General features: G+C 44.8%; 1 protein-coding gene across 1 annotated transcript; it reads right to left on the bottom strand.

The window, feature by feature from the left end:
* Positions 1-18556: 18556 nt before the first annotated feature.
* LOC147734755 (aldo-keto reductase family 1 member C1-like) lies at positions 18557-228611 on the bottom strand. The gene is made up of 10 exons (XM_086953034.1): positions 228578-228611; positions 142350-142455; positions 118353-118520; positions 118094-118210; positions 94548-94625; positions 86918-87040; positions 59067-59176; positions 44560-44725; positions 26509-26591; positions 18557-19788 (listed from the first exon to the last, which is right to left on the bottom strand). The coding sequence occupies exons 1-10, from the start codon at positions 228604-228606 to the stop codon at positions 19746-19748; spliced, it is 1023 nt and encodes a 340-aa protein (XP_086809160.1). The 5' UTR covers positions 228607-228611; the 3' UTR covers positions 18557-19745.
* Between the last annotated feature and the right edge of the window lie 11770 nt (positions 228612-240381).

The raw sequence follows: 240381 nt of genomic DNA, 5'->3' as shown, positions 1-240381 counted from the left end.
AGCTCTGGAACACAAAGACTACTCAAGTGCTCCCAACTGTTTAAATGCAACAACCCCTTAAAATCAGTTACTTTACTGCCCTTCATCCAACCTTCCAGTGCACGTGAGTACTGATTCACACATTCCATCCAAGTCTCAGACTCTCTCTTCTTGGAGTTTCTAAACTGCAGTCTATACTGCTCTGGAGTAAGGCCATACCTGAGACATAAGGCCTCCTTCATATTGGGGTAGGTCATGGCACCTGCCATTTCTAAGGGCTCTAGAGCACTCCTCCCAGAAGCCTCAAAATGTTTCCACAGGCCCGCCCCCCAATACTGATCAGGCACACCATTCATCTTCAATGCAATTTCATACGAAGTGAACCAGGCATAAATATCCTCACTCCTATGGTAATTCTGTACCAGGTCTTTGGGAATATAGACTTTACCCCATGCACTGGCTGCGCTCACACCATTTGAACTGGCATCCACCTCCTTGGCTTTAAGATCCAGTTCTCTCAGGCTCAACTCATGAGCCAAAAGCAATTTCTTTTCCTCTAGGGCAAGGGCCTCTTTCTTGTCTTCCGCTGCCCTTTCTTTCTCCAACTCCAATTGCCTAATTTTCATTTTAATGACTTCCAGGTCATATTCTCTCACTCTCTGATTCTCTTGTAACTCTTCTGGGGTGAGGCTCCTACTGGAGTGGTTGCTACCAGCTCCTGAGCCTACTCTGCCCACTAGCAGATCTGTGACTTGAAAACCATTCTCTCCATTCACATCATAATTTCCCTCTTGTGCCTCCCAATGGGCCTTCAAGATTCTCTGCAGCTCCTCCTTTCTGTAGGCGCTCTTTATGGGGCACTCAAACTCAAGGCAGAATTTCCTAAGTTGCTCAACTTTGTATGAATACAAATCTCCAATGGCAAACTCCAATTCTACTTCTGCCCCCTCACTGAGTGCCTTTCCTTTCGCAGACAAGATGCTTTGAAGAGTTACTCAAAAATAGAATACAAAATCAAAAACCAGTAGTATGTTGTGGCGAAGTGGTCTGCACTCACTAGTGATATACACCAATCACTGTGGGTCTAGTACAAATACAAGTTCAAATCCACACCGCTGACCAACATTGTTAGAACTGGGGGTCTTTAGTTGGCAGAGGTAGGTACCACTATCCAAATAGGGACCCTTGATTCTAGTCAGGGTAAGGAGGAAACCCTCTGAGATAACCCCTGCTCACCCTCTAGGTAGCTTGGCACGAGCAGTCAAGGCTAATCAGAAGGCAATGTGTAAAGTATTTGTACCAACACTCACAGTAACGCAGTGAAAACACCACAAACTGACTCCGCAACAGTTTAGAAAAATAAAGGTATTTAATCTAAACTACACAAGACCAAAACGACAAAAAATCCAACATACACAGTTCAAGAATATGGTTTCAAAAGAGTTCTTAAGGTTGTAATGTAAGTTCTTTAGGTTGCGATGAAATAATCCACAGATGCATGAAAAGTTCACAGTTGCGTCACGTTTACTCACAGTACCTTTTGGTTCGACAAAGTTCCAAAAGCAGAGGCTGGTGCGGTGGAAAACAAGTGATGTGTTGCTCCTGAGACCCTGGGGAGGCTATGCGACAGCCCCGCTGCAGCAGCGGGCGTGTTGCGATGAATCCAGTCTGTATGGGGAGGAAGGCCACTTGTATGGATTCCGGTGCGTAGGTTCCGTAGGAAGTTTGTTCTCGCAAAGGCACGATGCGACGATCTTTGGAGTTGCGACGATCCCAGGGGCGCGGACCAGCGGTGATCTTCTCTCTCGCAGCTCCTCGACGCGATGGTTTCTGCGACGACACTCGCAGCGACGTGATGCGATCCGCAAGCAAGCAGTGCGGCGATCTCACCCAGCGACGACGGGCTCTGCGACGACAGTCGCAGCGATGTTGGGCTTCCCGCACCGATCGGGTGCGTCCCGTAAACGAAGGATGCAACGTCTCTAACAGCGGCAACAGGCGCTGCGACGATCTCGACCTTCATAGCGGCGGGAAACTTCTCGCACTGTCGGGGATCCGCTCCGCAGCGACCGATGCAATACTTTTCAATTGCAAAAGTCTCTCAAGCTTGGTTTCAAGCTTCCCAGCACATGTACAACTTCCAGAGGTCCCACAACTGGATCAAGCACTCTAGGAAGGACAGAACTCTCTCAGCAGAGTTCAGGGAAGTTGGGGGTGAAGTCCTTTTGTTCCTGGGACTTCAGAACAGGGAGCCAGCTCTTCTCAGGCCCTTGGAGATTCCTTCAAGACAGCACAACAGCAAAGTCCTTCCCCTCTCCTTGGCAGCAAAGCAACAGGTCAGTCCAGCAGAGCAACAGCAGGACAGTCTTCCTTCTTCAGATTCAGCTTTCTCCTTGGCAGAGGTTCCTTCTTGATTCCAGGATGATCTAATTTTCTGTTGTCAGGGGTCCTGTACTTATACCCCTAAAAGTATTTGTTCTCTTTGTGCAAGTGGGCCCTGAGCCCGGTCTGAACCAGTTCTGGGTGTTGCTTGAGCACTTTGTTTGCCTGGCTTCGCCTTTCCTTCCAGAGTGAGGGGCAGGATCGCCAGCCGCCCAGCAGGAGGTGGAGCAAGCATTGTGGCAGGCAAGCACAGCCCTATTCAGGCCCAGGTGCTAACTCCTCCCACCTCTCAGGTTGCAAATGCAGTCATTCAGCCTAGGGCTGACTCAGCCAGCCTCCTTGGGAATCCCCAGCCCCTGTCACTCTCAAACCAGACAGTCAATACACAAACAGGCCAAGGCACACAGAAGGGTCAGACAAGAGAACAGCAACTTTCTAAAAGTGCTGTTCTCAAACACAGGATGTAAAAACAACCTTTCCTAAAAGATGTGTTATTAAATTCTGAGTTCAGGGATACTAGATACTTATGTCCTATCTTGTCCCTATGGGAAGAAATGCTGGAAGCCACTGTAGCCAGCATCCCCCATGTTAATCTATGGAGCAAGATAGCCTTACAATAGTGAAAAACGAAAATGGCTACCTTTCACTACCAGAGCATGTCACCTGCACCAGTACATGCTCTACCTTGCATATACACTGCACCCTGCCCAGGGGGGTACCTTGGGCCTTCCATAGGGGTGACTAATGTGCACAAAAAGGGAAGGGTTAGGCCTGGTCAGTGGGGACACTGACCAGGAGGACACAGCAGTTCCTAGACTGCACACAGGCACTGCAGTGGCAGGCCCGAGACACCATTTTAGGGCTACTCATGTGGGTGGCACAATCAGTGCTGCAGGCCCACTAGTAGCATTTGTTATCACCAGCCCTGGCACACCCAGTGCACTTTACTAGGGACTTTGTGGCGATACAAATATGCCAATCATGTACATCCAATCATGATAACAATTTACATAGGGAGCACTTACACTCTGGCACTGATCAGCAGTGGCAGAGTGTCCAAAGCATCTAAACCAGCAAAAACGAAATCCAGCACAGCATCAAAAATACAGGAGGCAGAGGCAAAAAGATAGGGGAAAACCACGCCAAAGATGCCAGGTCTAACAGCCATTGTCTGTTTTTAGTGTTTCTGGTGAGCCCCAGGCTGCAAATATTGCATCCAGTATCGGCAGTGTCGCTGTGGCTGATGTTGATGGGACGTGTCCTACTATTGGGAACCTTGAGTATTCGTCATTAACAACCAGCAGGTAGTTACCTGTCTCCAAAGGCCCAAAGAAGTCCGCTGCTAGCGTCGTCCAGACCGCTCGTGGAAGTTCGGACATTTGTAGAGGTTCATTCTTTGCCGTTGCTCCTGTTGCTTGACAAGGGTGGCAGGTCGTTATGGTGTCTTCTACCATGCAATCTAGTCCAGGGAACCACACCTTCTCCCTTATCAGTTTCTTCGTTTCTACTATGCCTCTGTGGGACTCATGAGCCAGGTTTACCAATTGCCTCCTCAGTGAACTCGGTATCACTATTCTTGTCCCTCTCATCATGATCCCGGTGTCTGTTTCTGACAGTTCCTCATGTATCTTCTTTAGAGCTAGCACTTCTTCCTTGCATACTCCCGTTCCCCAGGTGCAATTATTGTTGACATGTCTCCACCTCTGCCTTCTCGTTATCTCCATGGCCGTTTGCATCGTGGAGTCCTTCTTGGTCTCTCTCGCTAGCTCCGCCACTGTTATGTGCGCTGGGGTGTTCTGTTTCAGGACGAAGTTTAGGTATTCTTCTGCCATCGATGTCGTCTCTTGTGTCAGCAGCAGGGGGTGTCTCGACATGTAGTCTGCCAGGTTGTGTTCCTTCCCCGGCTTGTGTACGATCGTGAAGTCATAATCCATCAGCCTTATGCCCCAGCGTTCAATCCTGGGTGGAATTTTGGCTGACGGGCTGCCATAGATTGTCACTAGCACCTGGTGGTCAGTTATGATTGTGAATGACTTTCCGTAGACAAACATGTGGTAGTGTTCACATGCCCATACCACCGCTAGACTGTTTTTTTCTGGTTGCGAGTATGCTCTTTCAACGTCTGTTAAACTTTTACTCCCATATGCAACAATCTTTCTTTGTAAGTCTCTTCCTGGCAGGTGCTGCGCTAGTATGGCTCTGAGCCCTTCCGGACTAGCGTTACCCGCTAGTTCAGTGCATAGTAGGGGGTCGAAATAGGCCATATGCTCCACAGTCACCATTGCTCGTCTTATTTCTTTGAATACCTTGTTGCATTCCAGGGACCAGATAAATTGCTGTCCTTGCTTTGCTAGTTCTCTTAGTGGGGTGCTCACTGTGGCGAAATCCTGTATGTAGCGCGCACAATAGCTTGCAAGCCCTAGAAACAATCGTACTTCTGCAACGTCTGTTGGCGCTTTTGCATTCTTCAATGTTTCAACTTTGCTGGGATCTGGCCTCATCCCTTGCTTGGAAAAGATGTGACGGAAGAATACTAGTTCTCCTCTTCCCAGCTCACATTTCCCTTCATTTAGCGTCATGCCTGCTCGCTCTAGTAGTGTGTACACTTGACGTAGAGCTGCATCATGTTCTTTGTCTGTTTTTCCAAATACCAGAATGTCATCACTGTAATTCAGGCTGTTCCGTACCGGTCTTATCACCTGTCTTATGGTCTCCTGGAATATCTCCGCTGCCTATGGTACTCCAAAACTTAACCGCTTGTATCGGAATAGACCTAGGTGTATGGAGAATGTTGTGATGTATCTGGACTGGTGGTCTAGTTCTAATTGATGGTACCCTTTGCATAGGTCCAACTTCGAAAATCGACAAGCCCCAGTGAGACAGCTGATCATGTCATTGAGGTGTGGCCCCGGGTGACGTTCCCTTGCTATTGCAGTGTTTGGGATCCTCATATCCACACAGATGCGGATCTTTGATGTGTTCTTCTTCGGCACTGCCATGATCGGGGACACCCAAGGAGTTGGCCCTTCAGCAGGTTCAATGATGTCTTGTGCCAGTAAGCTTGTTATCTCTTCTTCCACCTGTGGTTGTAGGTTGATTGGTACTCTTCTGTGATGCTGGACCACCGGCTTGACCGCTTCATTGATGTGCAGAGTAATCTGCTTTCCTTTCAGCTTCCCAAGACCTTTTAATATTGCTGGGTACTCTCGTAGGATGCTTCCACTTTCTGACATGTGATATGTCATGGCCAGTAGTCCCATCATCTGAGTTGTCACGTTGCTGAGCAGGCATGGTGCTGGAATGTCACCTTTGAGTACAAGTATTTCTTCTTGGCATGCTTTGCCTTTGTACGTTAGGGTTTCTTTGAACTTTTTCATGTTTTCTACCGGCCGTCGGGAGCCCCACGTGAACACATCTACTGTTGATGGTGACAGCTGTGGTTTCACTTTCATCCTTTGGTATTCTGATACGCACATGATGTTGCAAGTTGCTCCACTGTCAAGCACGAACTGTGCTTGGTGGCTTCCTACGCCAATGTCTACAGTGGCTGTTTTCTTTATTTGCTTCTTCTCCACGAGGTGAACGTGCTCCGAGTCATGGTTCTCTCTTGGTGCGTCCGACATGAGATATAGCCTCCCCCCCGTCACAGGTGCTCTTCTGACTCATCTGAGGAGCTGCGATTGGCAGTTTCCATGTGCCGTGCATATCTGTTACTTGTCATCCGCGGTATCATCGTTCTGCCTCTTTCATGCCTGAATCTTCTGGTCATGCACATGCTCGAGAAATGATTGTCTCTGTTACACTTCCAGCACTTTTGACCCATTGCAGGGCAGGCACCGATGTGCGGGAATTTGAGGCCACATCGATAGCATGTTTGTTCGCCTTTCTTTTGCAGGACCGGACCCTGGTACTCTTTCTTTTTGAAGTTCCCAGTGACGCGATGTGCTACTACCACCCTCTTCTCTTTTCCCATCTCCATCTGCTTTGCGTGTTCTGTGGTCCATGATTAATTTCACGGGCCATCATCAATATTGTCTCAAGCGTCGTTGGTTCCTTCAGAACACACGCTCGGAACTCCACGGATTTGCAACCTTCAATGATGCGCAGTCTTATCGCTTGCTCATTGTCGAATTTGTTGAACTCGCAGTACGTTACCAGCTTCCTTAGTCTTGTTGCAAAATCATCCAGGCTCTCTTCTCCCTGCTGGCATGCCGTGTTGAAGGTGTATCTTTCTAAATCAACATTGCGTTGCGGGGCAAACTTTCGTGTGAGACACTGCATCACTCCTTTGTAGTCCACGGTCTGGTCAGCGGGGAATGTTAATAATAGATCTTCTATTTTGTCCCCTGAGAGATTCATTAGTAGGAGTAGTTACTTGTTGTCCGGGACGTCTGTGGCGATCATGTAGCGTTCAAACTTCCTGACCCATCTTTCCCACCTGATGCCTGCTTGCGGCTCTGATAGGCTGAACAGTAACGGCCTGCGGAAAATCGCTTTTGTGCGCATTTTCTCATCATTGTCACTCATTTTCTTCTTTAGCACTCATATTTCTTTTTTTTCTCCTTTTATTTCCTTTATTTCTTTTATTTATTGCTTTATTTTCCTTTCTTGTCCTTTTTTACACTTCTGTCTTTTTTGGCCTTTGTCCGCACTCTTTCAGTGTTTCCTGTTGTTTCTTATGGCCACCTGACTTCAAGATGGTCGCCACTCTTTCCTGGCTTCCTATTGGCCCAGTCCGCCTGACTTTAAAATGGCTGCTGTGTTCTCACGAGATTTCCTATGTTTTCTTATGGCCGCCTGAATTCCAGATGGCCACCGCAATCTTGCGATAGTTCCTTTGAACTAACGCGTGCTTCTCCTTCTAGTGCTTTAACTTGCTGAGCGCTCCTTTGCAATGCTGCTCGCTGGTGGATGCCTTTTCTTGCTCCTTTTGTTTCTGTTTCCTTCCTTTTCCTTTCCTTAGCCTCCCCAGCCACAGTGCTGCTCTTACCGCTGTCGTCGACGATTGGGGTGGGCTCCCGCGTCGTGTTTCTTTTCTTCGGTGCTCGGACCAGGGTGGGCTCCTGGCTCCGATTTGCTTCTGTCTTCACGCCGCTTTCCCAGGCCTTTTCTTCAGAGTTGGCCAGTGGACCAGGGTGGGCTCCTGGCTCCGCCGTGCATCTTTCTAGAAAAACGGGCGATCCACTCCACTTCTGCTCCTGTGATCCCACCTTCGTTCGCCAGTTGTCGTGTTGTCGCCGCAAAGAAACTCAGGAGACAGGTAATGGTTGTTACGTATTTATTAATATAGCTTGGCCCCCGTGTGCCCACGCACATCTGTATCCCCTGATGTCCGACCTTGAATGCCCCTTCCCCACACCCCTGACCGGATGTGGTGTTGGGTTTCTTCAATGTCCCCCTCGTGACCTGCAGGGTCCTAGTGCCCTGTTGGCAAGTCACTACATCTACAAGACCTCACTTTTGAGCGGGAGACTTACCACCAGGGCATAAGTCGGGGGTACAGCAGGTAGACAGCGTCCACCCACTTTTTTCACAGGGTAGACACTGTCTCCCCTGCCAGAAAGGTGGGCCCCACACAAATATGCGGAACTTGTCCCTGTATAATTTTTAGACACCTCAGCAGCGCTTGCACATTGTCTGCTTTCCATTCCCAGCAGCAATGGGCAGGCAGGGAGGGGACTTTTTTTATTTTCACCTCCAGCTGCGGTAAAGATAAAGTCAGAATTTAGGCCTCCTTTTGTTCAAATAAGTTCCTGGCTGGGCGCAGTCTGGAGCCTCAGACCTACATTCAGATGCAACAGAGAGGAAACAAAATCACCCAGCTTGTTATTACATAACAAGTACTTGAGAGGCATGCTTTTGTTCAGCCCTGAATATAAAATATGAATGCACAGTAAGAATGTCAGATGTGTTGGTCTGTCCCAGAATTTACACAAATAATAATTTAAATACCGCTATTTTATTTCTTTTATGGCACTACTCCTCCCAATGCTGGGTGTTTGAAAGCTTTACGTAACATACACATTGACAATAAAGTGCAGATTGAGTGAGGGTTACAAGATGTAGGAATCACAAAGGGAAATTCCATATTGTTTGGGGTCAAGGACAACACATTGTCATATGTATTTTGTCCTCGGGACAAATAGGCCCAACCCCCTATAGCTCAAACCCTTTGGCTGCCAGTTTACAGTACCACTAATGGATGAGAAAGGCATTATCTGCAGTTAAGGTAATATTTGTGTTCATGTGCTAATGCTGTTCAAACTTGTATTTATGGTTCATTAGTGTAAAATCTTTATTATTAGTGTGAGCGTTCTATGTAAATATTGTAAGCTCCAACTGCACCACTAGTGGTTCCAGTATAAAAATGTGTACACACGTTTTCAATGTTTAGCAAAATGAGGCTATGTATAATGCTCCCAGAATGCTCTCTGATTAAATGTGAATATTTGCAGAAGCTTGAAAGCAAGATTGGTGATTCTTTGCTTTCAAAACAAAATGTTCACACAAAAATTGGAAAAATATTTTGCTAAAGAACTGTAAAAGTTTAGGTACCATTTCTTTGCAGCATCATTTAGTAGCATGTGTTGATTTAGGTGAGTATTTCCCAAAAATATTCATAATGGAAAATCGGTGTAACTACTTTTAATAAGATTATGGGAAACAACAATTAACAAGCATTGGTAAAGCCAGTAGGTCTGGAATTGTTGGTCAGCCTTTTGGTTTTGTCAATGCATGACTTGTTTTGGCATAGTTTGTGTAGAACCTTATTAGTGTGGGAGCTGCCAGGCCCTCACCATTATAACAAACATTGGTAAAAGCAAAAATAGTTTTTTGTCTCAAAAAGCACCTATTGCCACAGTAGTTCCTGGCACTGAACAAAACGACTGTGTCGATATGCTCCTTGTGAAAAAACAGAATGCTGTCACTCAGAGTGAAGCTAGCCGATAGATAGAGAGAGAAAGAAAGAATGTTCTTAAACACAGAAGGTCATGGTTAACACCAGACCTAATTAGGGCCAAATTATTAAATAAAGTCTCAAAAGTGCACCCATGTCCTTGCATTAAGTGCAGATATACGGATTTCGTAAATTCACAAGACTTTACAGAAGTAGGCCAAGAAATAGTATTCCTAGAAAATATTTATGAACTTGTTTTTAGCATGAGTAAATTGGCAGGTGTAGATTTGCCATACGAAAATCTGAGTGTTTGCAAGTTCACTTTCCCTCCAACCACTTTTTTCCCAACCCTGGAAGAAGTTTGATGTCGGCCATTGTCAGGAGTACATTTCGAACCTTTCTCAATATGGAAAAAGATTAGAGAAGAGTTGGTGAAAACCCTTAAAACTTGCACATTAGTAGGTTTGCACAGACTCATAAGGGCAGTCTAACCCTGAAACTGTTTATCACTAATACCTTCAGCCCCAGTATGCAGATCTGCGGAAATGTGGCAACATAATGGATTTGCTTGTATTCAAACCCTACTATGGAAGGAGCCCTGGCAAAATCAGAGAGGATATTTCAGAGCTCTTATATAATGAGATTGGTGCCATAATTTGTGTTTACATTACATGGTGCAAAAGGGATAAGTGGATTTAGTTACAGGACAATTACATTTATGAAGCAACCTGCCCCATGGCAAGTAGATATTTTATTCAATTCCACGCCCCTGGTCACATGTTCTTCATAGCTCACTGAGCTATATTAGAAGGATAATGATTACAACTTGTGAGATGCACGTAACAAAAGGATGTCTGTGTTAAAAGTCAAAACCCACTTAGCTATCTACATAAAATAAAAATGAATCATCTGCATGTTACACGATGTGCTCTGTTGGACACCCTTTAGTCTTCTATACTATTTTGACTCAAAGCTGGGACTAGACAAAACATATATATTTCCAGCAAAAGCGTTAAACTCCTGAGTTATCTTACCATTATTATTATTCCATGAGATTTACTGGGCACCCAAAGATCTCTGCAGCAGGGGCCGTAACTCCATAAAATATTGAAAATGTAGACATTAGCAACAAGGAGAAACATGCAGTGGTTCTGTTCTGCTTCATTTGTTGCAATTACTCTGTGGCAGAGTTTAAAAAGTATAAATGCATTAGTTGAGGCCTTGATTTTGCGCTGTGGATGTGCGACTTTTTTGGTACAAGCCAGACGCAAAATCTCATCTTTTAAATCTTATATTGAGCCTAAATGTTCATGATGGACCTGCTAAACATATGTGTGATGTCTTAACTCCTTCGCTGCAGCGGCTATTCCGCCGCAGCGCTAACGGTCGTGGGCGGGCGCGCGGCTCACCTGCGCTGGTGACAGAACCGTTCCCTCACGGCTTGCGGGTGAGCTGTGCTTGTGACGGAACAGTTCCGTCACGGCCCGCCCGCTTAATGAAACCCGCCGCGCAGGTGCAAAATCTGCGCCGTGCAGGCGCGATGGCCGGGCCGTGACGTAACCGTTCCGTCATGAGCACAGCCCACTCGAGGGGCGTGACGGAACGGTTCCGTCAGGAGCGTCGAAGTAGTTAATATTTGATGTCACTTCTTGTGATGTCACTTCATGTGAGGGTATCAAGAAACAAGGGAACCCGTACTAGTGGCCAAGGACCACGGGTAGTACTACTTATTTTTATTTAACAAAGGTCCTAGGCTTTAGTAATACTCGAAGGAATTTTCACAGGCTTGGAATAAGGACTGTGTGTTTTTTCTTCTTCAGTGTCCAGCCGGACATAGAAGTGTTTATTTTGAACATAAATTAACGTTATATACAGAATAAGGTGAGACAAGTCACACATTAATAACTGGGCACAAGCCTGTACCAAGTCAAGGAAGGACAATACATGGGGGAAAAGTTAGAAAGGAAAGAAATAACAGGCAAACGTGGAGAACAGGGTGGCTTATTGTACAATAGAAAATTTAAATAAGCTCAAACCCACAGTAACTGCCATAGAAAATACAAATCATAGAAAGAGCAGTACTGCACAAACAGTCGTCGAACGTTTCGATCCCTATCTCCAAAAATATAGTGGGATCATCTTCAGGACTATAATGAAGAGCTTTGCCTGATTGGTCAAGTGAGCTGTGACGCAAAAAATCGCGTTCCGGTTTCAACGGAAGGTACACCGTAGGCAAGACGTGGCTGTCACGCATCAATGGCGTTCAAGTTCCAATTAGTTCATGCGGATTGTATCCGTGTTAGCCTAACAAAATTGCGTAGGCATCCGGGACGATTAATAGCAAAACCAATTTGGTCGGTCCAATTTGTACTCGGCCATTGCGCCTCCAGACGGGAACCCAATTTCGGCCCCTCTACGAGCACCTTGCGGCTCGCACGGAAAAGGTCCACGCTATTTAAGTATTATCTTACGGCTCACCCTTATTGAGGATCAACTATAGTTCCCTGCCAGTACGCACCGATCAAGCCTACTCTATAAACGCTAGGCTCCAATGGTCAAATTGGACCGACCAAATTGGTTTTGCTATTAATCGTCCCGGATGCCTACGCAATTTTGTTAGGCTAACACGGATACAATCTGCATCAACTAATTGGAACTTGAACGCCATTGATGCGTGACAGCCACGTCTTGCCTACGGTGTACCTTCCGTTGAAACCTGAACGCGATTTTTTGCGTCACGGCTCACTTGACCAATCAGGCAAAGCTCTTCATTATAGTCCTGAAGATGATCCCACTACATTTTTGGAGATAGGGATCGAAACGTTCGTCGACTGTTTGTGCAGTACTGCTCTTTCTATGATTTGTATTTTCTATGGCAGTTATTGTGAGTTTGAGCTTATTTAAATTTTCTATTGTACAATAAGCCACCCTGTTCTCCACGTTTGCCTGTTATTTCTTTCCTTACTAACTTTTCCCCATGTATTGTCCTTCCTTGACTTGGTACAGGCTTGTGCCCAGTTATTAATGTGTGACTTGTCTCACCTTATTCTGTATATAACGTTAATTTATGTTCAAAATAAACACTTCTATGTCCGGCAGGACACTGACGAAGAAAAAACACACAGTCCTTATTCCAAGCCTTTGAAAATTCCTTTGAGTGTCACTTCATGTGAGGTCACTCTCTGTAATGCCATGTGCAATGTCATTCGATGTGACGTCATGCGCTGTGATGTCATGCACCTTGATGACACTTGCATACTGCCTAACTTAGTTAGTTCCCCCACTTTTGTTTTTAAGGACTTGTTATCTCCAGCATCCTTATTTGTAACAGCAAGTTTGTCAGGGATTTGGCCTCCATTTCCCACAATGCACTGGGAATGCTCTGACAAAATTGTGGAACCATCTTTTGGCAAAGAACTCTGACTTCAATCAATCAATCAATAAAAACTTTATTCGGATAAAAAAAGTATGTCCATAAAAGTACAGAGATAGCAAATAAATTGTACATTATAAAACCATTTAAAATATTGCACCTACAAGTACATGATATGCTATACAGCGGGACCAGTTTTATACGTTTAAAATAGGTATCTTAGAAGACTGGTGGTAGACGTCACATAAAAGATGGTAACATATTTTTAAGAAAGTGCAAAAGATTTTTAACAAATATCTGCAGATGCAAATATAATACGGTAAAGTGCTTTTTACTGGGAACATAGTGTACAAATACTAGTACTAGGAAGCTACGCTCACTAGAGTCTTTGATTAGGATAGGTGGCAGTACAACAGTTCCTCTTTTTAGAGTTAATCATAGTCTCTGCGATATTTAGTGCAAGTTTTTAAAAAACAGGCTATGGGTTTAACACTGAATTCTGTGTATAGGCATTGTAAAGCTAAGCGCGCCGGACGACAGCGGCGCAATCCCATGTGTTTTATTAGAGGAGTAACCCACTGTCTCCGTGAATGTTCATAAAGGCTACAGAAAAAGACTATATGCAGGAGTGATTGCTCTGACTGCTCATCGCAGGGGCAGGGAGAAAGGTTGGCAGACCAGTCGTTTTTCTTCAGGAATGTTAACAATCGATGGAAAATGCTAAAACAAAACCGTGTCAGTAAGTATTTCTCATAATCTGTGATAGTAAGTAATAAATAAGGCTGAATCCCATATGAGGTCTGAACTGCTAAGAGATGAACATTTGAGGGCTTGGAGCTCTCCTTAATCAATCAAAGCTCACGTAAATGTGAAAAGCATAACATTTTCAAATTTGGTCGTGATATTTCTACAATAGTTTCTGGATGTAAAATGTAGGATTCTAAGTTTATATCTATCAAAAAATTACGGACATAGGCCAACCATGCAATATTTTTCCAATTTTCTAAGGCTAGGCAGTCTGTAATCAGAGAGCGGGTCAATTTACATTCCTTTGTGTGCCATATACGGTGCCATAAAAGTATTGGTTGGATAGCAATGATGTCAGATAAGTAATCCAAGCCTAATTCCAGGTGGCAATCGTATATCGGCGATCTTTTGCGGACAGCCAGGAGGTATCTTATGTAACAATTTTCTACCTTTTGGATGGCGTCGGTGGCAACAAAACCCCACACCCCTGCTCCATATACTGCCACTGAACAGCATTTTGCTTGATAGATCTGGAGCATCTCCCTAGAAGGGCGCTGCCCCAGATTCTGTGCAAATGTTACCAAAGCTGTAGTGGTTCTGAGGAATGACAGTTTTCTTGCTTGGATAGCTGGACACCAATTTGAATTATTGTCAATCAAAATTCCCAGGTAGGGGTAGGAGTTTGTGGATTCTAACTTGGTGTTATTAAAATAAATACCTTTTGATTGCCTTGTACTTTTTCCTACGTGCATAACATAGGTTTTCTTTATATTAACCTTAAGATCTAAGCTCGTCATAAAGTGGCAGTATCTATTAAGGAGGGATTGCAACTGACAGGGAGTCCGCGCCATGATGACCGCGTCATCTACGTAAAGCAACACAGGAATTGGATGACAGTCAATCATGGGGAGGTCCTGGCTCCCTTCTAACATTGACGCCTCCAGACCATTTGTGTAGGGATTGAAAAGGAAGGGAGCCAGTACACAACCCTGTCTGACTCCCTTCACCACAGCAAATGGCGTGGTAAGCTCCCCACCTGAACAGTATTTTACTTTGGCTGATGCCTCTAAGTATAGGTCTTGCATGAAGTGAACTAATGGGGGATCTACACCTATATTAAGTAGAATTTTCCACAGCTTGCCGTGAGAGACACATTCGAACGCTGCCGACAGGTCGACATAGGCCAGATGCAGCTTTCCCTTCTTTGCCCCCACATATTTACCCATTATTAGGGAAAGGTTTAACGCTTGTTCCACAGTCCCCAGGCCCTCGCGAAATCCCTACTGTAAATCTGATATTATTTGATTATTGGCTGCCCAGTTTTGAAGTCTTTGAAGGACTAGGCGCCAGCTAACTTTCCGGTTGCGTCCAGTAAGGAGATGGGTCTGTAGCAGGCAGGATTATTACGAACCCCTTTTTTAAATATGGGGAGCAAAATTGAGGTTTTCCATGATTTAATTGGGCCTATTCTGGTTACTGCTTCAAAGACCCTGGTAAGGGTTGGGGACCATAGGTCTAAGTTGTATTTAAAAATGTCCACAGGGACCCCATCGGGGCCTGGGGCTTTCCCGCATTTAGATGCCATCAGGGCGGTAACTACTTCCTCATGGTCAAAGCTGAGGTATGGTGTAGGGTTTAAGCGGTTGTGTAAGTTGCTCCTCCCTGGTGAGTCAGTAGACTCCAGTATGGGACCCTCTGTAAGCCCAAAGATCTTAGAAAAGTGGCTGACCCAAGCAGTTTCATCCACTGCCACTTCAATTCGAGGGATTGAATTTGGATCCGTTAAAAAAGGGGTTTTGACAGTTTGCCGGAATGTAGTAGAATCCTTCAAGGCACAGCTCTGATACAATTTATCCCATAGTCCTTTATTAATGTCTAATTTACACTTTTTTAATGCCTGGTTATAGTCCCTTCTTAGTCTTATAATTTCTTCTTTATCTCTGACAGCCCTACGCAGTGCTTTCTTCAGGAGAGAATAGGCTCTCCTGGTTTCGCGGGATTAAACCAGCCCTTTTTAGGTTTCTTATTACCCTTGATTTTGCATAGGAGTTCATCTTTAATTGTGTTGGCAATAACAAGAAAACTAGCCAAAATTTGCTCGGGTGCATAATCAGGGTTAAGGTATACTTCCACTTGTGAGAGTGTACGTCTAAGCACTTTAGCTGTGGTTTCAGCGGGATCGTTTTTTTCCCATTTTATTGTATAACCGTTCATTTTGTCCACCCTCAGTGCCTCTTGAGTTAATAGGGTGGATAGATTACACTGTTTGCATGAATCAGGTACTGTGATGATCATAGTGTTAGGAAAATTATCACTACTGGGATTGTTTCCAGTACTAAAACTAGACATTTGTTCTTCCGTATTTTGTGAAACTAGAATGAAATTGATTAGGCTAGACAGACCTCTGCCATTAAATGTTGGAGAAAAAGCTACTGGTGGGGCTACAAGCTCATTTGCAAATCCAAGGTCCAAGTTAAAGAGGATCTCCGTTAAACGATTCCCTGTGCTGGTGTTTGGAAAATGGGTTAAGTTAAACCCAGCCTCATCCGCAATTCCGCATTTTTTGGTACCACTTTCCTTACATAGGCTTATGTTGAAGTCCCCTCCCCAGATCACATTAAAAGATGTGCTCGTCTGGACTCGGACCTATTGCCCACGTCGGTGTCTAAAACTTCATTTGTCACAGAGCTACTTTTAGTTAAGCCTTCCATACTTGAGTCTGCCCCCGCCAGGGCGATGGCCCCCTCAGCTGTAGATACAATGTCCTTGCCCAACTTTGTCCCCGAAGCTGCTACTTTCTCTGAAGATAATGCAACCTTGTCCCCCTTCCCATGAGAAGCAAGAGATTTTTTTGCAGCGGGGATGTTATGACATTTTTGCCAGAGGGGTTGGAGATTGCTTTACTTCTTAGCACCTGTGCTTTGAACATTGCGGGCACCAATTGCTTACCCCGCGTGATAGCTAAGCTCTTCTGGGTTTTTTGCTGCTCGCCAGCATTGCGTTCTTCCCCTCCATGCTGACGGTTTGATGCTGCTTCCATGGAGCTGACAGGAGCACTATTCACTATGTCCGCAGCATTTTCGGAGCTGTTATGTCCACCGCGCCCTAGGATTCCCTTACTACCAGTCTTCGGCGGCATCTCTTCGGAAACATCAAAGGAGCACAGCGACTGAAGCGCCACAAAGAGAGAGTGCCATCGGGACGCCAATTGGAAGCGGAACTCCCCAGAACCACTGCCACGACCTCCAAAGCATTCAGCTAGTTCACCAACAATGAAGTGAGTATCCACTTGTTTCTGTCCCACTCAATACTTCTTAATTTAGTAGAAAATAAATTTTCTGTAGCTTGTCATACATCTTATTACAGCGGTCAGGCCGGGAGGAGTAGATGAGGCGCTCACTCGACCGGGAAGCTGGCCGCCATCTTGCCTACATAGGGACACCCAATACCGCTTGTGCATGGATAATGCCTAAATAAGGGTAGGATTTCTATGCCTAAATATGGGCAATGCAAATTGTGCCTATATAAGGTCATACATCAGGAAACCTATATACAGTATCTAAATGAACACACAACAAATGGTTTTTGCCATTTTACAGCTCAGCAAGGACAGCACTGTGCTAGTCCTATGCTTAAAGACTTTGCTGTAGAAATGGCAAAAGACTTTGTCCCTTTCTCTCTCGGCATGGATAGCACTGTGCTAATCTTATGTTTAAAAACTTTGATAGAAAAGCAGACATTTGAGGTGAGAAGATCTAGAGTGTCACTGGTGTTGAGAGTGCTCTATACAGGAGCTGTTTTCCACCTAAACTTGAGAACTTCCCAGAGTTCACTGCTTCTTCTTTTTTGTGTGTATATATATATATATATATATATATATACATATCCCCATATATATATCCACAGTTCTCCTCACCAAGAAAGAGCAGAAGTACCATAGGGAACATCGGAAACTTCCTTTATTTCAGCTGTTTGGCAAATGCATTTCGGCCTCCTTCGGCCTTCGTCAGTGCCAGGGTCTTTTCAGAAGGCTTTGCAAAGTGCGGTTTAAATGCCATCAAGCCCCACTGCAATTGGTGAATGTCCGCTCCACCCCATTTGGGATGTCATGTGCACTTTTGCAGTCCACACAGTCCCGGTGGACCACAACTCCCAGGATGCCACTTGAACCCTCCAGGTAAGTGGTGCACGGAGTATGCTGCCCGATGTCAGCGATGTTGAGCGGGAGGCAGGATTACTCGCATAGCGTGGAAAGCAATGTCCCCTGCAACTTGAAACTCCGGTTGCTTCCTGGGGTCCCCACTGAAGTGACTCAACCCGCACGCTCGATCTTCAATTAGGCGGGGGCAGGAAGACAATGCCTACCGCCCTACCGAGGCTGATAGCCTCAATGTACCGCCAATTAGAGTCCCGAAAGTGCAGGCGAGATTGTGACCTTCAATTTACATTGACCAAAGTTTTGCCGAAGAGGATGCCAGGTTGGTCCAAGCCTGCTTGTGAGTCAGGGGCTTCTGTAACGCGTCTCTGGCCGACGCGTATGTAAATCCACAGTTATCCTCACCAAGAAAGAGCAGAAGCACCATGGGGAACATCGGAAACTTCCTATATTTCAGCTGTTTGGCAAATGCATTTCGGCCTCCTTTGGCCTTCCTCAGTTCCAGGGTCTTTTCAGAAGGCTTTGCAAAGTGCGGTTTAAATGCCATCAAGCCCCACTGCAATTGGTTAATGTCCGCTCCACCTCATTTGGGATGTCATGTGCACCTTTGCAGTCCACTCAGTCCCGGTGGACCACAACTCCTAGGATGCCTCTTGAGCCCTCCAGGTAAGTGGTGCACAGAGTGTGCTGCCCGATGTCAGCGATGTTGAGCGGGAGGCAGGATGACTCGCATAGAGTGGAAAGCAATATCCCCTGCAACTTGAAACTCCGGTTGCTTCCTGGGGTCCCCACTGAACTGACTCAACCCGCACGCTCGATCTTCAATTAGGTGGGGGCAGGAAGACAATGCCTCCCGCCCTACCAAGGCTGATAGCCTCAATGTACCGCCAATTAGAGTCCCGAAAGTGCAGGCGAGCTTGTGACCTTCAATTTACATATATATATATCCATAACGAAATCCCAAATTGCGACCATCCAAACAAACGGCGCAACACCAGGATACAGACTACGTGGGCAATGATGAAGATAAGTGTTGTTTATTCACACATCATAGGTCCAAATGATAGGTTTCAGCCACCAGACATGCAGCCTTGTTCACATAGCGCTGATAAGTGCATTATATACATGTGACAGTGGTAGTGTTTGTTCTTTGTTGTTTCAAGTGACTAGGCATTTTACTACATGTGGTAACTTTTACTATAGCACTGCTTTACTGCTGACAGGCATATATACTGAATTGACAAAGTGAATTACATCCCTCTTGTGCAGCACACTTCTAGGTCACTAGTAGAGTCTCTTAGAGATGTAAAACAACGCTTCCATTGGATCTTGCACACAATGTTAGTACACATCCTGGTAGATAGTTATGTATTCTTGTGGTGTTCTGTTGTGCAGAAAAGTTATCCATATGTAATGGTATATGTTCTTAGAGGGGATCTGATATAATGTTTTCTTGTGTGGAATTTGGCAGTTTATGATGATGCTGTGATGGATGATAAGATATCATGTCTGATCTTAGGGGTGCCCTATCATGATGTGGTATGTTAGGTAAGTTATGGGGAAATGTGGTATAGAAAATACTTTCTCTGTGGAGAAAACCTTCCCTCTACACCCTCACACATTTAGGGATCTTAACTCAATTTTCCCACACAGGCTGCAAGTTTACACTCTTGCTTAGGGGCATGAACAAATCTCACTACATTGAGGTAAAGGTTTGAGAATATCCATAAACTAGGTTTGAGAATCTCCATAAACTAGCAGACATTCATCAGCTTTCCAAGGTATCCCAGTCCAGTAAACATATTTGCTTGTACATAATCTTAGACTGCAGCATTGCTTGATTGCTAAAAAACAGTTGCAGTGGCACAAATTAACCACTGCACCTTAGTGATGTACTATTACAAGGGACTATGAGTCACTGCAGTGTCAATCCACCTTTTGTGTATATAGATTGTGAATTAAGAATTTTCATGCAAGGCTTTTCTACACCCAAGTCCAACTGCAGTGTGCAAATGACTATGTGAATTGAGCCTCTGTGGGTTCTGGTTCAAAGACATCTTATATCCTGCAAGTCACTGGTCTGATTCCTGGCAGCCTTGATTCAGTTGCTCCTCCTTCCGTGTTCAAAAGAGATCAATCAATTGAGATTTATGAAGCTAAAAGGAAATCCTTAATTGCCAAAAAGTTCTTCACATCACTATGTAGACTTGCTAGTATTCATCGTGGAACGGATATTCGGGATGATCAATGCACCTAGAAAACACAAAACAATGATTTACTTCCAGTAGTTATTCTCTGCAAAATGAAGTATTAACTGGATATAATTAACAAACTTAGATTGGATGAGAAATAGTCGGTCCACTTTCTACATGGATTTGGCTGCAAGTGAAGAATTGCATTGCAGACAAGTTATGAAGCTACGCCACCCATCAGCAGATGTAAGACCTCAGGTTTGGGATCCACATTAGCATGTACAATCAGAATATGTTAGAGAAATTACCCTACTTCTGACTAATTGTGTTACTAAACCACCAATCTTCACAAACGTTGAAGTACGTGTCTGACTTACCCAGAAGTCCATTTTCAGATGTAAGTAGTAATGGCAGCCATCTTGCAAATCAAAGAAGGAGGTCCTCATGCCAGCTCTTCCTGCAACAGTTCTCCTGTCCAGCTTGCTCACAGTATGCTACGCTCTGCGGCCTGTCTACCAGCTTCCCTCTGTTTGTGCCTCCTTTGCCCGGTTCTTGCTCTGTTTGTCAGTTTCTGTTAATTTTTCTGCCCTCTGTTATGCCTTTTTCTGCTTTGTTTTTCTGCCCTGAGGTTTTCCTTTTCTGCTCGTTTTGATAGTGTCTCACTCTACAAATGCTGATTGATTGAAAGCAACACCAAGTCATCGCCTACTACTTTAAAACACTACTGACTGGTGTGATGGACGTCCCCCTGAAGGAAGTTACCCTTTTACGGTTACCCGGTTCACTAATTACCACCTCTCAGCCTTCCATATCAAATGAAGAGTCGGTCAGAAAGTAGAGAATACAAACCAATATATGTTTATTCAGGTACACTCAGAGTGGAGCCCAGTCTGCCCAGTCGCTCGGAGTGCTGCAGTGGTACTGACATCAGCAAGCATAAAGAAACATTATGTACATTTCAGAATCACTGAAGGCACACCCACATTGGAATTTTCCAAGCAGCTGCAGCTAAACAATAAAGTACAGAGGATAAATTTCGATTCTGAGGCCGGGCACACACTATCTACTACTCAAGGTCACTCTGCCCGTGCCCGCCACTAGACAAGTGGGAGAAGGCCTCTACCTAAAGGGAAAGGTATGGCATACGCGCGGTCCCCGCCATATATGGCGAAGTGGGAGGGAGGAGCAGCTGGGAGGCGGGAGCGGGCAGCGAATGGGGAGCGGGAATGGGATAAGAGGAAAAGGGGGCAGGGCTGCAGGGGAGCAGCGGAGGGTGGCGGGGGGAGACAAGAGCGGTAACCAGACACAGGGGTAGCGGCGAGGGGGGCGGGTAAAAATGCAAATACAGAACACGCAATATGAAATACAAGGCTCGATACTAGGCACAGGCTAGAAGGGCAGACACTTCAGATCGTGAAAAACAATATCTTGAGGTACATTTTATCAGTACCTCGTCATTTGTTTGTCACGCTGAACTGGGTTTATCACACTGGTCAGATCTGATAAAACTTGAGCCGGGTCTTTTATGGCATCGGGTATGGACCAAGGAGGAGACTAAATTAAATAGAGATATTTTAACTGATATTTTGAAGATGGAAAAGGTTTGAACAATTCCTTGGGTTAGATACGTCCGTGATTTTATGCAGAACTTAGGCCACCCAAAAGATACGTAGAAAAAATCTGAAAAAGGAAGGCTTGATGATGTTGGACATGTCACGATTGACCACAGAGATTCTGAAACCCACCGTACTAGATAATCAAATTCTTTTAAGTGTTTTTAGCATTCAGCCATATTTAGCAATTGTTCCTGGAGGCTATGACAGATTTTTAATAACAAGATTCAGGTTGGGAATATTGCATAGAATTGTAAGCTTTCCCACTATGAATGATTGGTCACGAACAATGATTCTGTGTCCTTGTGACAATTTTTCCAAACAATCTACCATTCATGTTGTTCTTTTTTGTAGATTTTATTGTCACATGAGGAAAGTGTGGATTCTCCCTATTTTGAAGTCTATGGAGATTAGACAGTGCCGTCCTGCATTCATTGCTTTACAAACTTTGGATAGCGATCATGTAATGTGGAGAGTAGCAATGTTTTTTAAAAAAGTGGTTAGTCTCAGAAAATTGTCACTTAACTGATTCACGCAGCGCTTTTTTTGGCATGTTTTCAACGCACCCGATGTGCTATGATTTAATTCAGGATCAACCGTGGACCATTTCAACTTGTAACCATTGTGTTTGTGAAGAGCAATTGAGTCTAAGATCAGGTCACATTTATTACTGTTATTTGGGTTATTCAACCCAAAGTGACTGCCAGACATAGTGGAAAATGATCGCTCAGGGAGATATCATCGATGAGAAAAGAACGGATTATCGAAGCATAATTGTTTGACATAAGTATAAAATGTATAGTAGAACACAGGCCCCTACCATTAAAGTATGACCCAACGCAAGAGGATTTGGGCACATGTCATTTACAAACCCTAGATCTAGAAGACACATCTCGTTAAATATCTCCCCCTGACTAGAATGTTATAAATGTTCATCAATATCAAATGGTGCTTTCTGTCTAGTTGAATCCTAATTAACTAATAATAGATGTCCTCTATATAAAGATCAGCCTGAACATTTAAACTATTGGATATGTAGGTACAGGGCCCACCTTTGGGTCTTCCTCTGTGTCCACCAATTGCCCTAGTATGTAAAGTTTTAAACCCATTGATGTGAATCGCATCTCTAGCCCATGTCTCTTGGAGACAAAGGAGATCATGATTTAGTAGAAACTCACACCAAATGGGCTCGCTCAGCTTTGAGCGCAAGCCAACAACATTCCAAGACACCAGATTACAAAAAGCTTTCTTGTTAGTAATGGTTGAACAATTGCACAATGTGGGTGTGGTTTCCGGGATATCAATGGTATCCGATACTTTCATAGATGCTGCCTGAGTATAAGGCCAGAGTATTTAATTGGCTTATCTGTATGTCCATTGTGTTGGCTTGGCTTGTATCCACCGACACCTATAGAATACCTTGGGCTGTGGTCCAGGCCGACTCCTGTTTGGCCTTGCTTTCCTCATTTGAGGTGAATGGGGGTCTTGTGTTGTGAGAGGCTTCTTTTCCATATGAAGAGAGCATGATTTCCCATTCCTTGAATCGAAGGTAGGTTAGGTCCTTTGTGAGTTGATAAGAGTCTTCCTAGTAGGGGGACAGTGTGAGGTTGCCCATTTTCCTGTGGTGTTGTAATATCTGGTTTTATCGGGGCGTAGGTGATTGTTGCTCTGTTTGTTCTACTGGTTGCTCAATTTTATGCACAAGGCTTTCCTTCTCGCCCTGGGTCACCCGCTTCCTGTCTTCTTCCTTTCTATCCTGGAAATTAGGTGGGATAATTCTATGTCCAGTGGAGAGTTGGATAGAGGCTGCTCAGGGTCTCCTTCTGGCAAAGTTTTGGGGGTAGTATTGCTGACCGATGTGTAGGTGTGTTCATTTTCTACTTGTGCTGCTCCTGCTTTATACGAAGGTGCGGGGCAAAAGACACAAGAAACTAAAAGATTACACAATTTGGGGCAAATGTGTTAAATGCAATCTAAGCAGGATAGGCATAAGTGAAGAGCTCTGAGGAACTTCCCGTTTAAGCTGAAAAGGTGTGGATTTGTACAGGTATAATGTGATTCATTGAGATTGATCTAAGAGAAAAGAGTGTATCCACTTCAGCAGCTGCTTCAGGAGTGTAGAGTATAGCATGGTGTTAAATGCCTTTGAAAGGTCTAATAGCACAAAAGCAGCATGATGACTAGAAGATAAATATTTGCACTGCATTGTTGCCCGATGCCTGACTGTGAGCGATCCAGTGGAGAGAGTGCTTCCAGAAAGCTGACAGCTGCTTATTTGCTGAATTTTACAAGATTTTAGTTGGCACGTGCAATAAAGTAATACGGCTAAATTTGCCAAAATGGCAGGCTCTACAGTCAACTTTTACAGCAGAGGCATCCCTGTGGCAGGTTGTCAGGAGCAGGGGATTATCCCAGTTTCTAGGAAAACATTGAGAAAGCCAAGAAACCTACAGAGTAGGAGCAAATAATCTCACATGATAAATAAAAAGAAAATTGGGAGCAGAGATCAAGTGGAGAACCCGATGAACAACCTGCCAAAGCGTTCTTGATATCCACATCGGTGCCCATTTTGTCCACTACCAAAGTGGACAAAATGGGCATGTCATCAATATTGTTAGAATCTTTAACTAAGTCAGAGTTACAGTAATCTGGTTGAGCCTTAATGCAAGAGAATATATTTTTTTGTTTTTTCATCATCAGTTGTGGTATTCAAAACATTTTGGCTCCTTTTAATTCCTAGATGTTACAGCTTATATACCACATACCTTGAGCTTAACCTGCTACCTCAAAGTGAGCAGATTGATGAAACAGCTTAGTCCTACGTGTATGTGATTCACTCACACCTGATTTTTGCCTGGGGTCTTGTTGGATGTACCAAACGCCCTACAGCTATGCACACACTTCACTTAAAGAGTGCACTACTTTCTTCATCTCCTGTTTTAAAAATGCTGCAGTCTCACACTTCATCTCCACTAGAATTGTTTTCCAAACCGTACCAGCTAGACAAGGTGGTCATACTTCTGGTGAAAAGTGATGAAATATCATCAATCAATGTTTCTAGAGCACTACAAGGGGCACTTTCAGAGAAATTCTTGCAGCCTAGAAGAGCAAATGTTGTTGTCCCGGAGAACTGAGAGTATGTAGTAGAGTAACAAACGCATTCATTATTTCTTGTGGTCCTTTTTAAATGATAATCCCATTTCTGTGGTGAAACGCTCACTGTGACAATTCTGTAATATGGGCCAGTTGTCCTTCACCTCTGTTCTCCACATACTTACGCAGGTCACAACAGTGGTTGAAGAGGATCTTTGGTGCTTAGCAATGTTTCTGAGGTGGAGGTCTGCTTTTGGTCATACCTTTACATCCAAAGAACTCAACTCTGTGAATTTCCTCTTACCAGCAGTTCCATTGGCTTTGGTTTTGGGTGTTGTTTCTATGTCCTCGTGATGCAGCCATTTGTTACTAGACGGTTCTTTGGTGGGTAATAATTGTTTACAATTGGTGCCCACTGTATTGTGCTATTTTTTCACAGTTCAATGGATGTCATATATTCCTGTTGATTCTACAAATGCCAGTGTGGCTGAATCACTAAAGAGGTTATGTAGAGAGTAATAAAGGTGTGCAATTTAGACACAATAAGGCAGTGAGAAAATTCAAGAAATGTTGCTGTCCTATCAATTATATCTTGAGACGACTGCAGATTGCTAATTTCAACCTCAAACCGAAGAAAGGAAAATTCACACAAAATTCAGAAGGTCTTAGCAACCGAGATAGATCTGAAATGCTATGTTTTGCTTATGTTGTTAAAGTTTCAAGTCAAACATTTTTATTGATTGAGACCTCAGCAGGGATCAACAATATAAAATAGAGATTACCACAATCATGTTATGAATCAAATGTGCACATATATCAAATATTTAAAACAATTTCAAAAGGATAAAAAGCAATGTAAATACATTATAGCACACACATTCATTTGGTGGAAACCTTATAAATTGTAATAATTTATCTGTGTTTGGTATGCTAAATTTAAAATATAACAGGCTACTAAATTGCCGACGCGCTACTGAGACTGCAGGGCAAATGTCGAGTGTCGAGTGTCAAGGGATTCAAGAACTACGTTTTTGAATCCCTTCTTGAAATAGATTGCACAGTTCTGTGGAGTTATGCTAATGGGTCCTACAGTCAATTTAGTAGTAAATGTAAATGTGGCGTATTTGTATAGCGCGAACAGTGACCCGGAGGCATCCCGGCGCTTGTACTCCTACCACAAGGGAACCCCTCCTGGCTTTTCCTTGTGGGGTGTCCACTCCTGGGCATCCCATGGTGAAACCAGGCATCCCTTGTGCATCGGGGGCCTTTGTGGAGACTAAGCAAGCTATTGCCCAGAGTTGCAGCGTGGGACCCATGCTTAGAATCGGCACTGAGGCGAGAATATCCAGTCAGAGGAATTTAAGCCCGAACCCACGAGGCGGGAATCGAACCCTGGTCCCTGGCCAGCGTTCTGCATCAAGGTCTGCCGCTCTAAGCATTGAGCCACACTCCTCCACTAATCTAAGTAACCATATAAACCACCTAATGCCATGATCTAGGTTGAAAGATAGATACTTTTGTAAATATGTACCATTTCTACCATAGATTTATATAGACAAAATCCTAACTTAAGTCTGTCTTAAGACAAACTTAAGACAACATCCTAACTTCTGTGAATTCCAAAAGTAGTAAGTTTAGGATTTTGTCTTAAGTTAGTTCTGTGAATCGGCCCCACAGTTTCTCACCACTGGACCTGCTGCAGAGCACAAAAGGATCAGGTACTCCGGATGGAGCCCTCTTCTCGGGTACTCAATGGCTATTCCTTCTGCTGGACCATAGGTGCACTTACCATCTTCTTTGTTTTTAACTGGAAGAATTAATTTGCAGCATACTTTTTCACTGTGCCTTCATCTTTGTTGTTGTATACTTCAAGAGAAAATGGTGGAGTACCAGGCTGATGGAACATGATCAATGATCAAAGGTATTTCCTGAGACAAATGTCAGATTTTTGGAAGGCTATCCACTGACATTGTAACATTAGTCTTTTCTAATTCGTTAAGTACAGTCCACACTTCTTAAACGGCTTATCATTACAGGTCCATTTATTACTTATTCCTCCCCAAAAAATGACTTACTCTTCCAAATAATCATAGTGCATATTTCTGTTGAGGCCATCAATGATTTTCATATCTTCAGGTTCCAAATGGAAGTCAAACACCTGTTGGTAAAAAACAAAAACGTGTTCTCAGTGACATGATGTAGAAGCATACTACTGTACTGCACAACACACGGAGAAGATTATTTCTATGGTCAACGAGCATAAAGTTTTGATGAAAACATCCCATGCCGGAGGAGCAAATACTTCATGAAATAAGGGCTGTCTGATTGATAATCCTTCATTTCATCAAATTCAAAACATTGGTTAGTAAAAACTAAAACTTAAGAAGCCATTCCTTCCATCGCTCTAAGACTGGAGGCAGGAAATTAGTTGAAAGACACAGAGGGTTCTATGGGAGTGAAATCTGGGTAATACTTTAAGAATTAGTGCTTTTTATAAATCCACAGATCTGATTCAGGCAACTAATGTTGTAGCTATAGGAGTCTTACACAGTACACCAAGGGGATTGTGTCTAAGGCTTCTGAGACAGAGAGAGAGACAGAAAGAAATAGGGATAAAATTAGGTATCACTTTTAAATATCAGTAATTAATGTTACTGTGTCCAACACAAGGCCCCAAAAGCTATTTTCACAGTGGCAGGCGCTAGCTGCACTACTTGGAAAACTTGAGTACACATTTAAATATTAATACCGCTAACTCAGGTTCGGTATCAGCTAGGAAAATATTGTAACTACTGTTTCACATAGTTATTAAAAGTCCTACTCAATAATGAGGTTGGATTTTTAATAAATATTATGTAAAAGTAATTTTGAGAACGTTACTCTTTACCTTCTAGAGTCTTTGAGAGTCTAATTAGCATTAGTCACTGACAGCTGGTCACCTTGTACTAAGCCAACATTGAGCTGTGAAAATCCTTCCGGAAACAGGCAATAGGTCACTTTGATTGACAGATCTACCTGACTGAGCACAGATGGCCTATCTGAGCTCTGCAGAATATTGAGGCTATGAACTGCTGCCATCCTTTTGGAATAACAGTATGAAGGCCTGATTGATAGGTCTGTCTGAGGCACAAGTAAAACCTTTGCACTCTTGAAAGGGATTAGACAGCAACATATAACAATGATTGTGTGTCTCCTGTCTGGTCAATGATGGACCTTGCTTTGTTTTATACAATTCTGACTTATTTTTTGTTGTTGTGGGTATTGGGCCTGGTTCAAACTGCATTTTAGTGTTAGATATGGGAGGAAACTGGGTATTTCTTTATACAGAGATTGAAGTTTAGTCCTAGTCTACCGCAGCCATTTACTTACATTAGACACTGTATTGTTCTTGGTACGTTTTACTCCACATCTCTGGTTTCCATTATTGAATTTCTATTGTTTTGTTCTTAATTAACTCAAACTGGTTTGACAAGTAAAAATTGGTTGTGAAATTTTAAAGTTTTTTGTGTGACTTTTTATACAGTTTATACAATGCTTACAAAGTTTATGCATTGACTTTGATACAACCTGGCTGCTTTATGTCACATTACCAAGAATTGACCATGGGTTTAGTATATGTTGAATAATATCCAGCAGGTGGTAGGCTTATTCTTTGAGGTGAGCCCTTGTCCTGTCCTAATAATATTCATCTTTCCAAATAATTAATTACTGGAGGATGTGATTAATGCTCAAAATAGGATGTGACATGTTTGGATTAGTTTCTGTAATGAGCTATGTGAAGGACAAAAAGGGTACAAGAGAAAGGATCTCCCATCTGGTCAGGAAAAAAACTACACAAGTAACTAACTCAGACTGCTGTGCCTACAGTAAAAAAATAAACAAAATGTCACACATATAAAAAATATACAATCGATTGCTCTCAATGAAGACATATGCCAATAATTATAATCAAAACACCTTACAACTTGTAGGTTTTTTGACACCATTTCAATTCTCATTGTTAAACGACTGAATAGGACAACATTTCTTATTCCAAACACATAATGTGATATTTTCTGAGAGAGGATTATTAAATCCTAGTTTGCATCGACGGACCTAATTGGGGTTGGGTGGGAGTGTCATAGACGGAAAGCTTTCTAATGTGGCCTAATGGAGTGGGCTGTTGGAGGTAGGGGATTACACCACCCACCCTATTGGATGGCCAGAGTAATGTCCTTTTTTAGGTTTCAGCCTGGCGAGGGGCACGAAAGTGCCCCTCCCAGTTTGAAAACTTTTGTTTTCAGTAGGGATCTTCAGACCGCCTCTGTTTCCAATTGGCTAGCTCCATAAATGGAGGCTAGCCATTGGGAGACAGAGGCTGTCAATCGCGCTTTCTCTTGAAAACGCGATTCGGGGGCGTTTCTGGTGCTTTTTTTAAGCCCCGCCCCTTTGTCCCGGGCCGCGCTGCGATTGGCTGCCGGCCCGGGACACCCCCGTGACGTCATTTCCCGGGCCGCGCTGTGATTGGCTGCCGGCCCGGGACACCCCCGTGACGTCAGCCAATCACAGCGCGGCCCGGGACCTCTTCGCTTCTCCCGCCTCTCTGGCTTCCCTGTCCCTCTCTCTCATGTCCTACCTTGCCTGCCCCGTCTCGTGCCCTCGCTCCCATCCTTCCCCACCCACTTAAGAAGGCGTGGTGAGGTCAGAGAGAAAAGTGCTGCTTTTAGAAGCTGTCTGCACAGCACGTCTCCGGTGTGGCTTTCACATAAAGCGAACAAGCAGGGCCGTGATTGTGGGGTCGGCATGATTCCTGAGCCCCTCCCACTATGCCGGATTAGCCAAGAGGGAAAGTACCTATACCCCCAAGGGACACGGACCAATAGAGGGGGGTTCTGCAGCGGGCGGGCCGTGGGTGGAACTACAAGTCCCAGCAGGCTGTGCGCCCGGGGCCGCTGCCAGGGCCGCCCGGGCCGTGAGTCACCGGCCCCCGGTGTCTGCTTACAGCGGGAGGGCAGGCGCTGCCACGGACTACAGCTCCCAGGGTGCCCCGCGGGAGGAGGGGCTCCGGCCCCGCCCGCGCCAGGTGCAGACGGCGCCGACCCAGAAAGTTGAAGCTTTTGTCCTGCTCCGCGCGCTCCCAGGTGAGGGCTCCGTCTGTGCTGCGGGGGGGGGGGGGGGGGGGGGTGTGTCACCGGGCCGTCCGCAGCTCTTGCTCCCTCCCCCCCCGTGAGTGGCGGCTGGCGGCGTTGATCACGGGGCACTTGGGGTGGGATCAGGGGAGGGGGAGAGGATCCGTCGGGGGCCTCGTGTGCCCCCAACCCTCTCCCTCCCTTTGAGCTGCAGAGCGCCCTGCGGGGGCGGCGTGGGTGGGTGGGGAGTAAATGCATCACGGAAAATATAATACTTTCCAGCCCCTTTAAGAAACTACAGCGCCGTGTGTAGAACTGCCTAAAACTTCAGCGCCGTGAAAAAAACTAATATGTCAGAACCGTGCAAAAAAAGCTAAAACTACAGCACCGTGCACAAAACTTAAACTACAACAGCGTGCACATACCCTAAAACCACAGCACCGTGCAGAAAATACCGAAATCTACAGCGCCGTGCAAAACACGAAAGCACCGTTTAGAAAATGCCTAAAGCTACGCATCGTGCGTCGTTCACACGCTTGAAACAGATCTAGGAGACCACATCATTCAACCCCATCCGGTGGCGGGAAACACACTGCGCTCGACGAAAAAGGTGGTTCTTGGCTCCCGGGGTGGGTGGTTATTCGGACTGGTGCTGCTGGGGGGCCTCGGCTTTCACCCATGATGGGGGGGGGATGGGGGCTTTTACTGGACTCTTGCCCTTCTCTGGCTGTCAGAGTGGAGGGCACCGGGCTCCAGCCTCGTCACTCCGTGATCGCTCGGAGCTTGTAGGCCCCGCTGTGTGTTTTCTGTTTGACACTTTGTCACAGGTGGGTGTTGACTGGCACAGCGCTTCGGAGAGCTGTTGGTAACGGTTTGCAGAGGTGTCTGTCTGTGTATTTTGTGTTCAGTGTGGTTTCATTTAGCTCCAGTCTCTTGTAGAGTTTCTCCTTGAGTTTGCGGTGGTCGTCCCACCCCTCAGCGCCTGGATCTCTGGAGGTCTGCTGTTCTTGTGAAGCCAGGAGCACCTGCTGCCAGCCCCTCCGAGGGCCCCCTGCTGCCAGCCCGAGGGCCTTGTGTTTTAGTTTTTGCATTGATTTCCGTAGATTCCCCTGGCCTCATCCGCTCCAGACCAGAGCAGCCCGCGTCATTCTGGGTCGAATGATTGCGCCCTTTCCTCCAGGGCAGTGATTTCCTCCTCAGAAGTTGGTGCAAAGCAGCCCGTTTGGTTGATGCCTTCTGCTGAGTTTTCTCAATGTGAGTTTGGGGTAGTGTCACCCCCTAGGCAGGAGTTGCTGTTTTCCCACTTGTCTCCACTCCATCAAGGCAGCCCGGTGGATCCGCTGTGATCCTCGTCTGGTGAATCATGCTGCTGTGCTCTTGACCCCTTGCCAGTCGCTGTGCCATCCAGAGCGTCTGCTGAGGGATATTTCTAGGCGCTATGCTATCTATTTTCTTTGAAGGACTGAGGGTGACATCAGCATAAAGCTCAAGGTCTGTCTTCCTTAAGTCCATAGGGAAATCTTTGGTAACTAGATTGAAGAGAAATGCTCCAAGAATTGTTCCCTGAGGCCTCCAGAAGCCGAGGGCGTGCCGTTGAGCACTCCTCTCGGACTGCTGGACGGAAGATGCAAATTAGCAGGTGGCGAGCAGGCAGGTTCATCAGGTGGCGAGCCGGCAGGTTCATCAGGTAGCTTTGAAATTTGAGCTTGTAGACCAGTCCGGTGGGCCGCGCTCCGCCACATGCTCTGGCTAAATCCAGAAGGTCGACTCCGGTTCATTTGTTGATGTTAAATCCACATCTTTTTATGTCCACTTCTCTGAGAATTTGATGATTAGTTGAATGTTCTTTCCAGAACCCAAAGTGTTCTTTAAAGAGAGTTTTTGCTCGACTCAAACTCGCTGACTCTGGCAAGAATTACTTTTTAGGTTTCGACCTGGCGAGGGGCACGAAGTGCCCCTCCCAGTTTGAAAACTTTTGTTTTCAGTAGGGATCTTCAGACCGCCTCTGTTTCCAATTGGCTAGCTCCATAAATGGAGGCTAGCCATTGGGAGACAGAGGCTGTCAATCGCGCTTTCTCTTGAAAACGCGAATCGGGGGCGTTTCTGGTGCTTTTTTTAAGCCCCGCCCCTTTGTCCCGGGCCGCGCTGCGATTGGCTGCCGGCCCGGGACACCCCCGTGACGTCATTCCCGGGCCGCGCTGTGATTGGCTGCCGGCCCGGGACACCCCCGTGACGTCAGCCAATCACAGCGCGGCCCGGGACCTCTTCGCTTCTCCCGCCTCTCTGGCTTCCCTGTCCCTCTCTCTCATCTCTCCTGTCCTACCTTGCCTGCCCCGTCTCGTGCTCTCGCTCCCATCCTTCCCCACCCGGCTGTCCTCCGCAGGGTATGAGTAAGAAGTGGGATGTTTCTTCGGATAAAAATGTACATTAATTTAACACGAACAGTGTCTGGTCACATCATTTAAAAAAATAGAATATCCTATTTTTCTATCCGTAGTTAAGTTTCCAAAGCACAGCATTTGCCTCGGGGTGCATTTTCCAGTCTCTGAGCCCTTGGGTAACGTGCTTATTTTGTGTCCTACTTCTATGTCTCTCATCACAATGTTACTCCCTGCTCTCCATCAGTTTTTGTCGGGTCACGTGACAAGAGATTGGCAGCTCCAGTGGCTTTGTTCTGTTCACCGAAAGGGAGGTAGTGGGAGGGCCGGGAAGATGGCGGCGCGCAGGAGCGTAAGTGTCAGGTGCGGAGCTCAGTGAGTGGCCAGGAGATTGTGCGCACGGGTGACATGGAGAGCGAAGAAGAGCAGCATACCACGACCCTGCTGTGCATGGGATTCGCTGACCCTGGTGCCATCCGGAAAGCATTGCGTTTGGCAAAAAATGACATCAATGAAGCGGTGGCGCTGCTCACAAACGAGCGGCCGGGCTTGGACTACGGCGGGTATGAGCCCATGGATAGCGGCGGCCCTCGTGGGGACAGTGGCGAGGGCAGTCGCAGCGGGCGCGGAGGCTTCGACCCTCCACCGGCCTATCATGAAGTAGTGGACAGTGAGGTAAGGAGAGTAAGGAAACTTCATATTTTGCAATGAAACCAGGAGGGGAAGCAGCTGACAGCAGGTTTAGAGAGACCACACCCGACATGGGCAGGGTACCCCATCTGAGCATCATGGTGTGTGTGTCCTACGCATGGTGTCCCCCCATCTCAGGAAAAAATAGTACAACAGGAACCTCCAGCCTATATGCCTCGAGCAATCAATGTTTTGTAGCATATAGGATGCTCCTTGTGAATATCGTGGGAGATTGAGTGTAGTGAGCGAGAGGTTGGTCTGCTCGCTCTACAGTTCCCATCCATATGGAGGGCAATCAATGAGCGTGAACAGTAAGGGACTCTATTAGTAACTATCTACATTTGCACGTAATTAGAGACGGGCAACTTGATCAAGAGTATCCTATGATGCACTAAACGGGAGCTACCCAGGTGACATGATACACCCAAAGGTTGGTGCACTCGGCAAGCAGTAGCTTACTTCCTACTGCCAAGTATACGCTTGGTAACAAATACAGCACCAACACCCTGAGATTCCCACTATGGGGAGAAGGCTGTAAACACGCATTCATTGGCATCAATTGCACCACTATGAATGCATCCAATGAGAACTACAGTAGTAGCTCTTAATCAGTTGAGGGGATTAATCTAGATATTCTACCTTTAGCCCACTAACAGAGAAAATGTTTGGGGTGTCTCATATAATACTTATCAGGCAAGGCGAAAATATAAGAATTCTGGGCGTGGGGATCAGTGTAAGGTATATCATTGTTAAGTATTTGTATGGGACACGTGCTGTAAAAACCGCTTACTATTGTGAAAAAGGATGAACAAATAGGAGGCATTGTGGAAGGTACAAAAACTAAACGCGTGAATCAAAACGTGAGTTTGGCACGCACTCGCTTATGCTGAATCCCTCTTAACTTGAATGAAAGTAATTAAATACATTTTGCGTGCTACAGAGTATGAATTGCTGCTTACCTACGTGCCCTTCAGTAACTCAGTAAACCTCATTATGAAAAGCACTCCTCATTACTTACATGAGGAAACATGGTTTAATGATCGTTGTATTAGAGTACAGTGTGTTTTAAAGCCAGGTGATTTTTATTTATAAGCAGTAAAAAAGTGATGTTAATTGTTCGTACCTTATTCTACCTTTTTAACTCTGGCTGTGGCAGCAGCACTGGTTATGCGTTGATCATCATGCTTTCTGTTTCATCCTGCTTGAAAGTGTAATCTTGCTCCTTATCTGCGTTTCTGAGTAGGCAGAGGGTTCATGCCCTCTCCCAGTATTCCAGTAGGGATCTCCGGCCAGCTGTTGCACAAATACTTGATCTCAAAATTGTGCAGCCCAGGATCTCTTTTGAAACCTACTAGTGACTAGTGTGCTTGCTTCCCTGCCCCCTGGCTGTGCTTGCTTCCCTGCCCGTGCTTGCTTCCCCGCCCCCTGGCTGTGCTTGCTTCCCCGCCCCCTGGTTCCCGTGCCCCTGGCTGTGCTTGCTCCCCTGCAACCTGCCTGTGCTTGCTTCCCTGCCCCCTGGCTGTGCTGCTCCCCCGCCCCCTGGTTCCCCTGCCCCTGGCTGTGCTTGCTCCCCTGCAACCTGCCTGTGCTTGCTTCCCTGCCCCCTGGTTTGCTTCCCTGCCCCCTGGTTTGCTTCCCTGCCCCCTGGTTTGCTTCCCTGCCCCCTGGTTTGCTTCCCTGCCCCCATGCTGTGCTTGCTTCCCTGCCCCCTCGCTGTGCTTGCTTCCCTGCCCCCTCGCTGTGCTTGCTCTCCTGGGTGGGTGTGTGTGGCTCTGGGTGGGTGTGTGTGGCTCTGGGTGGGTGTGTGTGGCTCTGGGTGGGTGTGAGTGTGTGGCTCTGGGTGTGTGAGTGTGTGTGGCTCTGGGTGTGTGAGTGTGTGTGGCTCTGTGTGTGTGAGTGTGTGTGGCTCTGGGTGTGTGTGGCTCTGTGGCTCTGGGTGTGTGTGGCTCTGGGTGTGTGTGTGTGTGTGTGTGTGGCTCTGTGTGTGTGTGTGTGGCTCTGGGTGTGTGTGTGTGGCTCTGGATGTGTGTGTGTGTGTGTGGCTTTGGGTGTGTGTGTGTGGCTTTGGGTGTGTGTGTGTGTGTGTGTGGCTTTGGGTGTGTGTGTGTGTGTGTGGCTTTGGGTGTGTGTGTGTGTGTTTGGCTCTGGGTGTGTGTGGCTGGCTGTGTGTGTGTGGCTCTGGGTGTCTGTGGCTGGCTGTGTGTGTGTGGCTCTGGGTGTCTGTGGCTCTGGGTGTGTGTGTGTGGTAGTAATTGCTGTCTGCTGAGCTCGTCCAGTAGGGTACAATAGGTCTCACATTTGCGAGAGATTAAGCTATTGGCAATGTAAATGACAATGTCATTTATTTATCTGTTTTCAAAACCAACACATAAATAAAAATGTTGTCATTTACAATGCCAATAGCTCTAACTTTTGCCAAGGCGAAACCGTTGCATTGTAAATGCTTGTTTCTGTCTGTCACAGACAAAAACAAATAATGACCCCCCACATCCTGAAAGAAAACAGTCAGTGTTGAGGTCAATAGTTTTTTGTTTTTAAAAAACCAATTGCAGCCACTCACCAAACTTTTTGTACCATAAAAGGAACCACCATGATGCTCCATCGGCTAAGGATTCTCCTGGTTGGTGTCTTCCACCTTCCTGGGGTCTGAGCCTGGGGAGCTAAGGAGGGTTAAGCTCCCAGCCAACACCCCTCTTCGCTTGGGAATGCTTGGCAAGCCATTTTTCCTCAACTATTAAGCCCCAATAAAGTGGTTGCTTACAGAACTCAGGGAAAGACACATTTCAGTGTCAGCCAGCCACAGACAAGCAATGTGGTTGGCCAGCCAGCGGGCGATCATCTGGTCAACCAGCCAGGCAGCAGAGGGCTTGGGCTGACCTGGTGACCAGAGTGCCCAGGCGGCAGCCGACTATAAGTCCAGGGCTCAGGAGGCTCCTTTCTTGAGCTTCCTGCCTTGTGGCAACTCAGCTGGAGCCCGCTGTGGCCATCTGATCAACCTGTGAGGGTTCCTACACCCATCCATGCACCCAGCAGCACATGTTGGGAAGGTGAGGCCCCTGTGCGGTTCTGTTGTGGTGACCCTATCCATTAGGGTAAGGCCACTTCACAAGCTGCCAGGCTGGTTGACCTTCGCTCTGCTGAGCAGCCCCCACAAAAGGCGGACAATCGAGTCCCACAGTCCAGACGAGATGGAAGCTCTATGCAAGAAACTATATCAGTGGAGAAGTGTGGCTCACTGGTTACAGGAGGCAGACCTGGAAGCAGAGGTCAGCCCGGGACCAGGGTTCAATTCCCGGCTCGGCGGGGTCTTGAGTCCTAAAATGTCCATGGACTCGACAAATCCCGCTCCGGTGCCTACTTGATTCATGGGTCCACACTCTGCGACTCTGGGCAATAGCTTGCTTAATCTCCACAACGGCCCCTCGCGGTGGGAGGCCTGGCTTTCACCTTGTGGATACCCTGCCGGAGTTATCTCACAGGGGAATACCAGGACGGGTTCCCTAAGCAAGCTCTTAGATACCGGGTCGGTGATTTGGGCTATATAAATACATGTACATTTACATTTGTACATTTACATATCAGAGGCTCGCCAAGCAGTCCATCCCTAAATGGACCAAGTGGGCCCACTCAGAGAACAGGGCTGCCTAACCCAGGCCTGACCAGATCGTCCAGCATGGGGATGTTAGCTTTGCATCCCTACCTTCTCTCCAGGAAGCAATGCTCGGAAGAAAAGAGGGCAGGGATGGAAAGAAGGCACAGACTCAGGCCCTAGGAACCCCGAGACAGGCTGGCCCAGGCACTTTCGGCTCCTAGGGAGAAATACCGGAGGAGGAGGGGATCGTCAAGCTTTGTGCTTAATATTCCAGAGGTAGGCTAGCTGCATCTCTTGTAATCCATGTACACTGAGTGAAAGGGGACATTTTGAGTTCACACATCCAAACTCCGGGAGCCCTGCATGGCTCTGGAGAGTCAAATAAAACGTCTTTAAGATTTCCAGGTGAGCCGCCCAACGACATCATATTACAGTGCTGACTAGACCACCCCTGAGAAGGCTACCCTTAATGGGGATGTCACCTTTACACACCTGCCTGCTCTCTTAGAAGCAAGACTTAGAGGAAGCGTCCATTAGACAGGGTTGGATGGCAGCTGCAGACCCGGACAGCCCCATGGTGAGAACGCGGACGATAAGGTGGTCCTTGCTAGTCAGGAGCAAGTCTATCCTACTTTGCTGTAATCCATACACACTGAGTTATACTAGTGCCACAGCTGCTAAGAGTGTATGAGACAGCAGTCGAACACTGTACACTTACTAGCACGCAAAGCGAAGTGCTGTTGATCTCTCTCCTCAAGCCTGGCAGGAACCCTGAGTCCCTAGGCTCCTATCGTCCGCTAGCCCTCCTGAACATCGACTACAAGATCTTTGTGTCGATTCTTGCTAAGTGCTTGTCGCCATCAGTAAAGGCACTGTTGCACCCGGGCCAGAATGGTTTCATCCCCGCCAGAAGCACCTCACTTAATATACTTAGGTTCTTCCGGGTGCAGAAATATGCACTACACAGACTGCCTAGTACTAGACTTAGAGAAGGCCTTTGACTCCCTGGAGTGGCCCTATCTGTTTGAGGTATTATACAAGAATGAGTTAGTGGACCATTACATGAGCATGATCCAATTGCTTTACCACCGACCCATTGTCTGGGTCAGAACAGGTCAACTCATTTTGGACCCCATCCGAGTGAGACGAGGGATGCGCCAGGGTTGCCCCCTGTCCCTGTTACTCTTCTCCCTCGCTATGGAACCGCTGGCGATGTTACTCCATGGAGATGGGGAAGAGTGGGGCATCCAGTTGGGAGATGGAATGCTTGGCATTTCTTTATACGCTGATGATCTGATACTCTACGTGTGCGATATACATGAGATTTCCACATTCATAGCGGACACGCTGCGGACCTTTGTCAGGTCTTCGGGTGAACTGGGCCAAGTCAGGAATTTATTCCGTTAGCGAGAACAAGGTAGAAACAGTAGTGCTCCTCAATGGCTCCACTCTCTCGTGTTACCCCGCTACGTTCCACTATCTTGGTGTCTTCCTATACCGATCGCCTGCTGATATTCTTGAGGGCAACCTAACCAGAGCTATTTCGGCTGTTAGGGCCCAGGTGCAATTTTGGTAGTCACTCCCGCTGAAAGTTATGACCTGCATTACTTTGATAAAGATGGTTATAGTCCTAAGTTACTATACTATTTTTCGAATCTCCCGACATATGTCCCAACCAGGGGCTTCGGAGAGCTGGAGTGTATGTTCCGTGACTTAATCTGGAACAAAGGAAGGCCCCGGGTTGCATTGTGGAAGCTACATGCCCCTACCAGCCAGGGAGGGCTGGCGATCCCTTATATGGAGTTATACTACTTAGAGGCCTAGTTACAGTGGGTGACGAAGTGGTTAAGCGGCAGGAGTCTGGAGGGCACGGCCACCCAGCAACAGCCCTGGACCCAATCCAAGATCTACCATTTGTTCCACTCCATTGCCAAGCCTCCACGTCCATCCCAAATGCACCTGGAACTGGCGCATAAATGCTACAAAAGGAGCCTGCACCTCACCCGAGAAGTAACCCCGTACGCCTCGATACTGCCACTCGCGGGGATGACTAGAAGCAGAGTAGGCACCTCCGAGGGGGTCCTCACACACTGGCATACAGCCGGCATAGATACACAGGGCAATTTATTTGAGACGTTGGCAGAAGACTATGGCTTGCCGGCAGGACAGTTTCTTTTGCACACTTCTCTCACAAGGGCCCTTTCGACCGCCTGGGGGAACATGACGGCCGGACCAATGACACACCTGCTGTTGCAGTACTTCCTTGTAATAGGTGAGGTGTCACACACAGTGCTCTGGCTGGTGTCAGCTCTAATTACACATACACTGAAACACATGCTGAGTCTTCGCACACTTTGGGAAACGGATAGAGGGTAGCCGTGGATGGAGAAGGAATGGAGTGCTATCCTAGAAGCTCCTCCTCAATACCAAGAAGTTCCAAATGTAAGCTTATACAAACCTATATTATACAGAGAGCATACCTCTCACCTGATAACATAAACAGATATTTCAACATTGCCACTTTTGTGTGTCCCCACTGTCAACAGCTCAATGCGAATCTGTAACACATGCTCAGGTCCTGCACATCCCTGCAACTCTACTTGCACGCAGTAACCACAGCTCTTGATACTTGCACTGATATACCCCTGCCACATTTGTGGGAAGTTTGCATACTGGGGCTATACGCCAGGTCCAAGAAGAACAGGGTCACATCCCGATTCCGAGATTTGGGTCTGATAGTGGCAAAGTGATTGACCACGAAGAGGTGGAAACAGAATCCCCCCCGCCCCCTCAAATAGTCAGTTGGGAAATATCACTCATGATTTGGGCACAGGCAGAAAGCACAACACTGCACAGGGAGGACACAGCTGGGCTTCCCTTGGCCTGCAGGTTCCTGTCCTGGGCACTTTCTGACATGGTGCACGGAAACCAGGTCCCAGAGTCTTCACCCTGGGCACGACAGAGCACTTCCTATTCTTGTAATCCATGCACACAGAGAGACAGATGGGGTCATTGAATGACTGAAGCTGGTCTCCTGGAGCACTGGCTGGGCTTCAAACCTCAAATGAGCCCTCACTGGGACTTAAAAGGCAGTTTGGAATTCTGAACACTGAGTCACCTGAAGGAAATTATGTTAATTTATTTTAAGTAAAAAACATCAGCATGGTACATTTTGCACCACCAATGTAGGTATGGTAAAGGACACCTAATTTGAATTAATTCCCAGCCTAGTAGATAGTCATTAGATAGGATTATTTTATTTATTTATTGTGAACGACAATTGGATCTAACAATTTTTGTATAAACTGTGCTCTAAGGCCAGTAGTGAAAAAGTAGTTTTTATAACTAAAGCTGGTATCTTGTTTGGTTTATAGATATGACTGCACCATATTGTACTGTGTCGAAACAGCAAAAATATTTAATTCTGCCCTTGGGACCCAATTCTTTCATCCCCATTCCTTCTAGAGTATCCAAGGGAATTGGGTTCTAATTCAACCACAAGTATTAAGCTTCGTTTCTACGGCCGCCATTTTAAGTGAGGGTAGGTTTTAGGCACTGGGGTGCACGCTCTAGCGTTCCTGGCTAGCGACCTCCTCTTAAGGGAGGTAATCAGGGGGCCCTGTCTTGCCATCTATTGTCCTGCAGAACTAGCGGACACCAGACCTCGCTGGGCGCCTCATTCCTTAGCGCTCAGCTGTGGCGTTTGGTTTGTGAATTCTAGCGCTGTTTTTAAAACTTCCTCATTTTCTATTTAATTTAAATTTATTTTCTTTTCCCTGTTTTTAATCGGCTCTCTCCACCTACCTGCACTATAATTGTTGCTGCACCGCACTTGGCGGGTCCCGGCTCCTGTGGGTGGGTGTTACCGGCAGCTTCTTTTCTGCGGCCGCCATTTTGGGTGAGGGTAGGTTTTAGGCACTGGGGTGCATGCTCTAGCGTTCCTGGCTAGCGACCTCCTCTTAAAGGGAGTCATGCCTACGCGCAGCGGTAACGCGCAGCAGGAACGCCGGATCACTGCCGGAGTCACGCCAGAGTCCAGCCCGTCTGCGCCCGTCAGCGTCCCGGAGGCGGCGGTGCGGCGGGAGGGCCTGGCTTTACAAGGCTCCCTTTCCGCAGGGAGGATGATCTGCTATTCATCGAGGGCCCTCCGGGCCATGCAAAAATCTTCTTGCGCGTGTCGATCCATCTTCCCGGGTCGTTTTAGGGGTAAACGGCTCTGTCCTGGGTGTGGTTGGTCGCCTGTTTATGCCCCCGCCGCCTCACTGCGGTTAGGTGAGGACCGTGTGAAACATCTATGCTTTTTGCTCAACACGAGATCAGTAGGTAGGCATGCCCTGGACATCTTCGATCTTCTTGTTAGGGAAAAACCATTATGTCTCCTGCTGACTGAAACCTGGCTGGGGGAGATGTTCAATCCGGACATCTTGGCGGCTATTCCATCGGATTACAATATCTTCCGTCAAGATAGAGCCAAGGGAAGGGGAGGTGGGGTGGTGGTGGTAGTGAAGAAGACAGCTTCATGCTCCATTCTTCCCTTGGACACTATCGCAGGTTCCGAGTCCCTGGCCATCACCATCAGGCTGACCCCGCATCAAGCCTTGAAAGGGCTGCTGGTATATAGATCTCCAGGACCAGTGGGTTCTTTCTTTGAGGACCTCCAGACTGCCATCTCCGGACTGGCTTTGTGTGCGCAGCATTGTTTGCTGGCGGGAGACTTTAACTTTCATTTGGATGTGGTTGAGGATTCGGACTCAAACAAATTGTTGGATATTACTGCCCCTCTTGGCCTTGTTCCTTTCCTGGTGGGCCCCACACATGACAAGGGACATACCCTGGATCAGGTTTTTTCGTCGGTCCCTTTAGTGGATATAGAGCTTCTACCGGTGCTTTGGTCCGACCATAGGTTGGTCAGGTTCTCCATATTGGGGAGTGAGCAACTACCCAGTAGAGCCCCTACACAGTATGGATCTGCCTCGAGGGCACTGCACAGAGTGACTCCTGAGCTGTTAGCTCAGGCGTTTGTGGACCATCCGTGCCCCCTCTCTGGTGACTTGGAGTTGGACGTAGAGGCCATGCAGGTGTGGCTGTCGGAGAGGCTGAATGCTTTAGCCCCCGTAATGGCCCCTCGGCCCACGGCCAAGCGGGTTTCTGCGCCGTGGTTCACTGAGGCACTGCGTATCACTCGAAGCCAGTGTAAGGTGGCTGAGAGGGCGTGGCGCTTTCAGTATGACGGGGAGGCCAGACTTGCCTACAGGATAGCGGTCAAATCCTATCATCGCGACATTCTCCGCGCGAAAAAGGAATATCTTGCCAGAAGGATAGAGGCGGCCTCCAACTCATGTAAGGAGATCTTTACTGTGGTGAGGGAGTTCACGGCCCCTAGATCCAACTTGCCTCAAAGAGTGTCATCTGAGTCGTGGGTCTGTGATCTTGCCAAGTTTTTTACGGACAAGATTAAATCGATCCTGGACTCCTTTACAGAGAGGTCTGTTGAAGGGTCTCCTAGCATTGGGGCTGGACTAGTTCCACCGTCTACGCGGGATGCTGTTTTGGCGGAGTTCCCCTTTGTTTCCACCGATGTTTCCCTTGCACTTCTGGCCAATCTTAAATCGGGCTCGCCGTTAGACCCCTGTCCGGTCAAATTTTTGGCCAGGATGGCGCCTGTGGGTAACCCATTGGTCAACCCTCTCTTGAACATGTCTTTGAGGGAGGGGAGGGTCCTGCGGTCCTGGAAAAGGGCTATGGTGATTCCCCTTCTCAAGAAGCCTGGATTAGACGCTGAGGTTCTGGCCAACTACAGGCCGATCCCCCTCCTCCCGGCGCTGGCTAAGATCACGGAGGAGCATGTGCATGGCGTTCTTTCTAGTTTTCTAGAATCGAATGAACTATTGCACCCCTCGCAATCCGGATTCCGTCCTAATTTAAGTACGGAGACGGCACTCCTGGAGGTGTCAGAGGTTATTAGGGAGACACTGGACTCAGGAGGCAAGGCCATGCTGGTCATGCTTGATCTGTCGGCGGCCTTTGACACCGTTCACCATGAGGCGCTTCTCGCCAGACTCTACGACATCGGTCTGAGGGGGACGGTGTTCAAATGGTTTACATCTTTCCTTGAGGCTCGCCGACAAATGGTCCGGGCCTCCCCGAGCTCCGCTGAGATGCCGCCTTTGGGAGTCGGAGTTCCGCAGGGTTCTGTGTTGAGCCCGACTCTTTTTAACATCTTTATGACCCCTCTGGCGGCACTGGTGGAGTCCTTTGGGGCCCAGATCGTGTCCTACGCGGATGACACTCAATTGCTCTTCATGTGTAGGAAAGATCAGGCTTTTGATGGAGAGAGCATTCGGGGGTGCCTAGGGATGGTCTTTAACTGGTTTCAGCGGAACAGCCTCAAAGCTAATTCCAACAAATCGGAGGTACTGTTCTTTGGCTGTGCCTTGGACCCTGAATGGCGGGCGTGGTGGCCTACGGATATGTGTCCCCCTGCTCAGTCATCTCAGGTGGCAAAAAATCTGGGAGTTAAGTTTGACAATAACCTTACGCTGAGATCACATATTGGTTTGACGGGCACTTGCTTTGGTATTCTGAAGATGCTCCGGAAGTTCTTACCTCTGCTTACAGAAGAGCATAGAAAGATCACTGTGCAAGCCTTAATAGGCTCCAGACTGGACTATGCCAACGTCCTATATTTAGGGCTTCCGGACTATCTTGTTCAGTGGCTGCAGGTTGTGCAGAACTCTGCGGCTCGCGCCATCTTCGGCTTCCATAGGCGAGCTAGAGCATCCGGGTTGGTGCAGTCGCTTCACTGGCTGCCCATCCGGAAGTGGATTATGTTTAAAGCTTTGACTCTGGCTCACAAAGTACTTTCTGGCTCGGGAGCCAGGTACTTACAGCGAAGGCTCGTTTTTTATCGCCCGGCTCGATCTCTTCTGTCGGAATCTCTGTTCTTGGCCGTGGTCCCTCGAGTGAGGAAGGCCCGCACCGGGGGTCGCTCCTTTGGTCTTAGGGCCCCTCAGTTGTGGAACACCTTACCTCTGGCCTTGCGGCGTACTCCGAATCTGCTCCTGTTCAGGAAGAGCCTTAAGACCTGGCTTTTTAACCTTTAGGACGTCTTTCTTTCCCTTATCTGTCTCTGTTTTATGGTGTTATGTTTTTTCACACTGAGCTGCCAATATAAAGCGCCGGGACACTCTCACTGAGTAGCTGTGCGCTATAGAAATAAAAGTATAACATAACATAACATAACATAACACAGATTAGGATTCCTTCGACATTAATGTAACATTAATTTCCCCATAATTAATGGGTTCTTAAAAGAGCATTCCCCATCTACGTCTGATAAAAGGGGCTCCCATGGTTCTCAATCACTCTCCGAAAACTGTCCTAATCCTTGCTGTGATATTACGCTGGGATTATTGCAACCATATACAAAAAGGCCTCTTGGATATATCTCTCTCAGAACTCTAGACAAGTTTGAAACTATGCAACTTGCATGTTGTGCAGTCTGAAAAAATATGACAGTATCACACTGGCCCTGAAAACCCTACATTTGATCCCAGTAGAAGAGTAACCTTTAAATACTTTGGAAAGTACAAAAATCACCCTTTACTCATTCATCCGGCTATCCTACAAAACTGTTTGTCCCTCAGTAACCGACCAGAAACCTCAGTTCAGCTCATTACTGCTGACATCAATTGTTTAGCTACAGGACATATGAAAGTCAATATATTCCGCTCTAAGGCGACTGAACGTAAAAATCCCAATCTTGAAAATTATGACTGCAAATTCATAAGATTCATTTAAAAGACACACCCCTTCATCTTGCTGTTTGATTAATCACCCCTTCATCTGGATAGCCCCACTCAGATGGATCTGCCCAGTCAGACGACTAATACAGGCTTTACATTCCTTACCCATACTATGTGGACTGTTCCTCTTCTTCAAGGCTTTATGATCATGCTGGATCCATACAAGGGCTAGAATCCCTGAGCACTTTTTATCCCTGCTGGATGATCAACCAGTAGGATACCACTGGACCCTTGCGAATGTTGTATGTTCCTCCTCCTTTTACTCTCTTATACGCGCTATCCCAAAGTGCTCTGCAGCTACTGCAGGGTATTTAGAAGTGCTTTAGACCCCATCAAATAAAATAAATGTGAATTGTTGAAATATTTTTAATGAAATACTGTAAATGGTTTTAATTATTTGTTACAGCACAGATTATTATTACATTTTTAAAAATTGCCAGTCATACACAATGGTTATTCTCTGTGACTACCAGGTAGCTGCTTACTAGTCTACCAATCTTCCAGAATCACACACTATGGTAGACATTTCCCGAGCCCACGCTTTGTTTCTCACCTGGAGGTTTTGCCTAATGCGCTCAGCAGTGAAGCTCTTAGCCAGGGCCACAACACCCCTCTGGAGCTGGTTGCGCAAGACGATCTGGGCTGGTGACTTATTGTACTTTTGCCCAATCCGCACAAGTACAGGGTCTTTCAGGAGCACTGGAGAATTTTGATCAATGCTGCAAAAGAAAACAAAATAATCTGTGCCTACATACTGCATCAGACAGCTACACACATGCTTTTAAAAAACTTCAATACAACATATGACTGGAGTGTCAATTATAGCGTAGAATCTCTCATTGCAGAACAATGTCTGAGAAATGAAGATTGATTTTAGTCCAGGAGGGGTTCAAGAACAAAGCTCTACTAGACTGCCCCATAGAGAGTCACCAGCAGTTGATGCTTCATTGCCCCTACAGCAGCAAATGCTGAACCCGCGTTGGTGAGATCACTGCATGAGCTAGATCCTAAAAGATCCATTCATAGACCCTACTGTAGCACACCAAGCTTTTCAGTAGGACAATGAAATAAGCTACAACCAAGTGAAAGTGATTTAGCTGCATGTGCCTAACAACCATATGTGCATCGTAGGATGCCTTCATGATGTAGCAGTCTTTCAGAAGTACAGTATCTGCTGAGGCAAGATTTGTTTTCATGGGGTATACCTCTATTCTAGACCTCTCAAGAAAACCCCTCTCGCCAACAAAGAATGCAGCCTTAACTTATACCAGGTACACAATGAACTTGGGATGCTGCCACTGTTATTCTGAAACACACAGAAAACCAAAGGTTTTCTTGTGCTATCCGTGTTGTAGAATCTCCTATTCATCGGAACACAGCTGCGTGACGCACCTTCAATGCAGGACCTCGCATCACAGCCCCACAGCTCCTTGGAACTGCCACTGTGCGAAACATCTTTAACGGAAGACTTTGCAACATAGGGCCTCATTTATGAGAAGTGACGCATCGCTGCGTGAAAGCAGTGATGCGTCACTTCTCAGTGCGCCCTCCTTGCAACATGATTGATGCGTCATATTTGTAATATGACGCATCATGTCGCAAGGAGTTACAGATACATCAGTATTTCTGACGTATCTGTATAGCGCAAAAGTGATGCATTGCTGGAGTGTGTCACAAAAGTGACGCAACTCCAGCAATGTGGCCTTTCACATGGGGCAAGCCCCATGTGAAAGGGCCTGCGTCAGTCTTCAGCCTGCTGTGGGGCAGTCGTAAGACATTGACGCATTTGCGTCCTAGAAGTGACGCAGTGAAATCTCATAGATTTCACTGCGCCACTTCTACAACCCTTTCTTGCGTCAGTACGCCCCCTTGCATACATTATACCTGGCACAGGTATAATGTGGCGCAAGGGTTTACAAAGTGACGCATCTACCTAGATGCGTCACTATGTAAATATGGCGCAATAAGGCGCATTTTTTACGCCACTGGTGCGTCACAAAAAGTGATGCACCGGCGGCGTAAAAGTGACGCACAGCCTCATAAATGAGGCCCATAGCCCGCAGCTCCTCGGAGCCTTGACGCAGGAATCTGCATCACACCCCTGCAGCTCCTTATAACTGCAGCTGCTCGTCTCATGCTTGATGTGGGATCTTGCAATGCTCCGCAAGCAGGATTTACGGTACCTTGCTCAGTGGGCTTAACTTGGTCCCATGCTCCTTCGCGGTCGGGCTGAACTTGTGACTTTGTGCTAGTCTGACAAGCCCAGATAACTTCAGGTGGTGCTTTGTGCATATAAACGCTATTTTTGTTTAAACTTTTAACATTGTATATCCCTGGTTCTACTAATTAGATTTTTCTCCTTTTGGTCTAATATGATTTATAAATAATTTATTAAATCTTACTTTGTTTTTCCAAATTTGTCGGTGATATTTGTATTATGTTTTCACTTCATTACTTTTTGAAGCTTTGCTATATACTGTCTATAATTTATGTCCGACTGCTTTGTGACAACCACCAGAGGGTTAAGCACAGGTTTTTCGGTGTTGCTTGTGACTTCACCCTGACAGAGAATTGTGGTTGTTGCTTGAGTAGGGTTTCAACCCATTTAAACATTAACTCAATTTCCTAAAGACATATTTGGGAATATGGAATGAATAACGTTCTTTCAGAGCAACATCCTGATTTTGAGGAGTCCTCAAAAATACATAATTTCAGTTAGGCCAGTCTTATGGAAACTTTCTGAGAAAGATATGCCTATGAAGCTAAGGAAATGAAAAACATCTTAACTTTTCTTGGTATACTACAGTTTCACACAAAGTACATTCCCAAAATACCCTCTAATGTGGTCGATATGAGAGCACTACTCAACAAATGAAGGGAATATATTCAGTCAGATGAGTGTGAGAGAGAAAGAAATAAAAAACAATCTTTTTTTTGTTCAATATCTTTATTATTTTAAAAAGTAAAAGTTCATACAATTATAATAACATGCAATACATCAGGGTAAAGTAAGCAATAAGTAATGACAACATTTAGAATAATATAAACACTTATATTGAATCCATGTTAGAAAAATAACAAAATCACAAATAGTACTAAATCAAAGTATACAATTAAAAAAATTATACATAATAAAATGATAACAAAAAATTAGCTGTATTGCATATTATCCAAAAAAAAATATAAGAAGGAGGTGAAAAAAAAGAGAGAAAGCTAGGATAGAAAGAAGGATGAACTGGGAAAGCAGGAGGAAAGAGGATGAAAGAGTGAGGGGATAAAATAAACGATATTTTGAAAGCAGCTGATCTTGATCAAGAATATGTGATAGCAACAGATGTTTGGGCAAGAAGGAAGTTTGGGAATTGGGAGGGAGGGAATATTCGATTTGTAAAAATTGTTAACCTTTGATATATAGGGAAAGAACTGGTTGGATTGTATTCATGTGCATCAGCAGATGAATAGTAGGTTTGCAGGATTTTAATTACAGTGTTCATTATATTCCTGGTCTGTGAAACACTATACCAGATTTTCTGTTGAGATTAAGTTCTGACTTTGAGGGTGAAGAACAGGTGGAGGCATGCTGTTACTGAAGGAGCTATGAGGCGAAAAATGGGTGTAAACACTCAAAGGTGATGTAGTATTTCAAATGTATGTGGGCATACATAAGAGATGGACACGTAAGAAGAGATCACAGGAGTTGGAAGCCTATTAGAGGGTACAGGGTTCCTCCGCTAAGGCGGAGGAGCATCGCCCCACTGCTTTAAGGCAGTGCAGAAGAAAAACAAAATGATAACTAATTGTTATAATTTTCTTTTCCCGTTCCTAGGGGAGGGGCGGGGCTAGCATGAGCCAGGGAAGGAGTGGTTTGCACACTTAAAGTGCGCATGACTGTTTGCCCTTCTGTCCCCATCTGAGCGCCAAACCACAGCACTCAGACCAATCACAATGCTGCAAAGCTGCATTGTGATTGGCTAGGGGGAACTTAGGGGAAGCAATCACAACACTGCATTGCAGCGTTGTTATTGGCTTAGGGAGTCTGGGAGCCTGGGTGTTTTTACAGCGACAAGGAGAGGTGGCAGAGATGCAACGGCAGGCAGCGCGACCAGCAGGTACGTTTTTCACATTTTTTGTGTATTGTTTTATTTTCTACCAGCCGCCCCCTCACCCGTCACTGTTCCCTACCAGCCGCCATTGAGAGGGTAGGAGATGAGCTGTCACTAGATGGGAGTGTCGTATTGAGAGGTACGAGGGTAGTTTTTCCAGCCTCACTAAGAGATAGAATTATGACATTGGTTTATGAGGGTCATCAAAGACTGAGTAAAACTAAATACCCTTAAGCCTGTATTGCAGGTGTCAGGCTATACACCATATAACCTTGAATCATAACTTCAAACATCAATCCAAAGGTGCAGAGGGGATTCAGATACATTAGCACCCATTGAATTGAAATTGGGCCTAGTCAAAGGAAAGGTTTTCTGTCATTACAAAAGTGAGACTGCTTTAGAGTAGAACCATGAAACATTCCATTAATCCACAGCAGCTTCTGAAATGTTGTGCAACATAGCTGTTCAGAAGTTTCTGCTAGACATTGAAGATTCCTATGACGATGAGGTGATTCTTCTTCCCAACAAGATGCTGCAAGGGATTCTAAAGCATAACATCTCACACAAAATGATTTATTAAGTGAGTTTCATGTGAGGGGGCCTTAAAAATAGCCATTGACAATGACTTTGCTTGGAACTAACAATTCACTTTTTTATTTTCAGGTGGCAGAAGAGTGGCAAAGAAAAAGAACATGGACCGATCAGTCTAATATGACTGTTTTTCAGACATGAAAAAATGTCAATATAATTGTGAAATAAAAATCACTTTTACTGGTTAAACCCAGTAGCTTCCCATCTCCTTCAGCCTCTGGCACTGTTGGCCTCTCACTATCAATATGTCCTCGACTTCCTTGTGCTTCTCCACTCCTTCTCCTAAAGGGAGTAGCAGCTTCACCTTTAGCCACACAAGAACTCTTGATGCTAGGGTCAAGACACACTGGATAAGGAGACTATTTACTATTTCACTGAAAATGAGGGGACGGCTGGAGAGGGGATGATATAGTGGGGCGCTTTCAAGGCGGTGATGTGAGGGATCCACATAAAGACCATTCATAGAGCTAGAATAGGGCAAGCTTAATAAAAATATATGACCACAGAAGGGGCTACACAAAATGAGGAACTCAGACTCATTTATGGACTTGCAGACACCCATGGTCTTACAGAACTCAGGAGGAAACATATGGACCTGGCTGATAGACTGGGTAGAGTGGACTACAAAAAGTAAGTGGCACACCAGCATGCAGAGGTGGATAGGCCCAGACAGCTGCTGGCATGATTAATAAACGTGGAGTGAATCGGAAACGAATTGGAGTTATCAGATGCTCCAGTGATATATGGTTAACTTCAAAGCCAAAACAAACTTGGGGCCATGTTTATCATTATTATACGCAAAGCTGCAGACACTTTGCTGAACTGTGTGAAAAGGAGAGAGCAGGAATGTGCCATATCTATCCTAGCACCAATGCAGGTACCCATGCACCATGTTGCAAGGGTGCCTGTGGATCAGGCAAGGTTGTTTCTGTGCAGGAAGGGACACCTTCTGCATAAAACCTACCCTTAGAAGCTTATTCCTCTTTCTACGTGAGCTGCAGCTTAAGTAGAACGAAGAAAAAACAAGGAGAAATAAAGATATTTATCCTAGATACGCCTCACCTGGGAAGGTGTAGCATTTTGACGCATTCCCAGGTTGACCACTCTTGGTAAATCTGGGAAATGCGTCAAAATCCATGGGTGGGTGCGTGGGAACACCCAAGCTCCACCCAAGCTCCAACCACAGAACACCTCCCTGGGGCAGAGTATTGCAATGCAGTTACTTGCGGTGCCTTTCATTACCCCAGATTTACAAAGTCATGCAGAGCCGTGCACGGTGATCTTGCCTGGCTAGGTGAATCTTATCAAAGATTTATCATCGCCCTCCGTCCCCTAGGGTGGTGCAAGGGTGACACAAAACCTTTGATAGATCTGGCCCTCTGTATTTTCAGGAAACTGTCAAACATTGTAAGAGATACCCCAAAATCTTGACAGATTGCAAATCTACCTGACACGTATAGATAGACTGCATCGTGACCCACTGCTGTGTCAGTCGTTAGAGGAACCTTTGCCTTGCAGTAGACAAAGCAATGGAGTCGATATAACAGATAGCAAGGAACACAACTATCGGATAGATAGCCTCCCGGACAAATTTTATCTAACATACAAAACTACACTTGCCCTATAACTCTTAAAATGTATGAAAAACCTAGTCAATTGGGCCACCTACTGGGTGCTTTATGTGAGGCAATCATAGTAGTCCTTCCTAAAGAAGGCAGGGCCCCCCAGGGCGTAGGGTCATCTTGCCCCCTAGTCATGTTAAATTTGGATTTTAAAGTACTGGGGAGACTAATCAAAAACAGACTCCAGACTATGGGTCCTGTATAGTACATCCAGACCAGAATGGTTTTGTGCAGTTTCTAAATAGTAGAGGCACCAGGCAGGGTTGCCCTTTGTAGCCCTTTATCTTCACCATCATCCCGAGCTGCTGGCAAGCCTCCTGCGCAGCAGAGAGGCAGACTACGGTATATGCTTGGGCAACCAATGGCAGGTTGACTTGCTGTTTGCAGATGATACCCTTGTATATGTTAGGGAAAGTCTTGAGGCCCTTCTGGAGGTGATGGACATCTTAAATGAGTTTTGGAGCAACTTCTGGATATCATTAAGTGCAGCAAATCTTGCCTGTTACAGTTCGAACCACTTTTGGAGGTGGAGTGAACAGTGATTGCTCCAGAGGGATAGAGCTGAGGCTTGACTGCTTCAAATGTCTAGGAGTGAATGTCTCCCACACAGATGAGGATCTAATAGAGCCAAAACTAGGCAGAACAATTATGTAGCCCTGACAATCTGTGAAATTCTGGGTGTCCTTGCCGCTTTCATCTATGGGCAGGATAGCGATCCCCAAAATGCCGGTTCTTCTTACACTACTCTATTTCTTTTCTGAAATGCTGGGCAGAGCACCTAAAAGGTTTTATACTGAACTGGACAAGATACTCCCCGATCTTGTTTGGGGACTTGAGTGAAGAGTGGAGCTGTGCAAACTGCAGAGCCGTAGCCACCAACTATGAACAGCACTATGCGGCAGTCCAGTTGCAATGAGTGATGAGGTAACTACTTAGTGGTCCTGATCCAGACAGTGATAAAGTAGTCTGGAACGTGCAGGGGCCTCTGATTCTCCACCTCAGCCAAAGTGGCATCAACCGCCAGGCAAAAAGTGTGGGGGAGGGGGCTCTGCAACAAACACCCAGTTTCTCACAAAAAGTCTAACTTAGACCAAAAGTCTAACATTTCTAGTAGTAAAGTTAGACTTTTGGTCTACCTTTACATGTAGTAAAGTTAGACTTTTGGTCTAAGTTTGAACTAATTTTACTACTAGTAAAGTAAGACTGTAGGTATAAACTTAGACTTCAGTTCTAAACTTAGACTACTGGTCTAAGTTTACCTTTGTGACCCGGGTCCTGAGTATAGACCTAAAGTCTGAACTTAGACTTAAAGTTTAAATTTAAACTTTAGGTCTGAAGTTAACCTTTAAGACTAACGTTAGACTTCAGGTCTAAAGTTAGATTTTCTGTCAAAACTCAGGGTCCGATTCACAAAAGTAAACTTAGACAAAAAGTTCTACGTTTACGACTTTGGATATCCACAAAGGTAAGTTACGAGTAGTATCTTTACGTCCACACTCAGGGCAGAGTTTCCACACTCGGTGGAATCTCCGCACTCGAGGTGGAATCTCAGCCCGAGTGCAGAGATTCCACACCTGGAGTGGAATCTCAGCACCTGGAGAGGAATCTCTGCATTCTGGTGCATCTCTGCCCGATAGCGGAGATTCTGCCCGAGTGCAGACGTAAAGATACTATTTGTAACTTACCTTGTAAAGTTGTAAAGTTAAACCGTTTGTCTAAACTGGGACCAAAAGTCTAACTTTGTGAATTAGACCCTTAGACTTCAGGTCTAAGTTTGCCTTTGTGATAGCCCACATGTACTAGGGAGAAGATTCCAGATACTCCTGATGAAAATATTCTAACACATATTTCCATCGTATGGTGTGGCAGCGTCTTGTAATATCACAGTTTTGGACAGAGACACTTGAAGTGTTTGCAGAGCTGACAAAGAACACTATAGTCCAGGATCCTTCAAGGTGCTTCCTAGGAATGATGTCCAGAACAGAGAAAATGAAGTATGTTAGATTCTTAAAGCCAGCATATGGCTCAAGTCAAACGTCACATCGAGATGGCACAGAAGTCCCACAGGGCTACAGAAATGGGCATTCCCTTCTGCCTTGCAGTGGAGAACAGCAGGAGCTCAACTGGCCATGATATGGGATACATTTATTCTAGCACTTAAGGCCAAATCAAAAGCGTGACCCCTCTCCACTTTAACACCATCGGTGCGGCGCATTTTCCTGCTGTGCGCTGAAGTTTCGAAAATCCCGCGGTTCATGATAAGCTCAGCTCGTCATGAGCGTACAAGAGGTGTACTTCATGACAAGCTGAGCACGTCATCAGCGTCGAAGGGGTTAAAAAACTTGAGTACACTCCAGAAATCGTGAGAAGCATAAGGCGGCCTGCGAAGCTGGAAACCCTCGCATCTCCCAGTAACCCAAATCGCTGTTTATTTCCTTAAATTCAATTTGTGGTTTGGGCTATAAAGTGAGTCCCTATTGGACCAAGGGTGCAGCTGGCAGATGGGGGTTATAAAACTTTGCAACAATTTTTAGAAACAGGTCACACAGCTGAACACAGCTTAATCAGGTGTTTTAAGTGCTCCTGAGTTTAATTTCTCATGTTGAAACAATTGTGCGAGTACAAATCACGCTTGGCTTGCAGCATGTACTAATTAAATGTTTGGCGTGGATAATGATGTTATCTCATGTTATGTTAAAATGAATTTGTAAAGCACACGTACACCGGGGTGGTTTCATGGCGCTACTTTGATTGATACCAAAGTCCTGGAAAATTATTCAAAAGCCTGTCAGAATAGCCAAGTTTTGAGGAGGCTTCTAAAACAAGGAAATTGGTGCAGAAGCAAATTTCAGAGGGGTGGGAGTTTTTTAAAATGTGGGGGCCAAAATAGCGAACCTGGCACCATCAGTGCCCTTCAATTTAAAAGGTGGGATGGACAGAAGTTGCTTATGGGCTGAGCGGAGATTGCGTGTGGGGGCGTGCTTGTTGATCAAGTTGTTCACAAATTTAGGGCTTCTACCATTGAGTGATTTAAAGATGAGACACCCAACCTTGAAGGCACAAACGGGCAGCCAATGTAGCTTCCTTAGAAGAGGAGTGACATGGTAGTGCCTAGGTTGATGAAGAATCAGACGTGCAGCCTGGTTTTGTAGCATCTGCAGATATATGGATAGGTAAAGGGGGATGCCAAAATATAGCAAATTGGCATAGTTGGCATGGGACATAACCATGGTGATGAATCCGAGCTTCATGGGTAAGGAATCTGCAGATATTTTTTATTTTCCTGAGTTGAAAAAAACAGGTGGAGATCACAGACCCAATCTGAGACTTCATGGTGAGGTCCTGACTGATTATTACCCCAAGGCTCTTGGCCGAGCTGGATGGAAAGGGGGACTGACCTAGCTCCCTGGGCCAGAAGTGAGGACCCCAGGGATTTTTAGAGATACCACCTGTTAAAACCAACTCCGTCTTATCCAGGTTAAGTTTGAAATGGCTGCTGTTCATCTATGGAATAGCATGGGCAGCATGGTAGACTGAAAGGCATGGACCGATTCCGGGGAATTGCTGATGGAAAAAATAAGTTGAAAATCATCATCGAAATTAAATGTACAGACTTGACGCTCTTTCGGGGCTCTGACTACAGGGAGGAGGTAAAGATTGAACAACAGGGGGAAAAGTGAGGAGCTCTGTGGGACTCCGCATGAAATTCTGATTCTGGGGGCAGTAAACTGGGCAGTGGAGACTGCCTGGGATCGATTTTCCAAAAAGGAGCTGATTCAGCCCAGAGCGGGTCCCGAAATTCCTGTGTCCCTTACACGGTCGACCGCCTCAGTGGAATAGGCTGGGCAGAAACCCGCTTGGTGTTGATCAAGGAATTCAGATTCCTCCAGGAAATCAGTTAGGCTGGAATACTGGACTTTATTTGTTTGTAGCTCGGAAAGTTCTGCCGATTGGGGACCGCCAGATGTTTCATTGGTCCTGTAGTTAAAATCACCAATCAGCAGAATTTTCCCATAGCAAGTAGCTAAGTGCGCTACCTGTTCACCCAAAGAGCGAGGGAAGTGGGGCATCCTCTGAGGGGGCCTATAGAGCAAGATGCATACTAAAGGGGCAGCATCAGATTTTAATTCTAATTTTACCACCTGATTATCAACTAGAGGTAGATCTAGCGGGGTTAAGACAGTAAATTTCCAGCCATGGTGTATAATGGCAGCTACACCTCCACTAACTTTCCCCTGGGGAAGGTTGGCTTGGAGGATGTAGTAATCTGGTGGTAGTGCAGCAAGGATGTCTGGTGATGACTCCTGGGATAACCAGGTTTCATTAAGCAGGAGGAGATCTGGCTGCTCCAGCTTGAGCAGAAGAAAAATGTCAATCTGGCGCTTAACCATAGAGTGGGTGTTCAAATATATAACAGAAAACTTCCGAGCACCGTTACCATCTTGAGGATGGAAGAGACCCCAGGCCGCTGTAATGTGCAGACAAGCACAGACGGACTTGTCCTTTGGCCGGCACCCCACTTCTCGATGATAGGCTCCAGAGTGGGCGTGACAGCCAGCATCAGCTGGTCCGGAGTTAAAAGTGCGAATACGCAGTAGCGATTTTAAAAAACAAGTCAAATTCAGTGCAATAGCCAAGTAACAATTTCAAAAGGAAGGCAGGTTTTAAAATCAGTGCCTAGAACAATGGTGTTGGGTCAAAAAGGATGTGCCAATGACAAGGCAAAGTCCAGGTGGATAATTGTATTCTGGGTTTATCATACTTCTAAGAATTTGTAATCTTTTAGACTATAAAAGTTCTCTGTTGGGGCAGTAAGTGCTAATGGCGTAGGAGATGAACTCGGGGGTAGTTCCCGCCAAGGCCTGAAATGTGGTACAGCCCAATTTAAAGAGAGCCCGTTCCTTGATGGGCAGCCAATTTAGGGATTGGAGAAGGGGTGGTGTGATGGAATCTGGGCAGGCCATAAATCAGGCGGGCGGCCTGATTTTGTACTAGCTGAAGGCAACGAAAGTCATGATGCCTGCTTGGATGATGGCTTTCTGCTAGAAACAGAGAAGTGGCAGCTGGGTATTACTACATGTCTAACAGTGCTTTGTGTCTGCGAGTTATGACTCCAAGGTTTAGGTTTAGGTTTAGGATTTGCACTAGTCCTTCACTCTCTAGGGACTTCTTGGAGTTAAAACACGAGGCTGCCTACGAGGATTACTGGGATTTTATTACGGCTCCCGGGGACAGGAAACGGTACCACCAATTTAGGGTGGGAACGCTTCCTGTAAATTCCTTTACAGCCAAATGGCTGCCAATATTAACCCAAGCTGTCCATTCTGTCCCTCTCAGTCGGAAAGCATAGCTCGTTTGCCCAGAGTATAAGCACCCTAGGCATACGTGGTTGAAGCCTATGTTTCAGCAGTTGGGCATCACCACAGCCTCTGAGGCACTAAGGATTTTGAAAACTAACTGCTCAGAACATGTAGCTATTGCTGTCGCCCAATTTTTACATTGAATATGGGTAATTTGTGCGCGCAAATTAGGCCTAAATTAAGAATCTGTTTTTTTAACAAATATTTCTATATATTTATTATAGCTATTAATTTATTCTGTGATGCTAATGTATTTTTGCCCTGGATTTCCTGTTTTATGCCTTTTATAGCTATGCTTTTAATTTAATTGTAAATTATTCTGTAATGGATGGACTGGCTTATCGACCAAATCTCCTCCTGAGCTATATTGTCATTGATATGAAATCGCGAATATTCATGTTTCCTTTCTTTTTTAATATGTTTGTCTTTTATGATATGCAAATTGAAATAAAGATTTTATGATGATGATGACTCCAAGGAATGGATAACATGTTGCATGCGCATTCTTTGTAAGATAATGGAGACTCTACATGTCATTGTGAATGTGTTTTCCCTAACTTCCAACATTTGCTCCAATGCCATATTGCAGTCAGAATAAGCTGGTGGGCTGGGTACCATGGGATGATTTCTCATTGGAGTTGACACCAGACCCTCCAGCTGGCTTCCATGTTCTTTCAATCAGTTCCTCTATGGGTGTTGCAGGTGGGTCTGTGCTGGGTCTGCCTCCAGTAGAAGCATCATCCTACCTCCTGGTGGCAAGTCTCTACTTAGTACAGTCCTGACTCTTTCCTTCTCATCTTTATACGACCAAGAACAGTGCTTTCGAAGTGACAGTCACTCTCATGTGCAAAGCATAGCAAGCTTTGCGCTACAAAAAAAGGTGCACGCCTTGGTTATTCCAGAAGGCTATGCAGATGTCATCCAGAGACATCTGTATGTCATCATATGCTAATTAGTCTTGTGGCCAGAAGCAAAGAGCAGTCTCAGCATATGTGAACGTGGTTGTGTGTGTGCTTAAGCTACCAGCGGGGTATCTTCATTCTAAAACTACTGTCAAGGGCTGGGCTTATAGTTGCAGGTCCTGAGGCAAAAATAGGGTCTGCAATTTCCCACAGCCACTCATAAGAGAACGCAGAAAGATTGTGATTTTGAGGTGAAACAAGGACCGCCTGCCAAATCCAGAAAAAAACCTCTGCACAGGTGATAAAGGCTTTGCAGGTACGTGTTGGCAAGTTGAAGCAAAGCAGGTAGACTGGACTGCTTCCGCTTGCTTGATTCTTTCTAGTCTGTACGGAGATGATGTAAGCATCCAATCGAAGCAGTAGCATGGATGGGTGTGCAGGGTTCCACCTATGTCACAGGGGGCACACCCTTTCCAATCGAGTAGATGCTGAATAGTTCTATATCTGCCAATTCTGCATAGGTCTTGGACTTCGTATTCAGTTAAGTGATAAACAGGAACTGATTTTCTTCCAGGAAAGGTAGTAGGTAGAAGAGCAATATGGAATACCATGGCCCACATTACTAAAAGGGCGCACTATCCCATTTCGCACCACAGCACACCTATCAACATTTGCTCCAGGTGCAAATAGGGAAAGTGCACCCTATTATGAAGAATGCACTGCCCTCAGGGCAGCTGCAAACTCGTGTTGTCCTGTAGGCAGGCCATTCAAGTGAAATAAGGAGCAGCAGTTTAAAAGCTGTTCCGTTTATCAGTACAAGTGGCTCTCTGCCTGCACCTTTAAGAGGGGTCATAGGTCCCCCTGCAGGGGGGTGCAGTGAGTGACAGCACCCGCCTTCATGGGGTGTCTGGAGGGGTACATTGGACACCGTTTCACCTCTCAAGAGAGCTTCCCTCAGGAGGTGCACTCACTCAGCACCACTTTTTGTGGTGCAATGTCAATGCACCTCCTGAGGACACTTTTGCCTCTGTGCCTAAGTCTTTAACATGGCGCAGGCACAGATTTAAAGTGATTCCATCATTTGCATGGGGCCACACCCCCATGCAAATGAGGGAACGCCCTCACATGACTGCTCTAGCTCTACATGTTAGCCACGACTATCAGTAATACAGAAGAGGCCACACAAGCATCTGCGACCCCTTCTGTAATACTAAAGTGCCCTGGGGCACACAAAGGGGGCGCACAGGTCTGTTGCGTACCACAGGATGCTTTCTGCAATATGCCAGGTGGAAGATAAAGATTTGACCACAACAGAGTTGATTCTTGTAACAATCTAAAATGGATGATTATACTTGGGGACAAACTTTTCATGGAAGTGGCAAGATTGGTATGTATTACCTACCTTTATATTCAAATTGATAAGAAAGAAGGATAATGTTACTTACCCAGTAAGCATCTGTTCTTGGCATGTAGAGCTGTAAATTCACATGCTTTGAATACTCCTGCCATCTAATGTTGCGTCCAGATGTTTGCAAGTTGTTTTTTTTCGAAGAAGTCTTTCTAGTCCCAAGGTAGGTGACTCCTCCTTTCGGTGATAGTGCGCATGGGCATCAACTTCATTGTTAGATTGTTTTCCCGCAGAGGCTGAGAATGGGGTTAGTAGGTGTAGAATAGAGATGTCCTTGCGTATAAATGTGAATTAAGAACTACAACAACTACAGGAGACCAGGGAGGTGGGTGGACACGTGAATCTACAGGTCTACAGGTTAAAAAGTTGCTCCTAATACCAATCGAGGAAGATGGTAGGAGAGTATTTGTTTCTTGCCTTCTGTCTTGGAAAACGAGTAGTCATTGCAACTGGTCAAGGGTGTGTTTTAGTGTTGATGCTCTTGTCTTCTTGAGCTGAAGATAGGGTCTGTCATTTCCTTTGATCACCTTGAGAGACCTTGAATGAACTCAAAAAAGATTCTGGGCATTCCAGGGAAAAAACCTGAAAGACAAAAGTCTGCTTTAAAGAACCATGCACATTTAGGGTTGATTGGGTTGAATAAATACTAACATCAGCTTCCAAATTTACAAAGAACAAGGTGTTAACTGCCACTGCTAAGAAAGCCAATACTCAAACTTTTTAGTATGGAGCTGGCAATAAAATCTTCAAAAAGATTACAAAAATCGTTAATGGTCAATGTGTATAGAAATACATATGACCACCCAGAATTGTAGTCAGAAATGTTAAGGTTAAATTAATAATTTTAGGCATAGACTTTCTTCTCATCTTGACCCAAAATTGGACTGCCAATCCACAAATAAATACAGAACTCCAAAGCCACAAAAATCTCTTTGCAGACACTGGTGGATTGCGAAGTGGCATAGCCTCACAGCACACTATATTAAATATTTTTTTAGTTATAGAACGTGTCAAGCAAGCCCAATGGATCTGCCCTCCAATACATTCAGCCATCACAAGTGTATTTTTACCTACCATGCCTTATCTCTACTTGATCCAAGAACTCTGTACGCCACCAACACAATATTCTTAGACTTGCAGAATTCCAATAATTTGCTCTGGTTCAAATATATGTGGCATTCCACCTGCAGAACATAGCACATTGTCAACTGTAAACGAACTGTTAACACAAAAATAAAAATTCTAATTCTGAAAAGGAAAGGGGACTGACCTAAATAAATTCACAGTTGATGGCATAGGAGAGCTTTACATAAACATCTTGCTGCTATACTGTAACACTTCATTTAAACAGAATATAAATAACAGTTTTATTCACAGTACCCCTGCCAACATGTGCGACAGATGTTGTCCTCGCTATAATTATGAAGACGACCCAGGTCAGGACAGGTTAAGTATGTGAAGCCGCCCATCAGTATATACTACAACGTTTCAGCTCATTATATGGATTGCGTACATTAATGATTGCAACCTCTAGCTCATAGGCAAGTGAAGAAGTAATCAAATGTTTTCCATACTCCTGCCAATAGGGATAAATATAGCACATCTTGAGAAACACTAGTACAAATAATGACATATGATAGAGGGTGGATGCTGCCCACAGAAACAGGAACAGCCCATCAACGACTTCTTAACTAGGGACTATGATGAAGGAACACACATGTTATGCCAAAGCAGTCCTCCTGAAGCAAGACCTTTGTGTAAATTGCCATCAGAGCTGCAGATCATGATTTGGAGTAATACAATCCTGTTTCAGATTAGAAGGAGAATCCTTGCTAACCCTATGCTTAAAAACATTGTTATATGCTTAAAAGTATTGACGGTGTAGCACATGCTCCAGGAGAATCCTTGCTAGCCCTATGCTTAAAACATTGTTATATGCTTAAAAGTATTGACGGTGTAGCACATGCTCCATATAAAAGAGCTCGTTGCCACCTAAACTTTGGGAACTATCCAGGGTTCCCTACTCAATCAATCAAACATTCTTTATTTTGCTTACAAAAACCATAAGAGAAGCAACCATACAAATCAGGATTAGATCACACTAAGCTAAAAGGAGCGTTCAGGAGACAAATGTGCAAGTAAGACATAAAAGGGCTCAGGTTGACATAATAAAACAGCATGGACATGGCATGGGTGTTGCAGTTCCCAATAATTCATGGTTGGGATCTCTCTGGCAAGAATAAAAGGCTAAAGTGCTAGTGCATTAACAAAACTTGTACAAATCACTTTCCAGATTTATAACCCACGCATAAAACAATAAATAATAATTGCCCTCATCCGAAAATAGTGCCCTTGCACTAGGTCAACAATAGACAAAATTAAAATACATAAGATATTAGCATTAACACAGTTGTTTACAATTAGGGCTCCCGGTTTGATGGTATTTATTTTTTTGCCATTTCCGTCTGTATTTATGTGTATTTATTTTTGGGGCATTTTTTCTGTATTAATCCACATTTATTTTTGGCACACGCAAAAGACGATGCTACAGCTAGTATTTTTCCACATTTATTTAAATTGAAAACACAGCGAAAATAAAATGCCTTTCTACACTTGAAGTTCAAGGCATTGAGTAAACTTAGTGCTGCACAGCTTCTATAATATACAAGAAATGCATTGCATTTGTTAGTATCACAGTATTAATTGATCTAACTTTCGAGTGCGATGCTACATACATTAGCTGCAATTCCCACAGTAAAAACGTCTGCATTTTTCATAGTAATTTTTTTTTATGTTTCCTAAGTAAAGTGTCTTGATTTGTTTTGATCCTATTAAAATCTTTGTATCCATCAGTTCCAAAAATGGAGCTTCCTTTGTGCTTTCCTAACTGTGGATATATTTGGAGATATTTGTGCGGTTCATTCACATTCATTGAAATCTTATCTGTTACCAAAAACTGAAATCCTCCTGCATATCCTTTCACTCTCCATGTGCTCCAGCAATATATTCACATATTTCTTATTACAAAATCCTCTCCCCTTATAGTCAGAGAAAGTAAACACATTTTTCCATGTTAAAAGAATAATCAGAAATGTGTGGGAAGACTTGCCCTCTGTGTTTGAATGAGCAGCAATTGTGACTAGTTAAAAAAGCAAAGGCGCCTTTGTTGCTCCTTCACCTTCTGAACTCCAGCAAGGCAATTTTGGGGGTGCTGCAACGCCTACCACCCCCCTACTTCCAAGCTCTCAATTTCCATTGAACTACAAATGTAGTGCAACATTCTGGGGACTGTCCTCTGCAAGATGGGTGTGCACATTAGCCGTATAAACTCATGATTACAAGTACCAGGATGCAACAGTGTAGCTAGGATGTGATGCACTGTTCAAATATGACATGAGCGCCTTATGATCTTTGCCTCTAGTGAGAAGTCTGTGTGTCACATGTAGCCTGGCAGTGTGTCTATGCAGAAAACAGGCTGACGGTATGCCGTAGTATGTTATCAGCAGGCTGGCAGTGTGCCTAGACACCAGATGCAGCCTTTACAACAAGGACTTCAAGTACCAGAATGCTCTAGTACAACGAGAACACCCGCATGGACAATTTGTCTTCTTGCCTTCGGTCAGCAGGAGGAGTAATGAAAGGACCAGATGTGCTGTACAAGTCTGACAGGGGAATGTGCGATGCAAACAATTTATAAAATGATGCCTCAGCCGGTCCTGAAAGCTGTGATGGATGGAGTGGATGCTGCTGCCTGAGCCTCCCTGCAGCCAGCTCGCACAGATGGTCCTTAAGCACATCGAGTTCAGAAAGGAATGCCCATCCCTGGCAGTCCATTGTTGGAGGGAGAGGTGTGAACCCGCAGCTCCTGTATGAACAGCTCCTGGCACCCCCGCACCAAGGCCTGGTGGCAGCAGGCACAATGGGCCGGTGTCAGCTTTCTCAAGGCCTGTGCTTTGTTTAGTGTTTATCAGAGCACCTGGGGAGCTTACCTGCGATAAGCCCCTGGAGTTAAAAAGTTCTTGGGGCCACCTCACACTTTTCTTCGGAACTTCACAGGATGCAACAGCCGATCCCCGACCTATCACAGGCTGTGGACAGCCCATTGTCATTCTGACTGCAGATGATTATCACATTTAGAATGGCAATGGGCTGTTGCAGAGGAGCTTAACGTGCGCCTGAGGTGTGCTTCCTCACTGCTGATTAGCACATGCCTGAAGGTGACCTAATCCATGCACAGTTTTAATAGCATTTTTCTGTTTCTAAATATAAATACAGACAATGGAAAAATAGTTTTCCGTCTGTATTTATGTGTATAAATCCGTAAAAACGGAAAACCGGGAGCCCTATTTACAATGTAAAATAACAGCATTGGTGTTTAAACCACTCTTGTCTGGTCAATACAGTCTCGATTATGTCGATCAGGACCAGACAACGGTGTTAGCTGCGCCCTCCTTCTAATTGCCCAGAAGTGGCCTAGGAATTTCGCAGTGGTACCGGCGAAAATGAATGATTGAATGAACAAAGTTTTATAAAGCGCAACTTAGCCCAAGGGTATCAAGACGCTAACGCGAGTAATCCAACACACAGTCAGAAGGGTCAGCTTTACAAGTACGCCTCAGAGAAAAGCCAGGGTTTTAAGGCCTTACGGAACAGAGAGAGAGAGGGTTGCCCTATAAGCTCAGGGGGGAGAGAGTTCCACAATCTGGGCACCACAATGGAGAACGCTCTTCCACCCCATTTTGCCCTTGCAAACCTGGGGACCACAAGAAAGTTTTTGTTAGAGGAACGAAGAGATCTCCTGGGGGTATAGAGATGATTACAAGTGACTTGATACCCTCCGGACCAGTGCCATAAAAGGCTCCATGAGACAGACATAGACTTTTAAAGGTGATCCTACAATGTATCCGAAGCCAGTGTAAATTCTCCCGAGCTGCCGAGGCTGAGGCAAATCTAGGGAGGTTCAAAACCATCTTCGCCGCAGCATTCTGGACCATTTGAAGATGATGAATAAGACTCTTGTTAATGCCCAAATAAAGGGCATTACAATAGTCCAGTCTGGAGGAGACTAATGCTATGGTAGCCTGTTTCTGAGCATCTGGGGAAAGATAATGGGAGATCTTTCTAAGGATTCTAATAATGCCACAGCAGGTGGAAACAGTCCTATTAACCTGACGTTCAAAGGAAAGGGCAGTGTCCATTAGCACCACACTAGTTCTTGCCATACTGGCGTGGGTGGGAACATTCCCCAAGTGAGGGCAGCCACCAGTCCCTTGACCAGATTTCCTGATTGCCCTCAAAGATTAATACCTCTGTTTTCTCCCCGTTCAATTTCAGGAAGTTCTGAACCATCCACTGAGAGACAGCCTCCATGCAGCTCCTGAAATTCTGAGCAGAATCCTTCATTGAGTGAGTGAGAGACATCATTATTTGGGTGTCGTCTGCATAAGACAGCATCTCCAACCCAAATGATCTAACCACCCTGGCAAGGGGGGCCACGTAGATGTTAAAAAGTGTAGGGCTCAATGAAGAGCCCTGAGGGACCCCACAGTGCACAGGTTTAGGAGCAGAAAGAAACTGACCCAGTTTCACTCTCTGTTCCCTTTGGTACACAGACAAAATATCGATTTTTTAATATCGATAAGCAAAAATATCGAAGTTTAAATATCGATATACAAAAATATCGAAGGTAAGTAATATCGACAGTCTAAATATCGATATTGGTATGATATCAGTAATATCGAAGTTGTAAATATCGATGTTAATAATATCGAAATTAATAACTTTGATGTTACTAATATCTATTTTTAAATAAATTTAGTGTATATTATATTGTATTAATTATGTTTTATAATTTTTTTTAATGTTATTTTATTAAATATTGTGTTTTACTACTGTAGCGGGTTGTGGGTTTATAGGGGAATAGGGTGGGAAGTAATTTAATTATGTTAAATTAATTATTAATTATTAGGAATTATTAATTAATTAATTGAGAATTAATTTTAAATTATTTTAATTAATTCATTAATTGATAAATATGTTCTGTAGCGGGTTATGGGTTTATAGGGGAATAGGGTGGGAAGTAATTTAATAATAATTAATTAATTGATATATGTTTGTACATATTTTAAATAATTAATTGGTAATTAATTTCTAATAATTAGTTAATTAATTATTATAATTTTTTATCATATTTATAATTATTAATTAGTTGGTAATTAATTATTATTAATTATTTTAGTAAATTAATTAAAGTAATTTTTATATATATTATTTATTGTTATTAATTAATTAATTGTGCAAAATAATATTAATTATTAAATTAAATTAATTACAGCAAATGTGCTAATATATTTATTTTATTGTTATTGTTAATTAATAATTAATTGGTAATTAAATAATATTAATTAATTGTGGGTACAGGGGTATTTTTAGGGTTCAGGGTCAGTTTTCAGTTCATGGGTACAGGGGTATTTTTAGGGTTAAGGGTCAGTTTTCAGTTCATGGGTAAAGGGGTATTTTTAGGGTTCAGGGTCAGTTTTCAGTTCATGGGTAAAGGGGTATTTTTAGGGTTCAGGGTCAGTTTTCAGTTCATGGGTAAAGGGGTATTTTTAGGGTTCAGGGTCAGTTTTCAGTTTTTGGGTAAAGGGTTATTTTTAGGGTTCAGGGTCAGTTTTCAGTTCATGGGTAAAGGGGTATTTTTAGGGTTCAGGGTCAGTTTTCAGTTCATGGGTACAGGGGTATTTTTAGGGTTCAGGGTCAGTTTTCAGTTCATGGGTAAAGGAGTATTTTTAGGGTTCAGGGTCAGTTTTCAGTTCATGGGTAAAGGGGTATTTTTAGGGTTCAGGGTCAGTTTTCAGTTTGTGGGTAAAGGGGTATTTTTAGGGTTCAGGGTCAGTTTTCAGTTTGTGGGTAAAGGGGTATTTTTAGGGTTCAGGGTCAGTTTTCAGTTCATGGGTAAAGGGGTATTTTTAGGGTTCTGGGTCAGTTTTCAGTTCATGGGTAAAGGGGTATTTTTAGGGTTCAGTGTCAGTTTTCAGTATTTGGGTTAAGGGGTATTTTTAGGGTTCTGGGTCAGTTTTGGGTTTTTGGGGTACAGTCGTACAGGGTAAAAATTAAATAAATTTAAATTAAATCAATTAAATGAAATTATAAAATATAAAATTACATTAAATTATTACGTTTTTAATTTATTTTAAATGTATATGTATTAGTTTTAATTTTTTTATTATGTTTTAATATTTTTATTTAATATTTGTAACATTATATGTATTTTATAATTATTTTAACATTTTTATTAATACATTTAAAAAAACGATATTTTTAATTCCGATATTTTTGTACTACGATATTATTTTTTCGATATTTTTGTACTTACCTTGTTAGGGATAGGATTCCGATATTTTTGACTTCGATATTTTTGTCCCGATATTTTTGTATGTCGATATTTTTGATTTCGATATTTAGTCAGACATTCGTTCCCTTTCGTTAAGAAAGGAGGCAAGAAGATTCAGGGCAGGGCCCGACCCCTATCTCCCTGAGACAAGACACCAATATAGATGGAGACAGAGTGTCGAAGGCCGCTGTAAGGTCCAACAGGACCAAAAGAGTGCTGTGGCCCTTGTCAACCTGAGAGCGAATATTATTAAGAACTGCAGTAAGAACAGTTTCAGTACTATGATTTCTCCTGAAACCATGTTGGAAGCTATCCAAAAGGGCAAAATCCCTGAGGTAGGTGCTAAGATGGAGATTAAGATTGGACTCCAACATCTTTGCGGGGGCGGGAAGTAGGGAGATGGGGCGAAAGTTTTTCAAGACACCTGGGTCCAGAGCAGGTTTCTTCAAGAGCGGTTTTACAACCGCCATCTTCCATAGGGAGGGAAAAATTCCCTCCAAGATGGGACGGTTCATAACCTTCATAAGAGGTTGAATAACCACTTCCCGGCAGGTTTTCAACACTTTAAGCGGGCAAGAGTCTAAGGAAGAGCCAGACTTTATATTGTCTAGAAGCCGAGCCATAATCTCAGGTGATAAAGAAGGGAAAGACAGAAGACTTGGGAGCTGCTCACCAGGCAGACTCCCGACTCCAAAGGAGGCCGGAGGATTAGGAGGTCCCATACAGGAGTTTAGAGATTCAAGCGTGCCATAGATATCCAGGATCTTTGTATGAAAGAAGGCAGAGATCGCACAGATCCTGAGATTCCACTATCGAATCTACTACCCGAGGAGAAGTTAAAGAATCTAAGACCTTAAAGAGATCTCTAGGGGAGTTAAGGGAGGCAGTAACTTTAGAAAAATAAGCTCTTTTTTCCTCCACAATAGCTAGGTAATACTCCTTTAGGCATAGTTTAGTTTGTGTTGTTCCTTCTCCAAGGGAACAAGATGGGCCCGCCAGAGCCTCTCCTGTTTTAAACAACCTTGTCTCAGTTGTCTAAGTCTATCTGAATACCAGGGAGCCGAGGGGCTCTTCCTTGCTGAATAGTGTTGTTTAGGAGGGGCCAGGATATCCATTGCTCCTGAGAAAGCATGCGAAAATTCCAGAGTAGCTGAATTAACATCCAGCGAATCAGCAGACGCCAGCTTATTCAGATAGGGAGAGAGTATGTCATTATTAATAGATTTAAAATTCCTTCTAAATTCCTGCTTCTTAGAATCTGGCAAGGGAAGTACTGCTTCCTGAAAGGACAGGTCTAGCGGTACAGCAAAGTGGTCAGACCATACTAAAGGGACCCGAGGTCCCACCCTCAGCCTAGGGTCATTAGAAAAGACCCCATCGAGGGTATGTCCTGCCAGATGGGTAGGGCCTACCACCAACTAAGCCAGACCACAACAGTGAAGTCCAGAGTTTCCAGGAGAGCTTTAGTATCTCTACATCCCGTATTCTCCAAATGGAAATTAAAATCACCAAGGATGGTGATATTAGACCTCTCAATAAAAGGCTCTAACAATTTAATAATGTCCTGACTAAAAGAGGATCTAGGCCCAGGTTGTCTATAAAACAGGAGCCCGGAAAATGAAACGGAAGGGCAGGTATTAATAGAAAAATACAAGGCCTGGAAAGGATCAGAGGGAGTAGAGAGAGACTTGGTGCGGCAGATAAGAGATTCCTTATACAGGATTCCCAATCCTCCTCCTCAGCGACCTATTCTGTCCATCCTGGACAGTGCATAGCCCGTCGAATGGCATCTACCAGATCAGGTCCCGAGGCATCCGTGGCCCAGGTTTCTGTTTTAAACACCCAAGTTGGATTCCTGGCTGAAACAAAGTCTCTAAACGCGATATTGTTTTTTACTAGTGACCTGGCATTGATAAGCAACCCCTTTTTAACGATCAAACTAGAGGGGGGTTTAAAAACAGTGAGATCCGACAATGGCTTCATTACATGTCCCTTTATAAAATCACAGCTTTGGCACCCACCAAACATTCTATCTAAAAAATACCTCAGGGTCAAAGGTATGATGGCAAGACTTAGTTATGGGCCGAAGTTCTAACAAAAGCTTTTTTTCATAACAGAGCCTTACTTGGATACACGCGTCCGGTAAGGCAGCCTCCCTGGCCCCTGGCACGATTGTGGCACGGACGGGCGCAGACGGGCTTGCCTTTGGCGCGCCTTCGGCGCGTCCGCTGCCCCCGTCCGCTACGCGTGGAGCAAGTCATGTGTTTTAAATAGGGAAGCGCCAAGACGCTAACCCAACTCGTGACCCTCGCCCCCCAATCAGGGAATGAGCTGCAATCTATGCCGGCGCCTTACACAACAAGCGGGAAAACCTGTGGTGGAACGGGGCACTGGCGTAACGAAAGCACAGATTAAGGTAGGCAATCAAAGACAGAGTAAAAACGTTAAAAGTAGTTTTTATGTTAAAAACACAGCGCAATGTAAATGGCACAACAAGCACCAACTGAAATGCATCGAAGGAGTCTAGCATTTGACTTTAGTATCCACAGGGCGTCTTTAGAGCTTCGGGTCCCTAGTTGTTTGCACACAGGAGCTAACCACTTGCTTCTTGGTTTCGCATAGGCTGTGCATGCAAAAAAGACATATCTGTAATGATGAGAAGTCCACACGTTGAGAAGTATTTAGTGATGTTTAAATCCAAGTTATATAGAGAGACCCCACCAGGAGCATCCAGCATAATGCTCAGCCCAGCCAACTGTAATCACAGGCAGATCACCAACATTCTGATAGATGCATCACATCAACATTCCAATAGAGGTAGAGAGGGAAAGCATAGAGAATAACAGGATACTACATTATCCTCTCTCCTTAAACAGAAAACAAAAAGCTTTAAACAGAAACGGAGAACAGGAGAAAATGAAAGCGAGTAAAATGAGCAAAAACGGAAAAAGAAGAACAGAAAAGAGGAAACACCTTAAGAAAGAGAACAAGAGGGAAGAATGGAAAAAAACGTATAAACCATCCACCCTTCTTAGACCATATAAACCATCCTCTCTTCTTACAGAACTAAAAGGAAGAAAATAAAGGAAGGCAAAAGAAAAGAGAAAGAACAAAAGAAACTTTCATTACGAGAAGATGAGGAAAATTAGAAGAGAAACCCCATCAACACACTATTACCACAAAGCAAAATACAGTAACGTAATGCAAGAGATAACAGTGCAAAAAGAAGCAATAAAAAAATATATAGGATCTGAACACAAGTAAATCTGAACATATTTAGCATAAAAAACATAAATACAGATAAATAGTAAACATAAGCTAAATATGAGGACATAGAACTTTTAAAACCTAAAAGTGAATGTAAACAAAATAGTGCTGTAGGACTATAGCCCAAGCATAACTCCTCTGAAGGAGACTAAAATATAGACGTGGTCCGTGTGGACAACTGACATAGTGTCAGGTGGGACTAAAACCCACAACAGCAAAATGGGACATGAACCCCACAGCAAAAATATAAGTTAAGTAGATGAGATTAAAACCCACTACAAACAAATGGGACTGTGACCCATCGCAAATATGCAGAACTAGAGCAAGTGGGACTACAACCCCCTGCAAGCAAATGGGAAAAGAACCCATCTGTAAAACATTGCAAAGTAAGCAAATGGGACTAAAACCCAAAACATGGGACTTGAACCCATAACAAATTAAACTAGTAGGACTGAAACCCACAGTAAGCAAGTGGGACTATAACCCAATGCAAACATTTAGGAAACACAGATGGGACTAAAACCCACTGCAGAGAAATGGGACTACAAACCCATGGCAGAAGACATTTAAAAAAAACATGTGGGACTAAAACCCACTATAAGTAATTGGGACTAGGACCCATTACAAACATTTAAACTACACAGGTGGGACTCAAACCCACTGTGTAGAAATAGGACTAGGAGCAGATGGGACTAAAGCCCAGTGCAACAAATGTGACACGAAACCCAACGCAGATGAGGCTAAAACCCACTGCAAATAAAAATAAAACAGGACACAATCCAAAAATATATAATTAAACGTGTAAACAAAGGAACAGCTGGGACTAAAACCCACTGCAAGTGCAATAAAAACAAAACACTGTTGTGTTGTGTGAAATGCATGACCAAGTTGCATTAAACATGAACCAATGCAAAACGAAATTGCCAAATAAATATAAACCAAACATATGTGACATAAACAGCAGTAGGAGTAGATCGTATTCAATTAAACAGCAGGTTACAAAATAATTCATATAAATGCATCCAATTAAATTTAGACGCCGGAGCGCGATCAATGCCCCCAAGAAGAAAAACCTTCCCTATTTAAAAAGTTGACACAAAAGCACAGTACCTTATTTTGACACGGCGCACCGTTTATAAAATGATAAATTGACCTGTCTTGCTGTCAACTGTATCGCCATGACAAACGGTGCTTGAAGTGTTGAAATGAAATTCTTAAAAACGCTGAAGGTACATTAAAACTGGCATCAAAGACACGGAGGTTAAATTACAAAACAAATGCCGAGTAGAATCGAGGACATCACGTCGTGGCATGACTCAAGCTGACTAAAACTTTATAGATAAAGGAACAAACATCGTGGTTGGCAAAACGAAGCAAGCATTCTCATGCACAGCAAGTCAGAACTCCATAGCGCCGTGGTTGGCAAAACATCCCAAAATGGAGGCACGTTTCCTCACGTCTAGCCGAGTGGCTCACGGTGCGTCCATGCACCAAACGCGCTGAAGAGTCAGATGACGAACGCGACACCAAAGCTCGACAACAGCGTCACAGAAGGCCAAGAAAGAAGCAGGTAAGAGCGTGCACACACGCGCTGCATATTTTAAATGGAGTGAGGCAGTTAAACTGTCAAAGGCTTAAGTGGCTCGATTTTCGCTCGATTTTCACTCGATTTTCGCTGAAAATCATGGAAATAATGTACAAAGAGATCTCCACAAAAATTATGCTATGGCAAGAAAGGTGGTAAACAGGTACCGCAAGCAGAAATTCAAAAACAATGAACCAGCTTTGTAGAGAAAAGTCTCCTCCTGACAAAGACTTTAAATAAAAAGCAACCAATAAAGAAAAGTCAACACTGTTTAATGTATCTATAGTTAAACAGTCACAAATCTTCCCAGAGAGATACAGCTTACTCTCACGTGAAGAAACAGCACAGGAGCCAGGAACTAACAAGATTAGGGTTTTCTCTTGAGGGCACAGTTCCAAAACAGCAAAAAGTACGCTCTCCTTGTAAATAGGACAGTGGCTCTCCTTGTAAATAGGACATTGGCTCTCCTTGTAAATAGGGCAGTGGCTCTCCTTGTAATTAGGACAAAATGCAATGTTGCCCAATGAAGTGCTTACCCTCATGTGAGGATACAGCGTGAGTCTCAAAGTCAAAAGAAACAGTCTTACCCAAAGTCAGGGCACAGCTCCAATTTAAAATTAGTAGACTAACTGTTACACAGGACAACTGCCAGACTGCTGTGAGCGACCGGTTGTAGGTCACTGGTGGGGTCATGCTGGCAGTTGGGGTAACTTTTCTTGTTGCAGGAGATCCTTTCCTGGTTTGTAGTTTCTTTTCTTAATTTCAAACAGCTTGAATTACTTCCAGACTTGACAGGTGTGGTTCTTTCTTTAGATCGTCGCCATGAATGTAATGATGAGAAGTCCACAGGTTGAGAAGTATTTAGTGATGCTTTAATCCAAGTTGTATAGAGAGACCCCACCAGGAGCATCCAGCATGATGCTCAGCCCAGCCAACTGTAATCACAGGCAGATCACCAACATTCTGATAGATGCATCCCATCAACATTCCAATAGAGGTAGAGAGGGAAAGCATAGAGAATAACAAGATACTACAATATCCTATTGATCTGTGTGCACATGAACAGGAGGGACAACCCCTGCATTGGGTTTCCTTATTCAGCCGTGAGTTAGAAAAAGCCTCAATTGGTAAGCTACCATGTCTGAACTGTGTATACAATTTCCTGTCGGCTGGCACCTTGATAATATCAAAGTAGCTTTCTAAATGACAATTAGTTTTCAGGTCAATGAAACCATATGTTAGGTTGCAGAGTTGTCTTTTCAGAAGGTTATTCTGATTAACCCGTGGCCAGTACGCAAGTTTTACTTGGATTCTGGAATGCGATGGTGGATGGCCGGTAACCTGATTTGGCAAACCAATGCTGGACCGAAGAGCGTCTACCTGTTTAAGTGAGCCAATTTCTTTTGTGGTATCCACATTAGAGATCTCACAAAGTGCAGCAGCATAAGGTGCCAGATCAGGAGTGGTGACCAGCAATGGGAAAAGCCTTGCAAGATCGTTAATAATAGCTTCAGAGGAAAAAGAGGCATGCTTAGGGGAAGGGATATCAAATTCCTAAGGAACTTAATTTCCACAACTCAGAGTTCGTTTGTATATACTGTGCCCCATAGCTCTGGCCCATAGAGATCACTGCACACAGCCTTGCAGCTGTACAATTCGAGAGCAGGAGCTACTGGCTTGGTATATGATAGTAAGTCTAAAATAAATTCCCTTTGGGATTCCTTAAAAGCATACAGTAATATTCAAACACCACATTCAATCAAATCAATCAATCACCAACAGAGTGTAACGATAGCCGAAGACCCAATATGGAAATGTTTATTAGATATATCTATACATTCAATTTAAAAACAATTTATGATAGGCAATGCTCCCGCCTAAGAGCCCCAGTTAGCTGAGTGAATTTCAAGTATGACTTGTGTGGATGATTCTTCCAAGCCATTCCCTCAGATAGTTTGATAGTCAAAAGAACTGACCCTGTGGAGCTGGACATTGTTCAGGAACAAGTTTCCCTTGAAGGATTTGTGAGAGTTCAGCATCGATAGCTTGGTTTTTGGTGGTGGTAATGACCAAGCCCTTCACCTCCCAAAAGGCCTTAGAATGTTTCAAACGTTTTTGAAGACCCATGGAGGTTTTGGAAACCAGTAGGGTATCGTCAGCTAATAGTAGTGTGGAAATTTGATGGTGCATCAGCTGGTATGGAGCACAGAATCGCCGCTGGATCTTGATAGGCTCAGTGGATTGTCCGTGGTTTCCCCACCTTACCTGGGCATAGTTTTCATTGTGCAACCTGATAAAAATGCCCAGGATCGCCGGGAGCATTCTCATATCCCTAAGCACCCGCCAGAGTGAATCCCTGGGCACAAGTTCCAATGCTATTTTTAAATCTATAAAAGGCAAGGTATAAACTTCCCTTGCCCAAGACAACTTCCTTCCAATATAGCGTGACAAGACAGAATACTTGATCGATTGTGCCGGTCTTCCGCCAAAATCCTACTTGAAGTGGAGAGAAGATGTCATTCTCATCCATCCACTCCTGGATCTTAACTAGGAGGGTACACCAGAAGACCTTTTGGGCACAATCGATCGGGCAGTAGTTGGAAGGCATCGTCCTAGCCCCTTTCTTAAAAATGGGTATTATTTCGGCCCCTTTCCACGAATCTGGGATCCTTCCCACACCAGCTACATCATTGGCCAGTGTCATAATGTATGTTGCCCAGTTATCCCTGTCTGCACAGAAAAGGTTGCCAGGGATGCCATCCGGGCCTGGGGCTTTCGCAGGTATAATTGCGTCCAAGGATTCCCTATTCCTCATTTGCATAGATAAAATCAGATGTTAACGCAACATTATAGTAAGGTATGGTAATAATATCTTGTGGTACATTAAAAAAAAAACTAAAAAATTCACAAAAAAGCAAATATTAATGCAATGTTATAGTTAGGTGAAAATTCTTATTAAAACGTAACGTTTTAAACTAAAGATAATGCTGAAATTCACCAGTTATAGTTCACGGACCTAACAAGAAAATGCGCACCCACCAAGCATCGCATACATTTTATACTTTAAGATGTCATCAATGATGTCATTAAACATGTCATAAGTGATGAAATATGTGAGGTCATAAGCAGTGCATGGTGGAGGCACAAGTTCTAAGTAGGTCAGTAAACTATAACTGGTGAATTTTCATCTAACTATAACATCAATGTAACCTTCATGTTTTTTAATGTATAGTAAGATATTAGTATCATGCCTAAGTACAACGTCCACTAACCTTTGATTTTTTCAGTGAATTTCTAGGGTGTTTTTTAACGAAAGTAACATTTTATGAGCATTCCTAACAATGCCAACCCACGCTGCACAAGGCTGAAGGCTCTGCGCCCACATCCCCGCGGGTGGCCAACGCCCTGCCATGCACAGCCTTTGGCCTGGGACCTGCACTCCACTCGACAAACTGTGGTCGCTAACCCTCCGACCCACCTGGTGCTCACAGCCTTTGGTCATCAGGAATAACAAAAATTAGAAAGATAGAGTCAAGGTACATAATAGAGTCGGGCACAAGACTGGACTTAATAAGGATGAAGAACTTTAGATACATATCTGATAAGTCTTTTTTCACCATTTATTTCCCATGAATATAACAACCACATTGCATTCTCTTACTTACTTATGTGCCCTGACAAGTTGTGTGTGTAGGAGAGGTTTGAGTAGGGAGCTACACATAAAACTTGCATCCTTATGGCTAGCTGGTATAACACATAAGACAGTAGGACCCTAGGCAGAAAAGGAAACATGGAACACTTATGCAGGATGTAGGGATTGAGTAAAATAGCCGCTGGAGTGAAACAACATACCCACGGATAGTAAAGTTTAATCGAGAATAGTGCACACTGTAGGACATGAGACCCCATTTTTATGGGGATAAATATAGGTTTACCATGATACTACATTCCTATTTGCACCGAAGAGTCACTTGAGCGCTGGGAGTTTATTTACTGAGAAACAGCAGCCTCTGAACTTATACTTTATCCTAAGTGTATTTAACATTTTTAAATTTGCTAAGATGGATTGTCATGATTATTTGCCACTGTAGGAGTTTTACAAAATCTATCACAATCATGTGGTACGAAGTGCTGATCTCCATTAAAATAAGTGATTTGTATAACTTACTTTGGGGTATATTATAATGTGGATCAAAAGGACCCATCCACTTCCCTTTTGAGAGATCATCTAGCTATGAAAGACCAAAGTGTGGTCATACACTTAGCCCACATGAGAGTGGACTGCCTCCTTTCGTCATCTGTGCCAAATTCACCAGGGTGTAGTGCCCATCTATATACAATTCTTGAGGACTGTTTCTTTAGCTCCAGCAAGGGAGGAGAAATTATTAGGATTCTAAGGGACTGATTTAGACTTGGCGGGTATCCAATCTGCTGTATTACGATCCACTTTGCAATGAATTCCTATGGAGTAGTCCGGATGCAAGGGATAAAGGATGCTAAAGATGCTCCAAGGATGCTGTGGATATGATGCAGTCGATGGGGTCTTCCTGCAGGGATTCCTCAGTCCACAAAGATGGTGAGTGGGTCCTGGTTACAGGGTCAAAATCCCACAAAGTCCTCTCCAGTCTGGACATGTGTCATTGTGTGTGATGTAGTCTGCGGTACTCGTCCTAATTTTGGATTCTGCGACTGGGTCCTTTAAGAGGCAAATCTGATGTTGCCATGTTCCTCTATTCCCCCTGGGCTTATCTTGCCCATAGTTCAGAGTACATGAGACCAGACCATGATCTGAATGTGAGCGAGGGAGCTAGATTGCCTTACTAAGGCCCAGAATCAGAGGCTTATCTAGAAAGATGAAATCAAGTCTGGTGTATATTATATGTGCCCCAGGGTACTGTGAATAGTTCTGCCCCATGTGGGGTCTGTTACTCCATGCATCTATCAGGCCCATTTATTCTTAAAAGAGTTTGACAGTTGCCAACCGGGTCATGGCGACTCCCAATCCTGTTTGATCTGAGTCTGTCTCCTGATCGAATACTAGGTTGAGACCTCCACTATTATGACCTGGCTGTGAGGAAGTGGATTATTGTTGTCAGGAAGTGCTCCTGCCCTTGATTAGGAATGCATATTGAAGCCAGCATTAGTGGTTTGCTCATCAGAGATACGCTTATGGCTACCCACCGAGCCTGTGTTATCTCCAAAGGTCTCTTTCACTATCAAAAGCATCTTCAATTAATCAGAATCCCCACTGCCTCACTATGTTTGGCCCCAGAAGAGAAGTATTGACCTGGGCACTCTTTTAATTTCAACCAGGCTTGATCTTGTTTTAAAAGGTGGGTCTCCTAAATAAGCGCAACATATGCCTGTAATGTGGTTAGTTCATAGAGGATAGATCGCTTTATGAGTGGATTGTTGAGACCCCTCAGATTTTATGTGTTAATATTAAATGTGTAATTCGCAATTAATGCGATATAAGTCTGACACTGCATTTACTGTCCTTTCGTACCTGCTGTGTAGATCGGGTGACTGTGTTGTACATTCCTCATTCCCCCTAACCCGTTTAACATCATAAGCCTGAACAGGCAAGAGTTCAACAGTTAACTGGGAAAGGGGTTGGGCACAAAGTGGTAGAGGACTGATAGGACACTTTCTGCACTATACCAGGAGGGAAGAGAGAGGAAAAGAAAAGAAAGAATTCAGAGTAATGGAAATAGGGAGTAACACCTCTGTCAATGTCCATCCAAATGGGAACCCAAAAGCTGCTCCTTCTTGTCTTTCAGTGAGTGTCCATGTCCTTCTGGGCCTCTGTGTGTCAAAAGTGTGCGGCTCTAAAGAGCACAGCTGCCCACAGAAATGTTTTTTCTTTTTAAAGAACTGTAACTCTCTAGGGTCATTATATGCCCAGGAAATCTTGCATTATTTTTAAAGCACTCTGAACTGGAGCTGTATGCTCTTCAGCTGCGGTGCAGGGACCTTTTGTGGTTGGTTGGTATGACTGCATTTTGTAGCCTGCAGAGTGTCACAGAAAGAAAGACTCAAACACACATTTAGATTTGTTAAATGCTTTATTTAAAATATTTTGGTGAAAATAAATATTATGTATTGCCATGTATATAAGAATTACTTTGGCGAATGGCTATTGATAAACTATTGTGGTGACTTGTTGCCTTAGCCAGTAGGTCTGCTTTATATAGATTGGTGTATTGACCCCTTGCTAAAGTCAATAGGAAAGCGTTTTATATTTTGGTGTTCGGACTCTTTGTCAAAGTCAGTAGGTCCGCCTTAGTTAAAATGACATATATATTTTGTTACTTTACGTAAAAAAAAATCAGAAATTCACTGAAAAATCAAAGGTTAAAGTGATGTTACAATTCGGAGAAAAACTCAGTTAAAATGTAATGATTAAAACTCTTAAAACAACTGAAATTCACAAATTAATTGAAGTACCTATAATTCTCACCATGCATTGCTTATGACCGCACATTATCTCATGCATGACATATTCTATGATATCATTGATAATATAAATGTGACATCTGAAATTACATCACTGATGACTACAATGCACACAGTAGGGTGTGATTACATTTACTGTTCATTAACTATAAATTGTCAATTTCAGTGGTTTTTAAAGATTAAAATGTTACCTTTTAAATTACATTTTTATACACATATATATAGATGATGTATATGTTAAAAAATATAAAATAAAACATTTGTGCCATCGGTGACATCTGTGTCCATACTCTCATATCCACGTCGAGCATTGAAGCATCTGAAAACATTGAATCAGCATCCGGCATCAGGCATCGGAACCCGGCACCCGGTTGAAGTCAGTAAGTAACTGCGTGCCTGCTTGTTGTCGGCTGCCTGCCTGCCTGCCTGCGAGTGTGAGTGACAGTCCGAGAGCCAGTCCGCCTGCCTGAAATCTGAAGGATCGGAGGTTCTTTCATACCACACCGCGCAATAGCCATAGCGGACTTCCCGAGGCTCAGGCGATCTGCTCCCTGCTCCCTCCTCCTGTCTCCCTGCTCCTTGCTTCTTGCTCCTTGCTCTTTCCTCCTCCCTCCATGAGCTTGGGGCTCTGCATAGATGACTGCGGCAGAGACGGTAAAAAACAGCAAGAAAGCACAGGAGAAGCGCTGAAGAGCCAACAAAGCCCACAAGAGACGGTGCTAGGCAGGTTTGAAGGCAGATGACTTTGGCGACTTTGGTAACTTGGTAGAGAATCCTAACCTAACAGATTAGTTTCCAGATTGGCCTGGAAGATGCCTGAGACGCTTTGAGCACCCTGTGTCCTGCACTCTGCACTCTGCGCTCAGCACTTTGGACACTCTGGGCTCTGTGCCCCCTTCAGACTGCCCACCTCGCACACTTGGACTTTTCATACGCCTGCATTGCTTGATCACTACCCCGATATTTTCAACAATAAGAGTGCCCATTTTTTTTTTAAATAAACCAATTAACCAGTTGACTCTGTCATCCTTTGAAAAAGAGCACTATTGAGCATTAAATCAGCATACTCTCAGATAAATAGGAAAAAGCGGGCCGTCAGAAAATCTCAGAAAGGAGAAAACAAACAGAAAACAGGCGGAGGGGTGGACTGAAAGCAACTTAAAGCAACTTAAGGCGACGGACAAGACAAGGACAAGGTAAGGGGGCTGCTAGGTCAAGGCCAAGACCAAGGCCTCCCCCTCTCCCAATCTGAATAACGCTAACTAAAAAAGACAGAGCCTACAACCGAAGCGGCCCCCCACTCACTCGGAGTGTGGGCAGAGGCAGTGAAAGCGCGCTGCACAAACAGAGAAGAACCCATCACAGCAGAAGCAGCAGCAACAATACCTACTTAACTCAGGAAGGCAAAACACCCCTACTTCCAATCCACTGGCCCTCCATAGAGCAAATCCAGGAGGGGAGCAGCCAGTCCAGGAAGGCCCTGAATCAACGGTACAAACAGCGTCATTTCCACGTAAACTGGAATCCTCTGAAGGCCTCAAGAGTCCGCAACCTCCCAGCAGAAATAAGGAGGAGTTAGCTCAAGAGAGAAAGGGGTACAGCCTAAGAGGCAAAAATTCGGAGGTAAAAGCCAGTACTCCAATTAAAGAGAAAAGAATAGGCCAGTCTCCAGCCAGTGTCCCCTCCCGAGAGGAAAAAAGGAAGAATAAAAGATACGTCTCAGGGCAGCCGCAAGCGCCTCAATCCAGAGCAAGTCTTAAATCCACAGGTCGCAACGCCTTAAAAATCACCCCCTCACTCAGGTCCTATTTTAGGGTTCATGATAAAAATAAGAACTGTACACCTGAGAAAGCTTCGGGTTGGGAAACGACACACAAAGATCCACCCAACACAGGCAGGACTCATGATCTTAAAATAGCAGAGATCCAGAAACAGCGTAAACAGCGTAAACAAAGTGAAGGAATACTCGACTTAACAGTATCTAATAAATATCCGGCCCTGTCGGTGGATGAAACAGAAGTAAAAAAAGAAACTGAGCACCGACTTGAAGCAACAAAGACATCTCTGGAAAAAAGCCCACAAGGCAGCTCACAAACACCGCCGGCAGCCCCTCCACCCTCAAAAAACGATACAGATACCACAGAAGGCACGGCTGCCAAGAGTGTCATCATCCCTGAGAATGTTCTCGAAGAGATGATGAAGGAGCTTAGAACTAAATTTGCAATCTCTGAAAAAAAAAGTCCAAAATATAGGAAGTAGGTGAGGTGCTGGATCAGAAAATAAATACTATCATAGACAGGGTGACACATGCCGAAGGCAAAATCGAAGCACTAAACAAGAAAATAGAGGCAAACCACAATGAAATAATGAAACTACAGATTAAGGCAGCGGAGATCAGCGAAAGAATGGAGTCCCTGGAAAATAACGCCAGGAGAAACAACATCAAAATCCTGAATATTCCGCAGGGACTCGAAGGTGATGATATCAAAGGCTTCATAATCCAACTACTAGAGGAAAAAATCCCCTGGGCTAAATCTGTAAACCTAAAAGACGACATCCAAAGGGTACATCGAGACCCCTTTAGGAAGGGGAAGTTTAGAAAAAACCAGAGGAAAGTTCTAATCAACTTCATGACCTACTCACTGAAGGAATGAATACTTAGCGAAGGCCTTAAAGCAGTATCCTACACAGGGTCCTGTAGAATCAGATCTGATATATCTAAAACAACACAAGATAGACAATGGGAGCTCGGCCAACTTATGCCTTAACTGAGGGCACTTGGAGCGAATGTCCTGATGCGCTTCCCAGCGCTTCTCAAAATCATGTGGAACAATAAAATGTTCAACATAAGAGACCCGAAAGAAGTGGCAGGTCTAATCGAACAAATCAAGACCCACCAGGAATATCAAACTCTCTCAAAATAGGAAACAAATTATGAAAAGAGGAAGAGAGTTAATTAAAATGGCCAATCTACCGGTGGGAAAACAAAAGAAAAGCTAAACTTGAATAAACCAAAGGCAAAGAGCTCGAAAAGGGCAGTCTCAATTCCCAGAAAAAAGAAGAAAAGGGAGGCTTCTCCAGGGTGGGGGTGAGGAACCTACACACAAGCACGAAAAAAGAAAAAAATAAAGCACATGGTGGGGAGTAAAATGGGGGAAAAGAAAAGTAATAAAGTCCTAACAGCAACATTAGAGGAGTACAAAGGCCCAGATGGGAGAGATAACGACAAGATTAATGACGATGGCCAGGAATATGAAAATAGAAAATAAACTTAAAATATTAACGTGGAATACAAATGGATTGAGAATTAAATCACGGAGAATGTAAATACTGGAGTACTTAAAAGACTGTAATAGCGAAGTAATTCTAATCCAGGAATCACACCTAACGAAGGAGGAGTGGGAACCGAAATGCAAAACAGAGAGTTGGATAGAGCACTGTATTTGTACGAACCAACACTGTAACATAAAAGGAGTCCCAATCATCTTAAAAAAATCATTGAAAGCAGTGATAAAAAAAAACAGATATTGACAGAAAAGGCAGATGGGCCATCGTGACGGCAATGATCTATAACAACGTATATACCCTGGTGGGCTACTATGGCACAAAAAGCGACGACCCTGAACCACTAAAGAAGTTATATGCCAACCTCCTAGCAACCAACTCCCCAATGATAATGGGAGGAGACTTTAACATCTTACTAAATCCCTCAGAAGACAGACACCCCACAAAGAACCTCCCCAACTTGCCAAATATGAGAGAATGGGTGGGGCATTATATGAAGGACATGGGCCTGGTCGATATATGGAACGAAAAAGGAAATATAAATCATCGATTCACCTATAAAATCAAAAGACTAGGGCACGCCTCCAGAATTGATTTTTTTCTTATTAGTAGGAGTCTGGTGGAACAAACAAAAAAGGTCGAGCCTTTCCCTGAACATATTTCTGACCACTCAGCGGTACAACTTATATTGATGCTTAAAACTTTACCACTTCCCCAAAGATGGACTGTAGACAGGAGTATATTCCTAGTGGATGCCTATAATGAAAACCTTGCAGAAGAAACAAAACTATTCTTTCATATTAACAAGGCTAAAACTACAAAACAAACTTCCTGGGATGCATAAAAAGCAGTTATTAGTGGGAAACTCCTCATCATAGCATCACACAGAAATAAAGAAAGGAAGATATTTATCAATCAGATTGAAAAAGAGTTACTGTCGCTAGAAGCGGACCTCAAAACTGCTGGTTGCAGCAAGTTAATCGCCGACATAGAAGATAACATAAGAAATAAGAAAACTGAGCTCCATGATGTCCTGAAGAGTAAGAGATAAATGGGAAGCTAGTAAACTTTCTCATTACGAATATGGGGAAGGATGCGGGAGGTTCCTAGCCTGGAAAACAAAAACTGAAAAAACTAAAAATACAATCACAAAAATACAAAGAGTGGACAATACAGGATACACCTCAGAAAGCAATACAATTAGGCAAGAATTTAAACGCTTTTTTGAAGATCTCTACACGGAGGACCTAACTACCACGGAGGACCAAATTCAACACTTTCTAACGAATATAACTAACCCAGTGGCCTCACAGGAACAGAAGCTTGCTCTTAATCAACAGATCACGAAAGAGGAAGTCAGAACTGCAATTAAGTCCCTTAAAAGAGGGAAAGCCACCGGCCCAGACTGCCTACCAAATGACTATATTTACATCTCCAAGAAACACTATAAGCACCACTTATGGATCTCCTAAACTGCATATTTCAAGATAACCAAAGACTCCCAAACTCATGGAATGACGCAATCATCAACATTATCCTAAAACCAGGAAAAGACCCAACAAAATGCAAATCATACAGACCCATCTCCCTCTTGAACTCGGACTATAAAATATACACACAGATCCTGGCTAAAAGATTAGGGGCAGTGGCAGGGTCCCTAATTCATCCAGACCAAAAGGGTTTAATTCAAGGCAGGCAAATACATGAACTATCCCACAAGCTCATTGCTGCCATCGACATTGCAATTCAAGATACTGCTCCTCTATCTGTAATAACTTTCGACGCAGCAAAAGCTTTCGACCGAGTCAGTTGGCCTTTTCTTTTCCTACCTTGTCTAAATTTAATCTAGGAGAAAAAATGGAAAGCGCTATATCCAACATCTACTCAAAACCAAATGCAAGAATTCTAGTAAATGATGCCCTCACTGATAACGTACTTATTAAAAGAGGCACCAGACAAGGATGCCCCTTGTCACCAGACAAGTATGCCCCTTGTCTCCCCTCCTATTTAATTTCTATAGTGAACCTTTGGCTATCTTATTAAGAGGGGAAGAAGAGATCCAAATTTTCAAACATCAAGGATGGGAGAAAAAGGTAGCATTATATGCTGATGACCTGATGATATTTACTGGGAACTTAACAATCTCACTCCCCATAATGGAAGAGACTATAGCCCAGTTCGGAGCAGTATTAGGTTACCAGGTCAACCAAACCAAAACAGAAATTCTTGAGTGGAACATAGCCTCAGGAAACCCCCTCACTAAAGATAAAATCAAATATTTAGGAATTGAATACACAAAAGAAATAGATGAAATAACCAACCTGAACTTCGTAAGGATACATAAAGAAATAAGACAACTACTAAAGGCCTGGTCAGGCCCACAGCTATCATTCCTAGGAAAATCCAACTTAATCAAAATGACTATTCTACTGAAATGTACATACCTATTTAACTCTATCCCTCTGAGCTTTAGTACAGAGCAAATCAAAAAACCTCAGGGAGAGCTATCTAGCTTTATCTGGGCTGCTAAGGGAGTCCGAATCGGCTGGTAAAAACTTGGAAGAAACATAGCACAAGGGGGAATAGCCAGCCCGGATCATACTGGTCAACGAAAAGGCTTTCCAAAATAACGAGTAATGAACAAAAGAAATGATCTAAATGTGGAGAATAAAGAGCTAACGATTTACACATGTTCCAGGCCTGCAAGGCCCTTCACAGCTACTGGGACCAGATCGGTAAGATCCTCTCTGACGTAGTAGATCGACAGATAATTCACGAAATATCAGAGGGTCCAGTGATTAAGGCAAAAGAAACAACGATTTCAAGCTAACTACTTGACCAGAGTAGTCATATTGACTAGCTCCCCCCACTGTCGAAAATCGTGAGCCTTCGGTTCGGACAAAAGAAGGCCCCAAAAGCACAAGGCTAGAAACTGTGTCTAATAATAATAATAATAATACAGAAACTTATTGAGCGCGAACAGCTACCTCTGGGGAGGTGTCCCGGCGCTAACGAGTCCCACAGCAAGAGTAAGTAGTCAGGAGGGGGGCAGAGTTATTGCGTAAAAAGCCAGGTTTTTAGGAGTTTCCTAAAGCTTGCTTCTGACGTGGCAGATTGGATGGCAGGGGGCAGGGTATTCCAGAGTTTCGCCGTGCCGGCCGAAAAGGACCTGCCTCCAAGTCTAGCTTTCCTTACGCGCGGTACAATTAGCTTGAGTAGGGAGTTGGAGCGCAGCTCACGTTTTTGGTGGTAGCGGGGGAGTCGGAATTTCAGATAGTTTGGACACGTGCCTTTTAGCGCTCTAAAAGCCAGGGTTAACACTTTGAACTTAATTCTGCTTGCCACTGGTAGCCAATGCAGCTCGTGCAGATGCGGAGAGATGTGCTGCCTGAAAGGGATCCGTTTTATTAATCTCGCAGCCGCATTCTGCACGATTTGTAGGCGTTGCACCGCATATTTAGGTAGACCAAGATAGAGGCCGTTAGAGTAATCGAGTCGGGAAGTGATTGTTGCATGAACAACCGTTTTCCGGCACTCGACAGGTAGCAGAGGCAGAAATGTCCGCAAATTTTTTAGTTTATGCAGGCAGCCTGCGGTGAGCTGTTGTATATGCGGCAAGAAAGACAAATTCTCATCCCATTTTACTCCTAAATTTTTTGCATGGGAGCTGGGTCCTCCGCTTCCAAAGCTCTGAATAGACAATGGGGCCTTTGACTCCTCCTTACCTTAAGGGATTTTGCTCGATGAGGACTAAAAAAAAAATTAATAATAATTAAAAAAAAAAAAAAAAATCATTTAATTAGAAAATATTTAATCAACATTTTTTGAATTGATAAGTTCATGTACATTGTTTTTGATTACAATATAATTGAATTATTGCAGTTAGCTATATACATCACTTATTAATTATAATTCATAATTACAATTATTTTTTTACTTTAGGAGGGAACTTATTTTTTAATTTAAAATTCTGACAAAATATTATTTTGTATTATTTATTATATTTATTTAATTAAAGATTTAATAAAAAATTAAGTTAATAGTAGTGTAGCATTTTTTTTATGTTGCTCTATATTGTTGTCAGAAAGTGCTCCTGCCCTTGGTTAGGAATGCATATTGAAGCCAGCATTAGTGGTTTGCTCATCAGAGATACGCTTATGCCTACCCACCAAGCCTGTGTTAGCTCCAAGGGTCTCTTCCATTATCAAAAGCATCTACAATTATTCAGAATACCCACTCCCTCACTCTGTTTGGCCCCAGAAGAGAAGTATTGACCACGGCACTCTTTTAATTTCAACCAGACTTGATCTTGTTTTAAAAGGTGGGTCTCCTAAATAAGCGCAACATCTGCCTGTAATGTGGTTAGTTCATAGAGGATAGATCGCTGTATGAGTGGATTGTTGAGACCCCTCAGATTTTATGTGTTAATATTAAATGTGTAATTCGCCATTATTGCGATATGAGTCTGACACTGCGTTTAATGTCCTTCCATACCAGCTGTGTAGATCGGGTGACTGTGTAGTGCAGGTTCCCATTCCTCATTCCCCCCAAACCATTTAACATCATAAGCCTGAACAGGCAAGAGCTCAACAGTTAACTGGAAAAGGTGTTGGGCACAAAGTGGTAGAGGACTGATAGGACACTTTCTGCACTATACCAGGAGGGAAGAGAGAGGAAAAGAAATGAAAGAATTCAGAGTAATGGACATAGGGAGTAACACCTCTGTCAATGTCCATCCAAATCGGGACCCAAAAGCTTCCTCTCCAGGCAGAACTCAGAGCGTCCGCCTCCCGCCCTTCTGATCTGAGGCCACCGACATCATCTACGGTGTCCCCCAGGGCTCATCCCTCAGCCCGACGCTGTTCAACATCTACATGGCACCCTCGTACAAGTGGCCCGCCAACACAACCTCAATATCATCTCCTACGCTGACGACACCCAGCTCACCCTCTTCCTCACCAAGGTCCCACACACCCCCAAAACCAACCTCCACGAGGGAATGAAGGCCGTCGCCGACTGGATGAGGAACAGCCGTCTGAAGCTGAACTCGACAAGATGGAGGTACTCATCCTCGGACCCACCCCCTCAGCCTGGGACGACTTCTGTTGGCCGACCACACTGAGAACAGCACTGAAACCCATGGACCAGGCACGCAACCTAGGATTCATCTTCAACTCCTCCCTCTCCATGTCTAAACAGGTCAACGCCGTCTCCTCCTCCTGATACAACACCCTCTGCATGCTCCGCAGGATCTACAAGTGGATCCCGACCGAAACAAGAACGGTGACACAGGCCCTCGTCAGCAGCAGACTGGAAAATGGCAACGCACTCTACGTAGGAATCCCAGCAAAACACCTAGGATAACTACAAAGCATCCAAAACGCCTCCGCCCGACTGATCGTCACCGTCCCCCGCCGCAGCCACTTCACCCCCCACCTGAGAGACCTACACTGGCACCCCGTCGACAAGAGGATCACCTTCAAGCTCCTCACTCACGCACACAAAGCACTCCACAACGCCGGACCAGCCTATCTGAACAGCAGACTCAGCTCCTACATCCCCACCCACCAGCTCCGCTCCGCCAGCCTCGCCCTCGCCGCTGTTCCCCGCATCCAACAAACAACCTCCGGTGGCAGATCCTTCTACCTCGCCACCAAGACCTGGAATACCCTCCGTACACACATACGACAGACCCAAGACCTACTCGACTTCAGAAGACTCCTCAAGACCTGGCTCTTCAAGCAGTAGTGGCACCCCCTCCCCATAGCATCTTGAGACCCTCACGGGTAAGTAGCGCGCTTTACAAGTACTCTGATTGATTGATTGTTATATTTAACATAAATATAGTTTGAAGATCCAAACAAGCTGCAAAGAACCTGCTTGCATTATGCAGCGAACCTGCTGTACTTCCTAGAAATCTGGTGCCATCAAAAGTTTTTTTTCTCTTTAGGTAATCAGTTAGAAGCAGGGAGAGTTACCTTTAACCAACCGCATTTGTACAAATTATCTAAAATATAACTGCACATTGAGAGAGCAATGTATAATTGCTTGCATGCAGTTGGTGAAGAGTATTCTCTGAAAAACATTTCAAGCATGCATAGATAACAAAAACATGGCTCACACTGCCTGGTTTAACAGAGTAAATGCTTACACAGTTTAGAAAGAAGCAGCATTCCTCCCCCTCCTAATTTTACAATGTACATGCTGCATGTGCTGCTTTCCCACCCTTCAAATTATCCATAGATCCTCTCTCTAGTAAAACACAGCAAAGCCAGGACCTAAATCCCTTTTAGGTTAGTACTCTGCCTTGGAACATGCACTGTAGCCATGTTCAGAAAGGATTTGTGTCCCGAAGGATATTTCTAGGCGCAAGGGGTGATTCTTAGCTTAGTAAGGTTTAACAAACCAGCCTGGACACAAATCCTGCTTTTGACCAGTTTTAGGGCTCTCTTTCCTTTCATTGTTGGTAGAACCCAGTATGATACATAAGCATTTTCGTCAAAAGCATTCTTCTGACCTGCAGGACAGCAGGTGCATCCAGCTTTCACCCCTCTGTGGATCCTACTTTTTGTGGTCTTTTACCCAGAATACTTCCAGGTGCAGCCTGGAAAGCAATCCCAACTATGCCACTATACAAATAAACCATTCACTCTTTACAGTTCAGATGCAAAATGTTAAGTAGATCTCCCCTAAGATGATTTAGTAGCCCAACTAAGAGATTACAAGATGAACCACTTGGATTCACCATGACATTGAAGCTGAGGCTATCTTGTGGATTGCTGATGAACCCTTCTATAGATTTCATTGCACTTCATACTGGAAATAGTGGGTATATCAGTCCCAGAAATAATAATACATTCAATCAGCAGATAGCATTGATATAATGGTTAAAACCTGATAGAATGTTGGTTCACTAGCTTTTTAATTACAGTCTCTTACCTGGTTGCAGACAGGTTTGTACTTGAGCCCTGGTTTGTTAAGGATCAGCTCCAATTGCCTGCGGTTAAAATTTGACACCCCAATGGACTTCACGAGACCAGCATCCTTGCACGCCTCCATGGCCTGCACGACAAAAAGGCAAGAAAGCTGTGAACAAGACTTGCATACCCCATGCATACTTCGAGCAGTAGCAGCACCCACTCCCCTAGTGCCTTGAGACCCTCATGGGTAAGAAGTGCGATGTACAAGTGACTGAGTGATTGATTGATTGAAAAGTTATAACTCAAAGCAAGATAACAGTAAAGTTCAATATTTCATAAATTAAACAAAGTATGAAAAAAATTAAAGCCCCATTAGGAGAGTTCATGCAAGCAAACTATAATTCAGGAATCTACATATGAAGCAATCCTATAACCTTATGTAAAATACGTCCTACAGAAAGTCCATAGATCTAAGGGACCCACAGCACCTCATGTGAGTGTTTTAAACATTAAAGAAACCTACCTAGATTCCAATCAACATGAACATAACCACTTCTAGGCACTTTCATAAAGAGTGCAAATTGGAAAATAATGTGTTGTAAGAGGACACATGGGTAACAAAAAAAAACACTTTCCCAGATGACCAAGTAAGAGAACATTTCATAGACTAATAGTAAAGCTTGGAAGAAATTGACATAAGAGGAGAGAGTACTTGGTGATCTAATTTGATTAGCATGATGAAACCATTAGCATGATGGGACTATCAGGTCAAGTGCTGCTAATTTACATACAAAGTCGGACGCACCCTGTGGAGCTTTACTGTTTCTTCCCCATTTTGACGCTAAAAGATTGGTGTTAAAGTCCCCAGTGATCACCATTTGGGAATTTGTGTGGCTTTTCTGCAATGCATTGATTAATTTTGTTAGAGTTACGTATTTTCTATTCTGCTTCTTTCTCTCCGAATGGATGTAAACATTTACTAGGAGGAGTTGTGTATTTTGTTTCTTACAGATTACCTTGATCACTTGGATCCAGTTTACCGCTGTGTCTATTTCTTCTGTTTCCCAATTTAACTTTTGCGTTATAAAAATTGATAAGCCCCCTCTCGGATGACCATAGTTAGAATGTCTTTCTGCCAGGCAATGATGTTCAATGAAACCAGGTATTGAGGTTGCCCACATGTTCCATGTTTCCTGGAGCAAAATTATTTGTTGTTGCGTTAAGAAGGTTGCGGTATCTTGATCTTGGCCCATGTCCCTGAAACCATGCACATTCCATGAACAAAGTTAGATGTTAAATAATTCGTTGTCTTCCCTTGCTATTTCTGGTATTTTTTGTCCTTGGTTAGGAGTGCTTATCATTCAGAGTTTTTGAGATCCAGGCCCAATCATTGATTTCCTGTGGGCCTCCCCCGATAGTGCCCAGACCTTCGCTTTTGCGGTGCATATTCTTTTGCAGCTGCAGTGTTGGTGAGTTGGAACGTGCTCCACGTAAGCATGTGGGCTGGTGTTTACCTGGGGTTTTCCCCTCGTTTGGTTTGTTGAGGAAGGGATATGGATATCTTGGACGTTGCAATACCTTAAGCCTGATGCCCCATGCCTCGAATCTTCCGCTCATTGCTGCAATGTTGTCCACCAGGACCTTGGACGACCAAGTTGTCAGCGACTTCTCTACCCCCCCTTACCGGGGTTTCCTTGAATTCCACCGAAATTAGGTCACTCGAACGGATTCCTTTTAGCTTGGGGATTTTGTGGAAGAGTCTCAAAAGGTTCTCCCTGTTGAGCGTATCCTGGGTCCCTTTTGATGAATATTCCGGAATAAAAGAGAGCTTCAATTCACACTCGTCAGATTCGACTTGCTTTTGCATGACAATGGTGCACATTCGTTCCCTCCCCCTATTCCTATGAGGTTTAGCTGCATTTCTTGCCTGCTCCCTTGTTCATACTCTGGCGGGAATTGGATTCGTGTCTCTTGATTGGCGCATAGTGGGCCTGGTTTTTTTCGGGCCGACATCCTTATTTGTTGATCCGCTTGGTCCTGGACTGGAAGCTTGCAGTGGCGGTCCTTTCCCCTTATTGTTACAGCAATTGATTTCGGGGGAATTTGAGAGATGGTTGTTATTGTGACCTCCGACCTGTTATCTGAGTGCTGCTTTTGCTCTGCTAAGTTGGGCCCTTGATCTGTCTCTGCTTGATGGAGTGCATTTTGTTGACTACTTTGTACTTTGCCACCCCTTGGATAGCTACTTCCCAGTGATTGCTGCTTTTTTATGACTAATGGTTCAGCCTGTACATTGTCGTATAGTATTTGCATCTTTGGTTGTTGCCCAGCCAAGGTTATTTTCCCAGTCACTTTATCTTCAAGGGTGGGACTAAACCCAATACAAGCCTCATCCACATTTTTGTACAATTGTGTCCATATAATTCAGTGCCCAAAGTAGCTATGTCTACTCACTCACAAGTTCATGATCTGCAATTTTATTATCTGTTCCTCGGTGGACCAGGGTTTTCTGATTAAGCCTATGTGAAGCACTGTAATTAGACAGTCACTTAGATTCTGCACCCTTCACGAAAGCCCCCAGCATTGTAGAATTTACAAGGTATATCAGAAACAAAATAAATAGTAATCTTAATTTAATGTTTGTTTTGTCCGGAACACATTGGTCCTTATCAATGAAAGTTGGCTATGGATATTGATCACAAAGTGTACTAATTTGGGGTGGTCGTAATCACAAAGAAGCTGATGCTACATGTGTTTACAAATCTAAACAACTGACATGCTCGTACAGCTTGTGTGGAAACAACGTCAGCCCAAAGAAATATAGATTTTCCAACAGGCTGCTACACAATTGCTAAACAGGCCACTCTCTACTGACAGTCTATATGAGGAATTATCTCAGCCAATAACCTACTATAAATGATCAACACTGACATTGTGAAAAACGTATTGTAGCACTTCATATTCCAAAGAACTTTCAAAAAGATGTACCTACCCTTTTAGATATTCATATGTTGACTTATAATTTAGCCAATGTATGAAGCTTTGGGTGCCATTCTCCAATTAGGTCCAGTGAGCTTGCAAAAGCTTGTTGGCATAACATGATGCAGGAAGGTGTTAGATAATAGTTGTGCTTGCAGAGATACCATTTTCTTCTTCCCATACCAACAGCCAGGTCTTATCCACTCTCCATAGATAGAGGGGTGTGTAGCATATCTTTATGCTCGCAAGAAAGCAAATTCCAGAGCTTGGACTATTTGTACGGAGAATGATTTCCTGCCATTGAATGCTTTGTTGACATGAGCTGGGCAGCTCTGTGTCAGTGTTCTTCTATAGCAGTACGCCATTGAAGAAAGATTGGCAAAGCCACTGATGGCCCAATGTGCAATTTAAAGGGCTTTTAAAGAGATACCAATGCACATACTTGAATGATAGAGTGATGTCATCCTACATATGTAGAGCTACAAGACTGCTGGATTCATCAGCTGGAGAGGAAATAGTGCAAGTTGCCAATTTACAAACTGGTGGAGTGATAGGACCATAGTGAAATTGGCCTACTATGTGTGAGGGGAACCCTAAACATGGAAAGCTGCAGCATAGGGTCAACTTTACACTACTGGGTGACCTAAACATTCATGTTGAGGACCCAGTATGTACCCAGGCAACCAACTTTCTAGGGACATTGCAATGATCCAATTGTCTTAGGTGGTTAGCTTTCCAATGTACAATAGGGGTCGTACCTTGGTCACAATTTTTACTAACATAACTAACTAACTAACTTAAGCCTGTCTTAAATCTGTCTTAAGTCTGTTGTAAGACAAAATCCTAACTTCTGTGAATACCAAAAGCCAAAAGTAGTACTTAGGATTTTGTCTTAAGTTAGTTCTGTGAATCGGGCCCATAGTTATCTTAAGAATCTGGCATGGATCTTGCCCTTCAGGACCAACTTTAGAGAACCCTGCATTAAATGATCAGTGTTTCCGGGTCAGAGTTCAGACAAACAAAGACTGTTCCACTAGTGTCCTGCTGTTGTATATATACAGGCAAGGTACACAGCATGGAAAGTCACAGTGACAGCAAGAGGAGGGGAGAGGCTCTCTGCTCTGAAATGCCATCTTCTCCTAAGTGATGTCAGGAGAAAGTCAAGGAGCTGAGTCTTTGTCAGGGAGGAACACTAATCATCACAATTCACAAATGATTTTCCTCACAAACACATAAGGATCTTACTTTCTGAGTCTGCACTTTTAGAGACACTGCCTTGCACAGAGACTACCTGCAATCTCTGAAGTGATGACCTTTGATGTTTCATAGAACTCATACAAATCAATTGGCTTTAAAAATGAGTGATGTACAATGCACACTTCTCTCATATTTTGAACTGTGGTATGCAATACCTAAATATTTTCAATATCAGTATGCATGATTATTCCAAGTGCAGAAAATGTGGGACAAGTCTAGATTGTAAGTCACCAACTATATTTATTCCTGAGATGTATCACTACTGGCCCATAACCCATAACATGTATAACAAACTTAAAGAAGAGTAGCTGTACTATCGTGCTTTATGTATGTCTATTTGGTATTTCTGTACTGAAAACCTGGCTTAAAGGCACCAGAGTACTACTAAAGATATGACAGTCCTTCACAGAAACGTTGGCTTTATCCAATGAAAGCATGACAGTAATGCAAAGAAGTGCTGCACCTTGGAAGGCAGAGCACCTACACGGGTCTGGTGGCTCAGTCAACCAATGCCTTTACTAGAGGGATTTGCATTTGCCCTCACCTGATAGTCACAGATGTAAACCCCAAAGTGTCCAATCAACCTTATGTCCGTCTTTGCTCAATAAATCGGACATCATATAGTTAGGGAAAAACAAATTGGCATTGTTAGAATAAGAATGTCATCTGCATGGATGGTCTGGAGCAAGTTCATCCATGCCCTGAGTTACCCAACTGCAAGTTACCACAACATTTTTATTTTTAGTGCCCAGAGCACATGCCACTCCTTGTATGTTTAAAGGTACTGGAGACAAAGAGTGGGGTTCTCTGGTCTGAAGGGGCACCATATTTCTTCATTTCTTATTACATGGGACTACTGATCCTGCACAAGTTCACAGGTGTTTAGGAATGGTGGCAGCATACCATCTTTGAATGTCTTTTAGCAGACATGCCTTTTTCTTGTCGGTGGTGACATCTTAACTGTGAGGAATGTGGCCATGGAGTATCACTTAACTGGTATTCCGAATCTGTATGACACGTGAGAGTGGGGTTAGGAGGCCAGTGGGATCCATTTTGGATTTTGCTTACTGAACCATAGCACATGATGGAGGCTGGGTAACCACCACCTACACATGCAAAGACTATCACTGACATTCCTGACTCTTTTGTGAAGCACCAGGCATTAAGGCACAGAAGGATGAAGGCAAATCTACCTATAGAAATGTAGCCATGTCCTTTCAGCAATGGCCTGCCTGATTGTTCCTACCTCGGCCCTAGTATAGATGGAGGGTATGGAGAAGTGGAGACAGCGACTTTCTTGTAAGTGCAGGATGAACCATTCTATAAGGGCCTGTTTTTTTCTCTCTGAGAGATGGTACTGCCAATGACTGATGGTCATCAGGTGCAAACATTTCATTCCTCAATCTGCTCTTATTGCGGTGCTTTCCCTGGAGAAACCCCTCATCACTCCCTGCTGTGCGGCCACCACCTGAATGAACAGTGTGCCTGCTCTGGAGAGGAGGGAAACAGTACACAACCTCAAACCAGTTTCTTAGCAGCGACAGCTGAATTAATATTCCCTGTCTGGAAATGAAGTAGGAGAAATCTTGAAACTTCTGCAAATGGCTCCAAAACTTCTCAGTGACAATGAGGTGCCATTCTGCACACTATCTACTAGAGAGGAGGGGACATCAACCTGAAAATCTGCAACTACTGGCTGGAGGAGAATTGTAGGTCTCAACTTTAAAGGAGTCTATCCAGCCTGCTGAGAGAGAGGACCCAAGCACATATCTGCAGGAGGAAGCCTGTTTATAGAAGAACCTAATCTGCAGTGACGTTGAAGAAGCAACTGTCCAAAAAAGCCTGATGGCTTGGAGGGTCATTGCAGGAGCAAACCTGAGTACTGCAGTTGATCTACCTGCATTCCATGTTTGAGCCTGGTGGTCTGAGCCCAAGATTGTAAGAATTATTGCTGCCTATGGTCACCAGCCAGGACACCAAGTCAGGATATTGCAGATGCCAACCCCTTGCATCTTTCCATGTGATTTTAGTGCGCTGCACCAAGCTAGACAGCTGTGCATGGTCATGCCTGCTGAGGAGTAACTACCTGCCTCCTCCCATGACCCTGGCATGCTGCATCAATAAAGAGAATTGTTAATACCTCCCACAGTTTCTAAATGCTGTCCTCCTGAGAACTGTGGTCCCATGCCCTTTGACCCAATCGAGCTCCTGATGGACTTAGCAGTGACCAGTGGGGGTGGTCTTGTTTGGTTGTGGGGTTGTTATACAGGTCAAAATTGCACCACTGGAGACTGCAGTTACACCTACTGAACATCTGTGACATCTGCATTTGCACCGGCGGCATTGAAAGAGAGAAGGCACGGGCACACACAGATATCGTATCCAGCAAGTACTGAATCCCTCTCCTCCTTGACACTGCCTCAGAGACAGGCAAGACGTAAAATTGAGACAGTGCGTCTAAATCTTCACTTTTTTTTTAACAGTTGACATTAAGAGACTGGCTTGTGGGTCACAGACACAGTAATATGCTCGCACTTCCCATTGGGAGCCTGCAATTTGCCTAGATAGCTTCCCATTGCCTTTTTTGTAGCACCTCCATCATTCAGGACTGGCTTACAGAACAGTGAATCACCTTCAGATGAGTGATCTCTGCAAGGTAAATGAGACCCCAGTTTGGCAACATTCTTGTGTGTATACACTACTAGAGGAGAAAGGCTGCCTAAGCTTCTGGCGAAATAAAGCTCCTACGGTCTGACTCCATTTTAAGTATGCCCGATTCCATCTTTGGTAATGGAGATCGCCATCCTCTCAATCTTAAGCAACGGAAGTCACCATATTTCTTGATTTATGCAGAATCATTGTCATGTCTGCCATTTGAATCAGATGTCATCTGATCTTAAATGATGCAGAAGGACTGAGGATTTGGCAAGAAGGGTACTTTGTACCCTGTCCACCAAACTCTAAATCTGGTTCCTATTCAGTTCCTGAGGGGTAATCCTGGAGACTTCTAAAGAATATATTTTTTAAACATAAGCACATTTAGCTGGCACTTGTTCTTTTATGTGGTATGTCACCCGTGCCAAGATGCAGCAGTCCAATGTAGCAAGCCTTACTCAAATGTTGACTTCCCCTTTGTATTAAAGAAACAGGTATAGCTCATCTTTGATGGAGCACTTTCAGGCCATCCCAGTGGCGTAAAACAAGCCCCCACATCCCCAGCGGTGTGGGGGGGTCCCCGTGCCGCAGGGGATGCCCTCTGCACAGTACTTTGGCCGAGTGCTCCTGATTAAAACCAGAGCGGAGGCCCCTCTATGTACCTTGCAGGGGGGTCCCCTCAAGTTTTGTTACGCCAACTGGCCATCCACTATCTAATACTTGCTCTTCTGTGCATTCCGTGTTGAATTATTCCATACCTCCCACGTAGCGCACAGGTCAGTATTCATGCAGATGATTTTTCCAGTTTCATCCAGTGGATAAAAGCTGTCTCCAGGCTGAAAAAGATATAGAACAATAAGGTAAAAGTACAACTACAATACCATGCCCCTTGTGTTTTAAGGTGCATTGACGCAGAAAATCACAGCCCTTTAAAATATGAACCTAACCATGGTTTCAGAAGGCTCTGCTGCACCTGGATTTGCAAGGATTGTGTTATGTCTTGTGTTGTGTGTATCTGTGTGTGTGTGTTCTGTTCTGCTCCCGGTTGGCAGGAGTTTTAGAAATGCTCCCGCCCCCTGGGAGGAAGCATTAGATCTGATTCCCCACTAGCAGTGATGCGGGCAGGGAAGCAGATCTAAATATTGCTCCCACCTGCAGGGAGCAGCTTTAATAGCTGCTCCCTCTAGGCTGGAGCACTGCAGGCTCGCATTGGATGTGGGGAGCTTGATTGGGCCAAGAGGATCTACTCTCGGTTCCCAACAATAGTTCAGTATTAACTTTATTTGATTTTCTTAAAAAATCATAAAAAGACATGCAATAAAGTACAATAAAACCAAGTAAAAAGAGAAGAATGAAAACAGCTGCCCCACAATCTAATTAAATGAATTTAAAATCAAGTTAAAGTGCATGTGCGCAAACAGGAAAACTAAGGATATCAAAAAAACGAGAAGCTAAATTACAAACTAACATAAGTCATGTTAAGGACAATCTAAAATACTTAAGGAACTTTCAACGTCCATGAAATATACCAGAAAGAAAGCATGAGAGCATGGAACATATTCTAGGTGATTGTAACAATTACTGGTACAGAAGTGCAGATCTCACTGTCTAAAATACAATGGTAAAGGTAATGGTTGAATACAACTATATAGTAAGCTATTCAAATTCAAATTCAAAAGTCTTTATTTCGATTGAGTTTTTACAATCATAAAAAGTGCATAGCAAAAAATTACATCAAAACTTCTAAAAGAGATTATCACATACACATTTCTGAGAAATAAGTTAAAAGCGTTTCGGTTTACGAAAAGACAGTTGATATCAAATGAATAAGAATTAAAAAGATAACTCAGGTGGTTGTAGGCGGATTTTCAAGCAAGCTTTTAAAAAACAAGCTATACATTTAGCGACAAATTGAGTTTCTAAAAACTGTAAAGCCAGGAGCGCAGGCCTACATCTTCTCAAGCCCATTTGTCGAAGGAGAGGCATAATCCAACGTTTGTGTGGGGTCTCATAGTAGCAACAAAACAATGTTACATGTAGGGTAGACTGATGTGCAGTTCCATCGCAGGGACATCTAATCAATTCGTGAGACCAGTTTGAAACCCCAGGAAAGTAAACAAGACGGAAAAAGGTGTCAAAACGAAACCTAGTTAAGACAAACTTTTCGTGATTTGACAGGAAGAAGGACAAATACAACTGAATGCCGGGTGAGGTTTGCATCATTAATAGATGAGTATTTGTACGTTTTCCTATCTCTGTGCATAAACGTAGATCTCTGAGGTGATTTACACACAGATTCTTCAGGGCCTTCCTAGATATGTCACAAAGTGAAGAGGGGTCTGTAAAAAATAGTGGACAATTTAGATCATTCAGAAAGTTGAAAACATACAATAACCATGGAATCTTTTTCCAGTGAGCCAAGGATAAGCAGTCAGTTATTAAAGAGCGTGTAAGGTGGCATTGCTCTTTAGTCCAAATACGGTGCCATAAGAGGATCGGCTGGTATCTGATGGTGTCCGATATATAATCCAAGCCGAGCTCAATATGGCAACCGTAGATGGGGGCGCTTTGAGGAAGGGCAAGGATATATTTTAAAAACCCATTTTGTACTTTTTGGAGCTCGTCAGAAGGAGTGTAGCCCCAAACTCCCGCACCATAGGTTGCTATGCTTTGGCATTTAGCGTGATAGATTTTGAGCAACTCGGCAGGAGTGGGTTTGCCCAGTTTCCTAGAGAATGAAATCAGCGCCGCAGTTGTTCGCTGAAATAACAACTTTTTACTCGCAATGGCGGGTTTCCAGGTTATTTGGTCATCAATGAGAATACCCAGGTATGGATATTCCCTAGCATAGTCCAATCTAACCTTTTCTACATATAGAGGTTTCGGTTTCTTCACTTTCGGGCCGATATGCATCACGAAAGTCTTGCTCTTATTGACTTTTAATCCTAAGGAGAGCATAAACTGGCAGTACTTGTCCAGTTGTAATTGGAGTTGTTTTAATGTTCTTGCCAGGATGACAGAGTCATCGGCGTACAATAGGGCTGGGATAGGTTGAGTGTTTATGCATGGAAGGTCCTGGCTGCCTTCCAACATTGCCTGTTCTAACCCGTTGGTGTAGATATTAAATAAAAACGGGGCAAGGACGCACCCCTGTCTAACACCTTTTGCAACTCTAAATGACTGACATAGTTCGCCGTTTGTACCATACCTCACACACGCATTGGCGTTGGTATAAAGCTCTCGGAGGAATTTTAGGAGGGGGGATCAACCCCCAGATCCCTCAGGATTACCCACAGTTTGGAGTGAATCACGCAATCAAATGCAGCACTGAGGTCGACGTAAACTAAATACAGATTGTCTCCTTTTGCCCCTGCGTATTTGCCCATTAGGAGAGTCAGGTTAAGGGCTTGTTCTACAGTGCCCAGGCCCTCTTGGAATCCATACTGGAGATCGGTTAGGATGTTCTTCTCCGAAGCCCAATACTGGAGGCGCTCCAGGATTAATTGCCCGGCAACCTTCCCCAGTGAGTCCAAGAGGGAAATGGGCCTGTAGCAGGCTGGGTTATCTAGTTCACCCTTTTTAAAAATTGGTAGCAGTACTGACGAGGACCAGGATTCTATTAGGCCAGCCTGTGAGACTGCAAACATGACCTGTGTGACTATTTGGGACCAGAGATCAAGATTACTCACAAAAATATCGAGTGGTACTCCGTCGGGGCCAGGCGCTTTACCCGTTTTCGAAGAAGTTAGTGCAGCTATGACGTCTTTAAAGTCAAAGGAGAGGTCGATTGGATACGAATTATCCAAAGTAAAGGTTTCTTCCTGGGACTGTGCGTTTAAGGCTTCAGCGGAGGAGTCACCAAATATTAGCGAGTAATGAGCCACCCATTTTTCAGCGGGCACCGCCACGCCTAAGTGACGGACGGTAGTAAGCTATTAAATCTGGGGCAAATCATGATAATATGTAAGGTATCTGTCAAGGATATATTATCACAAGTACAAGCTTGTAGCACAGATACTTTGGCTCAGAAACTCTTAGGAAGTAAAAACTGGTGGAAAAGTTCAATCTAAAATAGGAGTAACAACCTACGATGATAGCTGGTCACCCCCTAGTTCAAGATGGTTCCATCCTCTTGACTGTTTTGACCATCCATAATACATTACTGCATTGTGCGTTTGCACAAAGCAGAGCCCTCTTAGCCGCCACCCTAGAGAGAAAGGCCTGCTTCAACCATACAATATCACCTTTCACAATCTGCTCCGGGTCAACAAAAAGTTCAGGGCGACCCAAATAATAACCAGAGGATTCTAGACCAAGTGTACAGGTTGAAACAATCAAGGACCACTGCACTATTGAGTTTAAGGTCTTCCTTAAGCCATTAGATAACCATAAAAGCAAAAGACTTAAACCCATCAAGTAAGCAATATACCCAAGGCCCAGTTCCTCATGGACAATCTCACTAGGTGTTCCCTCTGAACTTTTAGAGTACCACTTACTACCTGTAATAGCGGTATAGGTGCATACCCCCAAATGTCACAACCAAAGCAAGTTACTGAGGTGCACTCAGTCTTATACACTTTGAGTAATGTCTCTAGATGAGATTTGCCTAAACGTCTGGAAAATGAACCAATGCTGTTAATTGCACTTTTAAACAACATTCAATTTATTTGCAGTTTTCTTGTGCTGGATTTTCTAGGGCCAATCCCCGTAACATGGGACTTGGTGTAGTTAGTTGACAGAAGAAGGTCATCCATGAAGGAGAAGGACCTATCTAAATGATGCTGCAATCCATTTGTTGTACAAGATATAAGGGAGCTCCAACCCTTGGTACATCCAATCCCAGAGTGAAAAGGGTTGTCTCCAAACCATTCATGTAAATAATGAAAAGGTAGGGGCCAGTGCACATCCCTGGCGAACCCTCCTCTTCAAATAAAAGGCTAGGTGTGTTCTCCATGTGTCCTGTATTTCACAGAAGCTGTTAATCCCTGTGAAGCCCATACAGGAAGGTGATCAACGAGGGCTCTACCCCATGAACCCTAGTGTGGCCGAGCTGAGCTCTGTTGACCCTTTCAAAGGCTAAGCGGAGGTCCATGAAGGCCATGTGAACTGTCCCTCCCTTCACCGTAGTGTAGTTGGAGAGAGGTTCAAGGACTGTTCTACAGTCCCTCGCCGTGCCCTGAAACCATATTGAGTTTTTGCAAGCACATGACCCATGCGGTCCGGCGGTACCGAAGGACCCATCAGATAATTATTTTTAAATAAATCTTTTTATTAAACAGACTCAACATCAGGTACAGTGCCACAAAGGTCAATAAAGAAGGTACAGTGAAATCAAATATGCATATATGCATATAAATACAATACAATAGTTCATTGGAAATCACGGGGAGGGGGGTCATCACTGTCCAAGTCACGGGGAGGAGTATGCATTCCAGGGGGCACATTTCTTTGACCATTTCAGGGAGCAACCCCGGACCATGTATACAGTCTTTTCTCTTAGCATACACCAATCAAGGTCTTTTTCCCAATCAGTAATCTTGGGTGCATGAGAGGCCCCCCAAAGCTGCATTATGTTTCTCTTGGCGATCATGCAGCCGAGTGTGACCCACTTTGTGGTGTGTGTGTTAAGGTCGGTCGTTTCCCAGATGTTGAGGAGGCACCTGGGCGCTTCTGGCTTAACTTCTATCTCCAATGTTTCGTGCATGACTGTGTGAATTGTACACCAGTATTCCTGGATTTGTTCAAGATGCCAAATAATGTGCATGAATGTGCCCATCTGAGTGCACCCTCGTCTACAAGACCCATCTGTCAGCCCACCCATGTGCACCAGACGGGGACCTGTTATATAAATTCTGTACCATGGAGTTGAGGCTGTTGTCAGTTGAAGTTAGAAGTAAATCACTGTCTCAACGGTCAACATGTTTCAGCCACTAGGATAAATCTCCCTGGCTTTCGTTAGGACCTCAACAGACACACCTTTTGTCACTGCAAGAAATGTTTTTAAGAAATTCATACATACAGTATTTATTCTGTTGTAGTAATATTCAAATCCTTGATAGAGGCAAGATGCTATATAGCATCATGGACTGGATCTCACCTCACTTGGCAGCAGCTCAAGTTTTTTAAAAGGCCCGCTCTATCCATCGGTACCTCCGGGTGGAAACTCCTCCGGGGTGGAGGTCAATTATTATTATTATTATATTTAAATTTATACAGCGCGCAGCTACCCGGAGGTTTCCCGGCGCTAAACAGAAGAGAGAGGACGGTTAATTGCCGAAAGGTCACTAAAGAGTCTGGAGGGTCTAAAGGTTGAATAACCAGGTCTTGAGGTCTCTGCGGAACCTAAGGTAGCAGGATTCAGAACGTAGGGAAAGAGGTAGGGCATTCCACAGCGAAGGGGCTAAGTAAGCGAATGAGCGACCGCCCATTCTGGCTCTCCTGATGCGAGGGACCTGATATCTTTCTTGGGTCGACGAACGGAGAGTGCGGGGGGGACAATATTGATGAACCAAAGTTCTTAAGTAGAGAGGGGCATTGCCTGACTTAATGCGGTGCATGATACAGAGGGCCTTAAATTTAGAGCGGTTTTCAATGTGGAGCCAGTGAAGGCTACGCAGAGAGGCCGAAGTGGGAGAGGTTCTGGGAAGATTGCACAGTAATCGGACGGCCATGTTTTGAACCATCTGAAGTTTGCTCGTCACCTCCTTGCATGCACCTAGAAAAAGAACATTCCCATTCTCTGGGTGTCATGGGGAAGCGTCTATATGATTTAACTCAGCCACTTGATGATGGTAGTACAGGTGGCCGAGACCTTGATCACATGTTGCCTCATCGACAGCTGATCATCAAATAGGATGCCTAGGTTGCGAGCTGTCTTGGAGGAAACAGGTAGGGAACCCAACTGCTGTGGCCAATGGTGGGGACCTCAGAGTGTAGTATTGGGGCCAAACAAAAGAAGCTCGGTCTTATCCCCGTTTAATTTTAATTTGTTGTCATGCATCCAACTAGCTATGTTATTAAGACCAGAGTGAAGGGATGAAGTGGAGGAGTTTTGACCTGTGGAGAGTGAAAAGATGATCTGAGTATCATCGGCGTAAGAATAGATGATGAGTCCGGCTTGCTCCGCAATGGTGGCAAGGGGTCTAACATATAAATTAAAGAATAATGGGCTCAAAATAGAGCCCTGAGGGACGCCGCGGGTGGAGTGATGAATTTTAGAGGCTGAGGAAGGGGAGAAAACTTGGAACGTACGGTCAGAGAGATAGCTGGCCACCCAACCGAGAGCTGAGCCACTGATGCCAAAGGATTTTATGGCAGTAAGAAGGATGGAATGGGAAACAGTGTCGAAAGCGGCACTCAAATCCAATAGGATGAGGGCCACTGTTTCCCCTTTGTCTACCTGGCATCGAATGGTCTCAGAGACCCCGAGAAGAGTCGACTCGGTCGAGAAGCCAGCCCTAAAGCCAGACTGGGACTGATGGAGGAAGTTGGCTGCTTCAATGTAAGTGGTGAGCTGTTTATTAATGTGCTTTTCCAAGATTTTGGACCAGACCGGAAGGAGAGAGATGGGACGAAAATTAGCTGGATTATTGGGATCAGAATTCGCTTTCTTTAGTAGGGGCACAATCATCGCATGCTTCCACGTACTCGGAACCTTAGCTACTCTGAGTGAGGCATTGAGAAGTTCTAAGATTAGAGTGAGTGCAGGAAGATCAAGAGTTAGAAGGATTTGGGGGGGCATGGGATCCAAGGGGGAACCAGATTTAATGCATCCCAGGATTTTATGTAAAGAAGTAATAGTAAGAGGGTCCCATGCCGTCAACTGGGGCGGAGAGGGCGGACACAATTGCGTATTAGTTTCCGATTCATACAAGGGTTCAGACATGCCCAGCTCAGGGGAGGATGCAGTGTGCGTGGGAGCTCCAAAGTTGGCATAGATGGTTTCGATTTTGGTCGTGAAAAATTCTGCCAGGGAGTTGCATTGCGTTTCGTCCAGGCATGGAGCTTTGGGTAGGCAAGACATGCCCAATAGTTCCTGCAGAGCTTTAAATAAGGCTTTAGGTCGATTCTGAGCATTTAGAATGGTATGATTGACATGCTCTGCCCTGGCTATATTACAAAGAGAATGGTATTTGGTAAGGGCATCTTTGTAAATTTGTTTGGCCCCAGGATCATAGTACACACGCCATTTACGTTCCAACTTTTTACATTTAGATTTCTCAACTTTTAGTTGTTCAGTAAACCATGGGGCGGGGGGGGGTGATGAGAGTTGTGTTTAAATTTGCGTAGGGGGAGACAAGTATTGACCCCAGAGGTTAACCAATTATGCAGGGCAGCCGCCCTCTCAATGTTGGCCATATTTTAGGAGGTCTGGTGTTCTCAAGACAGGAATCTAGATTCTTCCAGTTCCTGCCAGCTCTAGGAAGCGTGGAATTTTCAGGGATGTGCGGTGCCCGGTCAGTTTTTATAGAGAAACTAATTATGTAGTGATCTGACCAAGGAATGGGCCTGGGAGGGTTACAAGATATGGTGTCTAAGTTAGAAAAGATGGGATCCAGTAGATTTCCTGCCTTGTGAGTGGGGCCAGAGTTATGAAGAGAAATATTAAGTGCTGCTAAATCTTGTATAAGGTGTGTGCTGGTGGGGCAGGATGCGTCGTTAAGATGTAAGTTAAGGTCTCCGAGGACCAAGAAATTAGTTGAGTGCAAGTCAAGTCAAGTCAAGTCAAGAGATTTGTATAGCGCGCTACATACCCAGAGGGTCTCAAGGCGCTTAAAGAAGGGTGGGGAGTTATTTGTCGAAAATCCATGTTTTGAGTTGCTTTCTGAATGCTAGGTGGTTCTGAGTGAGATGAAGGTGAGTGGGAAGTGAGTTCCAAGTTTTCGCTGCTAGGTAGGAGAAGGATCTACCTCCCATGGTGGTTTTGTTGATGCGGGGTACGGTGGCAAGGGCTTGGTTGGAGGATCGTAGTTGGCGTGAAGGGGTGTAGAAGGATAGTCGTGAGTTGAGGCATTCGGGACCGATTTCGTAGAGTGCTTTGTGTGCGTGGGTTAGGAGCCGGAAGGTGATCCTCTTATTGACGGGGAGCCAGTGGAGGTTTTTCAGGTGATCAGAGATGTGCTCTTGACGCAGGATGTCTAATATGAGCTTGGCTGAGGTGTTCTGGATACGTTGTAGTTTCTTCTGGAGTTTTGCGATGGTGCCGGTGTAGAGGGTGTTTCCAGTAGTCCAGTCTGCTCGTGACCAGAGCATGGGTGACTGTTTTTCTGGTTTCGGTGGGGATCCAGCGGAAAGTTTTTTTGAGCATGCGAAGAATATTGAAGCAAGATGAAGAAACGGCGTTGACTTGTCTGTTCATCGAGAGTGAGGAATCCAGGATGACGCCCAGGTTCCGTGCGTGGTCCGTCGGGATGGGTGCTTTTCCAAGGGCCTCTGGCCACCAAGAGTCGTCCCAGGCGGAAGGGGAGGTACCTAGGATGAGGACTTCTGTTTTGTCTGAGTTCAGTTTCAGTCGGCTGTGCTTCATCCATTCGGCTACTTCTTTCATCCCTTCGTGAAGGTTGGTTTTGGCCGTGTTAGGGTCTCTGGTGAGTGATAGGATCAGTTGAGTGTCGTCGGCGTAGGAGATGATGTTGAGGTTATGTTGGCGTGCGATGGCCGCAAGGGGGCTCATGTAAACGTTGAAGAGGGTGGGACTGAGTGAGGATCCTTGAGGTACTCCGCAGATGACTTCAGTAGCCTCTGACTTGAATGGTGGAAGGCGGACTCTCTGGGTTCTTCCGGAGAGGAACGAGGTGATCCATTCCAGAGCTTTTCCTTGGATTCCGATGTCTTTGAGGCGCTGTAGAAGGGTGCTATGGCAGACTGTGTCGAATGCTGCGGAGAGGTCGAGGAGGATGAGGGCGACTGTGTCTCCATTGTCCAGTAGAGTTCGAATGTCGTCTGTTGCTGCGATGAGGGCGGTTTCGGTGCTGTGCTTAGCTCGGAAGCCGGACTGTGAAGAGTGGAGGGATTTGTTGGTTTCGAGGAATGCGGCGAGCTGGTTGTTGACAGCTTTCTCGATGACTTTGGCCGGGAATGGAAGGAGCGAGATGGGGCGATAGTTTTTGAGTTCGGTGGGGTCAGCTGTGGGTTTCTTCAGGAGGGCGCTGAGTTTGGCATGTTTCCAGCTTTCCGGGAAGGATGCAGAGTTGAAGGAGCAGTTGATGACGTCTCGGAGGTGCGGTGCAATAATGGAGTCTGCTTTGTTGAAGATGTGGTGGGGGCAGGGGTCTGTGGGGGATCCTGAATGGATAGAATTCATCAGCCGGATGGTGTCCTCAGTTGAGATTGGCTTCCAGTCCTGGAGGGTGTTCAGGGGGGGTGGGTGTCCTGCAGGGGGTTGGGTGGGTTGGTCTCCAGGTTGATTGTCGAAGCTGTTGTGGATGTCTGCAATTTTATCGTGGAAGAATGAGGCTAGGGAGTCGCAGAGGGCTTGAGAGGGGGTGATGTCGTTGGAGTTGGCTGAGGGGTTGGTAAATTCTTTGACGATGTTGAATAATTCCTTGCTGTTATGGGCGTTGTTATCTAGACGGTCCTTGAAGGCTGCTTTCTTGGCTTAGTTGGTGGTGTATGCGGGTGGCGTTTTTGAAGGCGTCCTTGGTGCTGGTGGTTGGGTCTTTTTTCCAGGCTTTCTCGAGGGAGCGACAGAGTTTCTTGGATTTCTTAAGGTCGTCGTTGAACCAGGAGGCCTTCTTGCTGCCTAGTTTAATTTGTCGTTTTTTCATCGGTGCTAGGATGTCGGCGCTGTTGGATAACCATTGGGTGAGGTTGGTGGCTGCTTGGTCAGGGTTTGAGGAGTGGGCGGGGGGCTTTTGAAGAAGCGATGAGGAGATCTGGTCGATGGTGATTTTGTTCCAGTTTCTTTGCAAAGTGGGTTGGGGGTGGTTGTTGCATGTGGGCTTGTTGTAGGTGAAGTGAACGCAGCTGTGGTCAGTCCAAAGGAGAGCTGTGGTGTGGCTGAAGGAAACATGCTTGCTGGAGGTGAAGATAGGGTCGAGTGCGTGACCTGCGAAGTGGGTGGGGGAAGTGACAAGTTGTTTAAGTCCGAGGTTTGCGAGGTTGTCCAAAAGGGTGGTGGTGTTGCAGTCGTTGTTCTTTTCAAGGTGAAAGTTGAGGTCTCCCAAAAGGATGTATTCCTCGGAGGGGAGCGCGTGTGGAGTGATGAAGTCCGTGATGTCTTCACTAAATTGTGCGCGGGGTCCTGGTGGTCTGTAAAGGAGGGTGCCTCTGAGTGTGGTCTTGGGGTCGGTGTGGATCTGGAAGTGGAGGTGTTCGGAGTTGGCGAGATTGACGTCTGAGCTGGTTGAGATGCGGATGGATTTCTTATGGACGATAGCGATGCCTCCTCCTGTTTGGCCGGTACGGTCCTTGCGAATGATTTTATAGCCTTCCGGGATGGCAATGGTGATGTCCGGGGCAAAGAGGCCTTCATCCATGTTTCTGTTAGGAAGGCGACGTCCGGAGAGATGGTGTCTAGTAGATTCCAGAGGTCAATGGCGTGCCTGTGGAGCGAACGGGTGTTGAGCAGAACGCATTGTAGGTGGTTGGGGTCGGATATCTGTTGTGTGATCGTAGATGAGGAGTTGGTCTTGTTGCCGTCGAACTTGCAGGAGTAACAGGTAAAGGGTCCATGGGTGTATCCAGGGGCAGCTTGGGCACAGTTGAGGGAGCGGCCGGGGTTGAGGGCTAGGAGGGTGGTGGCATCGTAAGAAATGCGGGCGGGGTGGACAGAACGAGGACCAGGGGGTCTGGCGCTGGGCGCGGTCCAGGCGCGGACGGGCGTAGACGGGCTTACCTTTGGCGCACCTTCGGCGCGGATTGGGCGCGGTCGCTGCGCGTAGACGCTGCGCGTTAATGCAGCATATATGGATGGTGGAGGGGGAGGGGCGAGGGCGGCTCAGCTGGGAGGCGGGGCGGGCTCCAGAGGACGACAATAACAAACAAAATGGCAGCGGAGGGGTAAAACAGCAGAGCGCTTGAGGAGAAACGCACAATAGCAGATAAAGTAAAGAGGCCCAAGTACTGGCCGTACCGGGTGAGCGGTAGATGAGAGTGATGAGAGTGCCAGAAAGAGTGTAGTTAGGGGAGAGCAGCAGTTTAAACAACCGGCTTCGCAAATAGGAATTGCTAAGTCTTCCCACTTGCACGAGTAAATTCTTTTAAAAAATGATTGCTATACCCCCTCCCTCCTTATCCACTCTATTTTTACCTACATAAGTATAGTCATCTGGGAGGGCAGAGGCTATGTCAGGGCCAGAGCTGTTGTTCAGCCAAGTCTCCGTGAGAAACATAGCGGCTGGTTGATCGGAGGTAATAAGGTCAAAGATGCCATTCCTATGTTTCGATAAGGACCTGCAATTTAGACTAATGAAAGTGAGGTCAGAAGGGGAGTTGAGGGGTTTGCAGAAAAGTAGAGGAGGTGATGTCAAGCGAAGAGGGAAGGGATGATAAAGATAAATTGCACTCTGGGCAGCTCAGAGGGTCCAGATGGCAAGACAGAGTAGGGTGACGCAGGCATTGTAAAGGCCTGAGGCTCGTTAGTGTCTCACTGGAGTACGAGAGTGTGGATTTTTGAGAGGCAAGGGGAGTGGCCCCTAGTCCCGTCTGGTCGCGGACGGGCGCAGACGGCTGGACTCTGGCACGACTCCGGCGCGCCACCGTCGCGCCTGCTGCGCGCGTCCACTGCGCGTCGGCCAGCACATCGGTTATATAGGGAGGAGGTGGCAGGAAGACTAGACCGCTCCCCCCGCTTCCGCCGGAAGTGAGTAAAAAGAGAAAGTAAGACCTCCCTCCACACCACGAGCACGGCTCGGGGAGGTACGGGGAGTGGGAGTACACAAAAATACAGTGACAGTGGCACAGATTATTTCCACAAGGATTTTAAAAGAGCACGCAGTGCAGGCGCCTGGTGAAGTGCCCCCCTGCCCTCTCACAGCAGCGTGCACCCCAGGAGCTAGCAATGTTCAGAGAACAATTAAAAGGTCAATTGGGTCGCAGTGCGAGCACCTCAATCGTGCCCCCTGCCTGAAATGCGACAAGAATTTAAAACGAATGCAGCGCAGGGTGACACCTAAATCGTGCCCCTGCAGGTGAAATAATTAAGTATTCATTTCTGGTAGAGTGCAGCAACACACGTACCCTCTCTTAGTAGGTCCAGTGCCCGGCTCTTTCCTGTGTTATGTAGGGAGGAGGCGGCAGGAAGACTCGACCGCTCCCCCAGCTTCCGCCGGAAGTGAGTAAAAAGAGAAAGTAAGACCTCCCTCCACACCAGGAGCACGGCTCAGGGAGGAACGGGGAGTGGGAGTACACAAAAATACAGTGACAATGATGCCATATAGGTGAAACTGTCTCTTTTTTACCTGCACTTTGGTTTTATATTGGAAAACTTATCAGAGAAAGCACCAACAGATTATTTGTACTGTTTATCTTTGTGGTTCATCCCATTTTAATTCACATTTTTCATTTCTCTTGCACTGCACTTACAAAAAACACATTAAGCTCAGAAAGAAAGAAGTCCCTTTTGCATTTGTTTTCTCTTGTGAGAACTACATAAGAGGATACAACTCGATCTCTCTGTCCTTCACTGATGTTCAAAGGAGGGCAAGAGTGAGTTGTTTGGAATAACAGATAATGACACTGGGCACGTGGGCACGTGAATGTGTAATGATGGAACACCAATCATCCTGAGGTGGTTCTTGCCTGTCTTCACTTTAGTCTCCTGTTTTTCTGCACCTTCTTGTTTTCTTTAATTCACTCTAGGAAGCACATAAAATAGCAAGTCTCTAAGGCCACGGATTCCTTTTGTTTTTTGACATAGCATGGATTAGGGGGATAGAATCCTGTTTGGCCTTTGTATACTATCCCTCAGACCCTCTATATTGTAATTTTGTTAATATATATATACACACACACACACACATATAAATATATATGTATATATATCTTCACTGAAAAAACCATAGGTTTGACACCAGTTATAGTTAGCTGGAAATTTTACTGACATAAAACCATTGAAATTCCCATGTTATAGTTAGTTAGACTCACTATAACTTGCGCGCCTGCAATGCACTGCTGATGACGTCACATATTACATCACTCATGACATCACTGATGACACCATCCAGTGAACGTGTGTCTTTCTGAAAAATAAATATGTTTTATATATGTATATGTAAAGGTCGATGGAAGAATAAATGTTTAAATAAGTGTCTAAATGGATGTTTTTTTTTTTTAAATTGATTGGTTAACTGGCTTATTAAGTGTATCTTAGTGAATACATATATTAGCGAGTATTGTTTAAATATTTAAATGTTTGTATCAGTGTTTCACTTAGTTTATAAGTGGCTGCATGGGTTGGTGAGTAGCTACATGTGTGTGTATATGGGTTATTAGATGTTTTTTTTAGTATCAGTATGAGTGTCTGTATGATTTGGTGGGGGTGTTACTTAGCACATAGATGCATCAATGACTGACTCACTGTTTGTATGTGTTTTGAAGACAGCATATGTGCAGGACTGTATGGGTGGATGAGTGTGTATATGTGTGGGTTAGTGAGTGAATAACTGTCTCACTAGAGTCTTTATCAGTAACTACATGTTTTAATCTAGTATATGTGAGTATTGATGTATATAAGTGAGTATATGTGAGAGTGAGAGATTGAAAGAGTTCTTGTTTAAATAAGTATGTGTTTCTATAAGTGATTGTTTAAGAGAGTAAGTATGTGTAAGTTTCCTTAGAAGTAAGGTGGTAGTGTGTGTATAGCTGTATATGCAAATAAATGGATGTTCAATAGTTTATTTGCATGTGTGTGAGTAACTTTTGGATGACTGTCGGTGTGTAACAGGGTGTATAGGTGTTTCACTACATATGATGAGTGAATATATGTATAAGTGACTATATAGAACTGTTGGTGAATGAGTGGATGTGTATATAGATGGTGGTATTACTGAATTGGTTGTTGTAACTGGTATGGGTATCTCTATTTTTTTGAAAATTTTAGTTTCTATTTTTGAATATGTGTTTCAAGGGTTACATTACACTGAAAGGAGGTCTGTCACTCTGTCACTCTGTCACAAGGATGGTGCCATCAGTGATGTCATGAGTGATGTCACTGACCATGTCATGAGTGATGTAATATGTGACGTCATCAGCAGTGCATTGCAGGCGCGCAAGTTATAGTGAGTCCAACTAACTATAACGTGGGAATTTCAATGGTTTTATGTGAGTAAAATTTCCAGCTAACTACAATAGGTGTCAAACCTAAAGTTTTTCAGTGAATTTAATAGGTTTTTTAAATGCTAATTCCTAACTATAACTGGTGTGAAACCTATGGTTTTTTCTGTGCATGTCATAGGTTTTGTAAATGCTAATTCCTAACTATATATAGTGCCTCGAACCTATGTTTTTTTCAGTGAATTTCAAAGGTTTTTTAATAGCAAATTTCTATTGCTATCAAATATAATATTTTTTATAATGAATCCTATATTGTATATTTATGTAATACTATTTTTTTATGTATATTCTTCATTTTGTGTTTTTTTTTTGCCCTGGAGCGCTCCCGGTCTGCGCACCGGAAAGCGCAGTCTTGTGGCGCGCCCCGGTGCGCGTACCTGTGAGCGTCCCGTTTGCGCTATTGACGCGAACGAAAACATCATCGTGACGTATCGCCTAGCCGCGTCCGCGTGATACGCACGGCGTAAGCGCACCCGGAAGCACCCGAGCGCATACGATATAAGCGCGAATAATAGTTAGTACAACTAACTATATAGGAGCAATTCCAATGGTTTTGTATGAGTGAAATGTCCAGCTAACTATAACACCCCTAAAACGTATTGTTTTTTCAGTGAATTTTAAAGGTTTTTAAAATGCTAATTCCTAACTATATAAGGCCTGAAACCTATGGTTTTTTCTGTGAATTTCAAAGGTTTTTTAAATGCTAATTCCTAACTATATACGGCCTGAAACCTATGGTTTTTTCAGTGAATTTGCAAAGTTTTTTAAATGCTAATTCCTAACTATATAAGGCCTGAAACCTATGTTTTTTTCAGTAAATTTCAAAGGTTTTTTTTAATGCTAATTCCTAACTATATAAGACCTGAAAGCCCACCAGGAATCTCCAGTATGCGCCAGGGGACTGCATTGCAGAGAGGTGTAATGAAGCCACGCCCCTTTTTACACCTCTCTGCAATGCAGCCCCGTGCATGTTTGAAGAGGGGGAACTAATTCCCCTTGCATACTGGGGGCCCCTGGGGGCCAACTAGCCCACCTGGAACCTCCAGTATGCGCCAGGGGGCTGCATTGCAGAGGTGTAATGAGGCTATGCCCCTTGTTACACCTCTCTGCAACGCAGCACCCTGCCGCGTTTGCAGAGGGCGAACTAATTCCCCTTGCATACTGGGGGTCCCTGGGGGCCAACTAGCCCACCAGGAGCCTCCAGTATGAGCCAGGGGGCTGCATTGCAGAGAGGTGTAATGAGGCCACACCCTTTTTTACACCTCTCTGCAACGCAGCCCCCGTGCATGTTTGAAGAGGGGGAACTAATTCCCCTTGCATACTAGGGGTCCCTGGGGGCCAACTAGCCCACCTGGAACCTCCAGTATGCGCCAGGGAGCTGCATTGCACAGAGGTGTAATGAGGCTATGCCCCTTTTTACACCTCTCTGCAACGCAGGCCACTGGCGCGTTTGCAGAGGGGGGGACTAATTCCCCTTGCATACTGCGGGTCCCTGGGTCATATCTGCCCAAACACCGATATTCCTAACGATTGACAATGACTTTTCTTGAGAAACATTTGGATTTGGATTATCATGTCCTATACTTTGGAATTTTTGAAAGACTGACTTTGAGGATGCTATAAATTACTCGTCTGCCCGAATTGTGTGGGTAAAATTGATACCTAGTCACTTTGAATAAGAATGTACTTACGTCTCGTCTAACATTTGGAAGAAATATCTAGTTATATGACAACAGGATACCGACATAACTTGAAGGAAATAAGAACGCCCTGAAGAAGTTCTGTTGTACAGAACGAAACGTTTCGGCTGGCTGTGGTACATAAACTTAAGGAAAATAAAAGCATTTGAATGTACACCAAGATTCAGCGCTTCAATAAGGACTCTAAGTGATATGATTTGATTGGACTTATTGTGCAAGTGGTGCTGTGCCAAACTTTGGAATATTCTCCACTACTCTCTACTACTTACTCTCTCCTACTCCACTACTCTCAAATACTCACTCTCTACTACTCATTCCCTACTACTCTACTACTCTCTACTACTCTCTCTCTACTACTGACTCCCTACTACTCACTATCTACTACTCTTTACTACTCACTCTCTACTACTCTCTCTCTCTACTACTCACTCTTTACTACTCACTCTCTACTACTCTCTACTACTCACTCTCTACTTCTCACTCTCTACTACTCTCTACTACTCACTCTCTACTACTCTCTCTCTACTCCTCACTCTCTACTCCTCACTCTCTACTACTCACTCTCTACTACTCACTCTACTACTCACTCTCTACTACTCACTCTCTACTACTCTCTACTACTCGCTCTCTACTACTCTCTCTCTCTACTAGTCTCTACTACTCACTCTACTACTCACTCTCTACTACTCTCTACTATTCTCTCTCTCTGCTACTCACTCTCTACTACTCACTCTCTACTACTCACTCTCTACTACTCTCTACTACTCACTCTACTATTCACTCTACTACTCTCTACTACTCACTCTCTGCTACTCTCTCTACTGCTCTCTGCTACTCTCTACTACTCACTCTCTACTCTCTATTACTCACTCTCTACCTCTCTACCTCTCTCTACTTCTCTCTCTACTAGTCTCTACCTCTCTACCGCTACCTCTCTACCTCTACCTCTCTACCTCTACACCTCTACCTCTCTACCTCGCTCTACACGCACACATATACACATATATATGCATATATATGCATATGCATTTATATATATGTATGTGTATGTATATATATACATACACATACATATATAAACATATATAATCTGAATATCTATATAAATACAAATATAAATGCATGCATGCATATACATATATGCATACAGATGCATGTTATTTACATGAAAGTTTAAAAAACACTAATAAAAGCAAAGCTAAAAAACCACCTCATTACAAACAGAATGGCTTTAACTTAAACTAGGGCGAGATCTATTGCATTTTCAATGCTTGTTTACTTTGGTTCCATCAAGAAGGCATTCAGATGTGTCACACATTTGCCATAAATTCTGAATGTTAGCACTCTAGTTACTCATTAGATTACTGTAGTAAAGCTACTGCTCACCAGGGAAGTCTGCTGCTGGTATTCAAAGTGCATGTTTCAGTCTGCATGTCAGATTTTTTTTTTATGTAATAGAAGAGGATTTGAGAAGTCACTCAAAATGATCCCTAATTTTTCTTTCTGAAGCACTAATCATACTTTCTATGGCAAAATGAACCCCCTCATTTTGTTGCTTTTTAAATTAAATGTTTTCAGACTTACCACTTCATTCCAATCAAGATGGCTTCTGGTGTGCCATACTTTTGTCATAAGTAAGACTGTTAGCGCTCTATTTGTCCTTTGGAACACTCTGGGACATTCTGTCATTGGTCTATACTTGGGCTACATCTGGATGATATTTGGGCTACATTTAGGCTCTTTTGTCTCTGGTGGCCATCTTGGGAGACTGCATGTCAGAATGTTTTAATGAAATTGAAGAGGATTTGAGAAGTCACTCAAAATGTGCCCTAATTTTTCTTTCTGCAGCACTAATCATACTTTCTATGGCAAAATATCCCCCCTCATTTTGTTCCTTTTTAAATTAAATGTTTTAAGAGTTACCACTTTATTCCAATCAAGATGGCTTCAGGTGTGCCATACTTTTGTAATAAGTAGGACTGTTAGCGTTCTAGTTGTTCTTTAGAACACTCTGGGACCTTCTGTCATTGGGCTATACTTGGGCTACATCTGGGTGATATTTGGGCTACATTTTGGCTCTTTTGTCTCTGGTGGCCATCTTGGGAGACTGCATGTCAGTATTTTTTAATGAAATAGAAGAGGATTTGAGAAGTCACTCAAAATGTGCCCTAATGTTTCTTTCTGCAGCACTAATTATACTTTCTATGGCATAATATACGCCCTCATTTTGTTCCTTTTTAAATTAAATGTTTTAAGAGTTACCACTTTATTCCCATCACGATGGCTTCAGGTGTGCTATACCTTTGTAATAAGTAGGACTGTTAGCGCTCTAGTTGTTCTTAAGAACACTCTAGGAGGCTGCAGTAGAACACAAAGGAATCAACTGACAGTCTCTGTCCTTGTTGGATGTACATGTTTTACTGAGAATGTCAGACTTCATTCTCACATGACTGAGAAAGATAATGTGAATTTACAGAAAATATGCTTTCAGTTTAGCTTATAGATCCCCTTCCAAACCACTGTGGGAAAATCATGAGATATTAGTTTTCTTTCAAACATGATTCATGATATCACAGCAGAAGGCTTTTTCACATGGTAAAATCACCTTAGAACACACCACAATTCCTAAAATGAGTATGGTACCATCAACAAATGATTTATAATGTAACTAAAGTCCTAAAACCCTCTATTAACTACAATGCTTTTTAATGAGGTGCTATCATGTATATTGGTCCCAAGATGGCTGCCAACACTTCTTGGGTGAAGTGCTGACTGTCAATCAGATCAGATGTGTGGTTAGGCTCCGCCCAGATATATATATTTTTTTGAACCTAAATTACTCAAAATCCACTGGAGCACATATCTTGAGACATAACAAAGGCACATCGGGCTACCAGTCCCTACAATTTTGCCAAGTTTTGTGGAAATCCATTCAGCCGTTTGGGCTAAAAGTGAGTCCAACCGCCCTATGGAAATTAACATGAGGAAAACACGTTTTGGGACCCCCTTTTATCTCGGCCCCCGCTTGACGAATCCCCCCCCCCCAAAACTTTCAGGGAAGGAGCGCAGCGCAGCGAGGCAATTTTAAGGAAAATTACAGGCAGATTCCTCAACCGGCACCAAAGTTATTCCCAATAGAATGTTGCGGATTTCCTATAGAAAACAATCCTAACTATAACTATCTACTGGCGACCGCCAGTAGGTAATATACACACACAACTAAACGTTCTAGCATTCTAGTTTGGTTAATTTGTCAGTAACATTTACATTTTGATCTAAAAAAAAAACACAGAAATTCACCAATTATTGTTAGTAGAGCTAACTGTAACTTGCGCCCATGTGATGCACTGCTTATGACCTCATATATGACATCAGTCATGACATGTTCAATGCATCATTTATGACATCACTGATGACATCTCTTAATAAAGAGCAATGGTACGAACAACTTACTTTTCAATGAAAATACCAGGCAAACAAACCCAAATAAATTAATTACCATTAAAATCTTTTTAACAATAATATTCCATCACTTTTCTAGAGCGTGTTTTGTAAGTAATTTTTTGATTGACTGAATTCTCGCATGTGTTAGCCTCCCTGCTTATCTTGTGTTGTCAAGTTCAACTTACCATCTATACTGATGACTCAATTTCCAGAAGACATTATAGAAACTTCCTGGATTGCTATCCACAGCAGCAAAGTTCACAAAGGTGTACTAGATTTTTTGCTGTTGTAAGGGGATAGATTAATAGGGAAACATGGGAACTTATCAGCCATAGGTAGTCATAGGTTCCCCTTGGCAGGGTCATATCAGAGACACCTGCATCCGCAGGGAAACCATTGATGATGCCTGGGACGGGGAATGTTATAATCATGGAGTGATGAGTTATTCTTAGAGTCACTTCCATAATGGGAGTGCTGTGAAGAACTGCTGTAACCAGATGGCAGTAAGATGCCTGCAGCCTACTATTTATTTAAGCAAGGCTTTTAGGCATGTAATCATTCATAATCTGTCTGGTGTTTTTTATGCTTTGATTAAACAATCTCTTGACAGTGCTAGTGCTGTTTGGAGCATACTCAGAACCCTGGACAGTGCACTACTTCTCTCAAAGCTCCAGCACCATTCCACTGTGTTTCACTTGCATTGGTCCTAAAAAAGAAAAATACATGACCAGTTGCATTGGCCTTGTAGCCTGAAGGTGTCTGTCATTGAGCTAATTCCACTACTTGTTGATACCTGGCTGGCACAATGCCACTCACAATGGATGGAGCTTCAATTGTTATTTACTTTGGTGAAACTACTTTAACTGTATCTCTGTTTAATCTGGGACCCATTGGACAGGTGGCCATCTTCTACACCTACAACCATAATGTAACATTTACTATAGGAAGGCTAAAGTTTTCTTTCTGCAAAACAACTACCGTTATACCGATTGTGGAAATTGCACACTTATTACTGTACTCTGGCCGATATATTAGTTCATGGACTTTGTCTTGCAGAATGAAAATTGTTGCCTAATAAACACATTTGATTAATCAAAGGAGGGATAAGGGATCAGAATCTCCGTTTCATTCCCCAAGGTTAGTTTCTAGTTATCAATAAAGAAAACGGACACTAGTTACACCTTATGACCATTGGTATAAGGATTAAAGATCAGAGTAGCCTCAAAAAACTCTATGTTATGGTTGGAAGAAGGTGCGGTATATCTGGTTCATCCGCCCCGCATTAGAGTTGTGGCAGTTATCATTGGCTACTCCGAAGTAGTGAATTTGCCAGCCTCACCCGAGGCGCCTCTGGTCTAGGGTGCAGTATCCAGAGAATTTGAGTGAAAAAAGGGTGTAAAGTAAAATGTGCAAAAAAGGAAAAAATTATTAAAAATGGTAAACAGCCCGGAAGTTCTTTAATGGGGGTTGTTTTTAACACATTAAAAGTTAAGTGATACGATTTTTAGACCGAGTTACTGGGTCTAATAGTATAATTAATAGGGTACGTCGACATGTTTCAGCTCCTTGGGCCTGGGAGGGTCTATGGAGCTTTCGTCAGGACTAACAAACATCAAAGAATTGTACTTACACAATTAGTGTAGTAGTATTTCACGTATAAGCACTCTTATTTTGGTTATGTAGTTAGGAAATTCTTCTTCATAATCTGCAATGAGACGAGATAATATACACAAATTGCATACACACACACACCTTTTTTTCTTTACTTTGTAATGTATTTCATTATTTTAATCAAGTTTGGTTAAGTGACATTTTCCCTCTACCAAAACATCTTGACTATACGGAGGCAATTTAATGGAGAGTAGAAACGCTAATGTTGGGTCTCACTATGGGTAAAAGGAACCTCATAGAGGAGATACTGGTATAATACGCTGGTATGTATTTCACAACTTTTATCTACAGTGCAGAGATTAAAGGGCTGTAGGTATCATGGTAGTCACATGAACGCTAAAACGCTAAAGCGCGCTAATTAGTGGAACCATACATTGTCATTTATCAAACTGAATGTTATGGCGAGGTCAAAATAAGGGGTTTGATGCCGCGCTGTAGGAAGAAGGGGCAGTGAAGCGGAGCACATTTGGTTCCAGGTAGGCAAATACGACCTTTTTACAAATAAACTTGCACTGCTTACAGCGTTTGCTCGCCCCTTCTTCCGCAATAATGATAGCGCTGATTTAGGTGAGACTAATCTAGCGACTGGGGAACCTACAGCGCGGCATCAAACCCCTTATTTTGACCTCGCCATAACATTCAGTTTGATAAATGACAATGTATGGTTCCACTAATTAGCGCGCTTTAGCGTTTTAGCGTTCATGTGACTACCATGATACCTACAGCCCTTTAATCTCTGCACTGTAGATAAAAGTTGTGAAATACATACCAGCGTATTATACCAGTATCTCCTCTATGAGGTTCCTTTTACCCATAGTGAGACCCAACATTAGCGTTTCTACTCTCCATTAAATTGCCTCCGTATAGTCAAGATGTTTTGGTAGAGGGAAAATGTCACTTAACCAAACTTGATTAAAATAATGAAATACATTACAAAGTAAAGAAAAGAGGTGTGTGTGTGTATGCAATTTGTGTATATTATCTCGTCTCATTGCAGATTATGAAGGAGAATTTCCTAACTACATAACCAAAATAAGAGTGCTTATACGTGAAATACTACTACACTAATTGTGTAAGTACAATTCTTTGATGTTTGTTAGTCCTGACGAAAGCTCCATAGATCCTCCCAGGCCCAAGGAGCTGAAACATGTCGACATACCCTATTAATTATACTATTAGACCCAGTAACTCGGTCTAAAAATCGTATCACTTAACTTTTAATGTGGTAAAAACAACCCCCATTAAAGAACTTCCGGGCTGTTTACCATTTTTAACAATTTTTTCCTTTTTTGCACATTTTACTTTACACCCTTTTTTCACTCAAATTCTCTGGACACTGCACCCTAGACCAGAGGCGCCTCGAGTGAGGCTGGCAAATTCACTACTTCGGAGTAGCCAATGATAACTGCCACAACTCTAATGCGGGGCGGATGAACCAGATATACCGCACCTTCTTCCAACCATAACATAGAGTTTTTTGAGGCTACTCTGATCTTTAATCCTTATACCAATGGTCATAAGGTGTAACTAGTGTCCGTTTTCTTTATTGATAACTAGAGAATAATAAACACATTTGACAATAACTCAAGAGGCAATATTTTGATGGGCTATAGATCCAAGCCCAGCCAGTAAAGTGACCCATTAACAACTCTATGTATTAAATACTGAGTACAGGTCTTCAAATACACAAATTATTATAAGGCATTATGCACCCAATATGATAGCCAGCACTGGGTCCACAAACATGTATCAAGAAGCATCTCTGCATCCTACAGGTTCTTTAGCATGCCTCGCAATACTTTCGTCTCTGGATCTTAAATGGATGATTGATATCTAGTTACCCTTATTTCTCAATGTTCAAGACGCTACTAAGTAATTTTTCTAAGCATTTTCTACACATACTCTTTACATTTAGCAATCTGGTTAGCTATGTAAAAATGTTGTCCCTTCTCATTTTAAGCATGCCAATCTATTTGTTACTACTTTACCATTAGTTGAGTGAACACTTCATTCATCAATACACTTATCTATACAGTCTAATAACTGTGTGATTAAACAATCTATCGACTGGATGCTCTTTTACCAGACCATTTTTCATCATCTGTTCATCCACCTACCACTGTTTACCAAATTAACTAACAGTCTAAACATTTAACTAAAACAAGTATGTTGATCATTACAAAATTCTGCTTATTACCACTCCTTGCAAAGCTTACCGCAAAGCTCATGGGAAAGTGTATGAGAAACAGGTCCATATAGTCAAGTTGAAGATATTTCAGTGACTTCTCCAGGCACTGTCGGACCATCTCAGGGGAGTTACAATTTGGAGGCAGCTGTAGCAATAAAACCACAAAATAAATGAATCCTAACTCTCATGGAATTTAATATGCTAGTCACATTTTACTAGTACAAACAAACATTCCTACACCCTTTAACTGGAAAATCCCATCAAATGATTTTTTTCTCAGACTTTACCTTTCCAGTGTAGAATATCTCTTCTCTCTTCACTGTGCCGTCTGCAATCTTTTCACGAATGGCTTCGCCAACCTCCACCTCATTTTGGTACAAGTGGGCTGAATCAATGTGGCGGAAGCCGAACTCAATGGCCACTTTTGTAGCCTCCTTGGCTTGACTTTTTAGAACCTAAAACATCAGTTAACAAAGAAGTAAGGCCTGTGAGATTGTGACTCATTCACTGAAATCCAAACAGTACATAGGTCTGTGTCAAACCCACCAAGGTGCACAATGCCAGATAATCAACTCGTTATTTAAGTGTTAGCTTTAAATTGTCAAATTTTCTTACCCTTTCTCGATTGACTTTGTCACTAAAGGTTGACTTTTTGGCATCCTCATAAGAGGATAGCATGCCTGTGAAGTTTCTTACAGAACAAACATGTTCCTCTTAGACCATAGTTAGAGGTTGATGTATTGAATAAATTGAGAAAACCAGCAGGCAACAGCGAATCACCTGCTCATCCTGCGTCTTAATTAACGGAAAAGCCTCAGCTAGTCTTGCCAACAGACAGCTGCAAGGAACTGATGATTTTGTTTTTTTTCTTCTGTATTCTGAGTTTGTTTTTGCTTTTGTTTTTGCTAATATGTAGCTTTAGAATAATTATATATTCTCCGGTTCTTCAATATTTTCTCTTTATTCGATCCACACAACTCCACTTTTAAACCTCTTTTTCATCCAGTCACAGGTAACTGTAGGAATGAGGCCACTCCACAAGTTGTACAATGAAGACTTTTAATGTAAAAGTGAGATGAAATGGAGCTGCTGCAAAGAGCCCAGGTAGCTCCCAATAACTGTCTCTGGATCATAACATAAGACAGTAGGTTCCATAACAGAGCGTATGGCCATCCATTGAGTGAGCTCAAAACTATTATATCATAAGCATGGTATAAGGTTGTAGAGAATGCAGATGCTGAACATCTTCCCCTTACACAATCAAAAAAATAAAACATCGCCTTTGAAAGGCTGGTGCGTTACTTTGATGATTCCAGCGGTCTGATCTCTCGCACATATCAAGTTCTTCAATACACCCTCCTTGCTGTCCCTCATACTTATCAGTCACAATGGCAGTCCAGCACCTCTACAGACATCAATCCCACATAATGGTACCACCTGTGGTGCGGCATCTCAAGGGTTTTCTGCAGCTTCTCTCAGAGGGAATCTAAATACAAAGTCATGGCACAATGGTATTACACCTCCCACAAGTTGCACAATATGTTCCCGGCCTCCTCCCCTCTCTGTTGGCGCTGTGCGAATGATGTTGGAGATTTTCTCCATATTTGGTGGCATTGCCTGCTTTTGACAACCTACTGGAAGGAGGTCCTTAGTCACATCAAACTTGTGATCGGCTACCCATTGCCCGAAGTCCCGTCCACAGTCATCTTAGGCCTCAAGCCAGTGAACCTACTGGCCATTAAGCGCAGGGACTGGCACCTAAGCTTACATATGCTGGGCACAGCTAAATAAATCATAGCATTATACTGGAAGAACGCTGAAACCCCTCCAGTGAATGTCTGGATCACTCTCCTGTGGCATACCATGGCAATGGAGTTACTCACGTTGCGACTGCAATTTTGCGACACTAAAGTTACCAAAATTTGGCAACATTAATAGATTATTTCTGCAAACTTGGACATGTCCCTTCCTCAGCCCCCGAAGCTTCGGGCTTTGCACTTTGTAGTATCCTCAGATTGTACATATGTTTCTTATTTTAGGATAACATTCTCCCCCCGATGCAGATAGACTTTGGGGGCCCAATAGAACTGCTGACCAATATCTCCACTGCATGGAGTTGTTTTTTGTAAGTTGTCAAGCTCCTTTCTCTCTTTATACATTTCCACTCCCAGGGGCTCAGTACCTGGCGGTAGGACGCTTTGTTCACCCCCCCTACACACTAGCAGCCCTCTCCCCTAGCTGGAGCCCTCCATCAACTAGCCCCTCCCCACAAGCTGGATATCCTTTCCCTCTCTCAGGTTAATACCCGTGATCGTTGATAGCTTTGTGACGCACCCTTACATAGATTGCAAATACTTGTTTATGAACTGCAGTGTGTCACCCTAAGTGTGACAGGTATGCCCAGACATAGATACAGTGCACACTGTCACTGGAACCAATCCTTTATTGGCTCATGAGCCCTTATTTGGGCGGAACTGGCCCTAGGCTGCTTGTGTCCTGGGTGAGGGGAGGACCTCACTTGAGAGTTCTGGCTGGACTGTTTCCAATTGAGCTGGGGAAAGACTGATTTGCATATGACTGTGCCCAAACTGAGGTGACATGGTGTGCAAAGTAACGATGAACTGGGATGAGATCCGAGTAATTACCAGCGTCTGAGATTAATTAAGCATTCCCTTCATCACTTTTTGTATAGCAGGGCAGATATAGATACTAAATATACAAAACCGAGGGCAAGGTGCAGTGGCCACTCATGGAGATGATTGGGCCACACTGATTGGGTTAAAGAAATCACACTCATGCACTTTGATTCATAGGGCAAACTGTGCCCCAACATGTCTGATAGTTACCAATACACCTAGACTTTTTCTTCAAGACAAAGCATTCCTGAAAGATTGGACTCTTATCGCGTGGCGATGCACGCATGATTGGCTAATTTTATTTATTAGCACGGCAAACACACTGCAGACACAATCTTAATCGAAATACAGACTTTAAAGGCACAGATTAAAACTGTAATTTCTGCAACTCTGTACAAGAAAAACACAGAGGAATCTGATAAATTTAACAAAGAATTCGGAACCTGCGGGCGGTCCAAGGGCATTTTCCCTGCGATTCATGTGCGGGGTGTCCACAGACAGAACATACCACAATAGTGGACATAGGCACTGACAAGCCATGGGCACAGGTAAAAACACAAATTGCAATAGCGATACATTGATTTATCTGATCAGGTTCAGCATTCTTGAACATAAGAGCACTATTACGTGTAACAAACAAGCTACAATTCTTAGGAATCATTTACTAGCTCATATACACAAGGCAAAAGAACTGAAAGGTCTTGGAGCAAACCTTTATCCCTCCTCATGTTACAGACATAACCAAATTCTTATGTCAGAAAGAACAGATATTGGTCTTTAAATTGAAGAGTGTCAGTAATGGTCTGAACGATGATATACCTTGGACCTCACTTTAGCTTGACCTGTAGTCTTCAATCCAAGAATAGAACTTGTATTTTGTATCCTAGACATTTATCTCCCAGTCTCACCATATATATTAAACACCACTCCAAGGTCTTTACGCAACAGACGGATCATCAAACTCCTTGGTGTGTAGATCAGGGGAAACACTGGGCAGTGTGCTACAGCAAATGATCATAAACACAATGTAATTTCTCCAGAAGCAATGATTTACAACATACTATCAGTGGTGATTTTATAAAATTATGGTTTTACACAATACCTACAGTCATTTCACCGTATGGGATTATCTAGGAACAAGCGCCTAAATTTACAGAAATTCTATTTAAAAGAACTCCATATCACAGGTTTCCATGGACTAACTCTTAGTTATTTATAACATATTATCAGTGGTAATTTTATAAAATTATGGTTTTACACAATACCTAACAGTCATTTTACCGTACGGGATTATCCAGGAACATGCGTTTAAATTCACTGTAATTCTTTACAAAAGAACTACATATCCCAGGTTTCCATGGACTAACTTGTGGATCTTTAAAAATGATGTCATAAAACTGAGCCACGCTGACATGCTAATTGGATACACTGAAGTTAGGTGGCTAACTTGATACGGGTATAAAATGACTTACTCTACCTGACGTCGGTTACCTCCGGTCGCAGCTCGTGAGAAGTCCGGGGTACCGACAGACAGGTAAGTAATACACACTACACTCTTAAGCGCGCTATATTGCAAGGGATGAGGTTTTGCGCAACCAGATATTTCTGTACCATTGCGGCTGTACCCTGTTTCATTTTATTTTATTTGATCTATTTGACCTGATTTGCCCGCATTACTTAATAACTTACAGAGGCACTTGTGGCTCTTGGCTATTCATGATTTTTTCTATTTAAATTGCCCACATTGATTTTTGCTTGCTTTACACTTTGCCCGCATGAACTTAATACACAACAGAGAACATAAGTTGCTCTTGGCTGCTCGTGACTTTTTCATTACCAATTTTCTGGGTGCATATTCATTAACTAGACACTTGTTTTTTATTTATTTTTTTATTTACTTATATGCAGGCTTAAATTATAATAGCATAGATACCGGGTCTCACCAATGAGCTGTCAACCATTTAAAATCGGTTTTGGCACAACTCTAAGCACGCAATGCCAATGTAAACAATGCTTTTTCAGATTTGAGGCAACCACAATAGATCGCACTGTTCTGTGTTTTCCGCATAGTCTGCACTATATTGTATGTGTCTCACACTGTGATAAATTTGACTCGAAAAATATTCAAACTGTAGGAAAAACCGACTACAGACTGCTTCCATTGTCTGACTTTTACCTACGATTTGCCCCCCTTTTTAGGTCGAGCTCTCTCGACCTATTGTGACCGAGTTGCTCCTCAAGGGACGTAGATTGGTGCACGAGCGCCGATTGCACATCGTGGACGCGCATCATGCCCCGCCCCCCCCAGCCGTGCACATCTTTTGCTCCACATTCCACATTCACAGCGGCAGCCTCTCACAATCACGCACACAGCCACACTCACGGAAGCGCGCGCACACACACATACGCACACACCATACACACCTCACACACAGGTGCCAAGCCCCACTTACCGCCTCAGCCGCCTCTCCTGACTTCTGCTGCCATCCACTCTGAGGGCACGGGCTTCTCGCAAAGTCGGAAGTCCCGCCCCACGACTGCCGTGAGCGTGCACATCCCGAGACCGGAAGTTCGGGAGAGTGCACACTCACGGCTTTTTTTTAATGTGCAGATGATCCTTTCACGGCCGTGCAGCTTTACTGCTGCGCGGCCAATGCTTGTTTGGAAAAGTGTTCCACCTGATCCTGGAGTTAGTGCTGAAGGTAATGTATATGCATTTGAGATAAGGCCTCCTAGCTTTGTTTTTATTAGTAGCGTCTAACTATAATTGGCGCAAAAGCGGCTTCAAGAGGGAAATATTTGATTGAGGTACCCGTCCACATGCAAGGTAAGATTACAGTATTTAATTGCAAGATGCAGACAGGCCTGGATAATTGGGTCACCCCGTAATGTCCAGGCCCATTCATGGGAGTGTGGCAGTTGTCACCCGATTCCTAGTGGGAGTAGGGACGTCCTTCAAAGTCATCATATCCTTGGACACAGTTGATGGATGTGACATTGCAACCCATGAAAGAAATAGCATTGGCATGAGCCGGGAAGGCCAGAGTCGAGTTGCGTGTGTTCAGCTGTGCATGAAAGACGGCAGAGTAGTACTTGTGCTTGTGTTTGGTGTTATTTTAAGAAGTCGTTACTTGAGTGCCACCCCTCCCCCACCTGCCCCTCTCCCCCCCTAGTAGAGCTGCACTGAAGTGAATTAGGCTTGCACCAGGTTCATTCGGTTACGATTGATCGGTTTCCTTGCGTGTAATAAAATGACTTCCCGCACTTCGTTTGTCCTAGCTTTAGCTGACAAAGTGAGTTGTGTACCTCTGAGTGAGAGTTGTGTGGATCTGAGTGGACATTTTGTCGTTTGAGCTTCCTGATTTCTGTGCTGCATGTTAGCCCTACTTTGTGGCCAGAGTTTGCTTGTGTTTACAGTATTTATTCAGGAAAAGGAAGGGGGCGCAGAAACCATAAACAACATAGAATTGTACATGGTTAAGTCTTATGGTGATGTTATGCACCTCCGGGTTCTCAGTGACATCATTGACAGCTTGAGCTCTTTTCTTGTTTGTTATGCGTTTGGTTATCTAGCCTTAACTATTTATTGTTACCTCGTGCGTTATTTTTATATAGCGCACCTATGTAATATGGCACTTATGTAAAATAGCGCCTCAGTAAAAATCAGTACCACCCAGGCAGTGCATGTAATTCGGGCCCATAAAATCAAAGGAAGCGTTTATGCATTGAAACAAAAAAGTCTACGTTTGAGTTCTGTTTGTTTCAGAAGGTATGCGCAAAATGAAAAAGCGCTATACATTTTTTTTGCATATTTTATATAGCGCGAACTCGACCCGAAGGTATTGGAGCGCTTTACACATGCACCGTATTTACATTACACAATCAAGCACGGGGAGATTAAGTGATTTGCACTGAATCACAGGATGTGGACGCGACCCGAGGCTCGAACGCTGGTTTCCAGCACCTAAGTCGGCCGTTTAGCCGACGAACCACATCCTCTCCCCTTAAATATAAATATATAAAATATAAATATAGTACAAAAGGTGCACTTGGGCGCAGCGAGAGAATTGGAATCGGAAAAAAGTAGTACAGGATTGTTCTTACTGCATAGGACTTGACTTTCACAGAACATAAACAATCCTGGCCATCAGAGGAAACGGTGTTTAGTATTGGGAGCTAACTTGTTAATTCTCTGCAGTTACTGGATGTCACGAGGTTTGTAAAATGGCAGAGTTGCTTTAAATGGTAAACGTGGGCTAGTGTCTTGAGCCCGAGCTGGGAACTTGGAGAGCTGTGGTACAATCGTGGCTTTGCCACTTAGCCGGGCACATCGTGTGATTCTGGGCAGATCACTTCATATCCATGTGCTTGAAACAGTAATAATTGTGTAAACCAGCGGTGCGATTTGATGTATTCCAAACACACCCTCCTGACCTCCTGGAAGGCAGAAATGGGCCTCCTCTAGTGAATCCCCTTAATGTGACAAAGAGAGGATGTGGCTAAACGGTCAGTGCTACCGACTTTACAGCTTGGGAACCAGGTTAGAGCTTGTTTTTGTATGATCTCGTCAGTAGACAATAAATGAAATATATTACTCTTGCAGAAGTGCTCGGTTTTTATAGCCTCAGAGGTTTTCTGACCATCTGATTGCACATCAGGCTGGGTAATTACTACTGTGCACGGCTTGGAAATGTATGTGGAATCAGGCCGCGCGCGATGACTCGGACTTTCATCCTCCTGGGGGCGATACAAGTGAGTAAGTAGCATTTGAGGAGGATGATTCTGAAGCACCTGTTGCTTTAAATGTAGTCACGCCGTTTCCGATCAAACTGGATAAAATTGTATATTGACTGTTTGCAAGTTCTTCACTTGAGGAAATAAAAGGGTATATGCACGAACGTACGTTTGCGTGCGTGTCTGCATGTGTGTAAGAAGAATCTCTAACATACCGACAAATGCATAACTATCTCCAAACCTAATGTACTGGTACTGGATGTATAGTTAGTTTATTAATTGTCAGTTGTGGTTCCAAAACAAGTGAACCGTGACCCCGGCTACCTTTCTTGACCAAACTGTGTGATACTTGGAAAATCGCGGTAGCAGTTACTTGCAATTGGAATATAATGACTCTGCGACTCTTTGAGTAAGACAATTCCTTGTAAGAGCAACAGAGCTCAGTGGTTCATATTTAATGTATCCACCTTTTAGTAGGACGGGGGTATAACACACAGAAGGAGAGAAATAAGAGCATGCAAGCTGTGTTTTTGTAATGAATTCTTGAAAGGGAATATATGATTATAGCACGCAAACAAGTTCCACGCATGCCAATACTACGTGAATTTAACAACGCAAGAGGTTTTAACACGCTGAAAATTAAAACGAAGTATTTTACCACGCATATAACGTAATGATGCACCAAACGTTTTTGAAGCAGAAAGTAATCACAATGAAAGTAATAGGTTACAAAAAAATATGTTGCGTAGTGACAGCGTTTGTCTTTTGTCACTTTCACTGACCCTTCAAAGACGTGTCCCCAACCAAGATGGATGAAAAATACAACGAAGAAGGTCAATTGTTCAAAATAAATGTACATTTTAAAATACACTTTCAGACACGATTGCAACCCGTTGTTTAAGCTGATTTACCCACATATTTAACTTTAAATTACGAGCCCTTACTTCTTTCCTCCATTGAAACAAGCGTCAAAACACGTATACCAAAATAAAAAAAGGACTGCTTTTTTGACGTACACGGCACGTCTTTGGGGGAGGCTCTTTCCTTTTTCTTTTAAATGTATGTTCGTTTTTTTTTTAAAGTAACCTGCTTGTTATTTTTTGGGGGGGGGAGACCCCCCCAGCCCCCCTCCGAGCCCCCCCCCCCCTCTGCCCCCCCATGCCCACGCAGATCGACTTGAAGGAATGCCACGTCTCCCCCCTAGCCCGTGGTAAAGACGTCGTGGAAGGCACCCTGCGTGGTAAGTGTCACGTGGTAAACGTTAGTAGTGGTAATGCCTTCGTGGTAAATGATGTTTCCCCTTGAAAGGATATACATAGGTCAAGTGTACGTTTCATTTCAGCAAGCTGACTCACTGTAACGTTGGTGCGCATTTAGATACACTCGTGCTAATAACTCTGCTTAAAGCAAATATAGCGCCAACATTATTAATGGAGGATGTGGCGTAAGGGCCAGAGTTGCTAACTTTGGAGTTGGAGAAACCAAGGTTCGAGTGTCGTTCGCTCACCATCCTGTGATTCTGGGCAAATAACCTAATCTCCCCGAGCCTACAAAAAATGAACGTGTCCTTGTGTAAGCAACTAGTGCTTGTTTATTTTAGAAAATAACATTTAAAGCTAAACCAAAACAGTCCCTTGCACAGGCCAATAGTATATATTATGTATCATTGACAATAATAAACAAGCATTTTCAATGCAATAGGTCTCGCATTTTCGAGAGTTTAACCTATTGGCATTGTAAATGGCAATGCCTTTTATTTACGTTTTAAAAACCAACACGTAAATAAAAGGCACTGCCATTTACAATGCCAATGGCTCAAACTCGAACAACTGCGAGACCTATTGCATTGCAAATGCTTGTTTTAGAGCGGTGCCTCACATCCTGAGCTGTTGCCGGTTGAGGTGAAGTGTTTATTTGTAACCATTGGGTAAGCGAATTTCTCAGTTCAATTTGTTAATGCATACTGGGAGGTACAAACAAATGTTGGGCAATAATAACTCATGAGTTTGAATGATCACTCAGAACAAGCATTTAATCTCTTTGTATTCATCATGATTTTTAAGTCACACTTTTTTTTTTCTTTCACAGGTGACATCAACATATTGTAAACCATCGAAACTGAGACTAATGGTTTTTAGGTCTCGACCACTTGGAATCGATCCGCTTTGTCCCCAAAAACGTTTTTTCAATGGCAACGCGTGCACGCTTGGCGATTCCCTTGCGGGAGTGAGCTTTAAAACCATCTGTTAGTAATTAACAGATGGTTCCTGCTCGCTCCCGCAAGGTAAACAGGTGAAGGTCCCCTCCTCTCTCCCCTCCCCCTGCTGCTTTTTACTTTCAGTTTTCATCCCGTCATGTTCCCACATTTCAAAACAGCTCAGAACATGTCACTGATGCAGCCTGGAAGTGGTAATGTAATGTAATGTAAAATCACACTTATATAGCGCTGCTATCGCTCCAAGGAGCATCTTGGCGCTCACATCCAACCCCGCTGGAAGAGGATTGGTGGACAAAAGGCAACTTCAACGTATTGCAAGCTCTACACTAGTGCCCTACAAGCCACATCTGAAAGTGAGAAGATCCAGGTCTTCAAAGATTTCCTGAATTCGCTCTCCTTGGCTAGATGCCGAAGGTGAGCTGGCAATTTGTTCCAAGCTCTTGCTCCTAGTACAAAGAGAGATTTCCCCCCTTTGGTGGCCAGTCTGAATCTGGGAGTTACCAAGAGGTTTTGATTGGCAGACCTCAAACAGCGTGCTGGCAGATAGGGTTTGAAGCCATTAGACAAATATCTTGGTCGTTGGAAGTGGAAGGCTCTAAAGGTGATGACAAGCACCTTAAATAGGACACGCTTATGAATGGGTAACCAATGTAAGACCTTAAGCGCAGCCGAGGCAGATGATCTTCTCGGCCCGCGCAGTACCAGGCGGGCAGCAGCATGCTGGACTATCTGCAGCCTATGGAGAACTGCTTTGTTGGTACCGGCATATAGGCTGTTGCAGTAGTCCAGTCTAGATGTTATCAATGCTACTACCACTGATTTCCTGGCTGCGAGAGGAAGAAGATCAAGGAACTTCCTCAAGGATTTGATGATCTGGAAGCAGGAGCTAGCCACACCTACCGCTTGCTGCTTAAATGATAATTGGTCATCAAATTTAATGCACAGATTTCTTGCAGAGGAGATGGTACTAGGGGGAGCTTCGGCATCTTCAGGCCACCATTGTTTAGGGGAGAACAGATTTTGAGATCCAAAGGGTAGTATTTCTGTCTTCCCTGAGTTACACGTGAGGTGATTGTTATTCATCCACTCAAATGTAGCCGTGAGACAGCTCTTCAGGTTTTCCTCAGCGCCAGGCAGCTCCATATCCAACACCAGGATCAGCTGAGTATCGTCAGCGTACGATATGGTGTTAATCTGGTAAGAGGCGATTAGCTCAATCAGGGGTACCATATAAAGGTTAAAAAGTACAAGGCTCAGACTTGAGCCCTGCGGGACTCCTGAGCTGATAACTTTTTCTTCAGATTTAAAGTCGCCTAATACTGTAACCTGACGTCTCTGGGTGAGGAAATTTTTGAGCCATGCCAGTACCACTCCTCCAATACCTGCTTTACCCAGACGGTCAACCAAGATAGAATGTGAGACCGTATCGAAGGCCGCTGATAGGTCGAGTAAAATCAGGACGGCCTTCTTCCCTTGGTCCAGTGCCATTCGAAGGGTCTCCGCCGTAAACAGAAGGGCAGATTCAGTCGAATGCTTGGAGCGAAACCCTGATTGATTGGAGTGCAGGATGTTATTCTCCTCCAAAAAACTCGTAAGTTGATTATTAACGAATTTCTCCGTCAGCTTGAACACCGCAGGGAGTAGGGAAATAGGGCGCAGGTTGGATAGGGTGGTTGGGTCGCGTAGGGCTTTTTTCTGAAGTGGCATGACCGCTGAACACTTCCAGTCACCAGGGATTTCTGCCGTGGCCAGTGAAGAATTAATAATATTATTGATAGTTGGATTTAACTCCTCAACCAAAGTCCGCAGAACCATAGGCGGGCAAGGATCAAATGGAGACCCAGATTTTATTGAGGAGATGGCCTGATGTGAGTCCTCCAAGGAAATGGGCGAGAATGAGTCAAAGCGTGGGAAATTGAATGCCTCAGAGCCTATCCTCCTTGTTTCTACATTTATTGGAGTAGATGGCATAGAAGGGAAATCCTTTACAATATCGGAAATTTTCTTCTCAAAATAATTAGCTATGGCGTTACAGAGCAGAAGAGAGGGGGGAATTTTCTGAGAGTGCTGTGGGGTTGGTGAAGCTATTAACTATCTTAAAGATCTCTTTCTGTCCCTTGTCGGAGGAAGAAATTACCTCTGAGTAGTGTGTCTTTTTTGCCAGCTTGATTGCGGCATGATAGTTCCTACGTGCAGATTTATATATATCACGGGCAGCCGCCTCGTAATTTCTTCGCCACCTCCGCTCAAGTGACCTCACTTCACCTAATTAAATTTTTAAGGCTAGTGAAAACCATGGAGCACTCTTTCTAGATTTGGTACAGCTTGAATTATTGTGCTTCTTCAATGTATCCAAAGACGCACCAAATGTTGCCAACCACTCACAGTATTTCTGATTATCTGTTAGAGTGTGGCCTGTTAATGCCGGTTTAGTAACTCTAAATTTCTCCATTAGATCGGGCCGTTTAAATGCATGTATCCAATCTGGTTTATGGCTGACAATACCAGTTTTGATACGTTTCGCCGCGGCCTTCTGTTTTACAAGGAGGTCGAATGGAATAAGTTTGTGGTCCGACCACGTTAGGGTAAAGGGGGGTTTAACCACCAAACAGTCAGAATTAGAACAAATACAATCTAAAACATGGCCTGCTATATGAGTAGGTTCCAGTGTTAACAGGGTCAGGCCCAGTATATTAATAATGTCCATAAAACCAATAGTACCTGGTTCATTAGGGGAATCTAAATGGAGGTTAAGATCTCCCAGCACCGTGCAATGTGCAAACCTAAGTGTGAGATCCCTCAGCACATCTCCGATGCTTTCCAAAAAGTCAGTGGGTGGGCCAGGGGGGCGATAGATCAAGGCCCCAGAGAAAGAGAAGGAGTCATGGATAGTAAGGCAGAATGCCATAGCCTCATCTCCCTTAATGTCTGGCAACTCATACGTAGTGCATTTAAAAGCACTTCGATAAATGATTGCCAGGCCACCTCCCATTGTAGGGGTCTATTTAAACGCTGAATAGAAAAAGTATGTGGGAGAGCCACTGCTAAGTCCGGATTGCTCCATGGACGGAGCCAACTTTCCGTGACCAGCAGCCAGTCTAAATTTGTTTCGGTAATCAGGTCATGAATGTGCTGTGCATTTTTGCACATTGACCTTGCGTTAAGAAGTCCCCCTCGTAATACAATAGGCTGGATATTGCCCTGAAAGCCCGCATCAGAAGTAAGTAGCACCTTGCAATGCCGGCAACAAACGTAATTCAAAGCACGTTCCACTAGTCGAAGGAGAAATTGTGAGCCCTCCAAAACACGAAAAATATTTCAGAGTTTAGACAATAAATACACAACTCGCAGACTAGGTTGCTACAAAAGTAAATTAGCTGCCAGAGTCGGGCACACAGCTTTTTTGTTGGTAGTATTGAATTGCTTGCTATAGTAAATGTTAACAAGGACACGCGAAGGAGAAAGGTGCCGCCGAGCGCACTCCTATTTTATTTGTTAATCAGAGGTCAACACCCCCACACTTTAAATCCTCCAGAGATGCCTAATGGGACTGAGCAAGTTTTAATATCTATAGATAGTCGTACTCGCATGCGGAAATTAAACTTGTTTTGAGTAAAACGCATGGGGGTGGGCTAATTGCCAGGTCAGTGTAATTCAACCACAGCGGCACTCGCCAATCCGTTTAAGAAATGCAGGGAGTGGTGTGGAATGTGGAAGAGGCAGAACGGAGCGAACCTGCGCCCATGGCAGGTCTGTAATGTAAGCCGTCATTGTGGGTAGACATCTTGTTCGACTTGCTTCATCAACCGCCATCGGGCTTCGTTTATGAAGTAAAAAACTACTTGAGTTTTTAAATCTGTCAGTGGCTTGGCAAAACCAACATTTATGTTTCTCAACAGGGCGGAGGTCAATGACGCAGCATCCCATTAGCCCTTGAAGCCATGCGACCACTCGTGCTCAAGGATACAAAATATAAAGCTTTATCAGGCAAAACCGACACAGTTTTTCCGTCCCGTCCCAGATTTGCGTCGATGATGTTGCTGTGACCAACATACAGAATGGACTGCAGTGGCTGTCAGTCAGCCCAGACCTCCATCAACACTCTCACCGCCCAGCCGGTCCAGTTACAAATAAGTTCAAGTATTAGGAGAAAAGAAGTGTAGCACTGTGCTAAACTGAATAGTGGATGGTTTCACGTAGCTTGATGTTCAGCCCCGCTAGGACATAACATTTGTCTGAAAAACATGGCATAACATATAGTTAATTTGTCCAAAAACTTTTCATCACCCCTTCTGCCACATTTTGTTCCATCTTCCACCCACAGCTTCGGGTTAAGTTCAACTGCAAGGCACACGTCCTAAACAAGCATTGGCATAGCCAACAGTCCTCACCTTTGGGGCCTTGTAAGTGTTTAGCCATGCAACAGTTGATGTAGTTGCACCAAGGATATTGTGCTGCATTACTAAATACTTATAAGGTCCCAAAGCCGAGACCTATTGTCTATGCCAATGCTTGGTGTAGGTTGTATTTGTTTCAATCACATTACCAAGTGCTCTTATGATTATCACTTTCACTTTTTTTTCCACTGTTCGCAGTAGCATTGAACATCTAGGTCCTGAGAAAGGCTGCAGTCCTATTGAGATTGCAATGGCCGAAACATGTACACCTGTTATCCGGACAAGTGCGGCTAATATTTCCTATCTGCACATGCACTGTTTTTAATCTTGTCACCAAGAGTTAACTAATATAGTTCTATTTTCTCTTGGTAACCTATTTTAGATCACATATCACTTTCCTTCCTTTGTGCACTGCGCCCATCACTCAAAAACACTGCAGCTCTTTACATCAGGTGGATTTTAGTAGATCCTACAACTGATTAGTATCTATAAAAACATCCCTGAGCTCCTCCCTCACAGTGAGGGGTTTGTTACCCTTACCTGCACTAGATGTTGCAACCAAGAGGAAATCCCAGATGATGAAGCATGCCACTTTGGTGGGTGATGGGATTCTGTCCTTATAAAATGACTCCCCCATGTATGAATAGGAGCCTCTTGCTTGTACTGTATGTTCTTAAAGCTTTTCTAAGCTTGCCAGACCCGCAGATAATCGGTTATTCAGATATACATACTGTACCTAAGGGTACATTGCTGGGCTTATATTGTGAAGTCTAAATGTGGCCACGCGCAAGTGGTGAGGGAGAAATTACACAGGAGATCCAGGAGGATAGGATGGAGAGTCCCGTCGAGGATTGGCCTATGGCGCACGTCATTATGTCCCCCATTTGAGTGGTACATAGTAAGGAGCAGGGCAATTTAGGATCCAGCAACAATACTGGCCCGAAGGACAGTCTGTGAATGACTTCATTCCATCATAACAGGTCTTAGTGACATATTTATCTGTGGGTGTGGCCTGAGCTTTAGTTGAGAAAGTTGAACGTGGCCACTGATGGCTAAGAGCCACAGTAAGTCTGCCTTTCGTTTGTTGCCGGTACACCCGGCTGCCTTCCAGCTGCACCCATCTCCAAACAAAATAAAAAGGTCTATGGCAAAACAGGAGAGCTGGAGGCCCGTCTCTAAAAAAGGTTTATGGTAATGCAGGGGAACGGGGAGGTATGTCCCCAGAAAGGTCTTTGTTAAAACAGGAGAGTGGGGAGGCCCATCTCCCAAAGGGCTATTGCAAAACAGGTCAGGGAAGCATGTCTCGAAAAAGGTCTATGGCAATACACAAGCGGGGAAGCCCGTCTGGTCTGGTATGTCTGGTATGGTACAATAGGAGAGCAGGGAGGTCTGTCTCTAAAAAGCTCTATGACAAAGCAGGAGAGTTGGGAGACAAGAAAGGTTTACGGAGGGCACTTGCGTTGGTACAGATTAATGCATTTTTTGCAGAACATTTTCATCCATGGGGTAAAAGAAAAACACACAAGGATATGGTGATGAAGTCCCGAAAGATGGGAAAATTAAAGAGTGAGGAAATGTAAATCAGAGAGTTGCATTACAAAGGGACATCAAAACCGCACTTCATGTGAACGACCAAGGAGACGATTTTGGAAGGATGCATATGGAACAATGCTGAAACTGCTGCATAGGGAGCTTAGGCTATGAAGAGTTCCATAGACATACTAGATGGTACAAGGGTAGCTATTAAGGTCTACAGATGTTGTTCACAGGGGTGCAAACCCTACCTGGAGAAATGTGTTTCTCAAAGGGGCCAGTAAATGTACAGTCTTGGACAGCAATGTTTTTTTATATAGGTGGGTGTGAAAGGTCGGTCACACTATTTAAAGAAATAGACATGCTTAGACAAGGCCAGATAAATTAAGGAGGTTACACCCGAGCCCCCTAGGATGAGGAATTAGGGACCGGAAGACGGTAATCAGTCCTCGAAATATCTACTCGCCCACTCATAATTGCGACAACATTTTTATCAGGTTGAGCTATTTTTAGCACCTACTAGTCCCATCTGGTGAATAAACTTAGGCTGGAAAGAAACATGTTTTCAGTTCATTCAGACAGTGAATGAGCAATAAAGATGACATTAAATCTTGTTATGGGTTTGGGTCTAGTGAGCGAGTTCAGTTAGTTTTCCTCTTACTGCAATGCATTCATTGTTGGTACACATATGAAAAGTTGAATGATATAACAAATAAGTGTTTTCTAAGAATACATAATTCAGTTTATGCACATAAGTGTTATAGAACTTAAGTTGAATGTGCATGTTAAATACATTACGCTGTGCGCACTAGTATTAAGGTCCACATTTACATGAAATATATTCCATTAACACAGAATGGGAGACAGGCAGCTCCCTGGCCTAGTACAGCACACAAGCATTTTAAATAGGTGGTTTAAACAATGATAAATGTAGTTAAAACAGGTGTGCACCACTCACAACTAATTGTTTGTTATTTTTCTCTAACACATACTATTTACATAAATAGCGTGTAAATTAATATGGCAAATATATCAGGAACTACATAAGCAACATATTTTTTTACACTAAGAAGTGTGATGCAAACAGAGATAAATAGGAGCAAAACAAATCACAACACTTTACTTTGTGATGAGCAAACGACACATATTTGCAGAAACTGTATTTCCAAACATTGTTTGTACACTATATAGTTTTATCAGTAAAGCTGCATGTCAGTGGAAAGGTCTGTGGCCATTTCAATGTAAAATATGCTGATTACAAATTACAGTGTTCCACCATTTCACGCTTTAGTTATGTATTTATAAAAAATTATAGTTTTTAAACATGATTTGAGAAACATTCCAGGCCCGCCCTGAAGACAATGCTGTTAATAAACTAAGTGGCAAGTCAGGGGTCATGTGTATCCTATATGTGGCTAGATTTGTATTATATATGGAATAAAGGTTTAGTCTATTAAATCAAAACAAAATAGTTTTTTGTACAGCAGACATGCTTAACTCGCACATTTGAAGATGCTCTCATATGTGATAATGAAGAAAATGGTGGCTCAATGAATTAAATTATTTGCCACTGGTCACACTATTTGAAAACAGTTTATAGGCCAAGAGCATTACAAATGAGTCAAGTAAATTATTTAAGTCACTAGATCTGCAGGTCTAGTAGAATTTTAATGATTTTTTTAGGCATGCCGGTTGACCCGGATGCTCAATGAGGCACGCTTGACACTGGTTTATTGCAGCACACTATGCCACTTGCATAGTTTGACAGTTATATCCTCATCCCTCATGTCTTAAAATGTTTTTCTTTGGAGTTTTTCAGGTATCAGAACTACTGGGGGGCTAGGAGGAATAGGAAATTGCTGTAAGAGGTGCGTTGAAGCAAGGAAGGCTTACAAGTTTGGTGGTACAATTCTGAGTCCGAACAGTAGAAAGAGGGCAAAATCCTCAAGCGGGCAGTTGCCCGGTTCGTTGGGTTAGCACCCTGCGACTCTGGCAGGCAGTGAGGGGTGAGTATTTAAGCACAAAGTATGTTTTGTAATGTGATGGCACGGATTAAGCTGGTTTGGCACTCATGCTTTCAGGATGAAATATATAGAATCAAGCAGGCAGGTTTGGGGCCAGGGGAACATCATGTAAATAGGAAAATGGCAATCAAATGCTTTCGGAAATATGTTAAGGGGGAGGTAGATGGGAAGAAGTAAGTGCACAGGTTGTCAACTTTGTTACTGTTTCAGGTTCTGTTCCAGGACCACAGGTAGCAAGGATGTCCACCTGGATGGTGGGCAACTCCTTTGTTAAGTGGGCAGATCATCACGCAAGGGCTAGCAGCCACTGGAGAATTTGGGGTACAACAAGGCTTTGGGTGGGAAAAGGGGTGATGAGATGGGGGGAGCTACTTCCATGTCTTAATAGGCTTTTGGTGCGTGAGAACTGTCCTGATATACATCTGCTGCATTTAGGAGAAAATGACTTGATGGTACAGAAAGGCTTGGCAATTATAGCCATGTAGGAGGATCTGAGGGAGCTCATATGGCTCTGAGCAGGCTGCCGCATTATTTGAACCAAATTCATACCCAGAGGGTTTTGTCGTGGGGCAGTCAAGCCCTTACTATGGTTATGTCTAGGAGAAACCTAAATAAAGAAAGGCGTGCTTTCTGAAGGGACACTGGTATAGGTAGAGTAGTTCACTTGAACCTACATCACGAGGATATGAAATGTGCAAAGTTGATGTTGTCCACTTGTCATTCATGAGAATGGAGTTATACCTGTTGTAAGCAAATTGGTTCTGGAAAAGTAGTTGGTCAAAATTACCTTATGCACAGGAGGCTAGGGATGGGGGGGCAGAAATAATGGGGAGGAGGCTCCTTCCCTCCCCTTATTTCTGGGTGTCAGTTGGCTGAAACGTTGCCATGGTTTACAGAAGTTTATTGTTGTTGTCGGTAGGAGTCGGTAGGAGTTCAGGTTGAAAGAGAACGGGTAGGCAAGTCCAAGCCTGGACGACCTAGGAAGTTCAAGGAAGTTCAAGGTTAGGTGGGAAATAGAATGGGTTCAAAGGTTAATAGTCATATAATAAAGGAAAGGGATTTTAGAGGTCCCAGTTACTGTTGACCAGCCATGGTGCAAGTATTCTATTGATGATTTAAGTTGTTTCGATGGAGGGATATTTTACGGGTGAGGGTAGCTTATCATAAGTATATATGTATAGAGAGGTTATGGTTTTGTAAGGCAAAGGCCCAGGTTATGTTGTAATGTGCATCTGTTTCATTAGAGCAGCCTTTTTCACACAAGCTTGGTCTCGGTGGTCTGGGCTGTTCCCCTCTTCCTCAATCATGTTTGAGTGTACACTCTCGGACTTGAGAGCGTCACAACCTCGGGGTTAATACAGAAATATATTCCCACTCAAAAAGTGAAAGCATGCTTGTCAGAATGAAATAGTACTGACAGCATACCCTACACTTTCCCCCTGTAAATTGCAGAAGCACTCCACATGCCAGTGCACAAGACCTTGTCTTGGCCAGAAATTGTCCAACAAAGCCTTTTAATAATAAAATTGAGGTAAGATGGAGCTGCTTCAAGAAGCCCAGGAAGCTCTCAATTACTGACCTAGGATCGCATAGCTCCCAATACCGGTCTCAGGATGAGTGTTGGCTTTTGGGTGGTATTACTGGTGTTACCTCATTGGTCACAAAGCTCAGGGGGTGCTGCATTTTGGAAGATTGTATGGGGCTTAAGGCATCTGCTGCAATGTCCCTAGTGTGCCCAGCAAATTTCATGGGGTTAATAAAAATGTCAAGATAAGTTTGGCGAGTAATGTACTTTGCATAGTCACAGGTTTGGCTCATGATTAGGTAGCACAGAGTGATAATATGCCTCCTGCAAAGCATGTGTAACATGCAGATCACAGAATTGTATTTTCTCTTGATAGTTCAGTGGATTATTAGTTTGTCACAGAGATAATTTTGTTACTTGACCTTCATAAATCCATACTAATATAATAAAGAGAGAGCCCAAACCTTTGAGGCGGGTAATCTTAGGAACCACAGCACCAATTACAATACCCAATACAGCGTTGGAAAGGGCAGTTGCAGCAGAAGGACATAGGCTATGCCCACCATATACACTTAAAAGGTAAAAGAACCGTGCCAGCAAAGTAGTCCCTTGTGGGCGTGCCTGCGTTGTGGTGGGGGTGTGCTGAGGGCTTGACAAACACTGGGGGCGTATGGTACGTTCGCCCTTCATGCCATGTCTCATATCGTGTGCTAATCCCCCATTGCTCCCTTTAAATACCCCTGCACCCCATAATCATAACCCACCCTTACTCCTTAAAATATCCCAACACCCTTAAACACTAACCCATCCTACCCCTATAAATATACCCTGTACCCCAAAACCCAAACCTACCTGAACCCTAAAAATACCACTGTACCCCAAAACCCAAACCTACCCCATAACCCTAAAATACCCCTGTACCCCAAAACAAAAACCTAGCCCTGAACCCTTAAAATGCCCCTGTACCCCAAAACCCAAACCTACCCCATAACCCTAAAATACCCCTGTACCCCAAAACAAAAACCTAGCCCTGAACCCTTAAAATGCCCCTGTACCCCAAAACCCAAACCTACCCCTGAACCCTAAAAATACCCCTGTACCCCAAAACCCAAACCTAGCCCTGAACCCTAAAAATAACCCTGTACCCCAAAACCCAAACCTATCCCTAAACCCTAAAATTGCCCCTGTACGCCATAACCCCAAACTATATCTGAACCCTTAAAATACCCAAACACCCCAAAACATATACCTCAGTACCCCAAAACATATACCCCTATACCCATACTTACCTTATCCAAACATTAAAAAATATGCTTTTACCATTCATGCTTTTACAACTAATTTTGTTGTAAATGTATGCGTGGTAAAAGCATATAAAATGTAATGCCATGCGTTATAATGGCATTGCGGAGTCATGGTACTTTCGTAATGAAAGTATGCGAAGTGATGGTATGCGGAAAGCAAGTTGCGGAATAATGGGTGTTTACCCTCCCCCGGTAAGTACATTGGTGGTACGGCAGCCCACATCTCCAGCAGCATACTCATATTTTTTCACCACCCATTTGAAAAATGCACAGGTCTCTCTCATTAATGGCCAGCACCGACATACACTTTTAGGCACACCTCCCACCACAAGTTCTAGAATTGCGAACTTTAGAGCTGGGGAGCTACGTTCGAATCTCAGCATCAGCTCAACATCCTGTGATTCCACGCAAATCACTTTGTCTCCCCGTGCCTACCACAAATGAATGTGTTCTTCTGTAATGAAAAATTGTGCTCATGCCATGTTGTCGAGTTCGCGCTATATAATATTGCAAGGCAAAATAAAGTAGGGAAACAGGCCTGTCACAGATAAGAAATGCTATCAAAACGAAATCCTACAAAAGAATATACTACTGGCCGGCAGCAATTCATACCCGGACAACGTCGGGACGGGCTGCTAGTTATAATTATAAGAATGATCTGTGAGCTATGAACTAGAATCAAATAGCAGAACCCAAACTGCAAGCCATGTGCATAGAACCTTATTTTTTTCCTTCAATCATTTGGTAGTCTCAAGTTGCTAAAAAGAATTTCTTTGGATTGTAAAAAAATCTTATTAGTGAAGACCACCCCAACCACTGTGCTACATTTTAATTCCAGAGTTTGTATTTCTATAGACCAAGCACTTGTAATATATAATGCCTACCATTATGGAGGACTGTCTGCATAACATGTATATAGATGTCAAGTCAAGTCAAAATGTAAGTTTATTTAGATCATTGATCTTTAAACCACAAAGAATACAGATTTATTTTAAAATAATTACTTAAATCGCATCTTGTTCCCTTAAGGACTATGACGTTCCATATCCTCCATCATGTTTATATTAAAAACAATTTCATACAACAAATAAAATACATTCAAACATCCTTAGGGTAGATTGGCTTCACTAAAACCTGTTTTAAGATATTAAAAAAATACAACTTAACTCTCTATTCCTCACTACTCAATCTGATTCTCCATTTCCTATTCCATGAACAACTTTTTAACAGCCTGGATAAATGTTGCCACCGCAATGGCGATATCAAGGTGAAAGATGTCTGTGAGGAGCTCAATTGCTTGCAGACGGAACCCAATGCTATATTTTACAAATATCGGTCGTAAAAAATGTTTTCGCTGGGCTACTAATTTTTTACAGTCTATTAATATATGCAAGCAATTACATTTCGTACCAATCCTGCATATGCATCTACCCTCTGGACCCAACAATTCCTTTTTTATTTTGTCATTTGACCGAGCTGGGTTAATCCCAGTTCTCACCCTTAAAAGTTCCATCCTAAGCCCCAGATTTGGCAGGGTGTTTAAGTAGGGATACCAATTTTCTTTCCTCCAGCTATTTATCAAGGGTTTCACAGACTCTTTTTTTAACAGATATTCCATGTCATTTGATTTGGACAATTCCTTCCCTAGGAGTTTAAGCTCACTCTTTGATTCTGCAATATACAGGGGCTGCGGGTCCATTTCCACTTTTAAATGATCACAGATGGAGTACAGTTTCTTTCTTATTACATTCGCCCACCTAAGTTCACTCTTCTGATTCTCCTCCATACACCATTGTGACACTTTTAACTCTTCTCCTGTTCCCAGCCGTTTCCAGAACTGTAACAAACCTACTTGTACCTGGACATCCCACGAAGTCACATCTAGCTCTATCCTAATTGACTGTAACATTGATGAGCTAGGTAGTGACAATAGTGCTTTTAAACATTTCCCCTCTTCTCTGTTCCAGGTACTTTCCCCTCCTAAGCATCGTATTTCTGCATCATACTGCATTTGTGGGGGGATCATTAGTTTGAATGCCTTCAACAGTGGTCTATGGGACATGTCACCATAGCTACTATTGAAATTTTTCAGCCCGCAAACTCAAGCTAGGGCTTTAACTTTCTGGGCCTCCAGGTGCGTAGTCCATTTTAGGGACTTGTCAAACCATGTCCCAAGATATTTATAATAGTTAACAATTTCTAATTTCGTCTGCCACAAAGTCCAATTAAGTTTTTGATTTCTGTTACTGAAGCATAGAATTTTTGTTTTATCCATATTCACTGTACGGCGTATAAACACATTTAACTTTCTCTGCAGACCCAACTCCGTTTGGTTTAATATTACTAAGTCGTCTGCATACAGCAACAAGGATACATGCTTCCCACTAACTTTTGGGCTTGCACTTCTATCGGTCATCAAGGAAGATGGTAGGTCTGCGAGAAATATCGAAAATAGAAGTGGGGCTAAAACACAACCCTGTCTTAGGCCGTTATTTATAGCTATTTCCGGAGTCAAACCCCCTCCTAAATCTTTAATGACCTGTGCCCAGTTCTGTTCATGCAACACTTGAATTATTGCTAGGAGCTCCTTCGGAATATTATACCTTCTTAGTGCTTTCCAAAGGCACTCCCTATCCACAAGGTCGAAAGCTGTACGGAAATCAACAAAGCAGCAGTATAATCTGCCCTGCTGTTCTATAGATTTACGTGGTAATGCCCATAGGGCAAAACAATGGTCTATAGTTGAGTGCCCCTCTTTGGAGCCTCCTTGTTCGACCGGTACAATCAAATGTGAATCCACCCAGTCTTTTAATCTGCCCAAAATTATTTTTGAAAATACGTTCACTCCAATATCTAGCAGATTAATTAATCTATAGTTCGTAGGATCGTTCCTATCACCTTTCTTGTATATAGATGTGTGATGTAAAGAGCTGTGGCACCCTACACTGGGAAGAGTAAATGTTGTGAATAAAAGATGGGTAGTCATGTAGTTTCTTGAAGCTCCTTTATTCAAGTAAGATAGTAACAAGATAAACAGGAGAAAACCCCACCAGGAGCAGGATGGTTGTCGCTCAGCCCACTCATTCCAACTGTCACCAGGCATACCAACATTCCACACTCATAATGCACTCTAAGATTCCATACACACACACACATGCAAGCTAGCTAAGCTGCTGTAAATGTAGTCACAACATAAACGCTATAAAAGAAAATACATTCATGCAAGAGAGGGACTATAGAGAGATCATGGGCACAGTTGGAGGGTGGGAGTAGGGGAAACTGTGGAGAAGGTCATGGGGTGGGCTAAAAAGATGGTCACACTAAGCTCTACTGATGCTAAAGCCGGCCCCGCTCAGGGTCGGAACATAAGAAAGTACATTTCATAACAGGACGAAAGGCCCACCAAAGACTAAGCCCAGACATGTTCCATCATAAACTTGATATAGAGTTACTGAGAATAAAGCAGCCACAGTAACTTTCGTGCACGTTTTTTGAAGTAGCTAGCACACAGTGAACTGCTAAATACATCAAATGTATAAAGGAGTAAGCCAACATTAACTTGCATAATGGTGTTTTTGAACTCAACCGTAAAGGCTAAATGGTGCAACTACAAATTCTAGCATACAAGTTTAAGCTTGTGGCTATTAAAGTGTCAGGATTGGATGTAAGTGTCACTGATGATATGGGCCATTTGTAAGCTATTGTTTTTTTCCCCTCCGAAGTTATCAAATCTTTTTTGAGAGTCATAAGACACATTGAACATTTCCATTAAACTTCTATCTGCAGTCTACCAGTCTACATTCAATTTCACACTGAATTACTGCTCACTACACTGATACAGACTGACAGTTAAAATTCTGGAGAACTGTCCTGCCAGAAAACAAGTGTACAAGAAAGAGAGATGAGAACTTACCTCTTCCGGGGCATCGGTTCCGAAGCCCAAGACTGGTATCCGGTTTTTGTCACTCATTGTGATGAAGGAATCTTTGTTTAGCTCCATAGTCTCGCTGGCAGGATTCCTGTATGCAGTTATGGGTTAGAAATGGAAGCTGTGGTGATGCTAGATAAATGTGGTGATGCTAGATAAATAAGTATACAAGAAGTGATGGATGGAATATGTGAATTAATCTCAGCCACTGGTAACTAATTGGCCCACATACCAATCCATCATTATTTTGCACACAATGCCACATTAGATGGACCCATCTATATTCAAATCAGTCTTGGCCCTGCTTTAATGGGAACAGTCCAGCCCGAACTGCCAAGCCATGTCCTCGCTAAACTGGATCACAAGCAACCCAAGGCATAAAAAAGGAATTAACCCACTACCTAGATATTTGTTAACTAATGCACTGTAAATACAATCCTCAGCACACGCATGAATATACAAAACATTTAATTATTAATAATCGCACACAAAAGAATGTTTTGTTTTTTCCTGGTCTTTGTCTTTAATTCTCTATGCCCAGCCAACATGTGTTTTGTCGATAGGGCTAAAAAAACATGATAATACCAATTTCAAATTCCAGTCATATACATTCTACTGTGCACTACATTTTAAACATGGTGAAGAGACACATCACCACTGTGCAGTTTCTTGTTTGGTTGGTGTACATATACAAAGGAGAAATCACAACCTATTACATAAGGTGGAAACCCATGTATCAAATATTTTGTGTACAACAATATTAAGACCTTGTACTATTGTCCCCTCATTGTGTCGTGCCAATTCTGTCTCATTGTACAAGTAATCCGTTCTGTGGTGCCCAACAATTCAATCTCTCCAAATCCACCAAAACTATTCCCGTCACTATCGAGGACCAGCATGAAGACAAGTCCCCACATCTTCTTGTAAATTCCACAGGGCCTACCTGTCAGGCTTGCCAATTCAACATTTTTCTCTCACCTATAATGGAGAGTGAAACAAAACCAATATTCTTGATTTATTATGTGGATCACACCAGCTCATCCCGTGTATAACCCTTCAGTCATACTTCCATAAATTAGCCTTGCATCCTTTACCTCTCCGCTAGTTCTACTTCTGTCCCGGCTGGTCATATATTTTTGTGTCTTTTCCAGAGTAAAGTTAAGCTCCAGTTTTGATTCCCACGTCAATCTAATTCCAATACTACTTAATAACAGAGTCCATAACATTTCCTTATAAAGCGTATCTGTAACGTGTGTGGAACTATTAGCATCTTACCCAATTTATAGGTTAAGTTTGAACTGATTTCAGTCGAGTCTAGTGAACTGTACTCCGAATTCTCAATTTTCACTGTCATTTCCTGCAAATTAAAGTACCCAAACAAATCCGTTTTAGTTTTACCGCTGTAATCCATGCGTACTCCTGACTCAAATAGCGGGTTCAAAACCAGCCACCCAAAAATCCATACTTACATCATGCAAAGCACTTGATGTATAAAGCAATATTCAGAATACTACCTTTGAAAAGAATACATTCAACATTCATACATACAACACATTCAATCACACAACATAAAACTATATGGTTAACATTTACATTAGAAAGGTATCACACTGAATGACACGAAATCAAAGGTTTGTGCAACAATTCAGTGTGATACGACATGTGTTCGACCTGGCATCCTTGGCGTGGTTTCCCCCTATCTTTTTTCCTCTACCACCTGTATTTTTGATGCTGTGCTGTATTTCGTTTTTGCTAGTTTAGATGCTTTGGGCACTTTGCCACTGCTGTCCAGTGTCAAAGTGCAAGTGCTCCCTGTGTAAATTGTTATTGTGATTGGTTATCCATTATTGGCATATTTGTATTACCAAGAAGTCCCTAGTAAAGTGCACTGAGTGTGCCAGGGCTGGTGATTCAAATGCTACCAGTGGGCCTGCAGCACTGATTGTGCCACCCACATGAGCAGCCCTAAAATGGTGTCTCAGGCCTGCCACCGCAGTGCCTGGGTGCAGTCTGTGAACTGCCATGTTGTCCTGGCAAGTGCCCACACTTGCCAGGCCCTACCCTTCCCTTTCTATGCACATAGGACACCCCTATAGTAGGCCCAAGGTACCCCCCTGGGCAGGGTGCAGTGCAGGTGAAAGATAGGACATGTACTGATGTGTGTAACATGTCCTAATAGTGAAATACAGCCAATTTCGTTTTTCACTATTGGGAGGCCATCTTGCCCATAGGATAGAATGGGGAAGGCTGTGTACCATCATACCAGCCTATCTTCCCAAAGGAACAAGATGGAGACATGGAGTCTGGTACCCTTGAATTCAGAATTTAATAACACATCTTTTTGTGCGGATGGTTTTTAAATCCTTTGCTTAGAAATGGCACTTCTAGAAGATGCTATTTTTCTGTTCAAACCTTCTTGTGTGCCTCTGCCTGGTTGTGGATTGAATGTATGGATTTGGGGAGTGACAGGGGCTGGTGAGGTGTCTTGGCTCCAGGAGTCTGGGTGTGTAGCCTTAGGCTGAATAGGCCCTTCTGCATTTAGAGAGGTGGGTGGGGAAATCCCTGTAGCTGAGTTGGGCTGTGCCTGCCTCCACAAAGGACTGGCTCCACCTCCTGCTGGGCGTCTGAGGACCCTGGCCCCCTTTCCCAAAGGAAGAAGTTGTGCACTGGCAGAGTGCCCCCAGGACTGGTTTGAACTGGTTCCAGAACCCCCAAAACATGAAGAACAAAGCCTTTAGGGGTATAAAAGACAGAGGACAGAGACCCCTTGAAAATCAGACAACTTCTGGATCAAGAGGAATCCCTGCTGGAGAAGATCAGCAAAAGAGTCTGAGGAGGAAGACTGCCCTTGCTGTGTGTTCTGGGGCTGACCTTCAGTAGCTGTTCTGCAAAAGAGGGCGGACAGGGGACTTTGCTGTGTGCTGTGTCCTAGAAGAAGATCAAAAATCTCCAAGGGCAAGGAGAGAGCTGGCCTCCTGTTATTGGAAACCCAGGGTCATAACAGTTTCCACAACAACCTTGTTTTTACTCCGCTATGCGCTTGTCCCTGCGCACAGCCTGTGCCCTTTGTGAAGCCTGCTGGGACTGTGCGTGATTGCCCCCTCAGATCGACTCTGGGACTCGGTGTACGTGTCGGCACACAGCTGTCGCCGGTCGCGCTGCCCCAGAGTCGTCCCTTCAACTTTGAGTCCAACCGGCACAGTAGGATCTCTGGGGGGGGGGGTCTACCTTTTCCCAGGGGATTTGCCTACATTCCTCGCTGTGGTAATTATTTGCCCGGTTCTCCCTTTCATAAGGAAGTTCTGCCCGAGTTCACCGCAGCAGGCCGGGTTTGCAAAGAGAACCAAGAATCGGGGGAAAACTTCACCGCTGCTAGCCTAGGTCCCGACACCGTCATCGGTGCACCGCGGTGCATTTGGGTCCTGGCCTTAGGGATTCCGGCCGCGTCATCAGCCTACAGCGCAGTGATTGGCTCCCGCCTGCCAGAACTCCCGATGTGTCATTGTGGGGCCGTGCTGGTATTCGTCCCCGACTCAAGGGCTTCCCCACGTGCACCCAGGAAGCAGAGCGGCCCGAGAGAAAACCAGACTGAGACCGACCGAAAGCCTCGCCTTCCCCGCAGAATCCAAGGTAACCAGCGCTGGAGGTAACGGTGTGTGCTGAGTAGTAGTACTGCCCGCATCTCTTCTTAGGGGGTAACCTTCAGAAGCCAGCACGTCCCGCGCCACCGGCAGGGACCTTTGCTACATCGAAGGGCTTGGTGGTAATTGAAGCCTGTTCGTGGTCTAGTAGAAGAAAGAGACAGCAGTGGGGACATCCTTGAGTACACTGCGTTACTCTACAGAGCAGGGGCATTGCTGGGCGGGAGGCACCTTCCTTCCCCCATTGAAGTGCTAACTGTGAATGCCCAAAGATTAATAAGGTAAACTAGGTTACAAGGATGTACTGCGAGGCCACAGTTTAGAAGGGACAATACTGAAGTGAGCTTTTGCGAGGACCAGCAAAAAGAACTATTTTTAAAGACTGAGAAACTTCCTATTTATATGTATGTGCATTTTGCTAACATTTTGGTCTTGCCTAAACTAGATAAAGATATATATATTTTTATAAATACCTGTGTAGTGTCAATTTGTGGTGTTTCACTGTGTTACTGTGCGTGATAGTGCAAATACTTTACACATTGCATTGGGGATAAGCCTGTCTGCTCGTGCCTAGCTACCAAGGGGGTGAGCAGGGGTTATCATCAGTGTGTGTTTCCCCCTCACCCTGACTAGAGTGGTGGTTTCTGCCTGGCTTGGCGCAAGCCCCAGCCAACCAGAAATTCCATTTCTAACAACATGTGAGCAGTTTTCAACACGATCAGTGATCATGCTAAATTTGATTACCACAGAATAACATTTGAAAAGAACAGTGGCATTAATTATATAGATTTACACAAATCCTACCCCTTAGACTCTTTAGCCCCTCCATAACTTGGTATTTGAACCTAATAAGTGAGTTATAAACAAGTGTGAGTGTTAGACCTGGCACCTTGGCGTGAGTCTCCCTTCCACTTTTTGCTGATGTGCCTCAGATGTTTTTGCTTGTGTTCGACGCTCAGGGCACTGCGCCACGGCCAATCCGTGCCGCAGTGCAAGTGCTCCCTATATAAAGTGTATCCGTAATTGATTTCCATGATTGGCTTATTTGGTTTACTGTCAGTCCCCAGTAACGTGCACCAGGAGTGCCGGGGCTTGTAGATACAAATGCCGCTAGTGGGCCTGCAGCGCTGGTTGCGCTACCCACCGAAACGGCCTCGTAAAAGATGTCTCGGGTCTGCCACTGCAGACCCTGCGTACAGTCTGGTAATGTCACGCTGACTATGCAAGTGCCCACACTTGCCAGTCCCTAAACCTTCCCTAACCTTCATATCAGTCACCCCTATGGTAGGTCCAAGGGCAGGGTGCATTGTAAGCGTAAGGTAGAACAAGCCCTGATGTGTGGCATGTCCTAGTAGTGAATTACCGCCCTTTTTTGTTCTTCACTATTGAAGGGCTGCCTGTTCTCTTAGGCCAAGGTGAGCAGCTGGAACTATTACGCGCTATAGTCCTGGCCAGCTCATGGAACACGGTGGCATGTCGAGTTTGGTATGTCTGAACTCAGACTAATAAAATACTTCCTTTAGCAAGGTTTATTTTAATATCCTGTGTTTGAAACTGCTACTTTTAGAAAGTTAGCATTTGCTCGCCTGACTATTTCAGCCCGCCTCTGCCAGGATGTGTATCTGCTGTCTGGGTTTGTGTGAGTGACATGGCTGGGGAATTCCCGAGGACAGTCGGGGTGACCAGTTGGTGAATAGAGTGCTTACACCAGGATGGGTGGGCGGAGTAGTCCTTGACTCTGAATAGGGTTGTGCTCCACCACCACAATGCTGGCTCCACCTCCTGCGGAGCGTCTGATGTCCCTGCCCTGCACCCTGAAAGAAGACGGCAGCGTCCTGTCAACAGAGTACTCCAAAACCGGGTTGAACCAGGCTCAGGCCCCCTGGCCTGCCAAGACAAAAGAAACCGAGTATAAAGGTAGGAGCCCTGCTCCTAAGAAATTAGATCCAGTTGTGACCACGACAAACCTCTGCCCGACTAGAAGGACCAAGAGAAGCTGAGGAAAGGAAACCTGCAGTGGTGCCTTGCTGAGGACGGAGAGGAAAAGACCAGAGAGGACTTTGAAGACTTGTGCCTGAAACTATCTCCAAGGACTTGATCACGAGCTTGCCCCCTGAACGGAACCCCAGGACCATTGGGTTCTATTCTGCCTGTGCCCGTTTGCTGTTGGGCCTTTAGTTCTTATTCCCTCGCCAGAGTTGTGACTCGGGTGCCTTCGCCCTCTAAGGTCGTGACAGCTCAGAGCATGGTCGCCCCGCCGCAGAGAGCCCCGCTCAAGCTTGAGTCGCTCTCCGCTTCAGTGCCCAGCCGCCCGCTCTCCTGTCACCTCGCCTGCTACAGAGCACGCTGTGCGCCTCTCATCTTCTCCCGCCGTAATCTGCACGGAGAGCATCTGATAGCCTCGGACGGTCCATACGTCGTAACGTACTCGACTGTCTCGCTTTGCCTTCCTGCATACCAAGGCCGTGCCGCACCTCAAGAAGGCCTTCCGTACTGTGGTACCGAAGGTCCGGTGCTGCACCCGTCTGCCCGAGAACGCGACACCCCACACAGATCCACAGGTACGAACTGGTGTGCTAAGTAGTAGTACGCCCCGCAGGCCTGAACGGCGCCTCACCCCGTGAGCTGCATCAGATCCCGGATCGCCACAACCCTCCACACCGTCCCGCTCACCCGCCCCACACCTCGAGGGGACTCCGAGCCGGATAGATCCTTTGGAGAACTGTTGGCCTCATCCAGGGTCCGCCCTCACCAGTAGCCGCGCCTGAAACGCCTTGGACACTCATCGCAAGGTACCTTGGAACTCTATCCCGAGTTTGAATCGGATCCAGGGTCCGCAACGTTTGTTTTCCCTGTCATCGTACCTTGCTAACCAAGAACACTTAAGAACAATTGCCTATTTAAATCTGGCGGCCTTCATTCGCTAAACGTTATATGGTCTTGTGATAATTCTGCATATATTTTTACATAAAGTCTACGTATTTTTGATACAATCCTACGACTGGTGTCCGTTTGTGGTGGGTCAGTGGGTTTCCTGTATGTGATCATAAATGCTTAACTAACTATCGCCCTGAAGATTAGCCTTGTCTGCTCGCGCCACACGACCTAGAGGGTGAGCAAGGGTTATTTCTAAAGGAGTAGTTCTCTTACCCTGACTAGAGGAGAGGGTCCCTGTTTGTCACAAGTGCATACCTGTGCCAACCAGAGACCCCCGATTCTAACATTGGAGGTAGCGGTGAGGATTCCGAATTTGCATTTATGATTTATGTACAGTAAATTACTGATCACCACGTAGTGAGGCAGACCTATAACGAAGTCACAGATTTATTATCTTGCCGAGAGATCTCGTATCGTCAAACCATGCCTGGTTCACTCCCCGTGAGCGCACCCTCTGTCATCTCAGGACTAGATGACGTCGACTGGGAAGGGCTTGAAAATTACAAAGTGGAGCAGCTGAAAAATTTCTGCCAGAAGTTCAGAGTCGCCCAAACCGGGTGCAAAAACAAAGCCCTAATCATTAAGGCACTGAGCGCCTGGAAAGAATCGAGAGATCCATAGAATCAGCTTTTGGTGGATCCACCAGATAGCCTTGTCGAGGTGCACGGAGGCCTGTCACCAGAGGAGCTGGCAGACAGGAGCTTGCGACCAGAGCGCATGAAGTTGAGATGGCAAGATGAACCGGACAGATGGCGATGAAGGAGAAGAGACTCCAACTAGAGCATGAGATACGTCTCAAAGAATTGGAGCTGAAAGCAAAAAGTTTGGACACAGCTCCTGGTGGCAGCACAACTCCAGTGCAGGTAGAGTCAAGGGTCTACGTACCGAAAGATGTGGTGAAGGAATACTTTAAGCTGGATGACATGGGGAAGTGGTTTCAGGCCTACGAGGTAGCCATGTCCTCCCACTGGATCCCTGAGAAGGATTGGGGAGCGGGGTTGTGGGGGCGGTTTCTGACCGAGGGGCGGGACACCCTGCTAGATCTCCCTTCCGAGGTATATAATTCCTATCCCCACATGAAAGAGGCCTTAATGACCAGGTTTGGGTTAACCCCGGAGATGTACCGACAGAGGATTAGCGGTTGTACTAAGAGTCCTGGGAGTACGTATGTGGAGTATGTGACCTTTTTCTGCAGAGCGCTGGATGGTTGGGTGAAGGGCAGCAGAGTGGATGATTTTCAAGGGCTGCTTGATTTATTAGCATGGGAGCACTTGTCCGCTAATTGTTTTCCTGAGCTTCGCCAGCACCTGATCGATAGCAAGCTGTCCAACCCGAGGAAGCTTGCTGAGGAAGCGGACAGCTGGCTCAGCACCAGGATCCACAAGGGTCCAGTGGGAGACTCAGCCAAAGGTGGGCAGGGTCCCCAGCAGAAGAGTGGGGGGGACAGGGGAAAATAGAAAGGGTTCCAAAAAGGCCCCCAAAGTAATTCCTAAGGGAACCAAGGGAAAGGCTCTCAGCCTCCTCCACCCCCGAAGCAAAACGGGGCCCGACAGGTAAACCTGTTCAAAGAGGGCCCATCGCCTGTTATAGGTGCGGCGACCAGGATCACATTGCCACTGATCCTAAGTGTCACTTATATGGAAAACCCGCACCCACTGGTGCTCCCCCCGGCAAATAGCTAGCGTTAATTTTGGGGGAGAAGTAACAGTCCCAGAGGGTGAGGATCCCGTAGAGAAGACCCTAGTCTCGCTAGGAGACAGTGAGATGGTCCCTGAGAACTACCTCCCCAGTAACACTAAGAAATATGGGCAGGAAGTGACCATCAACGGTAAGAACGTGGAGGCTCTTCGAGACACAGGAGCCAGTGTGACTGCCGTCCGGCAGCACTTGGTGTCTTAAGAGCAGGTGGTACCGCACGCCTACTGTAGGGTTGTCAATGCTGATAATTCTGAGAGCCAGTGTCCGATGGCTCAGGTTCCCTTTGAGTGGGGGGGGCTCAGGTACTCTGCAAGTCGTTGTGAGGACCTCCATGCCTGTAGATTGTCCTCTAGGGAACGATTTGGAGAACTCCCATTGGGGAAAGGTGGAGAAAACGACTCATCTGCGGATGGTGGGTCTACCCGACTGGGCATGCGTGACTACCAGGTCCATGGCAGCCAGTAGGGGTGTTGAAGGAGTCCTGGAGCCTGAAGGAAAGGCCCAGGAACCGGCCTTAGAGAGAAGGCACCGGGGTGTGGACAGCTGGCCCCACTGTTCCCACGGACCAGGAGGAAGCAGACCTCGAGGGGGATACCCTGGAGCCTACCGGGGAACAGATTGCCGAACTGGGAGACCTGCCTGAGCTTACCCATTGGCAGCAAGAAGGAGGTCCCTCCAGGGAGGAATTCTGCAAGAAACAGAGAGAGTGCCCTTCTCTCTCGGGTATGCAGCAGCAGGCTGCAGACCAGGCCAATGGTGTTCAGTACGGAAAACACTTGATCTACTAGGAGAACGATCTCCTGTATTCAGAGCCTAAGCCTGCTGAACCTGGGTCAGCCCGTGTGCTGGTGGTACCCCAAAAGTTCAGAGCCTTCCTACTGGGGCTGGCTCACGATGTACCGTTAGCAGGACATTTGTGGATGGACAAGACCTATGACAGGCTTGTTACCGACTTCTATTGGCCCCAAATGCACAGAAGTTCAGATGCTCACTGTAGGACTTGCCAGACTTGCCAGGCAAGTGGTAAGTGTGGAGGGAAGAACAAGGCTCCCCTCTAACCATTCCCCGTCGTCAGTACCCCATTCCAGCGAGTGGGAATTGACATTGTGGGGCCTCTGGACCCCAAGACCGCCATGGGCAACAGGTTCGTCCTGGTCTTGGTGGACCATGCCACCCGGTACCCGGAAGCCATCCCTTTGAGAACAGTGACGGCCCCCGTGGTGGGACGAGCGCTGATGGAAATTTTTTCACGAGTGGGATTCCCTCTAGAGGTGGTGTCTGACCGGGGCACCAATTTCATATCGAAATATATGAAGTCCCTTTGGCTAGAGTGTGGTGTAACCTACAAGTTCACCACCCCTTACCACCCCCAAGGAAACAGGTTGGTTGAGAGATTCAACCGAACCCTGAAAGGCATGATCATGGGCCTAGAAGGACCAATGAGGCGTAGGTGGGACGTCCTCTTACCATGCCTACTCTTTGCATACCTAGAGGTACCACAGAAGTCGCTCGGGTTCAGTCCCTTCGAGCTTTTGTATGGTCACCCGGTCCGAGGACCTCTGAGTCTGGTTAGGGAAGGCTTGGAGCATTCTCCCAGAAAACCTCCCCAGAATGTAGACAGTTACATGCTGGCCTTCCGAAACCAGACCATGCGATTCAGACAACTTGCTGAGGCAAATCTGGAAGCCAGCCAGGAAGAGATGAAGCGGTGGTACGACCAGAATGCCACTCTGGCAGAGCTTCAACCTGGACAAAAGGTGTGGGTCTTGGCCCCAGTGGAGCCTTGTGCACTTCAGGATAAGTGGACAGGTCCATTTGAGGTTGTAGAGCGCTAGAGTCCTTTCACCTACCTGGTGAACTTGCAAACTCCAAGGAACCCTTTGAGGGTCCTACATGTTAACCGCCTTAAGCCCCACTTGGAGAGGTCTGAAGTGGGCATGCTCTTGGCAACCGATGATGGAATGGAGGAGGAGAACGAACCTCTTCCGGACCTCTTGGTAGCCTCTGAGAAAGATGGGTCAGTGGATGGAGTTAACCTCTCACCCTCCCTGACCCCTGAACAACAGAGTGACTGCCGCCAGCTGCTGGGGCAGTTTCCTAATCTGTTCTCCCTGGTTCCCGGTGTCACAGATTGGTGCGTCCATGTTGTGGACACGGGAGACAGTTTGCCAGTGAAGCACAAGGCTTACCGCGTGACTGACAGGGTAAGAGCCTGCATCAAGGAGGAAGTCTCGAAGATGTTTGCCCTTGGGGTGATTGAGTCCTCCAGCAGTCCTTGGGCCAGCCCAGTGGTCTTGGTCCCGAAGGCTGCAACGCCGGGAGCCACACCCGAACTCCGGTTCTGTGTGGACTATCGAGGACTCAATTCGGTCACGAAGACCGACGCGCACCCCATCCCCAGAGCTCATGAGCTCATCGATCGGTTGGGGGCTGCTCGGTATCTCAGCACGTTTGACTTAACTGACGGGGTGAAAGAGAGGTCAGCGTTCTCAACCCCAGACGGGCATTTCCAGTTCAAGGTTATGCCATTTGGGATGAAGAACACCCCTGCCACCTTCCAGGGGTTGGTCAACCCGGTGTTGGTTGGACTGGACGCGTTCAGTGCCGCCTACCTGGATGATATCGCAGTGTTCAGCGGTACATGGGAAGAACACTTGCGACTCCTATGAGAAGTGTTGTCTGCACTGCGCCAGGCAGGCCTCACGATCAAGGAAAGCAAATGTCAGATCGGGCAGGGTTCCGTAGTGTACTTGGGACACCAAGTTGGGAGCGGCCAGGTGGCGCCCCTTCAACCCAAGATTGAGACCATCCTGAATTGGGAACCCCCAAAACCCAATCGGAGGTGAAGGCCCTCCTCGGACTCACCGGGTACTACAGGAGGTTTGTCAAGGGGTATGGCAGCATCGTTGCCCCCTTGACAGAGCTGACTTCGAAGAAGCAGCCCCGGAAAGTGATCTGGACTGACGCCTGTCAGGAAGCATTCGACACCCTTAAAGCGGCCATGTGCACGGCGCCCGTGCTCCTGGCTCCTGATTTCTCCAAAGAGTTCCTAGTGCAGACAGATGCTTCAGAGCATGGGGTGGGGGCTGTTCTTTCACAAATGACTGAGGAGGGCTGGGACCACCCTGTAGCCTTCATCAGTCGGAGGTTACTTCCACGGGAGCGTAGGTGGAGTGCGATTCAGAGAGAAGCTTTTGCTGTGGTCTGGCCCTTGAAGAAGCTAAGACCCTACTTGTTTGGGTCTCACTTCCGAGTTCAGACAGACCACAGGCCCCTCAGATGGTTGATGCAGATGAGGGGTGAGAACCCGAAACTGTTGAGGTGGTCCATCTCCCTACAGGGTATGGACTTTACGGTGGAACACCGTCCTGGCATAGACCACGGCAATGCTGGATGGTCTGTCCAGATTTTTCCGCCTTAGTGATGAGGAACTCCCTGGGGAAGGTTAGTTCTCCTCACCTTTCAGCTGGAGGGGACACGTGTTAGACCTGGCACCTTGGCGTGAGTCTCCGTTTCACTTTTTGCTGATGTGCCTCAGATGTTTTTGCTGGTGTTCGACGCTCAGGACACTGCACCACGGCCAATCCGTGCCGCAGAACAAGTGCTCCCTATATAAAGTGTATCAGTAATTGATTTCCATGATTGGCTTATTTGGTTTACTGTCAGTCCCCAGTAACGTGCACCAGGAGTGCCGGGGCTTGTAGATACAAATGCCACTCGTGGGCCTGCAGCGCTGGTTGCGCCACCCACCGAAACGGCCTCGTAAAAGATGTCTCGGGTCCGCCATTGCAGACCCTGTGTACAGTCTGGTACTGTCACGCTGACTGTGCAAGTGCCCACACTTGCCAGTCCCTAAACCTTCCCTAACCTTTATATCAGTCACCCCAATGGTAGGCCCAAGAGCAGGGTGCATTGTAAGCGTAAGGTAGGACAAGCCCTGATGTGTGGCATGTCCTAGTAGTGAATTACCGCCCTTTTTCGTTCTTCACTATTGAAGGGCTGCCTGTTCTCTTAGGCCGAGGTGAGCGGCTGGAACTATTACACGCTAAAGTCCCTGCCGGCTCAGGGAACACAGTGGCATGTCAAGTTTGGTATGCCTGAACTCAGACTAATAAAATACTTCCTTTAGCAAGGTTTATTTTAAAATCCTGTGTTTGCAACTGCTACTTTTAGAAAGTTAGCATTTGCTCGCCTGACTAGTTCAGCCCGCCTCTGCCAGGATGTGTATCTGCTGTCTGGGTTTGTGTGAGTGACTGGACTGGGGAATTCCCGGGGACAGTCTGGGTAACAAGGTGGTGAATAGAGTGCTTACACCAGGATGGGTGGGCCGAGTAGTCCTTGACTCTGAATAGGGTTGTCCTCCACCACCACAATGCTGGCTCCACCTCCTGCGGAACGTCTGATGTCACTGCCCTGCACCCTGAAAGAAGACGGCAGCGTCCTGTCAACAGAGTACTCCAAAACCGGGTTGAACCAGGCTCAGGCCCCCTGGCCTGCCAAGACAAAAGAAACCGAGTATAAAGGTAGGAGCCCCGCTCCTAAAAAATTAGATCCAGTTGTGACCACGACGAACCCCTGCCCGACTAGAAGGACCAAGTGAAGCTGAGGAAAGGAAACCTGCAGTGGTGCCTTGCTGAGGACGGAGAGGAAAAGACCAGAGAGGACTTTGAAGACTTGTGCCTGAAACTATCTCCAACGGCTTGATCACGAGCTTGCCCCCTGAATGGAACCCCAGGACCATTGGGTTCTATTCTGCCTCTGCCTGTTTGCTGTTGGGCCTTTAGTTCTTATTCCCTCGCCAGAGTTGTGACTCGGGTGCCTTCGCCCTCCAAGGTCGTGACAGCTCGGAGCCTGGTCGCCCCGCCGAACAGAGCCCCGCTCAAGCTTGAGTCGCTCCCCGCTTCAGTGCCGGGCCGCCCGCTCTCCTGTCACCTCGCTTGCTACGGAGCACGCTGTGCGCCTCTCATCTTCTCCCGCTGGAATCTGCACGGAGCGCATCTGATAGCCTCGGATGGTCCGTACTTCATAGCGTACTTGACTGTCTCGCTTTGCCCTCCTGCATACCATGGCCGTGCCCCACCTCAAGAAGGCCTTCCGTACTGTGGTACTGAAGGTCCGGTGCTGCACCCGTCTGCCCGAGAACGCGATGCCGCACAGATACACAGGTACGAACTAGTGTGCTAAGAAGTAGTACGATTTGGAGAACTCCCCTTGGGGAAAGGTGAAGAAAACGACTCATCTGCGGATGGTGGGTCTACCCGACTGGGCATGCATGACTACCAGGTCCATGGCAGCCAGTAGGGGTGTTGAAGGAGTCCTGGAGCCTGAAGGAAAGGCCCAGGAACCGGCCTTAGAGAGAAGGCGCGGGGGGCACGGACAGCCGGCCCCCACTGTTCCCACGGCCCAGGAGGAAGCAGACCTCGAGGGGGATGCCCTGGAGCCTACCGGGGAACAGATTGCCGAACTGGGAGACCTGCCTAAGCTTACCCATTGGCAGCAAGAAGGAGGTCCCTCCAGGGAGGAATTCTGCAAGAAGCAGAGAGTGCCCTTCTCTCGCGGGTATGCAGCAGCAGGCTGCAGACCGGGCCAATGGTGTTCAGTCCGGAAAACACTTGATCTACTGGGAGAACGATCTCCTGTATTCAGAAACCTAAGCCTGCTGAACCTGGGTCAGCCCGTGTGCTGGTGGTACCCCAGAAGTTCAGAGCCTTCCTACTGGGGCTGGCTCACGATGTATCGTTAGCAGGACATTTGGGGATGGACAAGACCTATGACAGGCTTGTTACCCACTTCTATTGGCCCCAAATGCACAGAAGTTCAGATGCTCAATGTAGGACTTGCCAGACTTGCCAGGCAAGTGGTAAGTGTGGAGGGAAGAACAAGGCTCCCCTCTAACCATTCCCCGTCGTCAGTACCCCATTCCAGCGAGTGGGAATTGACATTGTGGGGCCTCTGGAAACCAAGACAGCCATGGGCAACAGGTTCGTCCTGGTCTTGGTGGACCATGCCACCCGGTACCCGGAAGCCATCCCTTTGAGGACAGTGACGGCCCCCGTGGTGGGACGAGCGCTGATGGAAATTTTTTCACGAGTGGGATTCCCTCTAGAGGTGGTGTCTGACCGGGGCAACAATTTCATATCAAAATATATGAAGTCCCTTTAGCAAGAGTGTGGTGTAACCTACAAGTTCACCACCCCTTACCACCCCCAAGGAAACAGGTTGGTTGAGAGATTCCACCGAACCCTGAAAGGCATGATCATGGGCCTAGAAGGACCAATGAGGCGTGAGTGGGACGTCCTCTTACCATGCCTATTCTTTGCATACCGAGAGGTGCCACAGAAGTCGCTCGGGCCTGGTCGCCCCGCCGCACAGAACCCCGCTCAAGCTTGAGTCGCTCCCCGCTTCAGTGCCGGGCCGCCCGCTCTCCTGTCACCTCGCTTGCTACGGAGCACGCTGTGCGCCTCTCATCTTCTCCCGCCGGAATCTGCACGGAGCGCATCTGATAGCCTCGGATGGTCCGTACTTCGTAGCGTACTCTACTGTCTCGCTTTGCCCTCCTGCATACCATGGCCGTGCCCCACCTCAAGAAGGCCTTCCGTACTGTGGTACTGAAGGTCCGGTGCTGCACCCGTCTGCCCGAGAACGCGATGCCGGACAGATACACAGGTACGAACTGGTGTGCTAAGAAGTAGTACGCCCCGCAGGCCTGAACGGCGCCTCGCCCCGTGAGCTGCATCAGATCCCGGTTCGCCACAACCCTCCACACCATCCCGCTCACCCGCCCCGCACCTCGAGGTCCTCGAGATCCTTTGGAGAACCGTTGGCCTCGTCCAGGGTCCGCCCTTACCAGTAGCCGCGCCTGAAACACCTCGGACACTCATCGCAAGGTACCCTGGAACTCTATCCCGAGTTCGCATCGGATCCAGGGTTCGCAACGTTTGTTTTCCCTGTCATCGTACCTTGCTAACCAAGAACACTTAAGAACAATTGCCTATTTAAATTTGGTGGCCTTCATTCGCTAAACGTTATATGGTCTTGTGATAATTCTGCATATATTTTTACATAAAGTCTAAGTATTTTTGATACAATCCTATGACTGGTGTCCGTTTGTGGTGGGTCAGTGGGTTTCCTGTATTTGATCATAAATGCTTAACTAACTATCGCCCTGAAGATTAGCCTTGTCTGCTCGCACCACACTACCTAGAGGAGAGGGTCCCTGTTTGTCACAAGTGCATACCTGTGCCAACCAGAGACCCCCGATTCTAACAGTGAGTAAAACCTAAATGCCAGATTCACAGAATAGTTTGTAGTACTTATAGTAGTACTACTCACATCATACAACCTGTTATTCACAAACCTAAGGCAGGGGCCCTCAGCCTCTTCTTCTACTATCTTTTCTGTGTGGAGATGTATGCAAGGATGGCAGAGAGTTGCTCACACATAGGTATACGTTTTTGTAGAAAGTGTGAGAGTAATCAGGTAGTATGGAAAAATGGGAAATATCTAATATTAAATAGGACAGGTTTAGAAAATTCTAAGGAGGAGTCTAATTTGCGCAGGGACATGCTAATACACATACCCTCAAAATAGCAAGACTTTGCTATAGGAAGTTCTTTATCACGGTTGCTGAGATCTCCACCAACAAGTGCAAAGTTAATTGTAGTAACTTTACACTCATAACATCTATTGTAGGAGGTTCCTGCCCCTGATTTGAAGGCGTGGAAACATATAAGTCCACACATAGGAGTAAATCCAGCTCAAAATGCTGACCAGCCAAAAACCTGGACGTTGCACCTAGTAGTAGTAAATATACAGTTGGGTAAATATACATCTGTATATTTACTTTTCTGAATCAAGTCCTTTGTGTTCAAAGTGCCATTTTCAATTGATAAATTAGATACATTTGACTTGTTTGTGTTAGAAGTACTAAGATTCAGATGAAAGTGAGATATGTCTGACAATCACATGTATGAAAGTATGACAGAAGGTTTTAGATAAGCAAATGGTTGGAGCTAAGCCCATATTGAAACCATCTCTAAGTAGTTGTAATAGGGCCCTTTGCAAATAATACAGAAGTACTAGCACTGTCACTTGTGTTGCTGTTAGTATTCCAAAAACATGATCACAAGCCGAAACACACACTCAAAATCTTGCACCACTGCTTCGTGTTATATCTCTTCTGTACATGCATCCCCTATGTAGAGAGAACAGGTATCAGCAATGGACGTTTCCTTGCTTAGATGGAACGAGCACCATGCGGAGAACAGAAATGCACCCTTAGATCAAGTTCCAACAGGGTCATCATCATTGCAAGCTACCGGCAACCACAGAACGGATATAGCTGTGGAACATTGGGCACCCCTTTACTTCAGAGAAGAGGGGCAATTACCGTACAAGTAATAACCTAAGAGGTGGTGCAGGTATGAGGTTGGAGTTCAGCGGGTTTTAGAACAGCAGAGGAATGCTTACTGCATGTCTCCAATCCATTGAAGACTTGCATCGACTTTTAAAATTCACAAGAAGTGGCAGAAGTTTTAATTGACCCCAATCTAACTTATTTGGTTACTGGAAGTTGGACGGCAAATGTGCTTTGAGCTCAAGACTAGAGTTGCATCCTGTTGGAGAGGTCTTCCTGTGGTTTTGATCCACTTTGAACTCACCCTGTGCACTTGTTGTGCAATGCTGAATTTGAGGATGTTTATGTGAATAAATTCAGGTTAATTGAATTGCCCTCTGCTTTGCTTATGTGACTGCTCATGACCCTTCGACCTATGCTTCATTTCTTTTCTTCGAAAAATGTACATGGATTGTGGGTGATATGAAATAACTGTAGTCCGGAGGACGATCTAACTCATTCGCGTGCACATTGACCAATAGGCCAATACATCATTGACTGTTCTCTGTATAGGCCTTCTGTTAGATAATCCTGTAAAACCTATTTCCTACCAGATGACAAATAGTCCTTATGAGGTCTAAGCCTACCAGAAAGTGCAGCAGTCTGGTTTGGTAACACCTTCTTGTTGACATTCTGAAAGTTTTCCTGGGAATGAATTTCGCCCACTGCTTACCATTGTTGTGGTTTGTAACTCACATTTGCTTCCTTTCCATGTGCTGGCATTATATGTTTTAAGCTGTCCAGCTTGATTTTGTCCCTCCAGTGAAGCATGGCCTATTTACTGTAGTGTTCCACCAGTGCTCATGTTCTCTAAACAGGCCGTTATATATTGTTCTTATTTTGTCACATTTACTGTGCATTTAAAGACAGAGGTCAAATGTCATTCTCTGTCTTCCTGGGAGCTTGCAGTTTAGTTTTCTTTCTCTGACTTCACAGTGAGAAGATTTATGTGGCAATCTTGCTGTGAAATGAAAGGCTTTATTTCTAGCACACAACAAAATGTAAAGGTCTACCCCAATCCATCCCACTCCACCCCTGCCCCAATCTAATCTATGCCACTCCACTCCAGGCTACCTCAATTCTACCTAATCTACCCCACTCTATTCCAAACTCCTCTACTCAACTCCATTCCACTCTATTCCACTTCAATCTACCCAACTCCACTCCAACCTATTCCAATTGACTACATTGCAATCTACCCAACTCCAATCTCCCCCTCTCCACCCCAATCTATCCCACTCCAATCTACCTCAATCTACACCATTCCAACCTAATCTACTCCAATCCACTCCTCAGACACCACTGGCTGTCCTGCTCTTCTGAACTTTAGCTTATGAGACATTTTTCTTCAATAACGCTTGTAAATCTGAAGGTAAGCGAGAACTGGGCCCAATCTACTTCGTGTATTCAAACCGCTCTCCATCGCGGTCGGCTACAGCTTTCAACTTTGCCCCGGTGCGACTAGATACCCGCAGTGTGGGTGGTGTGAGATTTTTCTTGTATTATGTTTTCACTTCATTACTGTTTGAATGATGCATAAATACTTTACTCATTGCCCATACATTAAGAATGACTGCATTTGTGCCAAGCTACCAGAGGGTTAAGCACAGGTTAATTAAGTAACTTTTGTAGTTCACCCTGACAAGGATTGTGGCTGTTGCTTGAGAAAGGATCACACCACTCTCAAACAATAAACCACACAACACTACCTCCCATTCTTCCTATCCCCATCCCATTACTTACTTATGGAGTGAGTGCACCGATTCACTCCTTACCTCACACATGTAAAGCTGTTTTCCCTTTCTATGAAAGGATCAAAGAAGCTCTATAAAACCCCTCCCCCTCCTCTATTTCCTCCTGTTTTTTAGGTCGAACTTTCGAGACATCTTGTGTATACTTTAGTACATATGTCTTTTGTGGGTTTACAGGGAATACTTTATTTTTATTGATTTGTTTCAGTGTCCTTAATAAATCCATGCTTGCTAGTGGTCAATCCTTCATACATTCCAACCCTTCAAAGTCAGACGGGAGACTATCGATTTTAAGGCAGTTGTATGACATGACAACGCGTGGTATTACCACGCGTGCCATTACAACGCAGGAATTACAACGAAAGTCGTTACAACGACTTTCGCTGGAGGGCGCTGGATAGTGGAATAGTTTAATTTTCTATTCCAACTCCAGCCCATGTTGACAGTAGGGAAGAAGTTGGATAGAAAATGAAACTATTTCCTATCCTAGAGCGCCCTCCAGGGAAAGTCGTTGTAACGACTTTCGTTGTAATTCCTGCGTTGTACTGGCAGTGCGGTGTAATCCTCGCCTTGTCATTGCTGTCCACCTTTAAGGCTAGTCTCCCGCCTCCCGATTCTTGCATGCAAATTCCTGATTTATCTATGGGCTTCTGTCAGCAGGGACTGGCCTTGTGGGCCCCGGAGTATGCACTGTGATCCTGCAGGGCAGTGCACAACATTTTTGTCAACCTCTCTCTGCCTGCCACCGCACCACTCCGTGCTCCTGACAGATAGAAAAAAAATTATATTTGCATTTCTGATACTGGATCCTGCAGCAGCACACTCTCAAGTCCTATACATGGAAATATACCTGATTCAGGCCAAGTCAATGACAGAAATACATACTCCCGATTATTTTTTACAAACCTCTCACTTTTCTCTTCTAAAATGTTGGCATGTATGCTCCTTCCTCTTTGTCCCTGTTTTCATCAGAGCAGTGCCCCAGTACTTGTACCCTTCCACTTGTCCCATAGTGGCATCTGTTTAGGGACTACTTTTCCCGTTTTCTAAGAGCATTTACCCAGAGTGCTCCACAATCCAGGTCCATTTTTGTAAACGAGGCAGTAAGTCATGTTCTCTTCTCTTTACATTTGCTGTGCATTCAAAGACAGAGGTGAAATATTAGAGTCTGTTTTCGAGGAGCGCCTGGTTCAACCCTCTCCACCGCCACGCAAAGAGAATCGTGCCGTAACAATTCATAATATTTTCCAGTTGTGCCCTAAGGATGTGCAGAGAAAATCGCTATAAGAAATATTTTTTATTGACTATTGCCCCAAATTAAGATGGTGGGTGTACGTGCGATGACATCATCAATGACCTGTTAGGCCGAGCCTACAGCGCCACGCTGCAGGATCATCTACCGTAGATACTTTGTGGACTTTTCTGCATCTGCTTTTTTTGCTTTCTGCTTGGGGACTTTATCCACCTTATATTCAGTGGCTACGTTCATGCCTGTGTGCCTTTATTTTTTGCTCTCCGCTTCACCAGCCCCGACAGCATAAGAGCAAAAAAGTAGTCATTTACCAGGTGTCGTTTGTGGCATTACTGCACCATCCGTGCCACTCCCGAGTCCTGGTACACGCTCGGTGGCCCCCTGCCTGGCTCAATCCACCCGCAGGAGTCTAATGGTGGCCCAAGCCCGGCTCCCAACCTCCAATCCTAGCATCAGCAGTGAGGATGCCTCGCTGCCTCCTCCTTGCTGCTCACTAGCCCATTATGTCACTGCTTCAACAGAACACCAGCATTTTCAATGCGCCCTGGCGTTGTTGACAACATGTTCTCACTGGTTCACAGACTCTAAGGCGGAGGAGCGTTGCCCTACTGCCAGAACCAGCAAAGAAAGGAAAATATAAAACGATAATACGGAATGTTATTATAACTCTATTTTTTCCTCCTGCTGCAGCAGTGCGTAAGGGAGTTGGTGGAGCTGCCGGAGAGGAGTGGTAGAACACTCCTGTGCACAATGACTGTTTGGGCGGCCCTCTCGGGCTGCCCAAAACAGTCATGTGCACTCCCCTGTTCTCCATGCAGGCTGCATTACAGCCTGCATGGAGAACATGCCCACACCTACAGCCCCTGGCTGAGTGCCGTATCACAGTGCTCAGACTAAACACAGCGCTTCATTGGAGCGTTGTAATTGGCTTAGGGGTAGAAGCCTGGCTGCCTGCATCCTGCTCCGACCTGGAGTAGGGCACAGGCAAGCAGGAGAGAAGATGCGGGACCCAGCGGTGGCAAGATAAGTTTTATTTAAAAAGAAAAAGAAGAATTTAAGGAGCCTGCAGCCCCCACCCCCGCCCGCACAACCCACGAGCCATGCGTCCGCCCCTGGCTGGGGCCCAGGAGCAGCTGGCGCTGCAGGTGGCCGCAGAGTAACAGGTCTCGGCTAACCCTTGCACACCCTTGCTTCAGCAGCCACTTCCTTACTCCTCCGCCCCCCCACATTAGTGCCACTTTACTGAGTTTGCCAGTGAACCACTACTTTTCTCGTCTTTCTGTGAACAACAGTGTTTTCCCTGGGTGGGAAAGTGCACCATTCCTGGCAGGCCTACAATACCGGATTGATATATGGATTAGAAAACATTTAATGTGATCCTTTTCAGCTGGATTCCTTATTTTAGTTTATAAAGTGTGTACCAGGGCTCTGTAACCAGGGTTGTGGTCTATTTAAACCATACTGCTTGCTTTTTGTTAGGACATAAGCCATGGACATTGAAATAGGTCCCTTCCGGGGCCTGTAGTCCTTTACTTTTCAGGCAAAAACACTGATTTCTTAATAATGAGTGTAAAAATGTTAAGGTAACTATGTTGTTCCTGCTTACATTTCACATGCTTTACTTAATCTTGCATTCCCTAGGAGTGTTTGCTTTTTCTAGGATATTACTTTTTATTTTTTTCAGACAGCATATTACTCTTGTCTAGTGGCTAATTTGAACTGAGTCGTATCCAGGTGTTAATAGTGGGCACAATTGGGTTGTAGCTGAAGGCAGTGCGAGTTTCTCTCAGTGGGGCATTATGGCATTCAGTAGGAGAGAGGATGTGGCAGCAACTCAGCACCACCTCAACATCAGCACAGCACCGACAAGCGTCACTCAACACCACTTCTACATTACTAAGCATCACCACCGCAGCATCACCTGAGCATCACTCATCAGCACCACCACAGCATCACTCAGCCCAAGCGCAGCATCATCTCAGCCCCAGCGCAGCACCACTTTAGCTCCAGCACTGCACAGTCTCAGCCCCAGCCCAGCACCACCTCACTTCCTGTGCTGTTTAAGGTCCTCCACCCTCCCCAATAACAAAAAAAAGTTATAACGAACAAGAATTAGAACAGGCAGGAAGAATTTGCCAGCATGGAAATAACATAAAAACTAGAAGACGTTTTTTATGCTAATTCTTTTTGTAATTGGGCTGTTCAGTTCTACATAATATCTTCTTGGTTATATTTAAAGTAACAAAAATGCTTACAACGCTTTTTTATTATAATCTTTCAACATGCTGCACAGAAGCCTCACTGCTCTGCACCATAGCTTAAAGACATTGGGAAAGCCAAAAGCTCTGGCTAAACACTTATAAGGTCCCAAAGACAAGACCTCTTGGCTATACCAGTGCTTGTTTTTTGTAGCATACACTTTTATTACGGTTTAATGAGCCTTTGTCATTTTGTTGCATGCCAGACTACCCGGGGCAGTGATTTCTAACAGATTTTATGAGATTGCCTTGTTTAAAAATGTTCGCATGGTATGTATCCTGGTTCTGTGATCCCGAGGCTTCCCTGCCCTGGGGTCCTGTATTTACTTATGACAAACTCAGCCCAGCTTCCTGTCTCAAGGTTCATTTACACCCTTGCGGCACCCTCTGTTTACTATCAGGAACTTGGCCTCCCTGGTTCCTTGTTTTTCCGTTCACTCTGCGAAGGGTGAACCGGGATCACGGTACATGTGCTTGTTTCATGAGCAGAGTGCAGCGACAGCCATGCTGTCAACATCAAGTAAGCTTGGACAACATTTATATTTTGATGTTGTGTAGCATTGAGAATATCATAAGTTAGACCTTGTAACTAAACCTTTCACAGTATGGGCAAATGATTGATAGCGAAGAAAGTAAACATGTAAACTAACTAGGTAGCTAATTAACACAATGTATTAGTTCTTTTTTTGTAAACCTTTTTTTGAGAGCATTGTGAGTTTTTTATTTTGAGTAGTAGAATTGCTTTTGTTGGTACAAGAGGTTACATCACGATCAACCGTTCTGTAGGTCAGTTTTTCGCAGAACTAAAATATTCAATAAAAGTAGATTTTTTAGGTCGAACCTAGAGCAGCGCGCATGCGCTGCTTGCGAGGCTTTTAGTAAGGGCTTCAGAAACCTCACCAAGCTCACACACGCTTGTTTTTCGCCCAGGCTATTGGGCTTTGCGTGCGTCTTTCTAAAGGAGACAACACGCAATTGGGCAAAGGCGGGTGAATTTCCCGTCTTTGCTCCGCCCGCGGCCTCTTGCTTGCGGTTACCCGCCCAGGCACCATCTGTTTTGCATTATCGTGCCCAGATGCGTGCACGATAATGCAAAACAGATGGCCTGGTGCTCGCACGCACTACTTGTGGGACGCTGCATTCCCTGTATTCCTTGTTTTCCTTTCCTCCCTATACCTGACACTCTGTATCTCTCATTCTGTCTCCCTCTCTTTTCACTTTAGCCTCTCTGTCTTTCTCTCTGTGGCTCGCCCTCCCTATCATCTCAATCTGTTGATGTCTCCCACCCTCTATTTCTCGCGCTCTCCGTCTCTGTCCCTTTATCTCTCATCGTCTCCTGCTTTGTCACTCCCTTTCTGTGTCTCACACTCTTGCCGCCTCTCTCGCGCTTCTTCTCTCCCGGCACGTGCCCCTCCTTTCTGTATGCAGATTCCCAGCAGCTGAGGTCATCGCTGGCAGACGGGAGGGGTGGCACGAGCAGCCTGCCAAACGCAGCCAGCAAGCAGTCAGGGCTGGTACAATCCTTCTGACTTCCTCATCCTTTGTGACTTCTTAAATTTGGGGCAGCAGGGGGACTACAGTGCTAGTTAGGATTTGTGTCAGCTACAGGTAATTGACATCCATTTTGATGAGGGTGGGTCAATTACAAGATGCCCTTTCACTTTGCTTCAGAGGCCGTTATTGAATTAGTGGACCAGCAGTGAATGACGTAATTACCAGCAGCTATTTAGCCGCATGGTGCTTCCACAGACAGGGGCCTTTAACAGTGGATGGTGGCTGATCACAATCTCATTTGGGGTGCTCTCTTCTCGGGGAGGTGTCAAAAGCTTCCACTTCAATCACAAAGCTCGCTGGGGCCAGCGAATGACTCGGAGCCGTGCTCGTTAAAGTAGTTTCTGTCGAAGCCCTTCTGAAACTTTTTCGGCGCACTTGAACAGAAATGTCCGTAATGATGAGCGGTGATGAGAGAGCGAGGGGGTCAGCGAAATTGAACCACGAAGCAAAGCTCTGCAACATTTCAAATAGAACTGCCCGTTTATTTCTAAGTTTTTACGGAGCAAACGAGAGTGCTTTATATTATCACTATATTATTTCATCACACAAGTTCAGTCTTTTGGCACAGGGAGGGTTGAGTGACATGCATAGAATCTCAGATGTTGAGGGATGCCGGAGCTTGAACCCTGTCCCGCAGTTTTAAAGTCTGCCTTTAAGCAGCTTAGCATGAGGAGAGCCTTTCCGCCACCATATAAACAGACAAGTTTACGGCTGCTTATTAAAACAAGCATTTTATAGCCAATAGGACTCACCTTTGTGACCTTATAAGTTTTTAGCCATGCAACAGTTGATGCTGTTGCACAAAGGATATTGTGCTGGATAACTAAACACTTATAAGATCCCAAAGGCGAGACCTATTGGTTATGCCAATGCTTGTTTGACTTAGCCTCTTCTCTTGATGCTTTCTGTAGGTAATGGTACTATTGGTCAGCTCTGCAGCCTATTTCGTCATCTTTAAAATCGTGTCAGTTCCCTAGCATCATTGGAACTTGCTTGTGGGTGTATGTGAACAAAAAGCAGCAGCAAGAACTAAACAATTAATGCTCCAGCAGAGGGCCTGCAATATCAAAACGAATTGAACGTTCACATATTTTAAATAATCCTAAGCCGTTATGAGGGGAATTAACCATTCACTGTCCGGGTGGCCCTCTGCAGTAGATTCAAATAGGTTAGTGGCTGTTCGAAATATTTGATTTTGTCCGCCAAATTGATGAGGAATGTTTTCACTGCCTTTGGGGTCCATGTCTGAAAATACCTTTGCAACTTAGGGAGGATACTTAAATAAATGAAAAGAGAAAGATGGAATTTGATTGAATTAATCTTTAGAATTCTTTTATATCCAATTGGTTTCTTTCTCCTTTTTTTCTTTGTGCCATATTATGGAAAATTCAAGTATATACTGATGTTGGGCTGGGCTGTCCCTTTCAGGTTGGAAACAATATTGATTGTGTTAGTTTTATTTAATGGAGAAATAAATTAAAATGTAGTAAAAGTATTTTGTGCTCAGAACAGTTCCTCGTGGTTATCATCCAGTTCAAGCATTTACATGTATTACTTTGTTTTTACATTGCTGTATTGATATCTCCTTCACATTCGTCTCTGTAGACTGCAGTGGTAGCTCCTCCACTAAGGCAGAAGAGCGTCACGCGCACTGCTCTCGGAGCAGTGTAGGAGGAAAAATGAAATGATAATAACAGCGCTTGAAGTAAAGTTAGAAAAGGGGGTGGTGATGAACAGAGTGTCTGAATTAAGCAGACCTCTCTTACCCAGTCCAAAGATCAGGGCTTGATCCATCACCGTTTTTTAGCTCACTGCACCATCCCAGCTCAGAACTTGGCTATATGCAAATTAGTCTGACCCTGGCCCAGTGCATCATGGGAACAGGGCAGACCAAACTACCAAGCCAATTCTTATACTGGGAAGGAAACTAGCTACCGGGGACCGGTTTCTGGCATTTCAGCCGTCTTCGGCCCGGCTTGCTTGAATCCTGATGGTGCAATGAGCTAGGGACTCACATCTGAGTATACCCTTCCACGCTTATGGTGGACAAAAATGATTCAGAAAAGGGTGTGGTGATGAACAGAGTGTCTGAATTAAGCAGACCTCTCTTACCCAGTCCAAAGATCAGGGCTTGATCCATCACCGTTTTTTAGCTCACTGCACCATCCCAGCTCAGAACTTGGCTATATGCAAATTAGTCTGACCCTGGCCCAGTGCATCATGGGAACAGGGCAGACCAAACTACCAAGCCAATACTTATACTGGGAAGGAAACTAGCTACCGGGGACCGGTTTCTGGCATTTCAGCCGTCTTCGGCCGGCTTGCTTGAATCCTGATGGTGCAATGAGCTAGGGACTCTCATCTGAGTATACTCTTCCACGCTTATGGTGGACAAAAATGATTCAGAAAAGGGGGTGGTGATGAACAGAGTGTCTGAATTAAGCAGACCTCTCTTACCCAGTCCAAAGATCAGGGCTTGATCCATCACCGTTTTTTAGCTCACTGCACCATCCCAGCTCAGAACTTGGCTATATGCAAATTAGTCTGACCCTGGCCCAGTGCATCATGGGAACAGGGCAGACCAAACTACCAAGCCAATTCTTATACTGGGAAGGAAACTAGCTACCGGGGACCGGTTTCTGGCATTTCAGCCGTCTTCGGCCCGGCTTGCTTGAATCCTGATGGTGCAATGAGCTAGGGACTCACATCTGAGTATACCCTTCCACGCTTATGGTGGACAAAAATGATTCCGAAAAGGGGGTGGTGATGAACAGAGTGTCTGAATTAAGCAGACCTCTCTTACCCAGTCCAAAGATCAGGGCTTGATCCATCACCGTTTTTTAGCTCACTGCACCATCCCAGCTCAGAACTTGGCTATATGCAAATTTGTCTGACCCTGGCCCAGTGCATCATGGGAACAGGGCAGACCAAACTACCAAGCCAATTCTTATACTGGGAAGGAAACTAGCTACCGGGGACCGGTTTCTGGCATTTCAGCCGTCTTCGGCCCAGCTTGCTTGAATCCTGATGGTGCAATGAGCTAGGGACTCACATCTGAGTATACCCTTCCACGCTTATGGTGGACAAAAATGATTCAGAAAAGGGGGTGGTGATGAACAGAGTGTCTGAATTAAGCAGACCTCTCTTACCCAGTCCAAAGATCAGGGCTTGATCCATCACCGTTTTTTAGCTCACTGCACCATCCCAGCTCAGAACTTGGCTATATGCAAATTAGTCTGACCCTGGCCCAGTGCATCATGGGAACAGGGCAGACCAAACTACCAAGCCAATTCTTATACTGGGAAGGAAACTAGCTACCGGGGACCGGTTTCTGGCATTTCAGCCGTCTTCGGCCCGGCTTGCTTGAATCCTGATGGTGCAATGAGCTAGGGACTCACATCTGAGTATACCCTTCCACGCTTATGGTGGACAAAAATGATTCAGAAAAGGGGGTGGTGATGAACAGAGTGTCTGAATTAAGCAGACCTCTCTTACCCAGTCCAAAGATCAGGGCCTGACCCATCACCGTTTTTTAGCTCACTGCACCCTCCCAGCTCAGAACTTGGCTATATGCAAATTAGTCTGACCCTGGCCCAGTGCATCATGGGAACAGGGCAGACCAAACTACCAAGCCAATTCTTATACTGGGAAGGAAACTAGCTACCGGGGACCGGTTTCTGGCATTTCAGCCGTCTTCGGTCCGGCTTGCTTGAATCCTGATGGTGCAATGAGCTAGGGACTCACATCTGAGTATACCCTTCCACGCTTATGGTGGACAAAAATGATTCAGAAAAGGGGGTGGTGATGAACAGAGTGTCTGAATTAAGCAGACCTCTCTTACACAGTCCAAAGATCAGGGCTTGATCCATCACCGTTTTTTAGCTCACTGCGCCATCCCAGCTCAGAACTTGGCTATATGCAAATTAGTCTGACCCTGGCCCAGTGCATCATGGGAACAGGGCAGACCAAACTACCAAGCCAATTCTTATACTGGGAAGGAAACTAGCTACCGGGGACCGGTTTCTGGCATTTCAGCCGTCTTCGGCCCGGCTTGCTTGAATCCTGATGGTGCAATGAGCTAGGGACTCACATCTGAGTATACCCTTCCACGCTTATGGTGGACAAAAATGATTCAGAAAAGGGTGTGGTGATGAACAGAGTGTCTGAATTAAGCAGACCTCTCTTACCCAGTCCAAAGATCAGGGCTTGATCCATCACCGTTTTTTAGCTCACTGCACCATCCCAGCTCAGAACTTGGCTATATGCAAATTAGTCTGACCCTGGCCCAGTGCATCATGGGAACAGGGCAGACCAAACTACCAAGCCAATTCTTATACTGGGAAGGAAACTAGCTACGGGGGACCGGTTTCTGGCATTTCAGCCGTCTTCGGCCCGGCTTGCTTGAATCCTGATGGTGCAATGAGCTAGGGACTCTCATCTGAGTATACCCTTCCACGCTTATGGTGGACAAAAATGATTCAGAAAAGGGGGTGGCGATGAACAGAGTGTCTGAATTAAGCAGACCTCTCTTACCCAGTCCAAAGATCAGGGCTTGATCCATCACCGTTTTTTAGCTCACTGCACCATCCCAGCTCAGAACTTGGCTATATGCAAATTAGTCTGACCCTGGCCCAGTGCATCATGGGAACAGGGCAGACCAAACTACCAAGCCAATTCTTATACTGGGAAGGAAACTAGCTACCGGGGACCGGTTTCTGGCATTTCAGCCGTCTTCGGCCCGGCTTGCTTGAATCCTGATGGCGCAATGAGCTAGGGACTCACATCTGAGTATACCCTTCCACGCTTATGGTGGACAAAAATGATTCAGAAAAGGGGGTGGTGATGAACAGAGTGTCTGAATTAAGCAGACCTCTCTTACCCAGTCCAAAGATCAGGGCTTGATCCATCACCGTTTTTTAGCTCACTGCACCATCCCAGCTCAGAACTTGGCTATATGCAAATTAGTCTGACCCTGGCCCAGTGCATCATGGGAACAGGGCAGACCAAACTACCAAGCCAATTCTTATACTGGGAAGGAAACTAGCTACCGGGAGCCGGTTTCTGGCATTTCAGCCGTCTTCGGCCCGGCTTGCTTGAATCCTGATGGTGCAATGCGCTAGGGACTCACATCTGAGTATACCCTTCCACGCTTATGGTGGACAAAAATGATTCAGAAAAGGGGGTGGTGATGAACAGAGTGTCTGAATTAAGCAGACCTCTCTTACCCAGTCCAAAGATCAGGGCTTGATCCATCACCGTTTTTTAGCTCACTGCACCATCCCAGCTCAGAACTTGGCTATATGCAAATTAGTCTGACCCTGGCCCAGTGCATCATGGGAACAGGGCAGACCAAACTACCAAGCCAATTCTTATACTGGGAAGGAAACTAGCTACCGGGGGCCGGTTTCTGGCATTTCAGCCGTCTTCGGCCCGGCTTGCTTGAATCCTGATGGTGCAATGAGCTAGGGACTCACATCTGAGTATACCCTTCCACGCTTATGGTGGACAAAAATGATTCAGAAAAGGGGGTGGTGTTGAACAGAGTGTCTTAATTAAGCAGACCTCTCTTACCCAGTCCAAAGATCAGGGCTTGATCCATCACCGTTTTTTAGCTCACTGCACCATCCCAGCTCAGAACTTGGCTATATGCAAATTAGTCTGACCCTGGCCCAGTGCATCATGGGAACAGGGCAGACCAAACTACCAAGCCAATTCTTATACTGGGAAGGAAACTAGCTACCGGGGACCGGTTTCTGGCATTTCAGCCGTCTTCGGCCGGCTTGCTTGAATCCTGATGGTGCAATGAGCTAGGGACTCTCATCTGAGTATACTCTTCCACGCTTATGGTGGACAAAAATGATTCAGAAAAGGGGGTGGTGATGAACAGAGTGTCTGAATTAAGCAGACCTCTCTTACCCAGTCCAAAGATCAGGGCTTGATCCATCACCGTTTTTTAGCTCACTGCAACATCCCAGCTCAGAACTTGGCTATATGCAAATTAGTCTGACCCTAATTTCTTTTACCTCCCGGTAGGTAGTGTGGAAACCTTCTTCCGTGTAAATTGCACCACTCTTCCAGCCTTCCTGGGTCAACACCAAACTAAACTTCCCTATAACCCTATGTGAATCCAAATGAAAAAATTATACAGTGCTCCAAGAAAAAACGACTTGAATAGTCTGTAACAGTTTCTCACGCAAAAATTAGGAAAGTCCGCAATCTTGCGTTCACTGTCCTACAATCCAGGTCTTCAGATAAAGTTCCAAGAGTCATTAAAATGCAATAGCCCAGATTTCAACTAAACAAGTTCCGAATGCCTTTTGCGTTCTTATCCAATGACGCGCTAGCGCTCACAATTTCCAGTTATGCACACAACTCACAGATAGGTGGGGATTCAAGTGATGTGCAAGGCGTCTCTCTCCTCGAGGACTCCCAAACACTAGCCGGTGTCGGAACAGCGTTCAGCAGCCGCTGAACGCGCTAAAGGAGAGCCGAAAACTCCCCGCTCCTTTCTCTCGGCCGAGGGAACAAAAACCAGTAGGCAAGCCGCCACAGGATTCAGCAGCGTTTCCCCGCCTCTCACGCCGGGAAACCTTCCTACCGGCAACACTGGAATGTAATAACTCCACGGCACACGGCAGCCGCCGCACGCCCTTCAACTCGAACGAGCTCCGCCCAAACTGAACACAGCCTAGGCGAAAATCCACAGGTCCTAACTCCGAAGTAACAAACAAAATCACATACACAGCTCCCCCGGAGGCAGGCCACTATATAGACTAGGACCCCTCCCTCCTGCTAAGCCTTCTGGTAGTTGCAGTTCTAATTACAGTTATACGCCAGAAGAGGTAGCTACCCCTCCGTAGTCCTGCTCATGACAGTATATCCCTCCTTACCAGCGCCTACTTGCTCCAGGCTTCCCCGGATGGCTGGCAAAGAAGCAGCGAACAGTGAGAGGCGCATGAACCCCAGAGCTGGGTTCCCATGAGTCATCCTCCGATGCATACCCCTTCCAGGACACTAGAAACCACAGCCTCCCCTGCCTGAAACGAGAGTCCAGGATCTTACGTAATTCATATTCCAGGTTCCCATCACGCAGTACAGGACTTTCACTCGAGCAGCAAGGGCCGGTTTCAGCAGACTACAATGGAAGACAGGATGAATCCGTAACGAAGCAGGAAGCTTTAGTTTGTAGGCCACCGGATTCACCCGTCTCACCACAGTGTAGGGCCTTATGTAGCGTGGATGAAAAACGCTCCGAAATCGGAAACAGATGTTTTTTGTTGATAGCCACACTCTATCACCAACCTTGTACTCAGGTCCTTCCCTCCGATGCTTGTCTTCCCATTTCTTCTAAGACACCTTTGCTGTCTCCAAAGAGGCCTGCACCTTCCGATGGATTCGCAAAAGTGCCTTCACTTGACTAGCCACTGTTGGATGATTGGCTACATCACAAGGGATGGTCACCGGTAAGATGTTAGCATTGAACCCAGAATTCGCCCTGAAAGGAGTTTCTCCTGTAGAACAGTGCCACGCATTGTTATAGGACAGTTCCGCTAGCCACAGCAGAGACACCCAAGAATCCGCCGCCTCATCCGCATAGCAGCGAAGATATTTTTTGAGAGTTTGATTCAGTCTCTCTGTCTGACCATCAGATTGAGGATGGAAACTGGTCGACAGGGCCGCAGAGATTCTCAATGCTTTACACCAAGTACGCCAGAACCTGGCCACGAACTGCGGGCCCCTGTCCGAGATGATGACTTGCGGAACCCCATGAAGCCGAACCACTTGGGTTAATAACAACTGGGCTGTTTGAGAAGCGGATGGAAGATTCCTGCAAGGGATGAAATGTCCCATTTTGGTAAAGCTATCCACCACAACCAGTATGGCGTCATTCCCTTTATCCATGGGCAATCCCACCACAAAATCCAAACTGATGACCTGCCACGGCCTCAATGGAGTCGGCAATGGCATAAGAAGCCCTGCGGGCTTCGATGGAGTGTTCTTGGCTCTCGCACAGGTTTCATACTGGTTCACCCACAGTCTTACATCCCGTACCAGACCATCCCACCAAAAATGTCTTTGCACTTCATGCACTGTCTTTTGATGCCCCTGATGACCAGCCATCAAGGTATTATGGCACCAGTTGAATGCCATTAAGCGGAGCGCATGGGTTGGAAGGAACAGCCTGTTCTGCACCATGGGCAATCCATGTTTAAGGGACCGATGATCTGTCACTGCCGCCCACTCCTCCCATTGTTGAGGCGTACGCTGCTTAGCCAGCGCTTCCAGAAAGTGTTCCACCTGGATTGCGCACACCACCACCTCTGGCGATAGAATAGGTTTGAGAGCCAATTGCTTGTTACAATCCGTATTCAAACACCAAGACAGAGAATCAGCTTTTCTATTCTCCACCCCCGGCCGGAAAGTAATGGTGAACTCGTATTCGGCAAAAAACAGCATCCACCGCATTTGCCGTTGTGACAGGTGTCTGGCTGTCTTCAAGTATACCAGATTATGGTGATCAGAATACACAGTCACTGGATGCTGTCCCCCCCACAGGTAGTGCCTCCACTCCTGAAACGCCTTCTTCACTGCCAACAGTTCCTTTTCAGCGATGGTATAATTCGCTTCAGCAGGATTCAGTTTTTTCGAGAGAAAAGCAACAGGGTGCAACAACCCTGTTGCTTGATCCCGCTGAGACAGTACAGCCCCAACTGCCACGTCGGAGGCATCCGCCTCAACTATAAACGGTACATCCAACTGGGGGTGCTTTAAAACGGGAGCAGAACTGAACGCAACCTTTAACTGTTCGAATGCCTCAGTGGCTTCTTGTGTCCACAAAAAAGGTACTCCCTGTCGTAGCAAGTGGGTAATAGGAGAAACCAGCTGTGAAAAATGAGACACAAATCTCCTATAGTAATTTGAAAACCCCAGGAAGCACTGGATGTCACGTACACTCAAAGGGACAGGCCACTCCAACACCGCCTTTTCCTTTCTGTCAGCCATTCTGAATCCTCGAGGGTTAAGAATCACCCCCAGAAATTCCACCTCCTCCACACCAAATTCACACTTGCTCAATTTGCAGAACAATTGATGTTCCTGTAGTTTCTGCAAGATCAACAACACATGACCCACATGTTGAGCTGGTGTCTCTCAATATATCAACAAGTCGTCAATATAAATAATGATAAACCTGTCCAAGTACTCTTTCATGATGTCATTTATGAAGAACTGGAATGCCGCCGGGGCATTGCACAGCCCGAACGGCATTACCAGGTACTCATAAAGACCGAAACAGGTCTTAAACGCCGTTTTCCACTCATCGCCAGCTCGAATCCTAACCAGGTGATAAGCCCCTCTGAGATCTAGGCGAGTATAAATCCCTGCCTCCCTGACCTGATCCAGAAGAACGGAAATGAGAGGAAGCGGATACCTGTTTCGCACTGTCACCTTGTTCAACTGTCTATAGTCTATGCAAGCCCTAAACTCTTTATTGGCCTTTGCAGTAAAAAAAAAGTGGCGAGGCAGCAGGGGAGCGTGAGGGACGAATGAACCCTAGATTGCTAAAATGCTCGATGTATTTCCTCAGATGTTCGGTTTCTGACACTGAAAGGGCATACACTCTACATGATGGTACCACTGCCCCCTCTACTAAGTCTATCTGGCAATCATAATCCCTATGCGGGGGTAATGTTTCCGCCTTCACCTCGCTAAAGACATCCTGGAAACTATGGTATGCGGCAGGCAATTCCACATCCTTCTCCACTGCTGTAGCTTTGGAGTACCCTGCGGCCAAAGAGGACACATGTGAAGCCGATGCTAACAAGCAACCAGCCTCACATTCCTCGGACACAAAACCAACTGTTCTTGCTCTCCAATCGATAGAAGGATTGTGTTGCCACAACCAGGGCATCCCCAGTATAACCTCATACTGAGGAGCCTCAATTATGTTCAACACAATCCTTTCTCTGTGACTACCTATCCCCCTGGGCATAACCAGTTCGACATTCTCAGTGTGGGCTGTAACCGGGCCAGATCTCAACTGCGTGCCATCTACGGCCAATACCATTTCAGGAATTTCAATGGGCACCTTCACCAACCCCAGCCTGTCCACCAACCCTTGATCGATAAAATTACCCGTTGCCCCAGAATCAATCATAGCCACTACCGGATGACTCTCATGGCTAGTGTTCAAGAACATGGACAACAGGATATGGGTCTCAGACTTCTTACATGTGGGCACCTCCAAAGACGGTATCTTCCACTCAAGCGATGGCTTCCTCACCCCCGGTAAACCCTCCATCTCGGTACACCCCTCATCACTGACAGCTGCCTTAGTCACCGCTAACTGTTTAACTGGAGGGACAAAACTAGTCTTTTTAGGTCTCGTAGTGCAATCCCTGACATAATGACCCTTTTTTCCGCAATACATGCAGAGACCCAAAGCCCTTCTGCTCTCTCGCTCAGATTTTGTCAGCGGTGGACGAATCGCCCCTAACTCCATAGGCTCTGATCCCGCTTCCTTGATACTAGGCCGACTCACCGAAGGTGGTCCGGCCCCGTATCGATCCCCTCTCCTACGTTCTCCGCCTCTATCTGACATACGATGATCCAACCTCAAAGTGAGATTGATCAAATCGATGCAGGTCTTAGGTTGGGGGTCTATCTGTGCAATCACGTCTTTAAGATCCTCGTTTAGGCCCTGATAATATAAGGCCATTCGTTTCGCCTCAGGCCACGACGTCTCCACCACCAATCTATTGAAGGCCGTCATATATGTGACGAGTTCCTTCTTTCCCTGGCGCAACCCCAACAACTTCTTATCCGCACTCAAGGTAGTGGCCCGTCTATCAAAGACCCTCTCAAACTCCACACGGAACTCTTCCCAATTAGATAAAAGGGCATCGTCAGATCTCACCAGCGGTACTGCCCAATTGGCAGCATCCCCCGTGAGATAGAAAATGGCAAAGGCTACCCGGGAAATGTGAGTAGGGAAAGACGCAGGCCTGCACGAAAAGTGTAAGGCTACCTGGGTCAAAAAGGTCTGTATTGTGGCCGGATCCCCAGAATACCTCTCTGGACTAGCCAACTGTATGGGTGGGGACATCGTAACCTGTATCGGCGAACCCCCCGGAGTGGCATCAAAGGGATTGCGTGTCTGTCTATCTAACCGCTCCTTCAATGCTGCCGTCTCTGCTCTAGAAGCCTCAAGTTCATGTTGAACCACACCCAAGGCATGCAACACATCGTCTAGAGTGGCCATCCCTACAGAATCCCCTGACCAGGAGGATATCAATACGTGGGTACGTGATTCTGTCACGACCGCGTATCCTCAGGATCAGGGCGATGCTATATAGGGGTCCACCTCCAGACTGCCCTATCCTCTGAAACCAAAATGAACAGAGAATAAGGAAATCAGGCGAGGGAAAAAAGACCAGGAAGGGACTGGAACGGGACAGGAGGCATGGGCACTAGCTATACTTTCTTTTCCCTCCCGGTAGGTAGTGTGGAAACCTTCTTCCGTGTAAATTGCACCACTCTTCCAGCCTTCCTGGGTCAACACCAAACTAAACTTCCCTATAACCCTATGTGAATCCAAATGAAAAAATGATGCAGTGCTCCAAGAAAAAACGACTTGAATAGTCTGTAACAGTTTCTCACGCAAAAATTAGGCAAGTCCGCAATCTTGCGTTCACTGTCCTACAATCCAGGTCTTCAGATAAAGTTCCAAGAGTCATTAAAACGCAATAGCCCGGATTTCAACTAAACAAGTTCCGAATGCCTTTTGTGTTCTTATCCAATGACGCGCTAGCGCTCACAAGTTCCATTTATGCACACAACTCACAGATAGGTGGGGATTCAAGTGATGTCCAAGGCGTCTCTCTCCTCGAGGACTCCCAAACACTAGCCGGTGTCGGAACAGCGTTCAGCAGCCGCTGAACACGCTAAAGGAGAGCTGAAAACTCCCCGCTCTTGTTCTCTCGGCCGAGGGAACAAAAACCAGTAGGCAAGCCGCCACAGGATTCAGCAGCGTTTCCCCGCCTCTCACGTCGGGAAACCTTCCTACCAGCAACACTGGAATGTAATAACTCCAAGGCACACGGCAGCCGCTGCACACCCTTCAACTCGAACGAGCTCCGCCCAAACTGAACACAGCCTAGGCAAAAATCCACAGGTCCCAACTCCGAAGTAACGAACAAAATCACATACACAGCTCCCCCGAAGGCAGGCCACTATATAGACTAGGACCCCTCCCTCCTGCTAAGCCTTCTGGTAGTTGCAGTTCTAATTACAGTTATACGCCAGAAGAGGTAGCTACCCCTCCGTAGTCCTGCTCATGACACTTAACCCTCTGCATGCGTCAGGCGGCTACAGTCCTCATGAGCGTCAGGCGGCTCTTGGCTGTCCGTGCACATGTCACAGGAAATCCCTCTGATGAGGGCCCCAGAGGAATTTCCTTTCATTCAAAACAGCCTTGGGAGCTGAGGGAAGAGCTTCTCCAGCTCCGAGGTTGTTCTGATTGTTTCGCTGAAATGATGATCAGCACGCACGTCGCGCTGACATCATTTCAGTGAAACTGAAACTGTAATGAGCCATTTTAGTTTCACTACTTCGGTGCTCAGGGTGCTATGTCAGACCCCTGAGCACCAAGGCAGATGGGAGGAATATCAATGGAAAGGGGTGTTAGGGGGAGATTTATTACAGGGCAGAAAGGTAAGATGCTGGGCGCACGGCTCAGAAAGCCTGTGCTGGGATGATCGTGAGAGGGAGCTAGGGACAAAAGGGCATCTTAATTTGTACCGGGGTGTCCTGGAACGCTTGCTCTAAAAATAGAAAAAACAGATATGTGAGCCGTGGAAACTGAGGCTGAAAGTTTAACAATTCTATTAAGAAGATGCAACTTCAAGAAACTTCAATATAAAGGCATAAAAATCTCATTAGTTCTGGATCCAGTGCTCCGCATTCTCAGATAGCCACTTGGATCAGACTTCATTACTGGATGACAGTTTTAAACAGTTAGGGAGAGTCTAAACCTTAAAGACACATTTATAATTTGAGAGAAAATGTAGTCTAAAAGCAAAGCACATTTTATCTGGGAATACTCACATCTGCTTATAAGTGAGAAATCCTTTAATTATAATTTGAACACTTTAAGATGTAATAAAGGGAAAAAGCAGGGTTAAAAGATAAAATAGCAAATGCACCATTTCATAAGACAGAATATTAAAATAGAGCAGCACATTTAAAGTACATGTACAAGGGCTCTCGAGTAACTCTTGGGAAAAACTCACTTGCGAGGAGTAATTCAAAGAAGTTTCTGAGAATCTCCTTTTTATATGCTTTAAGGCGGTGAGAAGTCTATGGTAACGTCATCTCACGCCAGCCCATGCCACTTATCCTAACTACGTCACTTACGGCCTGGTTCGTACGTTTCCCATCCATACATTCAAATGCAGCCCTTCCAGTAACTGCAGCATGTATACTAAACTAGACTAAAGGTCATGCCTCTTTGACTGGATGTTTGTCATAAATTTGCTTTGGGCAGCAGAAAAGTGTTTTTATTGCGCAAAGGGATTTGATTTATATGCGTATGTACCAGTCTGTACGTCCTGTTGCCACATCCATCACTCCAGCTTGGCGTAGCTGCGGTGGGAAGTTCCCCTTTTCTCATGCACATCCTTAGGATGTGGCTCATTATGTGTTGAAATAATAGGGGGGATGATGAACCTTAACGTTCGTGAACTTAGCACACCAGTAGGGTGGGGGCTTGAAACTGGAGCGAGAAGCCTCACAGTCGGTGGAGCTGAATAAAATCTTGATCAGACATGCCTTCTGTGCTTGCTTAACAGAAAATGGTAGTACTCTGGACAATCTAACCAAGGCCTATAATTTTGAACAGAAGGGCCTACACAGGAGTTCATGCTGGCTAAGTGATAAGAATGACCCAGGATATTTATATTGTAAAATCGGTCCCTTTCTCAGGGGGGAAACCTCCCCTTTCCAATGGTAACCGTCCCTAGTGGATCCCTGCTTGGGGGAGGGCGATCACCAAGCAGGGATCAACCCACTGGGCACCATGGAGGGGGGAGTAACCCCTTGGGCAAGGGCTTTTGACCCTCCCAACATTTTGCACAAAATTCTGTCTTTCTGCCACCGCCTGGGAAGCTGATGGGGGCAGAAGCCACCAATCTGCCACCCTGAGGGGGCAGAAAGCACACTAGGCACCAGGAATCTATTTATTTTATGTATATAGGGGGTGAGGGCTGCCCAAAATGGGCATGCCAATGACCTGCTCCCAAAGAAATTGGCACTGTTTCTGCCCCCCCAGGAGGCAGATAGGGGCAATAGTCCCTTATCTGCCCCCGGGGGCATAAAGCCCATTAGCCACTAGGGATCATGATTATTTTATTATACGTAGGGGTGGGGGCTGCCCAGGATGGGCATGCCAATCCCCCACCCGCACAAAAATTTGCCACAGTCTTTCTGTCTCCCCGAGAGGCAGACGGGGGGCAATAGCCATCGGTTTTGCCACCGCTTTGGGTGGGGACAGAAAGCCCAATAGGCACCAGGGATTAAGTATGGGCACATTTTGCGAATCAGCGGTCCGCGAATTCACGCAAAATCGCAAAAAAATCCACAAATTCGCGGATTTCCCTGCGAAATTGCTGATTTTTTTGCAATTTGCACCATCCTTAACTGGAGTACTTTCTAGTGGCTAATCAGTAAGTGCTACCTTGTTGGGTAAATGTATAGTGCTTTTCCTGCACTACAGCTGTGTAGGGCCAGAAGAGTTGCATCCAGTGACCATGTGTGTGTAACTTTGCCATCGCACCGAAGGGCGCCGCGGTCCCTTGAGTGAGCTGTCCATCATAGTGTGTAAAGGGCGGGAAGACGGTGCACACCGCTAGTGTGTGGGGGGGCAAACTGGGGGGGCTTCTTTGCGAGTTCACATGCCTCTTGTGTGTATAAAAGGTCAGGCACAGATCAGAGCAGCAGATGAGGAGAAAGAAGCTACTGGTTACAGGAACTGCACGGGGATTGCACTCGTGAAAGTCAAGGATGCAAAGGCCTCCATCAAGCATCATAGCTAATTTTCGAATGAAGTTTGGGGAGAAAGCACACCTGCCCAGCCTCGACAAAATGCACATTTGTTTTGGTCTGATTAACTTTGCCATCGCACTGAAGGGCGCCGGGGTCCCTCGAGTGAGCTGTCCATCATAGTGGGTAAAAGGCGGGAAGACGGTGCACACCTCTAGTGTGTGGGATGGGTAAACGGGGGAGGCTTCTTTGCAAGTTCACATGCCTCTTGTGTGTATAAAAGGTCAGGCACCGATCAGAGCAGCAGATGGGGAGAAAGAAGCTCCTGGTCACAGGAACGGCACGGGGATTGCGTCTGTGAAAGTCAAGGATGCAAAGGCCTCCATCAAGCATCATAGCTAATTTTCGACTGTAGATATGGGGAGAAAGCACACCTGCCCAGCCTCAACAAAGCACATGATTTTTTGGGGCTGATTAAGGAGTTACTGAATTTGACCTTCAACTCGGGCACCTGCTTTATCTATAACTGTAAGTGCTTCCTGTTCACGTTTAATTTTTGTGACGGGAGCCTCGTTGTCTTCTTGTAACTATTCTCTGACCCTGCTTCGAGGGTCAGAGCAGGATCAGGGAATAGTTGCAAGTAGGCAACGAGGTGCCGCTCAGGAAGCACTTACAGGGTTACAGCAGGTGCCCAAGTTGAAGTTAATTTCTTTGTAACGATTTTGTAAATGGTTACAAAGAAATTAGCTTCAACTTGGGCACGTGCTGTAACCCTGTAAGTGCTTCCTGAACAAAATTCGTCCCGCTTGCGGATTTGCTGATTTTGCAGCGATTTCTCGAGATTTGCACGAGCGGAACACATTTTTGGCCCATACTTACCAGGGATTATACTGGTTTATACGAAGAGATGGGGTCTGCCCAGAATGGGCATGCTAATGCCCCTGCCCCCAAAAAGTCTTTCTGCACCCCGAAGGAAGTACGGGGCAAGGAAGCCAGAAAGGGCACCAGGGTTATGTTTAGAGCAGGGATATTTTTATAGGCATGTCAGGGAGAGAAACTGTAAGCAAGGGTTGCTCCCCTTTTTTTTGGGCACACTTTTTCAGTGATATTTTTAGTCTCATCTGCCCCCAGGCAGGGACAGAAAACCACTAGAAACCAGGAAATGTTTGTGTGTGCATTTGAACTGGAGTTTGGCTAACAGTCTGTGTGTACTGACATTTGGCTGGAATTTTGTTGGTAGTGTGTCTGGACTTGCACTTGGCTAATGGTGTGTGTGGACTCGTCATTGATGACGGTGTGTGTTCATTGGCGCTTGCCTGGTGGTGTGCGTGCAGTGGCACTTTGTTGGTGGTGAACGTGGACAGACACTTGTCTGTCCACGAGCGCAAGCGCTGCACACTTGATGGTGTGCAGGGATGGCACTTGGCTGGCGGTGTGCAGGGATGGCACCTGGCTGGCGGAATGCATAGGTGGCGCATGGCTTGCAGCATGTGTTGGTGGCGCATGCTGGCGGTGTGCATGAATGGCACTTTCTGGCAGTGTATGTGGAATCGTGGATGGCTCTTGGCTGGCAGCGTATGTGGATGGCACTTGGCTGGCGGTGTATGTGGATAGCGCTTGGCTGGCAGTGTCTAGGGTTGGCAATTACCTGGCAGTGTGCGTGGATGGCTCTTGGCTAGTGTAAATCTCCCAGCATTTTCCTACTTAGACTCCCTTGCAAACCTCACATTTAGCACATAATACAAAATCTCAATTTTTCTCACATTTCTGTGTTGGATTACCATGCCGGCACAACTTTCCTATCACCCAGCATTCCCCTCAGTCACCAGAGTAAAATGATATCTCACTTGTGTGGGTGGTCCAAAAACGTAGATATTGATAGAATAGCATAGCGAGCCACAAGCACTATGTTTTCTTTATATATAAGTTTTAGGCTGGCTCTGCATTGGATACCCACACAAGTGAGGTTTCATTTATCAAGGCAACCATCCTAGGCATCAATAACCTAATGGACTCCCCACTCAGTTTGACCTTCAAGGATGGTGGTTTTCTGACTCTGTCAGCCACCTGTGTCCTTCTCCACTCACTGGATACATAAGTATTATGTCTTTGCTTTTATCTTTATGCATCCTCATGTCTTGTGATGTTATGCAATCTTTTCTTTTCATTTGTGAATGTAAAGCATTCTGATACCCACGGGTCTAGCTAGCGCTATATAAAACTTTATAAATACAAATAAGTTTTTTAGCGGGAAACCTAGGGGAAACGCTGGGTGGAGGGAAACTTCTGTTAGCCCAGGTATCCTACCAATTTCTCCACACAGAAATGTAAGGAAAATTGTATTTGTTAGCTATATTTAAGGTTAGCAGGGGATCCTGGGTAGGAAAATGTTGGGAGATCAATGCAAGCTACACCTTGGACTCCCCTGGGTGTCTAGTTTTCAGAAATATCTGGTTTTGTTACGTTTCCCCAGATGCCTGCCAAGCCCAGGACCAAGAACGCAGGTGTCTCCCTTGCAAAACCAAGTTTTTCTGTGATTGATAATTTCAAAGTCTTTACAGAACGTTTTGGTTGCGTTTCCTGTCACGGGCACTAGGCCTACCCACACAAGTGAAAAACCATTTTTATCAGGAGACTTGGGGGAATGATGGGCGGGTGGAAGTTTGTGGCTCCCCACAGATTCCAGAACGTTCCATCATGGAAAAGTGTGGAAAATGTGGTGTTTTTTTAAAAGAGTTTGTTTGCAAGGGATTCTGGGTAACATAACCTGGTGAGAGCCACACAAGTCACCCCATCCTGAATTCCCCTTGGTGTCTAGCTTTAAAAACTTTATAGGTTTGCTAGGGTTCTCCAGGTGCCGGCTTATCAAGGGTCCCAAATACACAGCTAGGAACATTGCAAAAAAAGGGTCAGTTTTCATTGGAAAAATTGATGTGCCCACATTGCTTTCTGGGCGGTTTTCTGTCATGGGCACTAGGCCTACCCACTCAAGTGAGGTACCATTTTTATTGGGACACTTAGGGGGAACCCTTTCTATGCATTTCTCCCTTCCAAACGTAAGACAATGTGTAAAAATGAAGTCATTTTGAAGAATGTCCTTTAATTCACATGCTAGTATGGGTGCCCGCAATTTGGGAGATGTGAAATAATTACTGCTTCTAAACTCCATGTTATGTTCCCATTTCAGAAATACACAGGTGTCCTTGATACCTATTTTTCACTCTTTATATTTTACAAAATGAATTGCTATATACCCTATGAACAATGGAAAACCATTGCAAGACATACCTCAGTTACTGGCTCTGAGTACCTCGGGTTCGTGATGAACCTACAAGTCCTATATATCACCACAACCATAAGGGGCTGGCGAATGTAACATTATAGTGCTTTCAAAAATCTGCCATACTTAAAAGTTACAGGTGAAACAGAGGCACAAATGTTTTCTTCAACTCAATTTCAATATTTTTATTTCAACTATTAGGAAAACTTTGAAGGATCTACTGACCTTGCTGAATTCAAAATCTTGTCTACTTTTCAGAAGTGTATAGCTTTCCAGGAGTCATTATTGGTTTCACACCCATTTCTACCACTAACTGTAAGGACGTTGAAAGCAAAAGAAATAAGAAATATAGGCTGTGTTCCAGTAAAATGCCAAAACTGTGTAGAAAACTTTGGTTCTCTGACAAAGGTCTGCCTGTTCCTGAAAGCTGGGAAGATGGTGATTTTAGCGCCACAAACTCTTTGGTGATACCATTTGAAGGGGGAAAAACAGACGTTTTCTTCTGCAGCACTTTTTCCCCAAAAAACAAAATGTAGCTGTATTTTGGGTAATTTCTCGGAACCCTCCAGAGGAATCCACAAACCCTGGGTGCTTTTAGAATCCTCGGGATGTTGGAAGAATAGGATGCAATTTCACTTGATACCTTATGTGCACAAAAAGTAACAAGTGCCCTAGCTGCAAACGACCCCAAATAGCCAAACCAAAATGCATAGCATGGGGAAGGGGAGGCCTAGCAGCGAAGGGGTTAAACCAGCACCTAAATAGATCGTTATTCACCAAGACTGCAGTGATCTTCTGGTGGTGTGCTCTGTCTCTATTGTTTTAAAATAATCACTGTTGTTTAAGGAGAACAGGTTCAATGATTTTAAGGACTAGGTCCCTCCCTAATGAACAAACAAGAAGTTTTTTTTACTAACTTGATGAGCTCATGAATTTGTAAAGTGAAAAATATTGTGTTTTGGATCTGTGAATGCAAATAGTAAAGTGCTAAATTTGTGCCAGTGGTTTCCGGTGCTCATCACCACCACATAATTGTCAGCTGGCTCTAGTGACAGTCCACCTCATGGTGGCGCTTTCTTTTTAATTTTGAGATGAGCACAACCACCATGTTTATTAAGTCATATAAATTGAAAATTAATATTATCAGACTTTTGTACCGTTATTATAGCTTTGTGTGGCCTGAAATAGTCTGAATTGTCACACTAGTAGGAGTGCAATGATTAGGGATCATGTTGGTACTGCCATTAGCAGTGCTGGCAGGGTATGGGTGGGGCAGGCAGCAGAGGGTTTCTGAGAAGGGCCCTGGCACTTATTGCTATACAAATTAAGCCCTGAAATATTCATTCACAAATAGCTGTACTTTAGTAATTTACTTTATAATTATTATTTTTTTAGGTGAAATTGGCATTGTCACCCCAGTGAGTATTTGTTTTTTTTACCTTTTGTCACCAAAACTTTTCTTGATACCTTTTTGGTTTATTTATTTATTTATTCCCTGCAGAAAGGCAGATGGCCTCACGAAGGTTGCTGGTGTATCAGAGAAGCTGTCATTGCAGCTAGCATTGTGCAGGCCATGGCTTCAGAAGGGATGGTTTTGTAGTTCTCCTATCCTATGCTATAAGTCTGTATCCTAGCACAACCACTGAAAATGCCAACCAAGAATACCCACTACTGCCAGCCAGTGTTCTAGGTTTGCATGCATAGATGAGCTGTGCAGGGAGTTTGTTTTTTGCAGCGCTACTTTGACAAATCCGTATGCCAGGAGCAAATAATAGTGCTGAGGTCAGAAGAACATCCTCGGTATCCTTACCCCACCTTCAACAGCAACTCCTGGCTGGAAGGTTTTCCATGATTTTCCATTGTGTACCCATAATCGATTTCACAACATATTCTCCATCTAGTAGTCCTCAATGTCTTAAAATGTTATTGTTTACAGCTAAAATACTGTGTAATCTCGATGGATAAGTGTAGATTTTCATTGTATTGTATTCCACTGTTTGTACTTTGATTACTATACCTACATGGAGTGCTGAAGTGCTTACCCACACAAATTACAATCTACACTGTGCAGGGTGTACGGTTGGAAGAGTGTAGAGTTTTCTTTTAGGCCTACTTGGGAATCTTTTTCATTTTGCAAGTGATTACAACTGACGAGTAGGTATCATTGTATGTGACCCACCACCTGGCAGTGTGATGGGTGAGGGTTTATGAGAGATTAAAAACGTACATTATAATTGCAGAAAGGAACTACACTATACATTCAGGGATCTGCTCAGCACCAGGGTGCTGCGCGCAGGTACAATGAAAAGGTTACGTAATGTGAGAAGGCCCAGAAATCCATATGGAGGCATGCACTAAGCAGAGATTCAAATGAGTAAGATTCGCTGGGGCAGCCGTGCGCTATAAAAATGTCTCTAACATAACATAACATAACATTATGCCAAAAGGGCAAGAATAGGAATTGGTGTAATGAGCAGTAGCCATGCACCATTATTATTTTACTTTTAGAAGGTGGGGTTACTGCTTACTGTTGAGTAAGCACACAGAAGAGCAATCAAAGTAGGCAACTTGATCAGAAACTTTGAAGTCCCAAATTCCATGCTCCCCTCCTCTTCTTAGGGTGTCTTTGTCGTACACAGGTCCTCCCTTTTTATGCATCTGTGGCTTGCTCTTCTCTTCTTTCTCACTTTCGTCACACACTCTTTCTGCTTCTCTATCTCGAGTGCATTCACCACTTCCTGCACAAACTACCAATACCTCTCTATCTTCCTTTCTATATTTTCTGTTCAGCTCTCACCCCTATCTATTTATCATGCCATTTAATTCCATTACACAAATATACTGTGCGCCTCATAATTCCAATACAACTCAAATAATTCCACCCCACACCCCATATATCCACTACACTACAAACCAAAACACATAGAAAAGACATTGTCATTTACTGCGCCAATAGCTGTAACTCTTGCAAATGAGAGGCCTATAGCATTGCAAATGCTTGTTATGTTGACCTGTTTTCCTCTAGGGCTGTTGAGGGGTTCCTAGGCACCCATCCTTGTATTTCAGGTCATATCCATTTATTTTTATTTGCTGCAGTGCTGTATGTTATATGGTTACTTGTTTGCCTTGTTTCTGTGGCTGCATGGGTGCATTCGTTTCATTGATAGCTACCTGTTAAGGCTTCATTTGTCAGACTCTTGCAGTAGTGGCTGGGGCACTGCTGCTTTAACTGTAGTTTTCCAGGCTGTTGGGTTTTCTTGATGCCTGGTCCCTAAGGACAGTGTTACTTATTTCCGCAGTTGATGGGACACTGCATATTGTTGGCTGTAAAAACAGTGAGATGGTTTACAGCAACGTATGAAATCCCCAGCCTAACGGAGCACGGGATGCCACAGTCTCCACAAGCCATGCAGGGGTTTCAGCATGCTGCCTTCAAGGTTGCAATCTGTCTGCCTGCGTGTTGCTGTCTTGCCGGCTCCTCCTGACTATCCGAGGAGAGGGGTGGCTATGGTAGCATAGGGCGATGTCGGAGGCTGGGCGCTGTGGGATTCTATAGGTGTTTTGGCACCATTTTTGTTTACTCAGCTGCTAGGGTGCCCGTTGGTCTGCCCGCTCTTCTTTGAGGCAGTGAGTTAGACTTCTTCTTTGAGACCTTCTTGATATCTCAGTCCTCCTCTGACCTCTCTGCTTTATATTTTGGGATATGCTTAGTCAACATCGGAAGCATACTTGCAAAACACGTCACAGATCACCTTCAAGCTTACTCTATGGTGTTCATGAGAGGCCATAAGAGCCAATGGACTGCTATTCCCTGGTCATGATGAGGATCAGGCCAGTACGAGTGGGGAATGGTTCAGACAATTCCAGAGACCAGCAGTCCCTAAAGTGCCTGTGATTCCTGCCATTCTGAACCTGTTGGAGATGGAATGGAGGAATCCAGAGTGTCAGTATCCAGGTTCATGGGGAGATTGAATCCTTTTCTCAAAAAAGGAGACTGATTTGCCACAGGTTCTTACTCTTGATCCACTTATGTCTAACATAGCTGGAAAGCCTTCTCTTCTGACCAAGGATGTCCACTCTAAGTGACCCTGTGGAAAGGAAGGTGGTGGTAGCCTTAAAGGGGACCCAAACTTATCTGAGCCTGCCTTTATGATTAGAAATATATGCTGTATATTTCTATTTTCTTTGGTTAAGGGCTTCTAGGTGCTCTGTTTGGCTATCCACAAAGGAGAGAGTTGTTCACAGTTGTTGGAGCGTAGGGAGCACTGGCAAACCTCCTTTCTGTCTTCACCAGTTATGTAGCTACAAGAAGACATCTACACCTTAAAGGTTAGAAGGTGGGAGCAGGAATTACGAATGGTTTGTTCAGAATACCCTTTTTAGACAGCTGGCTTTTGATGAGGTATTTCAAGAAGTGCTTAAAGTCCTTTGAAAGTCAAAAACATGTCCAACCTTTTCGTCATAGACAGAAGCCTTGGGAGTCTGGCATACGGAAGGCTGACCAAATCAGAAGAAGGAAGACTACTTTCAAGCAGAACCAATCTCATTTTCGGGGGAAGCAATTGCAGCCTTCTGGGTTCTCTCGCTAACGTGGTGCGAAGTGGGGTCCAAAACAAGCTTCCAAACTATGCTTTCCCCTCCAGCTATTCTGTGTGTGTGGGGTGTGGGTGGGGGGTCGTCTCTTATTATTTCAGGAAGTATGCGACAATTGGGTCCCTCAAGTTATAGCTCAGGGATATGTACTGGAGATTTCTTCAGATTTTCAGGAACCTTAGTTTCTACAGACACAGAGGCCCAGGTAGGAGGTCCAGAGAAAGGCATTGGAGAACAGAATAACTTTGCTGCTGCAGAAGCAAGCTATAGTGGAGGATCTCCCTCAGGAGAGAGGTTGTGGCTGTTATTTTCGAGTATTCCTTGTGGAGAAAATCCTGGGTGATTTTCAAATGATAGTAGACTAGTGATTCCCCTTGTGTTGCCAGGAGATATTTGAGAAAAAATTGATCCGCAGGATGCTTATCTGCATGTACCAGTAGCACCACTCTCACAGAAGTTTCTCAGATTTCCTCTTTGGAGTTCAGCACTGTCAGTAACATTGGATCCCATTTGTACTAAAAGCACCTCTGTAGATCTTTACAAAGATTCTTGCACCAGTGATGGGTCTCTTGCATTCCCAGGCAATCATTGTTCACCCTTATCTGGACAATATGTTAATACAAGCTTCCACTTTGCAGAAAGCCCAGGAAGCCACAGCCTGGACTCTGGAAACACTGGGGAAATTTGGTTTCCTGCACAATCAAGCAAAGTCCATTCTTATCCCTGCTCAGAGAGTGGAATACATAGGGCTGTCTTCAACACTCTTTTTTAATGCACTATATGAACCATTAGAGCGCACATTGCATACACCTAATTTGTTTCAAACATCTCAATAGTAAATGTCAATGTATTAAGGCACACATCATGTAAATCAAATTCAATTTAGAGTGAGTAAATGTCTCCTAAAAAAGGATGATTTATTCAGCAAGACTTCAAGAAATATCCGTATTGGTATTGTTAAAGCATACAATATAATTAATTTCACCCTATGTTACAGTAAATGCACTTTAATCAATCAATCAATCAATCATAACACTTGTATAGCGCACTACTCACCCGGAAGGGTCACAAGGCGCTTCACTTTAGAAATAATGTCAAGTGCAACATTTGTTTTAATATTGTTAGACCACACAATAAATTTGCTACGTGTAAGTTTGTTTAGGTTATGTATCTGTTATGAAATTGTGACATATTTGTGACGTGTAAACAATGGGGATATTTGTGATGAACCACGTAAAAACGGTATAGTTACAGCAATACAAAATATACCTTTTCATTTTTTCGAAAAGCAACACAACTCCCTTTAAAAGAGGGGACTGGGCACCCTTGGTGACTGGCCACCCTTGGTGACTGGGCACCTCTCCCTTCATTGCCTGCTGACTTCTTAGATTCCATTTGTGAAAGTAAAACTGCCTTGAGTGAACCTCGGCTGGGGCCTGATGAGCTTAGGATCTGTTGCAGCACCAATGCGGACGCGGCCTGGGGCAAACAGCAGTGCACCTTAAACTAGAGCAGAGTGGAGCTGTTTACCAGGAGAGCCGCATGAAATTGTCTGGTGGGCCACAAGTGGCCCGGGCCATACAATGAGTACCACTGGTCTATATAAATACTTTCAAAAATCCCCATGTGTTGCTGCTTGAGGTTGGAACCAAGCTCTAGCTAAGCCCATTTTGTGAAAGATAAATATAGAGCAAAAACACAGATGCACTGTGCAGTATCAGTGACTACCAACCTGTGCTTTGGACTGGTTGTATGACTTTGACACTGAAAGGCTCTTGCACAGTAACAGCCTCGGCACCGCACTGAGAAGCCAAGGTACAATAGAAACTCCAAAGGTCACTGTACATATAAAAGGTCCATAAACTTAAGGCGAGGCCACTGATTACCAACACGAAAGAGTATAAACACCACTGAGTGTCCCTGCTCATTGGGGAGAAACATAAAGACAACAGGGGACAAGTTGGGGGTACATATGGGTAGACTGTGTCCACCCACTCGAAAGGTGGACACCATCCACTCTGCCAAAAAGTTAGGCTCCACTGGAATATGATTAACTTGTCCCAGTGACACAGAGAGACATTCAGAAGGGCATGCATGTTGTTTTCTTTCCACCTGGGCAGCCACTGTGCAGGTGGTGGGGCTTTGTTATTTTAAAATCCAGCTAGGCACAAAATGGAGAACGAATTTAAGGGGCCATCAGGCCTTCTTTGGTTCGAATATCCTGGCTGGGAGATATATGAAGCCTCACACCTAGATACAAATGTAATGGAGGGGAAACAAAAGGCACACAGTTTGTTATCACTTGACAGGTTACTAAAAGTGGCATGCTTTTGACCTTTTTCGGTCACTGAATTAAAGAGATATGCATGCTCTGTAATAATGTCAGATGTGTTGGTCTGTCCCACTATTTAAATAAATAACAATTTAAATACCACTATTTTGTTTTGTTTCTTTTATAGCACCATTCATCTCAATGCAAGATGCCAGAACGCTTTTCATTACATATACACATGCATTGACAATAAATCATATACATGTGTAAATCAATGTAAAGGATGTGTTACATAAGACACTGAGGGTTATTACAAGGTGCTTTAATCCCATAAAATATTTTAAAATGAGTCTTTGCAACCAATTAAGCAAAAAAAATTTACTACCATGTTTCTCTTGTTGCCAATTTCTTTGAGGCCGAGTTAAAAAAAAATATATATATATAAGTGAAAACACACATTTTGTATCAGGGGTGCGTCACTTTTTTGGCACAAACCCATCACTAAAATATAATTTGTTGAATATTTAAATGCACTACAATGTACTCATGATAGACCTGCTAAACATATGTGTGAGGTCTTAAGAGCTGTTAAGATAATGGCACTTCTTGTGATGTCACTCCCTGTGAGGTTGTGGGTTGTGATGCTACTTCCTGTGATGCCATATGCAATATCTCACACCGTGATGTCACACACCCTGATGTCACTCACATATTGCCTAATTCGGATAGTCCCCCCCACTTCTTTTTTAAGACTTGTGTCCGGACAAATAGTGTGGGAGACTCTCAGAAACTGCAGGGCCAGGCTGGCCTAAAGGGCAATAAGACAGTGGCAAATAGGCTGGTCTGACAGGTTAAAGTGTGTGCCTTTTTTGGGCTGTTTCTGGGCCTGTTTTATGTTCTGCTGGACCGTTTTTTACTGCTGACTTTATTTTATATTAAAACAAACATTGCCTGCAGCAAACTCAATTCCATGCAATCTTCCATACCTTACACTTATAGAACAAATTCAAAACTGCCCCAATTTGCAAACGTGGGCAACTTTTTTAGCTATCTGATTCACTACTGCTTGCTGCTTTCATTTTGGGCCCTTTTTCTGTCCTAGTCTGCCCCTATGCAATAGTGAGTACGCTATTCACAGTGGTGATCCTGTAGGAGAGTAGGGTCTGCTATCCTATGGTCACCCCAATTTTTGCTTTTTGCTTCACTGGTTTTCGACTTACAGAGGCTGTGGGCCTGCTAATCAGACCCCCAGCCTGCTGTTCTCTCTCTAAATTCGTAATACGTGTGCTATAGGTACAAACCACAATTGGAAATGGACTTCTTGTCAGCCCCTGTACCATGCACTATAGGTGCTCAGGGCATAGGTGCCACCAAGGCCTACCAGGGGCTGCAGCATATCTTTTGCCACCCCTGGCTGGTTCTGAGTTCTGAGGTGACCGTCCTGAGTCCCGCGAAGGCGGTTGCTCCCCACGCTGCTCCAAGCCCTAACCGGTATCGTAGCGCTGCTCGCACTGCTTCTGCTGCACTCATTGAAGTTAAGCTGCTCTGCCATTGCCTAATTGGAGACTGCGCATTATCTGTAGATTAATTGGACATTGCTGCCTCTGCCTCAAATTGCATTGTTACGCTGTGCCGCTAGACTGCTCACTGTTTATTTATTTATTTGCACATTTCTGCCTGTGCCTGCTTGCCGACTCGTGCCTGATTGTGCCGATTTAACTGCGATTTGGACCGCCGATACCTTTAACTCTGCCCCAAGCTCGTCCTGGTCGCCTTTTGGCTTGCAGCCATTTTGTTGTTGTTGTTGGGACCCCCAGCCCGGCTCTCCGCCCGCTCCCCGCCTCCCAGCTGATCCTCCCTCACCCCTCCCCCTCCCACTATCCACATATGACAGATGCCTTTCCGTGCAGCGTTCACGCGCAGCGGTCGCGCCCCATGCGCGCCGAAGGTGCGCCAAAGATAAGCCCGTCTACGCCCGTCCGCGCCTGGATCGCGCCCAGCGCCAGACCCCCTGGTCCTCGCAATACCCACCCCACTCGCTTAACGTATGACGCGCTACTCTCCTCGCCATTAACCCCGGACGCTCCCCGCAATGCTGCGTAGCTACCCCAGGACACACCCATGGACCTTTCGCATGCCACTCATGCAAGTTCAACTGCAGCAGGACCCACACCAAATACTCCTCCTCCAAACACAGCTCCGACCCTACCCACCTGAAGTGCATCCTGCTGAACACCCGCTCGGTCCACAAACACGCCACCGAACTCTGGGACCTACTCGATACCACATCACAGGACATCGCCTTCCTTACAGAAACCTGGATGAACGCATCATCAGCGCCCGACATCGCCATAGCCATCCCGGACGCTTACAAGATCATCCGAAAAGACCGCACCAACCAAACAGGAGGAGGCATCGCCATCGCCCATAAAAACACCATCCGAATCACGACCAGCTCCGACGATAACCTCGCAACTGCCGAACACCTTCACTTCCAGGTTCACACCGACCCCAGGACCACACTTAGAGGCACCCACATCTACAGACCACCAGGAACCCGCACACAATTTAATGAAGACATCACGGATTTCATCAGCCCACATGCCCTCACCTCCGAGAACTACATTTTACTGGGAGACCTCAACTTCCACCTGGAAAAGAATAACGATAACAACACCACCACCCTTCTAGACAATCTGGCTAATCTCGGACTCAAACAACTTGTTGACACCCCCACCCACCTCGCCGGACACACGCTCGACCCCATCTTCACCTCCCGCAAACATATCACCTTCAATCGCACCACGGCTCTTCATTGGACGGACCACAGCTGCGTTCACGTCAGCTACAAGGAGACCACGACCCACATCCCACCACAAGCTATTCCTCGAAGAAACTGGAACAAAATCACCACCGACCAACTCTTCACATCGCTTAACCAAAACCCTCCCACCATATCATCGGACCCAAACCAAGCCACCACCAAACTCACACAATGGATCACCCACAGCGCTGACAAATTAGCACCCTTGAAAAACCACCAGATCAAACAAGGCAGCAAAAAGGCCCCTTGGTTCAATGATGACCTTAAGAAATCCAAGAAGCTATGTCGCACCCTCGAGAAAACTTGGAGAAAAAACCCAACCACTAACAACTTGACCACCTTCAAGGACGCCATCCGCAAACACCACCAACTGATCCGATCCACCAAGAAATCAGCATTCAAGGATCGAATCGACAACAAAACCCACAACAGCAAAGAACTATTCAACATCGTCAGAGAATTTACCAACCCCACCGCCGGCACAAACGACATCACCCCCTCCCAAGACCTCTGCGACTCCCTATCCATTTTCTTCCACAACAAAATCGCCGACATTCATAACAGCTTTGGAAACCTGTCCGAAGAACAACCCACCCCACCCACCTCCGAACCAAATCAGCAATCTCACAACCTCTGCACCTGGAACCCAATCACGACTGAAGACACCATCCGCCTGATAAACTCCATCCACTCAGGATCACCAACCGACCCATGTCCCCATCACATTTTCAACAAAGCAGACTCCATCATTACACCCTATCTTTGTGATGTCATCAACTGCTCCTTCAACACTGCTACCTTCCCAGAAAGCTGGAAACATGCCGACCTCAGCGCCCTTCTGAAGAAACCCACAGCGGACCCTTCAGAACTTAAGAACTACCGCCCCATCTCACTCCTCCCCTTCCCGGCCAAAGTCATCGAGGAAAGCAGTCAACAACAACTCTCTTGACCCCTCACAGTCCGGCTTCCGGCCCAAACATAGCCCCGAAACCGCCCTCATCGCTGCTACAGACGACATCCGAACGCTACTGGACAACGGAGAAACAGTTGCCCTCATCCTACTTGACCTCTCTGCCGTCTTCGACACAGTCTGCCATAACACCCTCATACGCCTCAACAACATCGGAATACAAGGGAAAGCGTTGGACTGGATCATCTCGTTCCTCGCCGGAAGAACCCAGAGAGTCCGCCTCCCCCCATTCAAATCAGAGGCAACCGAAGTCATCTGTGGCGTACCACAAGGATCATCACTCAGTCCCACCCTCTTCAATGTGTACATGAGTCCCCTCGCATCCATCGCGCGTCAACACAACCTCAACATCATCTCTTACGCCGACGACACCCAGCTGATCCTCTCCCTCACCGAAGACCCAAACACCGCCAAAACCAATCTCCACGATGGAATGAAAGAAGTAGCCAAATGGATGAAGACCAGTCGTTTAAAACTAAACTCGGACAAAACGGAAGTCCTCATCTCAGGATCATCCCCCTCTGCATGGGACGACTCGTGGTGGCCACCGGCTCTGGGCACAACACCCATTCCCACAGACCACGCACGTAACCTGGGATTCATCCTAGACTCCTCCCTGTCGATGGGCAGACAAGTCAACGCCGTCTCATCATCATGCTTCAACATCCTACGCATGCTCAAAAAAATCTTCCGCTGGATCCCCACCGAAACAAGAAAGACAGTCACCCACGCACTAGTCACCAGCCGACTAGATTATGGAAACACCCTCTACGCCGGAGCCACAGCCAAACTACAGAAAAAACTCCAACGCATCCAAAACGCCTCACCCAGACTCATACTGGACATCCCCCATCAAGCTCACATTTCCGGTCATCTGAAAGATCTCCACTGGCTTCCCGTCAACAAAAGAATAACTTTCCGTCTCCTCACCCATGCACACAAGGCCCTCTACGTCCTAGGACCCGAATGCCTCAACAAACGACTATCCTTCTACACACCCACCCGCCAACTACGTTCATCCAATCAAGCCCTCGCCACTATCCCACTGCATCAATAGATCCACCATGGGAGGAAGATCCTTTTCCTATTTAGTGGCCAAGACCTGGAATTCTCTCCCCACTCACCTCCGCCTCACACAGAACCACCTCGCCTTCAGAAAGCAGCTAAAAACCTGGCTATTCGATAAATGATGCACCCTCCCTCACTCAAGTGCCTTGAGACCCTCTGGGTGAGTAGTGCGCTATACAAATCAATGAACTTGAACTTGAACTTCTTAAATTGACACAACTGGCTGATCACTCAACTGGGGCAAGTTGGTGTAATCACCCTTGCTTAGATATAGTATACCTATATCTAAACCTATATCTGGACACATATAAACCTGTGAGTCACTCCTATGGAAGGCCTTATCAATCCTGGAGGCAGAGTGCATGGTTTAATGTGAGATGGAGCTCTGAGCTGAGCCTGTCTTCAGCTGTCGGGAACAACTCCCTAAGCTGATCCGGGATAATGCCATACCATGTACTATTAAGTGCCTTATAATCCTCGCGGTTATATAGCAACTTTGATTTCGCTTTATCAAAACATGTCGTGTAAGGTGTCATACGATTTGGAATACTATCCCCTCGACAGTTCTGTCGACAGGGATAGCATCCCACCCCTCTAGAGGGAGAAGACATGTTACTTTACTGAAACGCGGTTGATTTTTAAAAGAGCCTCAGATCCACAAAATGGATGCTTCTGCCACAGACACAAGTCTGACCTCCTGCTGCCGACAGAAACTCAGCAGAGGAGGCCTGGACAAAGGCTTTCCTGTCGCAGGGAGGTGTTACACCACCCCAGACAGGAGATAGTGGATTGTAGCAGGGAGGTTTGAAAGAAACCAGACACTGCCTGGGGAGCACAAGGCTGCCCCTTGCATAATCCGGCCAAACCGGTTCTGGGGCACACCAGCCCCTGTCCCAGCGCTGCCTGGATCAAAGGAAAGGGGTGTATCCACCCCCTTCCTGGGTCCCACCCATAGGAGGGGACCTAGCAGGTAATCCATCCCCCTAGATTGGTATAAGAATGGGAGCAGTGCCAACGCACTCAGATTATCCTGATGAAACATTTGAAACGAAACTCTGGACCCTTCGACATCCTACTCAACGTAGAAGACTGAAGAATCTCCCTTGTGGTCAAGGAGTGACCACCCTGTGCAAACAGGCACCATCCAGCACCTCGACCCTTGCTTTGTTGCAGTTCCCGCCGGAACTCGAGCGACAGAGATCGACGAGATCAAGCTTGCCTGCCTTCTTACAGCCCGATCCACAGTCCCTGCAGAGCTGAGACCCGTGGAGGCGACCGGAAGCGTGGGGCACGCCATCTTTAAAAGGCCACAAGACGCTGACCGTGCAGCCCACTAGTGACCCTCGAAGCTGTACACCGGGGTCTGAGAAGCCCCAACCCTGAGCCACTTTTGCACCGAAGCTCACCCCTCTACACTTGACGAGTGCTGCGTGGGGCCCTTCTGCTTTCTTTGGCTCAACGAGTTGGCCCGGTCACTTGCCAGCTGGTTTGTGGCCCCTGTGCTGATGAAAACCGACTTGCTATTCTGGTTGCTCCAGACTTGCACTAGCTCCTCTGAAAAGGAGCCCCCGCTCTGACACTCCTGGTCCGAGTGAGAAGCAATCTTCTGGTCCTGCGTGGATTGCTCTTGCCAAGTGTTGTTTGCTCCAATCTTGAAGCCAACTGCGCCGACGGTGAGAGCCTACGTGGGACAGATCGTGACCTGCTCCTGGACGTCGCAGATGCCCCAGGGCCCACGTGACAGCGGAGAGAAGCTCCTCGACAACCACCTGATTGCGCCCGACATTGCCTGGTTCCGTCCTGGTTCCACCCTGGTCACTGCTGAGTGACCCAGACTCTGTCCCCTCTGCTTTCAGGTACTCTTCTACTCTGATCCACCCTTGGATCCCACCGGACACTTCTCCTTCCCATCGCCTGCAGCATCTTCAGCTCCAAGCACCAAGAGCCTGCGTGTCAAAACCCGATGCCACTTCGACCCTATGCACCCGCTTCCTGTGGGTGAGGTAACATTGCAACGCCGGTGTTCCCACACTGGTACACACCTCTAGGGTCTGTGTCTAACGTTTGGTTCCTCTAGGTTCAGCGAAAGTGTCCTTAAACTCTATTTGTGTAACTTTTACGCACCATTGACATTGCATTGGTGCAAGCCGCACTTTAAGTGCTGCACCCGAATCCCACGGGTTTTTTTCGACTTCAGCATTGCTAGTCCCGACTGCTCCCAGTGATTCCCTAGGCCCTAGGCCTAACCACTGTTCGATTGGTATCTCTTATACCACTTTTTTAATATATGGTTTGAGTGGCCACCTGCCCTCATCCATAACTGTGCAACTTTGTATGTTATACTGTGCTTTTGATTTAACGCTTGTGCCCCTTTGCTCATAAAGGGTACTGGGGATTATTTTAGAAATAAATACATATATTTTTATAATATATACTTGTGTGGTGTCCTTTCATTTGATATTACAGGACTGTGATTGGTAAAACAGCTCGCTTAACACGACCTCTTGAGTTAAGCCTTTAAGGCTGCTTAGTCTATGTTACCCTTAAGATAGCTTGTCTAATAAGATTGACTTACAACCAGACACCATAAGGGATTGTTTGGACTGATACAAGGTGGTTCCAGAATTGGAAACATCATATATCAGGCCAACTTCTCACATTGGTGTGCAGCGGTGCGGATTTGAGCTTGCTGTTTTACCATTGCAATCTTTTTATCAAATTGAAAGATCACATCAAGTACCTTAGGTACATATAAATCAAAAGCTTAGCATATTAAGTTCTACTGAACTTAGTAGTTGTAGATTAAAGGGATTGCACACCCTGACTACAACTCACTAGCAAGGTACAGTAGGAAAACACTTAGTGTAGGTAAGTGCACCACTAGCACCTCACTAGCAGTCATGTCTGACGCAGGTGGAGCTTCAGGCTCTGTCCCTGTGACAGTTGACCCTACCAAGGCAACTTCCAGCTATGACAAACTTAGCCACAAAGACTTGAGTGCCTTGTGCATTGCAAGGGGGCTAAAAAGGGGCAGACACCCCACCATTCCTATCCTGATAGCCATCCTGGAAATGGATGATTTAAACAAGGAGAGTGTAGCTCCCTTAGCTTTAGGAGATGGAGTAACCCATCCTGAGAATGAGACAACTCCAGAAGATGAGGAGGAGGAAGAGGAGGATGGCTCAGAGGTAGATAAGCCGAGAATCAGGATCAACAGGGTAACCAGGTTGTAGTTGCCAGGCTTAACCAGGCCAACTTAAGCCTACATGGGAATGGAGAGGGCCAGCACTTCCCCAGACCATACACCATAATTCCCTCAGGCAATAGAAGGGTGAGGTCTCCCTCAGGGGACTCTCATGTTTCTAGTGTCTCCAGGGAATCTCAAAGGGGAATGATTTCCCCCCAGAGGAAAGAGCATAGGGCCAGGATGAGGGCTGTCCAACTCCAAATAGAGAGGGAAGAGATAGCCTTGGCTCAAGCAAGACTTGCTTTAGCAAGAGAACAAAAGTTGTGTGGATTAGATTCCACTGGTGGCAGCAATATTCCTAGAGAGAAAGACAGGGGCTATGATAATAGAAACCTGGAAAAAAATGGTGCCCCCCTACAAGGAAGGGGATGACATCCACAAATGGATGACTGCTCTTGAGAGAGCCTGCAGGTTCCTCAGGATCAGGGGGCTGCAATTTTATGGTACTCCTTTTCTGAGAAAGGGAGGGATAGGCTCCTCACAGTTAGACCTGAGGATGCCAAAAACTACTCTGTCCTGAAGAGTGCTCTTATTGAAGGGTTTGGCCTAACCACTGAGCAATACAGGTTGTTGTTCAGAGACACCCAAAAAGCACAGACTCAGGACTGGACTGATTTTGTTGATTGTGCCACTAAGGCTCTGGAGGGTTGGCTGCAGGGAAGTAAAGTCTCAGACTATACAGGATTGTACGATCTTATAATGAGAGAGCAGATCCTTAATAACTGTCAGAACCAGCTGTTGCATCAATACCTTATTGACTCTGATCTGACCTCTCCCTAAGAAAGATAAAGAAAAAGACCAGAAGTCTTCTTCAGGCCCACAAAATTCTAACAAGAATGGTGGTTCTCAAAATGGTAACAAAAAGAAGAAGAATGATGGCCCAAAGAAACCTTGGTGTAATACATGCAAATCAGTTTCACACTGGGGCAGTGAATGCACCAAGAAAAATCCAGTTCCTACCACTGCAGCTCCTAAAGCAACTGCACCCCCTAGTACAGTCAGCAGTGGTAGTGCACAACCTAAGGGGATAGTAGGGTTAACCTTGGGTACTGAGGTGGAATCTGGCCTAGTCTGAATCCCCACTCAGGCAGTTCTCCTATATGATGTGGACTTATCTTTGACCACTGCAGTGAGTCCCAGTAACCTGGGCAAATATAGGCAGACGCCTTTAATCAATGAGAAACTGGCTCAGGCCTACAGGGATACTTGTGCCAGTGTCACTATGGTGACACCTGACTTTGTGGACCCTGGTCAGATTGTACTAGGTGAAAGTTACATAGTGACCAATGCAAGCAACTCCACTACTTCCCATAGTGTGGCTGTTGTGAACTTCTCCTGGGGAGGGGTAAATGGCCTAAAGAATGTTGTGGTAAGTGCAGACCTCCCAGTAGACTGTCTGTTAGGCAATGATCTTGAAAGCTCAGTTTGGTCAGAAGTGGAGTACAGGACTCATGCAGAAATGCTAGGGATTTCAGCTCATGTCCTTGCAGTGACAAGGTCTCAGGCTAAGAAGTGCCTTCCTGAACCAGTGGTGGATCTTGAAACATTAGACCAACCACAACCCAAGAGAAGGAGCAAGAGGGTCAAGGCTGTGCCTTCTCACTTGCCCCAGGTTGAGGATCAGCCTTCACAGGAAGCTGATTCTGCAGTCCAAGAGGAGACTGTCTCAGAGGAACTTGAGCCTGACCAGGTTGAGTTTCTGGGGACAGGGGGACCCTCAAGGGCAGACCTGGGGCAGGCCCAATTAGATTGCCCTTCACTTGAACCCCTCAGACAGCAAGCTGCTGCTGAAGCTGCAGGGAATGCTCAAGGTGCCCATAAAGTTTATTGGGATGATGGACTCCTTTACTCAGAGGCTAGAGACCCCAAGCCTGGTACCACCGTGAGGTTGGTCATACCTTTGAAGTTTAGGGGTTTCCTTCTTACCTTGGCCCATGATATTCCCCTTGCAGGACACTTAGGCCAGAACAAGACTTGGGACAGGCTTGTCGCTCACTTTCACTGGCCTCACATGTCAGAAAATGTCAAGGAGTTTTGTCGCTCCTGTGTCACTTGCCAAGCCAGTGGTAAGTCAGGTGGCACAACAAAGGCCCCCCTGATACCACTACCTGTGGTGGGGGTACCCTTTGAAAGAGTTGGAATAGACATTTTGAGTCCCATGGATCCTCAAACAGCATCTGGGCACAGATTTATACTGGTGGTAGTGGATCATGCCACCAGGTATCCAGAGGCAATTCCCCTGAGGACCACCACAGCACCTGTGGTGGCAAAATCCCTCATTGCAGTTTTCTCAAGAGTGGGCTTTCCAAAGGAGGTTCTTTCAGACAGAGGTGCCAACTTCATGTCTGGATACTTAAAAGCAATGTGGAAGGAGTGTGGAGTAAACTACAAGTTTACCACACCCTATCATCCACAGTGCAATGGGCTTGTTGAAAGGTTCAACAAGACCCTCAAGGGAATGATAAAAGGATTACCAGAGAAGCTTAGACGGAAATGGGACACCCATTTACCCTGCTTGCTCTTTGCTTACAGAGAGGTCCCACAGAAGGGGGTTGGCTACAGCCCTTTTGAACTTTTGTTTGGTCACCCTGTGAGGGGTCCACTATGTTTGGTGACGGAAGGATGGGAGTTACCTCTCAAAAAGCCTAAGCTAGATGTTGTGGACTATGTACTTGGTCTCCGCTCCAGGATGGCTGAGTATATGGAGAGAGCATCCAAAAACCTGGAGGCCAGTCAAGAATTACAGAAAGCTTGGCATGACCAAAAGGCTGTTCTGATTGAGTTCCAGCCAGGGCAGAAGGTGTGGGTGTTGGACCCAGTGGGCCCAGCAGCACTCCAGGACAAATGGACTGGACCCTACCCTATCATTGAGAAAAAGGGAGAAGTCACCTATGTGGTTGACTTTGGAACCCCTAGGAGCCCCCACAGGGTGCTCCATGTGAATCGTTTGAAAGCATGTGTTGACAGGGAGGACATGAGTCTCCTCATGGCCACAGATGGGGATCAGGAGGAAGAGAGTGACCCTCTCCCAGACCTGCTTTCCCAGAACCCTGATGATGGTTCAGTTGATGGAGTAGCCTTGGCAGGCAGCCTCACTGAGCAGCAACAGGTGGACTGCAGACAGGTGTTGCAGGCCCACAGACATATGTTTTCACTCACACCCAGTCAAACTAACTGGTGCACCCATGAGGTGGACACTGGTGACAGTCTGCCTGTCAAGCATAAAATCTACAGGCAACCTGACCATGTCAGGGATTGTATAAAGGCTGAGGTGCAAAAGATGTTGGAGCTTGGAGTGATTAAGCCATCAGAGTGCCCATGGGCTAGCCCAGTGGTCCTTGTGCCAAAACCTCATACCAAAGATGGAAAGAGAGAAATGAGGTTTTGTGTGGACTACAGAGGTCTCAATGCTGTCACTAGGACAGATGATCATCCCACTCCAAGAGCAGATGAGCTCATTGATAAATTGGCTTCTGCCAAGTTTCTGAGCACATTTTATTTGACAGCTGGCTACTGGCAGATCAGGTTAGCTGAAGAGTCAAAAGCCAAAGCAGCATTCTCTACCCCTAGTGGACATTATCAGTTTTTGGTAATGCCCTTTGGTTTGAAGAATGCACCTGCCACCTTCCAAAGGTTGGTGAATCAAGTCCTTGCTGGGTTGGATGACTTTTGCGCAGCATATCTAGATGATATTGCTGTCTTTAGCTCCACTTAGGAGGATCACCTGATCCACCTGAAGAAGGTTCTGGAGGCCCTGCAAAAGGCAGGCCTGACTATCAAGGCTACCAAGTGCCAGATAGGGCAGAGCAAGGTTGTGTACCTGGGCCACCTAGTAGGTGGGGGTCAGGTTCAACCATTGGAGAGCAAGATCCAGACCATACAGGACTGGGCTCCTCCAACTACCCAGACACAAGTCAGAGCCTTCTTGGGCCTGACTGGGTATTACAGAAAGTTTGTGAAAAACTATGGATCCATTGTGACACCATTGAATGACTTGACATCCAAGAAGATGCCCAAAAAGGTTCAGTGGACAGTTAGCTGTCAAAAGGCATTTGATGACCTGAAGAAGGCCATGTGCTCTGCACCTATCCTGAAGAGTCCTGACTACTCCAAACAGTTCATTGTACAGACAGATGCTTCTGAGTTGGGGGTGGGATCTGTGCTTTCACAACTTAATCAAGATGGTCAAGACCAGCCCATTGCTTTTATTAGCAGAAGGCTGACCCCCAGGGAGAAACGTTGGTCAGCTATTGAGAGGGAGGTCTTTGCTGTGGTTTGGGCCCTGAAGAAGTTGAGGCCATACTTGTTTGGAACTCACTTCCTAATTCAGACAGACCATAAGCCCCTCTTGTGGCTAAATCAGATAAAGGGTGAAAATCCCAAACTGCTCAGGTGGTCCATTTCCCTACAGGGGATGGACTTTACAGTGGAGCACCACCCAGGGACTGACCATGGTAATGCAGATGGTCTCTCCAGGTACTTCCACTTAGAACATGAAGACTTATCTGGTCTGTCTCTGCGTTTGGGGGTGGGGGGGTTGTGTAGGAGAGTAGGGTCTGCTATCCTATGGTCACCCCAATTTTTGCTTTTTGCTTCACTGGTTTTCGACTTACTGAGGCTGTGGGCCTGCTAATCAGACCCCCAGCCTGCTGTTCTCTCTCTAAATTCGTAATACATGTGCTATAGGTACATACCACAATTGGAAATGGACTCCTTGTCAGCCTCTGTACCATGCACTATAGGTGCTCAGGGCATAGGTGCCACCAAGGCCTACCAGGGGCTGCAGCATATATTTTGCCCCCCCTGGCTGGTTCTTAAATTGACACAACTGGCTGATCACTCAGCTGGGGCAAGTTGGTGTAATCACCCCTTGCTTAGATATAGTATACCTATATCCAAACCTACATCTGGACACATATAAACCTGTGAGTCCCTCCTATGGAGGCAGAGTGTGTGGTTTAATGTGAGATGGAGCTCTGGCATGAGCTGAGCCTGTCTGCAGCTGTCGGGAACAACTCCCTAAGCTGATCCGGGATAATGCCATACCATATACTATTAAGTGCCTTATAATCCTCGCGGTTATATAGCAACTTTGGTTTGGCTTTATCAAAACATGTCGTGTAAGGTGTCATACGATTTGGAATACTATCCCCTCGACAGTTCTGTCGATGGGGATAGCATCCCACCCCTCTAGAGGGAGAAGACATGTTACTTTACTAAAACGCGGTTGATTTTTAAAAGAGCCTTAGATCCACAAAATGGATGCTTCTGCCACAGGCACAAGTCTGTGCTCCTGCTGCCGACCGAAACTCAGCAGAGGAGGCCTGGACAAAGGCTTTCCTGTCGCAGGGAGGTGTTACACCACCCCAGACAGGAGATAGTGGATTGTAGCAGGGAGGTTTGAAAGAAACCAGACACTGCCTGGGGAGCACAAGGCTGCCCCTTGCATAATCCGGCCAAACCGGTTCTGGGGCACACCAGCCCCTGTCCCAGCGCAGCCTGGATCAAAGGAAAGGGGTGTATCCACCCCCTTCCTGGATCCCACCCATAGGAGGGGACCTAGCAGGTAATCCAGCCCCCTAGATTGGTATAAGAATGGGAGCCGTGCCAACGCACTCAGATTATCCTGATGAAACATTTGAAATGAAACTCTGGACCCTTCGACATCCTACTCAACGTAGAAGACTGAAGAATCTCCATTGTGGTCAAGGAGTGACCACCCTGTGCAAACAGGCACCATCCAGCACCTCGACCCTTGCTTTGTTGCAGTTCCCGCCGGAACTCGAGCGACAGAGATCGACGAGATCAAGCTTGCCTGCCTTCTTACAGCCCGATCCACAGTCCCTGCAGAGCTGAGACCCGTGGAGGCGACCGGAAGCGTGGGGCACGCCGTCTTGAAAAGGCCACGAGACGCTGACTGTGCAGCCCACAAGTGACCCTCGAAGCTGTACACCAGGGTCTCAGAAGCCCCAACCCTGAGCCACTCTTGCACCGAAGCTCACCCGTCTACACTCGACGAGTGCTGCGTGGGGCCCTTCTGCTTTCTTTGACTCAACGCGTTGGCCCGGTCACTTGCCAGCTGGCTTGTGGCCCCTGTGCCGACGAAAACCTAAAACCGACTTGCTATTCTGGTTGCTCCAGACTTGCACCAGCTCCTCTGAAAAGGAGCCCCCGCTCTGACCCTCCTGGTCCGAGTGAGAAGCAATCTTCCGGTCCTGCGTGGATTGCTCTTGCCAAGTGTTGTCTGCTCCAATCTTGAAGCCGACTACGCCGACGGTGAGAGCCTACGTGGGACAGATCGTGACCTGCTCCTGGACGTCGCAGATGCCCCAGAGCCCACGTGACAGCGGAGAGAAGCTCCTCGACAACCACCTGATTGCGCCCGACATTGCCTGGTTCCGTCCTGGTTCCACCCTGGTCACTGCTGAGTGACCCAGACTCTGTCCCCTCTGCTTTCAGGTACTCTTCTACTCTGATCCACCCTTGGATCCCACCGGACACTTCTCCTTCCCATCGCCTGCAGCATCTTCAGCTCCAAGCACCAAGAGCCTGCGTGTCAAAACCCGACGTCACTTCGACCCTATGCACCCTCTTCCTGTGGGTGAGGTAACATTGCAACGCCGGCGTTCCCACACTGGTACACACCTCTAGGGTCTGTTTCTAAAGTTTGGTTCCTCTAGGTTCAGCGGAAGTGTCCTTAAACTCTATTTGTGTAACTTTTATGCACCATTGACATTGCATTGGTGCAAGCCGCACTTTAAGTGCTGCACCCGAATCCCGCGGGCTTTTCCCAACTTCAGCATTGCTAGTCCCGACTGCTCCCAGCAATTCCCTAGGCCCTAGGCCTAACCACTGTTCGATTGTATCTCTTATACCACTTTTTTAATATATGGGTTGAGTGGCCACCTGCCCTCATCCATAACTGTGCAACTTTGTATGTTATACTGTGCTTTTGATTTAACGCTTGTGCCCCTTTGCTCATAAAGAGTACTGGGGATTATTTTAGAAATAAATACATATATTTTTATAATATATACTTGTGTGGTGTCCTTTCATTTGATATTACTGGACTGTGATTGGTAAAACAGCTCGCTTAACACGACCTCTTGAGTTAAGCCTTTAAGGCTGCTTAGTCTATGCTACCCTTAAGATAGCTTGTCTAATAAGGTTGACTTACAACCAGACACCATAAGGGATTGTTTGGACTGATACAAGGTGGTTCCAGAATTGGAAACATCATATATCAGGCCAACTTCTCACATATCCCTCAACACCTCTTGCTGTGGCCTTGAAGCTCACCTCACTTGGTTGTAGAGGATATCTGCTTCTGCTGTATGAGAGGTGCAGCCTAGGATGACTACCTCCCTGCAGATCATTGATGACTCTTTCTCTGGGCCTGAACTTTTCACAGACAAATCATTGAGTACATTTAAGTAGCTCAATCAAATCAAAACAAGACTCACCTAGAACCCGTTAGGCAATCACACAAAAGTTCAAGACTCGAAACAGTGTCCATAATGACCTGGAGGAGGGAGGTGGTCACTCTAGCTCAGCCATAGAGAAGCTTCAGGCAGGAGAACTTGGATCAGACCCTCCATGCCTGCTCCTCAACTCCCTCTGTGCCCCAGCCTAAGCCAGAACAGCGCCTGTGAGGCTACAGGCATCCTATGCTCCAATGCCATACCGTGATAAAGGTACTGAGCGTGACTTGGTAACAGGGGTCATGAAGGCAACAGCAGGAAGAGCAAGTAGCAGTTTTTAATAAACCACGTTGACACACACAGCCTTTCTTTCACTTCCTCTGACCTTTAGCAGTCAATAGAAGGCTTCTGATGAGCTCTATTTGGGCTCAGGTCCGTCCTGAGAAGTCCTCTCTGATGAAAGGAGGTGTGATCTCACTTCTGCTGCTGCTGGCATTGTGATGACTGAATACTGTTCTCAGCAGCAGCCACTGTTTAGTATCAATCAATCCCATCAGTATTGTAACATCGCTTAAATATTAACCTGATCAGCAGGAGGGATTACAAACAAATTTACATTCCCCAGCATGCCAACGTCTCAATGCCATACAACTGGAGCCTTGTGGTAGAAACCGTGGGAGGCATGTTTGGCTTAATGGGGAATCTGCGGTCCCAAAACTAACGGATGCTGAACATGCTTTCTTGCATAAAGATCTGTACATTATGCCTTAGCAGTATCGTACTTACCAACTAGGCATGGAGGGGTTATTAATGGTGCCTGATTGAGAACAATATAACCTTAAGGTACAATAGTAGTACAGTACACAAAGTTACTGAAGCATGCTTCAACCCAGGTTTGCCAGAGGTTCTTACAAGGCCAAAGGCCAAATTCTCTTTTTGTCAAGTGTCATTAAATCATATTTCTACATATTAAAAACAATATTGTACTCTAAGGAAAGGAGAAAACATGGCCTCTGCCACCATAAAGTGGTACTGGCAGGTAAGCTGACATTTATATGGAAGACAGAAAGCTTGCTTGCAGTTAAAAAAAATCTTTAAACAAATGTCACTGAAGGAGAGCTGGGCTCTGAGAAGCAATTGGAGTCAGGCATAATGTGCCCTCTGCTGCCAATCTTATTACCCCACTGTGATGGCCCTTGAAAGCAAGCGGTGCAGGTCATAAGCACCCTCTGCTGTCAACCTGCAGCAAAGGATGTTTGCCCTGCTTCAGACAGCGACGGTTAATGCCCGTCATGAGAACCTGAGGTTGAGATTGGAGCTCAGGCAATGCCCATTCCATTTCTGGAATCCCAGCTGCAACTGCTAACATGTGTTCAGTGAGATACAGCCTCTCAGACTAACATTAAGACAGGATTCAAAATCGATTTAGTTAGGATATCAAAGGTCAATGTCTCTGTAGGAGGAAAATATTATTGTGGTCTCGCTTCAAGTAGCTCCAACAGTCTGTGGCAGGCACAACTGTACACACTATACAACACTTGCCCTTAAGGACCTCAAACAGTGGGCTGAATATCAAAATCTAATTATGTTGTCCCAGACCAGCTTTCAATCAAGCTATAGCACACAAGACGACATCATGGCACTAAGTTTACTATTCAACCAACAGTTAACTGCATGGCTGTCCCCATAGACTTAAAAAATAATGTAATTCCATTCACAGAGAATTACTCTGGGTTAAACTTTCAAAACAGGGTCTTCCAGAAAAAAAGACTTGGATGCTATCAAAGCCTACATTCATCCACCGTAATACAAGATAAACTGGAACAAAGCAGCCGCATCACTTGAAAGACATCAGTAAACAAAGGATGAAAGCAAGGATGTGTTCTTGCCCCACTACTTTTCTGTACATATCAGATATTGAGAGGACCTTAATAGATCAGAGGGCCTGCTCACCCAAGTCGAATTGCCCACTGAGTGTACAGTGTTCAAATTGCTAATGATAATGTCCTTCACGACCACACCAAAATTGGCTTACACCACACCTTAAGGAATCTATTCATATATTGTGAGAAGAATCAGATGGAGTTGAACTATGAAAAAAAGGGATGTATGACGGTACAACGCGTCGTATTACCACGCGTACCGTTACCCCGCAGGTTCTACAACGCAAGTCGTTACAACAACTTGCGTTGGGGGGCGCTGGATAGTGGAATAGTTTAATTTACTATTCCAACTCCAGTCCCCGTGGATAGTAGGGAAGGTTTTGGATAGTAATTTAAGCTATTCACTATCCTACAGCGCCCTCCAGCGCAAGTCGTTGTTACGACTTTTGCTGTAAAACCTGAGTGGTAACGGTACCGCGTTGTAAAAGTTCCGTTGTAAAGGATGTTCCCCGAAAAAAAGAAATGTCCTTTGTTCCCAAAAAGGCAATCCAGTACCTGGGGTGTAGGAGTACCGTCTTTGGAATCCATAGACTCAGATACGTATCTGGTGGTGACTCTACACTAAAGCGGCAATCACAGAGCCCATTGGGTGAGACCGAAGGGAAAGGCCACAGCACTGAGGTGGTCTGCTCCACTAAAACTATCCAAAAATGTTGATGGTCCAAAAGTCATACCATTTTTAAATGTAATTAAAAGTTAAGTAGATATATCTTTTTAAGCAGTAGCAGTGATGCATTTTCAGAAAAAGCCCAATACATCGCCGCATTTGGAGCAGAACAGTTTAGAACGATTTTCAATCTCCCACAATCTCCGCGCCCAGCAGAAATTCATCTGGAATTCAATCTATTTGAGCAGGAACTCAAAGCAAAGGGTGGGTTTGAAAGAGCAAAGACAAACATCCTCTGAGCCATTCTATCCCAAGTATTTGAAAATCCAGCATTTCCATCAAAAAGACCATGGGGGGTACACTGATATCCAAATACCTGAAAGAACTGGCAACAGGTCAGGGAATTTATAGTTCTCGCTTCAAGACCCGCTGAATGAAATATATATTTTCACTACTGCGCATGGGACCTTCAAAAATGTCATTTCCATCAGCATTCTTTCTTCGTCAAAAAAACTCTGCCAAAAATAATTCTTCCTTCTTCCATGCTGCCTCTATCCCAAAGGCACCAAGAATAAACCATTAGCTGTTACACTTTGGTATCTTTGACGCCAAGGAATTAAAACAAACAAAATGGAAAGAAACAACTTGGGGCCTGTTTCTGATCTCAGCCGGAAAGCAAAAGAACGACTTGTTTTGTTTCAAAAACTTTATTCGATACATAAAATGAATCATAAAAGTATTGAACATACAATTCATCATGCCTCATAGGGTTAAAAAGTTCTGATTTAAAAAGCACGATTTTTCCAGAATTAAGAAAGACATAAGAAAGACATGATAATGACCATAAAAGAATATACAAGACATGATTTTCATCAGGAAAAATTCTATACACGTAATACTACCCATAAGTCTTCCTAATCTTTAGTGAGATTCTAATAAAATTTAACATGGAACAGCAGATTTCTACGGAGGATAATGATGACAGCTATTCGTACCCTTCCTCATAAGTGCAAGGTTGCCTCCCCTTCAGGATTGGTTTAATAAACCGGAGTCTTGGCTCCTTATATAGGGAGCAAAAAAGAACCAGATGTAAAGTGCTTTGTCTATCCCTATTATTACAAGGACAAGGGGGCAGCCTCTCACACCAACCCCCTTGTTTCGGGAATGCAAGCAAGAAGTGCAGAATCTCCAGCCTAAACCTTGTTAGAAGGAATCGCCATTGCACATTAAGGGTAAATGTTAAATAAAACTGAGGTTGGGGCTTACAGGCATAGGCAATAGCATTGTCAGTAACATTGACTATAGGCGGTGGGTTCAGTGTTTTCCAATACCTTGCTTTTATATCCGCCTTATAGTTTCCCTCGATTCTTTCCGGATTGTCATAATATGAGCCCAGTCCGATCTTATTCAGCATATTATAGACATAAGACAACCAGGGAATCTGTTTTGAGTTTTCTAAGGCCATGCAATTGGTAATAATGTCTTTGGTAAGTTGCAGGTCTTCAGATTGCCAAATTTTACCCCATAACAGTAGAGGGGACAAGCGAATTGTATCAGAAACACAGGCCATACCGATTTCTTTGTGGCAGAAATATTTGAGGAGCCTTTAGGAACTGATAGGACCCTTTTTATAAAGTTATTTTCCACCACCTGGATCACGGATGGTATTTCGGTCCCCCACACCCCTGCCCCATAAGTGGCTACTGATAAACATTTTGAAGTGTTAAGGGTTCTGAGGTGCATAACATGTTTTTGCCCTAGTTTACTACAGAAACAAAAAATACCCTCTATCGCCCTTGTCATGTTCTGGGCTCGAACCTTCATGACCGGTGTCCAACTTAGTTTGCTGTCAAACAAGTTACCAAGGTAGTTAAAGTTTCCCACTTTTCCAATTATGCGATTGTTGACCACGAATTTCCTAATAGTTGATCCTTTAGGGCCACAAGACATTACAAAAGATTTCTCAAAATTCACCTTTAGGTCAAGATCAAGCATGAATGTATTGAAAGCATCTAGACACACTTGCATGCTATTTCCTGTCAATGTCATGAGGACAGTATCATCTGCATAGGAAAGCATGGGAATACTTTTACCATTGATTTTTGGGAAGTCACAACCCTGGTTTAATAGGTACTGTTCTAATCCATTTGTGTAAACCAGAAAAAGAAAAGGCGCCAGGATGCACCCTTGACGCACACCTTCAGTTGAAGGTATTGGTTTTGTTATTTCCCCTCCAGAACCAAATCTAATAGATACAGTTGTTACTTCATGTAACCTACGGAACAATGTGACTAAAGGTTCCTCAAAGCCCATATCATCCATCATCCGCCACAACTTATGCCTGCAAACAGTGTCAAAAGCACTCGTCAAGTCCATGAAGGCAAGATGGACAGAGGATTTTTTTGCCTTCATGTACTTGCCTAAAATTAGTGCCAAATTAAGGCACTGCTCGTTTGTCCCCTTTCCACGTCTAAAACCATACTGAGAGTCAACTATGAATCCTGTAGAATCTGCCCAACTTTCTAATCTCGCCAGGATTACCCTACCCAGAATTTTACATGAGGCATCTATTAAGGAAATCGGGCGGTAGCAGCGTGGGTCAGACCTATTGCCCTTCTTAAAAATCGGCACTACAGTTGCCTCCTTCCATGTACCAGGAATACGCCCAACCACAACAGCCTTGAAGACATTCAGTAAGATGGGTGCCCACAGACTGACATTGGACTTAAAAAGGTCCAGGGGGACAGCATCTGGGCCTGGGGCTTTTAGTGATGCTCCTTTCCCTAAGGCTTCCTCAATCTCAATCGGTGTAAGTGAAGAGCTGGGGGTCAAAGCCGAGGGAGGTGCCACCAGATCCCCTGTCCCTTCGGTACTTGCCATTGTTGAGATAGAATTGGGGTTAAAAATCTTAGTAAAATGTTGAACCCATTGATCAGCGGTAACCTGCATAACTATAGATTCTTTATTGTCGCTCTTAAAGAGGGGACGATTTATGACCTCCCAAAAGAGCCTACTGTCTTTTAGTTCTGCAGCCTTTTCGAGATCATCCCAAGCACTGACTTTTAAGTCTTGCTTTCTTTTTGCAATAGCATCCCTATAAGCCTTTCTGCTAGTCCTTACAAGCTCTTTGTTTCTTGGCTTTTGGCGCAGAGCTAGTTTTAACGATCGGTGTGTAGCAGAACACACAGAGTCAAACCATCTAAAGGCCTTTTGGCCTCCCTTCCCCTTGGGTTTTCTAAGGTGCTTTGCTACATGGCCACACAACTTCTCGAAGCTTTCAATAACCTGATGGGGGTCAGATCCTGGGGCTAGACATAATTCCATTTCCGTTTCACAGTTAACAACAATGTCTTCCTCCAGTTTTGTCACATTTACCTTTCCCCATTTCAATGTGACACCCTGATTCTTATTATACTTAATTGGCTGTTCCCAGATCCTTGGTGATTCTTTTGTTGGCACACACAATAACAGCATTAAGGGGTTATGATCACTTGCAGGATTCGCCACCACCTCCAACTTATCAACATACTTGAAAAAGGTGCTGGATACCAAAACAAAATCAATTGTGCTCATCTCCCCCCACGTGCCCTGAAAGGTTGGTATATGCAGGGTATCTGGGGCAGACCAAGGGTCTACTATACGCAAATCATTTGTGATAATAATATTATTCAAAGCATCCCCCTGAGGTGTATGTCTAAAGTGGGTCAGAGGCTGGGCATTCGAGTCCTCTAGTCCACACACATTCGATCCTCCAAAACTGCACAACGTACAGTTGAAGTCGCCGACCCAAATGAGAGACGATGTAGGGTGCCTGCTGCGTGCTTTACCCAATGCATCCTCCAAACTTTGGATTATCGAGATGTCATGTTCATTGAAGATGTTATAATACCAATTAATTATTAGCACAGGTTCTGGGAAGAGATGTTCTAATAACAGCACTTGGTACCAGTTTGTCTCCACCAGTTTCGAGGTTTTCAGCTCCTGTAGTTTTGTAGACAATGCTGTCATTATTCCACCTTTTGCTCTCCCCGATGTAGATGCAACAGCCGGAACAGTAAATGATTGAAAACCCTCGATGTCACAAGTGGTCCTAGACCACGTCTCCTGTAAACACAGGATTCCATGAGCTTCCACAAAATCCAGCCATGCCTCATCTTCCAGTCTACTCGCTAATCCGGAAATGTTCCAAGATAGTAAGGATAATAATAATGATGATGATGATGGCCCTTGTATTCCATGGATGCTTCCCAAAGCATCTCTTGTGGCGGGGGTGCTTTGGTCAGGCAATAATGACCTATTCCTCTCATAGCCCATGGAGATGGAGATGTTTCCCACAGGCGTGACAGGAGTCCCTGGCTGAGGAGGTCCAGTATTCACATTGTCACATTCAAGAGTCACCAACACTGAATCATCATTGATGCGTGTCCCTAAGTCTTCATTCTTTCCCATATTCAAGGTAGTAGGTGCAATGCCTTCAGTCCCGGATGGTAGTCAGTCTACCCCATCCATACCCATTAAAGGGTCAAAACGATTCCTCAGTGGGATATTATTGTTATTATTTGGGAACCAACCAGGATAATCTGCGCCCTGAAACCTTGGTCTTCGTGGGTTATAAGGGACTTGTGTGAAGGGGCCCATACTTGGTGGCCCTATAAAGCGAGCTGTCTCATGCCAAGGGGTATAATAATTTTGCAGGCCTTGATTCATATTCATGTTGTGTGCCCAGCCCATGTGCTGTTTGCCATTTGTACTATAACCACGATGATAGGGGTTTTGGTTTGGGGTAGTCTGGTAGAGGTTGGGATAAAAATATTCGAGACCCACACACTGAATATCCCCCACCCTACCAAACCTCGCCTTACTGCAAATTATATCCTTAACCCAGTTGTCTCTGAAGTTAATCAGGATGCAATCACCCTCCAGGTCTTTTTTACTTGGCCCAACCCAGGGGACCCTCCGCACACTTAAGATTTTCGTAGCAGTGTCCTCGCTTAAAGGCCTATTGGTATTTAGCCAGAATTTTGTTTTGTTTAAGAGGTCCTCGCTTTTCTCATATTTATTCTCTGGGATTAATGGAACACCTGTCAGGATTGCCATATATGGGGCAGACTCCGGGGGTATATTTACATAAATCTGTTTACCTTGTAAGGGGGTTTTACTAGGGACCAGAGGTTTACTAACTGGAGTTTCTTTCCCTTCAGTGTTAGGCAAGGTCGGGGCAGCTGTGTTAACCGGTGTAGTCACCGCCAAAGAGTTGCTAGACTTAGGGCCTGCTGTAGTCACCTGCTTAATTTTAATTAAAGGAGCTGGTGCTATACAAGGGGTGATACCGTTAGAATCTGTTGATGTTGCAGGTTTAGGTTGCTGTAAATGTATCTGGTTGTTCTTGGGGCCCTTTTTTCCTAAACTGCTGTTATTACTATTAGTGTGACCACCAGTAATAACAGATTGTTTGATATTACCTACCAGACTCTCCAGTAGGGCGGTGTTCTTGGATGTTAAAAACTCCAATTGATCTAATTTTAGATTTATGATTTGGGTTTTTTCCATCAGGGGGTTCAGCAGACTTTTTGTAAGCTTCTCAAGACTGGCCATGAGATCCTTATCTTCCTTATGGGATGTTTTTTTCCCCAATTTTGAAAAGCTTTTTTCCATTTTCGAAAGCTGGGATCCTATCTGAGATAATATATCTTCAAAGGGATTTAAAAGTTTTTTAAGTGTTTCCCATACCACAGTCAGAAATTCAACATCTTTCCCTTTTATAACGCAGAATGGTACCCCACTAGTTTCAATCTCTATTACGAGATTATTATTATCGTGAGTTATCGCCAGCGAGTCTACATCAACTTCTGGTGGCAAATCAGAAGGCTGCGTGTTAATCACTGGGGGCGGAGATGGTGGCTTGGTGGATAGCTGAGCCTTCGCAATCTTTGCCTTTTTCCTAACATATGCTGTTTGGTTTTTACGCTTCCTTTTAGTATGTGGCCCTTGCTGTTTAATATCAGAGATTCCCCCAATCTGCTCTATAGATGTTGTTTTTAGCGCCATTTCCGGGGAGCCTCCGTTGCACTCCTTCATTTCCCCTATTGACCCAACCATAGGCGTTTTTAAAGAGTTAGAGGATACTGATGGTGAATCCTCCTTCGGTATGGATATAGTGGGTACTGATGGCTGGTGAATATCTGCCATTGTTTCAATCAGGGTAAGAAGAGGGCCAATTAAACGGTCAGGGGTTTTAGCAAAAGCTATGGACCCTAGTGAAGATTTTTTGGCCGCAGCTAACTCCTGTGACAATCTCCCTGCAGCATCCAGTTCAATGGAAACTCGACGTTGCATTTTAGCAATCTCTGTATCTATGGCTGAGTGAGTCCTGGTAATAAAATCATCTAGGGTGCCATTTTTCAGTTTGTATTTAGCAGCCCTCTCTTTGTACTCACGTGATGACATGATGAATGGTCACGAGAGAGTCCGAGGGTTAGGACCAAGAGTGATGGCCCAGTCCAGTCCTCTCAGACCTCGAACGGCCTCAAACGGCCCGCTCTTAGCCCGGTCTTCGCCCCGAGCTGCGTCCCGCGCTGCGGGAGTCTGCGGCTGTTATGTAGGGGGCGTGTTGGGCGGGGGGTGGGCCAGCAGGGAGAGCGGACCGGATGATGGTTAACGGTCTAGCAAGGACTCCTGGTAGTTGGAGTCCCCTGCACGCTCGCAGCCCCGCCGAGCCTCTCACCCGAGCCGCCTTGCTGTCCCTCTGTGCAGGCAAACGTTGTTCCACGCACTCCTGTGCGATGCGGCACCCGCGGAGCGGGTGCAGCGAGATGTGGGCTCCGTCAAGGTAAGGAAGGGAAGCTGACCGCCTGGTCGAGGATGCCTCCGTAGGTGAGCAATACAATGTCCCGTCGAGGAGAGGAGCAGGGAGCCTTTTCAGCCCTCAGGTGGGCGGGGGGCGGGCCAGCAGGGAGAGCGGACCGGATGATGGTTAACGGTCTAGCAAGGACTCCTGGTAGTTGGAGTCCCCTGCACGCTTGCAGCCCCGCCGAGCCTCTCACCCGAGCCGCCTTGCTGTCCCTCTGTGCAGGCAAACGTTGTTCCACGCACTCCTGTGCGATGCGGCACCCGCGGAGCGGGTGCGGCGAGATGTGGGCTCCGTCAAGGTAAGGAAGGGAAGCTGACCGCCTGGTCGAGGATGCCTCCGTAGGTGAGCAATACAATGTCCCGCCGAGGAGAGGAGCAGGGAGCCTTTTCAGCCCTCAGGTGGGCGGGGGGCAGGCCAGCAGGGAGAGCGGACCGGATGATGGTTAACGGTCTAGCAAGGACTCCTGGTAGTTGGAGTCCCCTGCACGCTCGCAGCCCCGCCGAGCCTCTCACCCGAGCCGCCTTGCTGTCCCTCTGTGCAGGCAAACGTTGTTCCACGCACTCCTGTGCAATGCGGCACCCGCGGAGCGGGTGCGGCGAGATGTGGGCTCCGTCAAGGTAAGGAAGGGAAGCTGACCGCCTGGTCGAGGATGCCTCCGTAGGTGAGCAATACAACTCATGTCAGGGGAGTCCAACCGAACAAGTACGATGCGTTTGAATACATCCAGATACGATTCAGTTGGACTCCCATTGACTTCAATGGCCTACACAGGCTCGATTTGAAGAAAGGGGTGACTTGGGAAAATCGTGCACACTGTGGTGAGCACCCTTTGGTGCCTGCCACATTGTACATGGTCTGAAAGGAGGGACCCATGAGTACCCCCACAGGCACAATTCAGAGGGCCCTGAGTAAAGGGGGCCTGTTATGGGCCCCCAAAGATGGATTTTGGCAGCCTTTTCTTTCCAGGCACAATGACTCGTAAAGGCTGTCCAAATCGTTCATCGAACTTGCTCAGTCGGAATATGGCTCCATAGCATGGCACAATTTGGCTTTAAATGAGTCATACGTATAGGTTGGGGGTCGAATGAAACGGTTTGGTTGCGTGTACGGGATCTTCGCATCATACTTGGTCGTAAACAAGGGCTATGGATCGGATCTTGGAAAGCCAAATCCGATTCGGAGCACTTCCAACCGAGATCTGCAGTTACTTTAGACAAAGTGTAGCCCATATTGTTTGCTGTTGCCCAACATTAGTCACACAGTAGAAAGCATTTTTAATCACAACATTTAAGAATGAAAATAAAGTATGGTATAACAAAAACGGCTGTAAAAAAACGCTGCTAAATTTTTAGCTGCTATACCCATATATATAAGAGTAGAACAATATAGTCAGCCTTATCCAACATGGCGGACACACTTCACTACACTGTCCTTTATCTAGGTTTAATTAAAGAGAATGAATTAGGAGCATTCTTACAGCCGTTTTTGTTATACCATACTTTATTTTCATTCACATAACAACATGTATTTCATATTTTGATTGGGTTGGAGTCATTTGATATTTCAATTGTTTTTGCGAACTTTTTAAACATCTATATTAGTTTAACAGACTACCGTCTGTTTATGCTAGAATATTAAGATTCCTGTAGCATTAAAAATAATCGATTTGCATTTTTACGTGACTTCTTGAGTCGCGATCACGTGATAAATCAACTACCAATGAGTTAAGAGAGTTTAAAGAGTCCAACACACTAGAATCTCTTATCGACCGTGATTGGCTCCAAAGTGTTGAGCGACTTTGAATTTACAGAGATTGACTTCATGTCTACAAACGTACGTGATCGCATTTCATTATCGGTGAATCATATCAGGCATGTAAATAATCCACCAGTTTATTTTCAATGTTCAGAAGTAGCAAAACAACCCTACATTTTATTTTGTGTTCGATGCTTTATCCACCGATAATCTAGCAGTACACAGCCACGATACCGCTAATAGGAATACCGGCAGCAGCTTGGTTTATATGATTGCATAACGATAGACGAAAATCGTCACACAAAAAGAGTATAAACTATCGGAGTCCTCACAATATGTATATTTGCACAATGCATCAATGTACTTGTATATATTATTATTGACACTTTATATAAGGCTAGCCTAAGTTTCCTTTTCTTTCCGTTTATAGACCCCTGAGGAAGCGTCCCATATGACCCGAAATGCATAGGAAATATGTGGAATTCATGGAGTAAAATTGAAATGATAATACAATATATAAATAATTAAAGAAGAAGAAGGAATTATGAAATAAATATTATTCCTTAAAGGAAATGAGAAAGTGTGGAACTAATTATTTAAAGAGAAGAATTTGAAAAGACTAATACAGTCATTGTGAATGTGCACACACCCACCAAGGGTGGAACCCTCCATCCTTCCTTGTAAACATTGAAAAAAGAGTGTTTCCAGACAAAACACTGGGAAGGAGATGCCCAAAGATTAAAAAGATAAAGTGATATACCAAAAATAAACAGAGTCCACCGATGGACTTAAGTAAAGGTTTAGTATCTGTCTACCCCCACCGGTAGCACCACCTTCAAAAATGAATTTAGAAGAAATAGCACAAATTACGACAAACAAAGCAGAAACACTAGCCTATACCCCGGAGGAAGCAGAATTAATATACGGTTTGATAAAGGAAACCAGAGCCTTTAGCCCACAACTAAGCACAGTAAACCAACTCCTTAAACAACTTGAGTATGTAAGTAAAAGAGAAATAAATCAAGGGCTACACGCAACGACCCTAATACATACCCATAAGAATAAACGCATCCCGAGAGGACTACGGATAGCTCTAAAACCATTGCTATGTAGGAATAATAAAGCATTCTTAGAAAAATGGTACCAAATTCTAAACAAATGTAGTTTGGATCTGATCCTGTGGATAGTGGAGACAGTATCAAAAGAATTAAAAACAGTTGAAGAAGAACTTTATGGAATAAAAAGATAACTTAATACACACAACAACTTAACCACAATATTGGAAGACATTAACCAAAAACTTAAAAAATACGCTAAAGAAATTCATGACAGAAAAATACAAAAATACCGACACGACACAATAGACTATAAACTGGAAGAAGTATATAGTTGGGCAGACGTTTACCATCAAAGAAAATGGCAACAACCTAATACTAACACAAATTCATCACAAGAAAGTATAGTCTTGGATTCAGATACGGCTCAAAAGAGGAGACCAATAAATATAAGCTCCCAAGGAGGTCAGACAGACCAAACTAACAAATCGCTTTTTTTATCAACAAGCCCAGCGGCAAACAATGCCCCAATGGCAAAAACTGGAGGAGAAACATCAAAACCAGGAGGGGAAAAAGAAAAATCGAAAGAAACAGAGGAGGAAAGAGCCATGAGATCAAAGACAAAGCAGAAGACAAACTTGTAATGAATATATCAGATGTTCAATTAACACAAGCATAAACAGCCTTATTAAATAAAGGCTTAACATTTGTTCCAACATATAAATCCAATCCTAAATAAACAGAAATAGCAATATTTTAATTTCTAAGAACCCTACGACAAAAGCATTTCTTTAGCAATGTACAAATATTGGATAAACCACAAGAAGAAACTAAAGAATTCAGAGTAAAAAGAACATTCTGTGCTCCAATATCGCACAAAACAATAGATGCATATGAAAGAGTCATCACGTCAGAAATCAAGAAAATTAATTTTCAAGGAGGAACTAGAAGTAATTTTTCTAAAAAAGAATGGAGTACATTGAAAAGCTTGACAGATAAAAATGAAATTACAATACAAAGAGCGGATAAAGGGGAAGCCCTAGCGGTAATGAATACTCAATACTATGAAGACAGTGTTTGGAATCATCTACAAGACACCAATATTTATCGAAAATTAAATCAAGATCCAACAGACACATTTGCAATCACATTGAAAACTATACTAGATCATGCCTTAGAGATGAAATGGATAACAGAAAAAAATAACCAATTTTTGAACATCAAATACCCACGGAGACCTCAATTCTATATGCTGCCAAAAATGCAGTAAAACGCTAGTAGACCTCCTTTCAGGCCAATAGTCTCAGCATGCGGGTCACTATCTGAACCATTAGGTCAATATCTGGATTGGTTCCTACAACCGATAGTACAGAACTGGACAACTCACATAAAGGACACCACATAATTTTTGAATATGTTACAAAATATTGACATCTCAAAATATGAAGAAACATGGCTATGTTCAATAGACGTAACAGCTTTATACACCTCCATCCCACACAACGACGGGATGGAAGCAATGGAATGGTGTTTAATTGAGAATGAAATCAAGGGATCAGAAAAGGTATTTCTACTGGAAGTGTTACATTTTGCCCTATTTCATGGAAGGATGAGTTTTTTGAGCAATGCAGTGGTACATCTATGGGATGTGCGGGGGCCCCATCCTACCTAAACACCTATATGGCGAAATTTGAATCTGATTATATTTTCAACAACCCTGATTGGCAACAAGGAATTGTGTTATTCAAAAGGTATATCGACGATATCTTTGTAATGTGGAAAGGAGACAAAATGAAACTGGAAGATAACATCAAAACACTGAACACACAGCATGAACCCATAAAGTTCACTCATCAAATTGATAATCACGAATTGGCTTTCTTGGATGTATGGATCAGTATAGAAAATAAGGCAATAAGAACCAATGTATGTTCAAAAAGCACAGACCGGAATAATTGCTTGCATTTTGAAAGCTTTCTTCACCACTCCCTCAAAAAACATCTACCGTTGTCATAATTCATTCGACAGTAAAGAATAACATCTTGTCCAGAAGATGTTCCCACCACAATCAACAACCAAATCCAAAAATATTTGAAACGTGGATATCCAAGATCATTATTAGAAAAATCAAAAATGAAGGACATGAATAGAGAATCTCTACTTAGAAATAAAAGTAAATCTGATTCAAAACTCACAGTATGTGTTCTGAAACACTCTGTACAAACACAACAAATCACTAGAATTATGAGAAAACATTGGCCACTGATCACTCAAGAACCAGACCTCAAACCCCTATTTTCGGAACAAATACCTTTTGCATACAACAGATCGAAGAACATAAAGGAATTACTCAAGAAACAAAAAGGGAAGGATCAGAATGAGATACACAAAGGCATGCAAAAATGTGAAAACTGTATAAACTGTAATAATGTAATACTGGGTGAAACATTAACTCATCCAATGACAGGGAAAAAAATCCCTTTGTTACATTCCAGCACGTGTGACACTAAGAATGTCATTTATGGAATAAAATGTCCCTGCGGAAAACTTTATGTAGGACAAACAGAAAGGAAAATAAAGATCCGAATTACTGAACACAAAAGTAATATTCGCCAAAAAAAATCAGAAATCTACAGTGGCCACTCATTGGACTGAAGCAGGACACAACATAACACAACTTTTAGTTGCTATACCCATATATATGTAGAGTAGAACAATATAGTCAGCCTTATCCAACATGGCCGACACACTTCACTACACTGTACTTTATCTAGGTTTAATTAAAGAGAATTAATTAGGAGCATTCTAACAGCCGTTTTTGTTATACCATACTTTATTTTCATTCACATAACAACATGTATTTCATATTTCGATTGGGTTTGAGTCATTTGATATTTCGAATTGGGAACTTTTTAAACATCTATATTAGTTTAACAGACTACCATCTGTTTATACTAGAAAATTAAGATTCCTGTAGCATTAAAAATAATCGATTTGCATCAAGGGATCAGAAAAGGTATTTCTACTGGAAGTGTTACATTTTGCCCTATTTCATAGTTATCTACAATGGAAGGATGAGTTTTTTGAGCAATGCAGTGGTACATCCATGGGATGTGCGGGGGCCCCATCCTACGCAAACACCTATATGGCGAAATTTGAATCTGATTATATTATCAACAACCCTGATTGGCAACAAGGAATTGTGTTATTCAAAAGATATATAGACAATATCTTTATAATGTGGAAAGGAGACAAAATGAAACCGGAAGATAACATCAAAACACTGAACACACAGCATGAACCCATAAAGTTCACTCATCAAATTGATAATCACGAATTGGCTTTCTTGGATGTATGGATCAGTATAGAAAATAAGGCAATAAGAACCAATGTATATTCAAAAAGCACAGACCGGAATAATTGCTTGCATTTTGAAAGCTTTCTTCACCACTCCCTCAAAAAACATCTACCGTTGTCATAATTCATTCGACAGAAAAGAATAACATCTTGTCCAGAAGATGTTCCCACCACAATCAACAACCAAATCCAAAAATATTTGAAACGTGGATATCCAAGATCATTATTAGAAAAATCAAAAATGAAGCACATGAACATGAACAGAGAATCTCTACTCAGAAATAAAAGTAAATCTGATTCAAAACTCACAGTATGTGTTCTGAAACACTCTGTACAAACACAACAAATCACTAGAATTATGAGAAAACATTGCCCACTGATCACTCAAGAACCAGACCTCAAACCCCTATTTTCGGAACAAATACATTTTGCATACAACAGATCGAAGAACATAAAGGAATTACTCAAGAAACAAAAAGGGAAGGATCAGAATGAGATACACAAAGGCATGCAAAAATGTGAAAACTGTATAAACTGTAATAATGTAATACTGGGTGAAACATTCACTCATCCAATGACAGGGAAAAAAATCCCTTTGTTACATTCCAGCACGTGTGACACTAAGAATGTCATTTATGGAATAAAGTGTCCCTGCGGAAAACTTTATGTAGGACAAACAGAAAGGAAAATAAAGATCCGAATTACTGAACACAAAAGTAATATTCGCCAAACAAAATTCAGAAATCTACAGTGGCCACTCATTGGACTGAAGCAGGACACAACATAACACAACTTTTAGTTGCTATACCCATATATATGTAGAGTAGAACAATATAGTCAGCCTTATCCAACATGGCCGACACACTTCACTACACTGTACTTTATCTAGGTTTAATTAAAGAGAATTAATTAGGAGCATTCTAACAGCCGTTTTTGTTATACCATACTTTATTTTCATTCACATAACAACATGTATTTCGTATTTCGATTGGGTTTGAGTCATTTGATATTTCGAATTGGGAACTTTTTAAACATCTATATTAGTTTAACAGACTACCATCTGTTTATACTAGAAAATTAAGATTCATGTAGCATTAAAAATAATCGATTTGCATTTTTACGCGACTTCTCGAGTCGCGATCAAGTGATAAATCAACTACCAATGAATTAGAGAGTTTAAAGAGTTCAACACACTAGAATCTCTTATCGATCGTGTTTGGCTCCAAGGTTTTGAGCGAATTTGAATTTACCGAGATTGACTTCATGTCTACAAACGTAAGTGATCGCATTTCATTATCGGTGAATCATATCAGGCATGTAAATAACCCACCAGTTTATTTTCAATGTTCAGAAGTAGCAAAACAACCCTACATTTTATTTTGTGTTCGATGCTTTATCCACCGATAATCTAGCAGTACACAGCCACAATACCGCTAATAGGAATACCGGCAGCAGTTTGGTTTATATGATTGCATAACGATAGACGAATATCGTCACACAAAAAGAGTATAAACTATCGAAGTCCTCACAATATGTATATTTGAACAATGCATCAATGTACTTGTATATATTATTATTGACACTTTATATAAGGCTAGCCTAAGTTTCCTTTTCTTTCCGTTTATAGACCCGCGAGGAAGGGTCCCATATGACCCGAAATGCATAGGGAATATGTGGAATTCATGGAGTAAAATTGAAATGATAATAAAATATATAAATGATTAAAGAAGAAGAAGGAATTATGAAATAAATATTATTCCTTAAAGGAAATGAGAAAGTTTGGAACTAATTATTTAAAGAGAGGAATTTGAAAAGACTAATACAGTCATTGTGAATGTGCACCCACCAACCAAGGGTGGAACCCTCCACCCTTCCTTGCAAACATTGAAAAAAGAGTGTTTCCAGACAAAACACTGGAAGGAGATGCCCAAAGATTAAAAAGATAAAGTGGTATACCAAAAATAAACAGAGTGCACCGACGGACTTAAGTAAAAGTTGACTCTGTTTATAACAGAGACCTTCTAAAGTGCGTATTAATTGGCAACCACTATGCATGCAGTTGAAAAAATTACAAATATGTACAAAATTGCAGTTGGCAAAACAATGTTGCCTCTCTAATTAGACCTAACAGGAATCATCACAGGTGAATCTGCTCCTAAGGTTTGTTAGATTGGGTGATGAACCACATACTGTTGCCTAACATAGTAATCTCTGAGATTATATTCATCCAAATAACATGTCTCACTAGAGATAGGTTCAAATAATGTTGGGGCTTCATCTCAGTATAGGTTGCTACAACATGTCAATTATAGTCTTTTGATTGTGGTCGAGGAGATCTTCCTTTACTGAGAGTGTTTTTGATGCCTTTCCTAAAAGGTATTTGAAGGCCCCCTTATGTTATGTTACGATCAAATTACTGGAATATTTGAAGGTTGAAGGACTTCCACACTCCATCTTGCCAGGGCGATGTTGCTGACTTAAGCAAATCTTTGCCCAGCTGGACTCTGAGGGTCCGGTAGTGTAGTTCCTATAAAACCTATATAGGTGCGTTTAGACAACATACATTGTAGGATTGGTGTTAGACTGATTCTAGACACCCCCACCGGGTAGGTTGGCCTGTGTACCAGCTAGCTCACAGTGCCACTAGAAACTGAGAGAATAGTTCTTGGCAACTATCGAACATGACAACCCTGATCCCTCAGGACCGTGAAAACAGTCTACTACTTTTTGCTCAGTTACTCGTGCTCACTTAATCTCAGAGAGTTACACAGAATGTACAGTATGGACATTTTTCACTAAGCATTTATTGAACAGTCGTTTTTCTAGTGTAACATAGGTGCGCTGAAACACTATATATAAATGATTAGATGCTCTAAGAAAGTAAAAGGATGGTAGATTTCTACCATTTTGCTATAACCATCAATACAAACAAGGTTATAAAATGCATGACAATATAAAACGTGGATTTCTACTATGCTACCCTAACTAGATGTACGTAAGTGTACTTAGCGTGTATGAACGTGTTAAGTCAAAAATCCATCTAGGATAAAGTCAACCCCATTACCTGAAGTGAGAGACTGTAGGACCCCTGCTTGGTCTCGAGTGGACACCACGCAAGGGATGTTAGACCACTCTGAGCAGGAATTTCTGCATCTCCGTCAGTGTGTGTCGGCAGGGAATTCCTGATCTCCTCTATTTGTCTCAGCAAGATGTGATGTTTATATACCCAAAGGTCTCCCTGGGGGTTGTACCTTGCTGTGTCACTTGTCAGACTTAGGATGATGTCGGGAATAAACTTTTTACATAGATATTATACAGAGGATGGTAGTCCTGCTGAGTTTCCAAGGATCCCCATGCATAATGTAGGAGGCCGTTACCAAGGAAAATCCTGCATTCTAAGCAGTGTTATATCTAGGTAAAAGGTCAGTCTTTAAGAACTGTTATGTATGTAATGTAGGGAAGACTATAGGTGAAGGATTACGATGTTACCTGAGCCTATTTGGGTACCTATATGGAATAAAACAGTCCCATCTTCAGATTCCTTTAGTTTAAACCAGTATTTCAACAAGGCAGCCCTTGGCACCAATTTTTGTTCTGTGAGACCAAATTATAGCCTTATCTAGGATTCTCTTGTGCACTTTGGGAGTCTAAGTATTTGGCAGAAGTCTTGATTGATAGTTATTTAAGCAGCCCCAAAACGTGTCAGGGAATATTTACCACTACTAATAACCCCCTTTCCAACATCACTTTACTAATTGTCTGCACTGACAGTGGGAAATCAATAGGTAAGGCCTTGAGGGCCCCTTGACTATTAGAGTGGCTTAAGTAAAATTATTGGTTCTTAATGTGAATCGAATGCTCCTTGCAGTGGTTGCAATCTGGTGCTGGCTTGGTATTGGGTTGCCGCCTCCACATATAATCTGACTATAATCTACTGTTAGAAGTCTATTGGATTTACCATATGCTTTTCACAATAGATAAACCAATCCTACAGCCTTTGCAATAGCTGTGACAGACAATATCATTGGATTGTCACCATACCCAACTCAGGCCCTCTGTACTGAAGGTAAGCTTTCTCACAAGGCAACCATCAGGCATACAACTGCGAATATATAAAAAATTACAGTTGGCGTGGCAAAATCCTCTCTTCTAACTGGGCCTAACAAGACTTCTTGCAGTGCAAATCTTCTATACCATTGGTTTGTAAGAGGATTTAACCAGCACAAAACCCTTACCTAAAGTAGTCTGTACGATTTCTTGTAAGAAAAAATCTTTTTTGTAGACTTTGATTCAGATTAATAATATGTCACTCTTAAATGCCTATTGACTTTAACAGATATTTTCACAAACGATATGCCAGGTCTACTACATGTATTTAAACTTTTCGTAAAAATAACCAGGCCGAAACCTTTATTATTGGCATGTCACCATAACCAACTCAGGCTTACTGTACTGTTTTACCTTTCTAAAAGGCAACCATCCAGCATACTGTCATAAAGGTACAAATACATACAAAATTACTGTTGGCAAAGCAAAATACTATTCCTCCAAAGACAGCCTAACATTGATTATTGTAGGGCATATCTTCTATTGCCGCAGTTTGTTCAGGTAATCAGCAACACCAAACCCTGGGCATTCTATGGTAAGCTATGAATTTCCATGCAATAAAATACCTGCATACAGTAATAACAATTCATTCTTAAAAGCCTGTTGTGTTTAAAACATGATTTTCACAATAAGTAGGCTAAGCCTATTAGATTTGTTATAACATTTCATAATAAATAAATCAAACCTCTGTATTGTGGCATGAATTTTCCCAATAAAACACTGAAGCCTTTAAGATTGGCTTTACACCGTACCCATCACTGTCCTGTTCAAGTGCCTATACTCTGGTAACCTTCATGAATATGGTTTTAAAATGACACAGGGAAAAAGTAAGCATGTCACTGGGCTGGTTCAGATCCAGGTCAAACATTACTGCTGGATCCAGGATCCGAATGGATCCCCATCCCTTCATTTCCGGCACAGCTGTCTGAACCGAGAAAGGCTCTGAAACTCTGAAAACAAGCATTAGCAAAGTCAATAGGTCCGGCTTTGTAGTACAGCCTCAGTCATTGTGTGTATGTCTCACAACGTGGAGCGCAGTGTTACTCGCTGTGTATACACCTTTTTCGCTTTAAGCAAAGGCTCCCTCATAGAAAGCACCTTGAGACCCTTACGGGTAAGTAGTTGCACTTTACAAGCCATCTGATTGATTGATTGATTGATTGAAAGCTCAACCTAATTCTTGGATAACAATTTGCACGTATTGCGTGATCTTGTCACTCTAACACAAGGCAACTCATTTTATGAATTTGAGAATAATGAAAGGCTGTCAGGATATGCCAAAACATGTGGCTATCAGCCGGCCATTATAGTGAGGCATGTTAACCCTGTGAAAAATTAAGTTGGAAAACTTTGCTTTCATTACATTTTTAACATCACATTGGAGATATTTCATCTTTTGTGCAAAGATACCTTTGTGTGACACCTAGAGCAAAGTAGTGGATGTCATGTTAGGGGCTAAGACAGGTGTTGATATACAATTCATAAAAAGAGGACCAGAGGAATTTTTAGAGACCAACGGGGGCCGATTCCCCACTATACAACTAGAAAACACAATGGTAGGCCCCTGGGTCTAATTCAATGTAAAAGTGTTGGGGTATCCAATTCTTAGGACGGTTGCCCTCACCCACCCATAAGTGCTATGCTTCCTCATTGGGGATCACTTGTACTACGAACCTAGTTGTAGTGCGGGCTACAGCCCCCTCACTAAGAGGAAGTTGCTCAGGGATGTTTTGATAGAGATAATGAAGTCTACTAAGCCTCTGGATGAGCAGGGTGTGAGTGAAACAGTGTCTAGAACTAACTATGATTTGCTGGACGATTTTAATATTGCATTAATAGGTCAGGATTAAAAAATAACACTGTGACAGAGGGAGACTCAATCTGTCAAACAATTGGGAAGGTCGACATGTTTCAGCCTTACGCTCACAGTAGAGATGCAGCGGCTTTCATCAGGACCAAAAAGGTGTGCATAAAGTGAAGTGCCAATAACCACTTGGATTGCCTTGAAAGAGTGGAAGGTGTTTATACAAAACTACTGGGTGGAGTGGTAAGTCACTCAAACATGTCTGATATTTTTCCTTCTTTAAATTGATGACGCTATGGCTGATGCAGCCTTGTTTGTGAGGGAAGCACTGCACATGCTGTGTGAGGCTGAGAGGGAGGATTTGATTCAGCCCAGTGCATTATCCCAAGTGTGGGCGGGCTTTGAGAGGCCAAAAGGGCAGCTGTTAATGGTGTTTCAGCAGCTGTTATAGCTTGTATGTCGAGTGAATGCTCCCCCACAGTGTGCTCTAATGATTTAATGAAGGGGAAGAAAAGTTGAGCCAGCAGGCTCTGCTCACCTCCTCTCTGCCCGGTAGCTTTTCTTCATTGAAGATAGGCAGGGGTAGAGCATTGCTTCAAACAGAAGGAGGCTCCTTAAAGGAGCAACGAGAATTAAAGGGGAGTTTTCGATTGGTGAACATAGCTCAACTTCGCCCCCTAGTGGTTTGTCATCAAATGAAAACCAACTTGTCTTGAATGAAGTGACTATTTACAATGTTCCAAATAAATGTCTCCCTATTTTTGGTAATAAATACAAGTAAATGGGCAATGAAGATGTATCCAAGCCTCTTGAAAGGAGCGTATCACCTATGGTTTGTAGTGAGCCTGGCAACAAAATATTACAGCCATTAGCTTCTCAACCCGAACTTTTAAAATCAGTTGTTATGTTATGTTATGTTATGTTATGTTATGTTATGTTATGTTATGGGGGGGTATTTATATAGCACACGGCTACTCCAAAGAGTGTTCCGGCGCTGTTGCACCAACAAAAACCCCCTAAAAGAAAAAAGATGAGGAAGGACTGCTCTAGAAATCTGAAATTATTGATGGAACAATTGGTTGTGAGCAACACGGTCAATAATTATATGTCTGTTGTTGGCGAAAATGCAGAGTCAGAGGCTCAGGGAGCCGAAAGGGATTTTACTGGTGATAAAAATAATACCAATTGCAAGCCGCACGGCAAGGTTGGCAATGCTTCTGGCACAGCAGGGAAATGGGTAGAGGTCCCTAAAGAAATTGATAACCTATCTAGGTTAGCAAGCTTGAAAAGAACAGAAGTTCCAGACAGTGGCGGCTGGTGACATTTAAAAGTGGTGCGCGTAAAATGATAATTATACTGCACCGTAGCGAGCGAGCGTAGTGAGCGAGCCCGAGAAAATTTTGAAAAAATAGTGGGAAAATTGTGAATTTTCAAGCAAATTTGAGAAAGCAGGAAGGTTAATAAAGCAATTGTGAAAGTGCAGGTATACATTATTAAAGAGATGTCATATAACATAGGTAGCTGCTTACCCCTTTCCCATATTCAACAAAAATAGCGTATTGCACTGTGAATACAAACACACACACACACACACACACATGCACACACACACACGCACACATACTCATATATATGTGTGTTAACTTTTAAAAGAAGGAAATGAATTCTGTATATGGTTTATTGTGCATTTACATTCTTACTTGATATTACAAATTCAACCTTCAAGCACTTACTTTTGCAACAACCACAAGAGATATATATGTTTTTAAGATCTCTGTGTATCCTGGAAACAGCAACATTGAACCAAAGATTATGTGTTATTCATTTTTTAATAAAAAAACAGCCTACGTATCTACTGTTTACTTTTCATTTCTACTCCCTGTTCAACAAAGAGCATAAAGAATTAATCAGATTAAAATGAATGAACCCTCACTTACATCAAGCTGTACTAAAGCTTTTCGTCACAACCCATTGTGTGTGCTATGTAGGCATGCAATTGTGTCAGAGACAAACTGTACACCCTGATGATGCAGCAGAGATAATTGAACTGACTGAAAAGCGAAGTGAGGCAGATTTCTGCCTAAAATATAATTCTCGACACATATAAATATGGTTCAAACATTTAAACACATAAAGAACAGCACACCAAAGAAAAAGGAGGAGCAGTGTAAAGCATACCAATATATGGCATTAAAAACTGGAGCTTTCATCTACCACATCATTTATTATTGCAAGGCCTTTTGTCGGATTGGGGCAGTATCCTTACAGTCAGGAGAATATTGGGGCTTTGTCTCACCTACGATGCAAAGGTGCAAATTAATTTACTGTTGAAATGTGGTTTCCATTCCGGGACACTTTCATTCATGTCCATGCCCAACCAAGGCGCACGTCTTTCTTTCTTCCGGAATTTTGAGTAAGCATTTAAACGCCACATCATCACCGTAAACGTATCTACATTGTTTAATTTTAATAAACTGGTCTGCCACAATCTGTGCGACGCGAACCTGCTTCCAGATCCGCAGCCCGTCATTAGGATCTGCCTGATCTGCAGAATTTATGACCTAACGGTTGACTTTTAGAGGTCATTTCCTGGCTAGTTGAGTACATAAAAAAGTATGTGAAATCCCGCGATTAGCACCGAAAAGCAGCTACAGCGAATACGGCGAATTCATTATGTGCGATATAGAACACGGGTGTGCTTCGTATAGAAGTTTCATTTATTATGTATCAGATCCACAGTAAAAAAAACTAAAAAAAAGTTTCTCTTTGGGACTTGCCTCGGTCGGAGTGGTTACTGTCCTGAGAAATTAGTTTGAAATTACTGTAGGACAATCATTCAATCAAGAAATCTAATTAAACCTTATTGGGAAGGTCAGCAGGAAGTCACGTCAGAAGTCCCATACATTTGTTACGCGATGCAGTATATCTGCTAGAATGGATTAGGGTTTAGGGGAGGCTCATATTCCATCCCCCCCCCCCCTGCTGCTGGCAAAGACTGATAGCTGAGCTGACTAGGCACCTGTGGGAGGCACAGAGAGACGTGGTTGGGGGCTAAGCCAGGGTGGCCTATATGTGAGTGCCTGAGGGTGTCAAGTTCGTGTCCTCAACGGAGGCTGCTAGGTGGACCGAATGCCCCGCTGGATCGGTGGAACTGGCTAGGGCGGTGCTGTGGAGGGATGCAGGGGCTGTGGCGTTTCCAGGACTCTTTTGGAAAACGCGCACCGTTTCATCAATGTGGACTGGTGCTAGAAACGAATATCCACGAGTTCTGCAGTGTGCAAGTCCAAAGAGTGCTTATTGTGGCTGTGTTGATATTGCATTGAATTGGCTGGCAGCTACTGTGTCACACGGCCCAGAGCTGCTCCACACTGCGTAAAGACAGCCCTAGAGCATATAATCCAGAGAGTGTGCAGGACAGTCCAGAGCAGCAGTGAAGGACCCCGCAAGCACCACCAAGAACAGGACTAGCTCAGCAGCAAGCAGGTTTCCACCTAGCAGCACACTGGATATGATATGATTTACATATGGCTGGACAATGAGGGGTGTCACCGAATACTGTCTGGCTTCTGGGTAGGCGGATAACGCTCTCCGCGCTGCTGATCGGGCAGGTCAGTCCTGTACCAAACGCCTTCAGTTCATTTCAAACAAACACAAGCCACCACAGCGGCCTCCACAACGGGCTTTCTGCCAAACAAGCTCTTTCATCACAAGGCATAAACGCAGCCACCAGCAGTACCATTCACAAAGGCACTGCAGATAAGAACGAGCAATTGCTAAAATGGTGCGGGCACGACAAGCAAAAGACTGAAGCTAACAGGCGGCACGGTGCTGATCCATAGGCATCTGCGCGGGGAGCGGTGGACCAACAGAGAGTCGGGGTGGGGAGAAGACAGGTAGGGGTGGCATGCACATGGGTGCTTTACACTTGACTCACTTGATAATTATAATTTATTATTTACCGTCAGGGCGGCACAGTAAAAAAAACTTACGTGGACGCGAAAGAAGCACCAGGTGATCCGGACCGTCCATCCGTAGTAGGCACAGTCAGCACTCAGCACACAACAACGACGAACTGGTCACGTGTCCTGTCTTCGTTAGTTCTACTTTCACTTTACTTGTTCTTGTGTTCTGGAACTTCCGCCACTGTGACTATTTCAATTCCTAGAAAGATTAAGCAGCATGCCGGGCCCTCCAATTTATCAACAGCCAAAGGTACACCCAGCTCATTAGCAAAGAGTTCGAAATTATGTAAGGCTAGCGCGCAGTGATGAGAGCCCGATGTACAAATAACCAAGAAGTCTGCAAGTCGCCAACATTTGCTGACTCTGGAACCAGTGGCGGTGCGTCCATTGGGGGCGTTGGGGCGTTGCCCCACTAGCCTGGACGACCGCACTGTCTGCAACACATACTCTCACTGATTAAAAATACATGTGATGTTCTCTGATTAAAAATACATGTGATGTGGGCAAAATAATCTGAGCGGTGAGCGCTAGTATGCAGGCCCCGGGACAAGCATGACAGAATCGATCGGGCATCGTATACGGAAGTGGGCCGTGGGGGGCGGGGCTGCTGAAGAGAGTGACAGGCAGCGCACAGGCAGAGAATAGCGGAGTAGACAACAAGACTGCGCAATGCGCATGTAGAATCCAGGAGTAGGCAAAATTTTGACTGGCCCGCGCATGCGTAGTCCTTCCCCCCCGCCCCTCTATAGCACTAGACACAGGCACTGTCAGGCAGGGACCCGGGACCCAGGTCTCAAAACGGGCAGATAGTATCCTGCACGTAGCCCAATCCTGGCGCAGTGTTGCTGTTAACGCTGCGCCAGGATTGGCTGCTGCAGCAGGATGGTGCAGCGCGTGGGTGTTGTTGGCTGCTCTGCTAAGGGGCCGCACTGAATGGCCAATCACCATATGGCTATAGCCAGCCGTGTCGAGGTGATTGGCCATTTCTACGCTGTTGGGACGTCACCGCGCGTGGCCACTGCTGCCAGAAGTTCCAGAACACAAGAACAAGTAAAGTGAAAGTAGAACTAACGAAGACAGGACACGTGACCAGTTCGTCGTTGTTGTGTGCTGAGTGCTGACTGTGCCTACTACGGATGGACGGTCCGGATCACCTGGTGCTTCTTTCGCGTCCACGTAAGTTTTTTTTACTGTGCCGCCCTGACGGTAAATAATAAATTATAATTATCAAGTGAGTCAAGTGTAAAGCACCCATGTGCATGCCACCCCTACCTGTCTTCTCCCCACCCCGACTCTCTGTTGGTCCACCGCTCCCCGCGCAGATGCCTATGGATCAGCACCGCGCCGCCTGTTAGCTTCAGTCTTTTGCTTGTCGTGCCCGCACCATTTTAGCAATTGCTCGTTCTCATCTGCAGTGCCTTTGTGAATGGTACTGCTGGTGGCTGCGTTTATGCCTTGTGATGAAAGAGCTTGTTTGGCAGAAAGCCCGTTGTGGAGGCCGCTGTGGTGGCTTGTGTTTGTTTGAAATGAACTGAAGGCGTTTGGTACAGGACTGACCTGCCCGATCAGCAGCGCGGAGAGCGTTATCCGCCTACCCAGAAGCCAGACAGTATTCGGTGACACCCCTCATTGTCCAGCCATATGTAAATCATATCATATCCAGTGTGCTGCTAGGTGGAAACCTGCTTGCTGCTGAGCTAGTCCTGTTCTTGGTGGTGCTTGCGGGGCCCTTCACTGCTGCTCTGGACTGTCCTGCACACTCTCTGGATTATATGCTCTAGGGCTGTCTTTTACGCAGTGTGGAGCAGCTCTGGGCCGTGTGACACAGTAGCTGCCAGCCAATTCAATGCAATATCAACACAGCCACAATAAGCACTCTTTGGACTTGCACACTGCAGAACTCGTGGATATTCGTTTCTAGCACCAGTCCACATTGATGAAACAGTGCGTGTTTTCCAAAAGAGTCCTGGAAAGGCCACAGCCCCTGCATCCCTCCACAGCACCGCCCTAGCCAGTTCCACCGATCCAGCGGGGCATTCGGTCCACCTAGCAGCCTCCGTTGAGGACACGAACTTGACACCCTCAGGCACTCACATATAGGCCACCCTGGCTTAGCCCCCAACCACGTCTCTCTGTGCCTCCCACAGGTGCCTAGTCAGCTCAGCTATCAGTCTTTGCCAGCAGCAGGTGGGGGATGGAATATGAGCTTCCCCTAAACCCTAATCCATTCTAGCAGATATACTGCATCGCGTAACAAATGTTTGGGACTTCTGACGTGACTTCCTGCTGACCTTCCCAATAAGGTTTAATTAGATTTCTTGATTGAATGATTGTCCTACAGTAATTTCAAACTAATTTCTCAGGACAGTAACCACTCCGACCGAGGCAAGTCCCAAAGAGAAACTTTTTTTTAGTTTTTTTTACTGTGGATCTGATACATAATAAATGAAACTTCTATACGAAGCACACCCGTGTTCTATATCGCACATAATGAATTCCGTATTCGCTGTAGCTGCTTTTCGGTGCTAATCACGGGATTTCACATACTTTTTTATGTACTCAACTAGCCAGGAAATGACCTCTAAAAGTCAACCGTTAGGTCATAAATTCTGCAGATCAGGCAGATCCTAATGACGGGCTGCGGATCTGGAAGCAGGTTCGCGTCGCACAGATTGTGGCAGACCAGTTTATTAAAATTAAACAAAGTAGATACGTTTACGGTGATGATGTGGCGTTTAAATGCTTACTCAAAATTCCGGAAGAAAGAAAGACGTGCGCCTTGGTTGGGCATGGACATGAATGAAAGTGTCCCGGAATGGAAACCACATTTCAACAGTAAATTAATTTGCACCTTTGCATCGTAGGTGAGACAAAGCCCCAATATTCTCCTGACTGTAAGGATACTGCCCCAATCCGACAAAAGGCCTCGCAATAATAAATGATGTGGTAGATGAAAACTGTGCTCTTTTTAACAGTCAGCTCCAGTTTTTAATGCCATATATTGGTATGCTTTACACTGCTCCTCCTTTTTCTTTGGTGTGCTGTTCTTTATGTGTTTAAATGTTTGAACCATATTTATATGTGTCGAGAATTATATTTTAGGCAGAAATCTGCCTCAGTTCGCTTTTCAGTCAGTTCAATTATCTCTGCTGCATCATCAGGGTGTACAGTTTGTCTCTGACACAATTGCATGCCTACATAGCACACACAATGGGTTGTGACGAAAAGCTTTAGTACAGCTTGATGTAAGTGAGGGTTCATTCATTTTAATCTGATTAATTCTTTATGCTCTTTGTTGAACAGGGAGTAGAAATGAAAAGTAAACAGTAGATACGTAGGCTGTTTTTTTATTAAAAAATGAATAACACATAATCTTTGGTTCAATGTTGCTGTTTCCAGGATACACAGAGATCTTAAAAACATATATATCTCTTGTGGTTGTTGCAAAAGTAAGCGCTTGAAGGTTGAATTTGTAATATCAAGTAAGAATGTAAATGCACAATAAACCATATACAGAATTCATTTCCTTCTTTTAAAAGTTAACACACATATATATGAGTATGTGTGCGTGTGTGTGTGTGCATGTGTGTGTGTGTGTGTGTGTGTTTGTATTCACAGTGCAATACGCTATTTTTGTTGAATATGGGAAAGGGGTAAGCAGCTACCTATGTTATATGACATCTCTTTAATAATGTATACCTGCACTTTCACAATTGCTTTATTAACCTTCCTGCTTTCTCAAATTTGCTTGAAAATTCACAATTTTCCCACAATTTTTTCAAAATTTTCTCGGGCTCGCTCACTACGCTCGCTCGCTACGGTGCAGTATAATTATCATTTTACGCCGCACCACTTTTAAATGTCACCAGCCGCCACTGGAAATAGATACTATAAAAATGGAAGCTAGACTGCCAAAAAAGAAAGTGAAAGAAATGGTAGCTATGTTAGAACACGCTAGATTGTCTCTTAAACTAACACTGAACGAAGTTCAATGTCTGTTGGGGCTTTTGAGTTTTGCTTGCTGAGTGGTAAACTCGGGCAGAAGTTTTTGGAGAAGGCTAGGCTTTGCCATGTCAGGTGTCACTCTTTCGCATCACAGGATCCGGATATTAGCAAACATGAGGGCTGATTTTGAAGTTTTGTTGACGTTCCTAAGAGCATTTAACGCTGTAACGATATGGTCTCTAGATGAAGATTTTGTGTGGCAAATTCAAATATTTTCAGATGCTTCTGTTGCGAGAAGTGGCAATCTAAATGGATGTCAGAAAAAAGAATAATAGCCTTTTCGATTTTTTTCCTTTATTAGTGGCATTGCCAGTTTGGGGTGAGAGTTTGGCAAACAAAACAGCATTGTTTCATGTGGATAACAGAACAGTGGTCGACATGGTAAATGGTCAGAAACCCAAAGACAGACACCTATTAAAACTTTTACAAAGATTCATGCTGGGTTGCTTAATGCATAACATAGTTTTTGAAGTCAAGCATGTACCAGGACTAGATAATAACATTGCAGATGCATTATCTAGTTTCCAGTGGCAGAGATTCTGTGGTTTGTCGCCCGGAGCGGATCTGTGGAAGAATCATGTTCCCCACGAGTTATGGGAATTAGCAGAGTAAAAGCTCAGCTCTTAGTTGAAAATTCCCTTGCAAAAAGCACTAAATTAGCTTACAGAAGAGCTTGGTTAGAATACCTTGAATCAGGGGCTTCATTCAGAGCCCACAATCCCAAAGGCATTGGGAAAAGTAGGGAGGACGTAATTGATTTCATAATGGCCAACATAGATCGGAACATTTCTGCGACAACAATATCAATGAAGTTAGCAGGTGTCAGTTTTAACGGGAAAATTTAGGAGGGGCTACGGACCATCTGCTGGTGACATGGGGAGAGAAATACTGCAAGGCTGGGCAAAAATAAAAAGGAGAGGATAGTTTACAAGATATCCTATTTCGCTGAAACTACTATTTGAAATGTATTTACAGCTGTTTGCTTCTCTAATTGTGAACTTCATTTATTTAAGTTATGCATAATTTGGTTATTTTTTTGAGCCTTATGAATCTTTGAATTCCTGGGTAAAACTAGAAATGATTATCTCAAAGTAAAGTATGTTATTATTCATGAAGTATCAATAGGAATTTTACTGTAGAAAGCCAAAACAGACCAAGTTGGTAAAGTAGCAAAGGTATTGCACCAGAAATTAGGTGGCCCACTGTGCCCGATGAAAACATGGTGGGAATTTAAGGCAGCAGGATGTGCTTCATCTGAATCTGTTTTCTGTTTTCAGGCACCAGGATGAGTCTCCCCTTAAGGCTTCACAGATGCTGGCAATAATGAGAAAATGTTTCTAACAATTGGGAAAAAATCATTTGGAACTCACACTTTCAGGATAGGTGCGGCCTCTGAAGCTGCCAGGTTGGGTTTTTCCATGAAAGAGGTAAAGACATTGGGGCGATGGTCTTCAGACTGCTGTCTGAGATACATTAGAGAGTTAGAAGGACTATTATATATTTTCCAAACATATAAATGTTTTGTTTCTTTCAAGGTTACGTTGTGGGTGTTTCATTACCTTCAAGAGCCGTTTGGCTAGTTGGACACTCATTAGTAAAATGGGCATCAAAGCAAGCAGAAAAGAGACAATTTGGGAAAATGTGGGTTTTCGTTCAGATGGAATCTTTATTGAGCGGTATGAAATGGGCCAGTTAATTCCTTTTTTAAGCGAGTCATTGTCTTCAAAGAATTGGCCAGAAGTTCTGCTTATCCACCTTGGCGAGAATGATTTAGTTCAACAATCAGGCCTGGGGTTACTAATCAAAATGAAAGCTGATCTGGAGTTGATACTTAAATCTTGGGCCTAAATAAAAGGGATTTTGACGGTGCTTATGCCCAGAAGGGTTTGTAGAGGGGCAGAAACATTCACAGCTGTAGAGAGGGCTAGAAGAAAGGTTAACAGAGAATTACATCATTTTTGTAGTATCAATGGAATTTGTTGGTTGGCCCAAAACCGATATTACCAAAGAGGATTTTCAATGTTTGCGACATGATGGGGTTCACCTTTCTTTAATTGGTTTATAAGATATATACTCTGAGCATTAAAAAAATGGTATCAAAACGTTTAGATATAAAGGCATGTTTTTGAACAAACGGCTGTTAGGAGACAGCTTTACCTTTCTCACCCCCACACATTATCCCCTTGTTACACTTTTTATTAAAATTATCAAGTTTACTTTTCTAAAACGAACAAATAGTTTTCTCACTGTTTGGTGACAGTTTTTTCAACGTACATTTTTTTTCTAATTATCTTGTTATCTTGACATAGAGAAGTCATACAGATTTACAAGGTGAGTTGAGAGGACAGGTAAAATACCTATTCAGGGTTTTTCCTGGTGGCAGAATTTGAAGAGATCGAGCCAGGCAGGAAGGGTTGGGGGCATTCTGACTAGGTTTGGACAGAGGAAAACAGGGCAGCGAGGAATGAGGCAGGAGGAAGGCAGGGTACAAAAGATAGGGTTTGGGGAGGATGCTTAGGGGTGATTAGAATGATGTAAGGACTGCCACAGCGGACCAGCGGTGGCAACTGTGGGACCTGCGCTCGCGGTCCTTCCGCCATCAAATAGATTTTTACCACCGCCAGATTACGATGGCAGTGGGAACCTGACTTCGTCCCAGCGGACGCAAAGACCGTCCACTGCCAGCAATCTTTCTGATTGCCTGGTGGATGGTGCAGGGTGCCTAAAATGGTGGCGGTGCCTACCAGGCACCATCCACCAAATTAGGATGCCTTTAAAAGGCAGAGGTGGAGTTTTGGGACGGGGGCCAGTTGAGGACCCCCTTGTGTTGGGGGAAGGTGGGGTGCACTTGGGGGGTACCCATGGTACCCCCCAACATGTCAGTGTACCAAGTGTCAGGCACCGTGTGGTGCCTGCCATGTGGTGCAGTGACATGCACTACGAGTGATTTTGACATTGCGGCGAGTGCTGATTTCAGCAGCACCCGCCACAATGTTAAGCTACAGAATGATGGCGGGCGCATCCTAATTTATGGTACGGGACCGCCGCATGTTTGACGGACCATCCCAGTATCCACAGGGATGGCAGACGGACTCCTGTCCGTCCGCTACCCTAATCAACCCCTTAGTTAGAACAATGTCGGAAAAGTTTGCTGTTGGGAATCGTTTAAGGGCGGGGGGTGATAGAATATGACTCTGTATTAGTGAGGCGTTGTTTGCATTATTGTTACACTTGAAACTGCTTGCATGTCCAATAAAGTGTCCTTGTACCCCATGTGGCCTGATGATTGTGTTTATTGCCCAATGAGGGCTCCTGGAGGTGACGTTCACAGTACATCTCCCCATGCAGCTTCGGGCTCTAGCACATTCCTAAGGACACATGTTGACATCACCAGGAGAACTAGGACATTAAAAGCTTTGTTTTCTCCGACACACCCTTTTTTAGCAATACCTGCCAATGACCAATAAAAAATTTTGGGAATTCATAAGGCCAGATATTTTTTAACCTCACTTTTCATTCACCCCTGACCCTACTTTCACTCACTCAAATGCACCTCACATAGCACTTACAAATTTAAAGTGCTCCAGCGTAGTCGCCAGTCGTAGCACACCCCGTCCCGCAGCGGGCGGGAAGACCACGATGATGAAGCATGACACCAAGGGCTCTTTTGGTGTGTGAGGGGTATTTTAACAAATACTGTGTATGCCTTCTATTCCCTGGCTCACAGGAAACCTCCTAGAGGTGGATCTTTTTGTTTGCTAATACCAAGTACTTGATTCGCGCGCATGTCTCGAGACAGTTAGAACGCGAACGATAGGTTCAATGGTTAGTCAGAGGCAGGAGTTTGAGGTAGGCGTGCTGGTTTGTCAGTTGTCCCTTCCACCCACCCTAAAATCTTGCATTATAGAAGTTTTTTTATTTGCTAGAGGAATGTTTAAATATAGGATTTTATCGTCGCTTGGACAGGTGGCAGAATTTGAGGAGATAGAGACAGGCAGGAAGGGTTGGATACATTCAGACTAGCTTCGGAGAGAGGATAACAGGGCAGCGAGGAATGAGGCAGGAGGAAGGCAGGGGACAAAAGATAGGGGTTGTAGAGGAGGCTTAGTTAGAACAATGCCAGAGAATTTTGTTGTGGGGAATGGTTTAGGGACGGAGGTTGATAGAATATGTCTCTGTATTAGTGAGGCCTTGTTTGCAATATTGTAATACTTGAAACTTCTTTCCTGTCCAATAAAGCGGTCTTTTAACCCATGTAGCCTGATAATTGTGTTTATTGCCTGATGACGGGACTCTGAGGTCGTGGACGCGTGTGGCTATGTGTAGCGGGCAGCATTGGAGGCCCTCCGACCGCTTGCTGGACCTGAGACAAAAT

Source organism: Lissotriton vulgaris, chromosome 1_2 (genome assembly GCF_964263255.1).
Source record: "Lissotriton vulgaris chromosome 1_2, aLisVul1.2, whole genome shotgun sequence".
Classification (NCBI taxonomy): domain Eukaryota; kingdom Metazoa; phylum Chordata; class Amphibia; order Caudata; family Salamandridae; genus Lissotriton; species Lissotriton vulgaris.
The sequence above is the reverse complement of the archived record's forward strand: the minus strand, read 5'-3'. Positions and strand labels throughout refer to the sequence as shown.

What these genes read in the sequence shown, in the direction of transcription:
- LOC147734755 (XM_086953034.1), bottom strand. Translation starts at nt 228,606, where the DNA reads ATGAAGAAAAGCTACCGGGCAGAGAGGAG. An exon ending in ACAAACCTGTCTGCAACCAG is followed by an intron (nt 59,177 to 86,917) that starts GTAAGAGACTGT and finishes TATGTTCTGCAG; the next exon opens with GTGGAATGCCACATATATTT. An exon ending in TCAAGTAGAGATAAGGCATG is followed by an intron (nt 44,726 to 59,066) that starts GTAGGTAAAAAT and finishes TTTCTTTTGCAG; the next exon opens with CATTGATCAAAATTCTCCAG.